General features: G+C 38.7%; 4 protein-coding genes and 2 long non-coding RNA genes across 9 annotated transcripts; 2 read left to right on the top strand and 4 right to left on the bottom strand.

The window, feature by feature from the left end:
• Positions 1-20,860: 20,860 nt before the first annotated feature.
• On the bottom strand, positions 20,861-25,629 carry ARL4A (ADP ribosylation factor like GTPase 4A). Of its 4 annotated transcripts, none has more exons than XM_065939607.1 (3): positions 25,124-25,629; positions 24,425-24,542; positions 20,862-23,985 (listed from the first exon to the last, which is right to left on the bottom strand). In XM_065939607.1, exon 3 carries the CDS (start codon positions 23,894-23,896, stop codon positions 23,294-23,296), a length of 603 nt encoding a protein of 200 aa, XP_065795679.1. In that variant the 5' UTR covers positions 23,897-23,985; positions 24,425-24,542; positions 25,124-25,629; the 3' UTR covers positions 20,862-23,293. The 4 variants fall into 4 exon arrangements, with proteins under 4 accessions (XP_065795681.1, XP_065795682.1, XP_065795679.1 ...); XM_065939608.1 differs by having other exon boundaries at positions 20,863-23,982; positions 25,124-25,628; XM_065939609.1 differs by lacking the exon at positions 24,425-24,542 and having other exon boundaries at positions 20,861-23,985.
• A 41,803-nt stretch (positions 25,630-67,432) lies between these two features.
• Positions 67,433-91,764, top strand: LOC136170771 (uncharacterized). The gene is made up of 3 exons (XR_010663680.1): positions 67,433-67,544; positions 82,861-83,006; positions 91,385-91,764. It is a non-coding gene; the product is annotated as an uncharacterized lncRNA (long non-coding RNA).
• On the bottom strand, positions 87,991-168,946 carry SCIN (scinderin). The gene is made up of 16 exons (XM_065939250.1): positions 168,650-168,946; positions 159,673-159,827; positions 155,166-155,327; positions 143,210-143,359; positions 117,251-117,343; positions 113,908-114,040; positions 113,432-113,520; positions 111,855-112,070; positions 109,397-109,518; positions 104,014-104,104; positions 101,460-101,630; positions 94,914-95,091; positions 94,497-94,618; positions 91,820-91,897; positions 89,283-89,343; positions 87,991-88,446 (listed from the first exon to the last, which is right to left on the bottom strand). The coding sequence occupies exons 1-16, from the start codon at positions 168,846-168,848 to the stop codon at positions 88,319-88,321; spliced, it is 2,148 nt and encodes a 715-aa protein (XP_065795322.1). The 5' UTR covers positions 168,849-168,946; the 3' UTR covers positions 87,991-88,318.
• Positions 168,321-183,238, top strand: LOC136170770 (uncharacterized). Its single transcript, XR_010663679.1, has 4 exons — positions 168,321-168,418; positions 171,540-179,364; positions 182,216-182,321; positions 183,067-183,238. It is a non-coding gene; the product is annotated as an uncharacterized lncRNA (long non-coding RNA).
• A 25,114-nt stretch (positions 183,239-208,352) lies between these two features.
• Positions 208,353-227,434, bottom strand: C6H7orf78 (chromosome 6 C7orf78 homolog). Its single transcript, XM_065938460.1, has 6 exons — positions 227,230-227,434; positions 215,084-215,255; positions 212,714-213,248; positions 210,442-210,526; positions 209,032-209,171; positions 208,353-208,460 (listed from the first exon to the last, which is right to left on the bottom strand). Exons 1-6 carry the CDS (start codon positions 227,432-227,434, stop codon positions 208,353-208,355), a joined length of 1,245 nt encoding a protein of 414 aa, XP_065794532.1.
• A 7,273-nt stretch (positions 227,435-234,707) lies between these two features.
• LOC136170482 (taste receptor type 2 member 7-like) lies at positions 234,708-235,616 on the bottom strand. Its single transcript, XM_065938689.1, has one exon. It carries the CDS (start codon positions 235,614-235,616, stop codon positions 234,708-234,710), a length of 909 nt encoding a protein of 302 aa, XP_065794761.1.
• Positions 235,617-288,358: the final 52,742 nt, after the last annotated feature.

The raw sequence follows: 288,358 nt of genomic DNA, 5'->3' as shown, positions 1-288,358 counted from the left end.
AGGTTCCTTACAAAAAGAGGAAGTAAGGAATATTTTGGTTTAAATTATTTCAGTTAACATTAGTCTTTGGAAGATATATATTCATTCCCTGAAGAAAGGGTATTGAGTATCTACTATAAATTAGACAGTGTTCTAGTTTCTGGAACTACACAGAGAGTAGGGTAGATAGATGGGGTTCCTGCTCCCACTGATCCTACGTTCCCACAGAGGAAAGTGAAAGTGTTAGTCACCCGGTCATGTCCGACCCTTTTCGACCCCATGGACTGTAGCCCGCCAGGCTCCTCAGTCCCCGGAATTCTCCAGGCAAGAATACTGGAGTGGTTAGCCATTCCCCTTGTCCAGGGGATCTTCCCAACCCAGGGATCGAACTTGTGTCTCCCACATTGCAGGCAGATTCTTTACCGTCTGAGCCACCAGCGAAGCCCCTATGGAGGACAGACGTTAAACACACGAACAAGCAAATCAACAAGAGAATATGACCTAGTGCCAAGCACAAGGAGAAAATGACCACAGAGTGCTGTGTCATAAAGCGACCACAAGCTGGGGTGCCAGGCTTAGCAAATAAACACTCAGGAAACCGAGATCAATTTCAATTTCAGATGGACACTGAGTAATTTTTTAGTGCAAACACGTCCCATGAAATATCTGGGACATGTGTTTACAAAAAAATTATTTGCTGCTTATCTGAAATTTAATTTGAACTCAGCCTCCTGTATTTTGTCTGGCAACCCTACGTGGGTGACTGCTTAAACAGGAAGGTTGGGAAAGGCCTCTGTGAGAAGGTGATATTGATGGCACACCAGAAATAAGCACAAGTCCTAAAGCAGAAACGTGTGTGTGTATGTGTGTGTGTGTGTGTGTGTGTGTGTGTGTGTGCAAATCATACTGTTGAAAGATTGTGACAGTCAGAAACGATCAAGAGAGCTCTTTCCTACCTAGTACTGGGAAACCGGTAAGACTTGTTAACAGGCAGGGTTTGGAGTGTCCTATGTCACATGTAAGAGGCGCTCATAGGAAAGTCAGATGGAAGAGGACACACTTGCAAAGAAATATGTCAACCTGAGGTCTGGAAAACTGAGCAGGGGAGAGTTCAGAACGGAAGGGCGCTTGGGAGGACGTTAAGATGGTAACTGAGTTCCTTCCAGCATCAGGGAAACCCCACAGGGCGTAACTTGACTCCCTTCACAAAGGAACTCCTTTTCCAAACTATTTCTTTAAAAAGTAGGGAAAAGTGGAGAAGGAAATGGCAACCCACTCCAGTATTCTTGCCTGGAAAATCCCATGGACTGAGGTTCCTTGTAGGCTACAGTCCATGGGGTTGCAAAGAGTCAGCCACGACTGAGCAACTTCACTTCACTTCCCCAAAATTATAAATAAATATATATGGATTTTAAAATAAATAAATAAAAAGTAGGGAAAAGGAATGGAGGGAGCATGCAGAGCCAGACACAGCAATTTGGGGAAAAGATGATTACCGTTAGGAGGAAACCTGGACCACCCAGCCCACACTTCAGAGCGGCCAACAGTGAGGGGTGGGGACACCCTGAGCAGATCAGGGAGCCTTTAGGACCAGCAGACAAGATGTGTGCTGCCTGAAACAGAGAAAATGGACCTATGTACAGCAAACATACAAACACACACATATATATGCGTACTGTGAATGTTGGAATATACATGCAGTTTGGCTTTCCATATACTTGTACAACGTGTTTCGGATGGTATTATATCACAGTGAACCCTCTGCAAATTTCCAAGTTTCTCTCAATGACATATATTGGAGACCTTTCTACATCAGTATACACAGATCTACTTCAATCTTTTCAACTCTTACATAGTAACTCTAGCATATGGGTACACTGCCATTTAAACATCCTCTGACTCACGAGCATTTAAGTCATTACCAGTGTTTGACCTAATGCTGCTAGGACCGAGGTTCTCAAGTTGTGTGGGTGCTGTAAACACAGAGGAGTGTCACAAATATTTTTCAGTTTTGAGGTAAGCACAGCCAAATCTGTCACACACTACATAAACTACTACTACAATATGACCATTAAATTTGGGTCTAAGTACTTAATAGAACCATTAGATAATTTTTTTTGTCCTAGGGTTTACCATAAAAAAAATCGCCAAGACAGTAAAAATGCCATGAACCAAGAGCATCTGAGAATCTCTGTGCTGGGAGCATCCTTACACATGCCTATGTGTGTACACCATCTCAGAGGTCCTAAGAAGTGGCCTGTTTCTTTTGTTATTTTAATTCAATAGAACTTGTATTAAAAAGAAATACTTTCAACCTATCCTCACATTTTTTTCCTTGAAGATCTATTTTACAAACTTATTTTCAACAAATCTTCAGCTAGCAGACTCATAATTCACTTTGGCAGTCATACTACTGATACTGTGAGCTGGTATATTTCAAACAACTTTTATTTCCCCCCAACTTTGTATTTTTAAAAACCTATAACAGTGATATGACTGCAGATAGTATAATTTAAAAATGCACTTACTTTAGATATATGTGAACAGAAAGAAATGCATAAGACATTCTTTCTTGATTTGTGTATTATAAAAGTTCAAATGAAAGATTAAGAAGTCATAATTTTGTTGTGTAGTATTTATACCAACAGACTTCAGTAATGATGAACATAATTTCAGCAGATTTATGACATTGCTGGATTTCAAAATAAAAGGCTACTGTTGGTGCTTCATCTCACATGCCGAGAAGACAGACAATCCAGACTTTCCACAGCAACTGATGACATGCTGGGACGTTACTGTGAGAGTTAAAAAAAAACAACCCTTTCAACTCTAAGCCAGACTTTATATTCTTAACAGTACATTCTCAAACATTTAAAAAGCAATCGAATTCAATGGTTTACCAAATCACTACAGAATACCATTAGCTAATATATCTGAGGACAAAGATCTCCCTAAGCCATGCCACAGAATGTTCCTACCGTGGTTTCCATGGCTTGTTAATTATGCCCATTGCTCAAGAGTCACGGGCATTAAAGAGGCAAGTCTATCCTGCAATGTTTTATTATCACTGTCATTACAGCTGCTGTTTCCTCAAGCACTGTCAGTAAACGCTTGTCAAGGACTAGTTCAGCTTGAATTTAATCATTATTTTAAAACCACTGGTTATTGTCAGCCTTAATGTTTCTATCACTGAACACAAAGTAATAATACTTATTACCTGTTTCCTGAGACTGTATAATAAAGTCTGTATTATGATTTGCTGAATATTATGCATGATAAAACACTTGTGAAAACATTTTATCAGAGCATTCTTCTGACAAAGCAGTCCAGAAGGAAAATCTCAAAAGAACTATCTTCCTTTGATGACTGTGAAAACAGATTTTCAGAAATTTTTATCTACTTATATGATGTTTATCTTTTTACCAGTTATGAGTGAAACCAAAAGGAATGCAAAGAAAGCTCTAGAAGAATGAACGTGGTGATTCTGCTGGATTTAGTGATTTCCTGGTTTTAAAATCATCCAAATCCCAAGTAAGTAATGAGAGTTACTTGTACCTATGCTAAATTCCAAGGTGATGACTATGGCAGCTTCTAGATATATAGAGGTGAGTCATAAACTGAGGCTTACGTGTCCCCAAGATGTAAACAGTCTTTGACGTGGCTACTCAAGACATTGAGTTTATATGAATTGCCTATGAACTCTGTGAACTCGTAATAAAGAGAGTGTCACTGGACTGTGTTCAAGATATAACCATATGGGCCTCTCATGCAGACTCCACCCTGAGTTTCAACCAGTTTCAACAGACTTGAGATCTTTGTCAAGATGTGCTCCAGTACAAATGCTCCATGTCAAATACAGAGAGACCACTGCAGTTGTAAGTAAAACTAGGACTTAGTTTAAGGAATATCTTTATACAATAAAATATATAATGGGGGGAGGGTCAGGAAGATCCCATTGGAGAAGCAAATGGCTATCCACTCTAGTATTCTTGCCTGGAGAATGCCATGGACACAGGCTACATTCCGTGGGGTTGAAAGAGTCAGACACGACTGAGCAACTAGCACTTTTTTTTATGCAGAGGAGGGCTTCCCTGGTGGCTCAGACAGTAAAGAATCTACCTGCAAACTGGGAGACTTTTATTCAATCCCTGGGTGAGGAAGATGCCCTGGAGAAGGGAATGGCTACCCACCCCAGTACTCTTGGCTGGAGAATTCCATGGACAGTGGTGTCTGGTGGACTACAGTCCATTGGGGTCACAAAGATTCAGACACAACTAAGTGACTTTCACTTCTAAGCTTAATATATAGTATAATATTTAAAGGGCAGTCAATGTAATGCAGGGAAAAAACAGCTTTACTGAACTTTTTGTTACATTACTATTGCCTGTTTTATAAAGTCAGAGAAAACATTTTCTCATTGCAAGTTGATTCTATTTGAAAACTGAGCATCTCAGGTTTTTGAAGACTAGTGTTGAGAAGGCACATGGCTTTCTAAGTCAGAATCTTTTCAAATCAAATCCCTTATGATTATACAGTGGAAATAACAAATAGATTTAAGGGATTAGATTTGATAGACAGAGTGCCTGAAGAACTATGAACAAAGGTTAGTGACCTTCTACAGGAGGCAGTGATCAAAACCATCCCCAAGAAAAAGAAATGCAAAAAGGTAAAATGATTGTCTGTTGAGGCCTTATAAATAGCTGAGAAAAGAAGAGAAGTCAAAAGCAAAGGAGAAAAGCAAAGATACATCCATCTGAATGCAGAGTTCCAAAGAATAGCAAGAAGAGATAAGAAAACCTTCCTCAGTGATCAAGCCAAAGAAATAGAAGAAAACAACAGAATGGGAAAGACTAGAGATCTCTTCAAGAAAATTAGAGATACCAAGGGAATATTTCATGCAAAGATGAGCATAATAAAGGACACAAATGGTATGGACTTAACAGAAATAGGAGATAATAAGAAGCAGCAGCAAGAATACCCAGAAAGACTATACAAAAAAGGATCTTCATGACCCAGATAACCACGATGGTGTGATCACTCACCTAGAGCCAGACATCCCTGAGTATGAAGTCAAGTGGGCCTTAGGAAGCATCACTATGAACAAAGCTAGTGGAGGTGATGGAACTCAAGCTGAACTATTTCAAATCCTAAAAGATGATGCTGTGAAAGTGCTGCACTCAGTATGCCAGCAAGTTTGGAAAACTCAGCAGTGGTCACAGGAACAGGAAAAGTTCACTTTTCATTCTAATCCCAAAGAAGGGCAATGCCAAAGATTGTTCAAATTAGCACATAATGGCACTCATTTCACATGCTAGCAAGATAATGCTCAAAATCCTCCAAGTTAGGCTTCAACAGTAGATTAATAGAGAACTTCCAGATGTTCAAGCTGGATTTAGAAAAGGCAGAGGAACCACAGATCAAATTGCCAACATCCGCTGGATCATAGAAAAAGCAAGAGAGTTCCAGAAAAACATCTATTTATGCTTCATTGACTATGCCAAAGCCTTTGACTGTGTGGATCACAACAAACTGTGGAAAATTCTTAAAAAGACGGGAATACGGGACCAGCTTACTTGCCTCTTGAGAAACCTGTATGCAGGTCAAGAAGCAACAGTTATAATCAGACATGGAACAACGGACTGGTTCCAAATTGGGAAAGGAGTACATCAAGGTTGTATATTTTCACCCTGCTTATTTAACTTATATGCAAAGTACATCATGTGAAATTCCAGGTTGGATGAAGCACAAACTCGAATCAAGGTTGCCAGGAAAAATATTAATAACCTCAGATATGCAGATGACACCACACTTATGGAAGAAAGCAAAAAGGAACTAAAGAGCCTCTTGATGAATGTGAAAGAGGAGAGTGGGAGAAGCTGACTTAAAACTCACTATTAAAAAACTAAGATCATGGTATTCAGTCCCATCACTTCCTGGCAAACAGATGGGGAAACAATGGAAACAGTAACAGACTTTATTTTCTTGGGCTCCAAAATCATTGCAGATGGTGACTGCATGAAATTAAAAAATGCTTGCTCCTTGGAAGAAAAGCTATGACCAACCTAGACAGCATATTAAAAAGCAGAGGCATTACTTTGCTGACAATGGCCCGTCTAGTCAAGGCTATGGTTTTTCCAGTAGTCATGTATGGATGAGAACTGAAGGCTGAGCACCAAATAATTGATGCTTTTGAACTGTGGTGTTGGAGAAGACTCTTGAGAGCCCTTTGAATGAAAAGGAGATCAAACAGTTAATCCTAAAAGAAATTAGTCCTGAATATTATTCATTGGAAGGACTGATGCTGAAGCTCCAGTTCTTTGGCCCCCTGATGCAAAGAGTCAACTCATTGGAAAAGACCTGATGCTGGGAAAGATTTAAGGCAGGAGAAGGGGACGAAAGAGGATGAGATGGTTAGATGGCATCACCAACTCAATGAACAGGAGTCTGAGCAAGCTCCGGGATATGATAAAGGACAGGGAAGCCTGGCGTGCTGCAGTCCACAGGGTCACAAAGAGTTGGACACAACTGAGTGACTGAACAGCAAGCCAGAGGCTTGACTCAGTTATTGGAACATAGGTTATACTTCTCTCTAAGATGACTCGGGGAAGAAAGCAGGTTGATAATCATTCATCTGGATATTCTACTTGCACCATATAAAACTGGACCAGTTTCTCCAGTGGCCTCAACTTCCTTCCCTGGAAGCCATGGAGCAATAACTTTTAATTGGAGAATGATAAAACCAACCCACATTCCCACTTTGTTGAGAGGGTTAATTAATATGTATGCTTTAAAGACACTTTTAAAAAATGTATTTATTTTTATTTTCTGTGCTGGGTCCTCATTGCTGCACAGGCTTTTTCCTAGTTGTGGACAGCAGGGGCTGCTCTCTGGTTGTGATGTGCTGGATTCTCATTGTGGCGGCTTGTCTTGTGGAGCACGGGCTCTAGGACTTGTGGACCTCAGTAGTTGCATTTCATAGGCTCAGTAGTTGGCAGCTCTCGGGCTCTAGAGCACAAGCTCAATAGAGTGGCATACAGGTTTAGTTGCTCCAAGGCGTGTGGGATCTTCCCGGATCAGGGATTGAACCCAACTTTCCTGCACTGGCAAGCAGATTCTCTACCACTGAGCCACAAGGGTAGCCCTTAAAGACACTTTAAAAAAATTTTTAAATTAACTTATTTATTTTAATTGGAGGCTAATTACTTTACAATACTGTGGTGGCTTTTGCCATGCATGGACATGAATCAGCCACGGGTGTACATGTGTCCCCCACCCTGAACTCCCCGTCCCACTGCCCAAGATACTTCTTGTAATGAAGGATCTTTTCACTGAAATAATAACAATTGAAGTAATTTTTCTGTAAATCCATTAAGTGTATATAATGATACAATTGATAGGCACAAAAATTCTAGGTTATGGGCCTTATTTGATAACACAAGAAATTTAGTAATAATGACTTTAAAATATCTGAAGAATATATAATATTTGGAAGAATTATGATACTAAGCAGTGGTGAAGGAATGAAGGAATTAGAAAATTCTCATTTCTCAACCAATTTAGTAATAACTAATTAGGCAAGAAATAGGAATGGATGCTAGAACTAGCTGATGAGTTTGGCTTGAGGAACAGGATTTTACAGTCTCAAAAATTTCTCTTTGCAAAATAATTACTAATTCCAAAATGTCAAAAAAGTCATACTTTTACAGTAGAGAAGTCTCAGAGATACCATCTTATTCAAGTGATCAAAGTTAACATCACCAGTTAAGAGAACAGATGCTGTAATAAAATTTTTGCATCTTGTTTTATGTCCCTGCATATGTCTTGAGTAGAATTTGTATCCTATTGTTGAGAAAATTGTATAAATCTTAGTTATGTTGAATTGGTTCATGGCTTTTGGGCTCTACTATATCCTTCTACTTTTCTGTATACTCATTCTATAAATTTTTGAGAGTTTGGTATTGAATCTCCAACTAAAAATCTTAATTTGGCTATTTTAAGAAATAATTGTAATATTTAGTGGTACTATATGTAACTTTTTTTCTGTATTTTCCAAGTCTCCTTTAAATGTGTTATCATGCTTTCAAACTTTAAAAAATAAAAAAGAGGAAAAAAGTTAACATCATCAGTAATGAAAAAAATCAATACCATGTACCACACGATTAGATGTAAGGAAAATAGCACACCAACACTTCTGTGAAATTTTGTCCAAAAAAATGCATGACCTGGAGATAATTATGAGGAACCAGTAGATAAACCCTAGTTGAGGCTATATCTTCATAACAACTGACCTAAAATCTTCAAAAATGACATATTTGAGAAAGTTAAGAAAAGGAGGAGGAACTCTTCTAGAATAACTAGACGACAAGGTACCACAATTGATTCTAGATTACATCCCTGACGTGAACAGTATTGAGACAACTGGCCAACCTTGGACAAAGTCCCTGGGGAAAGGGTATACAGAAGTTTTTGTACTATTCTTGCAAAGTTTCTCTCAGCTTGAAATTGCTCCCACGTTAAAAGTGAAAAATAAAAATGTTGTAAAAGTCCTATTCTTTGATAGGACTCCAGTGATTGAATATCCCAACAGTCAAGTTCATAAAAGAAACAATCTGACACATTTGCATAACCAAGTTTAAACACTGAACACAAGGTAAGTGGTGACTCCCCACACACCTCACCAGTGAATCACCAGTGTGTGCTGTTATTGTTAGTACTTAACATTCATCCAGCGCCCACACTGTTGTACATAATAGAGCATAAGTAATGGCTTCCTCAAGGAGTTGTTCTAAAAAATAAAGATTTACATATACATAGGCACATATCTAAATACATTGTTATGAAGGGATGGGAAGTCATGGCTCAGACCTCACAAAGACAAAACTAGATTCAGGCTATTCCTCTCCTTTTTCTTTCAGGTTAAAGGAGGTACAAGCCCAGGTGTTCACACATTACCAAATTACTGCTCTGCAGTTTGAAAGGAATGATGATGGCATCCTGTTTGTGGTCATGGCCAGTTGAGTATGACACTACACCTGTGCAACTCCAGGCCATTAACATTTCAGCAAGGCTGTGTAATTAAAGTGGTAACTCGTATTAATTAGAAATACTGGTGACTTTCAGGATGCAGCAGAAGCCCTCTGTCCACCTGACTTTCAGTTACAAATGCGGTCAGAGGAACCCAATAAAGGCAGAACCTGGAGAAACTTGGGGGGCTGTCACTTATTTTAAATCAGAGCTCCCTGAACATTCCGCTCAGTAGCCAGGAGGTAAAATTTTAGTGCTGAATCTTGAAAAATCTCTTTAACTCTCTCATGTTTATGACAAAATCTACCCTTCCCTCTTCCAACAGTGTGTTTAAAAGAAACATTTGTTTATTATTATATAGAACACAGATTGCCATCTATAGAATTGGTGCAGATATAAATTGGAAAGAACCATAACTCATTTAAACCACTGAATCTCTGAAAATTACATCAATGACAGAAAGTCAGGAATTGTAGAGATCTTCTATGCAAATGGTATTATAAGTGGGACGCTTTGGAGAAAATTTTATTGGTAAACTAGTAGTAATAACAATAATAACTGAATGTTTACTAAGGGCAGGGCAAGATTCTAAACACCAACACAGAATGATTCTTATAATCCTCATAACCCTAAAAGGGCATATTATTGTTATTCCACTTTATAGTTGAAAATATTGTGACCCAGAAATGGTAAGTAACCTATCCTAAGTTGCACAGCTGATAAGTGGGCAAACAAGAATTTGAAGGCAGGCAGTTTGGGTCCAGAACCTAAGTTCTTAATGATAATATCATACCAGTCTAACTGTTAGAGAGCTTTACAAGTTATCACCATCACTATTCTAGTCCAACTTTTTCCATTCTATCTATCAGGTCAGAAATTACAACATTTTAAATCCAGGGAATTCAGAATAGTCACTCTAGGATATAAGTCAATCCAGCTATTGTTCAAAAAGTGTTAGTTAAATTAAAATGACACCAAGAATCAAAATATATTTGAGATGAAACTGATATTTTAATTTAATAACTGTAAATGTCAGGTAATTAAGACATGGATTAATGAGTAGAACATCAACATCAATTTTATTACTTTTTTAAGTGACAAAAGCTCTGTTTCCCACACCCTTCAATCCATACCCAGCCTTGTAGGCATACATGTATAAAGTAAGTGATTTAAACATTCAGTGTATCTAAAAACATCCCAAATTAAAGATAGCATCCGTAACCCAGGAAACAAATTTTTCTGATTCTTTTTTTAAAATGTTGATTAGATAATAAGGAATATAAAGCACTAAACTTTATCTTATACATTCTCTTTAAACTTCTCATACCTGTGTGTATGTGTTATATGTGTATATGAAATAATGTTAAATCTGTTCATGTATAAGTAAACAGGATTCATATTCTAAAGCATTCTAAACACTTGTATAGGTCAGTGGAAAACATCTCTGAAAAAAATATCTTTGACCATCTCTGAAAAAAAGTTCAGCTCAAGCAACTTTTGACATCAATGAGCATCAGCTCATTGACATCAATGAGCATGAATAATAATTAAAGTTTTAACTTTTTATCATTTATAATTTAATTAAGTTTTATATGTAGCAGTAACAGGATATAAATACTGGTGTGCATATACAGCAAATATAGTCTGGTTGGAATATATCTCTGTAACATAAACTGATGGATCTACTTTCTGAAATTCAAGAGGCCTAGATTCAACATGTAGCTTCACCAAACCATGTGACCTTGAGTAAGTTCCTTAACCATTTCAAGCTGACTTGCTCCTCTATAAACTGTGACAATGAAACTATTTATTTAAAGGATTGCATAGCTAATTTTAAGTTAAAAATCTAGGCCTAAAAAAAACAAGATCTTGGGGGGAAAAACCTAACATTAATATGTCAGAGGGCCTTCAGGGACTGAGAATCTACCTGCCAATGCAGGAGATGCAAGAGACGTGGGTTTGATTCTTGGGTCGGGAAGATCCCCTGGAGCAGGAACGGCAACCCACTCCAGTATGCTTGCCTGGAGAATTCCGAGAACGGTGGAGCCTGGTGGCTATAGCCAATGGGGTCACAAAGAGTCGGACATAACTGAGCATGCACAGGCAGGCACACAGGGGCTAAGAAAGTGAGATTAAAGCAACACTTGAAGCCAGTAACCAGGCAGAATTCAGTTCAGAGTAACAGTGGAGATGGAGATAAAACCACCTTAGAAGACATTGTATGAGAAGAGATGACAAAAGAAATAACTTATTTAAGATCATCTTAAAATAGGAATCAGATTTATGTCAATTGTTAAAACTATAGTATTTTTCTATTGCTTCTATAATAAAATTAGTAATTTTTACTCCTCTTCAGACCAAACTTCCAGTTAAGAGAAGCTAGAAAAGCTATACAATTTTTGTTTTTAAATCTATCTGAAAGTATCAGAGAGTTACATTGAGGATTGGGGGAGGGACCCAAAAGGAAAAGGAAACCCAGAGAGATAATCTAAATTCTCTTAACTGCCAGTAACAGAAGTAAATTTTCTTGGAGCTTCAAAAACACTGAAACTGTACTTATAATGTATGGTAGTCAGTCAAAATAAAACCAGAAATACAAAAGTTATTAAATTAAATACAAAATGTGATTAAAAAAACAAGACGACAAACAGTATCCCAGATAACCAAATGTTGGTGTTATTAATACCTGACAGGCACTTCAAGCCATATATTCAAGAAGCACTACAAATCCCAAGCAAAAGAGATATAAGAAAACCCCTCCCTAGGCACATTGTCAAACTGCAAAAATTAAAAAAAAAAAAAAATCTTGCAAGCAGAGAATAAGACATACAACTTCTTCAATAAAAGGCAAAAATTATACTAAGAGCTAACCTCCCAACAAGAACAATGGAAGTAAGAAGACAATAGAATGACTTGATTTAAAGTAACCAAAAAAAAAACAAACAAACTCAAAGCCAAAACTGCCAACCTAAAATTCTATCACACAATCAAAATGTCCTTTAACAAAAGCAAAATAAATATCTTCAGAAATCAAAAATGGATGGATTTGCTAACAGCAGATCATACTCGAGAAAATATTAAAGGAAGTTCTTCAGGCAGAAGGAAAATGATCCCAGATTATATCTCAAGAGAGTCAATAAAAAATGGAGAGCAAAAAAGAAAAAATATGCAACTAATAGGTACTTGGAGGTTCTTAAAGGTGTAGAACTAAAATATACAACAATAACTCATATATCACAAGGGGGGTAAATATAGTTAAAGAGTGTTCTATCTTTTAACCAAGAAGGAGCTACTATATGGCACATGGAGCTCTGCTCAGTGTTACATGGCAGCCTGGAGCGGAGGGGAATTTGGGGGAGAATGGATACATGTACCTGTGTCCTGGGTGTTCACTGGAAAGACTGATGCTCAAGCTGAAACTCTAATACTTTGGCCACCTCATGCGAAGAGTTGACTCATTGGAAAAGACCCTGATGCTGGGAGGGATTGGGGGCAGGAGGAGAAGGGGATGACAGAGGATGAGATGGCTGAATGGCATCACCGACTCGATGGGCATGAGTTTGGGTAAACTCCAGGAGTTTGTGATGGACAGGGAGGCCCGGCGTGCTGCGATTCATGGGGTCACAAAGAGTGGACACGACTGAGCGACTGAACTGAACTGAACTGAACTGAACATGTATGGCTGAGTCCCCTTTGCTGCTCACCTGAAACTAACAAAATATTGTTAATCGGCTATACTCCAAATTTAAATAAGTTAAGAAATTTTTTTTTTTATTTAAGAAATGTTTTATTTTTTTGTATTGTCGAAAAAGTAGAATTGGCAAAAGTACTAATTTATTTTAGCCTTCAGTAAATCAAGGATGCATGTGGTAATTATGGTAATCACAAAAAGAATAGTAGAACAATTTGTAACAAAGTTCATAGAGGGGAAAAGTAATAAAAATGCTTGAAAAGAAGCGGGGGAAGGATATTAAAAGGAAACAGAAACAGTCAAACAAATGCAAAAATACAGTAGATTTACAGGCAGCAGTAATTTGCAATCAAGTGCATAAAGAGTAAATAAAAGCAAACTAAGTACTCTAGTTCAAGACATCACTTGGCTGACCCTGGTGGCTCAAACAATTAAAGAATTCACATGCAATGCAGGAGACCTGGGTTTGATTCCTGGGTCAGGAAGATCCTCTGGAGAAGAGAATGGCAGTCCACTCCAGTATTTCTGCCTGGAGAATCCCATGGACAGAGGAGCCTGGAAGGTTATAGTCCACAGGGTCACAAAGAGTCAGATATGACTGAGCAACTAAGCATTGTGGATAAACGTCTTCTCCTGATCTTTCAGCTTCACATCCTGCCATTCTTTCTTTTCTCACTAGTTCTCACCATACTAGTTTACACTCAGTTCTCAAATACACTAAGTGATTTTTCATGTCACGTCCTTTGCATATACTGTTCCCACTGCCTGAAATGCTTTTCCCTCTGGTCTTCCCATAGCTCTTTAGATAGATCTGAAAAATCTTCACGTACTTTACTAAAAGGAAGTCAGTCACATGGTTTTCTACTCCTCAGCTTTTTGTTTCCTTCATAGCATTTTTCACATTTTATATTTATATTGCTAACTAATTTCTGACTAACCCCTAAAAAGTTAAGCTTCATTCATTTGTAAATTATGTATATATGTGAGTGTTTAGTATGTGTGTGTGCCCTGGACTGTTTCAAGGGCTAAGGATATAACACTGGATAAATTCCCTGTCCGAGTGGACCTACTTTCTAGTACAGGATATTATCACCATGTTAACGTGAGAAGGCTGTGCAACTCACAGAAATGAAGTAACTTGCATTCAGACACACAGCAGATATATAATGTCAAGACCATGATTTAAACTCACCCTAAAATTTAAAACAAGCACCCATTTTTTAGCATGAGAAGTTGCTGACAGATTCACCAAAAAGGACCGTCTTTGTCTACCAAACGGAAAGACTGAAAGTGTTTTATTTATTTGAATAATCACATGTGTAAAGGATTTAGTATAATCCATTTGCATTGCCCATTTTTTTCAGGTGCTGCTCTTATTATAAGCCTTTGATATTTCCTTATCATACCTGTTAGTCCGAAAATAACTGGCTATGATCATGATCACTCAAAATTCCCAAAAGGATTACAGCAAAGCAACAGGGCAGTCACTACTTAGTACTTCTCTAAATCTCTAAGTGGTCTCTATCTTTTGTGAGATAAGCAGAACTCCCTGAGAACTTCTAAAAGATTTTATGCCACGTAGCATAAAGTATATGCAAGTTCACAAGAAAAAAAGTACTTATTCCATTTCCCTGAGCTCTCTAATTCTCCCTAAGCCATCTGATGTAAAACATTCCCGGGTCAGACAATTTCTCAGTTTAGTTAGTTAGACATCAATGTCAAGCAATAAAAAAAATTTTTATCATATAGAAGAAAAGGGATCAAAGGTAACCAGGTAAATCTCTACTTCGCCAGTTCTACTTATGATTCTTTTATTCCCATCACTGTAAGAACTATCCCTCTGTCATGTCCAATAAAACAATGGTTGCCAAATCTGGCTGATTTAGGTGTGTTAAAAACCTAAGAAGAGTTAGAATATAATTATCGGCTTCATCCCTGAGAGATTTGATTCACAATGTCTGAGGTAGAGTCTAGGGATATTAAAATGGTCCTTAAGCCAATCTGAAGTCCAGTGTGGAAAATGCTATTCTAGGGAATTCCATTTTGTCTTTGATCCATTTCAGGGCATCTATAGATAGATGACAATTTACAGATAGTGATGGAGAAGGGAATGGCAAACCACTTCAGTATTCTTGACTTGAGAACCCCATGAACAGTATGAAAAGGCAAAAAGATAAGACACTGAAAGATGAACACCCCAGGTCAGTAGGTGCCCATATACTTCTGGAGATCAATGGAGAAATAACTCCAGAAAGAATGAAGGGAAGGAGCCAAAGCAAAAACAATGCCCAGTTGTGGATGTGACTGGTGATAGAAGCAAGGTCCAATGCTGTAAAGAGCAAGATTGCATAGAAATCTGGAATGTTAGGTCCATGAATCAAGGCAAATTGGAAGTGGCCAAACAGGAGATGGCAAGAATGAACATCAACATTTTAGGAATCAGAGAACTGAAATGGACTAGAATGGGTGAATTTAACTCAGATGACCATTGTATCTATTACTGTGGGTAAGAATCCCTTAGAAGAAATGGAGTGGCCATCATAGTCAACAAGAGAGTCAGAAATGCAGGACTTGGATGCAATCTCAAACTGACAGAATGATCTCTGTTAATTTCCAAGGCAAACCATTCAGTATCACCCTAACCCAAGTCTATGCCCCAACCAGTAATGTTTAAGAAGCTGAAGTTGAATGGTTCTATGAAGGCCTACAAGACCTTCTAGAACTAACACCCAAAAAAGATGTCCTTTTCATTATAGGGCACTGGAATGTAAAAGTAAGAAGTCAAGAAATACCTGGAGTAACAGGTAAATTTGGCCTTGGAGTACAGAATGAAGCAGGGCAAAGGCTAACAGAGTTTTGCCAAGAGAACACACTGGTCATAGCAAACACCCTCTTCCAAGAACACGAGAAGACTCTACACATGGACATCACCAGATGGTCAACACCGAAATCACACTGATTATATTCTTTGCAGCCAAAGATGGAGAAGCTCTATATAGTCAGTAAAAACAAGATCAGAAGCTGACTGTGGTTCAGATCATGAACTCCTTATTGCCAAATTCAGACTTAAATTGAAGAAAGGAAAACCACTAGACCATTCAGGTATGACCTATATCAAATCCCTTACGATTATACAGTGGAAGTGAGAAATAGATTTAAGGGACTAGATCTGATAGACAGAGTGCCTGATGAACTATGGATGGAGGTTCATGACATTGTATAGGAGGCAGTGATCAAGACCATCCCCAAGAAAAAGAAATGCAAAAAAGCAAAATGGCTGCCTGAGGAGGCCTTACAAAGAGCTGTGAAAAGAAGAGAAGTGAAGGGTAAAAGAGAAAAGGAAGGATACATCCATCTGAATGCAGAGTTCCAAAGAATAGTAAGGAAAGACAAGAAAGCCTTCCTCAGTGATCAGTGCAAAGAAATAGAGGAAAACAACAGAATGGGAAAGACTAGAGATCTCTTCAAGAAAATTAGAGATACCAAGGGAACATTTCACGCAAAGATCAGCTCAATTAACGACAGAAATGGTATGAACCTGACAGAAGCAGAAGATATTAAGAAGCGATAGCAAGAATACACAGAACTATACAAAAAAGGTCTTCATGAACCAAATAATCACGATGCTGTGATCACTCACCTACAGCAAGACATCCTGGAATGTGAAGCCAAGTGGGCCTTAGGAAGCATCACGACGAACAAAGCTAGTGGAGGTGATGGAATTCCAGTTGAGCTATTTCAAATCCTGAAAGATGATGCTGTGAAAGTGCTGCACTCAACATGCCAGCAAATTTGGAAAACTCAGCAGTGGCCACAGGACTGTAAAAGGTCAGTTTTCACTCCAATCCCAAAAAAAAGCAATGCCAAAGAATGCCCAAACTACCGCACAACTGAACTCATCTCACAGGCTAGTAAAGTAATGCTAAAAATTTACCAAGCCAGGCTTCAACAGAATGTGAACCATGAGCTACCAGATGTTCAAGCTGGTTTTAGAAGAGGCAGAGGAAACAGAGATCAAATTACCAACATCCGCTGGATCAGCAAAAACCAAGAGAGTTCCAGAAAAACATCTTTTTCTGCTTTATTGACTATGCCAAAGCCTTTGACTGCGTGGATCACAATAAACTGTGGAAAATTCTGAAAGAGATGGGAATACCAGACCACCTGACCTATCTCCTGAGAAATCTGTATGCAGGTCAGGAAGCAACAGTTAGAACTGGACATGGAACAACAAACCGGTTCCAAATCGGGAAAGGGAGTACGTCAAGGCTGTATATTGTCACCCTGCTTATTTAACTTATATGCAGAGTAGTACATAATGAAAAACTCTGGGCGGGAAGAAGGACAAGCTGGAATCAAGATTGCCAGGAGAAGTATCAATAACTTCAGACATACAGATGACACCACCACCTTATGGCAGAAAACAAAGAAGAACTAAAGAGCCTCTTGATGAAAGTGAAAGAAAAGAAGAGACTGAGTCTACCCAAACTCATGTCCATTGAGTAGGTGATGCCATCCAGCCATCTCATCCTCTGTCATCCCCTTCTCCTCCTGCCCCCAATCCCTCCCAGCATCAGGGTCTTTTCCAATGAGTCAACTCTTCTCATGAGGTGGCCAAAGTATTGGAGTTTCAGTTTCAGCATCACTCCTTCCAATGAACACCCAGGACTGATCTCCTTTAGGATGGACTGGTTGGATCTCCTTGCAGTCCAAGGGACTCTCAAGAGTCTTCTCCAACACCACAGTTCAAAAGCATCAATTCTTTGGCACTCAGCTTTCTTTATAATCCAACTCTCACATCCATACATGACCACTGGGAAAACCACCGCCTTGACTAGACAGACCTTTGTTGACAAAGTAATGTCTCTGCTTTTTAATATGCTATCTAGATTGGGCATAACTTTCCTTCCAAGGAGTAAGCGTCTTTTAATTTCATGGCTGCAGTCACCATCTGCAGTGATTTTGGAGCCTCAAAAAATTAAGTCTGACACTGTTTCCACTGTCTCCCCATCTATTTCCCATGAAGTGATGGGACCCGATACCATGATCTTAGTTTTCTGAATGTTGAGCTTTAAGCCAACTTTTTCACTCTCCTCTTTCACTTTCACCAAGAGGCTTTTTAGTTCCTCTTCACTTTCTGCCATAAGGATGGTGTCATCTGTATATCTGAGGTTATTGATATTTCTCCCAGCAATCTTGATTCCAGCTGTGCTTCTTCCAGCCCAGCGTTTCTCATGATGTACTCTGCATATAAGTTAAATAAGCAGGGTGACAATATACAGCCTAATTTAACCATAAATAGAGATAATAACTACAGAGAGTTGAAATACATCAAATTTAAATGGGTAAAGTTATAATTATATTCAAAGGCCTCCCAGGCAGTGCAGTGGTAAAGAATCTACCTGCCAATTGAGGAGCTGTGGGTTCAATTCCTGGGTCAAGAAGATCTCTTGAAGAAGGAAATGGCAACCCACTCCAGTGTTCTTGCCAGAGAAATCCCATTGACAAAGGAGCCTGGCGGGCTATAGTCAGTTCATGGGATTGCACAGAATTGGACATGACTGTGCACTAACACGCACACCTTGCACTTCCTTTAAGAACCAAACATCAGGAGAAGCAAATCATCACTGGGAGAAAGTTTCTTATCAGCCAGTCCTGTCCAATGCAATAGCCACATTCATTTGCGGGCTATTTAAATTTAATAAAATTTAAAATTATAGGACCTTCCTGGCAGTCCCGTGGTTACAACTTTGCCTTCCAATAAAGGAAGTGCAGATTTGATCCCTGGTCAGGGAGCTAAGATCCCCCACACCTTGCGGCCAAGAAACCAAAACATAAAACAGAAGCAATACTGTAACAAATTCAATAAAGACTAAAAATGGTCCACATTAAAAAAAAAAAAATCCTAAAAAAAAAGTAAAATTATGTTCCTCAATCACACCAGCCACACTTTAAGCATTCAATAACCACATGAGGCTAGCGGCTACCACACTGGATAGTGTAGATACAAACTATTTCTGTCATCAGAGAGTGTTATTAGATGTAGTTGTATAAGACAATTTCCATCAATGACCACTACCAGCACAAAAAGGAACACACATGGTACCTACGGGTGAAAGTATAAAATATTACCTTTAAAGTAGTCTTGGGGAAACAAAGAATAGTGAGAGTCCATGCAAAGAACATGTTAGACACCAAAAGGGAGATGCATTCAGCAAGATCTCAAGTGTGGGAAACTATACAAAAATAAATTGCAGTGGGGGGAGGGAGAAGGCAGGGACAGAAAGAATAAGGAGACAGGGAGATGGAAGAAGAGAGGAAGAATTGGGTGTGGGGGGACAGGAAAAGAGAGAAAGGATGTATACAGACATATCAACCAATCATAATATATGTACAATTACTGATTGAATCTTGAAAATGAGACTGACCAAAAGTTGATCATTGGTGAAAGTAATCCTTGAGAGATACCTATGAATTCATTATGGTATTCTACTTTTGCATAAGCTTGAAATTTCTTGTCATAAAAAGTTAAAAGATTTGTTTTCAAACTAGAGCATCATTAAAATGAATCAACTCCAGCATCTGTCCTCAACCACCCATGTTTTAGAAGGCTGCACTTCTTAAGATATTTAGCACAGTTCACAAGCAAAGCTCCCTTCTTTGGCTTATATGCACGTGGATATATAAAAAGGTGTAGGATGTTATACTTAGGAGAGTGTTTTTGTTGGCATTGATTAAAGTTCATTAAACAAGGTTTTACTGAATGTCTACTACAACCCAGACACTGCACTTTTGAAAAAGCACTTTTTAAAAAGGTCTGAATTTTATAGTATTGAAACTGTTTGAATTTATCAACTATATCATACTGTCTCTCAACATATACAGATTTGTACTGGTTAATAATAATATGTATCAAGTTCTTATCAAATGCTTGGTGGTAATGTGCTAAATAACTTACATTATTTCATCAGTCTTCTCAAAATTCTACGCAATTGTCTTTATTTTACCACGAAGAAATTCACACCATGAGAAGTTTCAAAGAACTTGCCAGAAGGCCACCTGTGTAACAGTGGGAGAGCCAGGACATGAACACCCATCTAACCTCAGATCTCATATGCTCTTTTTAGACAGTACACCTAACATCCTCCTAAACTACTCTCCTGGATAGGTATTCTTACATGTCTATCTCATATTCACAGAATGACACACGCTTCAGTCATGGTTTGTTGCGATTATTTTTTCTAATTGTCACATATTTTAATACGAACTTTATGATTAGTTTAACATGGTACATTGGTTCATATTAAGCTTTAAACATCCTTGCCTTCCATGTAATTTGTAACTGAATCTGGTCTCTAAATCACATTGCTCTCACTCTATTCAAGTTGATTCTTTGAAACTAAGTGTCATATTTAATATTCTGCTTAAGTCCTACTGTGGTAAAACACACATAAACTTTTCTATTTAGTTATTTTTAGATGTATACTTCAGTGACTATTCAGTATTTTCACTAAATGTTGCACAAACATCACTCCTCCCACAGGATGTTCTGCTAAATTTAAACCCTAAATGCAAATTCCAACCTCAAATGATGGTATACTCAAGATTCCAAGTTCTTCTAACTAAATATTGACCGTTACATCATCAAAAGTTTAAAGAAACATTCTTTTGCATCTTTGTTATTGCTGAAGAAACCATTTTGTTTACATCATTGATGAAATTCTATTAAATAGAATCTTGCAACACTCTACCCTCTAAAGACCTTTTTCCAGGTCAACATGAATAATTAATGAAACATTCTTTAAGTGTCAAATGCCTTGTACCAACAAAAACATTTCACATCCCCCCTTTCCCTCTGTTCAGAAACCATCATCCTTCTATACATACAAATATATATTTATACCAATAACTTCATTTTTGGCTTCTAATGCTGTATTTTTCCATGATTACTTCTTAGTAATCTTTGCTGGCTAGTTAAGCATATAACTTTTTCTTTTCTAAATGTTTATAATCTAATTTAGAGCAACTATGGGCATTTAAAATTAAGTCTTAGTATCAAAACCTTTTTTTAAAAATATTTTTGATAGCAATTTAGATTTAGCCACTGCAGTTCTTAATATTTGGTATTAAATCAAATAAATTCAAATATAAGGAAATACTTTAGAAATATACTTTAGAAAAGGTGTACCTGAATTAAAAAAATAGATATAAAAGTATTGTCTAATCCATGGCTAATTCATGTCAATGTATGACAAAAACCACTACAATATTGTAATTAGCCTCGAACTAATAAAAATAAATGGAAAAAAAAAGTCTAAACAGTTCAGGGTTTATTTCAAGACTCCTTATTACCCTATCCTATACTATCAACAGCTAAAATAGGTGGTGAAGAAACTGAACTTAGCAAACTGGAAAATTTTATGAGTTTTCTAGTTGAAAATGTGTTTTATAAATAAAAACTAATATAGTGTCCATACCATTTCTCTTTTCTTATTGTTCACTAAATATGGAATTCTTAGATAATGTAGATTTGCTTATCAAGTTCTTGCAAAGTAAGACTAACACCTAAACCCTCAAGAGATAGTTATAACTGTACTATTTTACACAGAACTACATACAGGAAGGCTGAAAACCTAAACTGATTCAGATTTTTTCTCAGCAAGTTTTATTAATCCACCCTGGATCTAAATTGATTCAGATTTTTCTCTCAGCAAGTTTTATGACTCCATCTTGGATCTAGTGAGTATAGAGCATACATCATGATTTCACAGAGTGAGGGTAATAAAAAAGGTTCTCCCAGAAAGCCACTTCTTAGTGACTGTGTCGCATGACTATAGGACCATGAAACCCAGCTTTCAAAGTTGTTTCCAACTACTACTGAGTAACTCTATCAAAAGTGTAAATATATACATTGAAACTCAAAGCCAAACACTTCTCCTATTGCCTCAAGTAGTTTATTGGTAGTTATTATCCACATTTCTATAAATAGAAACATTCTAAGTGACTGTCACTAGTGCAGGTATTAATACACTTAACACGTGAAGGCTCCACGGGAAGCTACTTCATTGTGTGTTTAACAAGGACCAAGTTTCCAAAAACTCCATTTAAAAAAAAAAAAAGAAAAAGTAACAACAACAACAACAAAAAGCCCAAACCAAACCCTGCTAGCAAAGTGCATTTCTTTTGGTTATCTTCAAAACAAATAGGTGTTGGCGTTAACACACAGAAGTCAAGTTGATTTGCTAACATGTCATCACGGGAAGCAAGTCTTCACCTGCAGATAAGAATTAGGTAAAGGTTTGCCCTCCTTTTAATTTAGAGCATTTTCTGGAGTCCAACATAAACAGTTCTAGTGAATTTTCACAAAACACAGCGTTGCTACTTTCCCCTTCATTTTCTATAATCGCAATTCTTATCTGCAGTACTGTATCATTTCCCTCTACCTTATAATAAGGACTAGACTGCCTGTATAACACTGTTGTTTGTAAACAAAAAAATTAAAGCTCAGAGCACATAAGGATATCGCTTACATTTTCACTGCACAGTGCATTAGGTGGTGTTTATAAAGCTTCTGCTCTTCTCAAAACACTACAAAAATATATGAAAAACCACATCTGTGTTCAGCCAGCAAATAAAACAAATAATTTACAACTGGAATACTTTAGAGACCAGGTATTATAATTACATCCTCTTGACTGAATTAATCAATTGCCTTCTTCATAAATCCATATACATATCAAAGCATATGCCTTTAAGATTAGTCTACATGCCCAAATCTACTATATAAGAGTTATTACTTTAGGTTCTTCAACTAAAAGTGATTCTGACAACAAAATATTTCAACAGCCCTAAGCCCCCCAAAAGGTGTTTTAAACCTGACCGTGTAAAAAGATGCATAGCTGTTTCTAAAAAGTAAAAGACTATACACCAAAACATGCTTTGTCAGAAAAACTAATCCATGCACTTGAATATGCCCTAAATACCTTTTTATTATTTGAAGTCAGACCAACTTAAACATCATCTAGAATTAACATATAGCATTAGAGTATTTAATTCCAGAAAATGTCAAGATTCATTTGGCCAAATCTTAAGAAACCAAACACTTCCTCTTTGTCCCTGACTGGTTGGACCAATGTGATCAATATAACTGTATATATAATAATCTACTTTAACATTTCCCTTCATGAGCACTTTATCTTAACATACAAAGCCTTGTATACAATTTCTTTGCAACGGCTTCCCCTGCCCCCCAAAGGTGTAAGCACAAAACACTAGGCAGACACTCTTCAAAGTTTTATTTCACTAACTTCAAGTCAAATTTCCCTAACTGTTTTCTGGTCAATTTTCTATCCTTGCTTGGCTTCCCAAAATGGCAGTACCAGAAGATTTGTGGGGTAGGGAGAAGAGACCATTTTAAGAAGCACTGCATTTACTCATCTTCCACAAGGCAACAGAGTTGGACATCTGATTGTTCAACAAAACAAAGCTTTAACAGCATCCAGGAAGGCAGGCAGGCAAACCAGGCTGAAGACACTCTTCCATTTGTCAAAATCAGACCAGAGAAAACCTACTCCACACAGATATAAAAGGTATCACCATTCATCTTTTCTTTTTCTGTTGCCGCAACATTTTTCTTCTTTTAATTATCATATCATGTAGTTTCTCAAGTCCTTCCTTCAGTCCATCACCTATGATTGCACAGGTGGGCTGCAAATGCCAGGGAGTTGATGAGCTCAGTTCACCCATTGCTAACAATTTCTCAATTTCTGAGAGAGACAGTGAGTTCCTCAGGTCTTGTTTGTTAGCAACTATAAGCACAGGGACCCCTTGATTTTCTGATATCCTTGTTATTTTATGAAGTTCAGTTTTAGCTTCTTCCATCCTTTCAACATCAACAGAGTCCACGACAAACACAATGCCGTCGGTGCATCTGGTATATGACTTCCACAGTGGCCTTAACTTCTCCTGACCACCTACATCCCAGAAGTGGAAAGTGACTGTTTTAGAATTTCCCAAGGTTACCTTAATTTTTTCCGTGTTAAATCCTTTGGTAGGCACGGTATTTACAAATTCATTGAACTGCAGCCTGTATAACACGGTTGTCTTTCCAGCACAGTCCAAACCCAGGATGACAATGTGGAAGGACTGAAATGAAGGCAGGCTGGACAGGATAGAAGTCTGGTCTGACAGTCCATTCCCCATTTCCAGTTGCAGAGAAGTGTTCCAAATTGAAATGCTTTCTTCTTACTCTTTAAGAACTTCTCTTCCTAGGAGATCCAGTTACCAGACTGCTGAGGGGGAAAATGAATGTTATTCTTGTGAAATAATGTACAACTGTTATTCTCTCTTCCTGCTAAAATAAGCGACACGAGGAACTTGATAAATAAAAGTTGCCTCAGTAAACAAACCAAATGAGATAAGAATCATACGCAAACCGAGGCGAACGACAGAATAAGCACTGCCACTGAAATTCTTTAACATTCACTGAAATTACAGTAATATGTACTTTACTCCTCTGGGTCCCTAGATCTCAGAGACCTCATACAGAGACAATCTACCAGCAACTGATCCAAGTCACAGTAACCACGTAAGTGCCTTTTTTTTTTTTTTTTGGCAGAAAATTTGTAACATAATCTGATCCTCAGGATCTAATTCCACAAGCTTAACAGCATACCCAAGGTCACTATTATCTTATGCCCGCCACCCGCTCCCAAAATACAATGTTCTCACCTCCTGAACTGGAGCGTGGGTCCAAATGAGAAAGCATTGGTAGGCTTCTCGACACGGGCGGACAAGCACCCCACGCCCGCTCAGCTTAGCTCTCCAGGAAGCTCTGGCGGTTGCAGCCCTAGAAACCTTGGTTCCAGACTCGGACCACGCCCCCCCCTCACGGCCCACCCCCGAGCCCGAATCCCATTGGTCCCCGGCGTCAGCGCGTCCACGCCACGCCCGCCCCCGCGCCCTAATTGGTGAGAGTAACTGCCGCTCCCCGCGCGGCGCAGTGGGGCTCTCCCTCGGACCAAAAGCACCACCTGTTGCCCTAGAGTTAGAAAACAGGGCGCCTGCAGAGGGAGCCGAGCGACCCCTGCAGGGGAAAGGGAGATTCGGCCGGCCAGCCAGGTCCCCTCCACCCCGCTCGCTCCGCCCGCTCGGGCGCACCTGCAGCGCAGCCCAAGGACGCCGCGCCGAGGTGCTCACACCCGAGGCCCTTGGTCACCGCCGGCATGTTAACTCCTTCTCCTCTGGCCGGAGGGTCCTCCCCACGGCCGCGCAGGCCCCCAGGCGTGACTGATCCGAGCTGGTGCACCCGCCGGGGAAGGCCCGCTACCCTCGCAGCACGATCCCCTCGTCTGTTCCCTCCGCTCCCGGCCGACAGGTCTCCCTCAGCAGGGCGTGGCCACATCAGTCGCCCGTCCCGCTCCGGCTCACCTGACTGAATGTCCTTCCCGCGCCCGGATCCAGCGTGACTCTCTGCCACTCGGGAGTGCGTTGATACCAGCGGGAGGGCGCCGGCGAGGCCTGGGCGGTGGCAGGGGACGAGACGCCGCTTCCAGGGACGCTGGCCCGGCGCCGGGCAGCCCTAACGGTGCTCTGCCGACCGCCCCCGGCGCCTGCCGGGGCCCCGCCCCCTTCCCGTGCGCGCCCGGGCGCGGGCCAGTGGGGGGCGCGCCGGAGCCGGGTCTCCTAGCAACGGCAAAACAGGGTCAAGTTCAAACCGACCTGGAGCTGGCCAGCGGCGGGTGGGTGTGGTGGGGTTTCCGGTCTCAGCGCCGAGAGCCGCAGCTGTTTCACAAGCTTACTGCAGCCGGCCGGCCGCAATCTTCGGGTGGGCGCCACCCTCCACCGCCTAGCCTCAAGGCATCCTATGGCGTCTTCAGGGCGGTGGCCGGTGACTCGGGGTCAGGGATTTCAGAGGACTCCGGACGGGCGGGCCCCTTATGTAACGGGGTGACGTGGACGTGCCCAGTAGCTGCCCGGAGAGTCCTGGGCCAGACTGATGTCTGTAACACATCCTCCTTACGCAGAGCAAATAAATGCTCTCTGCCACGTGATCCTAGCAACATCTCGGTGAGGTGGCGACAGGTAGAAATATGCCGGTTTTTACAGACGAGGAAATCCTCTCGTTTCAGGTAATACAAGGAAAATTAGTAGTGGTCCTGGAATTTATCCGCTGATCACTAAATCCATAATGCTTTCCCTGGATAAGTTTGACTCATTGCAACAGTGTGCCTGACCCATAAGTGTGCAAATATTTATTGAACACTTAACAGGCAGTAGACACAATTCTGTGTGTCTGAGGATAGAATGGTGAGCAAATCTGACCTTGTCTCCGCGCTCGTGAAATACTGAAGTCCGTGAGAGAAAAAGAAAGTAACTAAATGTCCACATGAATAAATTTAATTACAAAACATGATCACTGAAATTCAGGGTACTTACAACAACAAATAAGGAGGAGTACTGATAAAGTACTGATCAGGAGTACTGATTTTTTTATCAGGAGTACTGATAAAAAAATCTGGGAAATACTTAATGAATAAATCTATTTTTGGTGGAGGCTGTAAGATATTGGAAGAATTTTTATGGTGCACTTTTTTAAATGGATTGAAATTTCCTCAAGAAATTTCCCGATTTTTCTCAAGACCCTTATTGCCATATTTGTCTCCTTATGACCAGCATTGCAACAGTACTTATCGGACTAGATTGGGAAAAAAAAAAAAAAAAAACTGACATAAAACCTAAAGACTAACCAAAGCACAACACATATTTTCAAGACAGCAATACTAATTTTGGGGAAAAAAAAAAAAAAACCATGTCTCAAATGGCATATTCTACCATATTCTAGCATAAGCTAAAGCTTGCTTTATTAGTTATAATGTGAAGTCTCATTTGCCATTTTCAGTAATTAGCAAGCAAATGATAAAAGGTTAGTCTCCCTTTTCTTGAAAACTTAAAGATATTCTTTATTAAGCTGGAGAAAAACTTGCAAATTCTCATTAAATAAAGAATAAAACGCAAACTTCTATGACAGCTTGTTATACTAGCTTGGAAATCAAGCAGGTCGTATTAGTTGCACATTCACATATTAGTGGCTTCCCGGGTGGCTCAGTGGTAAAGAATCTACTGCCAATGCAGGAGACACGGCTTCCATCCCTGAATGGGGAAGATCCCCTGGAGAAAGAAGTGGCAACCTATTCCAGTATTCTTGCCTGGATAATCCCATGGACAGGAGAGCCTGGCGGGCAATAGCCCATGGGGTCATAAACAACAAAATGACAAAACAACAACAAAACATTAGTTGCTGGGATGCATTTCTGCACACACCTCCTCAAAGCCAAACAGATGAGATAGTAAAATATTGAGAGCGTACAGCCTTACAGAACCACCGGCACTAAATTGTACTTTAATGTTTTATACTAGGCTTATAACTAGAACCCTTTGGTTAACTGTATAACCTGTGGGTCAAATTCAAGAGATAAGAATGCTTTTTACAGGTTTAAAGGGCTGCAACAGAAAAGATAAGACAACTGCAGCAGAAATCACCTGGGGCTTTGCAAAACCTGAAATGTTTGCTCTCTGGCTCATTATGGGAGAATGATACTCCTGCTTTGTGAGCAATAACAACCATACGAAGACTGCAGCAAATGATAGAAAAAGATCAAATTCATAGAACACACGGTCTATTTTGTTGCACAGTTGTTCTATAGAAGGCCCATTCAAATATTTAATTTCAATGCTATGACAGGAAAGTGCTCCCTTTAGGCTGCAGTTCATAAACGATGTGCTGATGGGGTGCCTCAGAGAAACCATAGTTTTATGGGATATTTTAACTTTTGGAGGGAAATGCAGTGCCATCTGTTGGACCCTGATAACAACTACAACTATTAAGTTGTCTGAATCTATCCCACGTACACAGGAGCCTGGCGGGCTACAGTCTAGGGTTGCAGAAGAGTCGGACGTGACTCAACAACATCTATTAATAAAAGAAACTCTGGGTTACTTCTTTTGGCTAGAGGGACCATGAAAAAATTACTGAGACACTAGGAGCTCTGTGAACCTCTCACTTTGGTTATGGTTTTTCAAACTTGGCTAATAATAAGAATCACCTTGTAGTGCTTATAAAATACAAATTCCTGGTCCCTATTACAGGCCTCCCAAATCAGAATCATCAGGAGAGGGGCTAGTGATCTGTGTTTTCAACAAGCATCCTAGTAATCAATGATTAGACATTTTGAAGAAATACTAATCTTAAAAAAGGGTACATTTTCTTCTTTCCAATAAAAAACTGAGTAGTTTACCTTGTTTCCACTATGTGAATACCAGGACCCAGGTCAAATCTGATGTCTATAGTATTCTGTCTTCCAAAATCTGATTTTCAACTATATACTTAAGCATATACATACTGCAACTAATGTCCTTCTTGACATTTGCCACTGTTTTTTGTTGTTGTTTTTTGTTTTAATTTCACTGCATCAGGTCTTAGTTGCAGTAGGCAGGCTTGGTTGCCCTGCAGCATGTGGGATCCTAGTTCTCCAGCCAGGAATTGAATCTGTGTCCCTTGCACTGCAAGGCACATTCTTAACCACTGGACCACCAGGGAAGTTCCAACCACTCATTTTTTAATATATTGCTGTTTCTAGAGTTTCTCACTTTGTTTCAGTATGTTTTTATTAGAATTTTCCATGTTGGAAGGTCTGGGTAAACAGAAGACATGATTTCTAGTAGAAGGAATTAGTTCAGTGGAGGTGCTAGACACACAAACACTTAACTGCTATGATATTCAACAGGACTTCCGAGTAGTAATATAGAAGCTATTATCAAGCCCTATGCCTGCACAAAATTTACCTGACAGTCACAGTAGCTTAACAGAAAAACACAAACTGAATATTCAAATGTTAAACTGAATATTCAAAGAACTCAAGGGGTATCAGACAAGAGGTAGGGGAACAGAATTGCAGGTAGAAGTAACAGTATGCAGAGCATCGTGGCATTAAGTTTACAATATGTTTAAATCCATCCAAAAAGAGGAGACTATAATTTCTCATTGGAAAAAATAATGTGCTGGGGGACTTTAATGGATAGGTCTTCCAGACAGAAAATCAATGAAGAAACAGCATTTGAACAACAGTATAGACCCAATAACTCTTAACAGACATATATACAAAACATTTAAACAGCAGCAGAATACACATTCTTCTCAGACCTACATGGAACATTATCCAGGATGAATCAAATACTAAGCCATCAGACAAGTCTCAGCAAAGCTAAGAACACTGCAATTATGTCAAGTATCTTTTCTGACCCCAGTGGTATGAAGCCAGAAACCAGTAACAGGAGAAAAATTAGAAAATTCACAAAGATGGTACGTGAAAATTAAAATAACACAGTCCTGAACAATCAGTGGACTGAAAAATCAATAAGGAAATAAAAAAATATGGAGACAAATGAAAGTAGAAACACAAAACAAAATTTATGAGATGCACCCAAAGCAGTTCAATGAGGTAATTTATAGCTAGAAATGCATACACTAAGGAAAAGGAGAGAGATCAAAGAACTAGAAAAAGAAGAATAACCTAAACCCAAAGTTAGCAGAAAGAAATGATAAAGATTAGAGTCGAAGTAAATGAAATAGAATAGAAAAATAATAGATTAGCAAAACTTAGGGTTAGTTTTTTAAAAGATAAATAAAATTGACAAACCTTTAGCTAGACATGTCAAGAAAAGAGAAAGGGTTCAAATTAAAAAATATATATATAAATGAAAGAAGGGAACCTGAAATGAATACCACAGATATACAAGGAATTGTAAGAATATGAATAATTATATGCCAACAAACTGTACAAACTAAAAGAAATGGATAAATTCTTAGAAACATATAACCTCCCAAGATTGAATCATGAAGAAATAGAAAGCCAAAACAGACCAATAATGCATAATACTGAATCAAAGAATTCCCAACAAAGAAAAGCCCAGGACTAGCAAGTTTCACTGGTGAATTCTACCAAATATTTATAGAAGAATTAACACCAGTCCTTCCCAAAATCTTCTCAAAAACTGACGAGGGAAGGCACGCTCCCAAACTCATTTCATGAAGCCATCATTACCAAAGCCAGAAGATGACATTATAAGAAAAGAAAACTACAGACCAATATCTATGATGAATATATATGCAGAGATTCTCAACAAAACACCTGCAAACCAAATCCAGCAGCACATGTAAAGAATCATACCATGATCAAGCGGGAGTTATTTCTGGGATGCAAGAATAGTTCATCATAAGCAAATCAACAAATGTGATATACTATATTAACACAATGACAAATAATATCTACATATATAATGCATGAATGCGGGCAAAGTCACTTCATTTGTGTCCAAGTCTTTGCGACCCCATGGACTGTAGCCCACCAGGCTCCTCTGTCCATGGGATTCTCCAGGCAAGAATACTGGAATGGGCTGCCATGCCCTCCTCCAGGGGATCTTCCCAACCCAGGGACTGAACCCATGTCTCTTATGTCTCCTGCACTGGCAGGCAAATTCTTTACCCACTGAACCAACTGGGAATCCTGTGTATGTGTATATACACATATACATATATATGTGTGTATGCACACATACACACACTAGAATATTATTCAACCTTTAAAAAGAAGGAAATTCTGCCATTTGCAACAATATGGATAAACCAGAGGGGCATTATGCTAAGTGAAATAAGTTAGAGAAAGACAAATACTGTAAGATGTCAATTATATGTGAATCTTAGAAAGTTGAACTCATAGAAACAAATGAGAATGATTGCCAAGGGCTGAGGGAGATGAAATGGGGAGATGTGGATCAGAGGATACAAACTTCCAGTTATAAGAAAAATAACTTACAAGTTATTTAAGTTGTAAATAAGTTATATTTCAGTCATATATTTAAGTTATAAATAATTTATAAGACAAAGTTCTGAGGATCTCTTGTACAGAATTGTGACTATAGTATAAAATACTGCATTGTTTCTTGAAAGTTGCTAAGAGACTAGATCTTAATTATTCTCAGCGCACACAAATGGTAACTACGTGAGATGATAGAGGTTTTAACTAATACTAATATTATTGTGGTAATCATTTCACAATATACATATGTCAAGTCATCATGTTGTACACCTAGACCTACATAACCTCATATGTCAATTATATCCCAATAAAGCTGGGAAAAAAAGATATGCCTAGAGAAGAGATATTTTCCCATGCCCCAAATAATAGAAAAAAAAAAAAACAGATGCATTTTATGTTTCTGAAGTGTATCAATACCATTCATACTCATAGTAATTTATTCATGCTTCATAATTTATTCATGTGTTTCATAAGCTGTGTTTCCCTGATGGTTCCTTGATGGTAAAGAATCTGCCTGCCAATGGAGGAGACACAGGTTTAATCCCTGGGTCAGGAAGATCCTCTGGAGAAGGAAAGAGCAACCCACTCCAATATTCTTGCCTGTGAAATCCCACGGACCAAGGAGCCTGGTGGGCTACAGTCCATGGAATCTCAGGGTCAGACACGACAGCAACAGAACAACAGCAATCATACAGAGTATTTTTGAGCCTGACTCCATCCTCAGTTGCTTCTTGAACTCCTCTGCCAAATACGCAGCATGTTCAAAACTTAATTATCACTTCATTATAACTCTGACTGAAACATGGCCCTCCTCTTTTAGTCCTTTTTGGGGGGTTGATGGTAATTTATTTAATAACCCAAGTAATAATCTCAGAGCCATTTTAAAAATTCTCCTCTGCTTCACTTATGATTAGCCAGCAATGTCTCTTTAATCTATGTCTTTACATGCTCTTTCCCACTGCTTACATCTGGTTCCCATGATGTCTCTCCTAAACTGGTTAATTCACCTCCTAACTGATTTTTCAGTTAACAAGCAGTGGCAGTGTGATTTGTTTCTTATGTCTGGCACCAGAGTCTGTTCTCCTTTCCATTCCATTCGAGGGAGTCCGTATTTAGCTTAATTCACTTTGATCCACTGCAGCATAAACCCAGGGCATAATTTTTGATAAGAATTAAAAAAAAAAAAAAAAGATGTCAGAAGGGAAATACAACCCCAAATGCACTTGGAGTGAATGTCTAGGTATGAATTCACCGGGCCCATAGAGCCTCCTCCTCCATTTTACCGTCAGCTTCAAGGCCTAGCTCCACCACTTTCAAGTCCCAGGACAGATTGCCCCTTCCCCCAGGAGGGCCTCCATGGGCCTCTGAACACCCAGTCCAGACCCGGCTGCAAAGAGCTCCAATGGTATAAGAGAAAACTATCATGCCCCACCCCATATAAGGCCTCCTTTGTATAGCTCTATTTCCCGGTCCTGAACTCGCCTCTTCTGGGATGAATGATGTGGGCTTCCCTGGTGGCTCAGTGGTAAAGAGTCTGCCTACCAGTGCAGGAGGCACAAGAGACTTGGGTTCAAGCCCTGGGTGAGGAACATTACCTGGAGGAGAAAGTGGCAGCCCACTCCAGCATTCTTGCCTGGAGAATCCCATGGACAGAGGAGCCTGGCAGGCTATGGTCCATGGGGTCGCGCAGAGTTGGACACGACTGAACTCACACCGCACACACAGGGTGAATGACAGTAAGAATGTCCAGTCCAACAGGGCCCCAGAAAGGCCATCACATCAGAAAAGATGTCTTGATTCGTCTCAGTTTTAAGTAACACTCTGTTATACTGATTCCAACAGTCTAATTCTGTCCTGTCTGTTTTACATTTCTGCCTTCTGTCCTGAACATCATATACCTCTCAGCCACAAGTTTATGTCCTCTTGGAGTGCTCCAAGGCCCAGTCTTTCATTCTTTCTTCTTAGGTAATCTCATCCAATACCAAGGCTTTAAGCACTCTCAACACTCTCAAATTTGTCTCCACGCTGGGCCTCTTCCCTAAACTCCACAACTGAGATGAACATAAGCCTGTCAGACAACCTCTGAACCTGCTCTCCAGACTCAGCATTTCTCTTGGTATTCACTGGGCAAGTCAATGGACATGGTCAGAGCAAAAATGTGGAGTCATTCTCATGCATTATATCTAATCCACCAGCAAGCCCCGCGGACACAAATATCTAAACCTGACCACGTCTCCCCACCACACTGCTGTCCCTCCAGTGCCTGTCTGTTGTGTCCCTGGTCTTCTAATGTGGTCTCTCTGCTTCTGGGAGGAAGCTCTTCCCCTAGTCTCACAAAGCATCTCCTGAGAAAGGTCTTTCCTGAACACTTTACCAGAAGCGCCTACCCTGCCCTCCCTTCTCCACGGTCACTCTCTCTTCCTTATTCGATCCCTTCCTAGCACTTGTCTCTGCCTGGCATAATTTATTCACTGTGTGCCCTCATTAACTGTCTCCTTCTTCCTTTCCATCATAAATTCTAGGAGGCAAGCGTAATGTCAATGTTACATAAAGTGTCTGCTGCAGTGTCTAGCACATAGTAGGACCTCAGTGGTTATCAAATGAATATTTAATATCCTAAGAAGAACTGCTCAAACAAACTCACAGATCTCCACAAAAACAAATAATAATTTCAAGGCACACTTCCATACAGAGAAAACCAAAACAGATCCTAGATAAACAGCTTTGAATGTCCCATTGTTAAAAAGAGGATGCTTAGCTTCTCAGGATAAAATATCTGTATTAACAGTCGTCTCAGTATTTTTAAGACTAGTCATTGCTGTGTTTTTATATTTAATGAACCCATTCAGGTTTTTCTCATTCGCAAGAGTTGAAGAATGCAAAGGAGTGTTCAGATTTTTACAACTTTGAAGCAGCAACTAATTGTAATTTTTAGAAAAAGAATTTTCCTGTACCTTCAAATCATCCATGTTTCAATTATTTTAGCTCAAGTTTCAGCTAGATTTTTGCTTTAAGCATTTCCTTTTTTTTTTTTTTTTCATTTGTTTCCAACTAATATTTTCTTCTTTGTTTTATTATAGTGGTGGTGATCCTGTGGTGGGGTACGATGGGGCAACTATTATCAGAGTGTACATGGTTAATATTATCACACTGTTCCTCTTGGATAAGAAATGAGAACCATAATTATTATGAGTCAGGGACACACAGAAATTCCATGAATTTCCTTTTCAATTCCATGAAATGTATCCTGATACTTTTAACATCAAGGGTTCATGTATGTTTGAGCCTGGTGTAAACTATGTAACAATCACTCTTGAAATGATTGTTACTAGCCTATATAGTACTAGCATATATAATTGTAAGTGTTTCCTCTTTTTGTTGAACATAGAGTAAAAAAGACTGGATGACTAATTTCAGATTCTCTAAACTGAGTATCTGTATACTTAGTGAGGAAAATTTAGTTTTTACTCAAAAATAATTGACATCATGACATTTGGGGATGTTTCAATTAAGGAAAAACATTTTAATATCTAATGAGATACATGGTGCAAATATTGCCTCAAATAGTCCCGCATCATTAAAGAATTTCTGACAATTTGAAGTACCTTTAAACGAGCATTATGGATAAATATAAAACAAACAAACAATAGGCTAGTCCTCACTGCAAAAAGTTACCTACTGAATAATTGTATTAGGATGATTTCTAGTCTAATATCCCTGGAGAAGGCAATGGCACCCCACTCCAGTACCCTTGCCTGGAAAATCCCATGGATGGAGGAGCCTGGTAGGCTGCAGTCCATAGGGTTGCTAAGAGTCGGACACGACTGAGCGGCTTCCCTTTCACTTTTCACTTTCATGCATTGGAGAAGGAAATGGCAACCCACTCCAGTGTTCTTGCCTGGAGAATCCCAGGGACGGGGGAGCCTGGTGGGCTGCCGTCTACGGGGTTGCAGAGTCGGACACGACTGAAGTGACTTAGCAGTTAGCATAGTCTAATATCCTGGTGAAAATAATGAGAACAGAAAGTTGTATTACATTTCTCTTAAAAGCCCATTTTATTTATTACTAATGCACTTACTTAAAAACATATTCCACAAATATTAGATAGAGTGTTAAGCCAGTATCCAAATAGATACTTAGAAAACTACAATTCAGTCTCTGCCCTAATGATTGTGTCTGTGTGTCTCTGTGTGTGTATGTGTGCCTGTGTGTGTGTCTGTGTGTGTGTGCTCAATAGTGCTGGAGGAGTTAACCAGGTGTGCCAAGTGAGAATCGGGAAAAAAGACAAAGGTTAAGTAATTCAGTTTACTGATCCTGAAGAAGGGACAACTACTTATGCTGAGTGTGCCTGTGTGTCTGTGTCTCTGTGTCTGTGTGTGTGTCTGTGTCTCTGTGTGTGTGTCTGTGTCTCTGTGTGTGTGTCTGTTTCTGTGGCTGTGTATGTGTGTCTGTGTGTCTGTTTGTGTGTGTGCCTGTGTGTGTCTGTGTGTGTGTGTCTGTTTCTGTGTGTGCGTGTGTGTGTGTGTGCATGTGTCTGTGTGTTTTTCTATGTGTGTGTCTGTGTGTTTTTCTGTGTGTGTGTGTCTGTGTGTGTCTGTGTGTGTCTGTGTATGTGTTTCTGTGTGTGTGTGTTTTTCTGTGTGTGTGTGTGTGTGTGTCTGTGTGTGTGTGTCTGTGTGTGTGTGTGTGTGTGTGTGTGTGTGTGTGTGTGTGAGCGCACTCAGATGCTCAGTCATGTCCTACTCTTTGTGACCCCATGGACTGTAGCCCCCAGGCTCCTCTGTCAATAGGATTCTCCCAGGACGAATACTGGGCTAGGGTGCCATTTTCTCCTCCAGGGCATCTTTCCAACCCAGGGATCGAACCTGAGTCTCTTATGTCTCCCGCATTGGCATGTGGGAAGCAGTGAGCACCTGGGAAACCCTATTTAAGCCGGTAAATAACATAATAAACCACCAAAAGGTGGTTGTCTTACATTTAACATTTAAGGGCAGCTTGGACTCTGGTTTATTTTTAAATTATGTCAGGTAGAATCTTTGCTTTCATTCAGTGGTTTCTCACGTACTGATAAAAACATCATGTTCTTGATGAATGATAAGAAAGGACTAATTAAGAGAAGGATGGCAAAGTATGTCACATGTTTGAATACTGGTATATCACTCACTCTGTAAATAATATATTTTGGTCACTTATGGGGAACATTACAAAACATAAATGAGCTTTCTATTTTGATGCAAAAGTTCTAATTAAAGTCTAGCCTGTAAATCTTTAATAAGAGTCCTTCACACCTTATCTGATTTTAAATTTCCACTCCTTATTTTGTTTTAGTTCACATTAAGCAAATCTTTGATCACATCTGGGATGACTACTGAACAATTCAATGCTCTCATACATACGACATCATTTACTTTAAGTAAAACAATGTTCAAGTTGTTGGGAATAGAAAGTATTTTTTATAGTTAAAAACATAAGTGGCAGTTGATAAAATGACATGTACAAAATACCATGGTTATCCTTTAAGATGATATTTTAACACTAAGTGAATGTAAAATGACTCATAAATTCACCCGTCTTCAAAAAACTTAGTCTACTAAAGTTAACAGTAATCCAATGTAGAAAGATATAAGAGCAAGTAACATATAATGCTGCAGAAACGTCTGATCACATGGATTTACTGTCAATCGGGAAGAGCAGGTACATGTGACTGAAAAGGTGACTTTGAGGCTGGGTCCATACAGAAGGCTTTGAGTCTGTGCGCACTGGAGGAAGGCAGGCAGAGGGCAGAGCCCAGAGAGGGAGTTCATTCCAGGAAGAAAAAGGAAACAGCAGAAGCAGAGGCACGGACGGAGAGAATCCAGATGTGATCCAAGCAAACAGCAAGTAATTTATCAACCAATAAAAACATAGGATTGCGTAACACGAGGCAAGTTCAGAAAGAATAAAGAAAATGGACTCTTATGCTGGAGTGTCTTGTATATCTTAGTTAGGAATTTGGACTTCAGCCACTGATGACACCTGAACTTACCTCCCATTCCAGTGAGCTCTGGGCTACCCTGCTGGCTCTGATGGTAACTAATCTGCCTGCAGTGCAGGAGACCAGGGTTTGATCCCTGGGTTGGGAAGATCCCCTGGAGGAGGGCATGGCAACCCACTCCAGTATTCTTGCCTGGAGAATCCCCATGGACAGAGGAGCCTGGTGGGCTGCAGTCCGTGGGGTCGCAGAGTCAGACATGACTGAAGCGCTTAGCCTGAACGTACACAAAACACTTGGATGTATTCTGAAGTTTTAATGCTCTGGTTTGCAGACCTTTGATTAGTGTTTCTGCTTTGTCTTCTAACCTTACCTGCCACCCTTCTCTTCCTACTCTCCCACCCCAGTTCCTGTGCTCCATCCGCATAGCCCTACTCCTCCACGTATCCCACAGCATACTGTGGATGAAAAAAATAAGTCAGCTGATCTAAGAAAAAAAATGGAAAATTTTACTGGAGCCAAATTAAGGATTATAGCCCAGGGCAGCCTCTCAGAAAGCTTCGAGGACTGTCCCACCTGTTAGAGGGCAAAGCACAAGGTTTCTGAGGCAGAGGACTGGCTGGACATTAAGTGACATTATTATTGACAGTTTATACACTCTAGCAAATTGTGGGTCACAGCTCATCATGGCCCCTTATAAGATTAAGAAGGAATGTTATCTTTTAGGGAGCTGTCTTGTGGGTGCTAGGAGAATGTTGCTCTTCATGGCTGAGCAGGTATTTCTGCCGATGGGGAGGCTGGGTTGATGCATAACACAGATACATAAGGCACAGTAGAGGGGAGATAGGGGGCCTAAGGGCACAGAAAGCTTTTATGCTTCAATTTTTCTTGTCTTGCCACAAAACATGAACTTTACAGTGTCCTTCTATTTCATGACTCTGCACTTCTTATATGATACCCATAGGTCCCACATCTAGCCCTGTTCAGCCCTCCACTGACCCTTGTTCCCTTGGATATCCATGTATCGCTCAATACCAGGTTCTAGAACCTGCGTCTCTAACTTTCTCAAACAGAATAAGTCACTGTTTCCTTTTTGCTGCTTCTAGATCATGTGCCTGCCACTACTGAAGTTCTCATCACTTTGAAATTCTTTGTTTTCACATCTTAGCCTCCTGCTAGACTCTGTGATCCCCAATGTCTAGCACAAAGCAATCTACCTTAATTAGGCTGATTATTTTTTTTAAAGCAGACACAGCTACCATTTAAAACTTGCAGGATGCCCCTCCTTGAGGCTTATCTTTGGTTGGAAAGAAGCACTTTAAATGCCCCTCATCATTAAATAAAATGTAAAGTAATCAGGCAAAGATTGCCTGGGAAACAAGACAGAATAGGGCCCCCTTTTAAGAAATAGTACTGCCACTCCAAATGGAATTGTCACTTGGGGAAGGACAAGACTTTGTCTAGAGCAAAGGAACATCCTGGATGGAAAAGAAATAAAATTCATGTACTTCAGTGAATCGTTCCATTTAGACTGAGATGGTCTCAACCAAGATCTATGGCAAGAATGGGCCTGAAATGGGAACAGGTAACAGAAAGTGAGGGAAAGGTCTGCGCTGTAACCTGGAGTCAAGACTACGAAGCAGATGGAAGGGAACCCCAGTTCCAGGACACGCTATAGATGAATCAGAAACTCTCCCTCCCTCCACATCCTGTCTTCCTAACATGCTTAGTCCAGATGTAGGTGCACTGTTTCTTTACGTCATAACTATTACAACTTCTGTAAAGATCTTGGTTAATAATCACATTAGAATAGTAGGTCCTGTTTGGAACAACAGTTCTACAGGCAAAAACTGCAGTGAGTGAAAATCAAGAGGCACTGGAAGATTTACCATATTATCCTAGACTCTATCATTACAAAGTATTAAAGGTAGAATTGGCTTATTAAGTTCCCATGGTTATCAGATCATTCAGGGAAAGAGGACAGGCCCCAAGAGAAAGATACTAGTATTCCTTGCTAACTTAATATTTGGTCCTGAGGTGGCTGTATTTTGAAAAATAAGATTTGTGACTTTCTTTGTGCCCCAAGCAGCTCATATCAAACGCAGAATAAAGAGTCATCAAAGATTTTTTTTTTTTTTTCATTTACAGACTGCCAAGCTCAGTTTTGTACTTTAGGAAGATTACTCTGGCCAAAAAATGGGTAAAAATAGGGAAAGACTGATTAGGAAGCTTGGTAAGACTCCTGATTAGAGCTTAATTACAGCTCTATTGGATTGAGGGGGGAGGAGGAGTTAAATAGTTTGGAGAGAAGATGGACAGGTCCTAGAAATTCATTCAATAAATGAGGTAACTGAGGTATCATATGGCTCTTATGTATTTAGCCAGAGTAACTAGAAAAATGTTGGAACAATTAACAAAAAGTAGAAAGCATGCACACAAAAAATTAGGAGGCACCAAAAAATTTAGGACGTTCAAAAGGTGGCATTGGTGTGGTAGAGAAGACAGATAATGAGCCTGAAGTAAGCATGCAGGTTTGAGGCGGTGGTGATACGGGTGCACGCAGAGCAGTCAGCCCAGAGGTTTTCGAAAAGTTATCAGAATCACTTGTGAGGTTTGTCTGTCTGCTTATTGCAGAGATTTCTGTTAGTTGGAATTTTTAGATTACATGTTACATACATTATGATTGATTAAGCAGGCAACACATTCTGATTTCCTCACAAAGCTGTAAACTACTGTTGATTATAATGCTATCATAAACAGAAAATAGCAGGAAAATAATGATTGCAAACCAGCAGTGAGCACTAAAATAAAGCCTGTTTTCTTGTGCAACAGCTGCTTTGTGTAGCTGTGTGCTTCCTATGTCAACAATTTTTTCAAGTGCTTAGTTGTATAGCACTTTTAAAAAATTTTGATTTTCATAAATCCTAGGGGTAACAAGAATTCTGGCAGTGGGGGAGGGGCAAGTCTGAATTAAATCTGGATTTCCTTGATTTTATGGCTTCCCTGGTGGCTCAGATGGTAAAGAATCCACCTGCAACGTGGGAGACCTGGGTTCAATCCCTGGGTTTGGAAGAGCCCCTGGAGGAAGGTGTGGCAACCCACTCCAGTATTCTTGGCTGGAGAATCCCATGGACAGAGGAGCCCGGTGGGCTGCAGTTCATGCAGCAGAAAATTACGGAAGGTCAATATGTCCTTGTTTTTAAAGTACATTTACTATTTTTAACACAATAATCCCTCATATGCTTGCTTTTATCATGAAGACATAATATTTAAGGATTAATAACCAGCAGGCTGAAATCTATTGAGAATTGGCAGCAAATTTATGATGTTCTCAATCCAAAGGGATTTTTATGGTCTTAAAACATATCCAGATGTAGTTTTAAAATCAGGGAATGAAATAGTTTAAAGTTTAGCACTGACACAGAAAAAACTAGCATTGGGGAACTGCCCTATCTCCTATTTACAGATAACTCTACCCTTTAAAGGAAATTGGAGGTTTTCTTAATGAGATCATCCTCCAATAAAACGATGGGTCTTTACATTTTCTTTTGAATAGTTATTCTCCATGACACTAATTGAAGGTATTCACGGATGGCTTATTAATCTTAGAGTCAATTGCTTTTTCAGGAATCTGACAATTAAATCAGGCTGATATTCAGACTGAGACATCACTTATGTTTTAATTCATATCTTAAGACAATAGATAGAAATGTTGTACAAACCAGGTTCTCCAATATGCCTATAATTCTGAAATTAAACTTGGCTTCAAGATGTGCTAAGTGCCAAGTATAATAAGGCAATGTTGTTTCAGGGAAAACCTGAAATATTAGAAAGAAAGTTATGTGTTGAATTATGACAAAAATAAGTAGTATTCAACTGGAAACCTTGGACTATATACAATACTGTATTCTATAGACCACAAAATAGAACTCCATCTTACCATTTAAGTTTCATATTGGAAAAAAATTTATTTCATTCTAAAATAGTAGGTGCAAAGAAAGTATAAGTGGTCTATTAAAATACCTTGGGATAACTAAAATCTCAGTGTGCATGTGTGTGTGTACGTGCATGTATGTAGGTGTTAAAATCCAGCCACATTATAGATGCTAAACTATCAGTATCAGAAGATCAATTTATCTAAGAGTAAAATTAAAATTATTTCTCAGTGCTGCTTATCCATGTGTAAAGTTGTAAACATATCTGAAAAAATATTAAGAATTTTGCATATTCTGTTTAAAAAGGAAATTATCAATAATGGACACAGGTAATATTTTCTACTTGAACTTTCCATTTATTTAGTTGAAGGTTAGAGGTGGATTGGATTAGCCTCTAAAGCAGGGATGAAAAGTGGACTGTAATTGGATCTTCTGAATTTCATATACATCTTGTAAACTTAGAAAATATAACTATATTAATAAAGGGAAAAATCTATTTTCTCTTCTTTGAAGAAATGGATATTAAAATCAGGCTTCAAAAATCAATTTCCTTTTAATACTTTGAATCTGAAACTATAATTTCCAAACAATTTAAAAAGTCCATTTGTTTAAGTTTTAGTCAAATATTATCAAATAATATATTGTTGAATATAAAAGTTGAAAGTTTTAATAAGTTCCAAGAATCTGCCTGCAATGCAGGAGATCTGGATTCATATCCCTGGATTGGGAAGATCCCCTGGAGAAGGGAAAGGCTTCCCACTCCAGTATTCTGGCCTGGAGAATTCCATGGACAGGAGAACCTGGTGGGCTACAGTCCACGAGATCGCATGAAATTAAAAGACGCTTACTCCTTGGAAGGAAAGTTATGACCAACCTAGACGGCATATTAAAAAGCAGAGACATTACTTTGCCAACAAAGGTCTATCTAGTCAAGGCTATGATTTTTCCAGTAGTCATGTATGGATGTGAGAGTTGGACTGTGAAGAAAGCTGAGAGCCGAAAAATTGATGATTTTGAACTGTGGTGTTGGAGAAGACTCTTGAGAGTCCCTTGAACAGCAAGGACATCCAACTAGTCCATCCTAAAAATCAGTCCTGGGTGTTCATTGGAAGGAGTGATGCTGAAGCTGAAACTCCAGTACTTTGGCCACCTCATGCGAAGAGCTGATTCATTGGAAAAGACCCTGATGCTGGGAGGGATTGGGGGCAAGAGGAGAAGGGGACGACAGAGGATGAGATGGCTGGATGGCATCGCCCACTCGATGGACATGAGTTTGAGTAAACTCCGGGAGTTGGTGATGGACAGGGAGGCCTGGCGTGCTGTGATTCATGGGTTCGCAAAGTGTCGGATACGACTGAGTGACTGAACTGAACTGAACTGAGCAACTAACACACACACAAGAATATAAAAATATTTTGACATTAAAAAGTATATGCAAGTGCTGATGCGAATACAAATGGTGCAGCTGCTTTTGGAAAACTGGCAGTTCCTCAAAGGTATAACATAGACTTGCCATATAAGCCAGTAATTTTATTCCTAGGTATCAACCCAAGAGAAATGGAAACATATGTTTATACAAAACTCATGTATTAATGTTCATAGCAGCATTATTCATAATAGTTAAAAAGTGAAAACAACCCAAATGCATCCTTCAACAGAAGAATGGATAAACAAAAATGTGATGCATTCATATAAAGGAATATTATTTGGCAGTAAGGATGAATGAATACTGATGTATACTATAACATGGATGAACCTTGAAAACATGATGCCAAGTGAAAGCAGTGAGTCACAAAGGGCCAAAGCCTGCATGATTCCATATATATGAAATGCCCAGTTCAGGCAAACCTATAGAGACAAAACAAACAGCATCTCTATATAGTGTCTCTAGGCAACCTAGGCTAGGAAGGGGGAATGCTGGGAAAAAGTGAGAACTGACCACTAACATGCATGGAATTTCTTTTTAGGGTGAGAAAATGTCCTAAAACTGATTTCAATGATGGTTGAAACTGTGAAAAAAGGGGGGAGCAATAGCAATCTCTTAAAAACTAATTGACGCAAATAAATCATGTTTCTTCAAAAAAGACTTGCACACTTGCCCATATACAAAGATATTTAAATCTAGCATGTTTATAGGAGTTAAAAAAAAAAAATAATTTACAGTACTCCAATTCTTCAGGATATATATGCAGGCTATTATTCATGTTCAGTAGAACATTCTGACTGAATTCATTATAGTTCTTTGACTACAAAGGGAAAACATTACTAGGCTTTAATATACCTCCTTGAGTTTTTATATCAAAATAAATAAATATATTAAAAACACATAAGCATATCAAAATATATCTGATCATCTGAAGATTAATTCACTAACAAGCACACAGTTAGCATATATCAGCTGACTATCTGAAGTCATCTATTCAAGACTTCACAAAACAACAGAATGCCTCTGAGGGGTTCAGTTCAGGATTGTGTCCACTGTGTGTTTTCATCTCACAGATAATCCATTCCAAGTAAAGTATTAATATAAAAATTGCCCTGCTGCAACATCAAAGAAGAGGACTAAACCAAGATCAAGCAAAGGTATTTGGCAATCCACTGTGCCAGTGGATGAGGACTTAGTTTAGCAACTGCGATTGTATACATTCTAATGCAGGCTGAACATCTGGACTGTTGAGCAAGCTCAACTCTCATGTGACTGGGAGAATTTTGGCATAAACACAGACAGTGTTATGTATATGGGTTCCTTTTGCAGACTGACATCTATGTCTTGGAAATTAAACATGAATTTATGCAAAAAGAAAGGATATCAGTACATATGTACAGTATTTAGAGATTGCCTTCTTGCCAGTACTGTAGTAGGCTCTGGGGAATTAAAAATGCATGATGATATGTATTTATAAAAAACATGAAAGAGATACAATATGTTCTTTAATCATTATTATAATAGATACCCCCATGTATTATTTTCCTTCATGAATTTAGCCCTAAACACATTATAAAATAATCAAATATCTACAACACTAAAATTTTATTTGCTTTGTTTTCCCCTCTTCCTCTTCTTTGCCTATAATTTTAAGTGACTTAAAAGGGATCAGGATACCAGACTTTCCTTTTTCCATCCCAAGGAGCTCTGACAACAAATCATTTCACACATGGAATAGACAAACGGTGGGCTCTTTTTTAGATTTTTGAGATATCCAAAATTAACCACTAAAGTAACTTTGGGGACTCTTTTGAGACCATGGAACATTCTGCATCACCCACAAATTTTTTGGAAATTCAGCCTTCACTGAAGCCAGAATTAGAGTTGACCACATGGGAAGATTTTTGTTTTTTTCAAGAAATCCTCAACTCAAACACATTTTTCTGTGTACAGCAGTCAGTGTTGTTAGCTACCAACAGATGAAATCACTTCTAAGTAGTTAATCAGAAAGATGATGGATAAAGATGTCAGGCAGCTCTTTGAATCTGCAGGAGGGCCAGAGAGCCTGGCTTGGAGGCTGCACTGTCAAGAACCATAATTCTACTCCCACCATTGATAAATGGCACCAGCAAAGATACCAACCGCTGCAGCAGCTGCTGGATGAGGCCACCACAGACCACACTGCCCACACCGCTGAGGATGAGTCCTGGACAGCAGTACCAGAACCTCTGCCACAGGCAGCTCTGTAAACTGAGGGCACCCACCATGGCGCTCAGGCTTCCCCGGTGGCACTACTGGTAAAGAAAATTGCCTGCCAGTGCAGGAGACACAAGAAACACAAGTTCGATCCCTGGGTGGGGAAGATCCGCTGGAGTAGGAAATGGCAACCCACTCCAGTATTCTTGCCTGGAAAATCGCATGCATAGAGGAGCCTGGCAGGCTATACAGTTCATGGGGTCGCACAGAGTCAGACATGATTGAGTGACTGAACACACACACACACACACACACACACACACACACACACACACCATGGCTCTCACACAACTGGACTCGACAGTACCAGCCATCAGCTCCCAGTTCAAATCTGGAATGGTCTGCCCTCCACTAATGGCAACGAAAGGCGGGAGTCCTGGCTGCCCACTTCCTGGCAGGAGATGGGCTCTCCAAAGGTGGTGGTGGTGGTACTGAGCTCAAGCTCGCTCTGCTCGCTGCACAATAAGCCAATAAATCTGAGAGACAAGGGGTTGAGACAAGAAAGGGACTTCATTCAGGGAAGAGGCTGACTGAGAAGATGGCAGGCTGGCACCTCAAAATAACCCTCTTGTGGGGTCTGGATGCTAGGTTCTTTTGTAAAGTCAGAGAGAAAGTGCAGGGTAAGGGTGTCAGAGAAGGCGAGGTTCAGAAAAACAGACCGGCACTTTACAGGAACAGATCACCTTTAATGAGGCAAGAAGGGGCAGCAGTAAGATTAGTGAGCTGCTGCCCTAACCCAAGAAAAGAGGAAGTATATATAGGCATATATGTGGAAAGCTACTGTCTTAAGGGAAAATTTCAGGCAAAGATGGATTCAATAAAGGACAGAAATGGTATGGACCTAACAGAAGCAGAAGATATTAAGAAGAGGTGGCAAGAATACACAGAAGAACTATACAAAAAAGATCTTCATGACCCAGATAATCACGATGGTGTGATCACTCACCTAGAGCCAGATATCCTGGAATGTGAAGTCAAGTGGGCCTTAGGAAGCATCACTACAAACAAAGCTAGTGGAGGCGATGGAATTCCAGTTGAGCTATTTCACATCCTGAAAGATGATGCTGTGAAAGTGCTGCACTCAATATGCCAGCAAATTTGGAAAACTCAGCAGTGGCCACAGGACTGGAAAAGGTCAGTTTTCATTCCAATCCCAAAAAAAGGCAATACCAAAGAATGCTCAAACTACCGCACAACTGCACTCATCCCACACGCTAGTAAAGTAATACTCAAAATTCTCTAAGCCAGGCTTCAGCAATACGTGAACCATGAACTCCCAGATGTTCAAGCTGGTTTTAGAAAAGGCAGAGGAACCAGAGATCAAATTGCCAATATCCGCTGGATCATCAAAAAAGCAAGAGAGTTCCAGAAAAACATCTATTTCTGCTTTATTGACTATGCCAAAGCCTTCGACTGTGTGGATCACAATAAACTGTGGAAAATTCTGAAAGAGATGGGAACACCAGACCACCTGACCTCTTATTTAACTTATATGCAGAGTACATCATGAGAAACGCTGGGCTGAATGAAGCACAAGCTGGAATCAAGATTGCCGGAAGAAATATCAACAACTTGTGATATGCAGATAACACCACCCTTATGCCAGAAAGTGAAGAGGAACTAAAAAACCTCTTGATGAAAGTAAAAAAGGAGAGTGAAAAAGTTCGCTTAAAGCTTAACATTCAGAAAACTAAGATCATGGCATCTGGTCCCATCACCTCATGGAAAATAGATGGGGAGACAGTGGAAACAGTGTCAGACTTCATTTTGGGGGGCTCCAAAATCACTGCAAATGGTGATTGCAGCCATGAAATTAAAAGACGCTTACTCCTTGGAAGGAAAGTTATGACCAACCTAGACGGCATATTAAAAAGCAGAGACATTACTTTGCCAACAAAGGTCCATCTAGTCAAGGCTACGGTTTTTCCAGTGGTCATGTATGGATGTGAGAGTTGGACTGTGAAGAAAGCTGAGCGCCGAGGAATTGATGCTTTTGAACTGTGGTGTTGGAGAAGACTCTTGAGAGTCCCTTGGACTGCAAGGAGATCCAACCAGTCCATTCTAAAGGAGATCAGTCCTGGGTGTTCATTGGAAGGACTGATGCTGAAGCTGTAACTCCAGTACTTTGGCCACCTCATGCGAAGAGTTGACTCATTGGAAAAAGACCCTGATGCTGGCAGGGCTTGGGGGCAGGAGGAGAAGGGGACGACAGAGGATGAGATGGCTGGATGGCATCACCGACTCGATGGACATGAGTTTGAGTCAACTCCGGGAGTTGGTGATGGACAGGAAGGCCTGGCGTGCTGCGATTCATGGGGTCGCAAAGAGTTGGACACGACTGAACGACTGAACTGAACTGAACTGAACTGTCTTAAGGGGGCCTGTTCTCCAAGGTTGTCTGGAGTAGTTATCTCTTAAATGGCTGAGGCAAGGAATTCTGGAGATCCGCCAGAAGCTGGACTGGCCAGAGCTGGGTAAATCAACCTTAATGTCCATTTTGTTTTTCCTAAAGGTGAGAGAGTTCTTTGTTTTGCATAGAATGGTGGGGAGAGCCTGGAGGAAAGTTTTAACTCCAGGTTATTTTGAGCCAAGAAACTTTCCTTCAGAAAGAAGCAATGAGGAACTGAAGTCAAAAGGCAGAATATAAAGGGAGAGGCAGTGGGGCACCTAAGTGAAAGGGTCTTCAGTCTTGTAAAACATCTCCAAGGGAATGGCCAGCCTTTGGAAGGACTGTGTTAATCTCTTCCATTCAAAGGTAGGCAGGGTCAGATAATCTCTCTTTGAGCTAAACAAAGGCACTTTAGTTTACAGTCAGGCAGGGGGTAGGGTCCTTTGGGGCAAGCCATTAACTATGATTATACTAACAAAAGCAAGTCAAAGAAACAGTTTCCAAAATGGAGTAAGAACTGGCTTCTTCTCCACTACAGTGGAGGAAGCACTGGCCAAAACTGCTGGATGGCCTAACAGCCTAAAATATTCAACAGGATGTGAAAACATTGCTTTTCAGATTCCTGGTGGACCATGCCTTTCTCTGCTCTGAAAATGTAACTTCCGCAATAGGTGAAGAGGGTTGGAGAAACAGATTCAGAGGGCTGGAGAACAGAAACAGTGTTCCTTCCCAACACTGCTGTTCCCTGACACATAATTCTTTCGTATGCATGTTTACTTATAGATTATGTTCAGCATCATAAAATTTCAGTGCCAATACACAAAGTTTGATAATAAATTTTTGATACACAATTATAAAAAGAGAGAAATAGGGGAAGTTGAAACTATGGCAGAAAGGTTGATATGACTGTCTTGCTCCTATGCCTGGAATGCTTCTGGAAATAAAACATAACTACTCAACTTAAAAAATTTGGCACTTTCATAAATTCATGGTTATAAAAAATAAACAGTTTCTCAACATCATTCCTCTCCTGTTTTTCTTTTCCCAAAAACACCCTTCTCTCCATAGTGACTATTTTAAGCTTTATCTATTTGTCTTGAATGCCCATCTCATCCTGCCCAGGGCAGAAAAACACCTCATTCTCTGGCTATCATTCTCTTTCCCTCTAGGGATGGTGGAGCCTGAGACCCTCTTGCCTGAGACTAATGCTGCTTGTGCTCTGGACCCCATCTTCTCCCGCTTTTTCATGGGCCCCCACTGTTAGGGGAGGCACACTGATTGAAACCGCCCACCCTGACCAGGCACCATAGTAACCATTTGCATGAGTTGTTTTATGACAGGAGATCCTGATAAGGAATACGGAACTAATAAGCCACCACCAACAGGGAGAGTTCAGGTAAGGTCAAAAGGAGACACCGCGTGATTGGCCAAAGTGTGATTGGCCAAAGACCACCCGGAAACTAATCCCATCACCATAAAACCCGAGACTGCGAGCCATGCGAGAGAGCAGTTCTCCTGGGTTCCCTCACCTACTGCTCTCCACCCGGGTGCCCTTTCCCAATAAAATCTCTTGCTTTGTCAGCATGTGTCTCCTCGGACAATTCATTTCTGAGTGTTAGACAAGAGCCCAGTTTCGGGCCCTGGAAGGGGTCCCCCTTCCAGCAACACCACCATCATTTATTTCACTGTGTCATGGGTTTGCAAACTCTACATCTACACTGGCTCTTCTTCCTCGGTATGGAGATATGCTCAAGGTTCTCACGTTCTCAAAAACATCTTTCTTCATCCAGAGGGCTGTCTTCCTGTTGGTACCAAGTATTTCATTGCCCTTACAGCCCCATTTTTTCCCACAAGTTTCCTGGACTACCTCTATTATCTCACTCTGCAGGCCCTCTTCAGCACCTGAGATCCCCTGTACTGCTCCCAGAAGTCAGCAAAGACCGTGAGAACTGAGTCTAATAGTTCTTAAGTTTTATCTCCCTTGATCACTCTGTTGCAGGAAGGGGGACGCCTTCCAGGGCCCAAAACTGGGCTCTTGTCTAACACTCGGAAATGAATTGTCCGAGGAGACACATGCTGACAAAGCAAGAGATTTTATTGGGAAAGGGCACCCGGGTGGAGAGCAGGAGGGTAAGGGAACCCAGGAGAACTGCTCTGCCGCGTGGCTCGCAGTCTTGGGTTTTATGGTGATGGGATTCATTTCCGGGTGGTCTTTGGCCAATCATTCTAATTCAGAGTCTTTCCTGGTGGCGCACGCAGCGCTCAGCCAAGATGGATGCTATCGAGAGGGATTCTGGGAAGTGGACGGACAGGTAGTGTCTCCTTTCGATCTTTCCCAAACTCTTCCGGCTGGTGGTGGCTTATTAGTTCCGCATTCCTTATCAGGATCTCCTGCCATAAAACAACTCATGCAAATGGTTACTATGGTGCCTGGCCAGGGTGGGCGGTTTCAGTCAGTGTGCTTCCCCTAACAACTCCCCCCTGAGAGACTTCACACTCAAGATGCTTCTTGGGAATTGGGGCGGAGGTCTCTTTCTTCTGTAACTTCTTCCTGCTGTGCCTGGGCATAGGCCTGCCTAGCAGAGCAGAAGTCTCTCTATACCTGATCTAAGTTGGGGTGTTTTATATCTGAAACCAGCTTTTACTCTTGTAATAACAGCGACTTAGTTTGAAACTGTCAGCGCCTCTCAGAGGTAAAATAGACAGGGGCCAAACAGGAGACCTAACAGGATGGTCATCACTGGTCCCCAGAAACAGGAGGCATCGCTGGGATGATTGGCTGGTGGTCAAGCAACAGAGCTGTGTTCTAAGAATCTTATGTTTAGTCTGAAGTTACCATCTTCCACCTGGGTGGGGGCTCTAGTTCTGTAGAAGAACTCAAAAGACATTGTTATGCATATATATATATATGTATATATATATATTTTTTTTTCTGCGTAGGAACCAGGACCCGTCTCAAGGCTGTACCACCATTTGATTGTTTCCCCTCTGTTTTTATATTTTTTTCCTTCTCTGATTGGCAATTGTTTGAATCTATCCTTTGGAACTCAGGGAAGGTCAAGGAGGCTGAATAAAGCCTATATTTTACAGTACAGCAGATCTGTACTCCAGAGTCGCCACTCCGCAGAGTCCTGTTCAGTTTTATTTAGGGAACAGGGCAACTATGACTGTGATAACTTTTTGTCAAAATGGGGCATAGGATCGCCTCGGCTTGGAGAAGAGACACTGAATTGGAAGTATTCCTGAGTTCTAAGTCTTAGACCTGAGTCTTGTATGATTAAAATCTCAATCTCTTGGTCTGCCATTTTGTTGTAACATACCCAGTTAGTAGTAGCTGGAGAAGGGATAACTGGAGTTTTAATAGACAAAGTAAATCTCTTTCTTTTAGAAGAATAGGCCTGAAATCCAGTCCGGACCTGGCACTTCAGGGAGACTTGTAGCCAGGTGGCCAGTTGCCTAGTTTTATAAAAAGTAAGATAGAAGTTACTAGCTTCCAGCAGACACTTTTGAGAATGGTAGCATCTAAGCCTGACACGACTCAGAAAACTCAAGTGTTTAGCAATACAATGTCTAATCTGAAATTATACCCATAGTAACACCTGGTTATTTTCCAGGATGTCTGAACCATAGCTGAGTACTCTATTTTGACTTTTAATTGTAAAATTTTTCTTTAATAGCCAAAGCAGATGGCACCATTAATGATGTCAGTGTTTCTCTAGGTATGAGAAGATGCAAGAATTGGGACTCAGAAAATCTCTTGAAAAGATCTAACTATCTGAAGGCCTGTTCTGCCAGTTTTTCCCAGAGCACGGAGCGCCTCATTCCTTATCTTCACCCTGAACTCCTTTCAGGGCCGTTGAAAGTCAGCAGTTGCAGTGGCCATGATATAATCACTGTAGATGTAGATGGCAAGTGTCAATCTTCAGTTGGCAAAGCCCCTTTTTGCTCACAAACTTGACGACGACTTTGAGGGGGGCATTTCATGACCATTTTATCCCATGGTGCTGAGAATGTCCATTCTCAGGTTTGGCAAAGATTTTGTCGACCGGCTTCTCAATGTGCTGTTACTGGATTAGGCCATAAAACAGTATCTAAAATTCTCTGGACCACCTGTCTTACTAGCCTCTTGGTCCAGGAAAACATTCCCTCTTGTTGCTTTTTCTCATATCTAGAGTTACACTGTCATCATCATCGATTTCATAAGGAACTATATATTATTTTATCAGAGGCCTCAGTCACACATTTGGCAGTGTAAGAAATAGCAATTTTGTAAAACAGGTGAAATACAAAGAACATAGCCAGCAGTATTAGTAAAGTCACAAGTAAGACTTAAGAGCTTCCATTAGATGTAGCCCAGTATATCCCAGGTCGTCTGACTTAGTCTACTCTGTACGAATCTTTATCTTTCAGGGAAATTATACATTGGCACCACCATCTATAAGGCACATAGCCCAGTTTTTTTAGTGTTACTAGACTGATTATCCTTAGTATGATTTAATTGTTTTTAACACAGAGGAGACTTTAAACCTAAATTACCATAGCTTAGTGTTATCTATATAAATCTATCTCATAATTGTGGGAGACTTTTTTCTCCTTTGCTAAAACTTTTTTTGTTGCTCTGATTGAGCTTGAGGAATAGAAAAAGGCTCAAATTTATGGCCAGAGTCAGAGTAGGCATTATTAATTGGCCCAGTGAGGGGATCTCGTCTGGTAGTATCACAGTGACCTGAATATGACTATAATTTTCTTTTTTTAAGTAAATTTCCTCAGGGCCAACCAGTTAGAGTCTTGTAGTAGAGAAATTTACCAAGGTAACCCAGAACTAGATACAGGTAATTGGCCACAAACCCACCAATTGGATTGATTTTTAAAACTGGCATAGGATCAGGCCTATGATAGAAAAGCATTTGATTTATATGCAAAGGTCTAAGAAGTCAAGAAAACATTATAAATGATCATATGAATCAGGTCCAGCATCTTGGACAAGCTGTCTACCTCTGATGTTGTTGTCGTCTCATCCTGGTGTACTGTAGTTTCTCTTGTTTGAGCATCATTTTAAGGTGAGATCAGGTCAGCTGTCTTCTCTATAGACCAATCCAGTGTAGGGGCCTTTGGAAGTGGGAATTAATGTAAGAGTTAATTTTCTTTAGTTTCATTGTGCAAGAGCTAGTTAAGAGTACCTGATAAAAAGTCCTTCCATCCAGGTTGGAGACAGTCCCTTAAATTATGTCTTTTTCCAGTCCTGGTTGCAGGTCATGAGGCATCTAATCTTCATCCAAAGATAGATTATTGAGGTAAGCTTCAGAAACAAACTTAGGGTGTTCTTTAAGAATTTAATTAAATTTTGCATTAATATCACATAACAGCAAAGAACTATCTAAGAAATGAGTCTTACTACATGCAGACCTCCATGAACAAACTGGGATTTAACATTTTTTGAAATATCTTTTTTCCCAAAGTTACCCTCATTTTTATCAAATATAACCAAATTAAGGCTATTTTGTTTGCAAAATAGGTCTGTTCTCACTAATTTTGGTCTGATGATTTATATAACCATAATTGATTATAGACTTTTTATTTTGCTGAAACACCTATAGAATCTCAGACTGAACTTTTAATATAAAACAGGGCTGGGAAACTCACACCAAAGGCTTATCACAGATTTTGAATAACAAATCTAGGTGAACCTAGATTAGAACAAATTAGAACCTAGATTAGAACAAATCTAGGTAAACCTCTTTTTAAGGTCTCAAAAATTCCTTGAGATTTTTGTACCTGTTAGTGAGATAACATTTTTAGCTCATTTGATAAACTTACTGGAAACTTAAAGAGTTTCAAATTTCTGGAGGAGTCAGATAGAGAGAAAATATAATTGTTTTGTTCATAACGTATAATTTTACCAAATTATTTTCATAATTAGTTTGAGAGGAATGTTTTCCTTACTCCCGGAAAACACAAGATTTAAACCTGTAATTTTCCAGATAGAAACCATAAAAATTATAAGCATATTCGCTGGTTCATTTAGTTCTTTGTTAACTTTTGTGAAGTCATCAGGTTTCTCATTAGAACACCAAGACATATCAAAATGTTAAGAACTCCATATAATTTCTAGGATATCTGTATTAGTAATTTTACCATACATTATAACATGAGCAGATTTTTTGCTCATTTGATAATCTTTTTCATGTAATTTAACCAACCAAATAAACACAGTTTAATATCTCTCTTTGGGATGTTTCAGGGGCCCTCTGAAGCACCCCAAAGTTAGCTAGAGGTCAAAGGAACTTTAAAAGAATTCGATTTAGGAATTTTTATCGAAAAGATCAATTAAAAGCGTTTAGAACATTTGGTCAGATTTAGTCAATGTTGATGGCTGTATCATTTAGTTTGTTGATATGTCACAATGGGCGTAAATACCAAGGCTCAAGGTCTAGTGAAAGTCAGCTCCGCCATCTTGGACCTAATTGGCTCTAAGCAGTTTTCTTACAACCATGTCATTCCTAACAAAATCCACTTATCTAACTAATCGTAATCCAATTTTAGAAAATCCTGATTATGCATAACTCTTTTTAATACTTTTTTCATACTTTTTACTGAAAGCACACTTCCTGCTTTCCTTTAGCAACCAAGAGCTAATTTTTATATTAGCATTTTATAGATTGGTGAGCATAAATACCAGTGATAAATTCTAAAACCCTTGCTTTCTTAAAACATTTTAGGATGGCATCAAACATTATTCATTTATGGTCCCAAATCTCTTTAGTTTTTCTGTAAAAGGAAATCAGTATTTAGTAGTAAATGTTTCAAAATCTTATTTCATTTGGAAATGACCTAATTATTTAATAGACTTCCAATACTTGGTTTAGCACAACCCTTAGAAATTCAAGTTACGCCAATCTGGGGAGACTATTGTAGACAGATATTCTTAAAGAATACAAACTCATATCTCATTTACATTTTTTAGAAGTTTCTTCACTCGAGGTAATTTCCTTGTTGACAAACTTGTAACAGATATAATATATAACTTATATTAAACCTAGGTTTAATCTTCTTCTTGATGTTAATTACTCTAAGACATGTCTATATTAGATAGGTCAACAAACAAACATTAATATCAGATATTTAATACTGAATATTTCCCAGTTCACCTGAACCTGGAATTTATTGTTTAATTTAGAATTATTTGATTTGTAAGTACTTACCTTTTTTAAGCCAATTAAATAGAGCTCATTTACAAATTAACCTAAAAAATATTACCCAGAGACAAAAACATACCAAGACATATTTAGACAGACACACTGCAAGATCTAGCTTCATTTTCGAAGTTTGGTCATGAATTAGATATTACAATATAAAATTTAAATAACATTTTAAAAGGCTTTTTTCCTTTTTCTCTCAGTCTCAGGTGTTAGAGATGGTCTACATAAGTGTTCCTGAGAACCCTGGTCTCAAGGCACAGGGAAAGAAAATCAAGTTTTAACAAAATGGCGGCAGGTCTAAATGGTGGCCAGACAAAGCAAAATGGCCGTCACAAATCACAACACAGAACAGAGTTAAAACACACACATATAAACCTGGCAGTCCTCATCAGACACTCCCTTAAATACAAGAATGCAGTCTCTCAGAAAACCTTCTATAGAGACACAGAACTTCAGATGTTTTCAAAGATTTCAAAAGGAGGAAAGGAAGGCAGGTTGAAAGAAGAAGGAGGAGGAGACGGGAAAGGGGGGCAAAAGGGGTGGCCTTACAGACGTCTCCTGCCACCTGCAGACACCCAGGCGTTACGGGACTTTTCCCTGGGCTTCCAGAGAAGGGAGGACTGGAACTCGGCCCTACCAGAAACCAGACAAGAATTCGAGTTCTCTGCCAAGAGGAGGTGATCAGTCTCCAATCCACAGCTCAGGCTGAGGCCCTTCGACCAGATTCCTGCGTCCAGGACCGGGGGACTAGAAAAACGGGAAGGATAGGAAGGGCTAAGGAGAGGAAAGAGAGAGGGAAGGGGAGGGAGGTCAATAAAATCTCTTGTTCCTTACCGGTCGGGGCACTCTGGCCAGTTGTTCGCATCAGGAGGAGACCAGGGACAAAAGGGTCCCAGTCGCGGCCGCTGGGTCTGGTCCATTGGCAGGCAAGCTGGCGCCTGAGTACCCCGAGTGGTCAGGATGTCAGTCTCAGCGAAGAAGATGTCCCTTCGTGGTCGCCATTTGTTGCAGGAAGGGGGACGCCTTCCAGGGCCCGAAACTGGGCTCTTGTCTAACACTCGGAAATGAATTGTCCGAGGAGACACATGCTGACAAAGCAAGAGATTTTATTGGGAAAGGGCACCCGGGTGGAGAGCAGGAGGGTAAGGGAACCCAGGAGAACTGCTCTGCCGCGTGGCTCGCAGTCTTGGGTTTTATGGTGATGGGATTCATTTCCGGGTAGTCTTTGGCCAATCATTCTAATTCAGAGTCTTTCCTGGTGGCGCACGCAGCGCTCAGCCAAGATGGATGCTATCGAGAGGGATTCTGGGAAGTGGACGGACAGGTAGTGTCTCCTTTCGATCTTTCCCGAACTCTTCCGGCTGGTGGTGGCTTATTAGTTCCGCATTCCTTATCAGGATCTCCTGCCATAAAACAACTCATGCAAATGGTTACTATGGTGCCTGGCCAGGGTGGGCGGTTTCAGTCAGTGTGCTTCCCCTAACAACTCAGCAGCTTTGAGACTGCTGACACCACTTTTCTCTTCATTTCTCTGAAACTACAGTCTCTCCATCCTCCCCTCCTTCTCTGGTCTCTTCTTCTCAGGCTCCTTGGAAGGCTTTAACCCACTTACCTCTTAATGTCATTATTGCCCAGCCTTAGTCTTTGACCTCACATTTTTTTTCTCTTCTCACATCAATGGGCTTCTGCATTTCCTCTCATGATTCCAAATATCGTCTCAATAATGACGACTCTAAAACCTACATCTTCTCCCTCATCATCTAAGCTTCTCAGCTCTAGACCCACGTTTCTGACACCATATTTCACACAGCCTCCTGGAAATCCCACAGGAATCACCGACTCAGAATGCTCAAAACTGAGCTCCCAGTTCCTCCCTCAAAGCCTGCCTGTTTCCACAGCTGGCTCTCTTCCTTACAGAATGTCACAGCATCATCCCAGCTGACCGAGCCAGAAAACTGTCATTACCCTTCACTCATCAAGTTTTTCTCACTCCCCATATCCAGCCATTCATGAAGCTCTTCCTGCTGATTTACCACTCCAGTATCACTCAGGACTGTTCATCTCTCCATCCCTAAAGTTTCACTCCAGTTTATGCCATGACTGTCTCTTGTCTGCGTCTGGATGGCCACCCAGCTTCAGTAATTCCCCTGCCTCCAATCCCAACCCCTCCCGTGCTTTGTCTACACTGCAGCCAAGGGGGGCCTTCTAGTATCCAAATATGCCTGCTGGCTTCTTTGTCTAACATCTTTTACTGCTACCCCACAGGCTCCAAGGATAAAGTCTAAACTCTCTAACATGTTTTAAGATCTTTCGTAGACCTTGCCCCTGCTTGCTTCTTCAGCCTTACTAGCTACTCACAATGCTCCAGCCACTGTAGCACAGTTTCTATTGGCTGTCACACCTGGTCACGAGTAAACAGTGACCCAAATAACTGAACTGGCTAGGAGGAGTGATGTTATTACAGTAAGTCCTCTACACTGGAAACTTCAAGCTGCAAACTTTCAAAGATGTAAATGTGCATTTGCATGTCCAGTTGGGAAAGTTAGTTCACGTGCCTGGCGTATATTTTCATTGCATGCATCCTCTACAAGTAGATCTGCTTTTGTGAACTTTACAGTACTGTATGGAGTACATAGTACAGTATTTTTATCTCAAGTCCAGGATGTCTGAAAGGAAGTGTAAAGGCAGAGGTGATGTAGCTGGTATTGATAAGAAGCACCAGCTGTTGTACTGTACTACTGTACTTTTCAAGGTACTGTATTCCAAAATGAAAATATATTTTTATTTTTTGTATTTGTTTATGTATTATTTGTATGGAAAGTATTATAAATCTAATACAGTACACTACTATATAGCCAATTGAGTTAATTGGGTATGAAGGCTAACTTTGTTGGACTTACAGATAAAGTGGACTTGAGAAATGGAATATTTCCTGCTTGCCTGGTGGCTCAGACAGTAAAGAATCTGCCTGCAATGCAGGAGGCCCAGGTTTAATCCTTGGGTAGGGAAGATCCCCTGGAGAAGGAAATGGCTATCCACTCCAGTATTCTTGCCTGGAAAGTCCTATGGACAGAGGGGTCTAGTAGGCTATAGTCCATGGGGTTGCAAAGAGTTGGACATAACTGGGCGACTAACAGATTGTAGCCTTCCTACATGAGCTGGTGAGCCCTAAGAGGACTCAGAAAGGAGAAGAATACCTGCTCTCTAGCAGCCATCAGACTACTGCCATTTCCTAAGGTAAGCCCTGAAGACACGAAGCTCAGGATGTGAAAATACGGGATAATGGCTCCAGGATACCTGAGATGCATATGAAGGGGATGATTTCATTGAGCCCAGATTCTTGCATCTTCCCATACATAGAAAAGCACTGAATTCCTTAACTTGGGTTTAATCTGGTTTTCTTTCATTAACAATAATTTTTTAATGTTCGGACTACCTGCCCTTTGTTGCAAAACTTCTATATAACTGGCTCCTCCTTCACCTTCTCAGAGCAGTTCTCTCAGGGTTATTTGAGATGCTGTCTCCTGGGCTTGAAGTCCCAAAATTCCTATAATATACAACATAACTCTCAACTTGTAGGTTGTGATTTTTTTTTTAAATTTCCCCCACTTATTTTATTTTTTATTTGGGTATAGTAGGTTTACAATATTGGATTAGTTTCTGCTGTTCAAAGAAGTGGATCAGTTTTCTGTATACATATACCTCCTCCCTCTTGGACCTCCCTCCCCCTCTCCATCGCACCTCTCTAGGTCATCACAGAGCACTGAGCTGGGCTTCCTGTACTATACAGGAGCTTCCCATTAACTCTCTATTTTACGTTGACAGACTTATGAAAGCGCTCTTGAAATGGAACTCGTTTGTATGTAGGTGACTTACTGTATCAGGAAATCCAGAGGGATATGGTTCAGGGTTACAACTGTAGCTCCTTGATATCATCCACCTCCCAGGCTCCTTATTATATCCTTTTATGCTACCACCCACAGGCGGTATATTGTCACCCTGCTTATTTAATTTATATGCAGAGTACATCATGCACAATGTTGGGTTGGATGAAGCATAAGGTGGAATCAGGATTGCCAGGAGAAATATCAAGAACCTCAGAGGCAGATGACACAACCCTAATGGCAGAAAGTGAAGAGGAACTAAAGAACTTCTTGATGAAAGTGAAAGACGAGAGTGAAAAAGCTGCCTTTAAACTCAACATACAAAAACCGAAGATCATGGCATTCAGTCCCATGATTTAATGACAAATAGATGGGGAAGCAGTGGAAACAGTGACAGACTTTATTTTCTTGGGCTCCAAAATCACTGTAGGTGATGACTGTAGCCATGAAATCAAAAGACACTTGCTCCTTGGAAGAAAAGCTATGATGAACCTAGACAGCATATTCAAAAGCAAAGACAACACTTTGCCAACAAAGATCCCTAGAGTCAAAGTAATGATTTTTCTAGTAGTCACGTTCAGATATGAGAGTTGGACCCTAGAAGGTTGAGCCCCAAAGAAATGATGCTTTTGAACTGTGGTGTTGGAGAAGACTCTTGAGAATCCCTTGGGCTACAAGGAGATCAAACCAGTCAATCATAAAGGAAATCAACCCTTGGAAAGACTGATGGTCAAGCTGAAGCTCCAATCCTTTGGCCACCTGATGTGAAGAGCTAATTTATTGGGAAAGACCCTGATGCTGGGAAAGATTGGAGGCAAGAGGAGAAGGGGACAACAGAGGATGAGATAGTTGGATGTCAACTATTGACTCAATGAACATGAGTTTGAGCAAACTCTAGGAGATAGAGAAGGACAGGGAAGCCTGGCACACTACAGTTCACGGGTCACAAAGAGTCCAACACGACTGAGTGACTGAACAATGTTACCACCTACAGCTTTCCTCCTTATGGTCACCTCCCAGTAACAACATGACTGCTTCACCTTGAACAATACATTCTCTTTACAGATAGCAGATGAGACAGGAAGCAACAAGGATAAAGAGAGAGTGTTGCAAAGAAAAGCCAATTCTGACTTCATGTTGGAAACTGTTTCTTGGACTTGCTTTTCATTGCTTTTGTTCTTATAATCATACTTATTAGCTTTCCTTAGAGGACCCTGCCCCTCTGCCTAACTGTAAACTAAAGTGCCTTTGTTTAGCTCACAGAGAGATAATCTGACCCTGCCCACCTGAACAGAAGAGCCCTTCCAAAGGCTGGCCATTCCCTTGGAGATGTTTTACAAGACTGAAGACCCTTTCACTTCAATGCCCCACTGCCTCTCCCTCTCTATTCTGACTTTTGACTTTAGTTCCTCTTTGCTTCTTTCTCTCTGACTCTCCAAAAGCACTTAGCATACAGACCCCACAAGATAGTTATTTTGAGGCACTAGCCTGCATCTGGAAAAGGACTGGGAAACAGTCTCTTGGAGGGCACAAACAAAACCTTGTGCACACCAGGTCCCAGGAGAAAGGAGCAGTGACCCCACAAGATACTGACCCAGACTTGCCTGTGAGTGTCCAGGAATCTCTGGCAGAGGTGTGGGTCAGCAGTGGCCTGCTGCAGGGATGGGGGCACTGAGTGTAGCAGTGCATGCATGGGACCTTTTGAAGGAGGTTCCCGTTATCTTCATTACCTCCACCATAGTTTGGTCTCAGGTAAAATAACAGGGAGGGAACACAGCCTTGCCCATCAAAAGAAAATTGTATTAAAGATTTACTGAACATGGGCCACCCAATCAGAACAAGACCCAGTTTCCCCCTCAATTAGTCTCTCCCATCAGGAAGCTTCCATAAGCCTCTTATCTTTCTCCACCAGAGGGCAGACAGAATGAAAACCACAATCACAAAAAATTAACCAATCTGATCACAATGACCAGAGCCTTGTCTAATTCAATGAAACTATGAGCCGTGCTGTGTAGGGCCACTCAAGATGGACACGTCATGGTGGGGAGTTCTAACAAAACGTGGTCCACTGGAGAAGGGAATGGCAAACCATTTTGGTATTCTATCCTTGAGAACCCCATGAACAGTATGAGAAAGCAAAAAGACAGGACACTGAAAGATGAACTCCCCAGGTTGGTAGGTACCAAATATGCTACTGGTGATCAGTGGAGAACCAACTCCAGAAAGAATGAAGGGATGGAGCCAAAGCAAAAACACCACCCAGTGATGGAAGTAAAGTCCAATGCTGTAAGAGCAATATTGCACAGGAACCAGAATGTTAGGTCCATGAATCAAGGCAATTGGAAGTGGTCAAACAGGAGATGGAGAGAGTGAGCATCAACATTTTAGGAATCAGCAAAATAAAATGGACTGGAATGGGTGAATTTAACTCAGACGACCATTATATCTTCTACTGTGGGCAAGAATCCCTTAGAACAAATGAAGTAGCCATCATAGCCAACAAAAGAGTCTGAAATGCAGTACTTGGATGCAATCTCAAAAATGACAGAAAGATCTCTGTTCATTTCCAAGGCAAACCATTCAATATCACAGTAATCCAAGTCTGTGCCCTGACAAGTAATGCTGAAGAATAGGAAGTTGAATGGTTCTATGAAGACCTACAAGACCTTCTAGAACTAACACCCCCAAAAATATGTCCTTTTCATTATAGGGGACTGGAATGCAAAAGTAAGAAGTCAAGAAATATCAGGAGTAACAGGCAAATTTGGCCTTGGAGTACGGAATGAAGCAGGGCAAAGGCTAACAGTTTTGCCAGGAAAACGCACTGGTCATAGCAAATACCCTGTTCCAACAACAGAAGAGAAGACTCTACACATGGACATCACCAGATGGTCAATACTGAAACCAGACTGATTATATTCTTTGCAGCCAAAAATGGAAAATTTCTATAGAGTCAGCAAAAACAAGACCAGGAGCTGACTGTGGTTCAGATCATGAACTCCTTGTTAGCAAATTCAGACTTAAATTGAAGAGAGTAGGGAAAATCACTAGACCATTCAGGTATGATCTAAATCAAATCCCTTATAACTATACAGTGGAAGTGACAAATAGATTCAAGGGATTAGATCTGATAGACAGAATGCTTGAAAAACTATGGACGGAGGTTCGTGACACTGTACAGGAGGCAGTGATCAAGACCATCCCCAAGGTAAAGTAATGCAAAAAGGCAAAATGGTTGTCTGAGGAGGCCTTACAAAGAGCTATGAAAAGAAGAGAAGTGAAAGGCAAAGGAGAAAAGGGAAAATATTCCCATTTGAATGCAGAGTTCCAAAGAATAGCAAGAAGAGATAAGAAAGCCTTCTTTAGGGATCAGTGCAAAGAAAAAGGAAAACAATAGAATGGGAAAGCCTAGAGATTTCTTCAAGAAAATTAGAGATACCAAGGGAACATTTCATGCAATGATGGGCTCAATAAAGGACAGAAATGGCATGGACCTAACAGAAGCAGAAGATATTAAGAAGAGGTGGCAAGAATACACAAAAGAACTGTACAAAAAGATCTTCATGATGCAGATAACCACAATGGTGTGATCACTCCTACAGCCAGATATCCTGGAATGCAAAGTCAATTGGGCTTTAGGAAGCATCACTATGAACAAAGCTAGTGGAGGGGATGGAATTCCAGTTGAGCTATTTCAAATCCTAAAGGATGCTGGAAAAGTGCTGCACTCAATATGCCAGCAAATTGGGTAACTCAGCAGTGGCCACAGGACTGAAAGAGGTCAGTTTTCATTCCAATACCAAAGAAAGGCAATCCCAAAGAATGTTCTAACTACCGCACAATTGCACTCATCTCACAGGCTAGTAAGGTAATGCTCAAAATTCTCCAAGCCAGGCTTCAACAGTACATGAACCAGGAACTTCCAGATTTTCAGGCTGGATTTAGAAAACACAGAGGAACCAGAGATCAAATTGCCAACATCTTTTGGATCACTGAAAAAGCAAGACAGTTCCAGAAAAACATCTACTTCTGTTTTACTGACTATGCCAAAATCTTTGACTGTGTGGATCACAACAAAATGGAAAATTCTTAAAGAGATGGGAATACCAGACAACCTGACCTGCCTCTTGAGAAATCTGTAGGCAGATCAGCAAGCAACAGTTAGAACTCGACATGGAACAACAGACTGGTTCCAAATAGGGAAAGGAGTACGTCAAGGCTGTATATTGTCACCCTGTTTATTTAACTTATATGCAGAGTACATCATGAGAAACGCTGGGTTGGAAGAAGCACAAGCTGGAATCAAGATTGCCGGGAGAAATATCAACAACCTCAGTAATGCCGATGACACCACCCTTATGGCAGAAAGTGAAGAAGAACTAAAGAGCCTCTTGATGAAGGTGAAAGAGGAGAGTGAAAAAGTTGGCTTAAAACTCAACATTCAGAAAACTAAGATCATGGCATCTGGTCCCATAACTTCATGGCAAATAGATGAGGAAACAATGGAAACAGTGAGAGACTTTATTTTGGGGGGCTCCAAAATCACTGCAGATTGTGACTGTAGTATGAAATTAAAAGATGCTAACTCCTTGGAAGAAAAGTTATGACCAACCTAGACAGCATATTAAAAAGCAGAGACATTACTTTGCCAACAAAGGTCCTACTAGTGAAAGCTATGTTCTTTCCAGTGGTCATGTATGGATGTGAGAGTTGGACTATAAATAAAGCTGAGCACTGAAGAATTGATGCTTTTGAACTGTGGTGTTGGAGAAGACTCTTGAGAGTCCCTTGGACAGCAAGAAGATCCAATCAGTCCATTCTAAATGAAATCAGTCCTGAATATTCATTGGAAGGACTGATGCTGTAGCTGAAGCTCCAATATTTGGGCCACCTAATGTGAAGAACTGACTCATTGGAAAAGAGCCTGAAGCTGGGAGTGATTGGGGGAGGAGGAGAAGGGGACGACAGAGGATGAGATGGCTGGATGGCATCACCGACTCGATGGGCATGAGTTTGAGTAAACTCCGGGAGTTGGTGATGGACAGGGAGGCCTGGTGTGCTGCGGTTCATGGGGTCGCAAAGAGTTGGACACGACTGAGCGACTGAACTAAACTGAACTGAAGAGGGATTGAGGCCTCACCTTTGGGGCCAGCCTGCCCTCATGCCTCCAGGGTTTACTATCCTTTGTTTGCCAAATAAAATTCTGAGCTGTAACCAAGCTATAACACTGGCTCACCATTTTAAATCTTTGTTGTGGCAAAACAGAACCAAGGAAATTACACACTCCCCCAACACAGAGATCCATGGAATTAGAACATACTTAGAGAAAAATATGGGCTGAATCATGTGGGGTGGATCAATTTTACTCAAAATTAATAATATGTGCTCCCTATCCCCCGCCACCACCCCTATAATATTACTGGCCACTTGCTTGGATGTGTCATTTTTAAGATGTTAGTATATGTAAGACAGATCAATGAGATTCAAAAAAGCTAGCTACTTTGAAGAAATGAATGACTAGAATAAAGATCAGGATTAAAGAATATACCAGATGATGAGTCAAAGGAGAGATTCTAATATTTCTCTCTCTCTTTCTCTCATCTTGGCAATGAAAGCTTTCTAATTGGAACATAATAGTTTTATTATCACTTTATGAAGACTTACTCATGTTTTAAACTATCATCATCAACTTTCAAATGTTATTACACATCCTCTCCCACTTCCCAATGCCTTAGCATTTAGCAGAGAGTAAACAAAATTCTGTTGGATAAAAATGTGCCAGGAAAGTGGCTGGATATGTCAAGAAGCAACAGTTAGAACCAGAAATGTAACAATAGACTGGTTCCAAATTGGGAAAGGAGTATGTCAAGTCTTTATGTAGTCACCCTGCTTATTTAACTTACATGCAGAGTATATCATGCAAATGCTGGGCTGGATGAATCATAAGCTAGAATTAAGATTGCCAGGAGAAATATCAACAACTTCAGATATGCAGATGATACCACTCTAATGGCAGAAAGTGAACAAGAACTAAAAAGTCTCTTGATGAGGGTTAAAGAGGACAGTGAAAAACCTGGTTTAAAACTCAAAAGTCAAAAAACTAAGATCTGGTCCCTTCACTTCATGACAAATAGAAGGGGGAAAAGCAGAAGCAGTGACAGAGTTTATTTTCTTGGGCTCCAAAATCACTGTGGATGGTGACTGCAAAGATGCAATTAAAAGATAGTTGCTCCTTGGAAGGAAAGCTATTAAAAAGAGAAGACATCACTTTGCCGTCAAGGTCCATATAGTCAAGGCTATGGTTTTTCCAGTAGTCATATATGGATATAAGAGTTGGACCATAAAGAGGGCTAAGCACTGAAGAACTGATGCTGGAGAAGACTCTTGAGAGCCCCTTGGACTGCAAAGAGATCAAACCAAGTCAACCCTAAAGGGAATCAACCCTGAATATTCATTGGAAGGACCGATGCTGAAGCTCCAATACTTTGGCCACCTGATATGAAGAGTCAACTCATTGGGGAAAAAACCTGATGCTGGCAAAGACTGAAGGCAAAAGAAGGGGCTGGCAGAGGATGAAATGGTTAGAAAGCATCACTGACTCAACTGATATAAACTTGAGCAAAGTTTGGGAGATAATGGAGCACAGAGAAGCCTGGCGTCCTGCAGTTAATGGGGTCACAAAGAGTTGGACGTGATTTAGTGACTGAACAACAGCAGCAGCAAAATGTCATTAATCTTCATATAAGGAGGAAAATGGCAAAACTTAGCTTAGAAATTGTTGTCTAAGGATTTCCATATTGTATTTTGCAGAAGAATAAGACTCCATGCAGGTGTCTCAGGCCAATTTTTCTTCTGTGTAGAATTCTGTATCTTTTTATTAATCCTTATGACATGTATTGATAATTAAGCACATCCATCTTCCCTCTTAGGTAAACCTGGACTCCAAAATCTATATGAATTATTTATGAATTAATGCTTTCTGAAAACTGAAGAAAAATTGAAGTGTAAACTAAAAATTAAGATTGAAGAAGAGTTAATGTTTGCTAACCTCATTCTGATGCTGGGAAAGATTGAAGGCAGAAGGAAAAGGGGACGACAGAGGATGAGATGGTTGGATGGCATCACCAACACAATGGACAAGAGTTTGAGAAAACTCCAGGCGCTGGTGATGGACAGGGAGGCCTGGTGTGCTGTAGTCCCTGGGGTCGCAAAGAGTCAGACACAACTGAGCAACTGAACTGAACTGAACCTCATTCTAAGTGGGACAGTCATCAGAGAATATGCTTTGGGAAAACAAGCCATATCTCTGAATGAAATAAATACTTTAACTTCCACATTTCACTAACATGAATAATGTAAAACATTACAATGTAAAACATCAAGTGATGACATTTATATTTTCAGTGAGCTGACATAATTTATAAAAACATTACTAAAAAATTAAAGAACTTCAAGGCATAAGTGAAGTTAAAAGTCTACTTGTAAATAAGCCATTACTTATTCATTCTTTCTATCTTCATCCAAATTAATCACCTGCTATGATACAAGGGAGGTCTCGATTGGGCAAATGTTGGCTTTCAAACCTAGAACCAATATTTTTCTTCTTTTCTCCCTCTAATATTACTTGTTCTCAGATTTACTGAGATATAGTTGACATATAACATTGTAAAAGTTAAAGATACATTAGCCTCTTGACTTGATACACTTAAATATTGCAAACGATACCCCTTATAGCCTTAGCTAACACTCCCATGCCATCACATAATTATCATTTCTTTTCTGTAGTTAGAACATTTAAGCTGCTATTCTCTTACCAACTCTCAGTGTATAATGCAGTATCATTACCATTTTCACCATACTCTATGTCAGACCCCCAGAACTTGTTGATCTTATGACCAGAAGTTCGTACCATTTAACCGTTTTCTCCCTATTCCCTCTACCCAGACCTGTAACCACCACTCTACTCTCTGTTTCTCTGAGTCTACTGTTTTTTTAGATTCTGTATTTAAGAGCAACCATGCAGTATTTGTCTTTCTTTGTCTAACTTATTTCACTTAACATAATGTTTTCAAGATAGAACCAACATCTTAATTAATCATTTTGTGCACTCTTTAGGGAATAACCTTCACTTCATAACTTCGCTGGATTTCCCCCAAAGGATGATGAGGAAAGCAGCTTTTCTGATTCATACACGGCTAATACATCCTGCTTCACATTTCTATTTGATTCATCAGAAACTGTTTGAATGAGTGTCCAAAAAAATTGGGGGAAAGTAAACTCCTACATAATAGAGAGTTGCCAAACAGAAATTTACATAATTTAAAAAGGAAGAAAGAGAAAAAGGAAGAAGGAAAGGAAGAGAGGAAGGAAGGAAGGAGGGAGGCCTCTCTGTTTCCAGTACTTTTCCCCAAAATGTTTTTCTTTTACCTTGGCCTTTCATCTATCTCTGAAGAACTTACTATTCAATTCATCTCTAGAATTTATAGATTAGCTGAGTCTGAGTCTGTGTTTGGAAAGACTGTAAGAGGAGTTTAAGTGAGAACAAGTTCTAAACAGCTGCAGGAATTTACTGAGAAAATCCACAAGCATTAATAGTAGCTATGTAGATTGATTCCTATTTGTTTCCTCATAAAAATCTATCCATTCTAATAGTGTTCAGCTTTTCTTTGTTGCTGAGTCATTTCAGTGGGCTATCTCCACACTAGCTCAGAGTCACTGCCCGCTCCACTGGCCGTGGACAGTCCACGCATGTCATTGCTTCCCCACAGAGCTTACTAGACCCTAGACCCTACTAGCTGAAGGAATTTTGTTGTGCCTTTCTTGCTCTTTAATCAACTCTTTGTTTTGAATTCTGTTCTTTCTCTTAGTCTGTTTCCCATAAATTGAATGTGAAGGTCATCCCCTCACTCCCTCTAACTCGGGCCTCATAAGATGATACTTTCAATTCACCTCTCATGCCAGAACGTGCTTCCAACTGCGACCAATTTTCCACCAGGGGATGAAGTGCTTCTTTGTTTGTTTCCCCATCCTCACACCATCATGCTGCTTCTATGAAAGGAAGCAGAGGCTAGCAGAACCTTGCCCCACATTTGGTTTTTTCTTTTTTCTTTTTTTTTTTTTTTTTTTGCCACATTGCAAGGCATGTGGGATCTTAGTTCCCTGAAAAGGGATCTAACCTGTGCCCCATGCAGTTTTGTTTTTAATTTATTTATTTTTTTAATTGGATCTCTAAAAAGATAGTATTTGTTTTTTTAAGGATGTATTATGACACTGAGATCACAGACAGCTGGTAAGGAACATTTAAGTGAGATTTTTATAAACAGGAAATAAAGGCAATTTCTCTGACAAGACAGGATGTGCGTATGGGTGTGTATACGTACACCAGGCTACTCATGATAGCTCATATTCAGAGATGGTTATAGATGTTCAGGAAAAGAAAAGATTTCTTCTGACCTGACCAGAGTCACCGGAGCCCTCCAGACTGATGCTGTCAGGACTTTCAATTCTAGTTGGACAACAGATGTCCTCTCCTCGTCTTCAGAACTTTGTTCCCTGAACGACGTGCCTGGGAAACTGATTCCCAAAATATTACCTTCTCGTTATCATATTGCCTTCTGGACTGTGCTGTGCTAATCCAGTTTATAATCCACTGCAGCCTGGAGCAACTGCAGGTAAGCCTGAGGCCCCGCCTTCTCTGGCCCCAGAGCCTGCATTTTTAGCACTGCAAACGTGTCAGAGTTCATAACCCAGGGCACCTCCCAAAACAACAGCAGCAGCAATGTTGTGAAACCCTCTGGAGCCCTAGCAGCCCGTGTGAGAGGAAGTGAAAGTGTCAATTGCTCAGTCATGTCTGACTCTCTGCACCCCCATGGATTGTAGCCTGCCATGATTTCTCTGTCCATGGACTTCTCCAGGTAAGAATACTGGAGTGGGTAACCATTACCTTCTCCAGGGGATATTCCCAACTCAGGGATCAAACCGAAGTCTCCTGCTGCCAGTTTACCAGGGACTAATAGACATAGTCAATACAGGACAATACCTGTACTCTGAAAACTTTGCTTTTGTTGAGTTCCATTTGATACTGAATGAGTGAAGCCATCACAAGCATCAAATACCCTCAAGTAGCGGTCTACATATGTGAAAATTCCAAGGCCGCCTATGGGATGCTCTGTGTAAAGTGGGGACTATATATTTTGGGGAGCAGACCATGGCCAGGATTTGCCACTGTGGCATTTTAGCCGGCCATTGTGGCTCTCTTAACATATTAAATATGGTTTAGAAGAGGGATAGTGATTTGTATTGTGATATCTATCTCCAGTTAAGTAGTAGTCTAATGCATTATTTAAGCCATTTTCTTCTTCTGGATGACCATGTAGATACTTTTTCTGGATTTTTATCTCCTTCTTAATGTGTGGTGGTGTTTTGTATCCACACCAAAATGACACATGATCTCTAGCATGTCTTGTCTTATCGCCACTCCAGGCATCACCAGTTAAGGTAATCTTCTGACCCCATAGACAGGTCTGGCTCCCTGATTTATTGCTTCTAAATTTTAAAGATGGTGTTCAAATACAGCCAAGTCTGCATTACCTTTCCACTGGGTACTGTCCATACAAAAGCAGACCAATCCATAGACAAATGCAAGATCAAATGTGCTCTCAAAGAGGATAAACAGCTATGTAGCTGCCTATTTTCACCCCACTGAATTAAAAACTACAACAGCCCTGTCCAGAACACTTCATACTCTATAGTAATTACAATTCCTGTTTCTTATATTACATGAGTTCCCCAACTTCACTGATACACTTGAGGCAACCTGTACCTAAAAGAAAAGACGTGTGCTGTGTGCTCAGTCATGTCACATGACTCTTTGGGATCCCATGGACTGCAACCCACCAGGCTCCTCTGTCCCTGGAATTCTCTAGGCAAGAATACTGGAGTGGGTTGCCATTTCCTTCTCCAGAGGATCTTCCTGACCCAGGGATCGAAGACACGTTTCCTGAATCTCCTGAATTGGCAGGTGGATTCTTTTACCACTGAGCCACTTGGGAAGCCGGAAAAGAAAAGATAGGATGGTTAAACACACCTCCAGGATGGCATTTTACCCATAGGCAAAAGGCAGGACACAGCACCAAGCTATAGAAAGATCATATAAGGAGTCTTAGCTTCACCTCTCCTCACAACCACTCTTTACAATCACATGTCTCCTCTAAAATGATGGAGACAATGAACCTTACTTCAGTTGTCTCCTTTCCTTATTTATCTTAACCCCAAAACTATCCACTATGAGCTCCATTAAGCTTAGCCATGCGAAGTAAGACTTTCCAGAAGGTATTGCATTACTGAGAGCTCCATACTCAACTGCTATTTCCAGTTCATTGGAAAGGGAAAGTATCAGGAGAAATTTTTATCTCCATAGCATCTATGATGGGTCAAAAGTCCAGCAAAAACCTACCCGCATTCATCTAATCCTCTGACCTTTCTAAGGAGTTAAGAACTATTCTTGGTCATTCTCACTTCACCCCACCCAAGACTCATCAGTCTCGTGGTGAAGAAAGATCTAACAAAATATATTCCAGTTATAGATCTAGCACAAGCTAATGCCAGTGTCAGATAATTAGAAAAACTGAAATTAGTTCATTCCTGTTTACTTGTTTACCAAGGAGTTGGCATTAGCCAGAATGATTAGGATGACATCAACATTAATCTTAATTCATGAATTATTAAAACCTTAGACTGAGTTACAGTAAATATGCAGGAATAATATTTTAATTTGGTTCTGTCTGCAATCAGTGCTGAAATGATGGAAAAGCATCTTATGATTAAGTATTGGCAATAAAGGTGTTGTTTTCATTATAATAACATTAAAGATAATCTCTCTAAATAAGATGAACTTTGTCAGGTTAACTAAATTAAAAGACCCATTTCTCACCAGAAACAGAAAATATCATGACTCCTGAATTCTTATTCTTGCACCAGGAGAAAAATATGTTTAGAAATCATTCTGAACAACTAGAGACCAGATAAAATATATGCAAATATCACAGCCAATTATATATTGAAAATGATATCTTAATAGGAGACTTATGTTGTCAATTAATAGCCAATTGCTTATCATATCAGTATGAAAGAAACACAAGTTGCAAAGCACAGGGGAAGCAATATTTCCAATTTGTCTTCCAGTGACTGCCTTAGACAAGGAAATTACTAATCAGTATCTTCAATTCTTTGCCAATGCAAAAAAGAAACTTATCACATAAAAATTCAGTTATATTCCTTGGTGCACTTTTATATGCATTTCTGTTGGGTTTATTCCATGGAGTAGAATTTCTAGGCTTTAGGATATGTGTGTGTGTGTGTGTGTGTGTGTGTGTGTGTGTGTGTGTGTGTATTCAGTCAGTCAGTCTTGACCAAATCTTTTGTGACCCCATGGACTGTAGTCTGCTAGGCTGCTCTGTCCATGGAATTATTCAAGTAAGACTACTGGAGTCAGTTGCCATTTCCTTCTCCAAGGAAGGAAATTTCCTTCATTTTAATGGAAAGTGAAAGTTTTTCAAAACCAATGTATTCTTTCATACTTTCACCAGCCATGGATGAGAGTTCCAGTAGCACCACATCCTCTTTAGGATTTTTACTTTGTACTGACAAGTAAAATATTTGATTTTAGCCATTCCCTAATGATTACTTTGTTTGAACCACTAATGAACCACTAATAAGTCTAAAGGCTTTTGTATGTCATTCTTGGTGAAGTGCATGTATAAGCCTCAAGTTATTTGTCTTTCCAGGGACAATAGCAAGCTGGAATGAATGGTCATTCTACATGTTTTGACCTATGGAGCTTTAAAATTCAAACCCAGTTCACATACATAATAAATACTTATCATTTTCTCCCTCTTAGTTCAGTATGTCTCAACTTATTATTATTTTGGTAGAAAAGCTGGTTTCTTTACACAATGATATATGTTCCCAGTGTATAGCTTTGGAAAATGACTAATATGAAAACTGCTGCAAGACTGAGTGTTGAGCCCAATGGACAGATGCTTAATCTTTAAAGTTATCGTGTGTTCCTAACCATTACTGGAGGCCAAATATTAGAAAAATACAATATGGAGACAATTCTATTTACCAGGACTGTTAGAAACAGGTGGTGTGAAAATCTATTTGATAAGCTACATGAGCTAGGAGATGAGAATACCAAGAATTATGCTTGTATAAATACTGGTGATCGCAATAAATGGCTCTTCAAGGTAAGGGTTGTTGTTGCTGTCACTGTTCAGCTGCTAAGTCATGTCTGACTCTTTGTGACCCCATGGACTACAGCACGCCAGGCTTCCCTGTCCTTCTCTAGCTCCCAGAGCTTGCTCAAACTCATGTCCTTTGAGACAGTGATGCTACCCAACCATCTCATCCTTGCTGCCCCATTCTCCTGCCCTCAGTCTTTCCCAGAATCAAGGTCTTTTCCAATGAGTCACTGATAGAGTATGTACTCTGAGCATCAGAATGACAAAATGGGAGTGGTTTCTACTAAAAATAGATCTGGATCCCTGCTGAATCCAGAAACAGGAACTTCCTTTCCTTGCACGTGATTATTTATTAGGTAAATATGCCAAAATATCACTTCCAAGGGAAGTCAAAATACTAGCCTACTCAAGAACATACATTTCTCTCTCTTCCATCAGTACCCAGTCAAATGTCTTTGATTTTAGATCAGTGCATATGTTTGATTAATATAAAATGTTTCGGGTATATTTTTAAAAATATTTCTGCACTACACATCAAAAGTTTTGAGCAATTGGTACAGCCATTAAGAGTGTATTTGTGTACCTATGTCCCTATACTCTGATGACCACTAATGTTTTGATATTTTAACATTTGCCAGTTTGGTAGATAGACAAAAAATATGTTTCTTCTGTTTAATTTTGATTTCATTAAATTATGAGTGTCATAGAACATCTTTTCCATATTGATTGGTCATTGTCATTTTTTTCTGTGGACTATCTCTTCATATCTTTTGACTGTTTCTCTATTGAACTGTTGACTATAAAGACAGCCTTCAGAATGGGAGAAAATAACAGCAAATGAAGAAACAGACAAAGGATTAATCTCAAAAATATACAAGCAACTCCTGAAGCTCAATTCCAGAAAAATAAATGACCCAATCAAAAAATGGGCCAAAGATCTAAACAGACATTTCTCCAAAGAAGACATACAGATGGCTAACAAACACATGAAAAGATGCTCAACATCACTCACTATTAGAGAAATGCAAGTCAAAACCTCAATGAGGTACCATTACACGCCAGTCAGGATGGCTGCTATCCAAAAGTCTACAAGCAATAAATGCTGGAGAGGGTGTGGAGAAAAGGGAACCCTCTTACACTGTTGGTGGGAATGCAAACTAGTACAGCCACTATGGAAAACAGTGTGGAGATTTCTTAAAAAACTGGAAATAGAACTACCATATGACCCAGCAATACCACTTCTGGGGATACACACTGAGGAAACCAGATCTGAAAGAGACACGTGCACCCCAGTGTTCATCGCAGCACTGTTTATAATAGCCAGGACATGGAAGCAACCCAGATGCCCATCAGCAGACGAATGGATAAGGAAGCTGTGGTACATATATACAATGACTATTGATTTTTAAGAGTTCCATTTCAATGACAGAAATTAGTACTTTGTAGCGATACTGTTAGCTGTATGTATTACACATTAATTTCTAAGTTTTTCGATTTTAGGTACTATGTATGTCACAGTTTCATCTAATAAAGCACACTCTATTTTTCTTTTAATGCCTTCTGAGAGCATATGCTTTTGCTGTGATGCATACAGAAATTGTTTGTACAGCTGTGGTTTTTTCTCTTTCCTTCGGGCAGGTTAAAACTTTTGCAACATGATTAAGTAATCATTTTAGGCTCTAAAATCATTCCACTTTATCATCTTGCCCAGATCCCATTTTTGAGATTGCCATTCAATGAATATTAACTGAGACCCAGCTATTTGCCTAGGCCTATGCTGAAATTTGAGTAAACTCCAGGAGTTGGTGATAAACAGGGAGGCTTGGTGTGCTGCAGTTCATGGGGTCGCAGAGTCAGACACGACTGAGCAACTGAACTGAACTGAACTGAACATGCTGAAATTTGGGATGAGAAAAGCCATTAGCTAAACTACAGAAACTTAAATACAACTTACACTGAACCAGTAACCTTGTTCCTTAGTAATTTCATGAAAAAGTCTTCTTCAGACATTTTCTTCTCACTAGTCTTGAAATATACAATTAAGCTTGCAGGAGGAGAAGGGGACAACAGAGGATGAGATGGTTGGATGGCATTACCGACTCAATGAACATGAGTTTGAGTAAGCTTGGGGAAATGGTGGAGGACGGGGAAGACTGGTGTGCTGCAGTCAATGGGGTCACAAAGAGTAGGACACGACTGAGCAAATAAACAACATAAGATATTAATACTCATAAATATATATATATATTTGTTTTGTACTCCATTATTATTCCTAGAAGTAGCTAGATGTCTTTCTATACCATTCTTGGAGAGTGCAGGGGAAGTGCTATCATTATTAGTGCTCAGGTTAAACTGCTGTAGCAAGACTAATTTAAAAGAAAAAAATTTTTTAAATTTATTTTTGGCTGCACTGGATCTTGGTAGCTTTGTGAAGGTTTTCTCTAGTTGCAGTGAGTGGGGGCTACTCTTTGTTGCAATTTGCGGTGGCTTCTCTTGTTGTGGAGCACAGGCTCTAGGAACATGGGCCCTAGAGCACAGGGTCCGTAGTCGTGGTGCATGGGTTCAGTTGCTCTGTAGCACGTGGGTCTTCCCAGACCAGGGATCCAAACTGTGTCCCCTGCATTGGCAGACAGATTCTTAACCACTACACCACAAGGGAAGTCCACAAGATGACTTCTTAGGCAAACGTCTTATTAGGTAAATGTCGGTACTGAGTCACATGGCCACAGTCAACTCCAAGTGAGGCTGGGAAATTTCATTTCTACTTGGACCACCATATATTTGCTAAAATTCTGGTGCCTTCTACGATTAGAAGGAATTAAGAGATATGGATACTAGGGACACCTGGCAGCTTTTGCCATAACCCATTTGGATGTAACTCAACTTTTTTTTTGCTTCTTTTACCTCTTTTCCAAAGGTGAACAACGTAGAGTCCAACCCAGTTCAGCTCAAAATCTAGAATTCCTATGTGATATGAAGTTCTTTCCATGAGTCCTGAGGAGGCTTCATCTGGTTCTGTGATTGACTAACTAGTAGATAATTTACCTGCCACTTCCCACAGCCCCCACGTTCCCACGAAAACACGATCTACAGTAGTACAATAGAACCAGGACAATTGCAATAAAAATTCCTACTTGGAAAAGAGAAGGACATAAATGACACAGAGAAGCTGGTCGCTAGCAATGCGGAAATCTTGCTGGGCAGCAATTGCAGACTCCCCTCACTAGCACTGGAGTGAGCTCCTTGATGACATGGCTCTGTCTTCTTGGAAACCCCCAATCCACTGTCCCTTTGGTCTCTTGGCTTTGTCCTTTAGGAAATTCCTCTTTATTCATCATCCCCTGGGACACTCCTACAGAGCACACTGGAAAGCATACTCTCGTTTCACTTTAGATGTGATGATAGACCAGGAGTTTCAGGGCTTAAATTGATGCAGCCCAAGTTTCTCAGTTCCCTGCAGATACGGGGTTAGAATCTCAGGAGGCGTTTTCTTATCAGACTTTTACACACTAGACTTGCAAGTTCTTTGGCACTATAATTCGCTCAAAAAATAGTTGAGTTCTTGTCTATTCCAGGTAGCTGTATGTGGAAGAAAGAACAGCCAAACGCCTTATCTGTATGTAACCCCGATGATGCTATATTCTCTCTCTCCCTTGAATTAACAGCAGTTACCCTGGGTTTGGAAACCACATCCTTAATCTGATTTTGGACTGGCTCACATTCATGCACAGAATCCTTAAGAGAGGGCTCTAGAGCAAGGTCCTGGGTGACAAGTTTTATCTGCTGTGATTTTGTTTACAGAAACAGTTGTCTTTTCCAAGTTACTAATCCCTCAGTCAATTTAGATTAAAGGCCACCTGCTGAGAATAGAAAGGGAGTTATACTCCCTTTTCAGCTCTGCGTCACACTGATTAATTCTTGCCTGACTCATCTCTCTCCTAGTGCATTGCTAAAAGCTGCAAGGGACAGCCAAGGCACATTAATATTCTGCAACTTTCTGAGCCCTGTTCCAGGAGATACAGAATTGGTAGGCACATGATCTGCCTTCTTAGTTACTACGGGTAACAGTTTTATTTAATGTTTACCATAAAAAGGATTACTGGCTCTTCAGTCTGAAGTATCTGTTTACTCATGCTCAGCAAGTCTGTCATTAAGGATGGGACACGTATGTGAGAATAGTTTTACAGTGTAAAACTCCATGGATGGTATCAATTTTTGTATTAATTAGGGTTGAAGCTGAACTGCTTTAAAAAGAGACTTCAATGGCCTAATGAGAAGAACATACTTTTTATCTATTCATCTTAAACAAGATTGTAACAGGCAAGCTCTGTCAGCAGCTACATGTGGCTTCCATCTCTGAGCCCACGGTGGCTATTTGAGCTCTTGCTGTTTCACAGCCAGTGGAAAAGAGAATAGAAAAGTGGAGGACATGAGACGAGTGCTCGGGCCTGGTGCACTGGGAGGACCCAGAGGAGTCGGGTGGAGAGGGAGGTGGGAGGGGGGATCGGGATGGGGAATACGTGTAACTCAATGGCTGATTCGTGTCAATGTATGACAAAACCCACTGAAATGTTGTGAAGTAATTGGCCTCCAACTAATAAAATAAAATTTAAAAAAAAAAAAAAAAAAAGAAAAGTGGAGGACAAAGAGCTTTCTTTTCAAGGAAGTGACTAGACACCTGTCTTCATGACTCAAAAAACTTTAGCTCACATCATTAGCCTGAAATTATTCAGATGACTTTGCTGCTAGAGACACAGAAAATGTGACCTGCTAAGTCACTCAGGGGAGTTTCTGTTACTAACAAGAAGAACGGAAGAATGGATAACAGACAACAATCAGTGGATACAGATAACACACTAACATACAACAAACATATTGCTTGATTTTTTGACATCATTTTGCAAGAATGGTATGCATAGTTACAAATGCAGTTTTTAGCTTCCAAGTTATGAAATTACATGTTTTCAATCTACATTTCATATCTTTTGAATATTCAGGCTGTTTATCAATACCAAGTCACTATTTTTTATCTCTGCTACTTTCTGCTTTTATTTTTTTTCTCCTTCGAGTTACGCATAGTTTTTTTTCAAAGCTCTCTAAACTTCTATCCTCTACTTTGTGAAATGTTCAATAAAACCAAAACTTCTTACTAATGTGTTTGATGGTAGGAGACTATATACACTAATGCAAAAGGTGAGTGAATACATAAAACAGCTGATGATATTCTTATAAGAGGTGTTTTCTTCCTTCCAACAAAGGAGGAATTCTCCCTACATCCTAAACAGGTATTGTTCATCTTAACTTTTACTTCTCACCTCTGCATATATAACCCATCTCATCAAGAACAAAGCACTGCAAGCTAGTAATAGTTTCGGGCATTCAGTTTTGTTCCCTACGGCCCCGCCATCACCATTTTTGTTGTTTTATTTATTCTACTCACTCCTTGAGCTTCCCCCAATATTCCCTCCTTTCCACAAGGTTTCCATGAGCAGTTGAACACTTATGCTTATATTTCCCTTTCTCGGCACTCGCGGATGCTGTCTGTTCGTTTTAGTCTTGCTCAGATAGTCTTTCTTTCTTCACCGTATTTTGCATGTCCTGAGCCTGTGCCATCCTCTGCCCCTTCTCTTCTCATTTAGCTTAACCTGGGGCAGCAGCTCAACAACCTTGTGTGGACTTCCACCAGCTTTGCTGTGTTTTTGACCCCAGCACCCAGCTGACCACCGAAGGCCACTGAGCATGTGGATTTTAAGAAGAGTAGGCAGGCAGATGCATGCTTAACCTTGAAAGAAACTGAGGTTAAAAAACAAATGATTTACCTAATATACTTAGTTCAACCAGCAGTGGTGGAATTAGGATTCTTCCCAAGAATCCTGACATCCTTTTAATTAGAGGATTAATTAAAAGACTTCTCAGGATATCATACAGTGTTCTTTAGCATTGCACTGCTATTATAAACAACCACACTGCTTTCAGACAAAGCAACGGAAGTCCAACAGCCTCAGTAATCTGTCAGTTACATTTGACTATTAGGGATGATCCAGGGGAGGGTCAGGAAGGGATCTGGTTCTGCCAAGGCTGAGTAATTTACCTTCTGGAAGAAAAACCATGCCCAGAAAATTGAATGAAATTACACCCATCTCTTTTGGGTCTCACTTAAAAATTATGTTAAAAGCTAACAAGTACAAAATACATTTCAAAAACCTGTAAAACTAGAAATTTTAGGATCATAGAATATTTTAACAAACTGTAGGGTACTTGTAATCCTTGTTGGGAAATAGAACAAAAACTTCCATACTTTTTGTTAACTATTTTTTCATTAAAAATTGGGGAATCATTATTCTATTGCTTTTTTTCCCCAACACATTCTTCTAAGTTTGTGTTTGTTTTAGTGCTAGAATATGGAATGATTTGCTCCTATGTATCATTTGTGAAATTCCCTGAGAAATATATTGTGGTTGGCAGAAACCTCTTCTCTTAAGGAATATCATCATGGGAACATAAAGAAGAGGCTTATGTGGATTCTACAGGAGTAGTTCACCATTATATAAATTTTCTGCTTTGAGTGATGACCTCTTGAGGCCTGAAACATTACAAAGAAAAGAACAAAACTATAGTCTATTCAACTATAGCTAAAAAAAAAAAAAAGATGTTATCTTTGGTGCCTTAAATAAAAGTTCATGTAAAATAATTGCTGTTGAATTGCCAAGTCACGTTCGATTCTTTACAACACCATGAACTGTAGCCAGCCAGGCTCCTCTGTTTATGGGATTTCCCAGGCAAAAATACTGGAGTGGATTACCATTTTCTTCCCAAGGGGATCTTTCCGGACCAGGGATCTGATCTGTGTCTCCTGCACTGGCAGGCGGATACTTTACCACCTAGCCACCAGGGAAGCCCCATGTAAAATACTACGTGACATTATAAAAACATGACCTTTTTGAAACACTTTAATATTCAGAAGTTATGATGTCAAATAATAATTTTTCTCACTCAAATCTGGGTTGAATATTATATACCATTAGAAGTCTGTTGGCTAACCTCTCTGATGACTCACCGAGAATATTACCATTCTAGCAATGTTACTACTGGCTCTTCAAATACATAAAATTGACTACTCTCAAAAACCAAAGCTCAGGGCTCCTGTGGTGGCTTAGTGGTAAAATATCCACCTGCCAACGCAGGAGACACACATTCAACCCCTGGTCTGGGAAGATCCCAGCTCCTGCGGGGCAAGCCGTGCACTGCAACTACTTAGCCTGTGCTCTAGAGCCCGAGAGCTGCAACTCAGAAGCCTGTGTGCCTTGAGCCTGAGCTCTGCAACAGGGAAGCCACTGCAACGAGAAGGATACGCAACTAGAGAGCAGCCACCACTCACCATCGGAACTAGAGAAAAAGTCCATGCAGCAACAAAGGCCCAGTACAGCCAAATGAGTAAATATTTTTTAAAAAACTCCAAAGCTCAAAAACGATCTTACTAAGTTAGGTGTTTAATTGTTCAAACTATTTTACTGTTGGCTAGACCCTAAAAAATTGTCATACCCACTCCCTTGTCTCCAAAGTGTCTCACCAGAGGATATGTAGCAGTGTTACTCTAATTGTGAAGATAGCAAGTGCCTTATGTGAACCTAGTATGAGAAATTTCATTCTGCATCTGTTTGTAAGAGGGTCAGGTTGAAACCAGAATACTCTCCTGCAAGGATGAGGAAAGAGATGAAATATTGACTAGATTTCCCCCTAGATACAATTATATTTATTTTCTGCTTTAGAAATTGGAGTCTAAGCTGAAGGACAGAAGAGAGTAGGAAAATGTACTGGCTTCCCAGGTTACCAGCTTTTATCCACTATGCCAACCAACTAGAATCCTGGCTTCACTGTATATCTTTCTACACAGTGGGGCGGTGGAGGAACAACCCCCAAAGATGACCACATCTTGTCCTGAACCTGTGAATGTATTACCTTACAAGGCAGAGGGACATTACAAATGTGATTAAATGAAGTATCTTGAGAAGGGGAGATTATCTAAGATTATTCAAGAGGGTCCAAGAAAATATAAGGATCCTTATAAGTGAAGGAAGGGGCAAGAAAGAGTCAGGGAAGGAGAAATGACTGGTGGTCACATGGCAGAGGGCAGACAGGGAAAGAGAGATCTTTGAAGATGCTACACTGCTAGCTTTAAAGACTGAAGAAGTGACCACAAGCCAAGAAATGCAGGAGGTAGGCCACTAGAACCCAGAAAAGGCAAGGAATGGAATTTTCCCCCAAAACCTCCAGAAGGAATGTAACTCTTCAGCCCAATTTAGAATGCTGAACTCCAGAACTGGAAGATGATATATTTATGCTGTTTTAAGCCACTATATTTGGGATAATTTGTCACAGTAGCAATAGGAAATAAATATACCATGATTCAACAATATCAATTTTAAATATAGAATATCAAAGAATAGTGGAGTGAATTGTCATGACTTTCTTCAGGGGATCTTCCCAACCCAGGGATTGAACCCAGGTCTTCTGCACTGTGGGTGGATTCTTTACCTGTATCCATATAACTTATCTTATTTTATTCTATTCTATTTATTTATTTATTTATTTTGGCTGCACTGGTGCAGTTTGTGGGATCTTAGTTCCCTGACCAGGGATTGAATCTGTGCCCTTGGCAGTGAAAGCACGGAGTCCTAACCACTGGACGGCCAGGGAATTCCCTATCCATCTGTTAAATAATTAAATCTTGGGTATAGGGTTTCTCTGGAGAAGGCAATGGCACCCCACTCAAGTACTCTTGCCTTGTAGATCCCATGGACGGAGGAGCCTGGTGGGCTGCAGTTCATGGGGTTGCAAGGAGTCGGACACCACTGAGCGACTTAGCAGCAGCAGCAGCAGCATAGGGTTTCTCTGCCATGATGACAAGAATACATAGCAAATCTAGTTAATTAAGAGCTCGCATTTAGTCCTTCATGTGAAACAACATGTTAAAAAAAAATGAGGCAGTTGTCCTGCCATATGGTAGTATCTCATTTTAGCTTGTTTCCTTAAAGTTTCTCTGAAGTAACAGTGCATTTTCATTTTGCACTGTAATGACTCTAGGTTAGGGATTTGCAGTCTTGACTCTACTGACATTTTAGACTAGACAGGCCTTTGTCGGGAGGGACCTTCCTGTGCATCCCCGACTTCTACCCTCTAGGTGCCGGCAGTGCTAGATGTCCCCCAGCTGTGGCAACCAAAATGCCATCAGACATTGCCAAATACCCCCAGGGGGGCACGATCGACACTGGTGAAAATCACTACTTAGGTAACGCATTATTTGGGGATACATACCCCACAAGTACCCACTAGAATACTCACAAGAACATTTGGTTACGCTATTAGGAAACAGGGCTTCCCAGGTGGCGCTAGTGGTAAAGAACCCACCTGCCAATAAAAAGGACATAAGAGAGGCGGGTTCGATCCCTGAATCAGGAAGATCCCCTGGGGGAGGGCATGGCCACCCACTCTAGTAGGCTTGCCTGGAGAATCCCATGGACAGAGGAAACCAGCAGGCTACAGTCCATATAGTCGCTAGGAGTTGGACACAACTGAAGCGACTTAGCACACACTAGGAAATGATCAGAAAGACAAAGGCTGCTGTGTCTTTGAAATCCATGTTTGTAACTAAAGGAGATGGAGAACTTCAACAAGGCAGTTTCCCGTGGACTCTCTTGGTTTTCTTCTTGCCCCACCAGGATCTTCTCATCCTCTTTGCTGCCTCTCCCTCAGCTCTACATGCTGGAACATCCCAGAACTCAAGTTATCCACTCAGAGGTCTTCTGTATTGACACACACCCTAGGTCATCACATTCGCTCTTAAGCCCCCAAATGTACCTATATACTGATTCACAGCAAATGTATGTCCCCGGCCATGAATTCTCTACTGAACTAGAACAGCTAGTCAACAACTTCAACTAACTGTCCAATAGGATGAGCATCTCAAAAATAAACACATTCAGCTCCTGTTTCCCCACTCAAACCTTCTCCTTCCACTTTCCCAGCTCAGTAAATGACAGCTCCTCTGATACTCAATTTCTCACATCCTCTATCAAATCCACCATCCTCTCACTGGCTCCATATTCAGAACACACAGGAATCCAAACCTTCTTCGCCACCAGCACGATCAACTCTGTCTGGGATTAGAATCAGTGCCTCCTAACTGGCCTCTTTTTCTGTCTTCTCATCCTGCAGTCTCTTCTCAACTCAAGTGCCAGAGTGATGCTCTGAAAATGTCAGACAAATCACATCATTCCACTAAATCCCATCCAGAGGGAAAATGAAAATGCCACGAGTTGTATATGATCTAATCTTTCTGATTTCACTTCCCACACTTCTCCACCTCTCCATCACTCTAGTCACAAGGACTTCCTCACAATTCCTTGAGCAAAGCAAGTAGCTTCTTATGCCTCCGCATAGAAAGGCCCCAACCAGAGATGTACCCAAGGCTGTGTGTTAGTCACTAGTCATGGTTCTCCATGGAACAAAACCAACAGGACAGACAGACAGATACAGATCTCGGTATCTACTTACATCTAGACAAAAAAAAAAAAAAAGGTTTATTGTAAGTTACTGGCTCACGTGAGTGCGAAGGCAGAGAAGTTCCACAATATGCTATCTGCAAGCTGGAGACCCAGGAAAGCCGGTGGTAAAAATTTCCAGTCCGAGTCCAAAGGCCTGAGAACAGGAATTCTGATGATGTAAGTCAGCCCAAGTGCAGGAGAAGACTGACGTCTCACCTCTAGCAGTCAGGCAGAGAGAGCCAATCCAACCTTCCCCCACGTTTGTGTTCCATTCAGGCCCTCAGTAGGCGGAATGATGCCTGCCCACGTTGCAGAAGGCTGTCTGCTTTTCCCAGTTCGTCAATTCAAATACTAATCTCTCCAGGAAACACCTTCACAGATGCATCCAGAAATAATGTTTAACCCGATAACTGGGCATCCCATAGCCCAGTCAAGATGACACATACCATTAACCCTCACAGTTCATTCCTCACTTACTCCAGGTCTCTGTCCAAATAACACCCTGGAGAGACCTCTGCTGTTCACTCTGTCTAAAATAGAATTGCTCATCTCACAATCCCTGGCCTTGTTTTCCTTCATAACATGACTAATTGAGAGAATACGGATTTTGAGCATTTCCATCTTTCTGTTTCCACCCACTAGATTGTAGCTTCACTGAGGGAAGGTATCCTTAACTCTCTACCCTCTGCTATATTGCCAGCACTAGGCTATAGACCAGGATATAGAAAATGAGATAGATATATATTCATATGTATCTATCTCAGAAAGATATATATATATATATATATATATATATATATATATATACACATATATATATAGGTGTGTGTGTGTGTATATATATATGCTCACACACACACACACATCAGGATATACATGCCAGGATAGCCTAGCAAGTAGCAAATATATTTTAAAAGCAATATACGGTTGCACTGTTAGGCTTCCCTGGTAGCTCAGACGGTCAAGAATCCACCTGCAATGCAGGAGATCCAGGTTTGATCCCTGGGTCAGGAAGATCCCTTGGGAAAGTGCATGCCTCAGGATATACATGCCAGGGGAGCCTAGTAGGTAGCAAATATATTATAAAGCAATATATGACCGCACTCCACTGAACTTCAAAATTGGAAAACAGTATAAAATACTTCCACAGCCACATCTGAATTGCTTTGAAAGTCACTCGGTTGTGTCCGATCTGCTTAGAAGTACTCTTCATTTCCAATCTAAAAGTAAGTATTGACTGTATTTTTCAGTGTTTTCAAGATCTAGCAAAATCTTTTTTTTATTAAAATGAGCAAAGAGTGCCCTCTACTGTGCTATACAGATGCATGCATCTCTGAAGAGTTTTTTGGTTTTTTAAAAAATTATTTATTTATTATTGGCTGTGCTGGTACTTCATCGCTCTGCGTGTTTCTCCAGTTGTGGCTACCAGGGTCTTCTCTTGACAGGCTCCAGGGGCACAGACTTCAGTAGTTGTGGTATATGGCCTTGGTTGGTCTACGACATGTGGAACTTTCCTGGACCAGGGATTGAACCTGTCCCCTGCACTGTCAGGCAGATTCTTACCTGCTATACCACCAGAGAAGTCCTGAAGGTATCTTTTTTTTCTTAATTTTTGCTTTAGTCAGGGAGAACACTGTTTGAAGAGGTTTACAAAGAGATAATTTTCATCTCTGATGCTATTAGTATTTCTAGAGTAAACAGAAAGTAAATCTTATGCTGCTGGGGTGTAGATTTTTCTTTAATGGCTATTTACCACCTCACACTGGATTTGAGGCAAGAGTAGAACATAAACAGAGTTTTTTAAGTCAGGGATGTTTTGCCGGTATCAGATACCGTGAAGGCTAAACAGCTACAGTTTTTGCTGCTTCTTGCAGCTGAATGAATAGAAGTCTCCCTGGATAATGAAGCCAGGAGAGAACTGTATGTGATTTGCAGAAGGCTCTAGCAGGTATTTATCCTGGCTGCATATTGTATTCACCTGGGAGCAGTTAAAACTATTAACACCCAGATCACTTTCAGCAGCAATACTCAAGTCTTCCTTGCCAGTCTGTGAGCCTTTTAGTTCTTTCTCTTGCCACGCTGAAGCGGTTTTCCACTGGGGGCAATTTGGCTTCTCTCTCCCCCCAAGGATATTTGTAATGTCTGGAGACAGTTTTAATTAGTACCCTGGCAGAAGGAGGAGAAGAGGAAGGGGTTACTGGTATCTGTTAAGCAGAAGCCAGTGATGCTACCAGTCATCCTGTAACACCCAAGCTCCCAGAGCAAGAATTATCAAAATGTCCATAGTGTCAAGACTGAGAAAACCCTGCCTTCTCAGCCTGGTTAGGACCTCCAGAAATGGAAACAAACTTCTGGATTTCATACCAGTCTTAGTGGGAAAACACTTGGTCTTCTGCTCTTAAATATGATGTTCCTTGGTGGTGCTCAGTCATGTCCTACTCTGTGACTCTGCATACTATAGACCCATCAGGCTCCTCTATGGGATTTCCCAGGCAAGAATACTGGCGTGGGCTGCCATTTCCTTCTCCAGAGGATATTCCCAACCCAGGGACCAAACCCACATCTCCTACATTTGCAGGCAGATTTTCTAGTGCTGAGCCTCCTGGGAAATGTACATATGATGTTAGCCATAATTTTTTTTTTTTTTATAGATTCCCTTTTTCACATCAAGGAACTTCCATTCTATGCCTGGTTTGCCCAGTTTTCATTATCAGTGATTGTTGAATTTTATCAACTACTTTTCTGCACCTATCCAGATTTTTTTCTTTTTAGTCTGGTAATATGGAGATTAAATTTTAAATGTTAAAATGGGTTCCTGGGATAAAACCCATTCAATGGAGATTCAATTTGATAAATTTTAAAGATTTTCACATCTATGTATGGAGGAATACTGGCATATAGCATTCCTTTCTTACAATACTTTGTTTAGCTTTGATATTAGGGTAGTACTGGCCTCATAAATGGGTCAGAAAATGTTCTCTCATCTTCTATTGTTGGGAACAGTTTGCACAGAATTGGTATAATTGTTTTTTCAAATGCTTGACAGAAGTCACCAGTGAAGCCCAATTAGACCTAGGCCTTTTTCTGCCAGAGACATTTAACTACGAATTAAATTGAGAGAGAGAGAGAGAGAGAGAACAGCAATGCAGGAAACTCAGGTTCGACCCCTGATCTGGGAAGATCCCCCGAAGAAGAAAAGGGCAACTGACTCCAGTATTCTTGTCTGGGAAATCCCACAGACATAGCAGACTGGCGGACTATAGTCCATGGGGTCACAAAGAGTAGGATACAACTCAGCGACTGAACAACAGTAATGTGTTGCTACTTAAGTTCTGTTTCTTCCTGAGTTAACTTAGTTTCTGTCTTCCAAAGAATTTGCCCATTTCATCACTGTCAGATTTATAAGCATAAAATTATGTTTCAAAATAATAAATAAATAAAATTATGTTTCTTATTTTCTTTTCAGTGTCCATAGATTCTGTGGTATAACCCCTCTTTTATTCCTGATATTAGTATATATAAATATAAATTTATATTTTCCCCATTTTCTGTAATCATCTGCATTGTTTTCTTCTGTTTCCTTTAGATTTAATTCACTCAGTTTAAGGTGGAAGCTTACATCATTGAGGCCTATTTATCTAATATTAGCATTTAGTGTTATGAATTTCCTTTTAAACCCAGAGTTAGCTGTATCCCACACATTTTAATAGGCTGTATTTCAATTTTCATTGAGATAAAAATAATTTGTTTCCCTTGTTATTTTTTCATTTATCCAAACATTTACTGATTAGAAAGATATCTGCCTGTTATTTCTATTTTAATTCCATTGTAATTAGAGAACACAGTTTATATGACTTCAATACTTAACATCTGTTGAAATTTGTTGTATGATCCAGAATATTTTCTCTCTTGGCAAATAATTTAGGTGCCCTTAAAAACCAATTACATGTACTGCCAGCATTGGTGGGGGCTTCCCGGGTGGCTCAGATGGTAAAGAATCCACCTGCAATGCAGGAGACTTGGGTTCAATCCCTGGATTGGGAAGATCTCTTGGAGGAAAGAAAGCCTGGCAACCTACTCCAGTGTTCTTGCCTGGAGAATCCCCATGGACAAAAGAGCCTGGCAGGCTACAGTCCATAGCGGTGCAGAGTTGGACACAACTGAGCGACTGAGCACTTTATTGGTGAAGTGGTCACTACACATCAATTAAGTTAAAGTGGCTGAGAAAGTTGTTCAAATCTCTAGGTCCTTACTGATTTTCTTATTCTGTCAGTTCTTGAGAGATTATCTCCCCATTACAATGGAATTCCATGTTTTAATCTATTATTTTCAGTTTCATTTTCACATTTAAATTTTTGAACCATATGGATTTATCCAGGCATACACAATAAAATGTGGATCCAACCTTTTCTTTTTCTTCTCTTATCACTAAAGTATTTCATTATTAATATTTTAGGTAGTACAATAAGGATGATATTTAGGAGAGACTGTTTTAGAAAATACACAAAATACATAACATACTTTTAAAGTATCTAACATGTATTTAAAACTAAAAAGGGAGAAATCACAATGGGAAAAAAATCTAAAGATAGAGCAAGAAAAAACATTTTGAAAATACAGTTTTTAAACTTCAAGACGCGTTTCCTTATATGAAATGAATACTACTATTCTTTTCTTTTGACTAGAATTTAATCTCTCTGAGTAATGTATCCAGCACAGAAACTATTTTGAAGCCAATTCTAGGACATTCTTGCTAAACAAACAAACAATGCTCAGACACAAAACAATAGTTCACTTTACATAGGTTCTTTGTTTCCTGGTCTTTTGTTCAAAGTTAATGCCATGATCCGATTGCTTATTTGAAATTTCTGAGCAAGCTACTTCAGAAGTAGTAAATAAGAAATACTTATTTCTGGCTAGTACTTGACTTTCCTGGATTCACTAATGTTCTTTCCGGTCACAAATTTCACACAAAGACCAGCTTGCTATATTTTTTGAAGCAAAGAAAGACATGTAAAGCATTAGCTGAGAGCTAAATTTGTTACAGTTTTTCAACCCAAAAACCTTTGAGGAAAATCAGAGACAACAAGGCAATCTAACCTTTCATATTAAACATTAGTAAGCAATAGCTTCATTCTAGAAAAATAGAAAATATATCATGTAACTTTTATGTTTATTAATTTGGCTGTATGAAATTGCGTTTCAAATCCAAAGGACTAATTTCCATATGTGTTTACGTGTAATTGGAGTTTTAAGGCTGCACGGTATCACAGGACGGCCCTGCTCTATTCACCAAATGTTCTTTTTAGAAGTAGACTGGTTCCCCTGCCCTAGGCTGACTTCACACGTGTTGCAGGCGTTTCTCCCAGCCACATCAGTTTTGGGTGTGAAATGCAAAAAGGAATTCCCTAGTTCACCTTTTTCAGGTAATTTTTACAAATCCTCTTTATCCCCGCTGTCCACCAGCAGCCCTTCAATTGACTACCGCAGGACCGATGATACAGCAGCTGATTTTGCTGGTAATTTCTGTGACCGCCCCAGAGTTTTGTCCTTCCCTCAGGGCTTGTGACCATGACGCACCATTGCCATCCCTGCCTCCGAGTGCTTGCGTTTGGGATTTGGAAAGTCATGTTTTCACAGCGCAGGCTTAAACAGCTGGGTCTGTTAAGGGGAATGTTTTGTAGTCCAGTGGTGACAGGAGAGAACCCCGAGGAATCTCCCCGCTTTTTTAGGCTTCAGACCCACCGTTTAGCGAAAGCTCCCACCTCCGGAAGCAAACCAAGATCTAAGCCTGTAAATGCCTCTCAGGTTACGAAATCCAAACCTAAGGACAGCCAATCACAATCAACTAGGCTCCAAGCTGTAGCCAATCAACAGTCACTTCCTTGCTTTCTTGCCACCTTTTCTCCATGAAAATATCTCCCCAGTGATTGGTTTGGTACTGATGGATCCAAGAGGGTTTTTAAGCAAAAAATATTCTTAAAATGGTTAATACCGTTCTATTTATCTTTTAACAGGGCCTGGGTTTCATTTGCACTATGATATTTAACTCTATAACGATGGAAAAGTTTAATTCTAACTACTTAATGAGAATGAGTTTTTAAAAATTAAATTCATATTTATTTATATGTAAAAGTATTTCAACCTTAAAGTTGACTGTGTAATTAACTCACACATCACACTTGAATAAAATGTCACAACATGTCACCTTTTTAAAGATACGTATTTTAATGATAAAAGATAGTATTAGTGAAGTCTTTTTGTATATATCTTTTGTGACGTTAAACATGTACTGTCAAATATATAGATGTATATAAAAGTGGTTAAGAATATAAATCATTTTGTCAAGAAAGAGCTGTGCTTTCAAAGCCTTCTTAAAAGGCCAAAAAGGTAAAGTTTCTCTTAGGAAATGACGCTTAGGAGTTAATAGTATCACAGTTACATCAGCTAAAGAAGGAAAATAACAAACTTTTAAAACCATCTTAACAGAAATCTTACTGCAAATAGGTGATTCTTTTCAACACATAGAAAGAAGAATAATCTCAAAGGCAGGTATAACTTTCTTCTATGGTGTATTAAAAGTAGGAGTTTGGTTAACAGCTCCTGAATTGTAAAAGTTGCTGACAAACTCCCCTAGACTGTGTATAGTTTTTCCTCTTTAAAAACTCATATAAAAAGATATGTCAGCATCCAGCAGAGCTAATATTGGTCCATAAGAAAAATTATAAAAATATTAACATAAGAAAATTCCAGTTTAAAAGAAATTTCAAGCCAATTCTAAGCATGGAAAAATAGCCATATGGCTGGGGTTAATTTTATAAAGTCAAACAAGCTCCTCCTCCCCCTAAAACAGCAATGGGACAGCTGCCCCATTATATTTGTTTTTTTCCTACAAAAACCAGTTTACCACTTGCTGGAATCCCAGCCCAGGAACCAGCCTGTGAAAGTAGGTGGCTCATGACCCTGTTTTATGATGACAATTGGCGTCCTCTTGTCTCTTCCAGAAGGGTCAGTCTCAAGGTATAATTTGGCTAAAAAGAGTTTAAAAAACAAATAAATTCAGTTAGTTTCAACTAAAGTAAAATAACTAAAGAATGAAAAGCCTTCCAATAAAAGTAGTAAATTTTCATGAGCCCAAAGTAGCCAATGCTACTCCATTTGAACAATTCCTTATTATTTTCTCACATCTGGAATGTGCATGTCTCATTATTGCCTGAAAAAAATTCCAAGCTTTATGGAATTATCCTTATAGCATAATTATTCTTTACTTTGTAATAATGAAAAAAAAAAGTACTGCCAGAAAGAACAGCATTCCTCAAAGGGAATTTATAAAAAATTATATATATAATATATAAAATTTATTTATATATTTAATAAAATTTAATATTTTATTAATATTAAATATATATAATATAAATATAAAATATATTTATAAAATATATGTTTATATATATAAATATATATTTATATATAATATATATTTATAAAATATAAAATTTAATAAAATTTATAAATATATAAATTTATATATTTATAAATTTATAAAAATATATAATCTAGATTATCAGAGTTATGGAACTTTTACTATTTCCATAATTTAAAAAAATGAATTTAAAAGTCTCCAAATAAATTGATATAATTATATCCTAAACTAGATAACAAAATATAATTTTCTTGTTCCTATTCTGAAATTCTTCAGTTTTAAAAAAATACCATTACTCTTTAGTTCTGAAGATGAAAGCTAAGATTCTTCTGATTCTTCTCAATTTTGATATATGGTTTTGGAGAATGTGGTGCAAAGAGAAATCAGGAACTTGGTAACAACTGTTCAGAATTATGTCCTAATTGCCCATGGGATCCAGCTTACCAGATTTCAAAGATTCTGCTTTCTCAACTTCATTGGCATCTTTTCCAATCCAAATAAAAATCTGCAAAATGAAGCAATAAAAATACTCATAATTTTGGGAGTATAGAGGCAGTGTGAGCCTTATTCAATGTGCTTCTCTTACCATCTCCTTTAATCTTACAACAGCCCCAAAGTCAGGGATGTGGAGATGCAGGTGCAGAGAAGTTCCGTCGCTTTCCTAATGTCTACACTTATTAAGAGGGACTTCCCTGGTGGCTCAGACGGTAAAGTGTGTGCCTACAATGTGAGACCCACGTTCGATCCTCGGGTCGGGAAGATCCCCTGGAGAAGGAAATAGCAACCCACTCCAGTACTCTTGCCTGGAAAATCCCATGGACGGAGGAGCCTGGTAGGCTACAATCCACGGGGTCGCAAAGAGTCGGATATGACTGCGCGGCTAAACTTTCACTCCAAACTTTCACACTTATTAAGAGATGCCTGAATTTGTATCCAGCCAGTTTGACTCCAGATAGCACATTCTGGTATTTTATGTTTATATAGTATTTTTCTAGTTTATAAAGTGAGCCTTCCTGAAAATAACATACTGGCTATTTTTTTTTGCACACACGCTCCTGGGGTGTGTAAAGCAGGCATTATTCCCGTATTATTATCCTGAGGGAGTCACATGTAGCTTGTTCACGGGCAATTCACACTCCCTTTAGGAATCCCTAACTTAAACCTAGTTCTTCTCCTATGTTATGGTATCCTGTCACACTTTGGTAAAAGCGCTATGTGTGTGAGCTTAGTTGCTCTTTCCAACACCATGGACTACAGCTTGCCAGACTCTTCTGTCCATGGGGATTCTCCAGGCAAGAATACTGGAGTGGGTTGCCATGCCCTCCTCCAGGTGATCTTCCCAACCCAGGGTTCGCACCCACATCTCCCACGTTGCAGGCAGATTCTTTACTGTCTGAGCCACCAGGAAAGCCCAAATATTGTTTAGTATTTAAATACTGATTCTTTAAAACCTGATATAAACTCTGCATGTATCCTTCTTGTCAAATGTAGGTTGTGTACTTCAATGATGAAAAATTCTCCTCAATTCCCTTGTATTTAAATCACTTTAAGATCACTTATTGGCAGAGAAATTTTGGTCAAGTTGGTTTTGATTATATTCTAATTTGTACTGAAAGTGCCGGAATATTTGCCTGCAGGCACAGAACAAACCATGACAGCACAGCTGAGTAAATAAATAGTTTAAAAAAAAGTGAAGGGTAGTACAAGAAATATTCTAAAGCATCCTTGATTATGCAAGCAACAGAGTTGACTACAAATGGAAAAGATTAAATTCTTCTGAATAACGAAACTTCTTATTTTGTAATTCTTAAATACACAAAGGTGTTTTATTGACATGAGGTTTTACATTTCATATCTAGAAGTAAGTGGTCCATTCACTTAGGGAGAATCTGTGACCAGATCCCAAATTCAAATATGCTAATTCAAGACCAAGAAGCTACAGTATAATATAACTGAATGATTTAGTGAGTAAGAACAGATTTAAGGGTAACAAATCTCCGTGGTTGACTAAAGACTAGGCCTAATTCAGGGATGTGTTTTATATTTGTTCTATATAATGTAGCTCCTAACATATTTATTTTTCCTTGTCACTATTCTTAATTTGCTGCTCTTTAGTCGATAAATCATGTCTGACTCTTTTGCGAACCCATAGACTGTAGCCCTCCAGACTCCTCTGTCCATGTGATTTTCCAGGCAAGAATACCAGCGTGGGTTGCCATTTCCTTCTCTAGGGGATCTTCCCAACTCAGGGATCGAACCTGTGTCTTCTGCGATGTCAGGCAGATTCTTTACCAATGAACCACCAAAGAAGCCATTATTAGTTAACATAGAGGTTAAGAGAAAACGACTCTCAGGTATGACTTCCCTGGTGGCTTGGACAATACAGAATCTGTACAAAGAATCAGACATGACTGAGCAACTAACACATAACACATCGATGTGACATACAAAATCACCATTTATTTGCTACAAATAAAGATATATATATTAACAGTAACGTATTTTAGTGTGTAGATTCAAAAGTATTCTGTTTGTTTCTTCTCCAGGGGAGAGGTCTCCTATGACTTCTTGTCAGACTTCAAGAGAAATTCTGAATATTTCAGTCTCCCTGAGGCATTGCAACCCACTAATGCATTTATTACTTAAATGTATGAATAAATAAGAATGAATGAATGTCTGAATAAATAAGGAACAAATGGATCTCACAAATAAATGAAAAACCGTTTTTTGTTGTTGTTTGTTTGTTGTTTTCACCTAAAACTAGAGAGCCAAAGATGGATAGCCATGGAATTATTTCCAGCTTAAGAAAACAATTTGCCATATGCATTAGTTTTATTTTTGCCAAACTGTGGAAAGTTTCTTATAAACATAGCCTAAATCCACGGGTCTATTTATTATTAAACTTGCCATTTCTCAAAGAAGGTTGTATCAGCTCCCAACTATAAGCACACTCTCTCGCTATGAACAAAATACAGTTTTACCTGTTCCCAAGCATCTAACAGCATAACATCATCTTCTGCTAAATCATCCTGAGTGAATTCTCCTGGAACCTCTTCAATCTGAAATAAAAATAAAAATAAAAAAGCTTTATACCCCAATAGTCAAGCAGTGATTTTCCTAATATAAAGGATACAAATGCTTTGTATTATCTGGAGTATAGGGGAAAAAAAAGTTTGCTAGTCATTTTTTTCCTTCCCTTTGGGCAATAAAGACTTAAATAATTGTTTATCTATTTAATCATGTATCACAAACTGAGGCTATCTTATTTAGGGAGGAGAGTACTTAACATAAATATTGCATATGGCTTTGGAGAGGCCATGCACAAGCAATACAGCCATAGTTTCCTCTCCTTCCAGATCCTAGTGACCAGGTGCTCCACAGGTTTCTGTTGCCTTCCTAGTTCCTAAAGACATTTAAGTTTATGATGCAGGTATTAAATCTTCTTTCATTTTGTAGGTAGGTCAAGATTATTTTAATAAAATCAACAGGTCTGGTCATTTTAAAAAATCAATCATTTTCAATAAAATATTATAACAATATTCCATAAGCAAAGTGTCATTATTTTTATTTTAAACGGGTTAAATTGTGTTCTCCAGAGATAACATTAAAGAGTAATGGGCTAGTTTAACAACCCAATACCAGCAGGCATTCATTAAAGTTCAAATTTTTGAAAGAATTCTGGCTGAGACTCCCCCTAATCATTATGAAGGTGGTGATAGATTGGATTAGGGTTTGCAGTTCTTCATGTCTCCCCTCTGCGTGTGACTCTGCAGCTGAAGCTGACTGTGGCCTTGGCCGAGTCACATTAGCCAACGGGACTCAGCAGGGCCTCCTGTGCTCCCGGGATCTGTCCGCGGATAAACAGGCAGGAACCTAACCTGCAGCCCCTTGAGCATGACAATACCTATTTGTTGTAATCTGATGGTATTCTGAGATTGCTACACAAAAACAAACACTAGCCATTTACAGAGGGCAAGAAATGTGTTTATATGTCTTTTTACAGAAGATACCATGCCAGGCACCGCTCTAATTCTTTATATGCAACAACCAAGATAATAATATTCACAACAACTCTCAGAAGTCGGTACTAGGATCAGCCCCATTTTTCAGATGAGAACATTACAACACAGAGAAGATAAGTGACCAGCCTGAGGTCACATGGCCAGGAAGAAATATCACCAAGTAAGTGATATGGAACAGGCACAGTGGTTCTAAAAGCTGTGCTTTGGACCAACAGACTCTGCTGTCTTGTACGAATCTACACGTCCAAAGTCTGTTTTCTGATGATGGTAATAAGATCAAACACTTGTTAGCAACACCCCTTTTCCTTAAAATGTTAAGAATTAGAGTTCCAAATGTCAAACAAGAAAATGAACAGGTGTAAAGAAAAAAGTGTATTTCTCTTAAATACGTGAATGACAAAAGCCAAAAACTAATAGATTTTTTTTAACCTAAGAAAAAAGCCTAGGAATTATATTTGTAAGTATATATTTGCATATTCATTTTTGTAAAATATATCTTCATTGGAAACAAGCATGATATTTATAGCAATATTAGCAAATAATACTCTTAAGAAATTCGAGAGGCTCACACTGAAGAAGATGTTATTTGTATGCGATACCAAATAACAGTCAAAAGAGTAAAACAGATTTCCTGACAACAGATTTATAAAATACAGGGATTTCCTGCAAAGTAGATGAACAACTGTGGTGCCTAACAACCTAATATTTATCACAATTCACCATTTAAATCTTTAATCTTTAGGTCGAATCACTTGTAAGCTTCAAGTGTGTTTCACATATGAGCAATTTCTTCTTCAAAGCGTTTTATTTCAAGTATGCAATGTACCCGGAAAAATATTAATTTTCATGTGTGTGTTCAAAAGTAAAGTTTGTATTTACCAAGACATGGTAACCAAATCTTTAGTTCAAATTTTATCAGCAAAAAATTTGTTCCTTAAATGAAAAATTTACACAAAAACCTAGTATGTCAAATGGAAAAAGCAGAATTTTTGTGATTAAACTGAGATGAGAGGCTCAGCCCAGGATATTTCAGAGACCCACAGAAAATCACTCTTATACATAGATACTTTTACTTCGAATTGCCTTGAATTCAAAGCTTGTGAATGTGACTGTGACATAAAATATTCCTGCTGATTTCAGCTCACTTGCAGGTGTGTGTAGAGCGTTCTGTGATTTTGCTCAATGATCATAATATTTTCATAATGTTTTTCATTCCATCAACATGGTGAGATTTTTTACTCCCCTGGGAAACTGAAGTGTAAAATTTTCCATAGTTTGATCAGAGAAACCACAATTGCTGCCCACCGAAAAGTGTCAAATTATTAAATTAATAAATCCAACCATGTGCATATGCATACAGCAATAACCACATGCTGAGACAGGTGCAAAGTAGCTGATATTTTTAAGAGCCGCTTGATTTATATGGTACATTACAGCATTCCCGTGCTTTCCCATCCATTATCATTGGCTTTTAAATCAACCCTGTGTGGAGCAAAGATTGTCATCTGTGGTTTGCAAGTAAACCAAAACTGGGAATGGGAGTAGGGATGTCACTGGAAAGAATCAGAGCAGGATCAGAATGCCTCCCCTTCCCTCTATTGTTCGGTTCTAACCCATGGTTTCTCAGGACACTTACAATGAATCTTCCAGTTTTGTTGGAGCAGCCATAAAGCCGAGGGGGATGATCTTCAGCCTGGGATTCGAGCAGAGGGGAGGTCTGGTAGTCTTTTTTCCCTCCAAGGGAATTCCAAAACTCCTCTGTGGAAAATACACTGAGTTAACCTATGCATTTTCAGGAGCATATGGTCGGTATTGCTTTACAGTAACGAATAATTGCATCTCACCTCAAGTTCATTCTTAAGTTACTTAAATATAGCAAGAAAGGTTACATAAATATAGCAGGTACCATCACCCATTCTTGCAACGAGTGAATGGGTTTTTAATGCCCTATAACCATTACAAAGTTCCTATTTATAAAAAAGATAAATTACATGATGACCAAGTACACCAGATGTAAGTTCTGGCTCGTGTCCTTGGCCCCATCTGTACACACCTGGTTCCTTGCCTTCCTGAATTGTTGCAGTTTTGCATTTGAGGACACTTGCCACGTACTCTGCTCCTTTCTCCTCCTCCTGTGTGGCGCCTTTTCCTACCCAGATGTAGCCATTGTTTTGTCGCAGTTTCAGGACAAAAACATCATTGGAATTCAATGAATTTGCATCAACATCTACCTAGAGTATGAAGAAAAATAACACGATTTAAATTCATGGCTGGTCCCTCAGTAAAGATGCCCAAGAAGTTGTGCTGGTGCCAAACCACCTACAGACTTCTGTCCTGATCCAGGAATTAATTCAAGGGGCACTAGGACACCGCTTGTTACTGTTGTTCAGTTGCTAAGCTGTGTCCAACTCTTCACGACTCCATGGACTGCAGCACACGAGCCTTCCCTGTCATTCACTACCGCTGGGAGCTTACTTAAACTCACGTCCATTGAGTCGGTGAGGCCATCCAACCATCTCACCCTCTGTTGCCCCTTCCTCCTCCTGCCTTCAATCTTTCCCAGCATCAGGGTCTTTTCCAGTGATTTGGCTCTTCACATCAGGTGGTCAAAGAACTGGAGCTTCAGCTTCAGCATCAGTCCTTCCAATGAACACCCAGGACTGATTTCCTTTAGGTTTGACTTATGTGATCTCCTTGCTGTCCAAGGGACTCTCAAGAGTCTTCTCTAGCATCACAGTTCAAAAGCATCAATTCTTCAGCACTCAACCTTCTTTATAGTCCATCTCTCACATCCATATGACTACTAGAAAAACCATAGCTTTGACTAGACAGACCTCTGTTGGCAAAGTGATGTTTCTGGCTTTTAATATGTTGTTTAGGTACAAAAAAATTTTCAGAGTCAGGCTTCAACACTACATAAACCGTGAACTTCCAGATGTCCAAACTGGATTTAGAAAAGCCAGAGGAACCAGAGATCAAATTGCCAACATCCACTAGATCATTGAAAAAGCAAGAGTTCCAGAAAACCATCTACTTCTGCTTTATTGACTAGGCCAAAGCCTTTGACTGCATGGATTACAGTGGAAAATTCTGTGTGGAAAATTCTGAAACAGACAGGAATACCAGACCACTTGACCTGCCTCTTGAGAAATCTGTATGCAGGTCAGGAAGCAACAGTTAGAACTGGACATGGAACAACAGACTGGTTCCAAATAGGGAAAGGAGTACGTCAAGGCTGTATATTGTCACCATGCTTATTTAACTTATATGCAGAGTACATCATGAGAAACACTGGGCTGGAAGAAGCACAAGCTGGAATCAAAACTGCTGGGAGAAATATCAATAATCTCAGATATGCAGATGACACCACCCTTAATGGCACAAAGAAAGAAGAACTGAAGAGCCTCTTGATGAAAGTCAAAGAGAGTGAAAAAGTTGGCTTAAAGCTCAACATTCAGAAAACTAAGATCATGGCATCCCATCATTTCATGGCAAATAGATAGGGAAACAATGGAAACAGTGGCTGACTTTATTTTTCTGGGCTCCAAAATCACTGCAGATGGTAACTGCAGCCATGAAATTAAAAGACGGTTGCTCCTTGGAAGAAAAGCCATGACCATCCTAGACAGCATATTAAAAAGCAGAGACATTATTTTGCCAACAAAGGTCCGTCAAGTCAAAGCTACTGGTTTTTCCAGTAGTTATGCATGGATGTGAGAGTTGGATTATAAAGAAAGTTGAGCATCAGAGAATCGATGCTTTTGAACTGTGGTGTTGGAGAAGACTTGAGAGTCCCTTGGATTGCAAGGAGATTCAACCAGTCCATCCTAAAGGAAATCACCCTGAATATTCATTGGAAAGACTGAGGCTGAAGCTGAAACTCCAATACTTTGGCCACCTCATGAGAAGAACTGACTCATCTGAAAAGACCCTGATGCTGGGAAAGATTGAAGGCGGGAGGAAGGGGATGACAGAGGATGAGATGGTTGGATGGCATCACCAACTCGATGGACATGAGTTTGAGTAAGATCCTGGAGCTGGTGATGGACGGGTAAACCTGGTGTGCTGCAGTCCATGGGGTTGCAAAGAGTCAGACATGACTGAGCGGCTGAAGTGAACTCACCTAGGTACCACTAGGTAACTGCTAGGGGTTTAGAAATATTAGAACAGGAGCATGTATTGCTGGGTCACTGTAAGGCTCACCTGCCTACATAATCCACTGAGAATAAAATGAGGCAAATTTAAGTGATACATAACAAGGATAACATTCAAAGAGACTGCAAAACCCATGATGGCCTATAACTGATATTTGGGAAGAGGATGTAATATTCCCAAATGACACACATAAAGCACAGTGTTGAGATTTTCTCTCCCCTACTAAAGAGGTTCGTCAAATAATCAAGGGGACATCTAAAAATCATAAAACAGGGAGTGAGATTTAAAGTAAGAAAAGACTGTACCAGAGGTTGACAAAAAGCTTCTCCAGGCTCAGATAAAAAAAGAATATTTAGAAGGGGTTAAAAGCGTAGCACTGACAAACCCCCTTCCTTTTAACCAAGATGCTGTGGACACCGTCTGGGATGAGCCACGTGAGCGCAGTTCTGGTCCGCGTGGCCCAGATGAGTGAGAGACGCCTGGGTGAGACCAGACTCCAGGCTGAGGGGGAGCCTGAAGGGGGAGCCTCGGGGCAGCAACAAGGCACGTGCAGTCTCAGGCTCGGGAGGGAGCCTGCGGTCCTCGGACGGGCTTGTGTCTGTAAGCTCGTCATTTTGTCTCTGCCTGGTCTGAGGCCCTCTGGACACAGGTCTGTGTGACCGTCTGTGTGTGACTTTCCACAGGACTCCATGTGACGTGTGCTAGCAGGGAGATGAAGAAGGACGAGGAAGCAAGACCGCGATAGGCAGCCACGAGGGAGGAGGGGTTCCAGCGTGTCGTGTCCTGAGGCCAAGTGCGGACAGCCCATCGGGAAGCAGCACCTGACGCCGCTTGACCATGTGGAGTGGCCAGAGGGAAGCATCAGCGTGTGGAACGACAGTCTTGCCCAGGTTCATCAGACCCCTGTACCCAGAGACAGCAGTAGAGGAGCAAGGAAGCACTGATGGAAGTTTTCAAGATGTGTCCCAGGTATTGGTCACACCCAGGGGAGTGGTTATCATCCTCTTTCAGTAAGACGCTGGCCCCATGGACCAGGCTCGAAGGGATCCATCAGATGTGATGATGAAAACTGATAGGAATTGTGACTCCCAATTCCTACTCCACATGTCTCTTTGTTTTGTGTGTGTGTCTGCTTTCAGTCACTCAGGCATGTCCAACTCCTTTTGACCCCCATGGACTGTAGCCCACCAGGCTCCTCTGTCCATGGAATTTTCCAGATAAGAATACTGGAAAGGATTCCCACATTCTACTCCAGGGGATCTTTCTGACCCAGGGAATGAACTTGCATCTCTTGCTCTCCTGCACAGAAAGGTGAGCTCTTTACCAACTGCACCACCTGGGGAGCCCAAATGTCTCCTTGCTGGTATAGACGAAAGAGCGTGGGTGATGGAGAGATAGGTGATAAGAGGCCCATGCCCAGACTGTGTGAGGTCAGTGTGGTAGTTCCACAAAAGAACCTTAGAAAGCTTTAGCCTCCCAGGAGATGAAAACAGAAAGCCTTATCAATAGTGTTTTGACTGGTGCATTTCAGAGAGGCTAGGAATGCAAAGGTTAGTTTGAGAGGCTGCAAGAAAAGAAAGAATCTGCATCACAAGCAGCTCACGGTGCCTCATAAAGAAGTGTCCACTGGGAAGAGACCAGGACTGTTCTGATTCTTCTTGACTCCTGCCTCTGAAATCAGCTGAGAGGGCCTGGAGATGAAAACTTCACTTTCAATTTGACAGATTAAAAAATCAGTCATAATTGAACACATGGGAATCTAGGCACAGAATGTCATGGATGAGTCAATACAGAATGGCATTTAAATTATACAACTAAATGAGATCACTCTGAAGAAGGCCAAGACAGCCCTGGAGAGCTCAAGAGCTTCGAGGACAAGCAGAGGAGGAGAAGTCAGCAACTGGGTGGGAGTGAAAACAACCTTCAGAAGGGTGAACCTCAAGTGTGGAAGAAATCCTGGTAAGTGTGGGGTTTCAGAAGCCTAGTTTAAAAACAGTGTTTTGAGAAGACAGAAAAGAGCAACTGAGTCAAATGCTAGAAAGAGGTTGAAAACAATGGCATCAGAGAAGAGACTTTTGATGGCAAAAGGTAGGTCATTGGCAAACTCGATGAAACCCATGTTGGTGGTATGGAGGGAAGGGATGGCTGAGTGAAGTGGCTTTTGATAGAGGAGGCTTAGCATAGCAGGGACAGTGAGGGGGTGAAAATGACTCAGAATAAGGAGTGCAGAGAAAGGATGTGGTAGCCGGGTGGGTCAGAGTCAAGAGAGTTTTTAAAGAAAGGATGGAAGTGTTTTCAAGGCATGTTTGTGCTGCAGAGTAAGTAATCCAGGAGAGAAGAATAAATCAGTGATATGAAGAGAAAGGAGATGACTGCCTGCAAGAATGATGAACTGAGTTAGGATGAGAGCATCGGACATAGAAACCCAGGGAAGTCCTTAGAAAAACCCAGGACAGGGGGCCCAGGACAGAAGTCAGTGGCGGGGAATGGGGGCAGATGGAATTTGGACTGAGACAGGAGTCGTTTTATTTATGTAATAAATATGTATTCATTTATTTACCAGTGTATTAGTTTATATAAACATTATTGTTTTTATTAATGTATGGATAGCAATATATCAATACTAATGTGTGCCTTTGTGTATATATGTAAATTACTATTATAAAATGTTTATTAATTGTTAGCTATCAATAAATTAACAACCAAAATTGATTTCATAAAATAGGCAAGAAGGAGAATTCTATATACAGATGCAGACAAGCTGGTGATATTGGAGGGGAGTAGATAAGGTAATCGGGCTTCCCACGTGGCTCCAGGGGTAAAGCTCACTCGCCAACGCAGGAGACGTAAGAGATGTGGGTTCCATCCCTGGGTCAGAGGGCGTGGCAACCCACTCCAGTATTCTTGCCTGGAGAATCCCTCGGACAGAGGAGCCTGGTGAGCTACAATCCACAGAGTCACAAAGAGTCGGACATGACTGAAGCAACTTAGCACACACGCGTGCAGATAAGGTGGATCTTCTGGGATTATTTTTATATTCTCTGTGAACTCAGAATCCACTATCAGTAGAGAACTGGGATGCTGGAGATGTGGGGTGCGGGGGAGGTGATGGGTGTGATGAGTGGAAAGGGTTCATGGATTCAGCTGTGAGACTGGAGAATTGCTGGAAGAAATGGGGGCTAAAGGGCAGGAGACATTTGTCACACGTTAGATGCTTGAGGTGCTAAAGCTATCGCCAAGGACAAGGTCTAGTACAGGACCACAGGTGTGAGATGAAGTGGGGTCAAAATAAGACTGCTAGATGAGAGGAGCCAGCGATGGAGGCAGTGAAACAAGAAAGCCATCAAAGAAGAAAGAAGCGGGCAGGACTCTCAGCTCAGCAGACACAGGAAAGGGGATGGAGGAGGGAGACGGATAAGAAGGAATGAAGTCAATGGGGGAAAAGTGAGCAAGGAGGGGAGTCTGCCGTCCCATCCCTGCTCAGTCTGCATCAGGGAAAAACACAGCTTCCACTCGAGAGGGCTGTATGGGCCTCTGTGACCTCAGAACACAGAACAAGAAAGGGAGCGGCTCAGAGGAGAGGCTCCAGGGGGAGGGACGCTGTGACGCACCTGCTTTTAAGGGCTCATCTGAACAACTTGGCAGAGCAGTCCAGGCTTGCGGACATACAGAGAGCGCAGGGCAATTAGGAGACTTGGGAGACCCGGCTTTCAATGATGGCTGAGGGGATGGGGTGAGGAACTGTGAAGAATCCTCCTTGAAGTCAAAGTACTCAGCCATCCAAAACCCTGGGCCCACTGGCCTTGCCCCACACCTGGCGGGCTTGGGGCCTGACACCGCGATCTGGGGCTTGACTTCTTTCATAGCTGCCACTCACAGCAGCTCGTTCGGCCAGCTGAACTATGCCTCTGGTCCAGGGTGGCAAAGCTTGCTTTCCATGTTCCCTTACATTCGTGCAAATAAGGGCCTTCTCTCTTAACTTCCCCAGTGTGGTCACCGGACCATCACCTGCGATCCATCCTCCCCCAGGCCTTTCAAGACAGAGCTTAAGCTGTCTCCTGCCTTCAACAACTTGATTTGTTACATTCTTCTTCTTCTGTATATAATTCAATTTATTTTTAACTGAAGGATAATTGCTTTACAGTACTGTGTTGGTTTCTTCCAAACATCAACATGAATCAGTGTCCCCTCTCCATTATTCTTAAATCCATTTGTTTTGTTACAGTGTGGCTGAAAAATACAAGAGGCCTGGTATCTGATTAACTTTTTAACTTTTTACCTGATTCTCCTGCTTTTAGTATTTTTAATGGGGAACACTGGATAAGTTATAGCAATGAAAGGGGTTTACTTGCCACTGTTTTTTTAAAGACTAATATTGGCTGATGGCTCGGGTCCACTGGGAAGTCCATGAGCGGGGCAGGTTTTATTGACCGCGTGACATTACCTCCACAATTCTGGTGATCGAAGCCAGGTTTCTTCGGACTTGAAAGAGGCGTGTGGGGGGGGTTGGCGCCTGACCTTCTTTCTTTGATGTTCCGTTCTTGTAAATAATGAGCGGTTTGTCTTTGAACAAACTCAGCAGGTGAGCAGGTTCTTTGCCTTGGGAGACTCGAATCTGGGGGCAGAGGGGATAAAGAAATGTAATAAAGAGGGCAATGAAAGAAGGCTGTATTTCCAAAGACGTCCTTACTTTTCTTTTCGAAAACAAAATTAAAAGTAAATAAAAAGTCAAGTGCAGGAGGAACGATGATTAACAGAAAATATAGGTTAATAATAACCAAGCACAGCTTCCTTGCTGACTTAGGAACCATTCGTTATTCCAGATGCAGCACACTGGGGCGGGGGAGGTGGGTACACCACCACATTGCACTGCTTTCTGCCTCCACACTGCACCACTTGCATCTTAGCACAAAGATGTAAAACAAAAAAGAGTAATTTGTATAAAAGATGACAAAGATAGCACTCTGTTGGTTTTCACTTTGGGAGATGTAGATGAACACATGTGTGAACATGCTAGTCGCTCAGTCGTGTCTGACTCTTTGTGACCCCATGGACTATAGCCTGCCGGGCTCCTCTATCCATGGGATTCTTCAGCAAGAATAGTGGAGTGGGTTGCCATTGCCTTCTCCAAGGGAACTTCCCAATGCAGGGATCGAACCCAGGTCTCCTGCATTGCAGGTATATTCTTTACCATCTGGGCCACCATCATAATCTAGGAGTGAACAAAGATTTCAATCCAAACATCAAATGCTGGCAAAATAAACAGAATAGACTTTTACTTTTTAACTTACCTATGGAAATGGTAATAGTAGATTTACTTAATATAATCATTTGTCAGGATAAGGAAACTGAAGAAAATAAATGGTAAATGACTTAATTTCATCTATTAGTTTAACAGTCAGATACTGGATTAGACATGAATTTCCTATTTTTTTGCATAAACTATTGATGCATTTATTTACATGAAGAGTTCAAATTTTGTGTCAGTCTCCTATTTTTTTCAATTACCTTGCCTTTTGGAAAAATTGAACCATCTCCCCTACCTTGGCCTGTTTTTTTTTTTTTTTTTTTTTTTCCAGAAACCAAGTGAATGAGAATGCTGAAGTACACACCATCGTGGGGAGGCCTATGGAGCAGTGAAAGTAACTCCACAGATAACCTGCAGTTAGCAGACATTTATTTAAATAAGCAAGTAGCCAATTATGAAACTGTGTTTTGAGTCACAACCCCAAAGCTTGGGACAAGGTTAGCTAAGAGTACCTAAAACTCCTGTTGGCTTAGCATTCCCCACACCACTAAGAAAACCTCAGTTGCCAGATTGAGAGAAAGAGGGCTACTGATTAAAACCCATTCTCCACTGTGAATGAAAACAAGAAAGAAAAAGGGGAATTCCCTGGCAGCTCACGCTTAGGACTTCCACTGCACGGAGTTCAGGTTCGATCCTGATCCGGGAACTAAGATCCCGCAAGCGACACAGCAAGGCCAAAGACAGAGAAAGAGAGAAAGGTAAATTGAAAACTTTTCAGTACTGTTAATAACTGTATGAAGGAATGTTTACAATAGCGATTTTATTTATTGTAAACCTCTGCCATCTAGTGGTAAAATAAGGCATTACGCTTTCATTGCTAATTCAGGATTCAAATGGTTGACAAATTCATTCATTGGGTGTATTAAATATTAGTAATTAACTGTGAAATTTAGAATTTATAAGGCACAATGCATATCTTCAAAGTTTTGTGTCACTTGGTAAGAACAGTTGAAAGATTGATTAAATGACATTGATGATGTCAGTTCTTAGACATATTTCATTCAGGAAATGAATGTAATAAATAGTTCATGGGGAAGTTCACAGAGAGTTAAGTATATTTAAAGAATTTAATAATCTTGCTAACTTCTTTATTGACAATTAACAATGTTAGTTTATTTTAAAAAATTAATATGCATCTTTAAATTTAAGTCTAACTTGCAATTTAAGTCTAAATTAGGAACTAAAAACCAAGATGGAAAGAAAACCAGCTAGAAGACCAGAGTGGACCTCCACATCTTACATATTATGCACTAAAGTATCGAACTTGCTTTTCTAATTAATTATTACCTTTGAATCAGGTAATAATTTAGATAGAGATTTGACTTATAAAGATCTGAAAATGTATAAAGATTTGAAAACTGGAAAGTGATCAGCAGGAAGTGATAACTCAGGTTTTAATACTTAGTAACAAGTGGCTGCCATTGATCTCATATGATTCTAAAGGAAAGATTCTTTGGGGCTCTAAATCTGTTAATAGCCAATTTTTGTTTCTATTTTTAAAAATTTGTCCCTCTTTTCCAGAATCTGAGAGAACAAGTATGGCATGAGAGTAGGAGTATTTAAATTCTGAAATGAAAAAAAGGAAATATTTAGAAAGTGTCAAATCTGCATCTCGACATGGGAGAAGGGTTTTAACAAGACATTGGGCTTGCAAAACTTGTATGAGTTTAGGGGGTAACAATATCCCAACCTGCACAGCCTGTCCCCCAAGGGATCTATCCAACTGAACAGTCAGGAATGCGGAGGTTGTCAGCTCATCCCGCGTGGCATTTGCTCCTTGCCTGGAGGAACCAAAGTAAAACAAATTAGCTTGTACTTAAGTTTTAAGATCTTCTAAGGTAGGCATTTCAAACAGAAACTTGAGTTATTATGAAAGATCAAGAAGAAACCTTGCTGTTTTGACATAAAAAAGCCACAGACGCTATCGTTTTTTTAAGTACTAACACCGAGCCATGATCTATCCTATGTATTGTTTAAAACAACATATCACAGATATTTTTAATCTCCATTTCAAGGGTCAATTTTTAGTTCCATAATAACTTAGCTAAGTAGTCAATTCTGTCTGATTTCAACTTGGAGCTGCCTATTTCGGGAAACAATCTCAACAGTGAAAATAATCTATTTGAGTAGTATATGAGCCACATCTATTGGGTTGGATACTAAAGGCACTTTATTTTTCCATGACTATTTGGTGAGCATAGTAACAAATATGTGGACCCAGAAAAATCAAGAAAATAATTATCAGAAGCAGGCAATGGAGGGGCTTTCCAATTAGCTCAGTGGGTAAAGAATCTGTCTGCAATGCAAGAGACACGGGAGATGCAGGTTCAATCTGTGGGTTGGGAAGATCCCCTGGAGGAGGGTATGGCAACCCACTCCAATATTCTTGCCTGGAGAATCCTGTCAACAGAGGAGCCTGGCGGGCAGTCTATAGTGTTGCAAAGAGTTGGACACGATTGAATCGAGTGAGCGCACACACACACACACACACACACACACACACACACACACACACAGGCAATGGAGAGGCCCCAGTTTTGTCATTCTGGTCATTCTTTAAAGGAATTATGAATAAAATGGTAAGAGGAGCTAATGTATCCATGACCAGAGAGGAGTCAATAAATCAGTTCATCGAGTTCATTGGTAACTTCTCTTTCTAGGATAACTTGTGGCTCTAGCTCCAAACACTGGCTTAACCTATACAACAGCCTCTGGGAGATCTACTTGTTCGATGACTGCGGGAGGGAAAAGCCAGGGAAAGCACTGAGCATTGTTTGTACCCAATCCTCCTGTCTCTATATGACTGCAGGCTAGCAGGAAGAACACCAATCCTGGAAACGGATTTTGACAATTAATTCTATTCTTTCTTCTGAAGGTTTGAGAGTGACCTACCTATTCCATACCCAGAACCAGACAAACAATAGGCTCCCAACCTGGACAATACACACCACACATACATACATACACACCACACATGCACACATACATACACACACACACATACATACACACACACACACCACACATACATACATACACACACACCACACATACATACATACATACACACCACACATGCACATATGCACACACATACCCCCCAGCACAGAATGTAAGAAGCATGTCTCATTTATCTCAGAATATTTCATTGAACCAACAGAGTCAAATGGTTGATATGAAAATGTTGTACAGTGGGGTGAAAAAAAAAGGACATACTCATGTCAGACATACGTTTAAAAAAATAGAAAATGCTTTCCATAATAAGGGCACACATGAAGATACAGTCTTTTAATGCAAATAGCTTAAATTTTCCATGAGCCTGTCACACTAGCAAACACTTCTGGGAGCCGCTGGAAGCACCAGGCGAGGAGGAACACAGCTGAGGAAACAGCAGGGTCTGTTATCACCTGTCCTTTATTCCCTAGCTCGGCAATTTCTTGGATATTTCTTCATTTTCTTTTTTTTCTTCAGGAAAACACCAACTAACAGACAACATCACTAAACTTTTGTCATCATTTTATTTTATTTTATTTTTTCCTGGAGTATTTCAATCAGCAATAGTGAAAATCCTCACTAAATTTTTGCCTTCTGACAATCTTAATAAATATTTCGCTGTTTATCTCAAACCCTTCTTCCTCTTCCTGTCAAAGTGACCATGCTTCCACCCACACAGATTCAAACTAATTTGCTTTATGGATCTGTGACCCAGGCAGTCAAGGACTGCACTGCAATCAAGACCATAAGAAAATTGCTCTTTGTCTCTAACTTTGAAATCCTGTGCTTAGAGGGAGAAAAGAAGCTATCTATTTTGATATGATTTCTTCTTTATAAATCGGTGGTACTTGTTACTCATTAAAAATAAATGCTGCATGAAAATGGAATTTACTGCTTCAAGAGACTCATTATCACCACTGATCAAAGTTTGTTTAATTTCAATTACTTGACATTTCAGAGAAAAGATCACTGCTGAAGTTAGTTTTCTCTTGTCATTTTAGAGTATCAGTAGTTTCAGAAATAAAAAGACAAATGTGTGTATTCAGCAGTGATTTCATTCAAGTTTGTCACCTTTAACTCTGCCTCTTGGACTTAATCTATTCATATCCCATGACTGAAATGACCACATAAACTGAAAAGTTGTTTAGTTTGAAGCTAGTCTTCAGGAGGCATTTTCTAAATGCCTCCTCACTATGTTTATGGAAGGTTTCAAAGTTCTGCAAACTATACATCAACAAAACTGACAAATTTAACACCTGTGCTTTAAACGACCCCATGGACTGTAGCCCGCCAGGCTCCTCTGTCCATGAGATTTCCCAGGCAAGAATACTGGAGTGGGTTGCCATGCCCTCCTCCAGGGGATCTTCCTGACCCAGGGATCAAACCCAGGTCTCTGGCATTGCAGGGAGATTCTTTACTATCTGAGTCACTAGGGAAGCCCAACTAATCACTTGGCTGCTTCTCATTCACTGGTTTTATCTTTTGCTTCCTAACTTTGCTCGTGCCATACACCATTACTGATAGATTAGAGCTAGGAACACCTTCCTATTTGCTCCCATTTCTGCTCCCACTTAGATGTCACTTTTAGGAGTCCTTCACCAATAACCTAGCAGTGAGCTTGAGTGTCTTTTCCTAAGTCTACAGAGATCATTCAGTTTGGTTTTATCTTAAGCCTTCATACTTTATTGAAATGGCTGATAACCATCCTTCTCTCTTTAAGTATAAATTCTTGGGGAATGTTTTTTTCACCATTGTATCTAGTATCTAGCTCAGTGCTTGGCATAAGAAAGTGCCTAATGGACGCTTTCAAATGATTTAAAGAATAGCTTTTACATTCAAAATTTATAACCTGATTTAATCTGTTTTATCTATATCCACATAGTTATTTATGTGGATTGCAAATTGCTAATTCCTCAAAACATTCTCTTGAATTACTTATTTAATCTTTCCTGTTTGATCTAAGTGCCACAATTATTAACTATACTTTTTACATACCAAAAAGAATTTAGAGGAAGACCAAGAAACAGAATGTAAAAGAAAAGCTTACTCAGAATGTAAGTAATGTAAATTCATTATGTACTTACAATGAATTTATCCCTACAGATGCCATGCTTTGCACAGATACTTTTCTGAATTAAAACTTTAGAAAAGGAAATTGCTTCTACCAGGGGATAGCTGCAGACAGGCCTTAAAGACAGCTGCAGGTTAGGGTGTGAAATGTCAGTTCACCCGTTACAAGAGTTGTGACTTTGCATTAAATTATTTACTCTATCTGATGCCCCCCTCCTTTTATATCTTTTGAAAATTACCTGATTGTGAGGAAGAGAGATAATACATGGAAACATCTAGCATTTTGCTAGCACAAACACACTGCTCAAAAAAACTGGTTGCTATGAAGATGGCATCTTAAACACAGAGCTAAAGAGCTAAATACATTCATCTTTGACAGGATATGATGCGACTGTGGGGTCAGAAATGTCTCTGAACACAGTGGTTCTCATTAATGCCATGGTGTACATAAGAAACTCAAGAGTCCCGCCAACTGGGGGTCTGATTTATTTGGTATAAAAAGGGCACCAGGTATTCAGCTTTGGGAAAAATTATCCCGGTTAGTATGTGCAGCTAGTGTTCGGAGCTATTGCCTAAGGCAGTGCCTGTCAATCATTAAAGTGATTCTGAATCATCCTGAGAACTTGTTAAAACACAGGTTCTGCTTTAGTAGGTCAAAGGTGGGGCCTGATATTCTCTATTTCTAACCAGCTCCCCTGTGACGCTGACAACCCTGGTTTCCAGACCACCTTCAGGGTACCAAGAACCCATGGGGTGGGGACAATCACCTCATCTCCTGATCTTGGTTAAGCTCAAGGCACTGGCCAGTATAAGGGGGAAGTGGTCACACTGTGAGGACAGATGACTCTGTCATCCGGTGGGACACTCACCATAGAGAAAAGTCAGCTTATCAGCAGACTCCTGAGTCCCCGTCCATTCAGTATCCTCACTGACGACAGCTGCCACCACGTAGGCAAAGGCAGGATCTGCGTCATCCTCGCAACTTCAACCTACACCTCTCAGCTTTAGTATCTTTTTTTGAAAATTCTTTTCTTTTTCTCAGTCTTCTCAGCAATATTCCACTTTATCTGATCTCATTTGATAAATAGTCTGAAAATCCAGCATCACACGATTTGTTGCAGAATCCCGTCCCTTTGGACTAGTCCAGCATGCTATCTGTACTTCACTTACTCGGTTGCACTTTCCCATTGGCACTGACTCTAAGTCAACTTGAAGGCAAAAGTGTTAGTTACTCAGTCATGTCCTGATGCTTTGCGACCCTATGGACCATAGCCCACCAGGCGCCTCTCTCCATGGGATTCTCCAGGCAAGAATACTGGAGTGAGTTGCCATTTTCTTCTCCAGGGGACCTTCCTGACCTGAAGATCAAACCCAGGTCTCCTGCATTGCAGGCAGATTCTATACCATCCGAGCCACCAGGGAAATAAACTTAACCTTCAATTAACTCAAATCATTATGCAAAAAAAGGATAAGAAATGGAAGCAATAGCATTTTTTATTTAGTACTGCTATGAATTTCATGAGGACAAAGAATAAGGATGCATCAACTTGAGATCTCTAGAGTCTGAAATAGAACCATAAATTATATACATGCCTTAGAGAATCTGATTAATTGAAATGTTGCAATTCCAATCAGGATGAGCCTCTGTGAATTTTAACAATAAGAAGACAAGGTACCTGATGCTGGCCAGTTGGAGTGTTTGTTAGCTTTCAAAGGAGAGGAGTTATTCAACTACATACCCACTAAAGGAACACAACCCTTCAGCTATCAAAACCTTTCTCCTAAATTAGTAAGGATGACTTTTATCTAAACTGCTCGTGGACAGCAGCTACAAAAACATAGCCAAAATCATACTAGAAGAAAATATGACATTCATGTTATACAAAGCTCACTAGGCTAAATTATAGGATAATTTTTATCCCATATTGCATGGAATTTAATGAAATTTAACTTTGGAGCAAAATGTGGCCTCTACAGAACTTGAGATTTTATGAAAGGGGGAAACTTACCAGGTGTAGATAATCTGTCCTCTGGGATAGGTGTAAAGTATAAGGTAGCAGTCACCACCATAGAATTCACCGTAGGAGTTTGGGTCAATTTCAACTCTACCGTTGTTTTCTACACGCCAAATCTAAAAGGAACAAATATGTGTCTCAAAATAAAAATCTTCTTTATCTGATAATACTTCTCTAAGGTTTAAAAAAACACTTTGGTTTAGATCTGTCATTAAAAACCAAAGCAATCTATAGATTCAATGCAATCCCTATCAAGTTACCAATGGTATTTTTCACAGAACTAGAACAAATAATTTCACAATTTGTATGGAAATACAAAAAACCTCGAATAGCCAAAGTAATCTTGGGATAGAAGAATGGAACTGGAGGAATCAACCTGCCTGACTTCAGACTCTACTATAAAAACCTTTTACTTTTCTAACTAGTTACAAATCAAGCAACAGGAAGAAATTTTTGTCAATTTGGTTATTGACTTCTTAAGCGTTTAGAGTTCTTTTATACTTTTTTCTTTTACACCCTTTGTAGTACTTATCTCAGTTCTGAGCCTGTTGATTAATAAATAACTATTGTTTGATTGATCAGTGAAAATAACATGACACTCTAGTCAAACGACAAACCGAAATAGTCATCTCAGAAATACATCTCTTAACTTATGTAAATTTTTCATCAGTTGGGAGGCAATTTTTTAAAACTTCTCCTTCCCTGTGCTTTAAGGCATGAGACTGTTTTTTTTTTTCCCCAGGTAAGAGTGGCAGATTGTGACCATACAATAAAAATGCCAACTTGTATGACTTCTATTTTCAAAATGTGCCATAAGACTGACTAAGATAGAAGCAGGCAGAACTAGTTACTTTCTATTTCCTCCTCCTCATCACAAGCTAAAGATACTTTTAACTAAAGGTTAAAAGTTGGAGAGAGGAGAGTTGTAAATGAAATGGGAAAGTAACACATGAGTGAGAGATCGCAGACACTGCCTGCATCCCGGGGAGGCTCAGGATAGATCCTGTTTTGAAACTGAAGATGAGCAAGTGGAGTGGAGCAGAGCAGTGCTTTCAGAGTGCAGCCTTCCTGCGCCATCCCAGAGGAACAACGGCAGCATGGCTTGGCGAAGCCCAAAATCCTAGAGAAAACCCTGGACGTCAGCGTCCCAGGGTGGCATGGGAGGACACCTCAGAACACTACGCTCTGATGTGGAGACTGCAGCCAGGACACATGTGGAGCTGGGCATCCACGTCCACCACGGGGCTCTCTGGCTGTGCTGAGCTCCAGAAAAGGATGTCTGAGCAGGACGCAGACTCAGGCCCCAAAGCTGATAACCTCTGACAGCGGCCACAGGAGGCACTTCTCTCTTTGTAGTTCCCATAAGCCCTGCCCAGCTTAGACTCACACTTGAAGCCTTTGAAAGGGGGGAAAACACCTTCTTAAATCTCTTACTATAGACTTTGGTCTGAGCAGTGTGTGATAAGCTCTGGGAATGAAGAGAGAGATTATTCAATTCCTTCCCTCAAGGAACGACAAGAGGTCTGGGAGGAGAAATCCCTAAGTAAGAGAACAATTCTGTGGTACTTCTGCAATGAATCTGTGAAGAACATGACTTCTGGCCTGAGAACAGAGAGAGGTCATTTCAGTGCAGAGAGAAGTCTCTTCAGAAGAGATGAAGCTTGTGACTTGACTGAGTTACAGAGGAGGAGTGGGAATGTCACCCAGAGGGCGGAGGGGAGGAGCCCTCGAGGCTGTGGAGGCCTGGGAGGCCCAGCTAAGGACGGATGTTCTCAGGAAGACTGTGGAGAGCCACCAGCGATCTTACAGCGATCTTACCAACGATCTTACAACGATCCTACTAGGACACAAGCGATCTTACAAGCGATCTTACACTGTTCCCCTTAAGTTAGACGACTCAACGGCAGACCAAACACGAAGAGATTTTAGTTAGGCAGAATTCTTAGGCGGGTTTCAACAGTTTTTGTCAGAAAATAGCAATAATCAACAAATTCATTTTGAATGCTCCAGAAACATCTGTGAGGTTGGCACGTAACACAGAATTTGCCTTTGTGAACGCCCCGAAGGTGCAAGGGAAGGGCAGACTTAGGTCCTTGGAGCTTTTGGAGCAATGTACCCACGCTGGCCAAGTCTATCCGAGAGCAGAAGCAGGCCTGGACCAGGAAACGAGATGGAGGCAGCTGGGTTCCTTGGAGGCCTCTAAGGTGATTAGGTGATCTCACACAAATTACCTGGTTTCTTAGAATCTCAGCAAACGCACTATACACTAGGGCTGAAGGTCAGACAACATCGTCCTCCAACTTTCAACTCCCTGGTTTAATATACAGTCTTGGATAATCTTTATTAATCATTAAAATGCACATTTTACAATTTGTAGCTTCCTGAAGTTATATTTCCACATAAACTGGCATAAATGGGCTTGACAAACAAATAAAGAGAAATATGTAAGTACCTCCACTTTGCCAGAACCATCATCCACCATATGATGCTGGGCTGCCATCTGTGGAGAACTGTGCAATTTTGAGGCATCAAATGGAATTTGTTTTATTTGAGCCACTTTTTCTGTGACATACACTTTCCCGAAGCCATCACTCTGATCTCGATCTCTCCAGTCCTTAAAGAACTGTTTGAAGATTGGTGTTTCACCTCCTTCTGGAAGAACTTGAATCTGAAATGTAAAAAATTATTACTATTATTAGTTCAGTGGGTAGAGCATCAGACTTTTAATCCAAGGGTCCAGGGTTCATGTCTCTGTTCAAGTGCTCTGGTTTGGGCTTCCCTGGTGGCTCAGTGGTAAAGAATCTGCCTGCCAATGCAGGAGACATGGGTTTGATCTCTGGGTCAGGAAGATCCCCTGGAGAAGGAAATGGCAACCCACTCCAGTATCCTTGCCTGGGAAATTCCATGGACAGAAGAGCCTGGCAGGATATAGTCTATGGGATCACAAATAGTTGAACATGACTAGTGATGAAACAACAATAATTATAAACAGAAAAATAAGAGACCAAAGAAAAACATTAATCTAGTTGTGGAGAAAAAACTAAGGAAATGCAAGGAGGATCCTTTTTTTTTAAAGATGACAAATGCAAACTTAGAAACTGGAATCCTTATATGAATACAAAAGGAAAAGCATCATATATGAAGCTAAAACAATTCAACCCTGCTTTTTTCTTATAGCTAAAGTGATTGCCAATGAATGTGGATGTTTGAGAGAAGAATCAAGTCATTTCATATGTTACCATTACAGTCAAATAAGTTTGACTGTTTTTCTATACTATGTTCATAGGAGGCCTGTGACCTGAAAGAAATTATCTCCTTGGGCTACTTTTGCTGGGACATAAAAATGAAGAGAAAAGATGAAGCTAGGAGATTCAGAAAAGAAGAGCAACTAGTTAGTGTCTAAGTTAATCTCCATGAAGGCCACTATTTTCCGGGCACTCAGTTCAGTTCAGTTCAGTTCAGTTGCTCAGTCGTGTCTGACTCTTTGCGACCCCATGAATTGCAGCACGCCAGGCCTCCCTGTCCATCACCAACTCCCGGAGTTTACTCAAACCCATGTCCATCGAGTCGGTGATGCCATCCAGCCATCTCATTCTCTGTCATCCCCTTCTCCTCCTGCCCCCAATCCCTCCCAGCATCAGGGTATTTTCCAATGAGTCAACTCTTGGCATGAGGTGGCCAGAGTATTGGAGTTAGTCCACGTTTATACAACTTGCTCTAAGGAATAACTGATATATGCTCTCAGTTAATTCAACTGTGCTTGACCATCTGGACTTAAAGCCTGTGCAGGAAGTGAATGGGCTTTTATTCTAATCACAGTGTCTCATGGAAAGTCTAATCTCTGATTTCTGCAAAATTCGGTCCTCCACACAGAATTCTAGGAGCACAGGACATAACACTGCACGCACATAGGTAAGAATGACGTCTGTGTATGCTTTTTTGAACCAAATTCGCTCATAAGTTTTGTGGTGATGCCATGAGCTCCCATATTTAAAAATTTTTTCCTAGCTAGTTCATTTCCATACGTACTTGGGTATTCGTAGAATAATTCATTTGCCCTAGGAATTCCTCAGCAGTCTTCATGGCAGCCTTTCTCTCCTGGGGATTAGCATCTTTACCTAACATGCAACATAAATGAAAGAGAATTTTAGAGGCAAGATATTACATCATTAAGAGATACTTGTGCACCAAAAATTAAACATAATTAGAATTTAATTTAACTACAATACTGAAAAATGAAAAAAACTTCCTGGTATACTAAATATATTTAACAATATATAAAAAAATTCTATTTCTAGTGCCCAAAGACTTTCTTTTACCCCATCATCCCTGGTAAATAAGGCTAATAGTAAGAAAATATGGTTTTGATGTCTGTATTATATAGATCATGCAGAAAGGTAAGCAATTTTTTAAGTCAGAAAAGATGTTTTATTTATCTTTCTGAAGAAATACATATAAATCTGAAGTATGTCAACAATGCCAATGGCTTTTTTTTTTTTTTTTACCTTTCCATACGAAAATCTGTTTTGCAGCACCATGGTCTAAAATGAAGCATTCTTCAGACAGAAGCATCGCCATGGAGAAGGGGTTTTCTTCTGCCACCAGACTCACTTTCATGGAGCCACTGGCATCTGAAACCTGACATGAAAACCATGAGCTTGCTTAAGGATGATCAGTGAGTTCTAAACTGTGATCGTGGTGACAGTTGTCAACACTGTACATGTAATAAAAACCGCTGAACTGCACACTTTAAATGGATAAACTATATCATATGTAAGTTATATCTCAACAAAGCTATTTCAAAAAAAAACAAAGACAAAAAACCCCTCATGAACCCAGTTATACCTTGGAAAAGACTTTCTCAAAGCCCTTTAGCATAAAAGTACTACTAATAAAAAGCTAAGTTTCAACACAGAAAATAATAGTGATAATAGTCATGGATAAAGTTTGTTTCAGTTTTCACATATACCAGGTGCCACACAATGAACTTTACATGATTATTTCTTAGTCTTTATAAAAATCTTTGAAATAGATAAGCTTGTACTCATTACACACACACAAAGCTGAAGCTTAAACATTCACTCATTCAGTATTCACTGAGTACTACCATATGCCAGACACTGTGGTAAGGAAGGCATTGATTTATAGCTTATGCTTACAGACTTTTTCAATATGGAACCTGTAATCTACTTAAATACTTTGTATAAATTATCAAAGTAAATCTCATGTCACAAAACATCATAAAATAAAACTTGTGACATCTGTGTCACAAGTAAACTTACCGAGACTTCCGAAGTTTAGAAACAGCTACAGAACCTTTTTTTTTTAAGCTGGAGACTTACAGCTTACAAAGTCTTACAAAATTTCCTAGGTTAGAACTCAGTTTTTTCAAGGCCTGGTAGGCTGCAAGGTAATCCACCTGGGCACTTGTTAAATATGCAGATTTGAGGGTCCTCCCTAGATGAGTGGTGGGGTTTTACAGCACTGCGGTGGGGCTTGAATTCTGTATTTTTAGAAATCACCCAAAGTGACTCAGCTTCCCAGCCCTGTGTTGTGGGGTTAAGTCATTTCAGTCGTGTCCAACTCTTTGAGACCCTATGGACTGTAAACTGCCAGGCTCCTCTGTCCATGGGATTCTCTAGGCAAGAATACTGGAGTGGGTTACCATGCCCTTTGCCAGGGGATCTTCCCTACCCAGGGATTGAACCTGAGTCTCTGATGTCTCCTGCATTGTCAGGAAGGCTCTTTACCACTAGCGCCACCTGGGAAGCCCTGTTCAACTAGTCCTAATTATTTTCAGGACAGAAATAGAAATGCAATACATGATACACCCACTAGAGGGAGGATTGACTCAAGATTAACATGTGTGTGTTGGTCGCTCAGTCGTATCCGACTCTTTGAGACCCTATGGACTGTACCCTGCCAGGCTCCTCTGTCCATGGAACTCTCCAGGCAAGAAATCTAGAATGGGTTGCCATTCCCTTCTCCAAGGGATCTTCCCGACCCAGAGGTCGAACCCTGGTCTCCTGCATTGCAGGCAGATCATTTATCAACTGAGCCACCAGGGAAGACCCAAGATTAACATGTTCATGCTTATTTCTTTACTCTCATGATGCTACCTGAGGGGAGAACAGCTTTATTTAACGAGGTGACATAAAAGGTGTTTGTTAAACTCTTGAAATTGGGTTTTAGAAACCCAATTCTAATTATACAAATAATAAATATAAATGAAAATAAATTTATGTTTTAAAAAAACAAATAAATTACTTAATTAAAAATTAATTTAAAAATAAATAAATAAAAATGAAACCCAATAATAAAAAATAAGCAGTCACAAAATCTTTAGAATAACAGTTTCTGTGTGGCTTATATTAAAATTATCAGCATTTAGGAATGGTAAAGACATTTTCCTTTGCCGTCTAGAAAAAAAGAATTTATTTCTCCTTTCTTTCTACAAAAAAGGAAGTTATTCTACACAAGACAGTAACTTGAACTTCATTTAAAAATCAGTGTGTCTGAGCTAGCCCAACCGTTTAAAGAGCAGAAACTAGAAGTTCTTCTTGTCAGAGATGAGAAAGGGACTCAGTTCCACAGGGAGACTGTGGTCTGCTCCAAATCATGTGCTTGGAAAGTTACAAAGGGAGGGAATGCCTAACGGATGCCATGTGACCAGTCTCCTCACCTGGTACATCTTGTGGATTTTGTTACCCTCACCAGCAATAAAATCATAAAATTGTGGATTGGAAGGAACCTAGGTAGTCTTCCAATTCAATCTCTCTCTTTTCAGATAAGAAAACTAAGACCCAGAATGGCCGTGTCTTGGCCAAGGTCACCCAGGCAGTCCTTCCCACAGAGTTAACATGGAACTAAGTCTGCCAACACCCAGGACAGTTTTTACCCCTTTTCCTTCCAGTTGTTTGATTTGATAGCCTTGCCCTCTTATAAAAATAAAGATTTCATGATAGCTAAACAGGATATTTCAAGTAAGGTCACAATTTTATAGCTCATTAGGATTTCATAAGAAAAAGCTTACAGTCTTTTTACTCTACGAAGGAAACACTTCATCGACTGGACTGTACTGAATGTAAAATCAGGATATATTATTGCTGGAGCGATGAGCGGCGGCTGCGCGGCGCTGGAGCGGCAAGAGGCCAAGAGAGCTACCCCACGTCCTAGGTAAGGAGCAGCGGCTGCACTTCGCACAAAAGAATTGATGCTTTTGAACTGTGGTGTTGGAAAAGACTCTTGAGAGTCCCTTGGACTGCAAGGAGATCCAACCAGTCCATCCTAAAGGAAATCAGTCCTGAGTGTTCATTGGAAGGACTGATGTTGAAGCTGAAACTCCAATACTTTGGCCACCTGATGCAAAGAGCTGACTCATCTGAAAAGACCCTGATGCTGGGAAAGATTGAAGATGGGAGGAGAAGGGGACGAGAGAGGATGAGATGGTTGGATGGCATCACTGACTCAATGGACATGAGTTTGGGTGGACTCCGGGAGTTGGTGATGGAGAGGGAGGCCTGGCGTGCTGTGGTCCATGGGTTCGCAAGGAGTCGGACACGACTGAGCAACTGAACAGAACTGTTGCAAACTAGTACAGCAACAATATATATAATTTTTAATTTAAATCACAGCAAATTATTTGTTGTTTTTAATAAAAATTTTTAAAGTAATAGAAATAGTAGTTTTAAATAACTGTGTTAAAGCACAGAATAAATTCTTCCCACACATTTCTGTTTGAGGGCAAGGAGGAGCATTGTCATCTGTGGCAAACAGTCCCTCGCCAGCAGTCTCCCCAGCACCAACTTGTCCAATAAAAACAACAGAACTTCCTACCAGCGAACTCACCATGTAGAGTTTAGCCATTTTCCTATTAGTTATATCTGCTTTGATGTCATCATCATCTTCTCCATCCCTAAGCTCTGGCTTTTTCCCTAATACCTGGAAAAAAGTGTATAGATAAAAAGATAAATTCCTATCATTAATGGTGCAAAGTTTTAAAAAAAGATTCTAAAGTCATAGATTATAAAATATTAGCAACTGAAACAACGAAGCTCAGACATTTCTCACCAATCATACTAAACTGGCCTTCTCCCACAGGTCAAATCAATCGATAGTATTACGTAAACAAACACTGCGTTTGCTGGTGATGTGAACTTTCTAGAAAGTGAAATCCCAAACTTGAAAGTGTAGGTCTCCGTAATTTTGAAAACTAGTAGCAATTAATTAAAATATGAGGTCTAAGTTCAGCTGTGCAACAAAATATCTTCCATAACCTCTGCTTCTACAAGCATTCTATAGATTTTATTAATTTATTATAACAAAGTCTTGGTCAAAATTACTATTTGAGGGTAGGGTACTATTATTATTATTGATATAGGCTAGGCTAGATAAAATGTCAGTTAATCATATCATGCTTTGCTTCCTGCTGCATTTTTGACACAGAACAAACGAACGTCAAATGAATGAATATGCATATGTACTCTTTGCACACCTGATGCCATCCAAAACTTTAAGGAAAACACTTGGTAGAAAATACATTTGGATCTGCTTTGAATTTCTGTACACTAAAATCATCCCCCAAAATGCCTATAAAGATGTTAATTAATGAATTTAATTAATTGACATAAATATTATAGTATGCTAAGAACAGGAATCAAATATAAATTTATTCAAAACAATATGAGTTTTATAACACAAAGATATAAATTCAAGTTTAAAAATGCAAAGATGCTACTCATTTAGATTTAATAAATATTTAATATACAATGAGATTCCATGCATAATGTGTTTTACAGCCAGTATTCCTTACAAATATACTGTATGAAAATACATACTACTCAATACCAGAAAACAATAAAAATTTATATGAATTCTAATCTATGCATGAGTATGGCACAGTCTCGAGTTTAGAAATATACTAAAGACTTATTTTCCTCTGGGAATATGCCCATCTTTTTGCTTACATAATGATGCATAAAATCCTTTAATTATTGAACATACTAAATGATTGCAATATAGTTTTTCTTTTTTTGCTAAAAGTAGGATCAAGACAAAAGTTAAAATGCAACAAAATTTGCTTTTTTTTTAATAACAATTTTATCTTGGTTAGAAATATGTATTCCTTATAAGAGCAGTGAAAGATGTCATATACCCTTTTGAAGTTCTACTCCAATGAAGACAGTAGTTTGGAATCAATAGTTTGGGATAAGGACATATTTAACACTGAGACGTCTCCCAGTGGACTAAGTAAATCTGAGATTTGGGGCATACTCTTAACTTTTCATTTTCAGACCACAGTTCCATATTAGCTAAGGATCTGTTTTATTTTTATTTATTTTTTATTGAAGGATAATTGCTTTACAGAATTTTGTTGTTTTCTGTCAAACCTCAACATGAATCAGCCATAGGTATACATATATCCCCTCCCTTTTGAACCTCCCTCCCAACCACCTCCCCAACCCACCCCTCTAGGTTGATAGAGTCCCTGTTTAAGTTTTTCTGAGCCATACAGCAAATTCCCATTGGCTATCTATTTTACATATGGTAATGTAAGTTTCTGTGTTATCTTTCCATACCTCTTATCCTCTCCTCCCCTCTGCCCATGTCCATAAGTCTATTCGCTATGTTTATTTCTCCACTGTTGCCCAATAAATAAATTCTTCAGTACTGTTTTCTAGATTCTGTATCTATGTATTAGAATACAGTATTTATCTTGCTCTTTCTGACTTACTTCTCTGTATAATAGGTTCTAGGTTCATCCACATCATTAGATCTGACTCAAAGGCATTCCTTTTTATGGCTGAGTAATATTCCATTGTGTATATATACAACAACTTTTATCCACTCATCTGTTGATAGACATCTAGGTTGCTTCCATGTTCCAGCTATTGTAAATAGTGCTGCAATGAACAATAGGATACATGTGTGTTTTTCAGTTTTGGTTTCCTCAGGATATATGCCTAGGAATGGGATTGCTGTGTCATATGGTGGCTTTATTCCTAATTTTTAAGGAATCTCCATACCGTCTTTCATAGTGGCTGTATCAATTTACATTCCCACTAACAGTGCAAGAGTGTTCTCTTTTCTCCACACCCTCTCCAGCATTCATTGCTTGGAGACTTTTGATGATGGCCATGATGATGGCCTAACCCTAACCCTAACTCTAACCCAACCCTAACCCTAACCCCTAACCCTAATCCTAGCCCTAACCCTAACCCTAACCCTAATGATGATGGCCATTCTGAGTGGTATGAGGTGATATCTCATTGTAGTCTTGATTTGCATTTCTCTAATAATGAGCAATGTTAGCATCTTTTCATGTGTTTGTTAGCCATGTGTATGTCTTCTTTGGAGAAATGTCTGTTTAGGTCTTTTTCCCACTTTTTGATTGGATTGTTTGCTTTTTTGGTATTGAGTTGTATGAGCTGCCTGTATATTTTGGAAATTAATCCTTTGTCAGTTGTTTCATTTGCTATTATTTTCTCCCATTCTGAGGGTTGTCTTTTCACTTTGCTTATAGTTTCCTTTCCTGTGCAAAAGTTTTTAAGTTTGATCAGATCCCACTTATTTACTTTTGCTTTTATTTCCATTACTCTAGGAGGTGGATCTTAGAAGATCTTGCTTTGATTTATGTCATGGACAGTCCTAGCTACAGCAATCAGAGAAGAAAAAGAAATAAAAGGAATCCAGATCAGAAAAGAAGTAGTAAAGCTCTCACTCTTTGCAGATGACATGACACTGTATATAGAAAACCCTAAAGATAGTATCAGAAAATTACTAATCAGTGAATTTAGCAAAGTTGCAGGATACAAAATCAATACACAGAAATCACATGCATTTCTATATACGAACAATGAAAAATCAGAGAAATTAAGGAATCAATCCCATTCACCATTGCAGCAAAAAGAATTAAATGTCTAGGAATAAACTTAGCTAAGGAGACAAAAGAACTGAACATAGAAAATTATAAGACACTAATAAAAGAAATAAAAGATGACATAAACAGATGGAGAGATATTCCATGTTCCTGGGTAGGAAGAATCAATATTGTGAAAATGATTATACAACCAAACGCAATCTACAGATTCAATGTGATCCCTATCAAATTACCAATGGCATTTTTCACAGAACTAGAACAAAAAATTTCACAGTTCATATGGAAACACGAAAGACCCCGAATAGCCAAAGCAGTCTTGAGAAAGAAGAATGGAGCTGGAGGAATCAACCTTCCTGACTTCAGATTATACTACATAGCTAAGGATCTTAATTAGCCTCTCAAAGGACTAGAGGGCCTCCCAGGTGGTGCTAGTCATAAAGAACCCACCTGTCAATGCAGAAGACACAGACACACGGGTTCAATTCCTGGGTGGGGAAGATCCCCTGTAGGAGGGCATGGCAACCCACTCCAGTATTCTTGCCTGGAGAATCCCAGACAGAGGAGTCTGGCAGGCTACAGTCCATAAGGTCACACACACACAGTCAGACATGACTGAAGCAACTTAGCACACACTCATGCACAGACTGTAACATAGCTGGAAATTGAGTCCAGGAATTTACCAGAAACAGGCTTAACTCCAGAGGTACAGAGAGGCTATCTGTTGTCCAGTATCATTTTAAAATTCAGTTCAATAACCAAGCATTTTGCCCAACATCTGACTGGGATGAGTTTCCAACTGCCTGAATTGAAGTGAAGTGAAGGTTGCTCAGTCATGTCTGACTCTTTGTGACCCCATCGACTGTAGCCCACCAGGCTCCTCTGTCCATGGAATTCTCCAAGCAAGAATACTGAAGTAGGTTTCCATTCCCTTCTCCAGGGGATCTTCCCAACACAGAGATGCAACCTGGGTCTCCTACACTGCAGGCAGATGCTTTACCATCTGAGCCACCAGGATTCCCTGATGACTCAAATTGTAAAAAATCCAATTGCCTGCATAACCCTTAAAAACTTTACATCTTTCCTAGAAAGAAAAAAATACTATGTTCACTTTATCAATGAGGTCATACATTTTGATCTCTGAAAAAACCTGTAAATACAGCTTTTCTTTTTCTCAATAGGTAGGATAATGTCTAAATTTAAAACACTCATTTTAGGTTTCTCAATTGATGAGCATTTAGCTCGTGTAACTCTTTGTGTGTGAAATAACATGTATCAACAATCTAAAGAGGAAGTGAAACAGAAATCTTACCTGAGAATGCTCCTTGAAAGTTTCACCTAAACCAAGACCTGCCATTCCAGCTTGGAGTCCCCACTTTCTTTCAATTATTTCCTGTAAATTTCCACTTAAAAGTACCACCATCCTCTAATATGCTCCAAACTTAACTTTATCTTTCCACAAAGCTGACCATTCTCCACCCGTGTCAGTGAATCTCTATTTCTCTCTCCACCTGGACTTAAAATCATGACATCAGTTTTGAATACCTGCTGTCCTTCATTTTGAATCTCTTAGCAGCTTAGTCATTAAATTCTCCCTCTTTACTGATGATGTTGAAAGTCTCTGATTCCTGTCTATATTAACCTCCACCCTAGCTAAGTTCTTCATCACCAAGTCACAGGTTAGGCCTACTCCTGTCAATTCCCTCCTTCCTTCAGTGCCCCATTCATCTTTTCATCCAGAAAGTTATTCTTTACAGTGGCTGGAAGACTCTCTATTTCAGTTTACTTCAGTGTTTCAAGAAGATGACTCCAGATAAGATTTACATCTTTTATCTGCAGTAGTGATTCTTTTTGTTTGTTTGTTTGTTTTATTTATGGTTGTGCTGGGTCTTCACTGATGCCCAGGCTTTTCTCTAGTTGCAGAGAGCAAGTGGCTACTCTCTAGTCGTGGTACACAGACTTCTCTTGTGGCTTCTCTCGTTGTGGAGCACAGCTCTAGGGCACGTGAACTTCAGTAGTTGCGGCTCCCAGACGCTAGAGCACAGGCTCAGTAGTTGTGGCATACTGGCTCAGCTGCCTCAAAGCATGTGGAATCTTCCCGGAGCAGGGGTGGAACCCATGTCCCCTTCGTTGGCAGGGGGATTTTTTTATCATTGAGCCATCAGGGAAGCGGGGCAGTAGTGATTCTTAAGGTTCAATGTGCTCAAGCAGCATCTGGGTAACTTGATAAAATACAGAGTCCCAACTGCCAGCTATTACAGCGAATTTGAGGTGAAACCTATGAATCTGCAGGATTCCCAGGTGGCACTAGTGGTAAAGAACCTGCCTGCCAATACTGGAGCCATAAGAGAAGTGGGTTCTATCCATGGGGTGGGAAGATCCCCTGAAGGAGGGCATGGCAGCCCACTCCAGTATTCTTGGCTAGAGAATCCCATGGACAGAGGAGCCTGGTGAGCTACAGTCCATGTGGTTGCAAAGAGTCAGACACAATGGAAGCGACTTAGCACACAGGCATGCACCAGAAATCTGCAGATGATTCTGAATTGGATGCTACTGACAGAGCCCCAACTCCTCTGAGATGATTATGAGTTGGATGCTACTGACAGAGCCCCAACTCCTCTGCTTGGATTCCAAGGCACCTCCAGAGGCTGGATGTAACGTACTCGGCATTATTTCCCAGCATCTACCAAGTAACCTCCTTTAATCAGGCTGATATTTTCCATGTTCCCTGGCAGCTGTGCACTTTCCTTCCCCAGGGCTGTACTTAATGCTGCATGTAACTGTCACCTAGGTTGACTGGGTGTGGCAGAAGCAAAACCAAACAACTACTCTTTGGTTGATTCAGCTAATTATAATTAGCACAATACTGTTCAGCATAGTAATAGCTACCACTTATTCAATGTCTCCTATGAGTCACACATTGGATCAGGAGCTTTAGACACATGTTAATTTCAACTTTATAAGAGCTCCTGTGAACCAGATACTGTTATCATTTTACAGAAAAGGTCACTGATACCCAATGAAGCAAAGGGATTGTTCTACACACTGCTATGTGTTGAGGCTGAGATTCTGGTTGTTGTTCAGTTGCTCAGTCATGTCTGACTCTTTGTGACTCAATGGACTGCAGCACACCAGGCTTCCCTGTCCTTCACCATCTCCCAAAGTTTACTCAAACTCATGTCCACTGAGTCAGTGATGCCATCCAACCATCTCATCCTCTGTAGTTCCCTTCTCCTCCCACCTTCAATCTTTCCCAGCATCAGGGTCTTTTCTAATAAGTTGGCTCTTCGAACCAGGTGGCCAAAGGATTGGGAGTTTCAGCTTCAGCATCAGTCCTTCCAATGAATATTCAAGGCTGGTTTTCTTTAGGGTTGACTGGTTGGATCGTCTTGCAGTCCAAGGGACTCTCAAGAGTCTTCTCCAACACCACAGTTCAAGAATGTCAATGCTTCAGCGCTCAGCTTTCTTTATGGTCCAACTTTCATAACCATAGATGACTGATGGAAAAACTATAGCTTTGACTATACGGATTTTTGTCGACAAAGTGATATCTTTGCTTTTCAATACACTGTCTAATTTTGTCATAGTTTTACTTTCAAGGAGCAAGTGTCTTTTAATTTCATGGCTGCAGTCACTGTCCACAGTAATTTTGGAGTCCAGGAAAGTAAAATCTTTTATAAGGTTTCTCAAGAGACAGGTAAGGTGGCCCAGCATTCCCATCTGTTTAAGAATTTTCCACAGTTTGTGATGATCCATACAGTCAAAGGCTTTCAAGTAATCAGTGAAGCAGAAGTAGATATTTTTCTGGAATTCCCTTGCTTTTTCTATAATCCAACAAATGTTGGCAATTTGATTTCTGGTTCCTCTGCCTTTTCAAAACCCTGCTTGTACATCTGGAAGTTCTCAGTTCACATTCTGCTGAAGCCTAGCTTGAAGGCTTTTGAGCATAACCTTCCTAGAAGGTACAATGAGCACAACTGTGTGGTACTTTGAAAATCCTTTGGCACTGCACTTTTGGGGGGACTGGAATGAAATCTGACCTTTTCCAGTCCTATGGTCACTGCTGAGTCTTCCAAATTTGCTGACATATTGAGTACAGCACTTTCATAGCATCATCTTTCAGGATTTGAAATAGCTCAACTGGAAATCCATCACCTCCACTAGCCTTGTTCGTAGTAATACTTCCTAAGGCCCACCTGACGTCAGACTCCATGATGTCTGGCTCTAGGTGAGTGACCACACCATCATGGTTATCTAGGTCATTAAGACTTTTTTGGTACAGTTTTTCTGTGTATTCTTGCCACGTCTTCTTAACCTCTCCTGCTTCTATTAGGTCCTTACTGTTTCTGTCCTTTATCATGCCCATCCTTACATGAAATGTTCCCTTGATATCTCCAATTTTCTTGACGTGGGCTATTTTATACTTGTCTGAGATTGATGATTTTATTTCTTTGAAAATTATCCATTAATGATAGTACCCCAGTTGTCTAAACACCATGTAGTGGAATGCATTTATATATTTATTGCTTTTTATTATGTTGCATGTATTCAACTAAAACTTTTCAAGTGCCTTAATGTGCCACACTTAATATAACTGATGGTTATATATCAATGTGTACCAGACACCTTTCTAAGCACTTTAGATTTATTAAATTGTTTCATATTCATAACAAGCTATGAGGTGGCACTTTCAATATCCCATTTTATGCTTGAAGAAACCAGGCTAAGTTCATGCAGCTAGTAAATGACAAAGTCCAGATTTGAACTCTGACTCCAGAGTATGTGTTCTTAACTAACAGGCTGTGCTGACTCTCCTAGAGATGTCAAAAAGCCTTCACTTAACTGTTTAGGACTTGTCGTTGGAGATGAAGCAGGTGTTTCATAGCAGAGATTGTGTATTTCTATTTATTGTCATGTTTATTTCTCCCATTCTGATCAGAACAATGCCAGCAAATACACCGTGCAGCACTCATGCTAAACACAGTGGGTATGGTATGCTCCCTTCCTCTCCACATAGCTTCCATTTTTCTCCAAGTCCTATCTGTCTACTCCCCTTTCCTCTTGATTCTGCCTATGCTGTGGGCATTAAAGGCTGAAAGAGAGAAGTTCTTCCATCTATCAGTGTTGTGGGAGCAAATAGCCCTTAAAAAAAGATAAACAAACATAAAAGAGCTACTAAAAAATGTAAAATAGTAAAACTATGATTTTTTTATTCACATAATCATCAGAGGTTAGGAAAAAACTGACAATAGCCAGTGTTGGGAAAAATTCAGTATTCTACCAGTATTCCTGAGAAGGAACATTCTTCAGAGTGATGAACAGTAACAAAAGCCTTAAAAGCATGGCCTATCCAGCCTACTCTGTTGACCATACTTCACAAGATACGTGAAAAGCCCACTAAACACATATCTTAACACAAAAAACCTATCTGTTCACCTTCTGAAAGTCATAGCTACCCATAATTCCACAGCACATTTCTCTGTATACATATAGTTTAGCCAGGTATGCTACTAAATTATTAAAAGCAAACTTCATAAATTAAACTATGAATGGCGGCCACTTCTTTTATAATTATATTTTAAGTATATTGAAGAATATTTAATAAATTTTCAGAAAAAATGCATGTGTGGCATCAACAGCACTTGTGTAATGTTTTAAAAAATACAGGTCAGAGATAAGAAAGAGTTCTTCCACCAACTATGTCTACTCACACTTGGAAAGCAGCTCTGCTCACCTCTATACCACTAACACTGTACTCTATTTACTCTTATATGTAAGGTAAATCATGTCAACATATGCATATAAATACACATTAAGGAATATGATGGCATTTCAAATAAATGACTTGGATAGGGAAAAAAAAGGATGCCTATCATTTGATTCAATCCTTCTACTCTAGTAGTTTATTCTAAGGAGATAATTAAAATGTATGCAAAAATCAACTTGATAAATGTTCATTACACTGTTTTATAATATTAAAACCACCTAAATTGATGCTTTTGAACTGTGGTGTTGGAGAAGACTCTTGAGAGTCCCTTGGACTGCAAGGAGATCCAACCAGTCCATCCTAAAGGAGATCAGTCCTGAGTGTTCATTGGAAGGACTGAAGCTGAAGCTGAAACTATAGTACTTTGGCCACCTCATGTGAAGAGTTGACTCACTGGAAAGACCCTGATGCTGGGAGGGATTGGGGGCAGGAGGAGAAGGAGATGACAGAGGATGAGATGGCTGGATGGTATCACCAACTCGATGGACATGAGTTTGAGTAAACGCCGGGAGTTTGTGATGGACAGGGAAGCCTGGCGTGCTGCGATTCATGGGGTCACAAAGAGTCGGACACAACTGAGTGACTGAGCTGAACTGAACTGAAGTGCTCAACATGGAAGGAACTCATTAAATAAATTAGGCTATAGCAATACAGTGGAAAATTATACAGTCATTATAGTATGAAAATTATTTGATGATCAGGAAAATGTTTACCACATTTCAAGTAAAAATTTAGATTTCAAAGCATTATCTACAGTATGAACTCTTTCTTACAAAAGCACTGAGCTGTGTATGTGAAAACAAAGGCTAGAAAAAGTCTGGCAAATCTTTTTTCAAAGGTGGGACTTAGGGTAATACCTTTCTCTATTATGACTAATTCAAAATTTTCAACAATAAACATCTATTTTTCTTTAATAAAACTATAAAAACTTTTATTTAAAAAATGCTGACATCTCATATTTGTTTCCCAGTGGCAATTTATTACTTAAATTGGAGTAATTACCACTTCATTTTAACTTTGTGATGGTGGTTTAGTCACAAAATCATGTCTGACTCTTTGTGACCCCGTGGACTGTAGAGTCCAACAGACTTCTCTGTCCATGGGATTTCCCAGGCAAGAATACTGGAGTGGGTTGCCATTCCCCTCTCCAGGGGATCCTCCCAACCCAGGGATCAAAGCCAGGCCTCCTGCATTGCAGGCAGATTCTTTACCAACTGAGCCACCAGGGAAGCCTGACTACCATAGGCTTCTGTCTCAGCCTTATTCCTTCAATTCATCAAAGGACAGTAAATATTACTGGCTCCCTAACAGCTTTAGGCATTTTGACCAGAGAAGCACTTGTTAATGTAAAGACCTAGAAGGAGCCAGCAGGGGCCCAGGGTTCTTAAGTTTTCAGCTAGGAAATAAAGTAGCTCCAAAGATTGCAGGGACTAGTTTGTTACAGCTGGGATGTGAATACAAAAATGGGAGTATCTGTGTCTTTTCCTCTGTTTTATCAGTAACAGAATGGAAAAGCTTAACAATGTAAAACACTACTCCAAATATATTAAAGAGGTTGGAAATTTGTGGAAATACAATTTTGTTCTTTGCCTAGACTTTCTTTTCTGCTGTTTATTCTTTGCATTCAACAGGAGCTCAATTCAAAACAACTCAGGAGATATTTATATTAAATTATTAAAGCAAACACACAACTAAGCTTTATATTCACAATCTCCTATCTTCAGAATTTCTAGATTTTCATGACCTGTGCCCAAGACCATCCTCAGCGTCTTGCCTGTTTCTTTTGTAAGATCCCCTGCACTTTGTTTAAAGCATCAGTTCAGTTCAATAGCTCAGTCGTGTCCGACTCTTTGCGACCCCATGAATCGCAGCATGCCAGGCCTCCCTGTTCATTACAAACTCCCAGAGTTTACTCAAACTCATGCCCATAGAGTCGGTGAGGCCATCCAGCCATCTCATCCTCTGTCGTTCCCTTCTCCTCCTGCCCCCAATCCCTCACAGCATCAGGGTCTTTTCCAATGGGTCAACTCTTCACATGAGGTGGCCAAAGTACTATAGTTTCAGCTTCAGCATCAGTCCTTCCAATGAACACCCAGGATTTATCTCCTTCAGGATGGACTGGCTGGATCTCCTTGCAGTCCAAGGGACTCTCAAGAGTCTTCTCCAACACCACTGTTCAAAAGCATCAATTTTTCGGTGCTCAGCTTTCTTCACAGTCCAACTCTCACATCCATATATGACCACTGGAAAAGCCATAGCCTTGACCAGATGGACCTTTGTTGGCAAAGTAATGTCTCTGTTTTTTAATATGCTATCTAGGTTGGTCATAACTTTCCATCCAAGCAGTAAGCGTCTTTTAATTTCATGGCTGCAGTCACCATCTGCAGTGATTTTGGAGCCCCCAAAAATAAAGTCTCTCACTGTTTCCACTGTCGCCCCATCTATTTTCCATGAGGTGATGGGACCAGATGCCATGATCTTAGTTTTCTGAATGTAGAGCTTTAAGCCAACTTTTTCACTCTCCTATTTCACTTTCATCAAGAGGCTTTTTAGTTCCTCTTCACTTTCTGCCATAAGGGTGGTGTCATCTGCATATCTGAGGTTACTGGTATTTCTCCCGGCAATCTTAATTCCAGCTTGTGCTTCCTCCAGCCCAGCGTTTTTCATGATGTACTCTGCATATAAGTTAAATAAGCAGGGTGACAATATACAGCCTTGACGTACTCTTTTTCCTATTTGGAACCAGTCTGTTGTTCCATGTCCAGTTCTAATTGTTGCTTCTTGACCTGCATACGGGTTTCTCAAGAGGCAGGTCAGGTTAAAGCATAAGTTGGCCTATGTGTAAATTTGTTTTCTTAGAAAGAAGCATCAAGTAGTTAAGGAAAACTTTGCTGTACTTTCATAATCTTTACTGATTTCTCATATTTGCAATTGTCTTTATTTATTTTGAACCTTTAAGTCAGAGCCATCTATTTTGGATACAAAAGTTCAACATTTGCAATCTAGCTCATAGAAGATGCATTTTCCCTCCTTTGACATTCAACAGAAACGTCAAGATGCTTGAACACTTTACAGTGAGAAACTGAAGTAAATAATAAGAAAAGAAGAGATAATTATATGGCCTGGAAGAAGAACAGAACCTAACTCAAACTCCAAATCACCTGGGATAAAAATTATCTACACTGGAGTCAAGTCCTACAGTGTTAAACAGAGGGTCTTATATACTTCTCAACCCACTTTCATCTCAAGATTAGGAAAATGAGTTAGGAATGTGCCTTAGGCCCAGGTCTTAAAAACACTGAAGCAAAAAAAAAAAGAAAAAAGAAAAAAACACTGAAGCAAGGATGTAACTAACCCCTGGAATTCCAACTCCTACTGCAGTGCTTTTAAGAGAATGAGACATGGCATTGTTTTTGCCTCAATTATTTTACTGTAAATGGCTCTGCTGCTTTTTTCACTAAATACAGAGTAAGTTTCTGCATTCTGAGAGCTAAAATTTTAATTGCTCAGTAGTTTTTGTGTCTTATTTCCTTTCCCTACCTGGAAAAAAAATCAATACAATGCAAGCATATGGTGAATAGAAAGAAATTGTTCAAGTGAAGTACAGCCTCATAGTTACAGTATATTTACTTACTTAGAGACAGTTTATGTCTTTGGTAAGACTAATATTTGGTAACAGGGAAGAAACACTCATATAAAATGACAGGCAATTCTGAGAAAAGTGGCACCCTCCTGTAGCCAGCTCCACCTAATATGGAGACAGTCCAAACATTTGCCCTTCTGCTCTCTCTCACTGATGGACTTCCCCACCTGTGAAAGACCTTTAGCCCTTTACTGATAAGTCATATAAAGGGTAATTTAATATATCAAATAGTGGGTAAGGTATTTTAGACTGAGGGGAAGCGTGTGAAATACATGTTTGGATAAAAGGACAAAAGTGAAATGAGTATCTACAAGAGAGCTTCGTTTCATTATCTCGCTCAGGGCGCTCCAGTAGAATTTTCTGTGACTATAATATTTCATATTTGTGTGATTCAATATAGTAGTCACTAGCTACCTGTAGCTACCGAGCACCTGCAATGTGGTGAATGTCACCAAGTAACTAAATTTTAAGTGTCATTTAATTTTAGCTAATTTAAATCAAAACCTAAATAGCCACTTGTGTCTCACACGTCAAATACATGCTTCATTTGACAATGTAGCTCAGGAGGATGCACAGAACGCTGTGGCCTAGGGGAACTGATCATGACGGAGACCTGAACCTCAGCATTACTATAACATCAACATTTTAGAGATTATATTTAGGGGGTCAACCTCATGAGAAATTTAATTCATAAATTATTATAATATAGAAAGCTAATCCACAAATTACTACTACATAAAGCTAACAGGACTTTCTTTAACATGGAAACATAACTCCCAAGTTATTAAAATACATAAGCCAGAATGTCAAGTTACTAAACTAGAGCAGCTGTTTTCCGCTGACTGCATAGTAGACCCACCTAGGAGCTATGATAAAGAACACTCAGGTCTGAATCCCAGCCCCAGAGATTCTGAACGAAGCCCCGGCACTGTGTATTTGGAGAGACCCTGGGCTGGGTACAGTGATACAATTTAAACCTTCAGTGGCATCAGCTTTGTTTGCATGGCTCACTCAACCATCAGGACAAGTCTGCCGAGCATTTCTGACTTTCACATGCGTGCGGGCTAAGTCACTTCAGTCGTGTCCAACTCTTTGCAATCCTGTGGACTGCAGCCCTCCAGACACCTCAGTCCATGGGATTCTCCAGGCAAGAACACTGGAGAGGGTTGCCATTTCCTTCTCCAGGGGATCTTTCCAACCCAGGGGTAGAACTCACGTCTCTTATATCTCCTGCACTGGCAGGTGGGTTCTTTACTAAGTAGCGCCATCTGGGACGCCCATATCTTCACAAAAAGAATTAATCTTGTGGACAAATTAGCACAGGCTGGTGGTCTGGAGGTTGCCCTGGGTCAAATCTTAAAGATTCTAGGTTTTCTGCTCCTTCTGGGGATTATTAAACCTTTTTCCTGTAAGATCTCAAACCCATTTGGACATTTCTACCTGATCAGTGCCTGAATGGACACTTTCATCATTGACCTTTACGGTTCCTAATCTTTATACTTCACAATGAGCACCCTCCACCCTTGTCTTTTTCACAATCCCTTCACTTACTAATATTAGACAATCTGAGCTGGATGGACCCACAACTAAATGACTCTGTGACCTTATTCTCATATTTAAAATGGTATAATAATTAATACCACTCACAGTTATGATGATGATTAAATGAGGTAAATAAACCTGACTTACATATAACACTTAATCAGATTAGGTAGAGTTTTATGACAAGAGAGTTGTGAAAATTTCCTCTTTATCTAATTCAGAAAATTCCCAAGCACCAGCATTTAACTGAGCAAATTCAAAATGGCTTTCATGTATTCTGAGGTGCTTGAAAAATATCTGCCTACCTTTTATACTCACATTAAAACAATGTATTTTCTTTCAAAGAAAATGTCTACCCCAATTACCCTGCACCTAATGCCTCTACAGTATGGATGAAAGGTTGCATGCTGAGCCTAAATGATATAAAATAAAGGGTCAAGCCAGCCTATTGAGCACAAAAATTGTGCTACAAAAGCTAACACTTTCAAAACGGAATACACAAAATAGGCATGACTGTCAAAAATGCGTAGCAAAATTTTGGAAGATTAACAGATGTGAGTCCCATCTCTCTGCATGTTTAAGATCTGCCATGGAATGAAAATCTGCCATGATGTGTGAACCACAGATGTCCTATTCCCAACCCACATGGACAAGTTACATAGGCTCTCCCTGACTTACTTTCTTCATAGAGTGAGGATGCAGAGATGCTACTGGTGTTTTGCCCATCTCACCTGGGTCTACCCCCAGACTCAACAGCAAGTAATTCCTTAAAGTCCAAAGCCTCCTGCTCTCTTATCTGATGGCACGATCTGGCCACGAAGCTGTACCATACCCACACACAAGGCAGCTGGAGGCTCTGGGGAGCTAATACCCAAGGGGTAACCCTCAACCAATGAAGGATGAGAGTTACCAGCTAAATCCTGCAGCCAGCTCAGCCTTCAGCGGGCCAGTTCTCAAGTGTTTTCCATACAGATCCTCAGAGGGTCCCTCTGGGACTAGGCCCCAGTTGCCTGCAGCATAAGTAACTTACTAACAAACTATTGCCTCATTTTACTCCTACTCCGTGCTTCCAGGATCATCTTCCAAATAACAATCTGCTCCCAAGTCCTTTTCCCCGAATAGGCATTTGAGGAACCTAAACCAAGACAGGGGATAATAAATGTATCCACTTCATAGGGTTGTTTATGAAGTAAACTAGACGGTAACAGGCAGGAAGGCCAGGGGTCTCCAAACGAAGGAAATAGGCTGCAAGTGTCAGACATTTTTATCTCTCTCTTAAGCGGCAGGAGGAAACAAACTAGTGATGTATTTTTTTCCCTTCTCTATACAAATTTAAAAAGGAAGTTCCTCTTAAAATACTGTGCTGCCATAATGACACCTGGTTCCACCTGAAGTTAACTATTCTCAAACCTTGAATTAACCACTGTATTTTTCTTATGCAAATGTTTGTCTTAAGCTATGGTAATATACTATGTTAATATACTATGCATTTACCCCAGACTCTGGTTCTGCCTAATGGCTCAGAATCAACTTGACAAACCAGTATGTTATACTCAGACACTGTTCCCCTAATCTATGTAAACGAAACTATTTGTATGGTAATCCGCCTTTCTACAAGATTCAAGTCAACCATTTTATGGCCCGGGATGACTCATCTGGTGCCAAGATTATCGCAAAATACATCTTTTGGATGAGGGGCCTGGTGCCATTCTGAGTTTTAAGACATTCCTTTCTTTCATTAACAGACTGCTAGTGACTATATAACTAAAACAGACTAAATAACTAAACTATAAATATAGTTTATATATATAAAAACTATATATATATAGTTTTTATATATATATATAACTATATATATAGTTCAATAAAACAGACTATATAACTAAAACTATAACTAAACAGACTGCTAGTGACTATATAACATGCAGCTAAAAACTAGCAGGCGGGTATTCTTTCTGCCCCCTTTTGATGTCTATGTCAGAAGCTTTCTCTATCTCCTTTTTACTTTCATAAAACTTTATTACACAAATGCTCTGAGCGATCAAGCCTCATCTCTGACCCCGGACTGAATTCTTCTCCTCCGGAGGCCAAGAATCCTGGCGTCTTTTCATGATTCAGCAGCAACCTTTCATAAACTAGCTTATCTATGTACGGCCCATACAAGAATACCAGTTGCAAGTAGGCCCTGGATGTTTGTCCTGGGGCTGCTTGTTTTACCACCTCTGCAGCAAATAAAATCCATGACAAATTTGTTTCTTAGGTTATTGAATTTTTGTGTCCTTGATAAGAAGCACTTGCCTCACCTAAAGAAAAATGCAGCTAGAAAGAAGAAAAAGTGAACAGAAAATTCAGCCAACTAGTGAACCATTTGCTCTTACCCATGTAAAGGAAGACAAGATGAAATTATTATTATATATTTTAATATTTAATTTATGAAATGAAAGTCAAGGAGTTGTGAATCACTGAAATCTCAGAGATCTGGCCCTTTGATATTTGAGTCTGGCTAATTCTTAGCACAGGGATAAGAAGAAATCTCCTGAAACTGCCAAAAGAAATATAGTCTTACTATCAGTTCTTTTTTACTATATATATATTTATATACACACATATATATAAGCACTAATATCACAGCAAACACGAGGAGAAATATAACTAATAGAGGAACTAGAAACATGCCATTCTAGTGTAATATTTGTGTTAGTTTATCAATTCAGATATAGGGAAGAGCCACCCTTCCATACAGGCCATCTGTCATGGAACTGCATTATCCTAATGATAGGACTTATCACTCTTCCCTCACTTCAGCTACAAACTAAAGGAGAAATTACCTCATTCAGAAAAGCTTGCCAAGTAGTATTAGCTTGGATTGACTATATAAAGGTCTTATCAGTAAGGTCACAAATCTTTATGTTGAACTTTGGTGTGATAAAGTAAATTATTTGAAAAAATCATCTTCTTATGGTTAGCTATACTTTTACTATATTTCTTATCTTTGTTCAGAATATTTAAACTGCCCCCAGCGGATGAACTGATGAGGAACAAAGTGGGTACCCGAATTAAACACTAGACAGGGCTTTGCTGGCGGCTCAGAGGTAGAGAGTCCGCCTGCAGTGCTGGAGACCCGGGTTCGATCTCTGGGTGGGGAAAATCCCCTGGAGGAAGGTATGGCAACCCACTCCAGTATTCTTGCCTGGAGAATCCCAAGGACAGAAGGGCTTGGCAGACGGCACAACTGAAGCAACTGAGCATGCATCCAATAAAAATATTAATTAAAATAAATAACAAATGAACAGTGCCTGGCACATAAAATAAGCTATCAATAAATGGTAGATACAAGTAGCTACAGCAACTGTAGTGCTCTTAGAAGCATAACCTTGCAGCATGCCCTGCTAGTCACTATAATTCTGTTGATTTGGCATGTGTACTAAGTATCATTTACCATAAAGCAAAATGGGGGATAATTTAAGTGTACTGCAGAGAGAAGAAAAGGAAAGATTTCCATTTGCTGGTACCTCTGATACTTCCTCTCTACTTAATATGTAATGTGAGGATTACTCTAGAGAGAGTGGCAAATATTTTGAATCCTCTTACCTCAAAAATCTTTGAATGGTAACCCCATAATGGACCACGTGGCTCTCTAACAATGTCATTTCAATCACACAACACATTCTGGTGAACTTCTCTGGTGTGCCAGACACCATGAGACACGACTAGGAAATTGCAAAGTATGTAAGACATTGTTCAATTTCCCAAGAACTTAAAGAGGCTGGAAAATAAAGGAGGGTAAACAAGGAAGCTAAAGCTACTGGGATAGCACACAAAGAGAAGTGTGCGTATCTAAAAGCACATTTCTCTAACAAAACGTTTTCTGTTGTCTCTTAGTGTTAATATGTTTACTGTGCCTACTGACCAAACCAACATCTTACACAACTCAGATTTCCATCCTCACAAGCATGAAGTTGTGACTAACAAGGAATTAAGAGGGCGGGAGCTGCTTCCCAGGTGCTGAGACAGTAAAGAATCTGCCTGCCATTGCAGTAGATGCAGGTTCAGTCCTTGGGTCAGGAAGACCCCCTAGAGAAGGAAATGGCAACCCACTTCGGTATTTTTTCCTGGGAAATCCCATGGACAGAGGAGCCTGGCGAGCAAAGTCCATGGAGTCACAAAGAGCTGGACACGACTTAGAGACCGAGCACAAACACAGGAGAGCAACAGAAACTAATTTAACGAGTGATGTACGTGCGGGTGCATGTGGGTGTGTTACAAACCCCCAAAACAACTTTGTGTTTTACACAAAGGAGATCAAAATACGCATGTTTATTCCCTGACACTAAAAACCTGTGTTTTTTATTCTTATTTATACCATTTCCCTATAAATCTTTAGACCCTTTAAAAATACTACATACTCATTATTCCAAAATTGTCATGATGGGATTTTCAAAATAGCTCCCAATTTCTATTAGTGGTACTTCTTTGGTTCATTTGACACAATTCTACAAAGATAAATGGGGACTGATATATTTAATCAAAAATCACCCCCAGAAAATAAAGTTTCTCCTATTCTCTGTGGTATCACTTTCAAAATGATCAAGCTTGATTCAAATATACAATATTATTTCAGTTAAAAGATTAAAATATAATCCCATATAAATCCAGTAAACTCAAGATTACGCTATGAAAGCAAACATTTCCACAAAGAAGCTTCATGGAATGTCAACAGAATTACAAATTTGCAAATTCCAACTTGCTTTTTCTTCATCTTTTACTTTATGTGATAAAAATGTATGACTATTCCAGTGCTTAGATTAAACATTCAAAAGCATTCCTGCTTTTACTTTCTGTAAATTCAAATCGTACAACCTTGAAAAGCATTAGTACCCCAGCCTTTAATGTTAAGTATTGGAGAAAAATAAACAAATATGGAGGGTGATTTCAAAAATAAAGTTCTACATCTCTATAGTTTCTTAGAGTTCATGGAGCGTATTACTTTTAACATGGGCATCAGGAGAGGTAGCACCAGGATTATTGGCAATGGCCATGCAAAGTGGTCGAGGTTAGCGGCCAGCATTGATATGCACTAGAGAGTGAAGGAGAGGGTTTTGGACTCTAAATGAACAAAAATAGAAATGGTGTCCAATTTTACTGAACACTAAGTGGGGAGTGTCCACTGAACACTAGACCTGGGAAGGAAGATTTTACAGATGGTGAGACCCAAATGTAACTCCTGGGGACCTGCACTTTACAGAATGAACAGTTTCAGGCATCAGCTATCTATTTCTTCCAGTACTAGGTATTCTCACCTGGAGAACATACAATCTACCTAACACATGGGAAGGCAGACAAGTTCAAGGCTCGGTTATCACTTTCCAGGAGATAAGTTGTAACTATCGATTTATAGAAAGAAGACTAGCAGAATATATAGATTATGCTTATCTAAACACTAACTGCTCCTATATCAATGTTGTCGGTTTTAAAAGTTAACCAGTCATATGGCTTTCTTCATATCTTCGCCAACACTATCATTTAAAACACAGGAAAGTTTTTAAAGCAATACTAGCCTCTATGCAACAGGAAGACAAATGTGATTGGTTATCTAGTACCTCAAAGTTTGCAGTTAATTATATTAATTATCTTCATATTAACGAGCCATGAGTTAGAGCTGTGAAGTTTACAGATAATAAGGCAGTACCTTAGCGCCCTCAAGGAATTTAGTGTAGCATAATTAAGATACAAATTTCACTGGGCAAAGTACTTTGGGGAAATATAACTAAAATTTTACTCTTTGTCTAAACAGACATCTCTAAAGGATAATTTAAGAAACACCTCTACAATTCAACTCTAGATTTTACTTACAAAATACTCAGATCTTAAATATAAATATCCATCATAAATATCTAATCAACTTATCAAAAGAATGACTGAATAAATTTTCTTATTTTCAAGCAATTATGACTTATAATAACAAGATGAATACAATTACTATATGGGGAGATCCTCTAGAGATAATCTTATATGCTTTTGTCACGCAGTTTAAAATACTTAAGTTTGGGAGGGATGTATTGGGAGTTTGGGGTTAGCAGATGCAAACTACTATATACAGAATGGATCAACTACAAGGTCCTATCGTGTATAGCACAGGGAACTATATCCAATATCCTGTGATATTGGAAAGAATATGAAAAAAATGTGTATATAAGTGAATCACTTTGCTGTACAGCAGAAATTATCACAACATTGTAAATCATCTATACTTCAAAAAAATAAATTTAAAAAATAATAATATAAAATGCATAAGTTTTATCATGAGAAGTCTTTCAACTTCTGGTGGTATCACTCTGACCATGGTTTCCAGCATTTGAGGACCCTCACAATCTGTTCCTACTCTTGGACTAAGTTTTAGATTCAGTGCATGCTCATCTTCTCAATCAGACAACAAAAATATAGTCTCTGAACTTGACTGGGAAAAAAACCTGGTGATCAATAAACACTGAGTGACTGAAATATCATACGACATTCTAATTTTCTTTTCAATTTTCTCTTTTAATCCAAAATTTAAAATAATGATTGTACACATGACTTTCCAGGGAGCCTTAGCGTTTTTTATAGAAGCAAGAAATCTAACAGTTCGACAACACAGCATCTGTTCATAATCCCCCTGTAGTATTTTTACTGCCAGGATTCCTTCATTAGCATGTACAGTGATTATGGGCTAAACAAGTTCATTAAATTACACTGAAAAAAAAACTCTTTCCAAGTTAGTTGGTTTGTTGTTGTTTCAAACTACTTGCCCCTTCTTTTTGCTATCTACATACTGATAAATTATTCATCTTTGCCATTCTTCCTCAAGGGACTTTTAGCCTCTCTCCTGATGTTTAGAGAATGGGTAGAACCAACAAAGAAAGCTTGAGACCTTCGGGCTAGTGAGATATTTGATTTTCCTTCACATTTCACTGATTATTTTAAATAGGAAAAGAAAAAAGACCAAGAAAAAAAGCTTTACATAATTTATATGCAGCTTTTCATGGTAAATATGCTTACAAAGAAGAGAAAACCAGCACAGAGGAAATGCGACCCTAGTTACAGGCTTTAATTAGTTCTGCTTATAGTATTACTTTCATTATTTAGGCATATGACTTTTAAAAGTGCTGAAGATACAGAGAAGAGGCTGACCACACATCCTGTTTCCCCAGATAGTTCTTGTTAATGCATGCGATGTCTGTCTGGTTGGCACCCCCCGTTTCTCTCCAGTGTGTTTGGTTTTGAAGGATGATAAATGTATGATCATCCTAAAGATGAGCCATATGAAAACAGTGTGAAAATATTACAATACTGTGATCAATAGACAGTTGAACCACCTCTAAATAAACATCAATTTTTCAAAAGACTCTCAGAAAAATTACTTTTCATTATTTTCTGTGTTGATCACTTAAATGTGTTACAAAGACATGTTCCAAAAATTCAGCATTGAATATGGAGTCATGACAATTGCATCATTTAATTGGTTGAAAAGTTCTTGAGTTCAAGCCATTACCAACCTTCATATATAGACTTTCAAAATTTGGGGAAATAACTTTTAAAAATTCTCATTAAAAATGAGTCATTTAAAAGATCAATTTTAGAAGATATTTTGAAAGATTTTTTAGATTTTTTAGAATCCTCTAGCAAAGTCAACAGTTGCATTAGAATCTCAGGAAAAAAAAGTGGCATTCCATCATCTTAAACAAGGTAAACTTTTTTTGCCCCTGTGCTATGGACCACTTTGGACCATTTTTGCCAAGTCTGTGAACCTCTACTAATGAATGTATTTTTAAAATGTTTAAAATAAAATACTGACTATTACAATGAAAATCAATGAGAATACAACCATTAAAAATCAAAATATATGTTAAAAAATAAACATGATAAAGTAGTAAATAAGTTCCTTCACATACTCATTACATAATATTATTGACCAGCAAGTCTAGTAACTGCCATAATTACCAAATAGTGATAAGCATAAATGATATTTTGAAGTTGTTTGCAATACCCATAGTGTGATCTTAAAAGTCACAGGTTCTGCTTGTATTACTGTTGTTTATTAACTACATTCACAACTAGAGAAAAATTTTCATGAAGAGGTTAGTGAAAATGAAACTGTGATTTTTTTTCCAACCAACTTCATGAATTTTCTGAATTCTATTGTTACAGATACATTAAGAAGGCCTAGAAGTCAAACTAGTTTATCGTAAGTGCATACTTAATTCATCAAACAACTACTTACCCAGGTAATCAAGCAACAAAAGAACATTTCTAAAAACAAAACTTCCCAATGAAAGCTTTTTAACAACAAAAAAAGAAGGCTTCCACTGAAAATTCAGTTCAGATCAGTTGTGAGAACTGTTGATCATAACACAGTATACATTGAAATGTACTAAATAGAAACAAAATAGGCATTTTCTAAGAGTTTTTTAGAAAACAAAGATCCCCTAAAGCACAGACAAAGCATTTTTATATTAAACAGTGTGTCCCTTATTCCTATCTCTAATATTTTAAAATCAGTTACATTTTTACAAAAATTTTTTCCTCAGATTTGCATTATCTCATTTTAATTTAACAGCATCACACAGTCATACTTAAGCTTTTATTTCTCAAAACTTTGAATGAAATCCAACAAGCAAAGACATCAAAAATACATATGCACCGTTAAGACCCTCAGCCTCAGCAGCTTCATTCTCTGGAAGAGACTGAAGTGACTGGCAATTAAACATGTGGAATCACAGATCATTGGAACCTAAAGGAACCCAAGAAGCCAGTCTGTCTAACCCTGACTTTACTAATGAGGACCCAGAGATAACGAGAGGTTAAGGGACTCCCAAGATGACATGGAGAAGCTAGCCTGACAGTCAATGCAACACGTCCTCCAGCTCCCAGCAAGGACCAGTTGTATTCCCCGGGCCACTTCTATCAGAAGAGAGCTATTGAAACAAGGGGCTACAATCAATTAGAAATACATCTTATTTGTCGTTTTTGCTTCTCAATATAAGAATTAGATAACTTAAATGATGAACACATTTCCAGAAGAGAGGTCTTTAAAAAATATGAAAAAATCAAGAATTTTCTATAAATAGTTTCAAGGTCTAATTTATTAGTAATGTAATTTTGACTATTGAAAACCCAGGTAAGCCATTCCTAATTTTATTTTTTCAGATGGTCTTTTTTCTCTGATTATAAAAGGAATCCATTATAATAAATTTTGAAAACACAAATGCAGAGGAAGATAATAAGAAGCCATATATCCAGAGTCAAAGACATCATTGATAATGTTGGTAATATTTCAGCATATTTCTTTCCAGATATAAATGTATATATGAACATATAGCTATATGATATAAGCTTTCATATTAATATAATATTACACATAAAATTTTACAGCCTATCCTTTCCTTGGCATTACACTGAGATTATCTTCCCATTGAATTCAAATTATTTCCAAAACATTAACGGGAACTTTGTGTTTAGTGGTTATTAAAGTAAAAAAGTTTAAAGACACTATAATCAATCAAATGATTCCATTATATAACTTTCACTTACTGGATTATGTAGCCTAGCATTGGATCAGGTAACTCTAATGCATTAATTGCCCTAAATAAAAAATATTAAAAATATATGTTTATAAAACTGTCTTTAGAAAAATTTAAATGCAAATGGCTAAAATCTTTGGGGGAAAAGATGTAATATCCTAGGAAATTAGAGAAATGAAAACTCAAAGAGAAAAGTGGGAAGATTCAAAAAGGTACTATGATAGGAAATGCTGACAGGGCTCTGTAAAGTCATGAAGGAACACAGCACTTAATGCAAGGAAGCAGCCATAGGTACAGCTATTTAGGGCCTAGCTCATACAGGAATTCAATAAATATTTGTTAAATAAATGAATGGCAATCAATTTACCAACATATATTTAGAGAGTTGAATAAGATTACATCCTTTGACTGACAATCTTATTAAAGGGAATATATACAATATACAACCAGTGCATTCTCTTGGCAAAAGTCTATTAGCCTTTGCTCTACTTCATTCCATACTCCAAGGCCAAATTTGCCTGTTACTCCAGGTGTTTCTTGACTTCCTACTTTTGCATTCCAGTGCCCTATAACGAAAAGGACACCTTTTTAGGTGTTAGTTCTAAAAGGTCTTGTAGGTCTTCATAGAACCATTCTACTTCAGCTTCTTCAGCGTTACTAGTTGGGGCATAGGCTTGGATTACCGTGATATTGAATGGTTTGCCTTGGAAACGAACAGAGATCATTCTGTTGTTTTGAGATTGCATCCAAGCACTGCATTTCGGACTCTTGTTGACCATGATGGCTACTCCATTTCTTCTAAGGGATTCCTGCCCACAGTAGTAGATATAATGGTCATCTGAGTTAAATTCACCCATTCCAGTCCATTTTAGTTCGCTGACTCCTAAAATGTCAACATTCACTCTTGCCATCTCCTGTTTGACCACTTCCAATTTGCCAGGATTCATGGACCTAACATTCTAGGTTCCTATGCAATATTGCTCTTTACAGCATCGGACCTTGCTTCTATCACCAGTCACATCCACAACTGGGTATTGTCTTTGCTTTGGCTCCATCCCTTCATTTTTTCTGGAGTTATTTCTCCACTGATCTCCAGTAGCATATTGGACACCTACCGACCAGGGAAGTTCCTCTTTCAATATCCTATCATTTTGCCTTTTCATACTGTTCATGGGGTTCTCAAGGTAAGAATTCTGAAGTGGTTTGCATTCCCTTCTCCAGTGGATCACATTCTGCCAGATGGTGATTACAGCCATGAAATTAAAAGACGCTTACTGCTTGGAAGGAAAGTTATGACCAACCTAGATGGCATATTAAAAAGTTAGAGACATTACTTTGCCAACAAAGGTCCGTCTGGTCAAGGCTATGGTTTTTCCAGTGGTCATGTATGGATGTGAGAGTTGGACTGTGAAGAAAGCTGAGCGCTGAAGAATTGATGCTTTTGAACTGTGGTATTGGAGAAGATTTTTGAGAGTCCCTTGGACTGCAAGGAGATCCAACCAGTCCATCCTAGAGGAGATCAGTACTGGGTGTTCATTGGAAGGATTGATGCTGAAGCTGAAACTCCAGTACTTTGGCCACCTCATGTGAAGAGTTGACTCATTGGAAAAGACCCTGATGCTGGGAGGGATTGGGGGCAGGAGGAGAAGGGGACAACAGAGGATGAGATGGCTGGATGGCACCACTTACTCGATGGACATGAGTCTGAGTGAACTCCGGGAGTTGGTGATGGACAGGGAGGCCTGGCGTGCTGCAGTCCATGCAAAGAGTCGGATACAACTGAGCAACTGAACTGAACTGAACTGATACAATATATAGACTCAGGTACTCACTGTAGTTTTCTTAAAATAGAAAAACTTCACAACTAAATGTTCAGGACTGGTATACTGATTAAGTAAATGACAGAGATGTAAAGAGCCATATAGACAATTCATGTTAATTTAACAACTATACTAAAATTATAAGTGCCCTACCTATACTATAATTCTTAGTCTAAAATGATTGAAATATTTAAAATATTGGTGTATTTAATCTGCTGGTATAAGACTTTATTTCATTAATGAAATAATTAATTTTAAAATTGAAAAATATCACTACATTAAGAAAAAGTTGAGAAGCTCAAATAAATAAACTACTGTTTTTCTTCCAAAATATTTTCTTACAGTCAGTCTCAAAGATGTTGCCCACCTAACAGTCCTTGAATATCACAGAAGATAGGGAACAAGGCTTCCTTTGATAGTCATTCCAATGGTGGGAAATAGTCATGATACTCTATTCTCCTAGTACCATGACTTAGAAAACTCTGACACATCCTCTTACCTAATCTTAGCCTATCAGAGATGTTATTAAATCTAACACACACACTCACATGTACAGCTTAGAGTGGCAAGCTTTTAAAAACCTACACAACTCATCATACCTGTATTAGCTCTGATGGTTCACTCCCTTCTTCTACCACAATTAGCTGAGATCTTCCTTTCCTTTCATTGTCCCGAATGCCAATGGCAACCTGGCTGGCCTTCAGACGCTCATACTTGTTGCAAGAGGATCCACACCACTGGTAAATTACCTAAAAGAAAGAGACAAACCTTTTGATCCCAAATATGTGACAGACATTCAGCCCTGGTATAATACATGCCATGATTAATTAGGAAAAAACAAAAAGGCATCAAAATAAAGTTATCCATTGTTGAGGCGTATATAATTTGATATATTTAATGTATACCTCATTGTGTATCCTGTTGCTTTCAGTTAGCATTATAAAGTGAGAATTTTTAAACATGGAAAATATAAATATATATATCAGCATTCTCTGTGTATATAATCCACAAAGTACAATTTATGAAAGCAAACTTATAGAAGTTATATAAATTTAGAATAATAAATCTAACCATTCTTCAGAAAGTTAGTCAAGAATCTATTACAGTAGTAATATGATCTTGCTGATCATAAAAAATGATATATCACTTTTGTAAAGCAATTTAACAATCTTTACTGAGCCATAAAAAGTTAAACCTTTGACCCAGTAATATCACTAACTGGAATTTATTTTAATAAATTATTCATAAAGAAGAGAAAAAACACATGTACAGGGGTTTTTCACAGCTGAGATTTTTATAAGGCATTGAAAAGACATTAAATGCTCAACAATAGGGTAACAGTTATATAAATTAGGATATATAGAAAAAATACTTATATATAAAATTATACTTTAACAGAAATTAAAAAAAATAGAAACAGAACAGCAGTTTGATAAATAGTAAATCAAATACATCACTTGCTATTTATATTACAGTGTATATATTTTGGACTTAGGTACAGTGTTCAGAAAATATATAGTAACAAATGTAAAGTAAATAAATGTCATTTTCTCCATTAAATGTGATTTAACACAAGAAAGAAGTTTAATGGTACCCAGGCTGGTGGGATGTGGGAGTAGGTATTATCACACACTATTAGGGTGACAGATACTAAGACAGGCTCTTTTCAAGGGCAGTTTGGCATCACACCAAAAAATTACATGTGCTTTTAGAATCAGGACCATTTGTAGGAATCTACTTTACAGAAATATTCAGACACCAGATGCAAAAACAAAGAAACAAAACAAAATGCCCCATTCAATAGGGAAATCACCATAAAAATGTCATTATGTGGATACTTCAGTGGTTAGAAATTGAGGATAATGTTTAAACACTGATGTTGAAAATATCCAGGTACATCATGAAGACTTAAATAAAATCACACAATAATACAGTTCCATTTAATTAGATACAAAAATATAAGCTGTTTCTGCCTTTGCAGGAAAAAGATTTTTAAAGCTACACAGTATCTCATGGGGAGGGGCACATATTTGTAGAAAGAAAGCCTTCAATTTTTACTCTGTCAGTATTTTTTTCCTTTTTTTTTTAAATAATGTCACTCATTTATTAAGTGTTTATTAGGAGCTAGATGTTGGGAATAGAGATGAATGAGTGAAAACTAGCAAGGAGAGACTGACATGTAGATAACTAAGGCTAGTAATACGTTTGCACTATTGTTGGTTTTCAGAATGTTTCCATACATATTTGTCTAGTCAATCTGGAGAGGAGGTTGCACTGTGGTTAAGTGTAAAGGAGATAGACTTTAGCAGCCATTTACTATGTGACTTTATGTTTGCAAACTTTCAAAAGAAGGAATGAATTAATAACAGTAAAATTAAACAGCACCCCCAAAATCAGAGAAACGGTTTCTTTCTCAGAGTTGTTTCTTCATTCAAAGATAGCTTACTATTGCCTAAAATTTGGCAGGCTCCCTCTCCGTGAGGGTGCAACTTCAAAGCACACAGGCCAATAACAGTTTCTCTAACCCCTTAAGCTGCACCCCCACTCCCATGTTCCTTATTCATCTGCTCCACTTTCCTTTTCAAGAATAAAATGTAACTCTTAGGAATTTATGCCTTCATAAAAAGTAAAAGAAAAAGGGACTGTGCCTTGCAACTCCTTTCATTTCAGAATCTGATCTAGTTATTCAACATGGTTAAGGGAGTGGTTTTTTTTTCTTCTGTTTTGTTGTTTTTGTTTTTGTTTTTTTTTCCTGTTTCCTACACCTGGGCTTCTGAATATGAGACTCACATTTTAGAGGCGATTTGAATACCAGGTCCATGTTAGCAATTACAAACAGTGAAAACAAATGGTTCCCAATGAGCAGCCAACACCTAATCACTGAGCATTAAAATCAAATGTTGGAGTAGGGTGGTGATTCTTTTTTTTTTTAAATATGGATACCTGAGCCTACCCATTAGGGACTCTCAGGTGTGTTCTAGGCAACTACGTTTACTGACACTCCCCTGATAATTCTAAGCATTAAACCAGGGCTGGAACATCTGCTGGTCTCTAGGAGCACACTGCACCTGGCAGGTGTTGCAGGGAATCTATCATTTCTAATCACCCCCTGAAGCAAAGTAGGCTACTCCGCCAAGTACGCTTAGGCTCTTAGCTTAGGTACCTTTTTTACCTTATTCCATGATATTTTGCAATTTATTTTTTTCTCAGTAGATCTGAGAGAACAAACTTTTAATATTTACATTACAGTGAAATATAAGAAGTGGATAAGAAGTTAGCTCTCAAGATTTCTCAGACTGCTAGCCACTTTCATTACTGATTTGCTCTGTATTTTTATATTCATCCAATAGATGTTTATATTCTCCCTACTTTAGTTTTATAAACGACCTCTTATCTACTTCAAAGAGATTATATAAAATCACACTAACTGTAAGGAAATCAAACCAGTCAATCCTAAAGGAAATCAGTCCTGAATATTCATTGGAAGGACTCATGCTGAAACTGAAGCTCCAATACTTTGGCCACCTGATGTGAAGAACTGACTCATTGGAAAAGATCCTGATGCTGGGAAAGATTGAAGGCAGGAGGAGAAGGGGACAACAGAGGATGAGATGGTTGGATGGCATCACTGACGTGATGGACACGAGTTTGAGGAGTTGGTGACGAACAGGGAAGCCTGGAGTGCTGCAGTCCATGGAGTCACAAGGAATTGGACATGACTGAGCAACTAAACTGAATTTTTATTAATGTTTGTAAAGCATTAAGGAAACCTGGTAAAATATGTTTGAAAATGAATTATAGTTAATGATAATTTTATAAATATTATTATTTAACATATAATTTTATAATATTCCTTGGACCCCCAAAATCTTCTATGATATTACTTTGAGTTTCTTATGTGCAGTATAAATTCACAGATAAATTTAATTTTAGAAAATATTCCTCACCATTGCTTAGAGAGCAGTTTCAACCTTTAAAATAGCAAAAAATATATCTAGGAAAAACTTATAAAAATAAAAAACTTTTAAAAATGAAGTTTTCCTTTTAACTCAAAGAAGACTAAATCATCAAAGAAAGCATTACCAAAAATTTCTTATTGAGCATGAAAACAGATGTTGTATGTTATGCTTACTCTTTTATTATTTTCACCTTATTTTGTGATATTTCTAAGTAACAGCTTATTTATTAGATTTAATTTTCAGTGGTTAACTCAGACAAGAAATGCAATAAAATGTGGACTTTAAATTGCTAAAAGCCAGAACTGTTTAAAAAGTTAATTAAAAAATAAAAAAATGTTAAATTTAATAAAAAACCCTTTTCATTCAACACTATGTTTTTTATACAAACACAGTTTGTTCAGTCATGGACATTAAAACATACTTTAAATTTTAAACAGAATTTGAGCAATTCATTCAATTTGAGCAATTCATATTCTACCATGTGTAGGTGATGTGGTAAGACATCTCATTAACAGCGCTACAGTGATGAAATGCATGCATGCAGTTCTATTAATAAGCTGCACTAGCCCAACACACACCCTATTCAGAGGCAGTTGGTTAAAACTACTTCACCACTCTGCACATGAGGAAACTTTGTACTCAACTGGCCCCATGCTTGAAAAACTCCCCTATAATTCAACTTAACCTTTTTTTAGAGGGCAAGGGCTAAAAAAAATAAGAAATTCTGCACAGAGCTAAAAAAATATAACTGATGTGATGGGTTGATGTGTATTCTTAAAATAGAAAAAGTTCTCATAATTTAAATTGTTTTGATTATAATACTGAATGGGAGTTAGATAAACTTTCTGTAAATGTGATTTAAGTGTACTAGACACTGAAAATTGTAAAGCAAATACAGTTTCAGAGGCAACTATTTTACCTAAGGAATTTAATAATTCAACACTGAATGTTACATTTTTGGGGGGAAAGGACATAAAAATTCCCTATAAATATGGAAATATCCATTCAATTCAGACTGAAGTCCACTTAAATTTTGGCTGAAATTTGCTGATGAACACCCTCTAGTAGAAGCTTGTGAAGCCACAATTAGCTCTTAATGTACAAACTATTTAAGGAAAGTAAAATTATTCTGGATAGTTGGCAAAGGAAGAAATAAGGGAGTAAAGACAGTTACTGGTGATTAGTTTGGACTACCAGTAACAAGAAATAAAAGTAAGTGAGTGGTATTCATAGAAACAACCACACTGGGGGCAGACCAGAGGTTTCTAAAATTTCTTCTAAACTACATGGTCAGAGCTAACAAGTCAAACATCGAAGTGTGGCCAAACCTCATTCGGGGACAGGAAATAAGAGCAGAAATAAAACAATGGTTAATGATGCTCTTGAAGGGAGGCAAGATTTCAGAAGCTGAGTTTAAAGGAACCCTCCAATGATGGTGACTTATAACATGGGCAAAGAACTCAGCATGGACTTGCTCCTTTTTCCAAGCTATTTATTCTAAATACATCTAAAAGTTTATAAAAGCTGGGGGTGGGAGGAACAGACCTCTTACTCTTCTTGCTTCTACTGGTTTTATGTTTCCAGTGCTTAGTTTTCCCTTTGTTGTTGTTTAGTCACTAAGTCATGTCTGGCTCCTCTGTGACCCCACGGACTGTAGCCCGCTAGGCTCCTCTGTCCATGGAATTTTCCCAGGCTAGAATACTGGAGTAAGTTGCTATTTCCATCTCCAGGGGATCTTTCCCACCCAAGGATTGAGCCTGTGTCTCCTGTATTGTACGCAGATTCTTTACCCAAGGATCAAACCCATGTCTCCTGCATTGCACGCAGGTTCTACCCCTGAGCTACCAGGGAAGCCCTAGTTTTCCTTAGATCTAGTTAACCAAATATAGAAGTTCATTCACATACCCCTCTAGGTGGAAGGGTCTTTAAGCATTGCTTAAAAAAAGATATTAACTTGCACAATATTTCCAAGAATCTCCATTTTCTTAAACTTTAAAACATGATTTTTAGTTTTTGGATAAACAAATGTTCATTTCTATTCTATTTTGTTGTTGTTTAAAGTCAAGCTACCTCAACATCCTTCAATGACATGCATATGTATTTTTAAAAGCATCTCTGACTGAAGAACAGAAGATGGATGCAGAGGGTGTGGATGGTCTCAGAAAGCTGGGTGACCAGAAAGGAGGAATTGCATGTGAGGTAGGACAGAGCAGTGCTGATGGAGAAGCAGAGGAGAACAGATGGATATTTATAAGACTAAAGTCTACAGGGATGGTCAGTCATGCCTTTGGATGGGTTCTGGAGGACAGGGAAAGGGGGAAATGACGTGGACAACTCTAGCATGACTGCAGCAGTGATGTCATTTATCGGGACCAAGAGACAGCTTTTGGAGCACGCTTTTCATAAGAAGAGAAGGTGAGGTTGTGTTCTACTCAAAGCACCTCGCAAATCAAGGAAGTCTTATAGTCACATCTTATTAAAATAATTTTCACTGGCTGAATAAGTAGGTGACTCAACTATTTTTAACCAACTTATTTGTTCTTTAGACATATGACCGTGAACTTCCCAGCACCTTTAGACATTTCCCATATTGAAATGGGAATGTTCAATAACCTGGGGGTGGGGCTTAAAAAGAATTGACATCAGGACGTCCTTGGCAGTCCAGTGGTTAAGACTCCTCACTTCCAATGTAGAGACGTGGGTTTCACCACTGGTCAAGGAACTGAAATTCCATGTGACATGTGGCACAGCCAAAAAAAGTTAAAAGTTAAAAAAAAAAAAAAAAGAACCAATACCAAAGGCCCATTCCAAAACCTTAAAGATCAGAATTCCAGGAATCAAATCACAAGTATCAGTACTCTTAACACCTCTTCTAAATGATTCCAGTGTGAAACCATGATTGAGAATTAAAATATAATTCCTAATACCTTGAGAGCCATCTTTCTTAGTGCCCTCATCCATTCTCCAGTTACAGCATGAGTGTAGCTCTATTCCAGAGCTTCTAGCATTCTACCTGACCACACTCTGACTTGTGTATGGTTTTGTCTCTCTCCACTTCACAGCACCTTGAGGTCAAAGGCTATCTGGTTTTCATCTTTATACTCCAAACACCCAACACGTGCTAAGAACACACTAAACGTACTTTTACTGTAAATTCTGTAAATACTGTAAAATCTGTAAGTTCTACAGATTTAAAATTAGGTTGATCTTTCCCATTTCTCTTCTTGTTGCCTGAAGGCTCTCCCTAGCAGATCTAGTGGAGTACTTTGGAGTAAGGAAAAATGTGTCCAGCACAAAGAAGATTCTACTCAGTTTTCAGTTTTAAAGTTAGCCTTCTTAAGTCATAGTAGAGACAAAAGTCTGAAAGCCAACAAAATGTTAATTTAAAAGAAACTTGATTTTGCCAGAGTAAAGGGTTCTGCAGGGGAGGAGTGAGGATGTGGTCTAGAAAGTCAAATCTGTATAGCAAGAACCACGGTCTTGGCCTTCGGGACTAGAGTGCACTGCAGGAACCCCCGAGAGGGCAGCAGTGTGAAATGGTCTAAGACTAGTTTGGTCCAAAGATAGTAGGTCATTACAAGCGAAACATCACTAGGAAACATGACCAGGTGCAATGAATCTTTGAGAAGAGCTTGGTAAGCTTCTTGTCCTACGTGGTTGTCATACATTTATCCATGATGCTGAGCATGAGAGCAGAAACGAATCTTTGAGAAGAGCTTGGTAAGCTTCTTGTCCTACGTGGTTGTCATACATTTATCCATGATGCTGAGCATGAGAGCAGAAACAACTCTGGACAGCGTCCAGGCAGTTGGATTAACAGGTATTGGCAACAACTTGAATACACTGTTCTGGAAACTTCTATGTGGCGTGGGAAAAGCTAAGCAGAATGCCTAAGGGTGGGTACAGCTGTGGCTGACAGAACCAGGAAGGGTCTTGCTGTGGAGCTGTGGGCATCTCAAAAGACCAAAGTGAGGATAATTTCCAGCAAATGGCTTAGTATAGAGGTCAAAGCCCAGCACTTAAGATTCAGTGAAATGTCAAGGCCTCTAGGGACGTTAGAGAGGAGGGAGGCTGAAAACTAAACCAGACTCACACTTTCATCCGCAACCCTGTCCCCATCCCAGGCCATAACATTCCATACACTTCCTCTGGGATGGGGGAGGGGGTGGGTGGGATAATCTGATGTGCTTTAATGACAACAACTGTAGTGTCAACTGCAGCACAGGAGGCAAGTAGAAGAGTTTAACTCTTCACTGGGTTTAGCAGAAGGCATTGATGCTCATAGGAAGCACAGTTTCAAAGAAACGGTGGGAGTGAAAGTCAGAAGACGTGGGTTGAAGGCCACGTCTGGTCAATGAGGAAGTGACTGCTTTCTCGAAGTAGATGACTGACTATGAGCGAGGGCGGGATAGATTATAAATAGCAAGGCAGTAGGGCAATATTGCATAACTGACCAAATAAGTTAACAAGGGAACAGAACATGCAGAACATCATGATTAAAAACCCACCACTGCAATTACCCTTCAATTTAAAATAAATACATTTTAAAAAATAAATAAAATGGATAACCAACAAGAGGAAAAAAAAGAAAAACTCAGCACAGATTCCTATTTTTCTGAAACCTAATTCTCCACTAGTGGCTGGCTCTGATATACACTTAGTTAACTTCAGATCCCAAACTTTGAGAATATGGGCTTTTTTTCATTATCACTCACATTCTCGAGCTACCGATGTTCTGTTGCAATATTAAGCTGTGATGTTATTAATTTCTACAAATTCCTCATATCTTTAAAAATAGTGGGTGAGTAATGATTTATAAATTCAGCAACATACATATATATTTCAGAAGCATTTTTCCAATAAGTCAGTAAATTCCAAATTGCTGAAATCTAGCCATGTCTCATATCATTTACTGAAAATACACTAAATATGACAACTTATCCAAATCATCCTCTAAAACGATAATTATCTTAACTCCCAAAGTGAGTAAATGAATAATTTTACAATTTCATGCTTTAGGTTGAAAAGATTACACTGTCATGTCTAGGGAATATCTTGTCATTGTTGTTGTTCAGTCACCCAATCATGTCCGACTCTTTTGCAATCCCATGGACTATAGCCTGCCATCCTTTTCTGTCCATGGGATTTCCCAAGCAAGAACTCTTGGAGCGGGTTGCCATTTCCTTCTCCAGGGGATCTTTCTGACCCGGGGATCGAACCCTCATCACTGCGCTGGCAGACAGGTTCTTTGTGGCTGAGTCGCCAGGGAAGCCTCTAGGGAATATTTACTGTAATCAAATCCTATCACACCAAGTGTTACTAAGGTATATGCCACATCACCTTAATACTAGTGATTGTTTTTTATTCAAAAAAAAAGCTCACGTCCCTCAAAAACAATCAAGATATAGGATTTAGGTTATGCCCATAACCTTAGTGTTGGCCATGTGGCTTTAGCTGAATGACAGCTTTAGATGTTCAACCTATCTTCTTCATACCTGGGTCATAAAACACACGAAGTAACAGCACTGGCTTCCATTTGTGCCCACTAAAGCAGAAAGTGGTCATGAAATAATTAACTCAATAACTGCTGTTAAAATATTATGACAGAAGTTTTGATTCCATTCTTCTTGGTTGACTGTGACACACCCCAAAAATAAAGTCCCCAAGGTAATTGCAAGATCTTATCACCTTTTAGAAACTTTTGGCGACATACCAACTGGTTAAAGGTTAGTAATATAAACACAGGTCATGTGGGTGTTTGTTCTAAAATACTTAGGAATTCAGAGCTTGAATCCTACTAGGATATCCCTGGGAGTGGTGGGAAAGTTCCACAACATTAGACGGAATCAGCTTCAAGTATTGCTGCAAGAAAATCACCCCAAATGTCTCCAACCAGCCACAAGAGTAGGAGATAATTTGAAAGTCATTGAAAATATTAACTACATAAAATAAAGAAAATTTACTATTAAACAGGTCAATGTCCTTGAACCTTTTTATAGAGTTTTTTGTCCCTATGGCATAAGCCTGGATTTGTGGGGAATATTCCTATGGCACATATTACCTATGGGAAGACAGCATGTTACCAGAGCTATAATCCGTCTAGCACAGCATTGAACTATGCAGTCCACTGTAGAAACTCAATACTTACTCAATAAAATAGTAAGCAATTTCATTGTTGTTTAGTTGCTCAGTCATGTCCAACTCTTTTGCAACCCCATGGACTATAGCCCACTGGGTTCCTCTGTCCAAGGGATTTTCCAGGCAAGACTACTGGAGTATGTTGCCATTTTCTCCTCCAGGGGATCCTCTGAACCAGGGATCAAATCTGCATATTTGTGTCTCCTATACTGCAGGCAAATTCTTTACCACTGAATCACCAGGGAAGCCAAATAATTTCATTACTAATACTAATCTCAGTAGATTCTAAGCCAGATTAGACATAATCTATTCTGAATTAAGCAGATTCTGAAACTGTTGCAAGATACTCTGTTATAGAGCCACATCATCTTCTATACTATCAAGTTCACTTTGTAGAATGTAAAGGATGTAAACTATGAATAGAAAAATTCAGGTCCCATCCCAGATCGCTGCTCAACCTGCTTTAACGCAAGTGACTTGCTCACATCTTTTAAGATGGTTTTTCCTTGAAACTGGGATGGTAACTGCCATTTCCAGATATGATTGTGTGTCAGACAGGACTGAATCACCATCAGCTGAGATCAGTATGTCACTAGAAACCACAGTCAAAATGAGAAAAAAAAAAAGAACCAAAAAAAAAAAAAACAAGGAAGTTAAGGCTCAAAGAGGTTAATGGCTTGCTCAACATCAAAGAGTAGAGAGTTGGAAAGTTCAGCTGGACACTATTCATGACAAAGAGATTATTGTACTTGTAAAGCAAATACATTATATATAAAATTTTTTTTAGGAAAGAAACATTTTCAAATAATGGCAATGATGAATTACATTATCAACAGAAAGTGTTTATGGACTCCAGAGCACATCTAATAAAATACCCAAATTTATAGATGAGAACCTGAGATTATATTCAACTTGATGAACTGAGGTCCACTTTTTCCATGAACCATATCACCTTATATTTAAAAATACTCCATAAATTATAAAGGGATAAAGAGCTATAAAATATAAGTAGTTAAGAGAGAAAATTAATTATTGTATATTAGCTGTGAGAGATTCCGAGTCCTATGACTATCTTTGAAACTGCACAGCTTAATAATTCACCTGATCATCTATTTATATGTCATGGTTTTGCTTGCTGTTGAGTGGAGAGAGAGAATAGTATCTGTTTTCTGCCTAGATATGAAGGTTAGGACTTAAATCTGGTTAGGGCAACAGGATAGCATCTAAAGGTGAAAAGGACATTTCCATGAAATTCACTGTGAAATACAGGGCAAGAACACTGCCATTTTTCATGTAGATGTCTAAGTGTGACACTGGGAATTGTACTTTGGGCATTAGTAGCATAATCTCAACTGTGCACACAGCTAGTATGATCTCAGACAGACGGATTATACACTAGTAGTAATAAAAGTAGAGGTGACCCTAACTTAGACAACCCAAAGAAGTTTACGATTTGGGTCATTTTCCAAACCATTTCTAACCTTAGCATATTTAATTTCTGTGCTTCTGCCAGCTTAATACTGCTCAGACTGAGCTTTGGGTAGTTCCATTTTTAAATTCCTTAGAGTCACTTCTCTCTACATACATGAAATAAACTCTTTGACCTCTGACTGACGCTCTTCCCCAACATACTGCCTAAGGAGAGGCAGTAAAACAGAATACTTAGGTAGGAATCACTGTTCCCTGGTGGCTCAGTGGTAGAGAATCCACCTGCAATGCAGGAGACACAGGTTTGATCCTTGGTTTGGGAAGATCCCCTGGAGAAGAAAATGGCAACCCTGCCTCTGCACGTGGTTTCCAGTAGCAGGAAATACCCTTTATTTCTACCTTTTTTCCTTCTACTTTTGAAATGTTACAAAGTTTTAAAGACTTAAGTCAGATATTGCCCATCCCACTAAGATAATACTTGTCATTTGTACTTGTGCCTCTTCTTCTAACAATTCTGAGAGAATTAATAAGTATGAAATAGTATTATGTGTGTGGATATATGGGATATATTAATATTTGTTGAAATACTTTCCCTACACTCTTCAGACAGGTTATTTACACTCATCCTACGTCCATGTTAAATTCTAGAATCTTTGCTTCCTGGGGGAATCAATTTCCCCCTCAAGCAATGTTTTCCCACACACATTTCAGGATGAAAATAATTAGAGGAAGCTCTGTTCAAGAAGAAGGGGAAATATATAAAGAATTATTCAATTTCTGTTCTATGGTAGGAAGAACTAAATCATTACTCCATTCTAATTAAGCTTATCAAAAGAAATAAAAACTTCTGAAGTTTTATGTGTCATTTAAATACTTGCCAATTAGTCATAAGATATGACTGCATCTCACGTAGCCATAACCACTCTCTAGTGTGTAGAAAAAGTGATTATCTTCCACAACACATACATCTGATTTGATCTGAAGACAATTTACCTTCCTCTGGACACCTCCAGGTAAGCATAAAACTTACAGTGCCAAGGTCAATGATGAAGCAGTCACCCTTGTTGAAACTGTCCCAGCTTAGGGGAACTTCCGTGGCCCTGACGACTCTCCGACCTTTCACATGCAGGAGCCTCTGAGCGGTCAAGTCATTTGTAAGCACATGATGGAGTCCAGATGCCACACCTCCAGCCTGATCAGTGAGAGAAAGAAAAGAAAACAAAACAAAACAGATGAGGCTTTGACACGGCAGCTTAGAAAACCGCGTTGTTGGTGCCAAACTGCTTGCTAGACCAAGAGAAAACAGCTAAGTGCGTGTGAAGAATTAAATATGCAGAAGAGAATTTCCAACAGGCAAATCAATAGGTAATTGTTTTGTTTTAGGTTCTTTGTCCTTCCTATTTTAACCATTCCAGTTAATACTGCAAATATTTACTGAAAACCCTCAGTATATAAAACCTGCTACATAAACAAAAAAGAGCTGTTATTCTTTTCCTTTGGGAACTAATGATTCTCAAAGCAGTGAATGCGAAGGCAGATAAGGATTTCAGAGGAAAAGGTGACAGGAGGTTAGAGAGTCAGAGGTCACAAGCATACACGAAGAGGCCCGGGAACCAGGCAGCCTGAAATTCCCACGGTCACAGCCTCAAGACAGAGGAGCAACCTGAGTGCTTGCCAGGTGTGGGCTGCTTCTAATCTTAGTCCTTGATTTTACATTAAGTAATCACCTGTCTTATTTGTCTTTTTATTTAGGTAAAAAGAGTTTACAAAACATGCCAGGCCTAAGTATTTACAGTCTAAATTGGTTGCATACCCCCACCGAAACAAAAAGAAAATTCAAAGTCCAACCACAGTGAACTAAGAAATGGGGACAAGAGAAGAGGAACTATATCAAGCACGTCTTCTTGCATCATTTGAAATTAGCTTTCAACTTTTTTAAGCTTTTTTTAATTTTCCCGAATTAGTAAAATATTAGGGACAATAATATTTATTTACTTCCATAATTAACTATGAGGTAACGTGCAAAATAAAGGTGCAGTGGAAATAAATCTGTTATTTATTGATCAAAATCCTCCCATGATAATATGGAAAGAAAATTAGTAGAAGTCTATATGGGACTTCCCTGGAGTCCAGTGGTTAAGACTCTGCCTTCCAATGCAGGGGTGCGAGTTTGATCCCAGGTTGGAAAACTAAGATCCCACATCCTCGGGGCCAAACAACCAAAAATATAAAACAGAAACAATATTGTAACAAATTCAATAAAGCCATTAAAAATAAATGTTCCACATCAAAACAAAATCTTTAAAAAATGAAGTCTATTAAATAATCCAGATTTCAAGTTTATTACATCAATATATACAATAAATCCAAAGAAAGAGGTCAAGTTTCATATATAATTAATAGCACATTCTTTAAATTTCCAAATGACTTTTAGACTTCTCTGCTTTTCCAAAAGGCCCTCATGAATATAAAGGTTTTATTAGTATGGGCTTAAATGTTGACTTCAGGATAACTATCACCACAAGCTTTACAAATGCATAATAATTTCCCGGTTCATAATTTTAAAAGGATTGCCATATTTCTTGACAGCACAAAGTATTATACAGTAAAGTTTTTCATCTACATATTACTATGCTTGGCCATTTTAATTTTTCAAAATAAGAATTATACTGTGATCTGATAACAAAAAATAGTGTAAGAACACTGTGTTCTGAAAAAAAGTTATAAAATATAGAGTTGACTTAGGCTGAAAATAAATATATAATATTAGGATTTCATACAGTGAACTATCAGAGTGATATATATAGTCTGTGAGCATTTAATGGTATTTTTTAAATTAATTTTGACTCTAATAATTGATGCCAAAAATGAACAAAAAACTTAAGCTTCATATATATCCACATAAGAAAGTAAGTAATTCTTCTGTGAACATTACTTGAATGAACCCTAGAAACTCTCAGTCTCCTTCTACCTACTTTACAGAATGAAAGCGAGGCAGATGATCTGCTAAACCAAGGGAACCATAAATACAGTTTTACTGGCTGACAGATGTCTAATTGTTGCTACTTACAATCACAGTTGGGGCTGGGTCTTGTTCAAGCTGGAAAAGGGGCTTATCCAGAGATATAATAGAAGGAAGCAGTAGTAAGTAATTAACCCTCTATAATTCTTCCCCAACTCCCTATAAAACCTCACAGAGAAAAAAACCACAAGTCGATTAAATGACATGGGACAGGGGAAGATGGTCTCAACATTTCCTAGCTATATCTTTACACTGCATATGGCAACTAAATGTGACCACTGCTGACTTGGTAATTAATGGTAGACTTTGCCAAGTTTTACTCATTTCAAATAGACACAATATCCTTTTCAAAGAGTATTCCTAAATAAAACATTTATCCAGATGTTTGAACCATTTACTTATATTGAAAGCATCATAACATCATGGTTACTAGCTTAGGCACTGGAGTCGGTCACCCAATTCAGTCATATAGTACCTATGAGACCTTCACAAATTAGGCTCTCTAAGCTCCCATTTACTTATCTCAATAGGATGATAATGATAGGAACTGTACTACAGGGCTGTTTTTTTCAATTAAATGAGATGACACATGTGAAGTGCTTTGTACATCCCTAAAAGCATGAAATTAAGTATAACATAATAATCTTTGCTGTTCTGGGTGGTAAAATGATCTCTGTTTCCACATCTCCTATCAAGTCTAACTACAACCACACATGTTACCGTCTGGTTAATGTCACTAATGATAAGATAGTAAATGGATCTTTCTTGATAAATTTGACCTCCATCTGCAAATACCCTCTTTCTAAAAAATGCTGATTGGTGCTGGTTTTAATGTTGACAGAAGACAATTATTCAATAAATATAAAATTACTTTTATCATGTCCACTTTTAAATATATTTCCAGAAGTCTGATTTCAGAAGACCCACTAATGCCAGAAGAATTAATAATAGCATGAGTCTCAAATGATTGCATATGCACTATAACATACACATTTTTATCATTTAATCTAATCCTTATGACACCTACACAAGAAAGCTGTTGTTACCCTGTTGCACATTTGAGAAAACAGCACAGAAAACCTGTTTCCCTGAGGCAAACAAGCTACATGTGACAGAAATGGGTTCATAACCAGGATGATGGTACAGTACAAGCATTTAGTAATACAAACCCCAGCTTACTCTAAATCTTGGATTCACTGATACACAGGATATTTCAGGATCATTTGACATAAAAGTAACTCATATGAATTAAATAAAAGGCAATAGTTTCATATTTAATAGTCTCTAGACTAGAGAGAAGTCGGAGAAGGCAATGGCAACCCACTCCAGTATTCTTGCCTGGAGAATCCCAGGGACTGGGGAGCCTGGTGGGCTGCCGTCTATGGGGTCGCACAGAGTCGGACACGACTGAAGCGACTTAGCAGCAGCAGCAGCAGCAGCCTAGAGTCAGAATTCTGGTTTAGTAGTTTACTTCTGAGATTTTAGGTCTCCGCAGGGCTAATATACTGGAAGGGTAGGGTGGTAGGGTCTCATAGAACACCTGCTGAAGCATGTTTGATTTTTAAAAAGATTGTTTCTGGGGTGTATGTAGGGAAGGAATTCCTCACACTTTAACTGAACATTCTCAGGGGCATGGGGAATAATGAAGGATAGATAATCTGCAAGGGTCACCGAGAGAATTCCAGAAAAAGCTATCCTTTACTGAAAGTTGCCTTAAAGGTATAGAGATACCACACATGTGTTCAATTCAGTGGTTTCATTTGTAACATTTCTAACATCAACCTAAGCTATTTGGGAAATATATGTATAGTTCTATGTATTAACTGAAGTTATAATTGTTATAAATACTGGATTCATATGTTCCAGAACAACTGAAATTCCTGAGTCATGGGTTATTTGTAGCAAATTCAGCAATTCTTTAGAATAGCAAAAAATAAACACTATTGATGCCCATGTTGCCTATATTTACTTAACTTCATTAAAAATTAACCTGCCAAATGAGATTAAATCAGAATATGTCACACATTATACCATATATTCCACAAACATTTATCCAGCTACCTATTATGTGTCTAGAGAGTCCTGGGGATATATGAGTGAACAAAATGGATTAAAATGAAAACAAAATACCCCGCCCTCTTGCTGAATTGCTTCGCTCTGTATAAGCAGCACTGACATATACCACCATGTGGAAAACAGCCAGCCGGTGGGAAGCCGCCCTAGGGCCCAGGGAGGCGCTGAGGTAAGCTAGAGGGGTGGGATGAGGCGGCGGGGCGGGAGGGGAGGCCGGGGAGGCCGTGTGCATGCTTACGGCCAATTCACACTGTGTATGGCAGAGGCCAACACAGTACTGTAAAGCAATTATCCTCCGGCCCTCAATGAACACTGTCTCTATCGAGACATGAGGTTAAAAAAAAACACCGGCCCTCAATGAACACTTTCTCTATCAAGACATGAGGTGTGGATGGATAGGAAAAGAAAGGGGGTCATAAAGCAATTCGAGGGAGCTGCTCACCTTGTATTTCAGACCTCCTCTAAAGTAGCCAACAAAATCCGTAGACTCGTAGCCTTGAAGCTCTCTGTTCTGCACAGGCTTGCCACCCAGATAGTCATCCATCTGCACAGTAAAGATGGCGGCCGCGGCACTTTCGTCCTGAGTACACTCCTTCCCTGAAAGAGCAATGACAGTGTCTCATCTGTCACCTGAGACACAGGATGAAGGCAGAACGTCTGACCAGAAAAAACTCAGAAACTGTCTTTGAACTATATACCAGTACCATAAATTTATGTATGAGTTGTTCATCTTCAACAGAACAATCTCTCAGCAGAAATGATGCAATATAAAATACTATTTTGCTAATAACTAAAAGAATTGCTCTGTACCTGCTTTCCAGTTCTTCTTTTTTTTTTTTTAAATCTTTAAAACAATCACCACTGTCCAAATATGTTCAGGTTGATATAACAGTATATTCCAGTAGGATTCAGATTCATTTGGTGTAGTCAATAAGATCAGGCTGTCAAAGTATTTTTCAATTGTCTTACCCTTTCTCAGCATTAATCTCCAGGTTTCCAACATGTCAATATATTAACATTTGTAAGGAATACAAACATCACAGGCCAGAACTAAACAACACTTTGAGGATGGGAAAATTAATGTAACTTGACCTTATCCCTATTTTTTAAGTATAAAGGATTTTTTTAAATAAGTATATGTAACATAGGCATAATTAAGTCATTAACTTTTTAAGGAATTTCACATGTTCTGACTCTTTCCACTGCCAAGCACCTTAGTTCCTCCAAAGCCATAATCTTCAAGATAAAATAGCCCTTTCAAAAAGCTCAACCCACAGCTCTCAGTCAGTCCATAATTCTTTTAGTTGGGCTTCTCTGACTCCAATGGAATATGGTCACACTTCAAAATTCTCCACATGTAATCTTTGAAGTCCAGTTTTCTCAAGCAATTTACTTTAGTACCATGCTTAAGATCAACAGATGGATCTGTCTGGTTCTGAATTTGACAACTTTAAAAATGGAGCTTCCCTGGTGGCTCAGTGACAGAATCCATCTGCCAATGCAGGAGATGTGGGTTCAATCCCTGGGTCAGGAAGATCCTCTGGAGAAGGAAATGGCAACCCACTCCAGTATTCTTGCCTGGGAAAAGCCATGGACAGAAGGCCTGATGGGCTAGAGTCCATGGGGTCACAAAAGAGTCAAACACAACTTAGCAACTGAACAGCAACAAAAATGTATTAAGTTCAAATCAGATTCACTCTTAAGCGATAAAATCCTAGAACAGTACAGATTGTTGGGATAGGCCAATAATTTTTCTTTTAAGTCCAGACACCGTGTTCTCAAGATAAACATAAAGATCGCTTCTAGGACTACAGAGCTGATAATTTCCCTCATATCTTAAGCTTTCCCCTATGTTTGAGTCCCAGTGTCCCCACTTCATTATCTTACTGGCATCAGATAATATTCTCTGAAGGAAAAGGGAGAATAAAAGAACCAGCATGCTCACATCTTTTGAATGTTAACATATGCAGTATTATCCTGGGAATTTAACATACAACGCACATTTAATTTTCATAATTCTAATACACATCTGATCCAGGCAACCTCACTGAGGTCAAAACACCAATTCTTAAGACCAAGTGTCCTCAATGTACACAAAGATCAGACCCAGGACAGTCCTGAGAGGACCTCAAAATTTGTAAGACATTTTAAAACTTTTACTATTCCTAACCTGTGTGAAAACCGTTAATGGTTCTAGAAATAATAGCAGCTAATATACATTTATAGCACCCTTGCTATGGGCCAGACACTGTGCTAGTGTTTTACATTAATGATCTGCTTTAATCTTCAAATGACCCAACATAGCTGAAACCATTTTCTACCATGTTACATCAGAGGACACGGAGGCTTAGAGAGAAAAAGTAACTTCCTTGAGGTCATAAAGTTGACCTTTGGCAGACACAAAACAGGTTTCTAAGACAGGTTTCTGTGACTGTGAGGCACAGATCTTAGAAACTACGATACTAGTTGGCAGTTTTTATACTCAGACTCTCACTAGCAGTAAAACTTTGAGGTGACTGGGGAATGTAATTTTCCTCCCTGGATAATTGACACATAAATGTTTAGAAGCTGTAACAATACTAGAGTTCACCTGGAACCGCAACTAGGAGTATTCACTAAAGTTGAAGAAAGGAAGTCAATCAGGTATATTAAAGAAATAATTGAATTTACTCTCTTACTCTCAAAGAGGACCGGTGAACTATCTTCTCAGGGAAAAAAAATCAGTCGCTAGATATCAATTTTATGAACTCGCTGTGGTCAAAGGAAATTACTTAACACACATAAAAATCACATGCAGTTTTGCAGTCTGAAAGGGCTCGAGTGTCATCTTCTGTCCACTTCCCCAACCACAAATTAGATTACCAATGAAGGCAAAGATGTATATTCTACACGGAGGCTTTAGGAGGGAAACTTAAATCAACCTTAATATGAAAGGTGTTGAGGATGATGCATCTGATACACATATTTTTACTTGAGAACAAGTTGAAACCTGAACTTCTTGAGGTAGATACAAATGCATAGGTATGTGATTAATGAATGAACTGGAAGTAACTTAATTAAATTATCCTATAATTTGTTGATGCTTATGTACTGGGCTTCTCTGGTGGCTCAGATGGTAAAGCTTCTGCCTGCAGTGTGGGAGACCCAGGTTCAATCCCTGGGTTGGGAAGATCCCCTGGAAAAGGGAATGGCACCCCACTCCAGTACTCTTGCCTGGAAAATTCCATGGACTGAAGAGCCTGGTAGGCTACATAGTCCATGGGGTCGCAAAGAGTCAGACACGACTGAGCAACTTCACTTTCACTATGTACTGTGCTAGGCCAAGGAATGTCAGTATGAGTAAATCAGAGTCTTTTTAAAAAGGCTGAGAGATTTTAATGAAGCCAATACTAGCCTTTGAATATAAAAACTAGTATTAATTTCAGTTATAGCATGAGGAAATTCTCGTTAAGTGTTCAAAAACTCATGAGTGTTCTTAATGAGTTCTTATGACTTCATTTATTTTTCCTGTGCTGATTTTCCCAGTGCCATTCATGTTATGTTGTTTTATGTTATGTTATTTACATTATATTGTGTTATATTTTATTTGTAAATATGCTATAAGTTTGTTTAGTCTCCAAGTCATGTATGACTCTTTTGTAACACCCATGGACTGTAGCCCACCAAACTCCTCTGTCCATGGGATTTTCCAGGCAAGAATACAGGAGTGAGTTGCCAATTCCTTCTCCAGGGGATCTTCCCGACCTAGGGATCTAATCTGCGTCTCCTGCAGTGCAGGCAGATTCTTTACCACCGAGCACCCTGGGAAGCCATATGCTGTAAACTTCCTGAAATTGTTTTGAGGATGTGATGACTTTACATATAAAACATGATAAAAAGAGAGTTTTAATGACTAGGTTAATGGAATATCCATTCATGATAAAAGCTCTTGGCAAGTCTGGAATACAGGGGAAAATTCTCAACTTAATAAACAGCATCTTCAAAAAACATAAAGCTAACATAATTTTTAATGATCAAGGACTAAATCGTTTCCCCCAAAGATGGGGAACAAGGCAAGTACTCTTACTGAACATAACACGGGAAGTTCTAACTATTGCAGAAAGGTAGGGAAAAGAAATAAAAAACATACAGATTGTAAAGGAATAAAACAATGTGTCTATTTAGAAATGACAGGATGATCTGCATAGAAAATCCTAAGAAAAAAGCAAATCCTTAAGAATAAATGCATTCAGCAAGACAGCATGATAAATATTAATCAATGACAAAAAGCAGTCTCATTTTTATATAGAAATAATGAACGTGCAGAAATTGAAATTGAAGCACAATATCATTTTCAGTCACTTCAAAGAAACTGAAATACTCAAGAATATGTTTAACAAAACAAGTCATGATCTACATGCTAACAATTACAAAATGATGATAAAAATCAAAGACCATAGTAAAGACAGTGTTCGTGAATTGTAAGTCTTGTAATATAATAAATATGTCAATTTTCCCCAAATTAATCTATAGACTTAATGTTATTACTGTCAAAATCACTTCAAGGTTTATTACAGATTATATGAGTTTGTTATAAAATTAATGTGAAAAGGCTCAGTCCCTAGAATAGCTAAAACAATCCTGACAAAGAAAAATAAGGTAAGAAAACTAACTCTATCTGATATTAAGTTTTCTTACACAGGCACAATAACTAATTAAGATAGTGTGGTATTGGTTGAAGAATAGATAGATGGATCAATAGACCAAGTTTCCTCCAATGGAACATTTTGTAAAATGTTAGTATGTATAGTTTAGTATACTAAATTAGTAAACTATATGTATACTAATTCAGTATGCTGCTGCTGCTGCTGCTAAGTCGCTTCAGCTGTGTCCGACTCTGTGCGACCCCATAGAGGGCAGCCCACCAGGCTCCCCCGTCCCTGGGATTCTCCAGGCAAGAACACTGGAGTGGGTTGCCATTTCCTTCTCCAATGCATGAAAGTGAAAAGTGAAAGTGAAGTCACTCAGTCGTGTCCAACTCCTAGTGACCCCATGGACTGCAGCTTACCAGGCTCTTCCATCCATGGGATTTTCCAGGCAAGAGTACTGGAGTGGGGTGCCATTGCCTTCTCCACTAATTCAGTATACATACATTAAAGTATAAGTATATAAGGGCAGGACAGCACAGACTGCCACAACCAGCATATTGACACTGATACAATCCACTGACACCTCTCGTATTTCCCCAATCTTACTTGTAGTCATCTGCATTTGTACATTAGTTATATATAATTTTATCACATGTGTAAATTTACATACCCACCATCATAGTCAAGACACTATATAGTTTCATCACCAAAAAAATCCCTTATGGTGCCTTTTTAAAACTCCACCCACCTCCCACCTGAATCACTCCTTCCTCACCTCATCCTTAACCTCTGATAACAATGAATCTAGATTTTAAAAATGTTATATGAGTAGAATCATATAGCATGGGACCTTCTGGCATTGTTTTTCTTCTTCCCATTAGGCATAATTCCCTAAGGGATTCATCTGACTTGTGTTTGTCCGGAGTTTGGGGCTCTCATACAGAGTGACGTCAGAAAGAGAAAAACAAATATCATATATTAGCACATATATGTGGGAGCTAGAAAAATGGTATAGATGATCTTATTTGCAAAACAGAAATAGAGACAGAGCCATAGAGAACAAGTGTATGGACGCCAAGTGGGGACGGAGAGTGGGATGAATTGGGAGATTGGGGTTGACGTGTATACACTACTGACACTATGAATACAATAGATTACTAATGAGAACGCGCTGGATAGCTCAGGGAACTCTGCTCAGAGCTGGGTGGTGACTTAAATGGGAAGGAAATCCAAAAGAAAGAGCATGTGTATATATATGCATGCATAGTTGATCCACTTTGCTGTACAGTAGAAATTAACATAACATTGTAAAGCAACTATACTCCAATAAAAATTCACTTAAAAACAAGTTTGTTCCTTTTTGTTGTTGAGCAGTAGTCCTTGGTATAGATGTGCCATTTGTTTAAGCAGTAACCTGTCGAAAGTTATGTGGGCTGACTGAAATCTTTGTCCATTCAAATAAAGCTGCTGTGACGTTAATGTACTGGTTTTTGCATGAATATGAAATTTCTCTGGATTAAATGCCCATGAATGCAACTACTGGATCACATGGTAGTTGCATGTTCTGTTTTATAAGACACTGCCAAAGTCTTTTCCATAATGGTTGTACATTTTATATTCCACCCCCACTACAATCAACGTATGAAACTCCAGTTTCTCAGCATCCTCCCCAGCCTGGGTATAAGTTCTTTGTGTTGTATGTTGTATAGTGTCACCCAGTTTTTTGGATTCACAGTGCCTTGAAATTGAACCCAGCACAGACTAGTTGGTAGATGCATTTAAACTGCTAGGTGCAAAACTGAAATCTTTTTTTCAGGAAGAACCAGTGCAACAACTTTAAATTACATGCAACAAATGCTTACTTTGTAAAGGAAATAAAACAAAAAAATAATCAAATTAAAAGATTTGAGATATGCAAGGGTATTATGGAAAGACACTGAGGGAGAGACCAGGGAAGATAACTTATCTTCTGTTCTCCTGTTTTGGGTCCCACTTCTTCCTGTTTCCCTTTTCCTCCTCTCAGCTGGCCTGTTTCTTCATTTCTAGGCTATGCCCCTTCTCATTGCAGGCTGATTTTAACTCTATTCTCCTTCATCTTCCTCTCAACTGACTTCCTTTAGTCAGACTTTCTCTTCCCTTGAACTTTCAGCTCCCCTCTTGGAACTTTCCCTCAATCTGCTTTTCTGAATAAACCTCATGAATTCACCCAAATTTAGGTCTAATGGTGTGCTTGTCCTCAGTTGTATCAGACTCTTTGCTACTCCATGGACAGTAGCCTGTCAGGCTCCTCTGTCCAGGGGATTTCCCAGGCAAGAATACTGGAGTGGGTTGTCATTTTCTCCTCCAGGGGATCTTCCCAACCCAGAGATCGAACCCCCATCTCCTGTGTCTACTGCATTGACAAGGGTTCTTTAACCACTGTGCCACTTGGAAAGCCCAAATTTAGGTCTAATTATATCTACAGGTCCTGCTTGCTACTGTGCTCTAAACTTTCCACATTTCCCATGAGTTTCCATCACACAACCCCTCCCAATTCCCCTCATTTGCCTTTTCTTCCATCAAAGCTTTTCTGCTTCCCAGTGACCACAGGCACTTTGTATCTCTTTCCTGGTGCTCATCACATTTTACCTGTGTTCTATCACTTCTGTTTTATTGCATCATTGAGATTGTAAATTTTCAGGGAAGTTTCTTAAGGTATTCGTATGCAAAAATGCCTTACACAGTGCTGGACACATTGAAAGTTACTGAATTAACCTATTAATTAATGCACTATTAAGTTTAGTGTTAATAGATCTTTAAGATCATAAAATGTTTCTGCCCAAAGCATTTCCATTACATTTTTTGAAACTGATGAACTAAATCAGTTTAGTTTCTCTTCCCTTTCTGAAATCTGATTCATTCATTCAGCGTAAAAGTTAACTTGAATCTGTTATCCCTATGAAACACGGTGCCTAAAGAACTTATCTAGATAAGAAAGAAGCTACAGAATTAAAACAATTGTATAAGTTCTTTCTTACCCAGAAAAGCTCTCTAAGCATTGTGTTTTGTAGGGTTTACCTATGGAATTAAAACAATTGTGGGGCTTCCCTGACAGTCCAGTGGTTAGGACTTGGTGCTTTCACTGCCATAGCCCCAGGTTCGATCCCTGGCTGGGGAACTAAGGCCCCACAAGCTAACCTGGGTGGCCAAAAAAACAAAACAAAACAAAACAATAGTGTTTAAAGCTCACTTTGATTCCTTTGACAAAGTCAAATTTAATTATTGTCTGCAGCAAGATATGACTTTCTCATTTTAGTTCACCAAAATGACAAATGTGGCATTTCAGACACTTTTACTCATTGCAGAACTAAGTACTGAACAGAAAGACCAAGGTGAAGGCATTACTATTCTATGTGGCATCATTCATTCATGAACATAAGTTATACATTAAGATTTCAGTGGGGTGATTCTTCGTATAAAACATAAACAGATCATTGTTTGTGGTAAAAGGAATAGTGACATTACACTGGAAAACCACAATGAGTTTGGATCTCAGCCTCCTCAAGCAGGCACAAAATTTTAGTATCAAATAAATGTTATAATGAGACAGTCCTGTCTCCCTGTATGAATTTCTCATTTGTAGTGTTTGCTCCAGGTGGTGGCTAATACTGAGAACATCACTTCTCAATGTTCTCTACCATCTTGCTTCTCAAAATCTTCAAATGTTAGAAAGGAAAAATGACTTTCAGGGACTTCAAAATGTGTATGTGTGTGGTTTTGTGTGTTTTCCCCATAATGAATAAAACTAAAAATAAACACAGTCTAGGGGAGGCAAGCTGATTCTCAACGGAGGCAATACGGCTCAGATAATCAGTGTGTTGTTAGATGGGGTGTGCCCACTGGCAGAGGATCTCAGAGGGAGAAGTTAGACATTCAGGATGTTTACGAGTAAAAGTAGAAGGTGGAAAAAGTAGAACACACAAGGCCCAGTGTGCTCAGAGCCGGGCGCGGGTGAAGCCCAAAATAATTACTACCGATGAAGGAGCTGTTTTGTTCCAACCTGTGTTGCTCAAACACATAAGTAACAAATATAAAAATAATCATTATAAAGCGACTCATCTAAATACAAAATCTGCCATAGAAAGTTATTTACTTTGTATTGATAAGGCGTCCAGCATCCTAATCAAGAGGAATTAATTTCTGTTCACCAAAGATGCAAGCAGCGCGGTGCAGGCTTGGAATGTGATTTTTAAAGCAGCCAAGAACTTACTTAATCGTTGCAATTACTAGAAAACGCTAAGCTGAGTCCAAGGCTATACATATATATATATAATTTTTAAGGGACTTCCCGCGGCCGCGGCGAATGCCCACAAACTTGTTTGACTTCATCTCCTCGCTGACGGGGAATCCAGGACTGAACTTGTCGGAAGGTGAGCCTAACTTGGCCAGCCCCCGGGCGCGGCTGGCAGCCGTCCTGGGAGGAAGCGGGAGTTTGGAGACTGGAAGGTGAAAGGGGGAGAAGCTAGAGGAACCAGCTGCAAAACCTGGGAGGTGGACTCGACAAAGGTCAAAGCGATGGAGGTAAGACTGCTCCCCCACTTCGCCGCGCCCTGCGTTCGCTGCGGCGTTTGCAGGCGCGGACTCTCGCGAGTGGAAGGTGCCCAACCCTAAAGTTGGAGGGGGCGCCCCCCGGGGCGCAACCGGCGCGATGGCTCTCCAGGAGGGTCCAGCTAGCGCTGCCTTCCCCCAGCCCGCCACTCTCAATCCCCCGGCGGCCTCGCCCCTCCCCGAGCCGGCCCCGCGGTCCCTTACCCAGCCAGAAGTGCAGGCGGTAGGTGAAGCCCCGGCTGGCCTGCGTCGTGTGGAGCACCAGGTAGGCATCCCCGACGTAGAAATCGCCATACGCGCTCTCGGGCACCGGCACCAGCTCCAGCTTCTCAATTCTCCAGACCTGCAGCCCCGGCCGCTTGCCCGCGCGGGCGAACTCCTCGTGGTACAGACCTTGGGCCATGACTCGGGCACGCGATGTTCCGGGGAGCGGACGTGGGATCTCAGTGACCTGGGAGTCGGACTGAACTCAGACCGACTGGAAGGACCCAGGTCGCAGCGGTTTTATAGGGTTTGCTCCGCAGGACGGGACGGGGGGCGGGGCGGGGATGATCGGGGGCGGGGCCCCCAAACGGGAGGGGCCAAGTGCCCAGGCCGGCGTTACTAGCCAGGAGGCAATCCCTTCTCAGCCGAAGCGCAGCATCCTATACCAACCTCCTGCGCCCTTTCCTGCAGCCCGAGGGGAATCAGAATCTCAGAAATCGTAGAGATCATGAGGGAACTTACTGAAACTCCAGGAAATACGTCCTCCCAGGAAGGACATTTTCCCTGGCAACAATGGAGGAGATCAACAATTAAAACTGGTTAGTGCATCGTTAAAGGAAAAAAAAAAAAAAAAAAAGGCTATCCAGGTAACGATTAATCATCAACTCCATCCTTTATCTGCCAGTCCCTCCATCCCCGCTGGCCACAGTTTCTCTCTGTCTTGGTCGTCCCGATTTGAAACTGCCATGAGAAACAGCTTGTCAGTTTTCTCGGAAAGAATGAAAACCTGGAAGGATAGCGGTCTTACCCGGGGGACAGACCTCTATAAGTCTTCAGGGGTTCAGGGAGCTGTGATTAACCTCTTTGCCATCTGCTTCCTTTACCAAGAAAAGTTTTGGAGAAAAAAAAAAAAATGCAGCAATCCTCTTGGGGTATTCTCAAGCTGGGCTGTTTGTGACTGGTGTTAGATACTCAGCTTACCGTGTGAGTTACCTCTTACAAATGCTTCAGGGTGCTGATCTTATTGTCTTCCCTACAGAGTTTGCTTCTGTAGCATGGGCAAAGCACTGTGAAATATAGATGGAAGTTTACTCCTTATTTTGCATTCATTTAACTGAAGCTGATGTGGCAACTGATTTTATTGTTATTGAGAAAGCAAATTGCTCAGGATGCAGAGGAAGAAAGCTAGTTTCTATGCATGTACATTTTCTGTCACTGTTTTCCAAATTACAGGCTTCTCTGGAGGTCACGAATTACATACAACTTGATTTTTCCTTAATTAATTTGTTTTGAAATAGGTATTACATGACCATGGTAAAAAATTCAGAAGTATAGGTGAGCAATAAAAATGTATCTCTATTTCAGCTTTCACCAGAGGCAGCTGTTACCAGTTTCTTGTGTATTTTTCCAGACATATTTGATATTCTTTCATCTACAAGAATATAGATAGCATAGTAATTTTATTTTCTAACAGAAATGGTAACATACACACTATCTGTAACAACATATCAAAATATCAATACCCAGTACTCATAGCGCCTCTTCTTTTTACTGACATATGATATTCCATCTTATAAATGTACTGTAATTTATAATCTGTTCAAGTTCATAGGTATTTAAATTTTGTCTATATTTTGCTAACACAGTGTTGCAAACAACATTTCTTGCAACCAACCATTCTTGGTTCTGAGGCTTTAGCAACTTACTAACTACAGCAAGCCTCAGGTTCCTCATGTACAAAATGGGAAAATAATAGTTTTCACCGTAACATTTCTTGCAACCAACCATTCTTGGTTCTGAGGCTTTAGCAACTTACTAACTACAGCAAGCCTCAGGTTCCTCATGTACAAAATGGGAAAATAATAGTTTTCACCGTAAAGACTGTTATTTAAATTAAATGCACAAGTACCTGTGTCTGTTTGAATGTTCTTTGGCATTGCCTTTCTTTTCCAGTCCTGTGGCCACTGCTGAGTTTTCCAGATTTGCTGGCATATCGAGTGCAGCACTTTCACACTATTATCTTTTAGGATTTGAAATAACTAATGTGGAATTCCATCCTCTCCACTAGCTTTGTTCATAGTGATGCTTCCTAAGGCCCACTTGACTTTGCATTCCAGAATGTATGGCTCTAGGTGAGTGATCACACCATCATGGTTATCTGGGTCATGAAGATTTTTTTTTTATAGTTCTGTGTGTTCTTGCCACCCCTCTTCTTAATATCTTCTGGTTCTGTTAGGTCCATACTGTTTCTGTCCTTTATTGAGCCCATCTTTGCATGAAAAGTTCCCTTGGTATCTCTAGTTTTCTTGAAGAGATCTCTAGTCTTTCCCATTCTGTTGTTTCCCTCTATTTCTTTGCACTGATGACTGAGGAAGCCTCTCTTATCTCTCCTTGCTATTCTTTGGAACTCTGCATTCAGATGGTGGGTATATCCTTCCTCTTCTACTTTGCCTTTTGCTTTTCTTTTCACAGCTATTTGTAAGGCCTCCTCAGGCAGCCATTTGGTCTTTTTGCATTTCTTCTTCTTGGGGATGGTCTTGATCACTGCCACCTGTACAATGTCACGAACCTCTGGCCATAGGTCTTCAGGCACTCTGTCTATCAGATCTAATCCCTTGAATCTATTTGTCACTTCCACTATATAATCGTAAGGGATTTGATTTAGGTCATACCTGAACGGTCTAGTGGTTTACCCTACCTTCTTCAATTTCAGTCTGGATTTGGCAATAAGGAGTTCATGGTCTGTTCCACATTCAGCTTCTGATCTTGTTTTTGCTGACTGTATAGAGCTTCTCCATCTTTGGCTTCAAAGAATATAATCAATCTGACTTTGGTATTGACCATCTGGTGATGTCCATGTTAGAGTCTTCTCTTGTGTTGTTGCTTCCAGATGTTCAAGCTGGATTTAGAAAAGGCAGAGGAACCAGAAAGCAAATTGCCAACATCTGCTGGATCATCAAAAAAGCAAGAGAGTTCCAGGAAAACATCTACTTTTGCTTTATTGACTACGCCAAAGCCTTTGACTACGTGGATCACAACAAACTGTGGAAAATAATTCAGGAGATGGGAATACCAGACCACCTGACCTGCCTCCTGAGAAATCTGTATGCAGGTCAGGAAGCAACAGTTAGAACTAGACATGGAACAACAGACTGGTTCCAAATAGGGAAAGGAGTATATCAAAGCTATATATTGTCACCCTGCTTATTTAACTTATATCCAGAATACATCATGTGAAATGCCAGGCTGAATTAAGCACAAGCTGGAATCAAGATTGCCAGGAGAAGTATCAATAGCCTCAGATACACAGATGACACTACCCTTATGGCAGAAAGTGAAGAACTAAAGAGCTTCTTGATGAAAGTGAAAGAGGAGAGTGAAAAAGCTGGCTTAAAACTCAACATTCAGAAAACTAAGATCATGGCATCTGGTCCTATCAATTCATGGCAAATAGATGGGGAAACAGTGGAAACAGTGAGAGGCTTTATTTTCTTGGGCTGCAAAATCACTGCAGATGGTGACTGCAGCCATGAAATTAAGATGCTTGCTCCTTGGAAGAAAAGCTATGACCAACCTAGACAGCATATCAAAAAGCAGAGACATTACTTTTCCAACAAAATCCATCTAGTCAAAGCTATGGTTTCTCCAGTAGTCATGTACGGATGTGAGAGTTGCACTATAAAGAATGCTAAGCACCAAAGAATTGATGCTTTTGAACTGTGGTGTTGGAGAAGACTCTTGAGAGTCTCTTGGACTGCAAGTGAAAGGTTGCTGAACCACAAAAGATGCCAGGATTCTTGGCCACAGAGGAGAAGAATTCAATACGGGGCCAGAGATGAGACTTGATCACTCAGAACTTTTGTGTAATAAACTTTTATTAAAGTATAAAAGAGATAGAGAAGTCTTCTGACATAGACATCAGAAGGGGGCAGAAAGAGTGCCCCCTCCCTAGTGTTAGTAATGGAGTTATATACTTTTTAATTAGTTATTACAGTGAATCAAAAGAATGTCTGCAGGTTGTAAAGACCTCACTAGACCCACTCCCATAATTTACATTATAAGGTTACAGGATGAGCCGGAAGGTTTTTCCTAGAAACTGTCCTCAAGCAGGCTACATTATTGTTATATACTCGTAAGGAATGTAGAGGGAAATAAGTTTGTCCTTTCCTCCTCCTTGAGAATTCCAGACCCCTCTCTCCTTGGGGACCCCCAGACTTCTTATCAACCTGCCTAGGAAATGACTCTCTCATTCCCCCCTTTTCTTTTAGGAGAATTATGTTACCAAGGGAAAGGGGCATTGTTTTCATTCCATAACTGCTTCTGCTATTTAGGAGCATGGTCCCTAAATTGCTCAGACAACATATTCTCCTAACCCTCATATTGAGGGTCTCTGTTCCAGGGTCCCCAAGTAATAGTTGCAGAAGGCTGTGGCACTCGTAGGAGCTTGGACAACCATTTGTAACTTAAAAACTTTCAGACGGTTAGAAACAAACCCTGTTTTACAGTTATAGATGTAAGGCAAAATAGTCATTAAACTAAGTTAAAATCAAAATTAAAAGTCACATTATGTCCATAGTTACATCAGTCCATCTTAGGATTGTTAGATGTCATTACAGAGTTGAAGAGAATCCTTTCCTTGAAGTGGAGATGACCACCACGGGAAGCCTTTCACTGATGAAGAGGGGAGCACTCTGCTCCGATTATGAAATGCATTGTAGGAGTGAGCCCAGGACAGGAAGGCATTGTCTTGAGGGTCAATGGCAGACTCAGGACTTTTGGAGTCAGCAGAAGTAGGCTCACATAGATTATCAGGCCCATCTGAAAAGTACAAAGTCAGAGCCTAGAAAGTAAAGACATAAAATGACATTGCTTGGTTCTGGTCAGGGTGCCACCTCCTAACTCGAGTGTGATGCACCCACGAATCAATTCCTGCCACTCTGACAGCTGTGGAAGAAGAAAGGATAACCTGGTAATTAGGGCCTTCCCAGAGGGGTTCGAGAGATTGGCCCCCAGATCCCAATGTTTTTATCAGGACCTCGGCTCCTGGCTCAAGTAGAGGTTTGCTTGACTCAGAGGCTGGGTCAGGAGTCACCTCCGGAAGTTCCATTAATGCCTGTTGAAAAGCTGAGAGCTGAGTTACATAATCAGTTATTCCTAAGGCTTTAGGAAAACTTTTCCATTGAGCATTTTCAGGAATTATTAATCATCCATCCTCCGACTGTAACCATCCTTTATCAATAATCTTTGCTCCTCTTTTCTCATATCTTTCTAATTCTTCCTCAGTATGTTGTGGTTTTTCCTGTTCCACAGGACCTGTCCAGATCAAGGGTGTCTGCTGTGAAGGGGTTTTGCAAAATGCTGCTTTTCTGGCTTGACAGTCCACCAGCTGACTACCTTCTGCTACTTTACTCCCATCCCGGCTATGCCCTTTGCAATGCATAACAGCTACTTCTTTAGGACAATATATAGCAGTTAAAAGTCTTTTGATCTCTCTGAAATGCTTAATAGGTTCTCCTGTTGCCATTTTAAACTGTCTTTCTTTCCATATTGCAGCAAGAGCATGTAAAGTCAAAGTATGCAAGTGTACTTAGAATCAGTGTAGATATATATCCTCTGCCCTCTGCCCTTTGCTTAACTCTAGAGCTCGGATCAGAGCCACAGGTTCTGCTAACTGAGCACTGGTTCTGGGGTGTGGGGGGGGCAGATTTTGCTTCTAAAACCTGTTCAGCCCTCAGCATGGCGGCATAACCTGCTTTACGCTTCCCATCCCTAACATAAGAACTGCCATCTGTAAATATTTCCATGTCAGGATTGTCTAACGGGGTATCCATTAGATCTTCCCAAGCTGCATAGTTTAGTTAGAAATTGGAAGCAATCGTGATCAGGTGTCTCATTTTCCTTCTCAGGAAGGAAAGTGGCAGGATTTAAATTTCCACAAACTTTAAAGTTTAGTTATTGGATCTTCTAACAACAATGACTGATATTTAAGAAGCCTACTGTCTGTCATCCAAGTATTAACCTTAGAATTTAAGATTCCACTCACATCATGAGAAGTCAGTACAGTAAGATTTTATCCCTAATTATATTTAAGGCCTCAGGTGTTAATAAAACCATTACCCCAATTACACTTAGACAATGCAACCTAGTGAAATTAGGTCTAATTCTCTACTTAGATAAGCAATAGGTTGCTGGTGAGGCCCTCAGGGTTGTGTCAAAACACCCAAGGCCATACCTTTTCTTTCAGTGACAAATTAAATTCTGACCCTGTGGGCAAGCTCAGAGCGGGAGCTTTCAGGAGGAAAGTCTGAAGAGGCTTAAAAGCCTTTGATTATCTGGAAACCAAACCAGTTTGTCGGTTTGGGCCTGCTGGGTCTCAGATATAAGTTTATATAAAGACCGGGTAAGTTCCCCATAACCCAGAATCCAAATGCAGCAGCAGCCTGTGATTCCTAAAAATCCTCTCAGTTGTCTTAAAGTCATAAGTAGGGGATGATTTAGTATAGGTTTAATTCTCTCGGGGCCTATGGCCCTAGTCCCTTCTGATACGATTAGGCCCAGATATCTAACAGATTGTTGACAAAGCTGAGCCTTTTCTCTTGATGCCTTGTAACTGCAGCCTGCCAGAAAGTTTAAGAAATCCTCTGAGGCTTGTGAGCAAGCTTCCTCTATCTCAGCACAGAGCAAAATATCATCTACATATTATAGCACCACTGCTTCGGAGCTATTAAAGTTTTGTAGATCCCGTGACAAACTTTGCCCAAATAGGCAAAGTGGACTGGGCAGTGGGCTGCGCAGACAGTCCACTATGGAAGCGGATCAGGAAGAAAGTGGGCCAGGGGCTTCGTTAAGCACAGAGTAATTTGCCCCGATATCTAAAAGGAAATCGATGGATTGGCCCCCCACAATTGTTACTACCCAGCGTTCCTCAGGTGTAATTAGGACGGGAGCTTGTGTAGGGACCCCCAGGCACCTTCAGTCCTGATTGTCTTGAGAGTCCGACCCCTGAAACCTGCACCTCTCGGGGCAGTCTCTTCTCCAGTGTGGTCCTTTGCAGACCAGACATGGAGCCAGGGGCGGCTTAGATGCCTGAGGGCAATCCCGCTTGAGGTGCCCCTCCTTTCCACAGTAATAGCAAGCCCATCCCTTTTCACCTGGGTCCCTCTTGGCATTTTTCTCAGGCTGTTTAAGAACGGTTCTGACAGCCATTACAAGGGCTTCCGCCTGCTCCTTTGTCTTTTTCTGCCTTTCTTTTCCTCATATTCCCTACCATAATAGGCTGTTTGAGCCAGTTGCAACAGATTATCTAAAGATTTGGTCAATGCACCCGTTTTAATAGTTTACAGCAGATATATGGATCTGTAAGTGAGTGAGCAATCTATCTTTTAAGATCACTCTTCCCGCTTCACTTTCAGGATCAATCTCAGTGAATCTGAGAAGGGCATCTCTCAGTCTATCTAGGAATTTACCAGAAGCTTCTTTCTCCTCCTGTTCTGTTTGTCACTATGGCATAGCTTAAAGCCTTAGCGCACACTTGTCTGAGTCCTTCAAGAATACATCTGACAAAACGACTGATCCCATCTTCCTTTAGCCTTGTTATAGTCCCAGTCTGGTTCTATTGTTGTAGCCACGCGTTCTGGGAAACAATCTCACTCAGAAGGACAATGCAGATAGTGGACACCTGCGGGCCCAAGGCAGAGTCTTCTCTTAGCCAAGGACCCCGACTGGCTTTTGTGAAAACTTTATATACCCTAAGTGTATAAGGTTCCCTGAAACTAGTCTGAACAAAGGAAAAAGATACAATTAAAGTTAACCTGCAATCATATGCCTTAAGCCTATATAGTTAACAGTGGACAATTATCAATAGGTTTGTGGTCATACACCAATAAGCATAATAGAATGTATGGTTTATTTTGTTACACAGGTAATTAGGGTATTCTTTTAGGCGACTGAGAGTCTAGGTAAGAGCCCTGGGGCTCTTCCTTCGGGGTGGGAGGGGGGCTGGTTTTCCAGTTGATATATCGTTTCCATAGATACTGAGCATATAGCTCAAAGTCCACAGTCTGGCCCAAGATGGAGTTCTGCTTTCAAGACAGAGCCTGTTCTGTTTCCTCTTTCACTATAGTTGGGACCACCTGATTCCCAGTGGGGAGGGCGGCTATCTCATTCTCCCTCTTCCTTACTGATTCATTACCAAGCCACTCATCTCCATAAGCAACAGCGTTCCCCCAAACTCGACTTTTTGAGTCGGGAGTCAGTATTTGTCCCAAGATACATATCACAGCCTTCCAAGTAAGGTCATAAAGCAGAGTAATGCCTTTAAAAGCTGCTCTAATATATTTTTCTGGGTCCTCTAAATAGTCTCCCAGATCCTCGATTCTTTCTATTTCTTCATAAGAAAAGGGCTTATTAACTCTCATAGATTGATTATTTCTCCTGGTGGGTGCTTCATGAAGAGGCAACAGCTTGTGTGGCTGTTTCTCAGCCTCTCTGGCTGCTCTGCACATATGATCCCAGGAATAGATTGGAGAAACTTGCTTTTCTTTCTCTCTTTGTCTCCTGTCCTCCATCTCATTCTGTATTTCACCGTTAGTTTTTGCTGTCTGAGCTTCTCTTACTTCGATTGTCTGAGTTTCTATGGAAACCAGAGTAATCTGAAGTTGTACTGAGACAGGGGTTGTTTGGACCTCTACTTGGACCATTTGACTCTCAGTTTGGGTTTTTACCGAGACCAAAGCAACCCTTCCTGGGGATGGTTCCCTGACTTTCAGTTTGCTCAGTTTGGAGCCCCAGGTAAGGGAGCAAAATAGGAGGACAGAAAGGAGCTGAAGGTTTCACACCCAAATCTATATCCTTAGGACAGAAGTCTGGCATACCTCGCAGAGAGAAAAAGAGCAACACATATGCTACTTCCACCCATTTTCCTTGTTTTCTACAGAATCAGTCTAATTGTAAGACAGTATTACAATTAAGAGACCCTCCAACCGGCCACCGTTCGCCGTCCTCCAATGGATACCATGGCCATGCAGTATCACATAGGAAGATCAGGTGTGTCAAAGGAGTGAGGCTGGCATTGTTAGCGCCCATCTATGAGAGAGAAAAAAGCGACCAGCACCATCTTTCTACCAGAGGCATCCCTCGCTGCTCTAGATGGGGATGTAGACAGACTTTACACCGAAGTTTTCCTTCCATGGTTGAACTTAGTCCGTCCCTTACCGACACAGGCGCCGTACTCGTTCCTCCTGGTTCTACCACTAAGGCGGGGTGGAGATGCAGCAGGGGTAGACCAGATGGCGTCCTGGACTAATGTCCACTTCCTCACCATTAAACCTTGCTTGCCTCTGATGCCAACCCGGGTGCAATCAAAATAACCTTCCGGAATGCCTCCCAAGCTGAGACCGCTGGGGGGAACATTCGTCACCTGAGTGCATGTGCACGACCCTGAGTATATTCCTGGCCACAGTAAGACCAGTGCGAACGTAAAACTGAGATGTTCCTTCCAAGCGTCACCACACCAGTATAAGCAATAGCAAAAGAGATGGTGAAGGGCTGGCCAGTGAGGAAAAAGTGATTTTGTCCTTGAGTTATTAGGGCCAGTCCTTCCAGTTCATTCCCACAAATTCCACAGAAAGAATATACATGGAGTTGGGACAAAAGCCTCTTGAAACCTCCTCTGGAACACTAAAAGCTAGTGTTCCAGAGGTAGAAACCCATTGCACTTCCAATATACGTAACCTTTAACCTCAGAGATGCTCCTGGAGCTAGAGCTCCATCCAGCTTGTGGACTTTCGATTCCTAGCAAGGCTAGGGACTTCCTGACTACCAATCCAAGTCTGGGACCTAGGTAACAGTACACAGTAACAGCATAGATCACAAGTCCCTTGAAAGTCTATGATCTGACAGATAGGTTAGTATCCTAATTCCCAAGGAGTTATGAAATGGTCAAAGAGACCAGAAAGTTTGAGAAAGGAAAGTTCAGTTCACACGCTTTGCCCATTTCTAGCTGGTCCCCGAAGGAGACATTGGGTGCCTCTTGGCATTGGCAGGTCGGTATAAACCCCTGACAGGTTTCTGCCATAAGCTGTATGAGGTCACCGCGGAACCACAGAGCAGGGCTCCTCACTTGCTTCGTGCCGGGCATGTCATTCATTCACAGAAGCACCCCGTAGAGTTAGTAAAGTACAGCAGAAAACGTGTTCAGTAGGAGAACAAAGAACTAGGGCCCCAAGCATCCTTACCTTGTCCTGAAGAATCCTGGATGAGCCCCCAAGATGAAAGGTTGTTGCTGAACCACAAACGATGCTGGGATTCTTGGCCTCCAGAGGAGAATAATTGAATAAGACCCCTGGACTTCTTATCAAACTGCCTAGGAATTGACTCTCTCACAAGGAGATCCAACCAGTCAATCCTAAAGGAAATCAGTCCTGAATATTCACTGAAAGGACTGATGTTGAAGCTGAAACTCCAATACTTTGGCCACCTGATGTGAGGAGTTGACTCATTGGAAAAGACCCTGATGCTGGGAGGGATTGGGGGCAGGAGGAGAAGGGGACAACAGAGGATGAGATGGCTGGATGGCATCACTGATGCGATGGACATGACTTTGAGTAGGCCCCGGAGTTGGTGATGGACAGGGAAGCCTTGCATGCTGGAGTCCATGGGGTTGCAAAAAGTTGGACAAGATTGAACGACTGAGCACGTATGCACATTACGCAGTGGTAAGCTTTCTTTTGCTCCTCTAAACTCCTTCTCCATCCTTTTGCACCTTGTAGCCTTCCTCTAAGACCAGACTGCATGGCCTAGAGCAATTGGGCCTCAGTGTCTTCTGGCTTAGAGGTTGCTTGAAAATCAGAGGAAGAGGTGAGTAAGGTCAGAGTATTTATTTCATCGACTTCCTCTACCAAAAGTCCCTGTACTTTTAAAGACAAATAACTGACTTTTTCTCTCCTTTGGATTCAAGCAACTGTACCCTTAGCTGCACTATCCCTTTTGGTTCCTCTGTCGTTTTACTAATATATGTAACCTCTAAAAAATTAATAATATGAATTTTTCTGTTTTGTATGTGCCCTCTGTCACAGATTGAGATCCTAATTGCTAAAAACTATCAGCTACGTTTTTTTTTTTTTTTTCCCCTAACACAATGTTAGGTAGATAAGAGAAGGCAACTTCTCATTTTTTATAAATGAGGCAACTAAAGATCATGGAGCTAGTGAGTGGCCAAAGGAGAATTCAAGCTCACTGTGTCTAATTCAAAAGCACATGTTCCTTACCAAACCTTATTCTTTCAAGACAAATTATATGGCCAAGATTTGTTCATGTAAGTACACGTTGTATTTTTTTTTTTCTTCAGACTTGTCGAAGAGAACTTCTGATCTCATGTGTCTCGTTTAGCACTAGGAAGTTTAGCTTTGTCACTGAGCCGTTACATGTCTTGGTTTTCTTATCTGTAAAGTTAAAATCATTTGTTCTCTTCCTTCCTCTAGGGGAAAAAAATATGAAAACTGGTGATCTAGAATTAAGACAATTTAAAAATCAGAGTTATCACTTAAGTTCAGTTTCAGTTTTAGTGATAATTCCTTTCCTTCTAGTGGAGGAATTCCTCTTAATGAGTAAATAAAAATGAAAGGAGATAATTTCTTTTTATTGAAGAAATAAAAAGGAACTTTGATGGATAAGTGAAATTCCCTCTTGCTTATGCAGGCACTAGGGTGGGCTTCCCAGGTGGTGCTAGTGGTAGAAAACCCACTTGCCAATGAAGGAGACATAAGAGCAGTGGGTTCAATCCTGGGATCTGGAAGATCTCCTGGAGGAGGGCCTGGCAACCCACTCCAGTATTCTCGCCTGGAGAATCCTATGGACAGAGGAGCCTGGTGGGCTACAGTCCATAGGGTCACAAAGAGTCAGACATGACTGAAGCAACTTAGCACACAGCAAGTGAGGTACCTGCGTGGGATGCAAAATTTACAACTGCACCAAAAATATTCAATAATCAAGATAAATAATATTTTAAGGCAGTGTTTTTTAAAATCAAGATTAATGCAAAAAATTATGATAAAAATAGCAAAGTTTAAAATAAGGACAGAATTGTTAACAGTGCTAGATGGGACCATATTGAATGCTGAAACAAAGGAAAAATATACTGATCTTCCTTTGCTTAAGATTTTGATATTCTTGTTTATTGTGGGCTTTTTGCATTGTTGTTGTTCAGTCACTAAGTCATGTCTCAATCTTTACGCCCTCGTGTCTCATTTTTCTTGTCTGTGAAATGGGAATACAGACAGAAATCCTTGTAAAATTGTTGTAATTATTAAATGGGTTGTTGTTTGCAACCCCATGGACTAGACTGCCAGGCTCCTCTGTCTATGGGATTTCCAGACAAGAATACTGGAGTGGTTTGCCCAGCCCTCCCTCAGGGGATCCTTCCAACCCAGGGATCAAACCCACATCTCCTGCATTAGGAGGCGGATTCTTTACCCCTGAGCCACCATGGAAGCCCATTAAATGGATAAGTAAATATAAGCCTGCAATAGTGCCTGGCATAAACCCAGCTGAGACTGATGAATGGTTAATTCACTTCTCCAAATCCAATCCTGTAAGAATAATGTTTCTAAGTCTAGTTCAGATAAGAACTGTCCATTTCCTGTACAAAAATAGGTCTCTAAAACCGGATGTCAGTTTCTTTTCCAAGTCTTTATTTTCTCTTTGTCTTTCTCTCTCTCATAACCTAGGTTCTTAAAAGTGATTATTTTCTCCTCTTCATGCTATTGCCCTTCTTCCACTACCCATCAATTGAAGTTTCACCATTTCTTTCAGGTTTAATTGAAGATATACACCTTCATTATCATTATATCCTTGGCATCTCTAAAATTCAGCAAACTCTCTTTTCCTAATGCTTTTGGTATGCTCTTACATTATAGCAACTACCACACTCTGAATCAAGTTTTCTCTCACAAGACTGTAGGCTCACTCAGAGACAAATATTTCATTATTTGATCATCTGACCTTATGGTAACACATGCTGAAAATGTGTGGTTAAATAACTGATTTTGGATTAAATTACATTTTTTTTGATCAATGTATCAATCCTCTCTCAGTTCAGATAAAAACTACCAAGGTGAATAAGTTTTTTTTTTGTTTGTTTCTCATGTTTTACTAAGAGTCTTAAGATTTGAGGTATGGTGCCTTGGTTGAATTCAAGGTCCTTGTTCTTCTAGAATGTTAATGCCCAAGGGGAAATGATACATAGTTTAATCTGTAAAATAAATAGCAATGTTAAATAATACAATTAATTCACTGTGCAATTCACTGGGATGAGCTAGTAAAAAAAAAAACCAAAAAGTTGTCTTCAAGTGGCCTTCATTCTCCAAATCAAAAAATCTTAGAGTTGAGAGGCAGCTAATTTTATTTCCATTACTGATGCATGACCACAGAGTTGTTGAAATTAAACATATGTGAATGACAGGATGTATATACTTTTTTTTACAGTAGAGGAAAATGCTTCATCTTATTTTTTGTTTTCCTTTGACTAAATAATAAAAGAACATAATTAAGAATATATCTCTTTTATAGGCAATCCGGCTAAACTGTACTAGCATGTTTGATTTACCAAATGAGTTCAGGGTTTAAGCATGGAACCTGGAGTCAGAAGATGTGAGTGTTGTGAAGACTGAAAGAGGTAAAGTATGTCAAAACCTCATGAACACAGTCAAAGAACATAGTTAATAATCAGCCTGGATTCTAAACCCCAGTGCTTTTCTAAAGCAGGTGATTATTAAAAGTGAAAATGCACTCTAAGGAAGTGTATTTCCATCTCTCCTGTCCATATAAGACAAAGTAGAACTCTTAAAAAATTCACCTTTCTTTCTTTTTTTTAGATCAGTCAGTATCTAAGACTTTATCTTTTACCAGTTAGTCAGTTTAAAATTGCACATAATACTATAACTATAAAGGCATGTTCATGGCTCAATGCTACAGTTTGTAACCCTGAGTTTACCATCTTGGGAGAAATAACCTAAGATTTTTGAGATACGTCAACAATTATTTAGGGCATTTGAATGTCAGAACTGTGATCATAGAGAATAATAGAAATCAGACATGATCAGATCAACGTTTTCTTGTACAGGTACTTGCAAAAGTAGGGTTAATTAACTCACCTAAACCAAAGAGTAGATTGCTGAAAAGATTTAACGCTTGACTATACCCTTCTCACTGACCAGAAGTCACTTCCTTTAGCTAATTCTCTTCTTGACTCAGAATCTGTTTATATGAGTTTAAATTGAGCAATCTGACTGGTAGTCCTTTTACTCTTAGATTTTCCTTTATTTCAATATTTTGAGGTTTCCCTATAATCACAGGGTTCTATGAACCACTGAAATTGATTGGAAGGATTTTTGTTAGATGTTTTATCTTATATATTTCAGAAAACATTGTATTCCAAACCAGGCAAAGGGAGCTTCACCTCTTCCATGTCACCCAGTCTCTCTCCTGAAATGAACAAGATTCAAAATAAATCATTTCATTTCTCCAGAGAAGACATACAGACGGCTAACAAAGACATGAAAAGATGCTCAACATCACTCATTATCAGAGAAATGCAAATCAAAACCACTACCATTACACGCCAGTCAGAATGGCTGCTATCCAAAAGTCTATAAGCAATAAATGCTGGAGAGGGTGTGGAGAAAAGGGAACCCTCTTACACTGTTGGTGGAAATGCAAACTAGTACAGCCGCTATGGAGAACAGTGTGGAAATTTCTTAAAAAACTGGAAATAGAACTGCCACATGACCCAGCAATCCCACTTCTGGGCATACACACCGAGGAAGCCAGATCTGAAAGAGACACGTGCACCCCAATGTTCATTGCAGCGCTGTTTATAATAGCCAGGACATGGAAGCAACCTAGATGCCCATCAGCAGATGAATGAATAAGGAAGCTGTGGTACACCATGGTACACCATGGAATATTACTCAGCCATTAAAAAGAATTCATTTGAGTCAGTTCTAATGAGATGGATGAAACTGGAGCCCATTATACAGAGTGAAGTAAGCCAGAAAGATAAAGACCAATACAGTATACTAACGCATATATATGGAGTTTAGAAAGATGGTAACGATAACCCTATATGCAAAACAGAAAAAGAGACACAGGTGTACAGAACAGACTTTTGGACTCTGTGGGAGAAGACGAGGGTGGGATGTTTCGAGAGAACAGCATCAAAACATGTATATTATCTAGGGTGAAACAGATCACCAGCCCAGGTGGGATGCATGAGACAAGTGCTCAGGCCTGGTGCACTGGGAATACCCAGGGGGACTGGGTAGAGAGGGAGGTGGGAGGGGGGATCGGGATGGGGAATACATGTAACTCCATGGGTGATTCATGTCAGTGTATGACAAAACCCACTACAATATTGTAAAGTGATTAGCCTCCAACTAATAAAAATAAATGGAAAAAAAAATAAGTCATTCAATAACTGTTCACTGGACACTTGGAACTCATGCTTCTTGCTGAGGCCCACAGAGGAAAAATGGAAGACAATTTCCCTCACCAAAGAAATCGTGGGGCACTGGGACACTTGGAGGTCTTATAAAAAGATGGCAGAGTTCTTTTGTTTTTTCTACTATTTTTATTGTGCTTTTTCTGATTATAATAGTTACATATGTTCATTGAAGACAATTTTGAAAGTACCAATTATGAATGAGATTAAAATAATCCCTAATTACACAACCTAAGGATAAGTTCTGATAACATTTTAATCAAAAATAAGATCATGAAATGAAACTCTACATCTTGATATGTAGTTTGTTTTATCATCTCTAATATTAATACATAGATCTTTTCACTGGGCAGGTGGAGCTGAAAACAATGTAGAATTTTCAAAAGTCCTGTCCTCACCTTTGAGAAACCCTGATTTGTAATGCATGAACAAATCATGTGTCATTTTAGAGTCTTTGAGAATATAATTTTATCTTTTATTTTTATTTAAAAATTTATGAGAGTCACACTCACCCATAATCACACCTTTTTTACTCTCTATTTTGACAAACATTGTATTACTTAAGAAGTGAATGCCCATCTGGCCCATTGAAGTCCACTTTGTAGAGGGCACATTTATCTGATGCACAATTTTTTCAAGTTTTTCATTGTTACAGACATATCCATGAATCATCTTTATGACTTTCTGTCTATCCATCTCTGTTCATCTACCCATCCACCCATCTCTATGTAGTCAGTGGTTAAAAGCACAGTTTGGACTCAGCTGTCCTGGGTTCAGTTCCCTGCTCAGTCAATCTGAGCTGTGTAACCTGTGGCACCTCAGTTTTCTTATCTCTAAAATGGGGGTACCAAATGGTAGGATTGCTGTGTGGAGTAAATAAGTTAATATAGATAAACTTGAAAAAATTCTTGGCAGATAGTGAACTCTCAATAAATGCATATTAGTATTCACATACAAACACATATATTCACATACATATTTCAACCAAAATGGAGTCTATATTCATATGTAGCTTGCTTGAAAAATTATTAACAAATTATAAACATCATTTCAGGTAAGGATACATAGAACCTTATTAAAAATAGTAAATGCTTTGTATTCCATTGTATTAATATACCATTTCCCAATTATATACTTATAGTTACTTTCAACGTTGAGGCAATGGCAACCCACTCCAGTACTCTTGCCTGGAAAATCCCATGGATGGAGGAGCCTGGTAGGCTGCAGTCCATGGTGTCGCGAAAAGTCGGACACGACTGAGCGACTTCACTTTCACTTTTCACTTTCATGCATTGGAGAAGGAAATGGCAACCCACTCCAGTGTTCTTGCCTGGAGAATCCCAGGGACGGGGGAGCCTGGTGGGCTGCCATCTATGGGGTCACACAGAGTCGGACACAACTGAAGTGACAGCAGCAGCAGCAGTTACTTTCAAAAGCATCCATTTAAATAACATGTCAATAAACAACCTTCCATATGTACTATTCTCTATGCATGTGTCACTATTTCTGTAGAATAGATTTCAAAAGTGGGATTTCTAGATCAAATAATGTCTACTCATGTCTATGTATTGATTTGAAATATAATATATATCATACATGAAATTCTTACTTCTAAGCTTTCTATTCCATCTACTGATTTATATATTCATTGCAGCATGCTTCTTTTATCACAATAATTATATTTTCCTTTAATTTCTGCTATGGTAGGTCCTCACTATTTTCTTCAAAACTTTCTTATCAATTCTTATATATTTGACACATAATATTAAGAATCATTTGAACATTAAACTTTTAAAATGACATTTATTGCTTTCTTTATAATGTTACAAGAAATACATAAATACAAAGAGATTAACAAGAACCCATAATCCCCACCCCATAGAGATAACCATCACTAGCATTTTGATGCATTTCTTTCCAGTGTCTATGTATTTTTATTTCATTTATTTTTATTAGTTGGAGGCTAATTACTTTACAATATTGTAGTGGTTTTTGTTATACATTGACATGAATCAGTCATGGATTTACATGTATTCCCCATCCCGATTCCCCATCCCGATCCCCCCTCCCACTTCCCTCTCCACCCTATCCCTCTGGGTCTTCCCAGCGCACCAGGCCCGAGCACTTGTCTCATTTATCCAACCTGGGCTGATGATCTGTTTCACCCTAGATAATATACATGTTTCAGTGCTGTTCTCTCAAAACATCCCACCCTTGCCTTCTCCCACAGAGTCCAAAAGTCTGTTCTGTACATCTGTGTCTCTTTTTCTGTTTTGCATATAGGGTTATCGTTACCATCTATCTAAATTCCGTATATATGTGTTAGTATACTGTAATGTTCTTTATCTTTCTGGCTTACTTCACTCTGTATAATGGGCTCCAGTTTCATCCATCTCATTAGAACTGATTCAAATGAATTCTTTTTAATGGCTGAGTAATATTCCATGGTGTATATGTACCACAGCTTCCTTATCCATTCTTCTACTGATGGGCATCTAGGTTGCTTCCATGTCCTGGCTATTATAAACAGTGCTGTGATGAACATTTTCTTTTAACTGAAGTATAATTGATCTACATGACTGTTAGTTTTTGGTACACAACACTGTGACTCAATATTTCTATATGTTACACATGATCACCATGACATGTCTAGTTATCATCTGTCACCATCAAAGATATAACAATAGAATTGATTATATTCCTCTTACTGTACATTTCATCCCCATGACTCATTTTGTTGGTAACTCTTCACCTACCTCACGATTTCACTCATCCCCCTAAACCCTATTCCCTCTGGCAAACACCTGTTTGTTCTCTGTATTTATGAATTTGTTCTTTTGTTCTATTTGTTCATTTTTTAGAATATTCTACATATAAGTGAAATTATACAGTATTTCTGTCTTATTATTTCACTTAGCATAATAACTTCTAGGCCCATACATGTTGTTGCAAATGACCAGATTTCATTCATTTTTATGGCTGAGCAGTATTTCATTGTAAGCATATATACCATATCTTCTTTATCCATTCGTCTTTCAACACTTAGGTTGCTTTGATAGCTTGAGTACAGCAAATAATGTCGCAGTCAACATAAGTATGCATATATTTTTTGAGTTAGTGTTTTTTTCCCTTCTTTGGAAAAATACCCAGAAGTGGAATTGCTGTATTCTATGGTAGTTCCACCTTAAATTTTTTGAGGAATCTCTATGCTGTTTTCCACAGTGACTGTAACAATTTACATTCCCATTAACAGGGCACAAGAGTTCCCTTTTCTTCACAGCCTTACCAATGCTCATTATTTTTTAAAAATTGCTTTTACTTATTTACTTATTTATTTTTGGCTGTGCTGGGTCTTTGTTGTTGTGCTTTTCTAGGCTTTTCTCTAGTTGTGATGAGCAGGAACCTCTCTCTAGTTGCAGGGCATGGGCTTCTCATCATAGGGGCTTCTTTTGTTGCAGATCACAGGTCTAGGGTACACCGGCTTCAGTGGTTGCAGCACATGGGCTCAGCAGTTGCAGCTTCAGGGCTGTAAATCACAGACTCAGAAGCTGTCACACATGGGCTTAATTGCTCCACGGCATGAGGGATCTTCTCCCATCAGGGATCCAACCCTGATATCTCCTGCATTGACAGGCAGGTTCTTCAACACTGAGCCACCGGGGAAGCCAAATGCTACTTATTTGTTGTCTTCCTGATAATATACATTCTGACAGAGAATGCATTCTGCATTATATGAGATGATATCTCATTGTGGTTTTGATTTGTATTTTCTTGATGATTAACGATGTTGAGCATCTTTTCATGTAACCATTGGCCATCTATGTCTTCTTTGGAAACGTGTCTATTGATTTTAACATTAATTTAATCTACTATGTTGGGAACATGGTATAATCTTGGCATTTGGTCATGTCTTGGTTTATAAATATCAGTATCATTTCAGGATTTAAAAAAATTTCTATTCCTAAATCTTTTGTAATTAAATATATGATACATCTGCATTGCTATATGTAAGCAATAATAGGCTCATCTTCAAGATTAAAAGAGTAAAAATGATATATCAATAGATGATATGAGAGGATTTGATAACATTTAAAAGTTACTAAAAGTTTTAGAATAATATAGAATGATTGGAAAGTGTTTCTTAAATTGTAAATAAAAGAAAAATAAAACAAGATACAAATTAGGATTGGAGAAGGAAATGGCAACCCACTGCAGTACTCTTGCCTGGAGAATTCCATTGACAGAGGAGCGGGACAGGCTGTAGTCCATGGAATCGAAAAGAGTCGGACACGACTGTGCAACTAACTTTCACTTTCACAAATTAGTAGCTTCAGATTTGACTTTAAATCGTAAACGAAGACAGTATTTTGTGTGTGCCGTGTACTGTTTAAGTGCTTTTACAAGCATTGCCAACCCAGTCGTGCAACAATCATATCAGAGGGATGCTACTATTATCAGCTCCCCTCCCCCCTTTTTTTTGGCCTCACCGAGCAGCATGTGGAACTTCCCTAACCAGGGATTAAACCCACGTCCCCTGAAGTAAAAGGGTGGAGTCTTAACTACTGGACCATCAGGGAAGTCTCATCTCCCTTTTCACGAGACAGACACTGAGATAGAGGTGGGATAAGAAATTTGTCCACAGTCACTTTTGTAATCGGTGTTGAACTGGCATCTGAACCTAGGCTATCGAAGTGCTGAACTCGCCATCTAAACCACAGTGATCATCCCGACCTCTACCAGCGTCAGTACTAACATGTACTGTGCTTAGTCGCTCAGTGGTGTCTGCGTCCTTGTGGCCTCATGGACTGTAGCCCACCAGGCTCCTCTGTTCCATTGGGATTCTCCAGGCAAGAATACTGGAGTGGGTTGCCATGCCCTCCTCCAGGGGATCTTCCCAACCCAGGTCGATGGCACTGCAGGCAGATTCTTCACCAGCTGAGCCACCGGGGAAGCCCATGAATACTGGAGTGGGCAGCCTGTCCCGTTTCCAGGGGATCTTCCTGACCCAGGAATCAAACCAGGGTCTCCTGCATTGCAGGTGGACTCTTTACCAGCTGAGCTACCACGGAAGCCCTAATACTAACATATCCAGGTCCTAATCAGGGGGGTATCATAATTCATGAAGAACAGTAAATTGATTTGACATGTATTTGGATGTACCTCAGCAAGACTATGGTTTTTAAATCTTAGAATCAAAGACAGTGAGAGTTGACAGGAACTTGGAGGAGTATGCAGTTCTTAGTTCTAGGAAATAAGACATAATTCGTAAAAGTAATCTAAGTACAGAATAACATAAATATATTTTTTAAAATGTATTCTAAATAAATGTCAATAAACTTGAAATTCAAAGTAAAATTATATTTCTAGAAAAATGTAAAATATTAAAATTAACAAAAGAAGAAATAGAAATTCTTAATTGACCAATACATGTTAAGTAAACAAGGCCCCTTAAAAAGCAAAAATTTTTCTTCTATAAAGTACCAGGTCCAAAACGTTTTATATGTGAGTTTTACCATGTATATCCTCTATTGTATACTAATATATCTAGAAAGGAGGAAAAAAGAAAAACTGCTAAAATTATTTCCATGAAGCAATTACAGCATATAAACCTCAATAAAGGCGGTTCGAGAAAATAAAATTACAGTTCATTTTCACTTATGAACATTAACACCATATCAGATCTAAATTTTTATCCAACCAGGTAAAAAATGAGTTCTGTTTAAAAGAAAAAAATAAGATAATCTCAATATATTAAAAAAAAAAATCTCTTTATGTCAACATTTTTAGAAAACTAGGTAGCTTTGCAAAAAGGGAACTTTCTTAACCTAATGACATAATAATAAATTATAGCAATAACATATCAAGTGGGAACATTTTAGAAGGATTTCATTTGAGACTGGAAAAAACTAATAAGAAAAGGCAATAGGAACCCTAGTATCTCAGTAATGCTCAAGTGGGTACAGGAAGTCATGGACAATACAAGACCAGAAAAAGAAATAGAAGAGATTAAGAACTGCTAGAAAGAATCAACACTCATTATCTGCAGATGCTAATTTGACAATGAAAAGTTTAAGAATCCTACTGACAAACTGATAGAACGAAAAAGAAAGTTCAATAAGATTATGAAATGGTTAGAATAATGTGATACAAAATACAAAGTCAAAAGAATTAAATATATATAAAATTGGATGTGACTGATTTCTGAGTAGAAAAAGATTTCTTAATACCAAAAGTAGCACAAAATATAAAGGGAAAAACTGATAGCTTTGACTACATGGAACTCAAGATATGGCCTTAAAATAGGACAACACAGATAAAATTTTAGATGCAGGTAGATTGAGTGAAAACCTTTTAATTTCTGTAAATAACTAAGGATATCAAGAATATATGCAAATAAAATAAACACAGCAAGAATTAAGTCAAGGAGCTTTATGGAAAAGTAATGTAAAGATACGGAGCATATACAAAGAATGCTTATTTGTGCACTCATTATTAATTGAAGGAACTACATAAACATCCAATATTTGAGTGCCACTATCACCGACTCGATTGGCATGAGTTTGAGTAAACTCCAGGAGTTGGTGATGGACAGGGAGGCCTGGCGTGCTGCTATTCATGGGGTCGCAAAGAGTCAGACACGACTGAGCGACTGAACTGAACTGAACTAAACTGTAAGTGCTTTTAAAGTAAAACTGTTCTGTTCTGACCTTAGAGCAACTCCATGATCTAGGCATCATTATTGTCTCCTCTTCCAAATTAGGAAACCAGGAACAGGCAGTTACACGAGTATTTAGGGGTGGAATGAGAATTTGAGGCCACACGTGCTTGCATGCTCAGCCGCTTCAGTCTTAACCAATTCTTTGTGACCCCATGGACTGCAGTCCACCAGGCTCCTCTGTCCATAGGATTCTCCAGGCAAGAATCCTGGAGTGGGTTGCCTCCCACATCTCCCACGGCTCCTGTATTGTAGGCAGATTCTTTACTGCTGAGCCACCAAGGAAGCCCTGAGGTCACACACATAACCTCTAAAACCAGTATGACTTCACTGCTGTTACACCATCAGGTTGTTAAAAATTAGAAAGGTAACATCAAAGGCTGGCAAGGATGTGAGGAAACAATCTCATATAATATTGAGAGGGGCAGTTCTAACACAATGTAACCATCTCGAGTACAGTCTGGCAGTACTGAGTGAAAATTGTAGGCATATTTGTTGTGCCCCCAAGTTCACTCTTGGGTGTGGACTCAAGTGATGTTCTTCACAGATGCTCAGGGAGATATGTACAGTGATGCCTATCAAAGTATATTGTGCTGGAAAAAGTTGAAGGCAACCTAGGAGTTGAAAAAGAGGTAAATTGCTTTTAAGTATAAGTAACATGTAGTGTATTAATATGCATGAGAGGAATCCTTATGCTTGAGGCAATAATCAGCATGGAAAAGATAGCAGTGTAAGCAGATTTCATAACTATGAAGTTGAATAGAAAAGTAAGAAACAGAATGTGATGCCAGTTGTGCCATTAAGAGCATATCTACATTAACAAAAATAAATTACATGAATACTCACATTACAAATGACCACAAACCCCATGGAATGTGGACTGGAAGAGTGTACATTAACTGCATGTGAGTAGGAACATGGTGGGGTTTGGAGGGGATTGATGATGCAGAAATGAATGAGAAAAAAATAATGAAATAAAACATAAAAGAGAGAAGATGCACTGACTGACAATAAAAATTTGCCAGGAACCAAGGAGTATAATCAATTCAATTCTGTGCACTTGAGATCCCAAATCCCAAAGCAAACAAAAATAAAAATAGCAACAAATTTTAAAAAATCTACCCATCTATCTATATACCTATCTATCCATCCATCCATGCATCTATTCATCCATCTATGTGACTGAGTTTTTTAAAATGTTGGTATATCAATATATAAAATTTAGATCTACTCTAATAAAAATTATGTAGTGTTTTAAAGAAATTCAGGAGCCTAAAGAATAGCACAGAGAGAATTATCGGAGATGAATACAGTGATTCTTGTTGCATTTTTCCTGTATGTTCTTTTAATTTGTGTGACAGAAAGAAAAATATTTAACACAAGAAGTGTTTCACATGAATTGTAAAACCTGGGTTACTTATTTACTATTTTATTACAGTCCAGTTTAAGAATGTACAGAGAAATACTTGTTGCTATAACCTGAAATCGTTCACCCTTATATCCTGTGATTACAAAAACATTCAAAAAATTAAGAATTACATGCTTTATATTGCATTTATGTTGGCCTTCTTTTTTTTTAGTTTCTAAGCTTATAATGACCCAGAGAACATATTTGCTTAGAGAGAAGGCAGAAAAAAGGGAAAAATTCTTTTCCTTTCAGCTACATTCTTTCCAGTGGTCTTAATCACTATCCTCTTGCATTCATGGCCTTTGTTAAGTAGTGCAATATTTAATCATTTAAATCAGGGCAATATTACAATGTATATATTCCTTAATAATAAGAGGTTAAAAAGATAAAAGCATCTCATTCTCATTTAGAGATGTAGTAAAATATTTATGAATAAAACAGCACAGTGTCTGGGATTTACGTTGAGGTACACCAGGAGGAAAGCAAGGGAAGGTTAGAGGAAATGAAATTGATAAAGTGGTAACAATGTTGTTGTTGAGTGACAGGAATATAGAGGTCTGCTATTCTCTTAAGTCAATATTTGTATAAGGTTTAGATTCTTCTATTATAAAAACTTTTCTTCTAAAGATTTTAAACTTGGGCTTTCTTTGTAAGGTTTAAAATATCATTCTGCTATAATTGCATTCTGAAATATTTATGAAATGAATAAAGCTCTTAGCACTGCATGGCTAGATACATTTGGAAGAGTTTATACTGTCAGTCCAAAAGCCCAGCCACTGCATTCAGGATGAAGCACGGCCTGACGCATGTCTCCCATTTCCAAAACAACTGGCAGGTGTGGGCTGCTTTTCCATATTTGAAGTAAGCACTGGCAAGATTTCTTCCTCTCTGAGTCTATGTGGGGCAGCTCCTGGCTGTAAAAATTGCTTTCCTTCTCACTGAGCAATTTCAAAATTTAACTGTCAAATAATAAATATTTATCATAATCAAGTAGCTTTGCAAAGAGAAAGAAAGGGGTTTTGTTTGTTTCATTTTTTGTTTGTTTACAATTTCCAAAAGACAATGAAGGGAACAATTTCCTCAAAAGATTTTACTAACCTAAAATTGGTTAGTATGGACATGGTTTAAATTGATGAATCATTTGCTTTAGGGAGAATTTTCTACACTAAAATACCCATTGAAAATTAGTGACATTTGGAAGTTCGTGATAATTAAATATTTTAAGTTATGAGTACTAAAATCTGAAGGAGACTGTTGAGACGCTGATGAAACCTCTGGAGGTTTCTGCCAAGCAGTCTTTCCGATATGACAGCATAACTAGTTGGCTTCTTTCTCTTTCAGATGTGGTTACCAGAGGTGGTGAGGGGGTAGGAGGAGGGGAACTGGATGAAGTTAGTCAAAAGGAACAAAATTCCATTTGTAAGATAAATAACTACTAGGGATGTAATGTATAACATGATAAATATAATTAACCCTGTTGTATGTTACATAAGAGAGTAAATTCCAAGAGTTCTCATGAATAAGAAAATTTTATTTATTTATTTTGTATCTATATGAGATCATGAATGTTCACTAAACTTATTGTGTAATCATTTTATGATGTATGTAAGTCAAATCACTATGCTGTATACCTTAAACTTACACAGTGCTGTATGTCAATTATATCTCAATAAAACTGGAAGGAAAATAGAAATAAACTGTAAATAGCAATGCTTATGTATAACTGACAAAATAATTGTTTTGAAGACTTTTTAGAAACATATTTGCTTACAGAATGATATAAAAATGCAGCACAATTGAGTGATTCTAAAACTTGTCCTGAAATTCCCTGAAAGAGACAATTTTTTTTTTCCTCACTGGAAAACTACTTTCCATGAGTTTTAAACTGCATCTGGTTTGAATCAGCTTTGGAAATCACTGCTGTGTTTTTCTAAAGTAATGCTGGATCATCTCCACATGATCCTGATGATGGCATCATTTTATTTTGTTTTGTTTTTGATATTCACTTCATTCCTCAAAACTTTCACAAAGAGAAATGTAAGCAGCAGGTTAGTCCAGGGCCTTTACCTATTCTTAATGCAACTGTTTGACTATTCATCATGAGCACAGGAGTAGGTCCATCTCTAGCTCACCATTGTTGCACAACTGTATGCAAATATAGAACATTTTCTCTCACCGTTTTAAACTCAATTATCAATATTCTCACCAACCTCAGAATTAAATCAATATTCTTGTGGTGCTGACATAAAGCTCCTCATCATACAGTGACAGTATTTTCTTCGAAAGCTATTTCTCACCTAATAGGACCCTAATATTTTAAAATCACTAACCTTCCATCTTATTCAGTAGAGGTATCAAAGACAGATTTCAGCTACAGATTGCTGGAGAAGAAAAGGAGCCAGGGCCTTTAAAAAATGCCCCAGAGCTCTCAAACTGCTCATGGATGACTCAGAAGAGAGGCTAGGGTTCTTGGGAGCCTACAAGACCATGTATCAGGCCATGTCGGTGGTCTACTGTCTTGTTTCAGGCCGAACCTATTCAGAGAAGTTTAATGAAAGGTTTAAGAGATGTGGGTTCTGGAGAACAAGTGTTGAAATTAATTCCAGCTCTGTCACCTAACTGTGTGATTTGGCCAAATTGTTTGCGGTCTCTAAAAAGGGAGAATACTACTCTAGCTCATTGGATAGTTCTGAGGATTAGTTAAAGGAATCCATGTAAAGTGCTTAGAATAGTGCCTAGCAAAAGGTAAGGACCTAGTAAATATCAGCTGCCATCAGTCATCCTCATCATCACCATCATTATAAACACCCAGACTAAAGCACGTATAGATATAAATATGTAAGTATTCATGTATACACATGCATACACATACATATAAATATGCAACACATGACAAAATAGTATAACTTTTAGTTTTATCTTGCAGTTTTTACCTATCATGTATTAGTTTTTCAGGTGAGTACATGTGTATTTCATTTAAAAATTGCCATCTTGTAACATATTATATTGATGCATTATTTTACATTGGTGTACCTTTAGTTTTCACTTCCAGGTTTCTTGGTTTATAAATAATACTTAAAGCTGCAGTGTTCTATACATAACTTTGTCTATAAATAGCACTCTTTCTGAAGAATAGATTCCTAGAAGTGAAAGTGATTGTTCAAATTGTATGTGTATCTATGTGTATGTATGTGTGTGTGTATGTGTATGCTACAGCAGCATGCAGTCTCTCTTTTTTTTTTTGGTTCTACCAGTTTATTGCTACCAACCCATCTCCCTCCACCCTCATGCACACATGCTCAGTCATGTAATCCCATGGACTTCAGCCCGCCAGACTCCTCTGTCCATGGATTTTTCCAGGCAAGAATACTAGAGTGGGTTGCCATTTCTTTCTCCAGCATGTAGTCTCTTAATTCCCAGACCAGAGTTCAAACCTGCATCCCCTGCATTAAAGCTGAGTCTTAACCATTGGACCACCCGGGAAGTCCCTCAAATCATATTTTTAGTTTTTAAAAAATTGACTGATATTCTAAAGTGTTCACCAAGTATATTATGCCCACTTAATATATTAATGGTTCTAAAAACTGTTCACTATCCATTTCCACAGACCCTAGCCAGTACTTAATGCTCTTAATTATTATAAATCTACCGGGTATGATATTATATTGTATTTGGTCTTCATTTGCATTTCCTGGCTAAGAGGAAAGTTGAGCATATTTCCTTATATTTATTGGCTGTCTTTAGGTATTCTATGACTTTTAGGTTTATATGATTTATATATTTACATACTGCATGGTTTCTTTAATCTTTTTTAATCTTTAATTCTTTAATCTATTTCTTTAATCATTGTGTATTTTAGGAATATTAATTCCTTGTGTATATGTTTCAAAGACTTTTTCCAAGACTGCTGGTGATTGCGTGTAGACATTTCTTCTCTTTAAGTGGGCCTTTCCACACTGAGCTTAAAATATTTGGTCATATTGTGTTCAAATAATCTTACAGCTTTGATTTTGCTCTTTAGTTATTTTATCTACATATAAAATGATTTTGCATTATTTTGGTGGTAAGTAGGTTTACATATGTTGGGTAGTGAATTTCCTCATAATTAAATAAATGTGAAATCACAGATAGAAACTGAAAGATGAATAGGACTTTAAAGATTACTTAGTCCTTAGTCCTATTTTGCTAGTCAGAGGATTAAAGCCCAATATGAAGAAAAGAAGTCATTTACTTCAGCTCTAAGGGTAATTTGATTTGAATGTTAAGGCTTGATGGCTGATATGAAAATGTTTCATTTGACCAGATCCCCTCTTCCCAGGACACTTCCTGCTACATGGGTCTGTATTAAGTAGTTTGGCTGGCAGTATTTTCACGGTTTGCTTCCCCCTCTACATATTTATTTCTTTCTCAGAAATCACAGTCCTTTATAGCATTACTTCAGATAGTAGGACTTATTTTTGAACTCTTTTTCTTTTAACATAATTTTTTTTCAAAACTCTTCCCGAAAGAGCCAACTTTTGGTTTGGCTCAACTTTTCTGAAAATAATAAAGTTTAATATTCCACCTATAAATATCTACCAGGTATGAAAACATTCACTGCTCTAGGTCAAACTCAGGTAGGAAACATAAAATTTGATTCTTAAAATATGAAAATACTTGACAAAAATTTTAAAAGGACAATCTGTGGTACAAATTTGCTTTTGAGAAGGATGATTTTAGCTTGGTTTTAATTTTTACTAACATTACTTATTAGCATTTATTGTTTCTTTTCTACTTGCTAAAGTAATGCATAAACTGAAGAAAATTTAGAAAAATGTAGAAGAAAATTTAGAAAAATTTAGAAGATACTTCTAAAATAAATTTAGAAAATATTTAAAATTTTCTACTCTGCATAATCACTGTAAATATTTTCATATGGTTTAAAAATCATTTATGGTTATATATGTGACATTTTGAACAAAATAAACCAGTCAATTCTAAAGGAAATCAACCCTGAATATTCTTTGGAAGGACTTATGCTGAAGCTGAAGCTCCAACACTTTGGCCACCTGATGGGAAAAGCCAACTCATTGGAAGAGACCCTGCTGCTGGGAAAGATGAAGCAGGAGGAGAAGGGGACAATAGAGGACAGGATGGTTGGATGGCATCACTGACTCAATGGACATGAGTTTGAGCAAACCGCAGGTGGAGCTGAAAGAGCATAATGAAGTATTATAGAACATGCACTTCTCATTCTAGAAGACAATTCAAAGCTTATACAGCAGTGAATAGAGGAAAATGCATAGTTTTGAAAACATTGTTTAGAGTGTAAAATAAGAATAGTATCTAAGCCTTCAAATTACCATCACTTCATGGGAAATAGGTGGGGAAACAGTGGAAACAGTGTCAGACTTCATTTTTTTGGGCTCCAAAATCACTATAGATGGTGACTGCAGTGAAATGAAATTAAAGATGAAATTAAAAGATGCTTACTCCTTGAAAGGAAAGTTATGACCAACCTAGACAGCATATTAAAAAGCAGAGACATTACTTTGCCAACAAAGGTCCATCTAGCCAAGGCTACGATTTTACCAGTGGTCATGTATGGATGTGAGAGTTGGACTGTGAAGAAAGCTGAGTGCCAAAAAATTGATGCTTTTGAACTGTGGTGTTGGAGAAGACTCTTGAGAGCCCTTTGGACTGCAAGGAGATTCAACCAGTCTATCCTAAAGGAGATCAACCCTGGGTGTTCATTGGAAGGACTGATGCTGAAGCGGAAACTCCAGTACTTTGGCCACCTCATGTGAAGAGTTGACTCATTGGTAAAGACCCTGATGCTGGGAGAGATTGAGGGCAGGAGCAGAAAGGGACGACAAAGGATGAGATGGTCGGATGGCATCACCGACTTGATGGACATGAGTTTGAGTAAACTCCGGGAGTTTGTGATGGACAGGGAGGCCTGGCATGCTGCGATTCATGGGGTCGCAAAGAGTAGGACACAACTGAGCGACTGAACTGAACTGAAGCCTTCAAATAAAGATAGAAAATGATTAACAATAAACAGAGAACAGCAAAAAATAAAATAAATAATAAAAAGTCATTAAATGAAATGGAAGACAGAAATGTGATTTATAAAACTGAAAGCTACTGTTTTAAGGATCAGTAGATAAGACATACATTTGAAAAAAACTGATCAGTAAAAGAGCATGAATGCAAACACCACACAGAATGAGGTGAAATAACTGAAGACATTGAAACTTATCAAGTTATGATAATAATTTAACAGTACATTGAAAACCACATTAAATGGACAATATAAAATTTGTGACAAAATTAGTAAAAAATGAAAAAAATAACTTGAGTAGACAAATAGCCACTAAATATATTACTAATTCTAAGTTTTCTCTCTTAGAAAGCTCTAGACAAGGAAAAGTTAATAGGTAATTACTACCACATATTCAGGGAACAGGTGGCTTAGTTGCTCAGTCATGTCCAACTCTTTACAACCCTTTAGACTGTAGCCTGCCAGGTTCTTCTGTCCATGCAATTTAACAGGCAAGAATACTGGAGTGCGTTTCCATTTCCTTCTCCAGGGGATCTTCTAGACCCAGGTATCAAACAAGCATCTCCTGTGTCTCCAGCATTGCAGGTAGATTCTCTACCTGCTGAGCCATCGAGGAAGCCTAATTCCTTATTTCTACAAACTGAACCAAAAAATAGAAAAACAGGAAAAATGCCAAGCTATTGTTTTGAGACCACATTAATTTTCCTTGGCTGCCCTTTTTCAGGAAGACATCTTTTAAAAAATCATTATGAAAAGAGGCTTTTTGGGGGGAGAGGGTAAATTGGAAGTTTGAGTTATACACACTATTATAAAATTGAAAACTAATAAGGACCTACTTTATAACACAGGGAACTCTACTTAATACTCTGTAATGATCTATATGGGAAAAGAATCTAAAAAAGAATGAATATATGTGTATTTATAACTGATTCACTTTGCTGTACATATGAAGGTAATACAACATTGTAAATCAGCTACACTCCAATAAAAATTATTTTAAAAAATAAAAAAAGAGCTTTTCCCTTGGGCCATTTCAGTTTCCATTTCCATTTCATTTATTTTTTTTCCATTTCCATTTTAATCTAAAAGGTCTTCAAAACTAAATTTTATGATAGTGAGAATCAGAATTAATCTCTTCTGTTATCTATCAAAAAAGAGACGCTTTCAAGCCAAACCTATAAAGTAGGACCAAGATAGTCCTTAATTTTAATTTTCATAACAAATGTATAGTTATTTAGTCAATATGGTTTGCAAGAGTTAATTTTGAAGTCATCTCTGTATATTGCATATTGGTTAATGGCTCAGGCTTTGCTGTTAAGAAGCCTGGGTCTTATTTCTGGTCCCTCCTTACAAGCTATGTAGCCTTTAGCAAGTTAATGTAAACTCTCTTACCCTCCCCATCTCTAAAATGCTAGTAATATCTTAAGGAATTTTTGTGAGAATTTAATTAGATAATAAATATAGAGAGATTTAGAGTAACTGGCTCACAGTAATCCTCAATACCTTTTGGTCACTATCTGTGCTATGATACGTTTTGTTAGAATAGTTCAATTATAATTTTAAGAAAGAATCTTTAGCCTAAAGTTTAAGCAACATAATGTTTATGATTGACAAGAAGTGTCTTTAAAATAACTTTTTAAAAAACTCATGTATTGTCCTAAATGAAGTAATGCTATAGAAAGATAGTCTTTGTTATCCTTGAATGTCCTGAGATCTAATAAAAGACTTAAATCCCCAGTTGGAAATATTAACTAACATGACCCAAATAAAGCCAAAAAAGTACAGCATGACCTTTCAATATTCTCCTAGGGCGCTATTTAACAAGACCATCCAATACTATACTGTCCAATATGCTAGCCATTCTCCATGTGTGGTTACTGAGCACTTGAAATGTAGCTGGTCAGAATGAGATGGCTGTAACTATTAAGTGGATACTAGATTTTCAAGACTTAGTGTGAAAAAAGAATGTAAACTCTTTTAATAATTTGTTATATTACGTGTTAAATTGATAGTATTTTTGATATACCAAGCTAACTGAAGCTGAAACTCCAGTACTTTGGCCACCTCATGCGAAGAGTTGACTCATTGGAAAAAGCCCTGATGCTGGGAGGGATTGGGGGCAGGAGGAGAAGGGGACGACAGAGGATGAGATGGCTGGATGGCATCACCAACTTGATGGACATGAGTTTGAGTAAACTCCGGGAGTTGGTGATGGACAGGGAGGCCTGGTGTGCTGCGATTCATGGGGTCACAAAGAGTCTGACGCGACTGAGCAACTGAACTGAACTGAACTGAAGCTAAACAAAACTTATTATTAAAATCTTTTTCTTTTTTTAAATATGCCTATTGGAAGATTTTGAAATACATATGTGGTTAACATTTTATTCTTATTAGATGGTGCTGATCTAGAGACTATAACCTTGTATGACTCCCCATTTACAATTAATTAAAGCCTGTAACCTATGAAGTTTCATGTTAACTGGTATATCTCCAGTAGGGATATAAATGATTTCCCTCTGGTAGAAAAGATAACCTCACAGGTTATAACTTTATTGTAGTGAAGGACAGCAAGCAGTTGTGTAAATGACCCAGGAATCTTATTACATCATTTTAAAATCATGTGTATCAATACCCAGAATCATAAAATGACCTTTTAACCAGCTCTACCACCTCCTTGGTTGCCTCATTAATGACAGTAAAATTTTGCCAGGTGTTGACTCTGGAGGACTTAATAGATATGCTTCAGAAGAGTTCATTTCCAACTAAGAATATACATGAAAGAAAGCCTTTTTTAAAACTTTCTGAAAATTATATTGTAATGGGAAAAATTTTTGCAATGTTGTAAAATCTTTTAACTAGTTTTGCTTTTATTTTTTTGATTGCATGATATTTTTCTTAAAATTCAACTATGACATATGTAATTTAATATTATTCTGAAAGTCATTCCACAATTCACAAAAATTCTCAGAGAAATTTAGCCCATTTATAGCATAGCCTTTATCTACTGTTTTCTGCAAGGATATGAACACAGATATCATAGAGGGTTATGTTAATTAAGCTATTTTTGCTAAGCAATCTTGAGCAGTTAATCATTAATATTCTCAGCAAGTCTTAATATTAAGCCAATGCCTGTCTGGTGCTGATAGAAAAAAGACTTACCAATCATTTAAACACAAGTATTTTGCCTAAGGGCTTCATTTCTTGCCTCGTCAGTTGATATTTCTATTTCAAGTGCAATATACAAGAATCTTAAGTTTTTATTAACATTCCTGATAGTGTGTGTACTTCTACACAAAAGTATTCATTTAGAAATCAAAGTTACACTTCACCTACTGTAAGCTAGAAGAGAAGTGGTAAGTAACTTCAGTGGCTCATGGATAACTTACCTTCACTGGCTCCTAAGAGTGGGAATCAATAACCAGGTCATCTGTGCCTTATGCATCTCTCAGATTATTCTACTTAAGTCATTCATTCAGCAAGTATTTAATAAGCACCTTCTATGTTCTCAGTTCAGTTCAGTTCAGTTGCTCAGTCGTGTCTGACTCTGTGACCCCATGAATCGCAGCACGCCAGGCCTCCCTGTCCATCACAAACTCCCGGAGTTTACTCAAACTCATGCCCGTCGAGTCGGTGATGCCATCCAGCCATCTCATCCTCTGTTGTCCCCTTCTCCTCCTGCCCCCAATCCTTCCCAGCATTAGGGTCTTTTCCAATGAGTCAACTCTTCGCATGAGGTGGCCAAAGTTTCAGCTTCAGCATCAGTCCTTCCAATGAACACCCAGGACTGATCTCCTCTAGGATGGACTGGTTGGATCTCCTTGCAGTCCAAGGGACTCTCAAGAGTCTTCTCCAACACCACAGTTCAAAAGCATCAATTCTTCAGTGCTCAGCTTTCTTCACAGTCCAACTCTCACATCCATACATGACCACTGGAAAAACCATAGCCTTGTCTATATTCTAGCTTCTCTAATTGGCATTGCAGCATAACACGGAACACACTGACAGACTCTCTGCATTTATGAAGCTTCTCTGTTAGTAGGAGGAGCCCAGTGGCTGAAGAAGTATAAATAAACAGAGTAGCAGATGAGGGGCTTCCCTGGTAGCCTAGCTGTTAAAGAATCTGCCTGCAATGCAGGAGTCCCCGGTTCCTGAGTCGGGAAGATCCCCTGGAGAAGGGATAGGCTACCCACTCCAGCATTCTTGGGCTTCCCTGGTGGCTCAGTGGTAAAGAATCCACCTGCATGCAATGCAAGAGACCTAGGTTCAGTCATGGGGTTGGGAAGATCCCCTGGAGGAAGGCATGGCAACCCACTCCAGTATTTTTACCTGTAGAATCCCCGGAACAAAGGAGCCTGGGGGTGAAGGGGCCTACAGGCCATAGGGCCGCAAAGAGTCAAACACAGCTGAATGGCTAAACACAGCACAGCAGAGCAGATGAGAACAGAGAAGTAATCAGGGCCAGAGAGCAACGGACCCTGTGGGATATTGAGAGAACTTTGGCTCAAGATGTAAAGATGCTGGAGGGTTTCGAGTAGAGAAATGACGTGATAGAAACTGCATTTTATAAAAGACAACTCTGCCGTTGTGTTGAGACTAGACTAAGGTAAGAGTGGGCTCCCAGAATGGACTTCCAGATAGGAGGCTACTGCATAGTTCAAGCAAGAGATGCTGAGGAGTTTCACCCATGTATTTACTAGAAGTGGTAGAGTGGGTGCCTTCATGGTACAATGTGAAGTAAAAAGGACAAGATTTGCTGATAAAGGGTGTAGAATAAAGAATAGAGACAAGAATAAATTCATTTTTAAAATTTTTTGCCTGAGGAAATGGAAGGACAGAGTTGCTCTTTTTAATGAAATGGGCAAGACTGAGAGGATTGGGGCAGAATCTTAGGACTAAGTTTTGGATGTGGAAAGTCTGAAAGGCTATTAGACACCATGGGGGAGATGTCAAGTATGTTATCATACGTAAGAGTCTATGAGTTCAGGAGAGATGCCAGGGCTAGGAATACACATTAGGATAGGTATGTAGATGACATTTAAAGCAGTAAGAATGAATGGAATCACTAAAAGAGTATATATAAACAGGAAAGAGATGAGGGCCAAGAACAAAGCTCTGAAATATTCCAGCCTTATTACTCAGGTGCCCTAAGTAAATTCACCTAATACATTTAATCCAGTATTTGCTACATTTATTTTTCTAAGGAATACATTTTCTTTTCATGGATCACCTATTAAAACTTCAAGAAACTTGAATTATGCAGAACATCCTTTGCAGAATGCAATAACTCATTGCCTCATCCTTCCACTTAATGTTGCTTATATAAACAGAGCTATTAAATCCTTATTTGACTGTATTTCAATTAGCTTTGGAATTGAAAATTAGAAAGAAGACAGGGCAGTTCATTTGATAACAATGTCAGAGACATGAGGTTCTATCCTCATTTTGTCTTTTAAGATGATAATTATCAAATCTTGATCAGAAAAAAAGAAGAAGTTATAAGTGATTTCATTTTCTTTCCTGCAAGGTTTTTAAACAGAATTTTAGAAACTGATTTCAAACATTAAAAAAAAGACTATTTCCCCCTCTGGAACTATAAATTCTCCAAAGCTGATCTTCAAGAAGGACAAATTTTGTCTCTGTTAGCTGAAGATCATCTGTCTTTTAATTTATCTGAGTTTCTCAAGTAAACTTTAAAAAACATGTATTGAAAAAAGGTGAAAAATAAAGATTCAGGTTTTGACATAATATGCAGTAAACTTAAACTTTGACTGTTTTAATCTATGTCACCTTGTAAATATGAAGTTCATACATAAAACTCTTGAATTTTTCTTTGAGAATTAAATACTATCACAGACCATCTGGCATCTTGTGATTCCTGAAATAAAATCTACTTCTGGGAACAATTTAAACCTTAGAAAAACATTGCTATGCCACAAATTAAACTCTCCTATTTTTTTGCCTTGGAATAATGTCCCCCCTGGAAACGCGTCTTTTTTGTGTGTGGATTACTTCCACCCTGGTTGCTACACTGTCCTCAATTTTTTTAAGTCAAAAATTTCTACCCTTAACCAGCTGACATGCTAGTTGCTCAGCTGTATCAGACTCTCTGTAACCCCATGGACTGTAGCCCACTAGGCTCTTCTGTCCGTGGTATTCTCCAGGCAAGAATACTGGAGTGGGTTGCCACGCCCTTCTCCAGGGGATCTTCCCAACCCAGGGACTGAACCTGGGTCTCCTGCATTGCTGGCAGAATCTCTATCTGAGTCACCAGAGAAGTCTACCTTTAACCAGCTATATCCCCTCAAAGAGTGTGACATTCACCCTTTAAAAGAATATACTCTATATGTCAGGAATTATTCTTGTTACTATGACGGATACAAATATAAAATTTGCAATGCCTGCCTCAGGGAAGCTTGATGGTGAAAACTAACAAGGATTATTCTTGTTTATCTCACTCTTCTTAACCCGAGACTAGAACATGTCTTTCACTTTGGGTATTACCAGAAAGTATAAGTTTTCTCAACATTTCCACTTATAGTTGAAAGATCTTTCACAAACAAAATCAAAACCCTGATGAGTATTCTTATCTCTGTTGCAACAGGAACTTTCAAGTCAGATTATGTTTTAGTTTGAAAATTTTGTTGTTCTAAAACTTTAAAATCACCTTTTTTTTTGGCCTCTGAGAATGTGTAAATTTCCCTCTAATCTGGTTGATGACAAAACCCATTAACATTTTCATAAGGAAATGCACAGAAAATGAATATTTAGGAGGGACTTCAGGAAGTCCTATGTTGTTTTGGCTCATCTACTGTCTAATTGAACAAAGGAGAAATGTGAGACAGATTTTCCTGAATTAGCTTCTCTAAAGGGTGAGGTATACCTAATGTATCACTCCCAGAACCAGAAACTTGAGTGCAAATGGTAGATGTCATCTGTTCAGTCCTCTTAACTCATTATAGAGCTATCCATCCAGAACAAGTTCATACCTCCATGATAACAAAAATGACTTCTTGAATAGGGCTACAGCTGTGATATGGAATAAGAACTATACCGTGTCAGTCAAGCAAATTTATTTGGGGTTATCTATCAGAAAGGATGCACATGCTACTGTGATCTGCCACTCATTGTGAGTGTTTTGCAGTGACATCATTTATAAGTGTTATGAACATTAAATTTTTAATGGGACTTCAGTTTCCAGATTTACAAAATTGCAGTAATAGTAATACCTAACTAAACATTGCATGCTCTGGAAAGAAATGATTGAAGTTATTTCTATGAAAGTGTTTGCACATTGCTGAGTGTGATTTGTAAAAAAACTACTAAAGGATGCAAAAATCGAGGACTCGTACATATATCCTATCTCACAAAGTTAAGCATCTCCTCCATCAGCCACAGGAAGATGGCAGAGTGCTGAGGAGTGTAACAAAACAGACCACTTTATTTCTAACTCCTGGTAATCTATATCCATGTATTACAGTGACCCTCATCCAGTTTCCTCCATTAATACAATGAGCAAAGTTTTAGAGTACTACATTCCAGGCACATACACCTACAAAACAAAATCAGACAAGACCCTGTTTTTTACTACTTAGTTAGAAAAAGAAGCCGTGCATCCCTTACAAGCATGTACATACCTGTCCGAATGGCTATCATCAAAAAGAACACGAATAACAAATGTTGGCAAGAATTGAAAGGGAAGGAACCCTGTACTCAGTTCGTGAGAATGTAAAATGGTGCAGCCACTGTGAAAACACTGTGAAGGGTTCTAAAAAACTAAAATTAGAATTACCAAATGACCCAGCAGTTCCACTCTTGCGTATATATCCTCAAAAAACCCAAACATTAATTTAAAATATACGTTCACCCCAATATTTATAGTAGCATTACTTATAATTGCCAAAATATGGAAGCAACCTAAGCATGCATCAACAAATGAATAAATAAAGAAGATGTGGTGTATGTGTGTGTGTGTGTGTGTGTATATATATATAGGCTTCACTGGTAGCTCAGTTGGTAAAAATTCTGCCTGCAGTGCAGGAGTCCCAGGTTTGATCCCTGGGTCAAGAAGAGCCCCTGGAGAAGGAAAAGGCAACTCAGTCCAGTATTCTCGCCTGGAAAATCCTATGGATAAAGGAGCCTGGTGGGCTACAGTCCATGGGGTTGCAAGAGTTGGATACAACTTAGCTACTAAACCACCTCTATACACATGCAATGAAATACTACTCAGCCATAAAAGAGAAAAAAATGTGAAAAAAGACATTTGCAAAAACATGCAGAGACTTGGAGTGTATTATTCTAAGTGACATTAGTCAGACAGAGAAAGACGAATAGTGTATGATATCACTTATATGTGGAATCTAAAAAATAAAACAAACTAGCAAAAATAGCAAAAAAGAAACAGACTTACAGAGAAGTAGTGTTTACAAAAGGGGAGAGAGAAGTGGGGAGGAGCAACAGTGGGGTTAGGGAGTAAGAGGTACAAATTACTATGTATAAAATAAATAAGCTACAATGATATATTGTATATCACAGGGATATAGCCTATATTTTATAATAAGTATAAATGAACTATAACCTTTAAAGATTGTGAATCGTTAGGTTGTACACCTGAAACATACAATATTATACATCAACTATGTTTTTGTTGTTGTTTAGTTGCTATGTCACGTCTGACTCTGCAACCCCATGGACTGCTCCTCTGTCCACGGGATTTCCCAGGCAAGAATACTGGAGTGGGTTGCCATTTCCTTCTCCAGGGGATCTTCCTGACCCAGGGATCGAACCTGGATTTCCTGCATTAGCAGGCAAATTCTTTACCAATGAACCACCAGGGGTTACTTTAATTAAAAACAAAAAAAAGCTATGCTAGATAGAGGTGTGCTCTGGGTGATGTTGGTGCCTGGATGGACAGGGGTATTCAAATAAGACTGCGGTTGGCGGGAGGGGAGGGAAGACCAGAGGACGGCTGTTGGGAGGATGACTCCCATGAAATGGCTGAAGCCCCCTGAGGCGATAGAGAGCTGGTGCGCCCAGGCTCTCAGGGGATAGGAGGTAGAGTTCACTGAGGCAAGGAATACAAGTGTTAGCAGGGTGTGGAAATGCGATGCTTCCTGTTGTCTTGAAAGGAGGCAAAAGCCCCAAAGCAGAGGATACATGGAAATAAGTACTCCTATGTTTTACAGAGAACTTGCTAACAGATTTATTCCTACAGGGTTTTTTAAAAGGTGGACAGGCAAGACCTGCTGCTCTCACACTCCATTCCACTCAAAGTAAATGATTAAAACTCTGAAGGCCTTTTTAAAGAAGTAGGCATCATTATCCTTGGGGGTGGGGAGGGGAAGCACTGCAGAATATCCATTCTGGTTCCTCTGAGGAAGGAGCCCATTCAGAGGGGCCAGAGTCAACATTTATAGAGCAAAGGGATCGAAGGTTCCTACAAGAGAGGAAACCGGCAGAAGCAGCCATTTCAAGGATTCTAATGAAATCATGTCATTCCTCAGATGAAGGTAAGAACCTGGGCAGGTGATAAAGGAAAAGGAAGGAAGTCAACAAAGTGTAAATCATTACTGAGACAACAGGAGTTGAACCCCCTTGGGGAGCCCTGGGCAACACTGTAAAACAACCATCTCAGTTCTTGCTTCAGGGCTGCTGCTAGGAGATCTAAAGCCAACGGGCACAAGGACCTGTTGTGGTCAGTTCCACAGCCGGAGACAGCCCTTGGGCAAGGAGATGCAGATGCTGGCCTTTGAAAGTTAAGCACAAATTCTCTGGAACAATAAGGACTGATGGGAGTTTGCCGGCACCAACAGTGTTTACAAAATTTGGAATTGTAACATGATCAATGTGTAGTTTTCCAGAATGATGCTGAAATCTAGGAAAAATCAGGATTATTTGATCAAGGGACTGGATTCTTAAAATGGCTTAAGCACAACACAAATACTTCATTTATAATTCCTGTGATAGTAGAGCTTCTGTAGGATAAAGTACATAGTAGTGAAAACAGTCATTTGAGTAGTAATTCTAAATAGTTAATCTAAGTGTTCAACAAGAAATCTTAAAATTTTGCCCATTGTTCTTGCATGTCTTATTAAACTTTTCTTCCACACGATCCATAAACGCACTGTATGCATCTCGCCGCCTTCTGTGTCTCTTAGGAAAGATGATACAAAGGAAGTTAGTGAAAGCAAGCATATATCAACTTTAATTTTCGTTTATCTTTTAAAAATTTGCTATTTAATAATCTTTGACTTTAAAAACTTGCTCCACATGCCAAATGCACATCTTGTTCTGTTTGTACATGCAAGACTATTCAAAGAAGCCTAATTTGTCCAGGGGAGAATTTGAGGCATAAAATGTGTTTCAGCACCTTTTTCAGAGTGTTTGGGAAAGCCTTCTTGTCAGGCCTTACTTGAGTGCAATATAGTCAAAATAGGCTGCTTCAAAAAAAGTGGGAGTAAATTTGGGAAAGATTTCCCACAACATTTAGGCTTCAATCCACCATGCCAACTATCTTTGATATAAGAAAAAAAAAAAAAAAAAAAAAACCCAAATTCTAGATAATCCATTATTTGCATTTTAAGTAAAAGCAGAAATCTGAATGCTTCACTTTTAAAGACAGGCATATCTTTCACTATAGCAAATGAAGAATTTCTGCATTAAAGCAATTGTTACCAATGCTATATACAAACCACAACAGCTATGGAAAAAGAGGCAAACTCACTGTGTATGAAGCAGATTTAACGGGCCAAGGGGCTTTTGGTAAAATTAGCTTTGAATCCCAGGCGCATTCACGAGGCTTGTAAGTGATAAATCTTTCTGTGCTGTTCTGCTGAGCATTTTTCAGCGATGGGCACCCACTTACTAGAGATAAGAAGACAAACGAGAAACTTAACAGTGACATGAGTCTTTTTGTTCATGAAGTCTCTCGCAAGATGGTCTCATTTTTGGAGATCAGGACCCAGGAGCAGTGAATTGCTGGGCAATTTATAGATGCAAATCTAAATTAAAAATTTCTTATCCTTTCTATTATTTCTGCTAGAATTAATTTTGCCCTTCTCCAAACATCAGTTCAAATCCTACCTTATTTTATTTCCTTGGGAACCTCTTTAAAAAATTTTTTCTCATTAGTGCTTTTGACTTGAGAGGCATAGTTTGCATTCTACCTTATATTTGAGTTAGATGTTTCCTGACACCAAAGACCTGGTCTTATAAAATATTTTTGGTGTTTTCTTCCATAGTGACTTACACATGAGGAAATTTGAGGTGTACTAATTTAATCATGTACCTAGACAAGGCCTTTTAAATTTAATCCATGCTAAAATGTGTACTTTATTTGCAAATAAATTATCTTAATTTTCCAATTATAAAATTATATTTGCTACTCATTTTGAAAAGAAGAAAATAAAATTAACCATTATCCCACTATCCAGAAACAACCATTGCTAACACCTTACTGGTTTATAATTGATATGTAATTATAATAGTAAATACAGTAATGTATTAGCCTTAGCCATATAAAAATACTGGATTATACAAATTAAGTCTGCATAAACACTATACAAATGGCACCATAATAACACTAATGGTATGTATATTACCATGTGCTAGACAGCCTATGCTTTACATACATTATTTACTAAGTGCTTTACATATGTATAGGCTTCCCCGTTGGCTCAAATGGTAAAGAATATGCCAGCCTTGCAGAAGACCCAGTGATTCAATGCTCACAAAAATTTTATGATGTAAATTCAACTATTATCATTCCCATTTATAGGTAAGGAAACCAAAATATAGACAGTTTAGGTAACTTAGGGCAGTGAGGCCAAGATTCAAAGCTATGCATCTTGCTCTTGGAATCTATTTTAACTCATTGGTTCTCCACAGAGAACACACTGAGATAGATACAGCTCGATTTTTAGTAATTTTTAGTATTATATTAAAAGTTGTGGATAACAAAGCATATGGATTGTTGCCATCAATGAACTGAGAATTTAAAAAAATTGACTGTATCATTAAAGGTGATAAGTAAAAAAATACCTTTTGAATTATTTGCCTTTTTAAATATTCCTGTTAAGATATAATGCAGAAAACTTATGTTTGCCATGTTCATAACTTTATGATAACAACTTACCTGTACTTAAGTGTTGTGACTTAAATTTTAATCCAAAAGGATCCTTTTCATAAGTCATCACAAAATTTGGTAAATTATGTTCGTTCTAGATATGTAAAGAGAAGATTGTACTATTACTAATAAATATTGTTTCTTATTACTAACATTCTACTTGGAATTCTGTTTCTCCAAAAATTAAATATTTCACCAGTAAAATGTATTTTGAGAATTTTGTTGTAGCATTTAAAACCTGCATATGAACAGTTGATGTAATAATACAAGATTCCAGACATTTTATGATGGAGTGAGGACTTCACTTATCCTTCTGTGAACAATTTAGAAAAGATATTTTAAACAGGATGAAATAAAAAGAATCTATTCAGAATTTAGCAACATAATCTCAAATGCAAATAGAATTACATGTTTTATTTCTAGAGCTGAATTTATTTCAGGCAATAGGAAAAATGTTGAATAAAGCTAAAAATGATTTGCTGAGACTGGAATAGAATAAATACTGATTGTTTTTAGCAAATTATAAAACAAAGTTTTCTTTAATATGGTTTAAATGCACCAATATGAACTAGGATTTGTACACTTCCTAGAGCCCAGTCAAATGAAACAACACAAACGTCTCTGCTTGAAAGCTAAACCAGTGCGACACAAGAAGCATGAACTGGAGATGTGACGCGGAAGCAGACAAGGCTCTCTTCTTGGTGCTTCTAGTCCTGCGGCCGCAAACACTGCGAGTCCCGAAGGAAATTCCTCAGTGCAAAATGTCTTATCTTTTATCAAATCCAACGTGAAGCCAAGTTAGTTTAGAAAAATTTGTCAGTTGTTTAAAGCTGCAACAATACTGACATCTGGTGGTTGTATAGTTTATATCTTGCTGCCTCCCATTCACTCAAAAAACAAATTAATTGACATAGAATTTAAAAGTCCCGGACTGGGATTGACATATGCACACTGCTATATATCAAAGAGAAAATTAATAAGAACCTACTGGGAGCACAGGAAACTCTACTCAGTGACCTATATGAGAAGAGAGTCTAAAGAAGAATGAATATATGTATCTTATGTATAACTGACTCATTTTGCTATACATCTGAAACTAACACACTATAAATCAACTATACTCCAATAAAACTTTTTTTAAAGTTCCTCATTCCTTGAACTTTTACTTATCCAAGTCGTGCAATTCTAATTTTAGTGAAATTTAAATAAATTAAATAATTAAAATTAATTTAAATAAACAAACCAATTGCACTTGATATTGCAATTGACCTCCCCTCATTTACAAAAGGTAATATGTTTCACTTACTACAAACAGAAGCATTTAGATGCCCTGGATAAGTAAATAAGGTTACAGATAAAAGATTTTTTAATTTCCCAACTTTTATCCTAATAGCCCCTAAAAGTTCACTTTTATTGAATACCTCAATATTTCCAACTTTGTTGTAAGAAATTTGTATATAATTGTCTCCCTCGTTACTTAAAATAACCATATAAAACATGTAGTATTTTTATCCCAATGTACAAATAAGGAGAGAGGCTTAACAACTTACACAAAATTATTAGAAAGTAAGAGAACTAGGATACTCAATGCTCTTAACTGTTTTCCTTTATTTTCCCACTGGAATAAGCTTTTTCCTTTTTATTTTTTCTTTTTCAGATTTTTTGGTGTTATCAGTCCTATTGCTTCTCTCTTTACCTAGCAAGAACCATATTTATGTGTTAGATTATAGACCTAAGTATAGGATATATTCATGTTCTAATAGAATTATATTTTGACCTAATCACATCTCCTTAAATATTTATTTCCCACCACAATTTTAAATTAGAAATTCTTGCTCAAATATTGTTCAAAATATTAGAAAGACTCCAAACCATTAGAAAGACTCATTGAAGTAATACAATATCCCCTCATTCACTCATCCATTTGTTCCATGATTGATTCATTACTAGACAGTAAACTCCTGGAAACAGTTTTCCAAACATACTTCAGTCCAAGATCTTCTTGAACCCTTTCTTGAATGGCTTTCTAAAGCCATCCCTAAATTGGTCATCCCTTCCAGCAGATAAAACCCCATCAGAAACATCAGCCATCCTTTGCCATCCGTTTATTGCTGAATTTGAATTGTATTGCTGCATGAGAAATACTGCTGCAACTTTATACACATTATATTCACATATACTTTTTTATTCACATAATAGTTATAGTTAAGAAATGAACAAAAATAATATATTTTCCTCATATCTGATTTTAAGTTATTTAGAATCAAATGCTTTTTTGTACCTGTCGAAAGTCATGTGGTTTTGGATTGAGGTATACACCATTTGGATATTTTCCACTCTCCACAAACATTAACTTTGCTTTATGTGAATCCAGATGTGGAAATGTAGTTATAAATTTAGGAGATATGGCCTTCTTGGGAGGATTCCTTAGGCTGGGAAGGTGAACCATTTTTCCTGGAAAATCAGGGATTTTTCTTCTTTCTTCTTCCGTGATGGTCCTTGATGGCTTTTCTGCAAGCCTTAAAGATGTATACAGTTTATAACTAAAATCAGGAGGCTTTATTTCCCATACATTGACTTTTACTTCAGATTGTGGTGGTTGCAGTGCATTTATTTTCCATTTGGAGTTGCGATCTTGCATGAGACAGTGCAGCCTCTCTGCAGTACCCCTGCCTCTCCTACCTGTCTGGGACACATGGCCGTTTTCCCAGGTTGAAATCTGCAACATATCTGTTGCATATCTGCAACATATCTGGTGAGGTATGCCACTGTAGCAACGGTATATTGAATGTTTTCTCTCTGGGCCAGGGTAACCTCTAAAAGATTTATGGAGCAGGATTAAAAAAAAAAAAAAAGCTCAGAAATGATAGGGAGTGTGTGTAGAGGGGAAGAAAGTATTGTGGTGGCTGCAAGTATTTATTCAACATGTTTGTCACAGTAGTTACTGAGCTAGGGGCTAGGAATTCAAAACAATTAACTTGAAATCCATATCCGTAAATAAGTGAGAGAAATTGGGAGAAAGCAATGAAGACAAATAAAACCTATGTAATACGATAAATACCACAATAGTTTTATGAATGAAGATAAAAAATAAAGCCTATGTAATGTGATAGATGTTGCAATAGTGTTAAGAGAGGCCGGGAAGAGAGCACAGCTAGCTCCATCAGGAAAATAGAAATGACGTTGAAAGAAAATTTATCATTTGCACTGATCTTGAAGAATAAGGAGAAATAAGTCTGGGGGTAAAGTAAGGAAATAGCATTTCACCAAGGCACAGGCAGTATGTAAAACTTGTCATAAGCTATTTCTGAGGTATCTGGCCATCTAAACCATGATATGTGTATCGGGCTTCCCTCACAACTCAGTTGGTAAAGAATCCACCTGCAATGCAGGAGACTCTGGTTAGATTCCTGGGTTGGGAAGATCCCCTGGAGAAGGGATAGGCTGCCCACTCCAGTATTCTTGGGCTTCCCTTGTGGCTCAGCTGGTAAAGAATCCACCTGCAATATGGGAGAGCTGGGTTCGATCCCTGGGTTGGGAAGATCCCTTGATAAGGGAATGGCTACCCACTTCAGTATTCTTGCCTGGAGAATCCCATGGACAGAGGAGCCTGGCAGGCTCCTGTCCCTGAGGTCACAAAGAGTTGGCCACAGTTGAGTGTCTAATATGATAGTAGACAATGCCAATGAATTTGAAATCTCCATGGAAATAGGGATAAAAATCAAATAAAATTTATCTAGCTAAGTGGAAATAAACAATACTGGTGTCTGGGAAATAAGGGTCTGAGGTAGGTATGACTTTCCTTCTCTTGTGCTAGAATTTTATGCTGTTTGATAAAAACACGAAAACAGAGAAACTTCAAGATTCTAAATGCTGTTATGGAGTACTTTGAAGTTGAGAATAAAGAAAAGCTACTTTGGAGAAACACTTACAACGTCAACTTAAAAAATTAATAATAAATATTTTGTAAAATAAAATGATAATTGTTTTCCAACTTCTAATATAAATATTTTTTAAATGACTATGATCCATTGAGAGAAAAGTCAGAGGCATGTGTAGCAGAAGCATAGCATATGTATGTGAAGCGGTAGCAGAATAAAAAGATTTTAAAAAATCAGTTACGGTTATATCACCAAAGGTCTTTTATGACACATCATTTTAACAAATCAAAGATACCACAAAATTTCTTAACCAAGATAAGAAATACAGGAGGAGCAACAGTGTATAGAAAGAAGTTATAATAATAATTAGATTTAAACAAAATATGTGTCCACTATATAACTGGAAGTATAGGCCTGTGGCTAAGTCAGCTTTTGCTATAATAATGCTTTTTAACAAACTGCCCCAAAACTCAATTTCAAAAACTCAGTGACTCAATGGCAACTGGAGGTCCCTCATCCCCTCCTTGTCTTTAGAGTCTGTGCCTTGCTTGAGTTTCCTGATCTAGAGGTTGCCCAAGGACAGAGCCTTGAGGTAGTACTGTGTTGCTGAGGCTATCTGGACAGTATACGTGACTTAGGCCAGGGAAGTCCTCTCTACAAACTTTCAAGATTCAGGCAGAGTGGGGAGCCAGTGCAGAGACTTACTCATCTTGCAGCTGCCCAAGACAAGCCATATGGTGTAAGTTTCTTTGCTTCTTAAACCTGCCTACCTCCCTATCTGCAAGGGTCTGCCTCTGTCTTTGGTCTTTCCCTGCCTTCCAAGTCCAGGGGCCAGGTTCAGATTATAGCTGGGCAGCTCCTGAGGAGGTGGCAAACTAACAAACGGATGAAGAAAATCTTGTATATACAGAAAATATTCGGCCTTAAAAAATGAAGGAAATTCTGCCACGTGCAACAATATGAATGAACTTGGAGGTCATTATACTAAATGAAATAAGCCAGTCACAGAAGGACAAATACTGCGTGATTCCACTTATATGAAGAAATCTAAAAGAGTCAAACAGAAATGGAGAGTAGAATGCTGGTTGCCAGGGCGTGGTGGGGAGGAAGAATGAGGAACTGGTATTCGACAGGCATAATGTTTCAGTTCTACAAGCTGAATAAGTTCTGCTGTACAACGCTATACTATGCTAACAGTATTGTATTGTACACTTGAAAATCTATCAGGAGGCTAGATCTTATGTTGAGGATTCTTACTACATTTTCTTAAAGCTGAATAAAGACCAAAAAAAAAAAAAAAAAGGGTGGTACTTAATAACTGAGTGAGAAGATTAGAAATTCCCCCAAGTGTTCAAAAATATATTATCCTCTGTTGCTCAATAATATAATAAAAATAAAGGTGATTTGATGAATAGGGAGCCATTTACAATCTCTACAAAATTACTGCAAAATAACTTAATCATTAAAGTACTACACCAATTAACAAAACGTGGATATAGGATATAGGTTTACCATTTCCTAAGCAATGCTAAAAATATAAGTTAAATTAAAATATCTTTATTTCATGTTTATATATTTTGCTGTTGTTCAGTTGTTAAATCATTTCTGATTCTTTGCGACCCCATGGACTGCAGCATGCCAGGCTTCCCTGTCCTTCACTAGCTCCTGGAGTTTGCTCAGATTCATGTCCAAATAGTCCCAGCACCACATTGACAGTGGTGGCATCCAACCATCTCATCCTCTGCCGCCGTCTTCTTTCCCAGCATCAGGGTCTCTTCCAATGAGTTGGCTCTTCACAACAGGTGGTCAAATTATTGGGGCTTCAACTTCAGCATCAGTCCTTACAATGAATATTCAGAGTTAATTTCCTAGGAAATTAACTGGTTTGATTTCCTTACAGTCTAAAGGAGTCTTCTCCAGCACCACAATTCCAAGGCATTAGTTCTAGGGTGCTCAACAATTTTTATGGTTCAACTATCACATCCATATGTGATTACTGGAAAAACCATAGGTTTGACTATATGGACCTTGGTTGGCAAACTGATGTCTTTGCTTTCTAATACACTGTCTAGGTTTGTCATAGCTTTATTATACAGTAAACAATAAGAATGTCTGCATAGAAACTAAAAGGGTTTGTAAAAAAGGATGTTAAAAGAGAAAGGGTAAGAGTTTAAAAGTTGGCAGTACCCTTCCAAGATTCTTCTAGAGGGGAGGGCAAGCTGGCCCATAATTGGTATTTTTATTACCCTTTTCATATCTATGCATAACTTTTTATAACCTGGGTCATTTAACAATATAACCAATAATGAATTATTATTCTCATCTAACTTTAACCAAATCACTCTTAGATGATCATCTGGTTTCATATGCACAGTAGTCTACTGGAAGATAATGAACTGGAAAGAAAATACGAGTTAGTTTGGTTTATTTTTCTCATAAACTAATAAATTTGGATGTTGTTTTCATGTTGGATGCTTCTGAATCTGGCTAATGTGACTTTAACACTGACCCACCCACTCACTAGGAGATGATGAAAATAAGCCCTTGACAGTCAGTGGTTAATTTGCTCCCAGTTCATGCCTTCTTTTATAACTCTCTTGCCTCACCTTTGACCCTTCACATTTCTGTTGAAATAGATTTTGTAATTTCTGAGGCACACTGAAGGCTCAGTCTTGACTAAAATTGTAAATATACCTATCTCCTGCAGGGCTCAGAAATCTGGTCACATGAGCAAAGAAAATACATGAGAGTACTGATTCATGTCAGGGTTTTGTAATCAGCCGCCATGAAAAGACATGGAGGTTGAGGGTGTTGGTAAGTGAGACAACAAAGTGTCTCACCAGGATGCACAGCTAGGAAGAAACTGACCAGGGCGTTTATAAACGGGAAGAATAAGAATAGGTCTAATCGATATGAAAAACAAGTGTCATGGTAGTAAGAGAGCTAGACAGTCAACAGATTAAGAAGCTCTAACTGGAGAATGCCATGCAGTCTAGACTTCTTTTTGACCAGGTAGCTGAGAGTAGACACAAGCTCATCTATCTCCTTCTTGCCACTAATGCTCATTTCTGCCTCTGTCTGTATATGTCTGGGGCTTCCTGGCTAACAAAAACTGCAACTATGCAATATATAAGCCAGGGATAAATTACCTTTAATTTGTATGATACTTCATTGTGTCCTTAAATTACAAAGTTACTGTTACATATTATTCAAAAGAATAATATGCATGTAAAATTAAGCTTCTGTGATATACGATTCATGTAGTAGCATATGTCATCATGATCTCAGGTGGCCTCGGCCGGCAATGTCTTGGAGCAAGGCTTTGGTTCCCAGGATATTGTGGCTGGGTCACAGCAGTGAAAGCACCAGATCCTAGCCACTGGACCAACGGTCAGCGACAAGGGCCCTGGCCCTTCAGCTTTGCAGAAAAGAATTCCCACACAGATGGAAAGTACTGAAATAAGTAAAGTATTTATTAAGAGGAATAAAAGAGTATACTGGAAATCAATTCTGAACATTCATTGGATGATGCTGAAATTGAAGCTTCAATACTTTGGCCACATGGTGTGAAGAACCGACTCATTGGAAAAGATCCTGAGGCTGGGAAAAATTTAGGGCAGGAAGAGAAGGGGATGACAGAGGGTGAGATGGTTGGATGGCATCACCAACTCAATGGACACGAGTTTGAGCAAACTCTGGGAGATAGTGAAGGACAGGGAAGCCTGGCGTGCTGCAGTCCATGGGGTCACAGAGACGGACACCAATTATCAACTGAACAATATAAACAATGTGTGGAAAGACCAAGGGCAGACTCAGGGAGAGAGATGAGCTGAGTCACATCCTCATGGCTGTTTGAATTACTTTTATGGGACATTTCTTCCGGGTTTCCTTTGGCCAGTCATTTTGATTTGTCGGGTTCACTGTCCATATTTGGTATATCTCAGGATCCTCCCACGTGTGTGCATGCATTTCTAGGGCCCAGGCTCATCCCTCAATTGTCCTGCTATTCTCGTCTTAGAGTTTCAGTTCATAGGGAATGAATCTCCAATTGCTTTACCCTTGGGGTGGGGGTGGCCCATCTGCCTCCTCCCTCAATTGTAGTCCCAGGATACCCCAGCAGAAAGACATCAACTGGAGATCTAGTTGAATGATTGAAGCTTGTGATGGCAATATCACATTATGCTCCTCACATTGTGCGGAAAAAGCTGAGGCATAGAGAAATATGGTCATAAGATGTGAGGTTGAGAAAGTAAGAAAAAGTAAACTAGTAATCTCATTTAGTCAAAGATTTAGTGATAAATGTTGATATACAGAAGCTGTACTTTGCCAAAGATGTCTCACTGGAAATAATAGAATAGTTTAATCTGCATTCAACAAGCCCAGTTATTCTCCATCTATGAAATTACACTGGTCTTAAGGATTAGTTTAAATGCCACTCCAGTAAAAGCTTTCCCAGATCTATCAGGGTTCATATTTCCTTATGAATACAGCAGTGGAACTCGAATTTGCATTTTGCCTTGTTCCTTGTGTTGGTTAATTGCAAGATCTGACCCAGATTAGATTGTAACATTGAGACAAATATACCTATTTTTACAAACACTATGTAGGGTTCTGCATATTTTAAGTTGAGTCATGTGAAATTTCTTTTATTCAATGATTTTTCAACCTTACAAAAATGCAAACTTTAAATGGTTCCATGATAATAGGAATAAGAATTTTATGTGTCAAATTCTAGAAATTACAGATTTTTTTTGAAACTGTATCTAAAAGCTCAAATATCTAACTACATTTTTTCTAAATAATGAAAGCTTCTAATAGTGGCAATATAAAAAATAAACTTTAAATTTCTTCCTCAATATTTTCTACAGCTGTTGCTAAGTCACTTCAGTGGTGTCCGACTCTATGCGACCCCTTGGACGGCAGCCCACCAGGCTCTGCCATCCCTGGGATTCTCCAGGCAAGAACACTGTAGTGGGTTGCCAATGCATGAAAGTGAAAAGTGAAAGTGAAGTCGCTCAGTCATGTCTGACTTTGTGCGACCCCATGGACTGCAGCCTACAAGGCTCATGCGTCCATGGGATTTTCCAGGCAAGAGTTCTGGAGTGGGTTGCCATTGCCTTCTCCAAATATTTTCTACTAGAATGTCACAAAATATTCTTGTTATCTGCTTTAATAATGATTTTAAAATAAATGCATTCCTTAGGTTAGCAAATGTATGCAAATTTAAGCTTATTTTGCTCACAAATATGAGTTTAATTTTGTAAACTTATGTATTTGGGAAGCTAGATAGACAGAGAGATAGACGGATACAAGATATGTACCTGATACCTAAATGATGTCAACAAGCAAAGAGCATTGTAAAATAGTCTGCTATTAAGATCACAGTGAAATCCTTAGACCAGGAATTCATTTACATTTGTAGATTTATAAAGAAATTCAGCACTTCCAGCTTTCTCCTTCTTAACATATCTCATGATTTCCCATTTACAATATTATATATAAAGAGACTGCTTTTCTCATAAATGAGTTAATGTCATATATATATATTTTTTAATGTCATATATTTTAACACAAAGTACACAAATTCCAAAGATCGAGATAAACTGACAAACTGGAATAATTCAAAATAAACACAAAAAAGGAGCATTCATTAGAAAATCAGTAACCTCACTCACCATTTAAAATTGCGAGTTTTAATAAAATTGGTTTTGGTAGTATGTCTCAGAAGATCTTTTCTGCAAAGCCAGATGAGAGTAAGCAAACAGATAGTTTATAAGGAAACATTTAGCCTTTGTTTACAAAAGATCTCAGAGTGTATTTAAGTTTTGCCCACCTGGGTTGCTAAGAAACTGAATTAATTTTCTAAAGGACTCAAGTCAGATTAGGAAAAAAAGTGAAAGTAGGACCTCTCATGTTCCCTAAAACCTAGCAACAAGGCAATAATTCCTGAGCTCTTTTTGGAAATGTTAGAAAATCAATATATTACAAAATTCAAAACTTAGTAAACATCAAGAGAGAAAATAATCCCACTCTAGAGCAGTTTTACTAAATAATGTCTTGACAATTCACTTTTTGTATTTGTTTAGTAATCTTTTTGTAAGTCAACATGAGTTTAACATTTAATATAAGCACAATTTGAAAAGCAGGTTCAACTCTTTTATTACCTTGGGTTTAAGAATGTTTGAGTTAAAAAAAAAAAAAGAATGTTTGAGTTAATATCCTCAATGTTCATTTTATAAGGCAAGTGAGGACTACAAGTTGTTCTTCCATAATTTACAGCTTAACCTACTGATTTCTGCAAAATAAATTATGGAGAAAGCTTTCTGTTTTCACTGGTCAAATTCTACACTCAGTGATCTCTTGGTGAGAGTAAAAAAAAAAAAACCTCATAGAAAATTTCAAATGTATACCAAAATAGACAGAATTGCATAATGAATCTTCATGTTACCATCACCTGGCTAAAAAATTAATCAACTTATAGCCCAAATTGCTTTAAACATCCTCCAACTTATCTCCTTCTCTTATTATTATTTTGATGTATCATATCAACTTATCGAGCTTCCTTGGTGGCTCAGTGGTAAAGAATTCTCCTGTCAATTCAGGACACATGGGTTTGACCCCTGGGTCAGGAAGATCTCCTGGAGAAGGAACCCACTCCAGTATTCTTGACTGGGAAATCCCCTGAATGGAGGAGCCTGGCTATTGGGCTACTGGCCATGAGCCAGCAAAGAGTTGGATACTACTTAGCGACTATAAAACAACAACAACAAAACAATCAACTTATCAGTAATTATTTTAGAAAGTTTCCACTAAAAGAGAAAACACTTAAAAAAAAAAAAAAAAAAAAGCATAAACATAGCACCACTATGAAATCTAGAAAAAGAACATCAATTCATTGATACTAATACCTAGGCAAAATTCAAGTTTCTAATTATCCCACAAAAGTCATAAATATTTTTGGTTTTACTTTCTCTGTACAATTTGTTTGTGATTTGGGCTAGTTATTTACCCTCATTTGGTCCAAAAAATTCCTGTGACCTGAGCATTTAGCTTCTCTTTTTCTCATATTTTTCTAATGAAATTAGGGCATCTCAATACACTCTAATCCCATGGACAGAGGTTCCTGGCAGGCTACGGTCCATAGGGTAGAAAAGAGTTGGACACAACTGCAGCAACTTAGCAGGCACGCATGCATTAAACTGCCTGAACCAAGATCCCTGATGTTTGGAGCCTTTTGACTATCCTATTATTTCATCTGAAGTGAAAGTTCACCACTGGGGGGCAGTGAATTGCTTATATATAATTTTATACCAGTTTATAAACTGAAATTCAAACATCAATTTACCTGCACTGTTTTTCCCAGTATTCAATTTCAGTGTGTTTTTTCCCTTGGGGAAATGAGAGTAGAGTTGGGTTTACTCAATCTCTTACAGTTTTGGAATAAAATTAACCTATCGTTATGCTATCTAACATATCTCTCTCACTCTGCATAGGGATGCATACGATTCTTTCTCAAAAGAACATGTTCAAAGTGCCTTTTTATATTGGTTCAGTACTATTGTTTAGGATGCAAAAATACACAGGGCATGGCCTTAGATTTCAAGAAAAATTTAAATAATTCACTAGAAAAGATACAAAAACCTATAAGAATACATCTTAATACTAAGTACTAAATGCCAAATGACCAGTCCTGACAGTTACTCTCCTGGGAAATTAATGAGGCGGCAGGTCCTTGAAGTAACATCTCTGAAAATTTCTTTAGAGCAACAAAGATCTATTCTGATCTTTCACAACAGCAAAGTTCTTAGTAAAAAGGAGAGGAAGGGAAGGTGGTTTAGATGGGTAGACACCATAAAAGCTACTATAATTCTCTTTAATGCTTTCACGAATGCTTTTCAAGAAGTTTCTGCTAGGGAAACACTGTTTTGTGGTTAAGTGACTGAAGTTATATATAGAACCATCCAAAAATCTCCTCTTATGTAGATACTTTGAATGTATAATACATTTTTACTGCACATAAATATCTATGATATGTGAAAGGATCTGATGCTCAGCTTCCCTAAAATTAGGAAGGTAACCTGTTGTGACAAATAAAAATATCCACATTCTGACTTTCATGTCTCCTGGTACTAAGTGCAGACTGAAAAAAAAATAAGCGCAACCTGAAAGCTGAGAGTTAGATTTTATTCAGTGGGAATATTAGGACTCGAGCCCAAGAGACAGCATCTCAGGTGACCCCAAGAGAGCTACCTCCAAGGAGGCAGGGGAGAAACCAGGCTATATACAAGTTTGCAGCAAGGAGCAGGAAATCTGAATAGTAAAAGATTACTCTTAATTCCCTGGAGAAGGAAATGGCAACCCACTCCAGTACTCTTGCCTAGAAAATCCCATGGATTAAGGAGCCTGTTTGCAGGCTGCTGTCCATCGGGTCACAAAGAGTCGGACATGACTGAGCAACTTCACTTTCACTCTTAATTAAGAAAAACTAAATCTCTCACATGAAGAGATTTAGCAATCTTCAATGTATGAGAAGATGCAAGCATCTGGGCTTGCTGAAATAATCTCTTTCATATGCATCTAGGTATCTGGGGCCAATCCTGCTTTCTTTGTTGTTTACATACTTGTTCCTTGTTTACCATAAGAGATGGCAAATCTGTCTGATGGCTGCCCCACACATCCCCCCAACTCCTAGCACTTACCAGAGAGGAAGTAGCTGATGGTTTCCAAATAGCTGGCTTTATTTCACCTGGGCTCAGAAATCTATATTTGAAAAAGGCTTGTTTACTGGTAGAGCTTAGAGCAGAAAACATTTTATTTTACATAAGGAATGTGCACATTTCTTAAAAAGCTATTTGAATAACATAACAACATATGTTTAGATTGATTCAAATAAATTAACTTAAAAATTATCTTATCATATAGCTGGTAACTGTAGTTCAAAATACTTCATAAATTAATAAGAAAGTAAAATAGGTTTTCAATTATGTTCAGAATTTTAAAAAAATAGGATGGGAGTTTCTTGGGCAGAAGGAATAATATTAATGTATGCCATATGCAGCTAAATGACTGTGTTTCTATTTTATGTCCTTCTTTATGAAAGGGAAAAATTTCCATACTGAAAATAACAAAGAAAAATAGGAACAAATTAAAGCTTGAGTTACTTGAAAAGGCAATAAGATAGCACAGTTATTTACATGAATTTGGATCTATAAAACCATAGGGGTTACATTTCAGAACAGTTAGAACTGGCAGTAGGAAATGAGGTGGTACCCTGAATATTCGTCAAGAGGATAAAATTGTGTAAGAGTTGTGTAATTTCCTCAGTTCTGTCTCAGCACAGCAAAAATTTGAAACAGTGGACCAGCTCAGTTTTATTTGGCAGACCAGTGCAATAGCTCAGTTTTATTTAGCAAGCAAGGAAAATGCATGCTCAAGGCGTGAGGGTGGGCCAACCCAAAAGAAGAACTCAATTTTGGCTCCTCTTTTTATTTGTTTTTTTCCTCCTCCCCTGAGCTTGCCCTGTGTAAACTGGCTAGCCAGAAGGCTGTGTGTTTCACCTGAGGTTCCCACTCCAGTCCTTGGATTTTCTTCTGTTCCATTTTTGTGGACTTTTCCTTTTTTGTCCTTCAGCCGCCACCATTTTGGACTCATTTTTCCTATTGTAACTACCTAACATTTCCCCCTCAAGATATGGGAGGCCCAATTCTTTGGAAACAGGGGCATTGAGGTCTCTCTGTCTACTTCCTGCTGAATTGGGATGGTGAGGGGGCATTGGGTCTCCCCCTCTTGCTCATCTCAAGCCTCAGAGTCCTTAGAGCAGTGTCCATTCAAGGATGAGTGATACTTTCCATGGTCTGGTGTAGTTTTAAATATCCTTGTTGAACTGGTACTACATGTTGTAGTTTGTTGACCTGGGCAGAGATGAAATTAGTTAGACAATTGATAATACAAGGGGCAATCATAAGCAGCATCAATATGAGGATAACAGGGATTAGTAGGGGCATTGATGAATGGAAGTCGCTCAGTCGTGTCTGACTCTTTGCAACCCCATGAACTGTATAGTCCATGGAATTCTCCAGGCCAGAATACTGAAGTGGGTAGCTTTTCCCTTTTCCAGAGGATCTCCCCAACCCAGGGATCGAACCCAGGTCTCCCATATTGCAGGTGAATTCTTTATCAGCTGAGCCACGAGGGAAGCCCAGTAGGGGCACTAGCCAACTCTAAATTCCCTCTCGCCAGGAGAAGGATTCCCCCAAAGGGAGATTGTAGTCACCCTGAGAACTCTCCAGCTCATTCTTTGAGATCCCATAGGATCTGAATGTTTTTCTTGAGGATTGTGAGACTTTTTAAAACTTAGCTGGAGGTATTTACCCAGAAGCAACATGTCTCAGTCAAGATTGCTCAGGTTCCTCCTTGTTCAGGGATCAGGAGATCTACCTCCTGCCTCTTTTGGAGTATAACCCCTACAAACCTGTGTTGGCTCTTCAGAGCTGTCCTGAGAAATCTCATCCCCAGAAACTTAATTTTGGTGGTGTTCATATGAATGACACTCATTTGTAGTCCTGAATAGATATCTGAGATCTCCAGGGGCTCACAGGTGTATTGTGTGTCCTCTTCTGTTTCCTGTCACAGTTTGATTTGTGAGTAGTGAATCCAGGAGTCATGTCCTGGTACCTTGACTGCTGTGGGGATAGAAAGTATTACAGGGTTGGGGCCCTTCCATGTGGGCTGGAGCTGAGCCTTTGGGGACCCATCCTTCCAGACTTTAATTAGGACTTGAGTTCCTGAAGCATACAGTGGTGGCTCTTTATAATCTTTTGGATCCTGGTTGATGCCCCACAAACATATATCTTGTTGGAACTGCCCAATGGCCATGGTATGAGCAATACGTGAATCGTGAACTTCCAGATGTTCAAGCTGGTTTTAGAAAAGGCAGAGGAACCAGAGATCAAATTGCCAACATCCTCTGGATCATCGAAAAAGCAAGAGAGTTCCAGAAAAACATCTATTTCTGCTTTATTGACTATGCCAAAGCCTTTGACTGTGTGGATCACAATAAACTGTGGAAAATTCTGAAAGAGATGGGAATAACAGACTAACTGACCTGCCTCTTGAGAAACCTGCATGCAGGTCAGGAAGCAATAGTTAGAAATGGACATGGAACAATAGACTGGTTCCAAATAGGCAGAGGAGGACATCAAGGCTGTATATTGTCACCCTGCTTATTTAACTTATATGCAGAGTACATCATGAGAAACACTGGGCTGGAGGAAGCACAAGCTGGAATCAAGATTGCTGGGAGAAATATCAATAACCTCAGATGTGCAGATGACACCACCCTTATGGCAGAAAGTGAAGAAGAACTAAAGAGCCTCTTGATGAAAGTGAAAGAGGAGAGTGAAAAAACTGGCTTAAAGGTCAACATTCAGAAAACTAAGATCATGGCATCTGGTCCCATAACTTAATGGCAAATAGATGGGGAAACAGTGGAAACAGTGGCTGACTTTATTTTTCTGGGCTCCAAAATCACTGCAGATGGTGACTAGAGCCATGAAATTAAAAGACGCTTACTCCTTGGAAGGAAACTTATGACCAATCTAGACAGCATGTTAAAAAGCAGAGATACTACTTTGCCAACAAAGGTCTGTCTAGTCAAAGCTATGGTTTTTCCAGTAGTCATGTATAAATGTGAGAATTGGACTATAAAGAAAGTTAAGGGACAAAAGAATTGATGCTTTTGAACTGTTGTGTTGGAGAAGACTCTTGCGAGTCCCTTGAACTGCAAGGAGATCCAACCACTCAATCCTAAAGGAAATCAATCCTAAATATTCATTGGAAGGACTGATGCTGAAGCTGAAACTCCAATACTTTGGCCACCTGATGCGAAGAGCTGACTCATTTGAAAAGACCGTAATGCTGGGAAAGATTGAGGGCAGTAGAAGGGGACGACAGAGGATGAGATGGTGGGATGGCATCACCAACTCGATGGACATGGGTTTGGATGGACTTCTGGAGTTGGTGATGGACAGGGAGGCCTGGCGTGCTGTGGTTCATGGGGTTGCAAAGAGTCGGACACGACTGAGCAACTGAACTGAACTGAACATGGTATAAGATGGGACAGTCTGAGCCTCTGGGACTAGGAAGAGGTCACTGAGATAAACAAAATGTCTCCCATATAGTATCGCATAAGGATTAAGACCAACCTGTTCCTTAGGGGCAATATGGATGGAGAGCTATTGGTAAAGCCTCCTTTCATCTGAGGGAGGTCTTCTCTGTTATCATTTTTACCATTGATTTTAATAACTGGCTCTTTTTACTTTTCCTGAAGACTGAGGCCTCCAGGCACAATGGAGATAGTAACTAATGCCCAGTGCTTTAGAGATCACTTGGGCGACCTTAGGAGTAAATGATGTCACATTGTCACTTTGTAACGACCTAGGCAGGCCAAAAATTGGAATGATTTCAGGAGCAGTTTTTTCACTACCTCCTCAAGTCTCCTCAGTCCAGGTGGGAAAGCCTTCAATCCATCCTGTGAATGTACCTGTCATGACTAGTAGGTATTTATACCCTTGAGAAACTAGCATCTGGGTGAAGTCCATATGCCAGTCCTCTCCTGGGTAGGTTCCACGCTTTTGGATGGGCTGGGTCAGCTGGGGTCTTTGAGCTCCTTGGGGGTTGTTTAACTGGCAAGTGGGAGAAGAGGACACCACTTGCCTTATAGTTGTTTGGAGGCCTGTTCCTCTGAAGGACCTTTCTAGTAATCTTTGGAGGGCCTTTTTTCCTAAATGAGTGGTGGCATGTAAGGAGTTAAACAACTTCCATTGGAGGTTCCCAGGCAGAAAAAGGAGTCCCTCCTTTTGAAATCACCCCATATGATCTTCTTGAAAGCCCTCACTCTCAGCTTTAAGAGCCTCACCTTCATTATATGAAGGAGTTTCTGGCAAATTAGTCTGTGGACCTAGGGTGGCAGCCCCCATTAGGCCATGGTTCTGTAACGCTGCTCTCCTAGCTGCCCGATCAGCTGCTTGGTTCCCTCGTGCCACTTCCCGGCTCCCTTTCTGGTGTCCTTTACAGAGGAAAACGGAAACCTCGGCGGGCAGATGGACTGCCTCCAAGAGCATTGTCTTCTCACCTCTTTCTGTCTCTTCTCACCTTCAGCCTCTTGCTGCCTTCCTTCACTCCCATTTCATATGCTGGTGTCCTTCTGTCATCCTGCAGTGGCTGATAATTCTTGTTTTACCACCTCATTAGCTGCTACCCTTCATAGCATTCTAAAATAATTGTTTACTCTCTTTTATGCCAATTAAAAATACTAACACTGTTCATCATTTGTAAACTCGAGTATAATTTACTTCTTGTCTCAAAGTACTGATAAGAAATTTTAGTTCTGTTAGGTAGTTAGAATTGGAAAAAGGAGTCCAAAATGGTGGTGGTTAAAAGACAAGAAAGGGAAAAGCCCGCAAAATGGAAACAAAGGAAAAATCCATGGACCAGAGGGAAAACCTCAGGTGAAACAAACACACTCAATTCCAGGCTAGATCTAATTTGTTTAGGGCAGGCTCAGAGGGGAGGAGACAAAACATAAAAAGAGCAAGCCAAGGCTGTTTGGGGCCTCTCCTTTGCAGTTGGCCTGCCCTCATGCCTCAAGGGTGTACTATTTTTGTTTATCAAATAAAACTCTGAGCTGTAACCAAGATGTTACACTGGTCCACTATTTCAAACCTTCGTTGCAGCAAGACAAAACCAAGGAAATGACACACTCTTCCAACAGTTCTGTTTGTCCAATTTCAAAACAGTACAAAATGTACTTAAGGATAATAATCTACAGGCTTCCAGTTCAAGATGGTGGAATAGAAGGACATGCGCTCATCTCCTCCTGCAAGAGCACCAAAATCATAACTAACTGTTGAACAACTATCGACAGGAGGACTTCGGAACCTACTGAAAAAGATACCCTATGTCCAAAGACAAAGAAGAAACTCCAGCCAGATGGTAGGAGAGGTACAATCACAATAAAATCAAATCCCATACCTGCTGAGTGGGTGACCCACAACCTGGAGAACATTAATACAAAAGAAGTTCTCCCACTGTTGTGAAGTTTCAAAACCCCACATCAGGCTTGCCAGCCTGGGGATCCAACAGAGGGACTGGGAATCCCCAGGAAATCTGACCTTGAGGGCCAGTGGGATTTGATTACAAGACTTCCACAGGACAGGGGGAAACAGAGACTCCAGTCTTGGAGAGCACAAACAAAATTTTGTGCATACCAAGAGATAGAGGAAAGGAGCAAAGACTCCACAGGAAACTGAACCAAAGTTGCTAGTGTTGGAGGGTCTCCTGTGGAGTTGTGAGTCAGCAAGCTCTCACTACAGGGACGGGTGGACTGGCAGGAGCTGTCTGAGAAGGTCCCCTTTGGTGTTAACCCTCTTGGAGGTCGCCATTAACCTGAGCATAGAGCCATAGACTTAATTTATGACTGAAATTATTATAGAAGCTTTAACACACTACAGTGCATGTGTTAGAACACTTGGGAACACTGAGAGAGCTATAGAAAACTTAATGTACATTTAAAAAGCAAAACTAGGGAATTCTCCGGTGGCCCAGTGGTTAGAACTCAGTGCTTTTGCTGCTAAGGGCACAGGTTCAATCCCTCGTTGGGGAATTAAGATAATGCAAGCCACACAGTGCAACCAAAAAAAAATTAATAATGATAATAAGCAAAACCAAAATCTATTAATGATTTTAAGATGATTTAAAGAAAAATATTTGATCATTTTATTTCTGTGAAACTAGGTATTGAAAAAACTATAATGGTCCATAATGGGGAAGCAAGATTTTTTTTAAAAGGGATGTAAGGATGGACTTAGCAAGTTTTTAAATTATGTAGTAAAACATGTTGCAAAAACTAAGGGCCTCTGAAAATGCAAACTTAAACTTGAAAGAATCACAGCAGAGCCCTAGAAAAAAATTGCAAAGTTGATTTGATATACCTTTATTTCCTGCCCTTTTTCTCATCCCACCCCTTACTGGCTCTCAAATGAGATTCATTCCATCCAAGTCAAGAAAGCAGAGACTTTAATTTTTAGAACTTATCCCCTTATTGAAACTGACCTTCTCTCTTTACTCCATGATCAGAGGTCAAGTAACTAATACACAATTAATTCATTCTACTATCAGAGTTCTCCCTTCTGAGAACAAATCAACGTTTCGTGTTACTATTACTATGAGTAACATAGTCATAACCCCAATTTACAAAAAAAAAAAACACTGGATGAATCTCTTCATCCTGAAATTACTTTTGTGTAACTTATTGGTAATTTCCCTATCTATCCTTTAGTAAAAATTAGGAAGCTTGCTTAATAAAAGGGAAGCAGTTCTTAACAAAATTTTGTAATTCTTATTCTTTTAGGAGATTGAATAGATATGTGTGTGTATGTGAGGAGGAAGCTTTTAACTTTCAAAAGATTTACTATTTAAGCAGTGTCCCACAGAAGAGGCACAAGATATCTGGGCTTAACTAGGAAAAGTGTTCTCTCTACTAACTAATAGCTAAAACTAAAACTTTTTACTGATTAATTAAATATAAATTCTATAGTTGATCAGAGGAAGAGAGGGCTGTGACCATTGAGGGAGAAGCCAAGAAACAGAATAAATATCCTCAAATTCATTTTTTGTTTTGAATCAGCTGTGACTTGCCCAAGAGATGGAAACATAAAAACCTCTGCACCTTTCAGTATCGGCTTATTTCCTGAATAGTGTATTTGTGGTTTTATACAGCAAAGACCTCACCCGCCTATAATAAGAGGTCTTGGATACAACATTATCTAGAACATATTGGGAAGAAAAGCCAAACTTTTATTTGCAGATTTCAAACTCCCACTCCCAGTGACATGAAAAGTCTTTGTGGCATCTATGGGCACCCCTTGCCTTACCTGAGTCCTAAAAAAGTACTGTTCTGTATTTTTGCACTAAACATCTTTGCCTCAAACCATTTCAGTGCACAACTAATTGGCCGTAAGGCTATTTCTCTGTAAAAAGTAAATAACTAGGTTGACAGTTACATTACACTAGAAAAGATAAAAGACACTTGCAAATATAATAGTCTTCGAAAACCCTTAGGTGAGCTAATCCAAGCCAGATTGTTTACATTTTCACGAAATTTATCTGGAAACATGTAATTCTGTTTTTTGGTGGAAGAGGAGGAGCTTGATTCTTCCTTTGCCTCCAACTTCTAATATTGTGTGACAAGTTTGGTAAAGAGGGCATTTGAGAATAAGCTATTGTATCTAAAGAACAGACTCATTAAAGCTTTTGAGAACTATTGTGAATTGGTAGCTGTCTCTTTTATGCTTGAAATAGCTTGGTAAATGTTTGAATTTGACATGACTGCTCACTGAAGAATTTGCAAAAATTGACATGTTATTATACTGAGGTTGGAGTTATCTAAGGGGAAAACTATGGTAGAGAAAGGATACACATAGAAGGTAGAGACTGATTGTCTCTAGTGAGAGAAGGAAAATAGACAGGGAGAGAGAGCTGACTCACAGCCATGGAGAAGCACTAGAGAAGGTTCCAGAAATTATCGCTATTGGGCACTATGGAGCTGCATTTGACTAGCCAGCGTTGGCTTCTGTTTTTGGATATCCATGATAAAATTTCTTCTTTATCATTCCACATGCATTCCATATGTTGCAACATTAGAGAATCAAAATATAAATCATTTCCTATGAACCAAAAGAGTATAAATAAAAGGGCGAGTTAAAACTTGAATGTTTTGTAATGGATAATAGTACTATTTAAATGCCATTAAATTCCTCCTAAAAAAGACTTTATTTTGACATGAATAGGCTCCAATCAAAAGCACTGATATGCTGTGGTGCAATGAGTCACATAAAAAGTTGTATCAGAATTTCCTGGGGAGGTTTATTATATATTTTGGTTTTTTGGGGTTCCATCTCCAGAGACTGTATTCAGCATGTCTTAAGATAAGCCTGGGAATATACAACTAAAAAATGCTTCCCAGGTGACTTTGATGTACAATTAACTTTAGAAAAAAAAAAATATGAAAGTTAGATTTAGAAGGTGAGACTCAAGTCTAGATAATTCTACACCAATTCTATTGTATTTTCAAGTTACATTTCCTCATCTTTAACATAGATAACAATATTCTCTATGAGGTTGCGAGGATCCCTGAAATAATATACACAAAAAAGACAATTGTGGAAGACAAAATTAATTACTAACTACTAAAGTCCCCCCCCCCCTTTTTTTTACAGATTTTATGAAATCTTAGAATGCTTGCAGTGACACAGCCTCTTTCTAAAACATTCCCAGCCTGAAACCCATTCCAAGGGATTCCAAGCCCATAGCGTCATCACAAAAGGTTCCCATGCCAACAGGCCCCATGCCAAGAGATTCCCATGCTAGATTTTTTCAAGGCATTAGTACCAATCTGGTTACTCATGTATAAATATTATTAGTAAGATTCTCCTCTTACGATCGTAAACTTTTATTTCACATTTTATGTGTTTTGTTTTGTTTGGGTGAGCTTCTTTTTTTACCCCCTCAGTAATATAAACATTGTTTTCAACTCTATAGTTCTCTTTGTTAATGGAGACACAGGTAAATTATAGAAAAGTGATTAAAAACAAAGTTCAGTTCAGTTCAGTCGCTCAGTCGTGTCTGACTCTTTGCGACCCCATGAATCGCAGCACGCCAGGCCTCTCTGTCCATCACCGACTCCCGGAGTTTACTCAAACTCATGTCCATCGAGTCGGTGATGAAAGTTACAACCATAAAATAAAATATTATTAAGCTGTTAAAAAAATGTAAAATTTCACACACATAATTTACATCAAAGATAGCATTGAATATAAAGTATGCATAGAGCAGGTTCCTCATAATATAAAAGATTATGCTGCGCTGTGCTAAGTTGCTTCAGTCGTGTCCAACTCTCTGTGACCCCGTGGGCTGCAGCCCGCCAGGCTCCTCTGTCCATGGGCTTCTCCAGGCAAGAACACTGGAGGGGGCTGCCGTGCCCTCCTCCAGGGGATTTCTCCCTACCTAGGGATCGCACCCATGTCTCTTACATCTCCTGCACTGGTAGGCGGGTTCTCTACCACTAGCACCACCTACACATATATACTTACATATGTCTATATGTCTATGTATTTCAAACCCCCAAAGAATGGATATGAAAATTTTACCTGTGATTGTATCAGGTTCACTTCTAATATTTCTGTATTTTCCCAAATGTTTTGTTTTTTTGACCATGACACATGACTTGTAGGATCTTAGCTCCCTGACCAGGGATCAGACTTGGGCCCTCAGCAGTGAATGCATGGAGTCCTAATCACTGGACTGACAGGAAATTCCTCTGCATTTTCCATATTTTTATATTGTGTATTATTTTACAATTTAATAAACAATTACTAAAATTATTTTTTAAATTAAAAAAAATAGATGAGCATAGTAGAGGAGGTAAATGGCCTACTGATATTAGACATCACTATGGAAATATATGCCACAATTCCCTGGGTAATTTAGACACTAGCATGAGTTTGGCCTTTGTCTCATGAAAGCATGAGACACTTTCAGTTTGGCCTAGGAGACCAGGGGGTGTGATGCAAAAGTGTGTAGGTCTGTTTTATAATCTGAAGGGTAGGTTCCAATTACACAGTTATCCAAAACTCAAGATGTAATCATAGTTACTAGTTTTCCCAGCAAAGAGTTTAGTACCACCTGACTATAAAAGTGAGACTGCTACAGCTGTTTCCCTGCCACATAAGAGTCAAATGATATAAAAATGTAAGTTGGGGCACCTATGTATAGCTCACTCAGGCTGTTAGGAAACCAAATATGAGAGGAAACAGAAAACAGATAACTTGACCAAATAATAGAGTACTTCAGACATTTTTGAAACTTTTTAAAAATTATCTTTCTAGGACATAATGAAGAAAGGTCATACAATGTCATAGGTCATACATTGAGTGTCATTTCTTATTATGACTTTCAGAACCTAAAGTTGCTTACAAAGAATAATGGAAAGAAAACTGAACAGAGCGTGTACTGACTTTAGTGACAGAAGGACCAGGTTTGAGTTCCAGTTATGGCACTGGAGTGTAGTTGAGTGGACTTAGGTGTATATAATAACCTCTCCAAACCTTCGTTTCTCAACAGTAAAATTGAGATTATTCTACTGCCTCCTTTACAAAATGTTCTGAAAATGAAATAAGCAATTGTGGGTGGAAATATTTTGTAAAGTAAAAAAAGACTTCAACATACATATGCATATACCCACACACATATCTAGTTTTTTTCCCTTACCTTGACAACTTATAGTCCATTTAAATTACAATTTATTTACAATTAAAATGACTACCTAGACTTTTTTGTTTGTTTAAAAGCCAATGAGGATGCCACAGATTCGAACAGATATTCTGAGATGTAAGATATTACAAAAAATATTTTCTTCCCCAAAGCAGCAGAATTTACGATTTTAAAAGAGGAGAATCAATTCAAATCTAGCAATAGATTTCAGAGCTTTTACCTTAGATTGTCAAGTCATTTGCAACAGCCATACCTCAGACAAGATTCCCAGTTGGAGGGAAATTAAAACACCAGTAGAATGGTATCGTGCTAGAACTTTATTTTCAGCAACCTCCCTCACATCCAATTTGGGCATGACTTTCACACTTCAAGGGATTAAAAAATGTTTATTTAACTAGTAAAAAATATTTCTTCAATTGCATTGTGTATCTATATGCCAGCTCTATTTGACCTTATCATTTACCAACCTGAGTTAGTAACTAAATTCAAAAGTATATCTAGCAAAATAAGACTTTAATCTGTATATCTAGCAAAATAAGACATTAACCTGTGTATCTAAGTACATTGCCCTGACATACATACACTTTCAACATACAACTTGCATTTTAAAATAATTATACTAAATTATTATTATAAATAGCATAAATTAGTATAATTATTATAAGTTATACTTTTTGGAAAATAGCTATGTGTAATCAAATAGTCAAATTATTATATTGTTCCAAGTCTTAGACTAAATCAATGTGATGTTGATTATATAAACCAGAAGACAGGTAACAGAATTACTTTCGTCAGTGAAATGAAAACTTAGTATTTTTTTTAAATTTCTAACATAACTGGTACTCCAATGCAAGTAAATACTAGTTATTTATATGTTACTGTCATAATATTTTTTAAGTACACAGGCCCTAGAAAAAGAGACATTCATCCAACATTAAAATCAGTGCTTTCAGTGGAGAGAGAGAGAGAGAGAACACACAAAACACAGAAGTAAACAAAAATAAAACACAAGTCCATTGAATCCATGATAAGGAAGTACAAAATATTTTACATTGATCCCCCTCTTCATTGACTCTTTCTGAGGCAGAGAAGTCTCCTGATTGGTTGCTGGAACTTAGAATTACTCCAGATCATTATAACCGAATGACCAGAGGGATATGCTGCCATAATATCCTTCACCACAAAGAAGCAATGACTTCCATAAGGAATACTGAATGTCATATTTGCCATGAAGGCTCCAAAGTAAGAAATAAAGAAGCAAAAGAATGTTATCACTGTTCTTAATGCATTAATATGGGCTTCAATCCTGGTGTTTCTAAAACCAAGAGGTCCATTTTGCATCCGATGAGTGTGCTTGTAGAGAGAAATGAATAATATAACAGTGCATATTACAAATATGGTCAGAGGAAATATTAATGCCAAGTTGACGAGAAGAACTTCATTGATTTGCTTTGTCTTGAGCTTAGTCCTCTTAGCTGTGGCATTCCCAAGGACATCAATATCCACAATTCTAGGGTAATCCACCTTGACACACAGGGCTGCAATGTTCACAGAGGTCAGCAGGCTTCCCAGAAGCAGCCAAGGCATTAACTTGGAGATCCTGACTTTCAGCCAAAGAAAAGCAGACTGGGTGAAGCCTGTTACCTTGAGGCAGTAAAATAAAGAGAGACAGGTGGCAAACCAGAGACTGACAGAGCTGAAGAACATCCAAAAAAACAGCATTGGTGGACCATAAATTTGTGTGCTATAAAAGAGTGGAAAGAACACTGAGAGAAAACCTTGTAGCATTAACACCGTCTGTAGACCAAATCTAGACATCCCTATACATACGAACAGGAGTTGCACTGGTATTAGTTTTCTGCTTTTGACCAATTCATTACAGCTGATGACTATAAGAAATCCATTTACTGCAACCCCTGTGATAAATTCTGCTGACATGATGATAACATGAGGAATAACTGACAAAGAGATCATGTTTCCTACCACAAATCTCAGCTTGTCCTTGTGGACAGTGTTCCACACCTCCTCCAGATGGTCTTGCAGACAGAAGCATACAGCATTGAGAAATGCGACCCTCTGCCAACTCCTGGGTCATAAGTAGAGTGGATCTAGAGTCTACACTAGACTTCTTCCTTAAGGAAGACAATCAGAGGGAGTATTTTTAAATCTGATGCCCTTCATTCGAAATGGTTGGAATGCAAATCCAAAGATTTGAATGGTGGTAAAGTATTCCAATTACATCCTAGTAAAAACGGTCATGTTGACATTATTCAGTTCTCACAATTACTCAATTATATACAAGATCTGATTATAAATGTTTTATTTAGGTTACTACTGTTTTCATTTTTTCCAAATGCCACATTCTTGGGACAGACAACAATTTCTTATTATTGGCACAAGTATCTACTCTTAGATGTGGCTCTTTCTTCAGTACACTTTTTCCCTGTTAATACTCGTTCTAAGATACTTTAAATGAATTCTTCCTGACCCTCCCCCACTCAACCCCAGCCCTCCAAAAGGCAATTAATTTTTTCTCCAGAATTGAACATCATTGCCTGGGACTTAATTTTGTATAAGAATCCTTCATTACCCTAAATGATTTCTCATATTTTCAGTGTTCTTGGTAAAACTCTGACCTAAGGGTCAGTCAGCAAACCCCAGGGATAAAAGTAGTGTGTAATTTGTTCACATGCTTATGTGCTCATGCTGAAGATCATCATTTCAAAAGATAGATGGTACAGGAACTTAAAGCCAACAGCAGAGAGTGTAATTGCATACAAGTTAAAATGATTTTTCTCCTGTTTTACAAAGAGATGTCATATAACCTTGTCGAACTTTAGTTACAGCACATATAAAATGTAAATAGACCATCACTGGACTGTGCTTTTGCTTCTGTTAGGTCCATACTGTTTCTGTCCTTTATTGTGCCCATCTTTGAATGAAATGTTCCCTTGGTATTTAATTTTCGTGAAGAAATCTCTAGTCTTTCCTATTCTATTGTTTTCCTCTATTTCTTTGCATTGATCACTGAGGAAGGCATTCTTATCTCTCCTTGCTATTCTTTGGAACTCTACATTCAGCTGGGTTTATCTTTCCTTTTCTTTTTTTTTTTTTTTTCCTTTTCTTCTTTGCCTTAACTTCTCTTTTTTTCTCAGCTATAAGAGAAGGCCTCCTTTTTTTCTCAGCTATAAGAGAAGGCCTCCTAAGGCCTCCTCAGCTAACCATTTTGCCTTTTTGCATTTCTTTTTCTTGGGGATGGTCTTGATCACTGCCTCCTGTACAATGTCACAAACCTCTGTTCATAGTTCTTCAGTTAGAAATGGAACATGGACATGGAACAGTTAGACATGGAACAACAGAATGGTTCCAAATTGGGAAAGGAGTATGTCAAGGCTGTCTACTGTCACCCTGCTTATTTAACTTACATGCAGAGTACATCATGTGAAATGCCAGGCTGGATGAAGCACAAGCTGGAATCAAGATTGTTGGAGAAATATCAATAACCTCAGATACACAGATGACACCACCCTTATGGCAGAAAGTGAAGAGGAACCAAAGGGCCTCTTGAAGAAAGTGAAAGAGGAGAGTGAAAAAACTGGCTTAAAACTCAACATTCAAAAAACGAAGATCATGGCGTCTGGTCCAATCATTTCATGGCAAATAGATGGGGAAACAACGGAAACAGTGACAGACTTTATTTTCTTGGGCTCCAAAATCACTGCAGATGGTGACTACAGCGATGAAATTAAAAGATGTTTGCTTCTTGGAAGAAAATCTATGACCAAACTAGACAGCATATTAAAAAGCAGAGACATTATTTTGCCAACAAAAGTTTGTCTAGTTAAAGCTGTGGTTTTTCCAGTACTCATGTATGAATGTGAGAGTTGGACCATAAAGAAAGCTGAGCACAAAAGAATTGATGCTTTTGAACTGTGCTGTTGGAGAAGACTCCTGAGTCCCTTGGACTGCAAGGAGATCAAACCAGTTAATCCTAAAGGAAATCAGTCCTGAATATTCATTGGAAGGACTGATGCTGAGGCCCACCTGATGTGAGGAGCCAACTCAGTGGAAAAGACCCCGATGCTGGGAGGGATTGAGGGCGGGAGGAGAGGATGATCTTGATGGACATGAGTTTAGCAAGCTCTGGCAGTTGGTGATGGACAGGGAAGCCTGGCATGCTGCAGTTCACGGGGTTGCAGAGCGTCAGACATGACTGAGAGACCAAACTGAACTGAACTGTTCTGTGCTCAGTCGTGTCTGACTCTCTGTGACCCCACAGACTGTAGCCCACCAGGCTCCTCTGTCCATGGGGATTCTCCAGGCAAGATACTGGAGTGGGTTGCCATGCCCTCCTCCAGGCGATCTTCCCAATCCAGGGATCTAACCCAGGTCTCCTGCATTGCACGCGGATTGTTTACTATCTGAGCTACTAGGGAGGCCCAAATCAGTATTACTTCATAACTGTTTGGTTATGGGGCTCAAACTGTTTAGTTCAGTGGCTAGGTTATACTAAGTACTCAACATACAGTAACTATTTATTAATACTATTAAATGTCTTCTTATTGTATTTACCTCAGCAAAACAAACAAACAAAAAAACCCTGATTCTGTTAACATTTTTATTAAGAGTTTAAATGCTTTCAATAAGAAATAAGATTATAAGAGCATAGAAAATTTTAAAAAAGCATGGTACTGGATTTGCCACCCACTGTACACATCATTCATGGTTTTACTAGCCCATAAATGCACCTTCAGAGCCACCTGAGTGACATTCCCCAGACACTTTCAGGTGACCTTCCCACACATCTTCTATACAGCACAGATATCCAAAATGTAGTAAGATGTGTCCCATCTCTATCTCCTCTAAAAGGCTGGTTTTGTGACCCATACATCAGTTTCCCTTCAGTGTCTGAATCTGTAATCTTTCTTGTTTATAAACCACGACTGTGCAGTGAACAGTATTTGCCTCGCCTGGTGATGGCGCAGTGGTAAAGGGTCCACCTGCTAATTCAGGAGATGCAGGAGATATGCCACTTCAACCCCTGGGTCAGGAAGAGCCCCTGGAAGAGGAAATGACATCCCACCAGTATTCTTGCCTGGGAGATCCCATGGACAGAGGAGCCCGGTGGGGCTATAGCCCCTGGGGTCATATATAGTCAGATATGATGGAGCATGCATGCAACACATGACCTCTAGGGTCTATTCCCAATTCTAGGTACAGGTGAAGAAGCTTCTTCTCACTCCAAACTCTAGACCAGAATCATGATTCTGGGATGAAGAAGAAGAAACAGGATTTGTACATTTCATAACCTGATGTCCTAAGTCACCTGAGACTGAGTTACAACTATTGAGTGGCTGCATTTAAAAGTTTCTGATAACTGAGTTTTCAAATACTATAGAACTCTAAGGAATCTGGTCTTAGTCAAAATAAAAAGTCAAGCAATCGTAGGCTTCCATTAACAAAAAGATTTTTAATTAATATTTTGTTATGGTTGTATTTCACTGAATGAACTTGTTGAATTAAGGGATGTACAATAATTTGGCATGTACATAATCAGTCAGATGATACTTATATGACAACTTAACTAAGTAATGTTAACTAAAAATGTGACTATTTGGGTAATTTTTTTTTATTATAATAGATGTTCATTGTTCTTTGAGGATACTGTTACAAGGCATTATGGAAATGGTATATGAACATGGCCAAAATGTATTCTATTCTAGTGCAGCAATGGGGATCTTTTATATTTCAGATATCTTCACAACAATAACCGGTAATTGGGGAGACAACAATCATAATATCTTCTTCATTCCCTGTTATCCCTTTTCTCTGGTTATTTCTCTCAATTTCCACAGTAAACTAGGGTAGTAAAATATGGGCCAATATATGGAAACTATTGTTAGTCAAAACAATTAACAAAATTGATTGTAATCAAGGTTAATTTCTTGTAATTATGATTAAGTATAATTGTAATCATATTTATAAACAGAACTTCTTTTTAAAAATATTGCATATTTATAACAGCTACCTCAGAATGCACATCTGCCACAGAGACATAAAATCTTAATATAAAATCACATATAACATTTTATGGGTAGGTTTTTTGAATCACACTTAATAGATAAAGATGTAATTTATAATCTAGAATCTATTCTTACTGAGTGTCCAACTGCCTTAAAATTTTTTGCTGAGTTAGTTTTAAGCAACCTTGCATTTGTCACATTTTCACAGGTGTATCTGGCAGTCTGATTTGTGGGTTATATGAATTTGTTAAAGAATTTATTTCATTTTTAAATCCTGGATTACAGCTCTAATTTGCCTTTCTAAATACTGCATTACTTAATTGAATACAAAGCTTGGATATTCCAAGAACTATTCTAAAAGTGTAACTGGCATTCAACTGCCCTTTTGCTGGCTTGTATTTGCATTTGTGATTTTCCTGTCATATGTGAATTGTTTTGCATGTGCTCTTATTGAACCCTGTTGTGGAAGGAGAATTTTAGAGAAGAGCTTTCTTAGATCTGGGAAAAGTTCACGGCGAGTGAGATAGTGTTGAAATTAGTAATTTATAGGCTTCTTTATAGATCTTGGAAAGGCAGTGGTCAAACGGAGAAAGATAATTTTCAAATTAAACAATCTTTGAAAGTTTTACTAAAAAAATAGATTTCTTTGAAAAGAGAAATGACAGTATCTACCAAGAGACATTGAATATTTATGATTAAGAGAATTTCAGTTTAGTCACCAAATACATATGCTTCAAAATGCTCACACGAACCTTGCAAACTAGAGTACTTTCAGTGAAACTTATTGTTTGTTTGCTTGCTTTGCTTTGGCTTTGAACAATATGGTAAGAGTCACTTGATTCTAAGATGATGTTCATAAATAGCTTCTAAAATTCAGATAAACTTTAAATACTGTTATTACCACCAGGTGTTTCCCATGCACAGAGATCAGTTTATTTGGTTCTCATTGTACAGATGTCTGAATTTCTATAGCAAGCACATTGACGCCTTGTTCTCTCATTGGCAGCATTTGGGCACTGTTTCCTTGCTGAGACCAAACTCGACTCACTACAGAAGCAATATTTCAGGGTCTATGAAATATGTCTTCATGTCTTTCAATGTTCAGTGTAGTTTCTATTTTATGTTGGATTGATTTTACTAGTCTAATGGGTTGTCTATGTGGATTTTTATTTTGAAGACAAATTTTTAAATTTAGTCTCTGAATTCCTTCCCCAAGTTTCCAGAATAATATTAAGTATCAGGTGAGTGAAGGAGAATCCAAATTGGGTGAGCATCAGGCTAATAATCCAAGCTGCCAAAAATTTCTCCATGTGTATTATATTGCACTCAGGAGGTTAGTCTCTGAAAAAAAACAGACTTCAAATTTAAATAATAGATTTTAAGGAAATTTGCTAGTTGTATTCAGATCTGACAATAATATTTAACTTGCCATAAGATTGACAAACATTTATTTTATTTTTAAAATATATTCTAGGCATTATTCTACATGTGTGTATGCATGCTCAGTCATGTTCAACTCTGTGACCCTTTAGACTGTAGCCCACCAGCCTCCACTGTCCATAGGATTTTTCAGGCAAGAATACTGGAGTGGATTGCCATTTCCACCTCCAGGGATCGTTCTGACCCCAGGATTGAACCCACATCTGCTGCATCTCCTGCATTGCAGGCATATTCTTTACCTGCTGAGCCGTTGGGGAATACTTACTCTCATTTAATTCTTCCTGAGAAACTATGGAATTGTTTGATGAACACTGTGAAGTCTCAGTCTTGAAATTTCAGGAGAGTGTAAATAAGGATTTGAATTCTGTCCAGAGCCCATATTATTGACCAAAACACAACACCATATTCAGATTGGAATACTTTACTTCACCAAAATCATCAGAAAATATATGTTAAATCACCTGGAGAATCACAGTTTAACAGTCACAGTCCTTTCCTTCCTCATATACATTGGTAGGGAAGACTTAATAAAATCCATCTGTTTAAGATCTCGACAGTGGAATGATAAAGCCACAGAGACCCTGGATAAACATATCTGACTGCATCTGGATGTCATGGGACTAAGGCAGCAAACAGCAAATACAATCTAGTAGTAAGCTCTCAGTAAGTATCATTACTGAATTTTTCTGTGGAAGATGATACACGACTCAGTTCTGGAATGGTATAGAATTTCTTAGGATTCAGAAAAACCTTATTGGAAGAAGAAAGGAATCAGATACCATCACAAAAATCCACACTTTATAGAGAAGGATATGTTCAAATCCTAAAAATTAACTGACTTATTCAAGGTTCAAATGAGTAAAATCTGGCAGAACTAGTGTAGGCAATTTCAATTTTCTGCGCTTACTTTTTCTCAAAAGTAAAACAAGTGTATGGGGGAAAAAATGAATTATCTACAATTTTGATTTTGTCAACATTTTCTGCCCAAAGTTGGAAAGTTCCTTGCAGAATCCTGAATTGAGCTGCCTCTGCATGAGCAATGTCCCATGTAGCACAGATAGAGCATAGGATTTAATGATTCACTGATTAATATACTGGAATAATATCCTGTTTTTGAGCTAACTCTTCTCAACTTACCCTAGCCTAGTCATAATGTTCATTGTAATTCTACTTTGATGGTCTTTCTATGTGCAAATTATAATTAGTATCTCAGATAATCAGTGAATGGGGAGGTAGAGAAGAGCTCAGCTTCTCAGACTGTGTAGCTAAGGATTTCTCTATCTCCTTATCACATGACTAAAATTCAACTTTCACTGTGTCATGAGACAGCTTAAACCAACAGGAAATTAATGATGTGATACTTTTGAAAATTGCATAAAGATGCAAAACGTAAATAATTGCTATGAACTGGTTGAATATGATGTATATATATCTAAGAAATAGAAGAGAGGTAAATTTGGGAAAGGGACATTTTAATTTTTTCACTGGAACTGAGTAAATGTTAAATAACATAATAGAAGCAGACCAGAGAAGAAAGGCTTAGTGCAAAAGTCAAACAGAAGTAATTAGAACGGTGTACTGTTAAAAGTAAGACACAAGCATTCCATTATATCTCCATCCTGAAATGGACTGTAGCCCACCTTCAGATGTATAACATTCCTTAGTAACACACATGTAACCAGGAAAAGTAGCTGACAGCAGAAAATATGGTAATAAAATAAGTGTACTCTCCCAAACTGAGATGTTATAAAATAATTTATGAGAGAGTAAGAGGTGTATAAATTAAATAATACATTTTCTACCAAAATATTGAGTGCAAAAAGCTCATTTAATTTTTAAATTGTTCTGATGATTTTAAAAGTTAGAATTACCTCTTTTGAAAATAGAGATAAGAAACTACATCTTGAGATATTAGATAACTTACCTAAATTTAACCAGACAATCCATGATCAAGGTAGAAACATATTTTGATTTCCATATACACAAATGGATACATTCCAGGCAGATTAAGTCACATTTTCTACATTATTGAGAGATTTCATATTCTGAAATACAAAAAGAATACAATTCCAAATCATAGTTCAGAACACATACAATAAAAAATAAAAATAAATCATGCAAAGTTGGTATTATTTAGCCCATTTTGAAGACCAGATTGTTTCAATAAATTTAAATAAAGTGTTTAGATATTTTGACAGTGATCTGAGTGTCTTTTTAATATTCATTTTTCCAATATCTATTTCATATATGAAGTGATCCTATTCCAACATGAGACCCTGCTATACCTTTATATTTCTGGAGGTGCTCTGGACTCAAAAAGAAAAGCAGTAGCAATTTGTTGGAGAATGACATATTTGTTATTATTTTCCTGATCTTCTCAAGGATAAATTCTTAAAAAGGAAAGATCTGTAGCAGCTAGAAACCAATCATTAATCAGTAAAAAACTCCAACACCATCATTTATCTTCTTTAGCTTCAGTATGTTAGTTCGGGCTGTCCATGATCCAAGATCAATTTCGGTTCTTTGGTTTTGTTTTTTGTTTTTTTAAATGCCCTTTGTTTAAGAGAGACATCAAAAGCTTAATCAAACAGTATTTTTCCTTGTCTGAGATACAGCTGATGTCACCTGGAGACAACATTTATAGAAAATAAGAAGCTCTGTGTTCAATTTTGGTGATACTGACATTTCAGAACTGTTGATGAATTGAAGTGGCAATATATGAGCCTTTCAGAAGGTCACATGAAGTAGTCCATCTACAGTGGATAAAAAAGGTAGCATAAACTTTCTTTGATTAACATATGGATGTAATCATGTGGGCCTTTTGTGCCAACTAAAGGAAAAAAATAGATTATGTATTAAGCAGTATGTATAAATTGACCTTTACCCTAAAAGGTATTCACATATAAAAATGCCAACACTTCTAGGAGACATTATTTCTTCTGAATCTGAAATATCAAGCTAGTATACTTATGATTGGGCTTCCATGGTGGCTCAGTGGTTAAAAAAAAAAACCCACCTGCCAACGCAGGAGATGTGGGTTTGGCCCCTGGATGGGGAAGATCCCCTGGAGAAGGAAATGACAACCCACTCCAGTATTCCTGCCCGGGAAATCCCATGGACAGAGGAGCCTGGAGGGTTACAGTCTGTGGAGTTGCAAAAGAGTCAGATACAACTTAGTGACTAAACAGCAACAACAAATATTTAAGACTGTGACATCCAAAAACTAGCGAATATAAGAGTAATGTTTCCTCTTCCAAGATTACATGCATAGTATATTTGCACATATGTATATAGCAATATGTACTTATAATATTTAGATTGTTCTGCTGATTCTGTCCCTTGGAAATGAAAGATTCTAGAAACAAGTTAACCAGTTGATTCTAAATTTTGAAGACTGGATTTCTGGAATTGAATTTTTCATTTGGGCTAGATGTGTGTTGCTTCTTTTAAACGCATATGTTCTGATTCTCTAACATTTGGTGATCACTGGTAACAGGTAGAAGAAAAGGGGGGAAATTCTTGAGAGACTTTTATGTACTTATGTCAGAGCAGTTCTGTCTCTAAATAAGGAAGGGTATATGTTCATTCACAGTAAACCTTACAAATTAACATACCAATGACCATTTTGTATCCAAATTAGTCAAATGTTAGCAGTAGCCAATCAAATAAGTATGACTAATTATAAAGTGAGCCTATTTTTCCTGGGAAGTTTAAGAATAGATGTTAAAAAGGTAACTCAATATAACCATGGATTCTATTACATAATTCTTCCTTAAAAATGAAAACGGAAAAAAAAAAAATGAAAATGGAGTCTATGACTAGTGTCTCTTTTTCTATCATTTGTATTAATTATATGGTTGTGGCATCTAAAGTATTATCCCTGTAGTCACACATTTTGGGTTGACATCACATTTAGCTTCAGAAATAAGCATCGAAACCTGTGATATCCTTTAGTTCACCAGGTATCAGCATGTGAACTGATATGAATATGTCCTACTGCTTTCCAGAGTCCAAATCAGATTCCCTTCTACCTTGCTCTGGCTCCCAAGTGATCCCTGACATCAACAAATTATTCATGAATAAATCTTCTCAGTATTTTGGCATAAATCACAAGAACACTTTTTTCTAGCTGGCAATATCCTCAGTGAATACTAAAATCTTCAGTGATGGCTGGGCACGGTTCTAAAAATGGAAGCCCTATTATCATTAAATGAAGTGAAGTGGAGTAAAAGTCACTCAGTCGTGTCCGACTCTTTGCAACCCCATGGACTATACAGTCCATGGAATTCTCCAAACCAGAACACTGGAGTGGGAGGCCTTTCCCTTCTGCAGAGGATCTTCCCAACCCAGGGATTGAAGCCAGGTGTCTCTCGCATTGTAGATGGATTCTTTACCAGCTGATCCACCAGGGAAACCCTATTATCAAATACTGTATAGATGAATGATTAATCTAGGTCTAGAATCACAGTTGTATAACTTTGAATACTTGTATACTGTTTTTCTTTTGAAAAGAATGCAGTTGTTATAAACATTGACTATACATTTATTATAAGAAGGGTTTCACGTGATACATATAGCATCAATTGACAACTCATTGATGCCGTAAATTACTTTTCATCCCATTATATTGGAAAATGATCTTCCAAACCTCCAATAGGTAACTAAAATTTTATAGTACATTCAAACAATAACTAACCATTCTTAAATTGTTTCTAATTTTTGATAATATAAGTAATACTAACCAGAACATCTTTGCATTTAATTTCATTTCTAATTACCTCCTTAGATGGGGATGTAAGAGTGGACCAAAGTATATGACCATTTTTAAGTTCATGTCATGTATTGCTATATGGTTTCATGGGAAATTAGATCAGTTTTCATCCCATCAGCATAATATGAGAGTCTGTTTCCTATACATCTCCCAGCAGCTTTTTATATAAAAATGTACTTTTTGTACTAATTTGATCAAATAGCATTTGATAGTACATTTGATAAAAAATGTACTAATTTGATAGAGAAAATGGCATTTGATTTTTATTTGCATTTTTATATGAACTTTTTTAGATATATGCATGCCCCACTTTTCTCTTCTGTGACTCACTTATGTATATCTATTGCCTTTTTTAAACTAAGGTAAAAGGGAATTTCTTTCATCTTTATGCTTTAAACACTTTCCTAATGAGAAAGGCAAACTTAAGTCTATATTTGTAATTAAAATCATAATATACTTCTAACTTCTTGCATCATTTCTAAAAGCATTTCTAATAAGAACACTTTAACTTAGCTACTATGAATTTTACTTTTTAATCTCCCTTGATATATTTTAATACATCATCTACAAATAGAGCCCAGAGCACATTGGAAATCTCCTGGTAAGTATGAGAGAGATCCTTACGAGTGGTAACATATTCTGCCAAGAGTTTAGGCTCTTCTTGGTTATTTGGGTCACATTTACCTAGATCATTATAGACTGATGAAGTAAGCAATTGTTTCATCCAATTCCCTTAGGCATATTTCACTGTTTGTGAATATCTCTATGAGAGAATAGAGATTATTTTTAAAGATGGAATTCACTTTATTTCCTTGTAATGTTGATCCCTTGGGGAAGGGTCCTTCAAATTAGTATTTAAAATTATTTCTTACTTATCTAAAGATTTCATTAAATTTCTATGTTAAATCAATAGTTTATCATTGTTAGGGGAAAATCATGATGCTAGTCAGTCAGAATAGAGATCAAATGAAAATGTTAGGTGGGGCGGCAAAGTCATCTACATAGACATCACTAGAAACTGAGTGAACTGAACATCTTCTGTAAACAATAAAGCTTATGGCAAAAATCTGTTTTTTTTTTTAATTTGCAAATATAGTCTCACTGTTCTGTGGACTTTATTAATAAGAACTACTTTCAGGCTGGTCTTTTGAAATATCTCACATTAAGAACTTACTGAATTAAGCCATCTGAATATTTTCTACTCATTCCAGGCAGTGGACTTAAGAATAAGTTACAGATAAATTATAAAATGCTCTAAGCTATTTCAATTGGTTTTAATCAGTCTTCTCATATAGCAGACTTCAGATAATTTCACAATATTAAAATCATACATCATTCAATGTGATAAAAGGAAAATGGAAATTTTTTTCTCCCAATAAATCTGAATTTTAATAGTATTTTTTCTTGGATGCAGTGCATACATATTTTATGAAGGGCAAAATTACCATTCAAATTTAAACTTTTTTTAAAGGACTTATAATGTGGTCAAAAACTTTTTTTTACAGCTCTAATTATTTATCTCAAATGAAGTAATTCAGAAAATGAGTGTCTGATGAACAAAATCTTCTTAGAAAGACGGTATTACTGGCTTATAACAACCTGCTAGACCCAATAGACTACTCTGTTTTTCATATACGAAGGATTTTGTCTACTTGTACTCTCAATTCTGGCTATTCTGACTGAATTTTTAATGAAAATATCAATGAAACACATATTTTTATTTTCTTAAGAATTTAGATATATATATTACAACTCTAGATTCTATGTCAAACTATTGGGAAGCCAAAGTTGGCCCCATGAGGGAAGAACATATAAAAGGCATCTTATTCACTTAGGAAGAGCAAACAAAGCAAAATAAAACAATAATACGTAATGAAGGCAGTACCTTCTTTAATTATGAAGATTAAAATGCAACATGGGAAGTTTTTGCTTTTAAAGTGAATCTCTAAAAATGTTATCATAAAAGCTTAAGTCCTGCCTATAAATACTGGTAGTTTCCAAACTGTCAGTTTTAACAAGTCAAATATCAATGAATACCAACAATGTGCTGAAAAGAAAATGAAGAGAAAATGACTTTTGGGAAGTAGGCAACAGAGTGATGAAAAGTTACGTTGAAAATATGAACATAGAGTATATATGTATATAGGCTCTTCTTTAGTAAATGATACACATACCACACAGAAACAGAAAATAGCATTTCTTATTTTTCAAGTAGCCTATTATGTTAAGTATAACAAAATGAGTAAACCAGTTTGGGATCCTTTTTTATTTACTTTGAACAGAAATTACTGTTCTTGTTACAAAGTAATTTGGAACTGAAAGAAAAATATGTATCTTGAGAGTTTAGTAGCTTTCAGAAATACTAAGTGAAAAATTTTGAACACTTTAAGTATTTTCTGTGATATATGATTGGTTTACAATGAAGGAAAATGGAAATCTATGTTGAGTGAAGTAAATATGAAAGTATGAAAGTAAAGTAATATGAAAGTAAATATGAAGTAAATATGAAAGTGAAGTTATGGGAGGTGGGATCGGGATGGGGAATACATGTAAATCCATGGCTGATTCAAGTCAATGTATGACAAGATCCACTGTGGTATTGTAAAGTGATTATAAAAATAAATGAAAAAAAAAAAAGTGAAGTTAATATGAAAATTCAGTTGGATATAGACACTCACGTTCTCTCAGGGCTCCAAGAATTTTTCTTGGATTATAATTTTTCACTTTTTTACACTGCAGATGCCAGTGATGACAATTAGGTATTGAGACCATTTGTATTCTTAGAACTAATCAACTCTATAAACCACTTTCTTAGAAGTTTCACAGAATCTGAGGTTGATTAGTGAGTTACACACCCAGATTAAGGTCCTTATCCTAAAGGAAAAAAGATATATGTCTCGGAAGGTTATAATAGCTGCCGTTGAAAACAACTGGTTTTTAACACACACGGCGTGGAGATAAAGGTTTGGTCATTTATTTATTAGATTCCACTGAGCCACGAGGGGGGCCCTCAGAGCAGTGGTGGGTCAGTTCAAACTTCCTTTGATCAGGAGTGCATTTACTTATTTTCAAGTTTAATTTCAAGTAAGTTTGTAAGACTAATTAAATTTAGTTGAATGAGATTTGGTTATAGTATTTTGTCTGGTGTATTAAAAAAATAATTTTTACCTTAAAAAGGCACTAGCAAAGAAAACCAAGACTGGTTTCTAGAGAATACATTTTTGGTTCAATTTTTTCCATAGGAAATCATCTAGACATAATGATGCCCACTATTTGATTATAAAAACAGCTTTTTGGTGTCATATAATGTAAATTCAGAATATTTATCATGTTCAACAAGCATTGTGACACAGTGGATTTATTGTGCTCCCAATTAATTTGGATTCCTGACTGTTTTCTGATTAAATAACACATTATTGATCTATTGGGATGAACTGCACTTAAAAATCAGAATACTTCTTGTGTCTTTGTTTATAAGAAATCTCATTTTCATATTTCATGTGTATATTTTTGAAAATGTTCTAGTTGTAATAATTTTTAGGATATGGATAGAAAGACAAAAATATACATCTTCTTAGATATCTTTAGGTCATAATTCATCACTGAAATACAGAAAATTTTATGATTAATTATTGTATTGTTCTTTCATAGCTAATACAAAAATATTATTTTAACTTTTATATTAGTAACTAGGTTATATAATAAAATAACAAAATCTGTGAAGTAATAAAAGAGATTATTAAATAATGTTTAAAATTGTTTAAATGGTATATTTACAAAGATAAAATCATGTACTATGGTTTTAAATCCAGTTTATCTAATTTTTATTTTGTTATCAAGGTAGTCTGTATATACAGAATGACACATATTTACATGGCGGAGGGGTTGTAGTTCCTGCTGTGTCTACTTTGACATTAAATCACCATAGTGTAGGTAAATGCAGGTTTTGTTCTATGTAAATAAGTGAGATGATGGGTCTTTTTACTAATCCATATTTACATGTATTACCCAGATTTTCACTGTTGACAGTGAATCTTGTTAATAGCCATGGTGTTTTATGGAAATATATGTTGAAAAGTTAAATACCATGTAAACATAGGGAAGCATTACTATAGATGAGTTAAATATTATTATTCTTATTATTTGCCCTTATAATGTAAATGTTATCATTTAAATCCATTATTAAATTTAGTAATCCAATGAGCTGAAATACTTAAATAATATTTGGTATGGAAAGAGATCTTTAGTTGTTCAAATGTTCATAAAGTTATACAGACGCTTAGTGTCACACAGCTCAATGTCTGTGAAGAGTTAACCGCTTTGGGTGAGGGAGAAATTTCAGGACACCAACTTTTGTAAAAATAAAACACAACTTTCCAGCAGAGGTAGATTTACCAAAAGCTAATGAAACAGAAGTTTCAGGGCCTCTTATTACCACTGGCTATTTACTTCCAAGGATTTGTAAGGGACCATAGCAATGTGTGTGAGCACATTTTTTGGGGTAACTTTTGCAAAAGCAAAATATTTTATCTGAAATTTACTAAGACTGGCCTCCCTTCACTTTGTTTTCTTTGTGAAAGTTAAGAAAGTGAAAGTGTTTTCTTTGTACTTTCCTCATTTTAAGTGGGATTGGAGTGATGCAGCAATTTGTGAGATATGTCTAAAAACAAGTTGAGTTGGTGATGCACTGAGATTAAGTTTAATATGGTATAGTTATGTGATTCACAGTCCCTTACATGAATAGTTACATAAGAGCTAGCTGTCTCTGTGTAGGAATGGCTTTCTACCATCCATCATACCAATTCGGCTGGTGTCATTATCAGGAGTCCAAACTCCTACTGCTTCCTACATGACAGGCCAATAAATAGGGGCAAGGAACAGCAAATTTATTTGGAGAGCCAGCAGACCAATAAGATGGTGGACTGGTGTCCAAAAGAACCATCTTGTGTGCTGTGCTTAATTGTTCAGTTGTGTCTGACTCTTTGAGACCCCATGGACTTGGCTCACCAGGCACCTCTGTCCATGGGGATTCTCCAGGCAAGAATACTGGAGTGGGTTTCCATGTGCTACTTCAGGGGATCTTCCCATCCCAATTAAAATTCAGGCTTCTTTATACTACCAGAGGAGGGGCTGTGGCTGGTTGTTGTAAACTTCTTGGTGCCAGAATCCTTTGTTTTTCAGCTGTTCGTGTAGGTTTGGTTACAATCTTGCTGTAAACCTCCAACACAACAGTTGTTATTTACTGTTCTACAACTTTCTCTGTGAATGGAAAGTGTTATACCTTTAAAGGTCAGAGCCTTAAGAATGGGCTATCATGCATATTTCAGGTTATAAGCAACATCCTTTTAGAGAGGTGCAAGCCAACATGACCAAGCACAGGCAACAAAGCACAAGGGTTAGAGCTAAAGAGATATATCCAACATGAAGTCAGATTTCTTCTCTGTTAAATCACGTCACAAGGATGTTAGCACCTGAGTCAGAACCTTTATAAACATGTCCAACAACATCTAACACTAGAAGTGTAGAAATGGATGAAAAATTGGTCTAAAAATAAACATACTCAAAAGCTAGTCTATAAAAATTTGTCCTAGCTCTATAGCCTACAAACAAAGGAAACAGCAACCCTACAACTTTATATGATAGCACTAGTGGTAAACAGTGAAACTGAAAGAATTTTTTCTAAATTATTATTAATAAAAAACATTCCAATCACCTATGCTAAAGTATTGAATTATCTTCCTATTCTTTCTTAAGTGCTATAATATTGCTTTATGTGAGGAGGCATTCAAAAACTATCATTCAAAAAATGCAAGAAAATGTATTTAAGAAGTGAGGGAATTATTAATAAAAGTACTGTGATTGTAATTTTTCTCTTTCTAAATATTTCTGTTTTGTATGCTTAATTTTATATATTTTTTTAATAAAGAGGGCCCAGATTATACAAACTCATAAAACTTGTTTCTGTCCCTTAAGGAATTTACAAAGAAGAAATCCAAAAGGAGAATCTTTAGGAAGGAAGAGGTAATCCAACAACTTCTTTGTCATGACTGTCTAACTTGATTCCTGATGCTGTTACCACAGTCAGCCTTCAGGGAGACAGATTAATTTTCTTTACTTAAATCCCTTTAAATTTCCTTTCTTGGCCCGAAAAAGAAAGTTTTCATCAAAAATGTTCAGTTCAGTTCAGTTCAGTTGCTCAGTCGTGTCCGACTCTTTGTGACCCCATGAATTGCAGCATGCCAGGCCTCCCTGCCCATCACAAACTCCCGGAGTTTACTTAAACTCACACCCATCGAGTCGGTGATGCCATCCAATCATCTCATTCTCTGTCATCCCCTTCTCCTTCTGCCCCCAATCCCTCACAGCATCAGGGTCTTTTCCAATGAGTCAACCCTTCGCATGAGGTGGCCAAAGTACTGGAGTTTCAGCTTCAACATCAGTCCTTCCAATGAACACCCAGGACTGATCTCCTTTAGGATGGACTGGTTGGATCTCCTGGCAGTCCAAGGGACTCTCAAGAGTCTTCTCCAACACACCAGCTCAAAAACATCAATTTTTCGGCACTCAGCTTTCTTCACAGTCCAACTCTCACATCCATACATGACTACTGGAAAACCACAGCCTTGACTAGACGGACCTTTGTTGGCAAAGTAATGTCTCTGCTTTTCAATATGCTATCTAGGTTGGTCATAACTTTCCTTCCAAGGAGTAAGCGTCTTTTAATTTCATGGCTGCAGTCACCATCTGCAGTGATTTTGGAGCCTAGAAAAATAAAGTTAGCCACTGTTTCCACTGTTTCCCCGTCTATTTGCCATGGAGTGATGGGACCTGATGCCATGATCTTAGTTTTCTGAATGTTGAGCTTTTAGCCAACTTTTTCACTCTCCTCTTTCACTTTCATCAAGAGGCTTTTCAGTTCATCTTCACTTTCTGCCATAAGGGTGGTGTCATCTGCATATCTGAGGTTATTGACATGTCCCCCGGCAATCTTGATTCCAGCTTGTGCTTCTTCCAGACCAGCGTTTCTCATGATGTACTCTGCATATAATTAAATAAGCAGGGTGACAATATACAGCCTTGACGTACTCCTTTTCCTATTTGGAACCAGTCTGTTGTTCCATGTCCAGTTCTAACTGTTGCTTCCTGACCTGCATACAGTTTTCTCAAGAGGCAGGTCAGGTGGTCTGCTGTTCCCATCTCTTTCACAATTTTCCACAGTTTATTGTGATCCACACAGTCAAAGGCTTTGGCATAGTCAATAAAGCAGAAATAATGCTTTTCTGGAACTATCTGGCTTTTTTGATGACCCCATGGATGTTAGCAATTTGATCTCTGGTTCCTCTGCCTTTTCTAAAACCAGCTTGAACATCTGGAAGTTCACGGTTCAGGTATTGCTGAAGGCTGGCTTGAAGAATTTTGAGCATTACTTTACTAATGCTAGTAGTGTCAGGGGAGTGTGTAATTTCCTTGGTTCTGTCTCGTCACAACAAAAATTTGAAGTGATGGATGTTAAAGCCCACAGCACATCACAGCTCTCGGACAGGGTTACAGCTCCGTGTCACAGCTCAGTTTTATTTAGAACATAAAAGAAAATACATCCTTGAGGCATGAGGGCATGTCGACCCAAAGGACACGAAAAGAGAGAGAGAGACAGAGAGAGTGTGAGAAAGAGAGAGAGAGAGAGAGAGAGAGAGAGAGAGAGAGAGAGAGAGAGAGAGCATGCACAGGAGAGAGACCCCCGGTCCTTTGACTCCTCTTTTTATATGTTTTTTCCTCCCCCTGGGCCTACTCTATGTAAACTGGGCTAGCCAGGAGTGCGGTTTGTTCTACCTGGGTCCTCACTCCAGTCCTTGGACCTTTCTTTGTTCTATTTTCATGGGCTTTTCCCTTCCTTGTCTTTTAGCCACCATCATTCTGGGCTCCTTTTTCTTATTCTGACTACCTAACAGTAGGATTATGAGTGGTTTTTAAAATATATCTTCTTTTGACATTGTTTAGATTCTTTGTCTACATTGAAAAGTACTTTTATTTTAGAAATTAAAACTCTAATTTTAAAGAACTTGGCTCAAGCACAAAGTGAAAACTGTCTTTGTTCTCATTAGCATGGTTCAATTGATACTAAATTTACATGATTGAATATTTATTTACTACAGGCCAGGTCCTAGAATTAACTGATATGTTACAATGCTAGAAACTGAAAAAAATCATATGATGTGTGCTAAATATTTAATCTCACAGAGCATTGTTTTTCTGAGGGAGACAGTTTATACCTTGTATGTTATCTTGAACATCTTATCCTGTTTGAGCAATCTGTGCAGAGATTTGAGTGATTACCTCAGAAGTCTTCCCTCCTCTCTCGCTTCTTAGGCCTCTTCTTGTTCACATAGACCTCCTGTGGAGAGAGGTGAGGGATAATTGGGGTTAAAGGCTGCTGCTGCTGCTGCTGCTGCTAAGTTGCTTCAGTTGTGTCCGACTCTGTGTGACCCCATAGACGGCAGCCCACCAGGCTCCGCCATCCCTGGGATTCTCCAGGCAAGAACACTGGAGTGGGTTGCCATTTCCTTCTCCAATGCATGAAAGTGAAAAGTGAAAGTGAAATCGCTCAGTCCTGTTGGATTCTCCGCGACCCCATGGACTGCAGCCTACCAGGCTCCTCCGTCCATGGGATTTTCCAGGCAAGAGTACTGGAGTGGGGTGCCATTTCCTTCTCTGGTTAAAGGCTATGGTGTACTAAATCTTTGTGCCCCCATGTCTCATGTTGAAATTCTAACCCCCGTTGTGATGGTTTAGGAGGTGGGGTCTTTGGGAGGTAACTGGGTCTAGATTAGGTCATGAAGGTAGGGCCCTCATGAGCCAACTTATGTCCTTAAAGGAAGAGACAGTAGAATTCGACTTTGCCATGTTATGATACAGCAAGAAGAAGGTCATCTGCAAACCAGGAAGAGGGTTTTCACCAGATACTGTATCTGCTGGTACCTTGATCATGGGCTTCTCAGGCTCCAGAACTGTCAGAAATACGTTTGTTGCTTAAGCCACCATGTCTGTGGTATTCTGTTAGAGCAGCTTGAGCCACTGAGACAAGAGACCCATCTCTGGGGGAGTGTTGCATGGCTGACATTCTTCTAAGTTTCCACAAAAGACAAACAACCTTCCACACCCCGTCTCCTCACACCATCTCTGTCTCTTATTTTCTCTTTTCACTCTGAATAATGCTTATCTTCCCACAGGGAGATAATTCCCATTCACATGTAGGAAGCATTTCAACCTCTGTTGGTGAGAATATTCCTTGAAGACAGAGTTTCTCTTTGTTGTTTATGAATGACTTGAGTTAGCAAAGCTATTTCAGGGTTCAAACCAAGCCTCTAGAAGCCTGTCCTGCCTAGCTTCAAGCTTTTAGGAAGAGGGATTTTGCTACAGAGAGAGGAGCTTGACTTCCAAAAGGGAACTGGAAGGAGGAAGAGTATGCCAGGCAGAGTCTTTGATGGAAAGAACTGCAGGTTTCAAAAGGATGAATGAAAACTTCTGAGGTATTTATTGTAAAATGTGCAATATAGACCCTCTCTTTTGAATCCTGGGTGACACTATTAAGAAATCTTTGATTTGATTTATAGGCTTGAAGCCTCTTTGTTCTTTGGAAAAGGAGGCTTAAACAAGAGCTGAGATTGGGGTTCCATGGGTAAAAGAGCCAGAGGTCAACAGGACTGCTGACACCTAGGTCACTTACAATAAGTTCTGGTGAATAAGTGAAAGATAGGAACCAAGACACACATGAATTATTTCAATAAAACTGTAAGAAAATACATAGAGATGTAGGTAAAATGTGAAGATGACCGGTTTATTATAGAATGGATATAGAATTTATAGCCAAAAATCTATGGATTTGAGAGCTCTGTACGTTGTTTGCTTGTGGTATATCCTTGACAAGTAACTTCAATTTTCCAAGTTTCTATTTTCTTATCTGTCAAATAGGGGCAACAATTTTTATAACTTCTCTGAACAGGTTTTGGTAAGAATTTTTAATAAATGGTAAGAAAGTGCATTATTAGAAGCCTGAAACTATTAGGTAGGAAGTTAGGCATAAGCAACAAGAGGTGGCCTGGCCAAAAAAGATTCAAGCTGGTCTTTAAACTCCATCCCAGACACACCCTAGTGCAGCCCAAGAGAGCTCACAGGTATGCCACAAATTAATCACAGAAACTTCTTCAACTCTAGCACATGTGCCCTTAATACACAGCTGTGTCCTCAAGTGACATTAGGCAGTTGGGAGCTCCTTAAGTGTCATAAATATTCTATACATACATGTGATTATAACGGACTGAATTACGGGAAAGACATGCATATCAGAACCTATAGTTATGTAACTTGCAACTGTCAATCAAAACTGTCAGTCCATACCCAGCTAAATGAATATGTAAAAGCCCTGTCTTGAAAACTCCCATACCTCATCATCTGTTGCCAGTGCCTCTCTTGGCTTGGCCCACCTCTCCCTTGTGGTGTTCTTTCTGTTCCTTACTTAATAAACTTGTTTTTGCCACAGATAAGACCCTGGATTCTTCTCTGTGGCCTTACCAAGAACCTAGGCTCACAAGGGATGGTCTTCTTTGACCCTCCCCAATGCAGTAACAGAACCCGTATGAACATGGCCACTCTAGTCTATGATTAGAAAACAAGGTCATATTTATTCCTATTATATGGTAACACTAAATCCCACTAGTCCAACTAATAAAATTAGCTCTAAGCTTCTTCCTAGTTTTTTTAAGTTTTCCAGGGTATTGCTCACATGTATCCAGGATTTGGGGCTATCCTTCGGTGGGAAAACTGCTGATGCTTCCTCAAGCCTTGGTACAGGTAAGACACTGTGTGCTCCTATTTCCCACAGTACAGCTGAGAGCAGGCTGTGACTTCTATCATCTAGAATTTGTTGAAGCATTTCGTTAAAATAGAAGGATTACTTCTAGGGCAACTTCCAATTTGCATTAGAGTCTGTTAAACTAATTAAACAAAAAGAGTCATTAGGCTGAGGTGACTCTAATGCCATGGCAGCTGATGTAAGCAAACCAAAATCTAAGCCTGTAAATGCCTCAAGGTTAAGTAATCAAAATCCAAGGTCAACCAATCACAAAGAGTTTGGGCTTTAAGCAACTGCCAAATGCACCACCCTTATGGCAGAAAGTAAAGAAGAACTAAAGAGCCTCTTGATGAAAGTGAAAGAGGAGAGTGAAAAAGTTGGCTTAAAGTTCAACATTCAGAAAACTAAAATCATGGCATCTGGTCTTCACTTCATGGCAAATAGTTGGGGAAAGAGTGGAAACAGTGGCTATTTTTCTGGGCTCCAAAATCACTGCAGATGGTGACTGCAGCCATGAAATTGAAAGACGCTTGCTCCTTGGAAGGAAAGTTATGACCAACCTAGACAGCATATTGAAAAGCAGAGACATTACTTTGCCAACAAAGGTCTGTCTAGTCAAGGCTATGGTTTTCCAGTAGTCATGTATGGATGTGAGAGTTGGACTATAAAGAAAGCTGAGCGCTGACGAATTGATGCTTTTGAACTGTGGTGTTGGAGAAGACTCTTGAGAGTCCCTTGGACTGCAAGGAGATCCAACCAGTCCATCCTAGAGGAGATCAGTCCTGGGTGTTCATCGGAAGGACTGATGCTGAAGCTGAAACTCCAATACTTTGGTCACCTGATGTGAAGAGTTGACTTATTGGAAAAGACCCTAATGCTGGGAAGGACTGGGGGCATGAGGAGAAGGGGACGAAGTTTTTTAAACTTCATTTTATATTGATTATAATTAATTAGCGATGTTGTGACAGTTTCAGGGAAACCCCACTTTCATAGTTGATTAGCAATGTTGGGATGGTCTCAGGTGTACAGCAAAGTGATTCAGTCATACATATTCATGTATCAATTCTTTTCCAAATTATTTTCCTAGTTAAGATTATTACAGAGTTTTGTAAACTTGTAAAATTTTTAATATGCCTCAGTAAAACTTTTAGCAAGTCCCTCAGAGGCAAGCCATTCTCTACAAAGGAGAAGCCGGTTCATCTGTCACTGAAGGCGTCAGGCATTTTCTAACCTCACAGTCTGGGCCCAACTACCTATTCTCTAAGGAAAAAGCAGATTCTCACTGGCCAAGGCCAAGGCCTTTCTCATTTCTTATCTCACACTTAAATCCTTCCTGTGTTTCTTGACAGTGTAAACATATCCCTTCCTTTTAGCTTGGTACTTTTACCACAAGGAAGAGTCCAGTCCTGTGAACCACTGAAGACTGTCAAAGTATTTGATGATACATTTATCTAAGCTTGACTTGTTGCGTACATACATGCACACACACAGAGTTCAGTTCAGTCACTCAGTAGTATCTGACTCTTTGCGACCCCATGAACTGTAGCACTCCAGGCTTCCCTGTCCATCACCAATACCCAGAGCTTGCTCAAACTCATGTCCATTGAGTCAGAGATGCCATCTAACCATCTCATCCTCTGTCGTCCCCTTCTCTTCCTGCCTTCAATTTTTCCCATCATCAGGGTCTTTTCCAAGGAGTCAATTCTTCACATCAGGTGGCCAAAGTATTGGAGTTTCAGCTTCAGTGTCAGTCCTTCCAATGAAGATTCAGGACTGATTTACTTTAGGATTGACTGGTTTGATCTCCTTGCAGTCCAAGGGACTCTCACACACACATACACACACACACACAAAACTAATGCAGTATAAATAGTCCATTCCACACTATGTGCTGTGCCATCAAAATTCCATCTTTCTAACTTACAATCTTTGGTCCAGTCAGCTGGGTTGGAGGGAAAATGATCCTGATAGTCTGTAAGAAAAATACATGGCTAAGATTATCTCCCAGGGAGAAAATGATTGTTTTCAGTATATGGCCTGTCCTTGCCTGATTTAACACATGTTTATTGGTCTGAAACATCTGCTTTGGGCTATTTCATTGTACTATGATTCCCCAGGAACAATGAGGAAGCAATAACTTCCAATAAAATGCCCTACCAAAGGAATCCTCCACAGAAAAAAAGAACATTTGCCTGAAAGATGAAGCACTGTCTCTATCCAAGGAGGCAGGGTCTATCTGTAATTTTTCCCAAAGGCAGTTTTTCCAGTTACAGAAAAATATTTAAGTGTCATTCTCTACTCAATTTCTTATATGTTACATAACCACTGGCTACTATAATTTAAAAAGATTAAAATGACAGCAAATGCTCTTAATATATAATAAAGATGTAAGATTAAACATAAAGTATATCTTAGAATTTGAATACTTATGCCTTTTTATAACTTCTAGAATAAACAATAGAATAAATTGTTACACTATCAAGAAACATTAAAAAGTCAAACATGTTGGCATTTTGTGTGCATATTTAGTAAACAATGTATAACAAAATTTTTCTTTTATTATAGAATTAATTAATGTGCATTATTCTTGAACATGTCTAGATTAAAATATTAGTAAAAAATTTTAGCCCAAAATAATTTTAATGCTTAATGTCCTATTTACAAATAGTTAGAAATTTCATTTTCAAATATACTGGCCAATAACTTAGTAGGATTTTCTACTTGTAATAATCTCTTATATCATCCCAAATACAGTACCATCATTATAAATTTCTTCATGCTAAAGACTAACACACAACCATTCACTTCATACAATGATTCAGGTGTATGTAACAATTAAAGTGAAGACATACAGTTTTATCTATTATTAAAAAATAATATATCATAAAAATAAAAAATTATTACAAAACAATAATTAAGTGCAAGTAATTAGTCACACAGAAAAAATCTGGATGGGTATAAATTTTTTCTTCATACATTCAGTTTTCTAGTTTAAACATCTATTACTTCAACCTTAAAATATAGCTTTCTAGAGTTGATATTAATAGCAAAAATGGGTAAAATGTAAAATCAAATTGGAGAATCAGAAAAACGTTTTAGGTGTTCATTATGAACATGTAAATCTAATGACATAGTTTTAAATTACAGATTGGTTAATTATTAATTGAGCCTTTAATTCTCAGAAACAGTGTTAGCTTGTTTAGTTGATATTGAGGCCACATTATCTTACTCTTATTTTATATTTTATTCTTGGATCCTTCTGATACCTCTATCTAAAACTGGCACCAGTTTTACATCCTTTATAGTTGAATAGAATAAAATTATTGATTTACTTGTTAATTATCTATTTACTTTAATAGAATATAAGTTTCACGAGGTCTAGACCTGGCTTTGTTCATTCTAGTACTTCAAATTCATGCATTGTTTACAGTAGGTATCCAATGAGAAAACCGATAAATTCTGACTCAAAACTTTTTCGTTCAGATTATCTGGCTTTGGTCCCTCAAATATTTCCTGTTGGTGTGTTGCAATGAGCTAGTGATATGTTTTCATCACACTGTTCCTATGAATCCTGTTGTTGGTTTTAAACCTAAATGCATGTTCCTAGCTTGGATACAGGAAATCTTATCTTATTCACTGTGTGTGCTGACACTATTCTTGGCTTTATTTTATTTTCTCCATTTATGGCCTTTTGAATTCAATATGTTTATTTTTTCATGTTGTCTGATCATGTTTATTTATAAGGATGCTTTACATTCTCTCAAAAATGAAAAAGATGGATAAGGAAGAACATAAAGAGCATACATTTGATATGCACTGATTATAATTAGAATGACTATAATTTATCACTCAAACCATAGCATTTTTTGAGAGTGAAATAGAAAGTCTATAATAATCACATCAACAAAACAGCTATTTCTGGAAAAACAAGATGTCGCTCTAATTGTAATAACTTTGCATTTGGCAAAATACAGAAAATTGTAAATACAGAAACAGTGAATCAGGAAACATGTGCTCTGGCTTGGTCTAGCCAGGTCTTTGGGACAAGGATACAGAGCATGGTCCTCTGCTCTCTGGCTGGTGTTCTCTGTGCATGTAGCATCACTCTCCTTTTTCTATTCCATCCTTATCTGGAATACTTTTCACATAGAGTACAGGAGTTCAACGGTATCACTCTATTCTCAAGGTACAGATTATTCTTTCTGTGTTGTTACCCACTAAATTATCCTATGAACTCATGCAATTCAAGCAAAGGCTGAAAATTTCTCAGTACTATATTCTAGATTTCTGCCTCAGAACTCTCCTTGAGGCAATGAACACAGAGAAGACTATACTAAATATCTAAGAAGAGAAAAAGATGAAACATTGGGAGGAAGAGAAAAAAAATGGACTAATATTTTAAAATATGACTCCACCAAACTTCTCACAACTGGGTCCAGTTCAGTTCAGTTGCTCAGTTGTGTCCAACTCTTTGCGACCCAAAGAACTGCAGCACGCCAGCCGTCCCTGTCCATCACCAACCCCTGGAGCTTACTCAAACTCATGTCGATAGCATTGGTGATGCTCTCCAACCATCTCATCCTCTGTCATCCTCTTCTCCTCAATCTTTCCAAGCACCGGGGCCTTTTCCAAGGAATCAATTCTTCGCATCAGCTGGCCAAAGATTCAGCTTCAGCATCAGTTCTTCCAGTGAAGATTCAGGACTGATCTCCTTTAGGATGGACAGGTTGGATCTCCTTGCAGTCCAAGGGACTCTCAAGAGTCTTCTCCAACACCACAGTTCAAAAACATCAATTCTTCGGCACTCAGCTTTCTTTATAGTCCAACTCTCACATCCATACATGACCACTGGAAAAACCATAGCCTTGACTAGATGGAACTTTGTTGACAAAGTAATGTCTCTGTTTTTTAATATGCTGTTTAGGTTGGTCATAGCTTTTCTTCCAAGGTGCAAGCGTCTTTTAATTTCATTGCTGCAGTCACCATCCACAGTGATTTTGTAGCACACACACAAAAAAGTTTCTCACTGTTTCCACTGTTTCCCCATCTATTTGCCATGAAGTGATGGGACCAGATGCCATGATCTTCGTTTTCTGAATGTTGAGTTTTAAGCCAACTTTTTCACTCTCCTTCACAACTGGGTCCATTCCGGCCTATTTTTCTCCTTAACATCTTTGCATGAGCAGTGTAAGCTAAGACTCGGTGCAGCCAAAAAAAGAAAAGAAAAGAATGCTTCTAGCTTCTGTTCATATTGACTATATATGCAGGAGATATAAATAATATTTTTTAAAAAGTTAATTTGTGGATATTTCAGGAAGGCTGATCTGCAATACATGATAATGTTTCTGGTCAACAAAAAAAGATGTCACTAAAAATGAATAGAAAAAAGTTCACAGTTTTGCTCAGCAACCAGCAAACAAAAATGTAGAGGCCAGCATGACAGGCTCTATATAGAACAAACTGGAAGGAGTTAGACAAAGGTTTTATATGTGACTGTGGAGATACTGAATAATTAAGACAGAAAAGATACTTCAAAGAATTTCTAGTTCAACAGATTTGTGTTCTCTTCACATTAGTATATCTGGAAAATGAGAACTTACATAGTTTTTATTCATATGAAGGCCAAAATATACATTAGAATATGTGGTTTCTTTTAATTTTTTTAAATTTTTTAAATTTTATTTTTATTTTATTAGTTGGAGGTCAATTACTTCACAACATTTCAGTGGGTTTTGTCATACATTGACACGAATCAGCCATAGAGTTACACGTATTCCCCATCCCGATCCCCCCCCCACCTCCCTCTGTGGTTTTAACTTATGATCAATCATTAATTGTGCACAATTTTCCTCATTTTAGGAGCTTGCTGCCACCTATGGATAAGAATAGAGTTTTACAGTTTGCATCAAGACTGTCCAACATCACTCCACCAGTGAGTAATAACATATCAGTGAATTGCAGATTTAGCTTGAGTTTCAAACATTTCAATTCAGTCAATTCAGTTCAAACAATGCCATCATCAGTATTTAACACTTGATTAGGTACTGGACAATCAGAGATATATAAACAAGGCTTTGATCCTCAAGTAGCTTAGAGTTTAGTAGGTGAGATAAACCTAGAAACAGATCAAATTTCAATACCATGAGATAAAAGAAAATGTGCTACAGGGCAAGAATTCAGCTTTAATAATGTAAAAGTATAAAGCAGGAAGTGCAAGAGTAAAGGCTGAGAAATTAGACACAGTTCAGATATGCAAAATAGTGTGCTTAAAAGTAGAAAATTATTCAAGTAAATAATACAACATAAATGTATTTGTGTATGTTGATGATAATATACAATAAATTAGGTCCTACATTTGTTGAATGAAGATGTTAATTATATATATATCTCAAGCTCCGACAATAGTTCAGGACTGGAGATTGACATTGATGGGTTGGTGGATATGAATAACAGATAAAGTATGAGAGAATACTATACAGGCAAAGTGAGAACAAGGGGCCAAATAATGGAGTTAAAGAACATATTTATTGAGAATCAAAGAGCAAGAAATCTACCAGGAGTTTATAAGCGTAAAACCAGGAGATCCCTAGAGCACTAAAAAGAGATTTAAAACTTTTTTACCATGTCACAGGATTCTTTTATAATATCTGATAAAGACGTGTGCACTTGTCCAGTAAAATCAATATAAAATAATGTTAAACAGAATATGCAATCTTAACTAATAACAGCCAGTATAACCAATATAATTAGTATTTACCTGTAGAAGTTAACGTGCTTCATACAATCAGTATTAACTAACAGTTACACCCTTGTACCTCTAGTTTTATATTTTGAAATATAGAAATGAAAGCTGAAAGTAAGAAAAAAGCATAGTTTATTAGAAAAGATGTCATTATTTGATTCTTAATTTTCAGAACAGACTTTTATGTGTGAAATAATTATCATATGTTATACTAAATTAATTTAATCTTGTGCTAAAAACCTTTGATTCATAAAATGACATAGCTACACATAGGATATACACTACAAAGCCCACGCTGCAAAAACAGTATAGGCAAGTATAATGTAACATCAGAATTTTCCAAGACTCTAAGCTGATCCTTTTATGTCTTTGCCTTTGTCTTCAGATTAATGATGGCAAAGATCAATCTCTTTGGCAAACTTTGTCCTACTAATAATGTGTGACTGCAGGTTGGCAGCTGTCCTGTGATCCAAGAGAAGGACTCCGGGATTCCCACTCTATCTTCAACGAAAGCTCTAGACACATTAAAATTTCCTTTGAATTTTTTTTATCTTCACAAAGCTTAAAAACTATCAATCTGAATGAGATCACCAGTTCTAAAAAAGGTTATTTTTTTATCCAGATATTAGAATATATTTTTATTTTGTTTTTTTATTATTGTGCAGATTAGAATGTACAGAAGCTCCAAAATAGGCAGGTATTTTTAGAGAAAAATATACAGTCTGTGGAAGACATGTTGACAATTATTAATTTGCAAGCAATCTGTCAACAAGCTATGGCTGGCATACCAAACAAAGCTGGGTATTATTGTAAATAAGTTGTAAAATTACTATTACAATTATTGTAAAATTGTTTCAATAGAACACAGCCATACCCATTAGTTTACAGATTGTTTATCTCTGCTTTTGCCTCACCATAGCAGAGATAAATAGTTTCTACAAGAGATTAGCCAGTAAAATAAAAACTGCTTACTATCTAACCCTGCCAAACCTAGAACAAAAGCTGGACAGCGTGCATGGAACAGAATGATTCTAGTTCAACTGGGGACTAAATAGTATTTAGAGATCTCTGGCTAAGTGTTGATTAAGGCAGGCTTTTGTTCTCTCAGCGCTTATATGCTGATTAGCATATTTACTCTGTTACCAACAACAGAAGAGGATATGTCAATCACCGTGCTTGTAATAATGACACAGCAATGATAGTGCAGTAAGAGTTGCTGACTATTGAGCACTTGCTAAACATTATGCTCAACATTTTGTACGCATCACTTTATTTATATAAACTATACCACTCAGGTGCAAATGATTCTATATTATTCCCATTTTCGAGAAGATAAAATGAGGCTTGGCTACTTTGTGTAGCATTGTCAGGTCACATTTAAACCAACACCATCAATGTCAAGAGCCTCAATACTTAATATGAGACTAGAGGGCCAAGGGAATAAATAGTAGAGGATTGTTCATACCCAGACTTTGAGTGCAGGTAAATTTGTTAGAGGTGACATATTAGCTAACTTATAAGGAAAAAGAAAGAGTTAACCAGAAAAACAGAGAGAGGATGGGTATATGAAGGCTATAGGCAAACTCTGAACTCTCTGACAATTTTGTAGAGTAATATGTAATTTAGTTTGTTTCTGGATGCGCTGAGTAACAAGATTTCATTCACAGGTCATATGAGAAATAATAATACTAAAAATAACAAAAGTTTCCCCACTTATTGAGCACATTCTATACCAGGAATGGTAAAGCTTCACATGTACCACTTGCTTCATCCACACAGTCACTCTATGAGGACTTCCCTGGCGGCCCAGTGGTTAAGAATCCACCTGCCAGTGCAGGGAACATGAGCTCTATCCCTGGTCTGGGATAATCCTGCATGCCACGAGGCAACTGAGTCTATGTCCCACAGCTACTGAGCCCACGTGCCTAGAACTCATGCTCCAAACAAAGGGAAGCCACAGCAATAAGAAGCCCGTGCACCTCAATGAAGAATAGCCCCTACTGGCCACAAATAGAGAAAGCCCTCTTATGGCAACAAAGACCCAGCACAGTCAAAAATAAATCAATGAATAAATAAAGCAAAACTTTTCTAAAAACATAAAGTCTGTTGCTTATTTAAATTATATGCAGAGTACATTATGTGAAATGCTGGGCTAGATGAATCACAAGCTGGAATCAAGATTGTTGAGAGAAATATCAACAATCTCAGATATGCAGATGATACCACTGTAATGGCAAAAAGTAAAGAGGAACTAAAGAGCCTCTTGATGAAGGTGAAAGAGGAGAGTGAAAACTGGCTTAAAACTCAGGATTCAAAAAACTAAGATAATGGCATCCAGTCCTATCGCTTCATGGCAAACAGATGGGAGAAATAAGGAAACAGTGTCAAATTTCATTTTCTTGGGCTCCAAAATCAATGTGAATGGTGACTGCAGCCACAAAACTAAAAGAAGCTTGCTCCTTGTAAGAATATCTAGGTTAAACCTAGACAGTATTTTAAAAAGCAGAGACATCACTTTGCTGACAAAGGTCCATCTAGTCAAAGCTATGGTTTTTCCAGTAGTCATGTATGGATGTGAGAGTTGGGTCATAAAGAAGGCTGAGCACCAATGAATTGATGCTTTCCAATTGTGGTGCTGGAGAAGACTCTTCAGAGTCCCTTGGGCAACAAGGAGATCAAACCAGTCAACACTAAAGGAAATCAACCCTGAATATTCTTTGATTCTGAAGTTGAAGCACCAATACTTTGGCCACCTGATGCAAAGAACTGACTCATTGGAAAAGACCCTAATGCTGGGAAAAATTAAGGGCAAGAGAAGAAGGGAGTGACAGAGGATGAGATGGTTGGATGGCATCACTGACTCAATGGATGTGAGTTTGAGGAAACTCAGAGAGATAGCGATGAACAAAGAAGCCTGGCATGCCACAGTTGAAAGGGTCACAAAGAATCTGACATGATTTAGCAACTGAACAACAATTAAAAAATAACTTTATCAGGCAAATATTATTACTATCCCCATTTTACAGATGTCACAACAGGTAAAAATAAGTTAAATATATTGCCAGAGTTACCTGGTTAGTATCCCTGGTGTTCAGATGGTAAAGAATCTGCCTGCAATTCAGGAGACATAGGTTCGATTCTTGGGTTGGGAAATTCCCATGGAGAAAGGAGTGGCAACCTACTTCAGTATCCTTGCCTGGAGAATCCCTGGGACAGAGAAGTCTGGTGGGCTATAGTCCAAGGGATCGCCAAGAGTCAAATACGACTGAGTGACTAACGCTTTCAATTTTCACCTGGTTGGTAAGTGGCACGGCTAGTTTTCAAAGCTTGTCATTCTGAATATAGGCCTTTTAACCACTGCACTGCAGTGCCTTGCATTGGGAAACTCCTTGAGTATGATGCGGTAGCTCTCTGAGGAATGGCAATCTGACAGCAACTCACCCCTACCCAGCTGACTTTTCAAGTACTGAGTTCAATTTTCCAAAGGTAAGGACACAATGAGTCTAGAGAATGGGTTTAAAGAATCAGCTCTATCTTGGAGTGTCCTGCTATGGATTAATTTGAATGCCTACCTCTCTGGCCCTTACCCCCAATTCATATATTGAAACCCTAAGCCCCAGTGTGACTATACCTTGAGACAGAGTCTTTAGGAAGTAATAAAGGTTAAATGAAGTCAGAAGGAGACTTGCAGATGACCAACAACCTCCCATGGTGGAGAGAGAAATGTCTCTTCCTCTCCTTATAAGACCATAATCCAATCAGACTAGGGCCCACCCTTATGACCTGCAAGACAGACACAGTACTGGAAAACAGTTAGGGAGCACTAATTTATAAAATCTGCCCCACCCCACCCATTCCCCACACCAGCCCCATGAATGGTCTGTACTGGCTGTCAGGTACTTGTTGGAGTAAAACACATGCAGGGGTCAAGGCAAGCACTTGTAACCCACAAGCTATTAAAAACTTCCACAGTAGAGCTGTAGGGCCCTTTGGAACCAGAGAGGGCCTCCTGGCGGCCAAATACTTGAACTTCTAGTGAACCCGATGAATGCACTCTGATGGTGTTACCTAAGTCATGGGCACAAGGGTCTAGTCTGTTTAGATTTCCCCATGAAATTCTAGTGCAAACTGCTTTGATTTGGTTTCATATAAAAAGCCAATTTACTTTAAAGAGGGAAAAAGAAAGAGCAATGGAAAGATTTTCTGTTTGAGTTGAAGAATATTAAGAAGTCAGTGAGATCAGACTGATTACAAACGACTTTGAAATCCTCAAATCATCCACAGTGGAGACCAGTCCTTAGAAGTTACAAGCAATGCTTGGCAGCGCTTAGTAGAGATGCAAATGGGTCTCTGAGGGATACAAGAAACCTTGGCAGAGAACAGTAAAGAGAGTTACAAAAAGTTTCATTTAATGGAAAGAGGATGCTGGCCATGGAATTCTCCAGGTAAGAATATTGGAAAGGGTCACTGTTTTCCAGGGCGCCTTCCCAACCCAGAAATCAAACCAGGGTCTCCTACATTGCAGGCAGGTTCCTTACCAGCTGAGCTACCAGGGAAGCTTATCTCTAGAGGCAGTCAAAATCACTTAAGGCACCAAAATCTCCACAACTCTGAGTGACTGAGTCTAAAAATAACTTCAAGTCATCTCAGAAGCTTAAAGAACTATGTCACAGGGGAATAATGGTTTTGATGCAAATGCTCAACTTGAGAAAGCTTAAAGCTTCTGAATGGCAGGAAAGAAGTGGAAGCTAAAAGAAGAAGAACAACAAAATGCTTGAAAACTTCCACACACAATGGGAACTTGCTGTAGTGATAAAGAGAGACAGTTAAAATCTCTGATTGAAACTCTCCTGAGGATGAGTGTGCCTCATCTCATCAGAGAAGACTTACCACCGATGATGGCAACTTGAAATCAGAGGGAAAATGTGGTTCAGAAAAATGAGACAAGATAATCAGTCAGAAGCAGATTTTAAATTCTTTAAACAGACTTAAAAGAGAAAACAAGTGATAATTTAAAAGTTATCTGAAGACAATTGAATGAAATAAAAGTCTCAAACTGAGAGAGCGTCTTTAGAGTGTGAAAACGCATATTTTGAACATCAGATTCAAAAACCTCGACTGAGACTTTAAAAACTGTCTAAACTACATCATGAATATGAAACGCAGCATCAATTGAGGAGGGAATTTATAACTTAAAATGGAGTAGAACACACAGAGAGGAAGGCAATGTAGAAGATGAAGGCAGAGATGGGAATGTTGCAGACTCCAGGAGATAGAAAACACAGGAAAAGAACTCTTTCCCAGAGCATCCAGAGTGTGAGTCCCTGCCAGTTGATTTCTAACTTCTGGCTTACAGAACTGTGACAAAATACATTTGTTGGTTAAAAAAAGGAGAGAGAGAAGAAGAGAGTACAAACTTCCCAAAGTTTATGAAAACATTACCTTTACATACTGAAAACTTGATACCTGCAGTAACATGGCCAAATGTGGGGAAAGAACCAGAAAAGCACCGTTTCTTTCTAGATATAGGATTTTCACCTGTGACAAAAAAATTTGAAGTTGCTTGGCAGCTCTGTTGACTGAGAGCTCAAAGAACTAAGAAAATGATCAAAACAGACAAAAATGAGCAGAATCAGAGTTTAGAATCCAGTCTCTGCCGCACCTGGTATTCCACTTGCAGCCCAGGGCAGCTGCCAGAGAAGGTCAGGGAATGTCCTGCATCCTCAAGTTGCCAGGGGAGGAGGGGGATATGAGGACACAGGGGTCCATGGTGATGTGCAGGTTTGATTCAGTTGCTGAGAGCATCCATATGTACAGCCAAAGATCTGACATGATTTCCTCTCTTTAAAGAAATTTTGATTGACCTTTTTCTAGTGTAACTGCTGCCCTTTAAACGATGATGCATTTTCTCTTATTAAAGTTTTATATATTATAACTCCTAAAAGAGTAGTTTCAGAATATAGATAGTTGAAACTGTAATTCTTATTAAAACATTATTTTCAACTGGACCTCCCAGAATTTGATTGTATAAGTATTGTCTTTTAAATGAATAAATTAGTCCATGACAACTGCAGCCATAATTGAAGCTTTACCTGACCAGTCAGAGATATTCGAAATATAAAAGTCTATTTCTATATGCTGCCAGTTATATGAAGAAATCAGTACAAATAACCTAATATTTACTTTAATATTATTACTTTAATAATCAATGACTGGCTTTGAAAATAATGCTGTAGCCATGTGTTCTGGGAAACAAACTCACTCAGAAGGATAAGGCAGATAGCAGATAGCAGAGTGGAGTTTATTACACTGGCGGGCCCAAGGCACAGTCTCCTCTTAGCCAAGGATTCCAACCAGCTTTTGTGAAAACCTTATATACCCTAAGTGTACGTGCCCAAACCCACCTCCCCAAATTCTCTGAAACTAGTCTGAACAAAGGAAAAGAAAGATACAATCAAAGTTAACCCATGATTCATATGCCTTAAGCCTAGGTAGTTAACAGTGGCCACTTATCAATAGGCCTGTGGTCATACCCCAAAAAGCATAATAGAATTTATGATTCTATTCGGTTACACAGATAATTAGGGTGGTTTTTAGGGTGTTTTTAGGGTGTTTCTGGGTACAAGCCCTGGGGCTCTTCCATCTGGGGGGGATCTGGTTTTCCAGTTGGTATGTCGTATCCATAGATACTGGGCCTATCGCTCAAAGTCCACAGTACAGCCCAAGATGGAGTCCTGCTTTCAAGACAGAGCCTGTTCTGTTTCCTCCTTCAACAACATGAAAATACCGAAACAACAGTCCCTTAGCAAAATTTATTCTTCTTTCTCTTTAGGAATTTTTCTCATGTTTTGGGTATGCTTAATCTTTTGTCCTGATGCTGGGAAAGACTGAAGGCAAAAAGAGAAGGAGACAGCAGAGGATGAGATGGTTAGATAGCATCACCAACTTAATACATATGGATCTGAGTAAACTCCAGAAGATAGTGGAGGACAGAGGAGCCTGGCATACTGGATTCACGAGGTCATAAAGAGTTGGACACAAATGAGCAACTAAACAGCAACAATCTTTTAAAGATGAATTCAGTATAATTTAGTTGAGTTTCTTCGATAGCCCCAGTTAAACCTACTATTAAGTTTTTATTGGTTTAATAATAATTTTATAGATTATTTTAGGGTGAGTTAACATTTTTAATGATGTCTCATATCCACAGAAAAACATATATGAATATTTAATAAACTCTTTCATATATTCAGCAGAATTTTCTTCATTCACATGTTGCACATTTAAGACTTGTTTTTCGGCATGTTAACCTGCCAATAATTATGCAAATACAACATTTTAAGGTGTTAAGCTTTGTTTCCTGCATTTTTTCCCTTCTTTCTTTCCTTCAGTTAGCCTCTTTGCATAACCTCTGAGAGAATGGATAAAACAGGAAGATAACAGTTTGCTCCACGTGTTTCACCTTTTTATTTTGAAAAGTTTAAACCTTGGAGGAGAGAGAGAGAGAATTTGGAGAGGGAATAAAATACCTTTGGGAGAAAGACGACAGGAACAGTATGTGCCCTTTCACCTGTCACCATCTGAATCACAAAGACATATGGGCATGCTCTAGCCAGACTACCCTAGCTTTGGAAAAGGGAGAAGAGAGAGGCAGGGCCAGAAGCTTTAAAGGAGGGGCTACAGGGCAGATCTAGGCAGAAAGATCAGGATCAGCCTTGAAGAAAGTTTCCAGTGCCCTGAAAATGACTGTGAAGCAGCAGCAACCTGGGTATGCATGACAAGCAAGGCAAAGTCTATTGCAGAGGATAAGAAGACGGGCAGAGCTCCGCAAATTAACAAAGCCTTGCCACTCTGCGGGGCCCCCAGTACTGACAATACCAGAGATGGACCACATGAAGCAAGAGCTCTTTAGCTCCTAAAAATTCCCTGAGTCGAATACACACTCACAATCCAATCCCACACCAAGCACATACACGTTAGTAATTATCTTGTTATATTGATGATAGTTTTCCTCATTTAGCCCAAATATGCCCTGCATCATTTTGTGGACTTGTTAAAAAGTATGGCATGATACCATATCCTTCACTTTCTCATATTAAGTGAGAAATAAAACACTGACACTTCAGTTGCTGCTCTTTATTTTTGTTGGATTCTGTTAGCTAATCAAAATGTATAGAGCTATGCATATTAGTTAATATCTCAGAATTTGTCACTTATTTGTTCCATGTTTTAATAAATTTGGCATGTATTTTCACAGGTTGATACTTAGGAATGAGGTTATCCGTGGCTTAGAGTTTTAAAATTTTTATGAACTTTTTAATGTCACATATAACACACATACAGAAATGTAAACAAACCAGAGGTACACAGTGTTCTGTGATATACAAGTACAAAATGATCTCCTGTTACAGCACCCTATAAAAGAGAGAGAGTATTAACAGCAAGTTCTCCTTAACCTCCTCACTCCTTACACAGACGGAAAGCTTAACCACAAATAAGGTTTGGGTTTATGGGTCTAAAACACCAATATGATGACTGCTTCCAATTCTTTTTTCTTTCTCCTTTCAAAATAACATGATTTCCATACACTAAATGTACCCTTTGTGTATAGTTTTGAGAGTTTTCATGAATATAATCACTGTGCACCTACCTCTATAAGGAGAGTATATAGTATATATCTCATCCCAAAATGTATTAATATCTCTTCATTCATTTGGAATCAACAAATATCCCATTGCCAGCTCCTGGAATCTACTTACTTGTTTCCTGAGCAGACATATTGCCTTGCAATAATATCATATAAATGGAATCACACAGTATATAGCCACTTAAGTCTGTCTAGTTTCACACAGCATTATGTAACTGAGACTAATCCTTAGAAAAATGCCATATTTGCTTTACAGTTCCAGTGCTGCCTGTTCAGCAACATTTTTTCCAAACACAGCTTGCCAGAGCCACTTACTTACAAGAAATAAATCACTTTTAATGTTAGGGAGAGACATATAAAGTTTATTAAAATACAGCTTGACAATCGCTATGCAAGTATAAATGAAGATTAATGGTGGCAACAATGAGGGAGCATAGACAGCGATGCATGAGACACTCTGGAGATGGCTCACTTTTCTTGGCATGAAATTTACAACTCCTTTATCACTGGATTTATTTTAGCTGAATCATGAAGGTGATCTTTCCAGTAAGAAATAAGGGGAAAGTAGTTTAGGCAAAGGAAACAGTGAGGACAAGAGTATGGTCATGGAAAGTTACATGGCACATTTTGATGTCACAGCGCAATACGTGTGATTGCAGAAAAGGACGTGCATCTATCTCAATTTCCTAGTTCAAATACAAGACCCCACTTTCATCTAATATTCTGCCATCTAGATATAATACCACTGAGTTTTGTAATGCTAAGCAAGTGTAACTGGAGTGGATTATACTGTGACTTGAAAAAATGCTAAACAAATTTTTGAGAATATGATTAATTAGTGAGCATTTTGTTGATCAGGTAGGTAATTAGAGCCAAATGGCAGTGGTTGTATATCAACTTGGGCTTTTATCATTTTTGGTTTTTAAATATTTGAGGGGCAAAAATGAAAGGACAAAGCAGCTATTTTTAAGCAGGTTATTAGGTGCCCTTGTGTATCAATGCCAGGCCTCTCAGCAGGTGGTGCAGACATTACTGGGTCTTCTGAGACCAATAATGAAGCTTATTTTTAACTCCCTCATGAACCTACTGAATAACAATGTCCACTCAGATCCTTGACATGCCTTTCCTAATCAGCACAATTCATACTTTTACTGGATTAAATTTAATGAAGCAAGAACTTTTTGAGTGTCATCAATGTCTCAGTTACTGAGCCATCTTCTGCAAATAACACATTGATCCAGACAATCTTTACTTCAAGGACCTCACAATTTGGTGGGGTTGGCATATAGGGAAGTGGGAAACTTTCATGAAATGGGTAAAAGTCCATTGACAGATGAATGGCTAAAGAAGATGTTATATATATATATATATATATATATATATATATATACACACATACATATATATATGTGTGTGTGTGAAATTTATGGAAGATAAATTAAGAGTTTTGGATTAACATATATATACTACTATATATAAAGCAGGTAAACAACAAGGATCTACCATATGGCACTGAGAACTATACTCAATATCTTCTAATAATCTAGAATAGAAAAGAATATTCATGTGAATATTTATGTATATAACTGAATCACTTTGCTGTACATTTGAAACTAACACATGGCAAATTAACTACATAACAATTTTTTTTAATGGTTACTGAAAAAAGAGCTGTAAGAATGTTTAGTACTTAGAACTATGGGCATCGCTGACATGTTAAGAAAACACTGGAAAAATCAAACCTGAGTAGGTAATAACCAGGTAAAAGGTAAGCAACAGAAAGCCTTAAGGCCAGGGATCTGAAAGAAATGGGGACTTCCTTGGTGGTCCAGTGATTTAGACTCCATGTATCAGTGAAAGGGGTTCTGGTTCATCCCTTGTGGGGAACTAAGATTCCGCATGCTGCATGAGGCAACCCAAAAGTGAAAAAAAACAAAAAACAAAAAACAAAAAAACAAGAAAAGAATAAAAGCCTGTCCTATCAGAAGACTGTAATCTGCTTCCTAAGAGTAGGTGTGTGCATTCTGGTTGAGAAAGAGGATAAGGAGAGGGGCCTACTCTGAAGACTTTGTAGCTTATATTTTTAGCTACAAAATTTGCATGAGGCCTCAAGCAAAAGATGGAGGGGATGAACTGACAGATTTAAATAGACATGTGGGTAAAAATGAAAACAAAAAAGTTACTGTCCACAAACTAGGTGAGAAGTAATGGCTATCCGCCCATGTAGTGTCAGGAGGGAAGGAAGAACAGGAATGGAACCGAGTGGTGTTAAAGGAGCAGACAGGTTGAAGGGGCTGTCTGATAGTGGGAGGTGCAATGGATGGAAATGAGAATGACCTGCAGGCTTCCAGTTGAGAGGAAACAAGGGAATTATTCCTGAGATAGGAGATCATGGGCAAGAATTTTGAAACGTAAGCGTGTAAATGGTGCAGATGTCCAGAGTTGGCATCCTGGGATGTGGAGACCACAAGCTAGCTGTTGAATATGCATTTGGTCTTATGGGTGTGGAGTCAGGAGGGCAGTTGAGTGGTTGTGTCTGAGGAAACCCTGGAAACACCAGGATAGAGCAGTGACTGGTGCCGAGTGCCTTAAAACACGTCTCGGGTTGCTCTTTTCATTTCTGAAATTTTGTGAAAGCTGCAGGGATAGAGGAATGTCGCTGCTACAACTTTAACCCTCTACTTCCTCCTACCTCTCCTCACGGAGGCTGAAGGTGGCAGGGGCATCCTCTGAGAAGCATCTTCCTCGTGCACAATCCAGTAGGAGCCACTAGAGAGGGAAGAGCCTGTCTGCAGGGATAATCAGGGGGTGCTGGTTCTTCCAGCTGAATCATACCTATTAAAAGTCCCATCTCTGAAGATTCTGAAACTACTCAAATCTTTCCCTAAAATAATTGCACTGAGCGAGTCACGTGGGGCCACACTACTTTCAGTGAGCGCACGCGCGGGCAGTGCGATGCCGGAGCTGGAAACGCCATAGAAGCGAGCGAGCACAGATTTGGGTCGGGGTCTCAGGCAGGAGTCACGGAGGCGGGAGCACAGGTCCAAGAGAAGGCCTTGCTGAGACCCAAGTGAGAACCCGCGGTCAACTCGAACTTGGAGGAGGAACAGACAGGGAAGCCCAGGATGGCCCCATCCTCCCGGTCCCGCGACTTAAGCTCCCTGACATCTTTGGAGCCTGGTAACCGGCTAGTGTTCCTGGCCACAAAGAAGGTCGGAGAGGTAGGAGACTCTGTCTATGAGATGATATGAGGAGCATTTTCCTGGACAACTAGAGGTTGTGACTGACCCTGACCGATGGCCACCCTGCCTTGATCCAGATTTTGCAGTGGTCACATTTCTTTCATTGGTTTTAGTTTTCCTCTGCATACTGGCCCTTGTCTTCTATTTTTGTTGCTGATATCCTTCTCCTTAAAATTCTCTCAATAATCTCTGTGCTTGTCCGACATTCTAGCAGCAAGGAAATTCTAATTAGCAAAAAGGATAATCAGACACTGCTTCTATTTCAATCCCTCTTGCTACTGTAAATTAGATCTCTTTTGAGAGACAATCCTCTCGCTCCCAACTCTAGTCTATGCAAAGAAAACATAGTTAATATATAGTGCAATTAAAACAAGAAGAACAGTATTCATTCGTAGTTACTGTTTATTTTTCATATAGAAAGGAAAATAAAAGTAAAAATAGGCTATTCTTATTTTCCAAGTATTTATGTTTTTGAAAAGCTAAATCTGTCTTATATATGTGAAGTACAACTATCTTCAGCTTTTAAAAAGTTAAGTGCAGAAAAATAATAATAAAAAAATTAAGTGCAAGACATAACCATTTAGGACATAATTCTGTCTTTTTGGGCTTCCTTGGTAGCACCAGAGGTAAAGAATCTGCCGGCCAATGATGAGATGCAAGAGACACGGGTTTGATCCCTGGGTTGAAAAGATCCCCTGGAGAAGGAAATGGCAACCCATTTCAGTATTCTTGCCTGGAGAATCCCATGGACAAGGAGCATGGTGGGCTACAGTCATTAAGAATCAAATAGGACTAAACACAACAACACATTGTCTTTTTATTATTGTATGGATTGTAATCAATTTTATTAAGTTTAGTTTGACTTGCCAAAGGGGAGCTATTTTCTCACCCACCATAAAATTTTTAAATGAATGTTAGACCCAATTTATTAGATCATATCCTGAAATAACTCATCTGCGTATGAGTGCTTTCTTTTTTCTTCTAACAGAAATACCATGTCTTTTTTTTTTTAATTTTATTTTTTTTAATTAAAAAAAAAATTTTTTTTTTAATTAGTTGGAGGCTAATTACTTCACAACATTTCAGTGGGTTTTGTCATACATTGACATGAATCAGCCATGGAGTTACATGTATTCCCCATTGGGATTCCCCCCTCCCACTTCCCTCTCCACCCATTTCCTCTGGGTCCTCCCAGTGCACCAGGCCCAAGCACTTGACTCATGCATCCTACCTGGGCTGGTGATCTGTTTCACCCTAGATAATATACATGCTGGTCTTTCAAAACATCCCACCCTCACCTTCTCCCACAGAGTTCAAAAGTCTGTTCTGTACTTCTGTGTCTCTTCTTCTGCCCTGCATATAGGGCCATCGTTACCATCTTTCTAAATTCCATATATATGTGTTAGTATACTGTAATGGTCTTTATCTTTCTGGCTCACCTCACTCTGTATAATGGGCTCCAGTTTCATCCATCTCATTAGAACTGATTCAAATGAATTCTTTTTAATGGCTGAGTAATATTCCATGGTGTATATGTACCACAGCTTCCTTATCCATTCATCTGCTGATGGGCATCTAGGTTGCTTCCATGTCCTGGCTATTATAAACAGTGCGGCGATGAACACTGGGGTGCACGTGTCTCTTTCAGATCTGGTTTCCTCGGTGTGTATGCCCAGAAGTGGTATTGCTGGGTCATATGGCAGTTCTATTTCCAGTTTTTTAAGAAATCTCCACACTGTTCTCCATAGTGGCTGTAGTAGTTTGCATTCCCACCAACAGTGTAAGAGGGTTCCCTTTTCTCCACACCCTCTCCAGCATTTATTGTTTGTAGATTTTTGGATAGCAGCCATCCTGACTGGCGTGTAATGGTACCTCAACCATGTCTTATAATGACCATTTAAAAATGGATGCATATAATATATAAAATATGTATTTATTATAGTTAGACAAAACATTTTGCAAAAAATACTTCACCAAAATTTAAGAAGAAAAGAGACTTCAGGTTTTATTATAGTTTTACTATAGACCACATATCCTCTTTTTAGCCTTAGCTTAGTCTTGTCAACTGTCTTCTGTGAGCAAACATTGTCCCATGTGCTAAACTCCAAGTTTCATTGACTGGTACCTCCCTTGCTTTGCTAGCAGATTTACCATGGTTAAGATGTAATAAACATCTTATTTAAATGAAAACATTTAATAGCAAACATGAATTTATTTCAGTTAGACAAAATATTTTCAAAAAAAAAAAACAAGCAAAATTTAATAAGGAAGAAAATTCATTATTTTGCTATAGACCACATGTCTCCTATTTAGTCTTCACATAAATTGCATTGGCATCTCTAAAATAAATATTGTCCCTTACCAGGTTACTTTTAAGTTCCTATAAAAGTAAAGTAGGTAATATCATTTAATCAAGCAGAGATAGGAGAGGAGTGAGAGGAGGAAATGAATGTTTATTGAGCATTCTTTATGTTTAGCAAGCATTGTAGGGACATGAAAATATTTATAAACAATCTTCATTAAACTGAAAGATTATTTCAGCTGAAGTATCATAGAGTTATTTATAAGCCATTAGCACCACAAATATAGTAGATTTATCTTTGACATGTGGTATTAGATAATATCCCTCATGTCCAACTCTTTGCAACCTCATGGACTGTAGACCACCAGGCTCCTCTGTCCATGGGGATTCTCCAGGCAAGAATACTGGAGTGGGTTGCCATGCCCTCCTCTAGGGGATCTTCCCAACGCAGGGCTCAAACCCAGGTCTCCTGCATTGCAGGTGGATTCTTTTACCAGCTGAGCCACCTGGAAAGCCCATGAATAATGGAGTGGGTAGCCTAGCCCTTCTCCAGGGGATCTTCCCAACTCACAAATTTAACTGGGGGCTCCTGCATTGTGGGCGGACTCTTTACCAGCTGAGCTACTAGGGAAGCCCTTATAAACAGTCTTCATTAAACTGAAAGACCATTTCAGTTGAAGCATCATAGAGTTATTTATGTCATTAGCACCAGAAATATAGCAGGTTTATCTTTGACATGTGGTATTAGATAATACCCTGGGCTTCCCAGATGGCTTCAGTGGTAGAGAATCCACCTGCCAGTGCAAGAGATGCAAGAAACTTGGGTTTGATCCCAGGGTCAGGAAGATCCCTTGGAAGAGGAATAGGCAACTCACTCCACTGTTCTTACCTGGAAAATCCCATGGATATAGGAGCATGGCAGGTGGTTACAATCCGTGGGGTCACAAAGAGTTGGACACAACTGAGTGACTGAGCACACGTGCACACACACAGTAGATGATACCATAGTTTTACAGCGTCTGCAAGTAATTATGGAGTCAATGATTTTTAATCCTGTTATAGTTACTGGAATATTTTCATAAGATTATAACTGATATTCAATTTTGGCATCAAAATAAGATAATAAAGATAATAAGGTCAATTTTCATTGAAATCTCAATGCAAAACTAGTATGGAAAATTTTTTATGGGAAATAAAGCTATCTTATACCTGGTTCTCTTGAAGAAGAAGCTGTAGAGAAAAACAGACTGTAAGTCAAAATAGGAGGAGCCAGTTAAAACAGTTGACATATTTCTAACATATTGTATTCTGAATGCATACTGCAGGCACTGAGGAGAAACTCTCTCATGTATTATACTTAAGATTTTGTTTGTTAATTGTTTGTTCACTTATTGGGTGTAACAATATACTTTCTTTACCATATATTTCTTATGATTTTTTGAACATATAGCTCAACAATAATATATAATGTTACTAAACATTTGCAATCTTTATCTTTTAATTTACACACCAATAATATTTTAGAACTTGTTCAAATATAAAAACAATATAGGTTAGAAAATAATCTTCATCAGTTTTTCTCCTCTTTTACACATGACTGTTAGGGAAATCAGTCCTGAATATTCACTGGAAGGACTCATGCTGAAGCTCTAATACTTTGGCCACCCAATGTGAAGAACTGACTCCTTGGAAAAGACCCCGATTGAAGGCAGGAGGAGAAGGGGACGATAGAGGTGACAGAAGGTGAGATGGTTGGATGGCATCACTGACTTGATGGACATGAGTTTGAGCAAGCTCCAGGAATTGGTGATGGACAGGGAAGCCCAGAGCGCTGCAGTGCATGGGGTCGCAAAGAGTCAGACATGACTGAGAGACTGAACCGGACTGAACTGTGCTATGCTAAGTCACTCAATCATGTCTGACTCTTTGTCACCCTATGGACTGTAGCGCTCCAGGCTCCTCTGTCCATGGGATTCTCCAGGCAAGAATACTGGAGTGGGTTACCACGTCCTCCTTCAGGGGATCTTCCCGACCCAGGGATTGAACCCTCATCTCTTACTTCTCCTGCATTGGCAGGCAGGTTCTTTACCACTAGCGTCACCTGGGGAGACTCTTACACATGACTAAGCTGTAGTTAAGATATCCCCATCCAGCGCTTTACATTGGAAACTGTGTGGAATTAGCACAAAGATATCAAGTGGTAATCTTTTTGTTTTGTTCATCTGTTTTTAAAATATTCTAGGTTATTTTGCACTGTTATTAACAACAAAAATTCTTTTCTAATCTCATGGTTATACTTGGATGTTATTTGTAATAGAATATGAATATAAAGGGCTATTTTTGATGTGTTCCATACTGATTATTTTTTGGCATGAGCTTCTGCTGTTTCAGAGGGCATAGGTGGATCCATCTTAGGTGTGTCCTAACAAAGTAAATATCCACTTGAAAATGGAGAGTTCCAGAACTTTAGATATTTTTGATAAGTTGTATGCTGTCACATTAAAAGTGGAGTATATTTAATATAGTTTAGGTTTTGGTATTCATTTTTGTATCATTTTACATAGTGCTAGAATTTCCTTGATCTTGACCATTAAAATAGGTCCTTTTCAAACTCCTGTCTTTTGAAATTACATTATATGTCATGAAACTTTTGATTCTTATATGTACCAAAAGAGTTTTAACTAGTGATAGCAGAACAAAGTCACAATAGTTTTGGCTTTGAACTTGTTTTTTGTAGGTAACAGTATATTTGACAGATTTTTTTCTTTATGGGTCTTCATGGTATTCTGTGCATTAATTTAGAATTTATACACCTTTATGTCTTTTGCCATCTCAATAAACTAAATCAACAAAATAGATTTACTGATTCAACTTAATATTGAGTACTTGTGTGCTAGTTCCAGAAGAAAGTATAAATGAATTGGGAAAAAGAAAAGACATATAATCCTGCAAGTGCTCTGTTTTCAAGAAAGTGTATTTCTAAATGAAAAAAGGAAAGTAATACATGTGACTATCAAGAAGTTTGATATTAGTGTTACTGACCAGTGTTCTTTGCCTCCTTAATCAATAGAAACTGCTAAGAGGCCAGAAAAGAATTCAGGCGAGGTGTTATTGGGACCCCTGCTGCAGCAGAGAGGAGAGAGAACAAGCAACGAGTTCCCTTGACTGCTTGCTCCCCAAGGGGGAGGCAAGCTGGTTCCTTTTATGGAATGAGGGTGGGAGTGTGTCCAGGGGTCCAGCTGGAGGGATGGCTTAGGTGGTTTGCCCACCCCTGTGCTGGTGGTGTGTGCAAGGGGCATGCACAGTGCTCCTGTCTCTTCAGAAGTGACAGCTGGATTTTTGGTCATTTTGTATCTTATTGTTCATAATTTGCCCCAACTGCACACACATGCAGTTATTTTTAGTACCTTATAGTTTCTTTACATTTTGTTGCCTGAGGAGACATTTGTCTAGATTCAAGCACTGCAGCAAAGGGTCCTAGGTCCCAGTTCCTAGCCTTCTCATTAATAAGTAGTTTAGCAGTTTTAAACTGTGCTACTGCTGTTGATGTTGTTTTAATGTTAGCATTGTATCATTAGAGTTGTGTGTTTTAATGTTAGAGTTGTGCCTACTTACAGACTTAAGGTGGAAAGGTCTTGGAAAGAAATTATGGAAACTTTAGAGATAAGAAAATGTCTCAAACTCATGTTATGTGTTGACGTTGGAGAAGGGTTAGTATCATAGGAACCCAGTAGTCTCAAGAATTGGTTGTTGACTGAGTAAACGATTAAAGTTGTTAATTTGTCAAGCATATTAATTGTCCAGTAGGTACCCAATCCAATTTGAGTGAAACAAATGATTTTTATGCATTTTTTTGGTACATGAATTATTGCGGTCGGTCTATCTTTAAATGAAAATGAAAAGAATGCTCATTACCATCTTTTTACTGTAATCCTAAAACTTCATCACTGCAGAACACAGCTGTGCTGCTACTTTGACATTTATTCTATAGTTTTCAGTCATTATCATTAAGAATAGGTCATCCTGATTTATTAAAGCAAGCCAAACACTATTTAAATAATAAGGTTTAAAGAGCACATAAAAAATATTTCCTGTCCAAGGACTCCCAGAAATCTTCTTGTGTTATATCCTGTTTCTAATTGTGAGTTACCAACTTGGTTTTAAGAATAAAATCTAAACATGCCGATTTGTTTTTCAAAAAAGTTCTTCATTCAATTTAGATATTGTCCTCTATCATCTACAAAATACTTTTATTACAGTGCTTTAATGGCACATGCCTTTTTCACTACTGCCTAAAGTTGAAACAGCCACTCACTAGAAACAGCTTGTAGCTCTAAAAAATAACAGACAGGAAATTCACTTCCCTAAAACTAGACTGAGGATTTTCTTTGGTAGCTAGAGAGGAAGAAGTCAAAGGCTTCACTTTACTAGAAGTCTTTCATTAAAACCATTGCTCAAGATGACATAATTTACAAGAAGCCACATGTTTCCTCAACATGGCAATTTTTTGCAGTCTCCTTTGGTAGTGAATGATACTCATCTGTTCCTTATTTTGAGATGTACTTCCTTTCTCATTCAGACTGTCACAACATGAAGGATGAAACAGATACATTCACTGTCACCTAGCAGCAATGGGCTCCCCATGTGACTGGTTGCATGTGAACTGTCAGTGTTATATATGCAGTGTTATCCTATCTCTCTTTGGAAACTCCTCTGAATGCCAACCCCACTCCCCCTGCAAACACCCCACCATATGCCTTCTGCCTGCCTTTTGTCTGTGGAATACTTTAGCCAAAGAATAAATTTAATCAGAGAAATGAGGAATGCAGAAACAAAGGAAAACAGTCAAAGGAGACCAAATAATATTAATGCAGTCATTAAGCATAGGAAAGGACCTTCAGCTCCTTCTCAAAGGCTATAGATAACAGTCTGAGCCATATCCTGTGAGCTGTCTTATAGGTACTGAAACCCCAGATGGAAGATGTTAAGTGTATGATGACCACACCTGTCCCCAGGACATGAGCTGCCATAATTCTGAGAATTGGCCTCAAAGAAATGGGAGCAAATGGACCCTGGAATTAAAGGTTAACTAGTTTGGAAAACTCAGCAGTGGCCACAGGACTGGAAAAGGGCAGTTTTCATTCCATTCCCAAAGAAGGGCAATGCCAAAGAATGCTCAAACTACCACACAATTGCACTCATCTCACACGCTAGTAAAGTAATGCTCAAAATTCTCCAAGCCAGGCTTCAGCAATATGTGAACTGTGAACTTCCAAATGTTCAAGCTGGTTTTAGAAAAGGCAGAGGAACCAGAGATCAAATTGCCAACATCCTCTGGATCATTGAAAAAGCAAGAGAGTTCCAGAAAAGCATCTATTTCTGCTTTATTGACTATGCCAAAGCCTTTGACTGTGTGGATCACAATAAACTGTGGAAAATTCTGATGGAGATGGGAATACCAGACCACCTGACCTGCCTCTTGAGAAACCTGTATGCAGGTCAGGAAGCAACAGTTAGAACTGGACATGGAACAACAGACTGGTTTCAAATAGGAAAAGGAGTACGTCAAGGCTGTATATTGTCACCCTGCTTATTTAACTTATATGTAGAGGACATCATGAGAAACGCTGGGCTGGAAGATGCACAAGCTGGAATCCAGATTGCCGGGAGAAAGATCAATAACCTCAGATATGGAGATGACACCACCCTTAAGGCAGAAAGTGAAGAAGAACTAAAGAGCCTCTTGATGAAAGTGAAAGAGGAGAGTGAAAAAGTTGGCTAAAAGCTCAACATTCAGAAAACTAAGATCATGGCATCTGGTCCCATCACTTCATGGTGAATAGATGGGGAAACAGTGGAAACAGTGGCTGACTTTATTTTTCTGGGCTCCAAAATCACTGGAGATGGTGACTGCAGCCTTGAAATTAAAAGACGCTTACTTCTTGGAAGGAAAGTTATGGCCAATCTAGACAAAATATAAAAAGCAGAGACATTATTTTGTCAATAAAGATCCATCTAGTCAAGGCTAAGGTTTTTCCAGTGGTCATGTATGGATGTGAGAGTTGGACTATAAAGAAAGCTGAGGGCCAAAGAATTGATGCTTTTGAACAGTGGTGTTGGAGAAGACTCCTGAGAGTCCCTTGGACTGCAAGGAGATCCTGCCAGTCCATCCTAGAGGAGATCAGTCCTGGGTGTTCATTGGAAGGACTGATGTTGAAGCTGACCTCCAATACTTTGGCCACCTCATGCGAAGAGCTGACTCATTTGAAAAGACCCCGATGCTGGGAAAGATTGAAGGCAGGAGGAGAAGGGGATGACAGAGGATGAGATGGTTGGATGGCATTACTGACTCAATGGACATGAGTTTGGGTAAACTCCAGGAGTTGGTGATGGACAGGAAGGCCTGGCGTGCTGCGGTTCAAGGGTTTGCAAAGAGTCAGACACAACGGAGCGACTGAACTGAACTGAACTGTACCTAAAACAACCAAGATGATGCTAGTCAAACCACTGATGACCAGTTTGGAGATGACTATTAAAGATCAATATGCTGTTTCTGTATTTAGCCTCCCCCCACCCCCATTTCTGTCTATAAAACCTCTTGCCCCACTGGTTTCAGTGAGGGAGGAGTTGGTCTTTGGACAGATGTCTACCCTCTCCCTTGCTCAGTTGCTGGCATCTGAAATAAAGCAAACTTCCCTTTCCATCTACCTGGACTGTTTATTGGCTTTTGGGCAGTAAACAGCCAGACCCTCACCCTTTTGTTATCAATGTGGCCAAATAATTCTGATTTGTGTGATAATTTTTGAGATATTTAGTCTATAAACCCAGAAAGACAAAAATGCATATGTGTGCACAGGCATGCTTACCTAGTGAAGTTGATTAGACTTGTATTTTCTCACTTGTTGCTCAGTGGCTAAGTTGTGTCCAACACATTGTGACCCCATGGACTCCTCTGCCATGGGATTTCCCAGAAAAGAATACTGTAGTGGGTACCGTTTCCTCCTCCAGGAGATCTTTCTAGACCAGGAATAAAACCCATGTCTCCTGCACTGGCAGGCAGATTCTTTACCACTGAGCCACCAAGGAAGCCCTATTTTCTCACTACCTTACATCAAAATTTTCATTACAATTTAAAACTTAATAATAGTCCCATTTATCCTGTTTACTGCATGCCAGGAATGGAGGGGACATTTCATTCACTATCTTATTTTTTTTAATTAAATAGTATAAAAAGAATATATTTAACCAAGAATAAATGTAACCAAGCAGGTGCAGATGGATTTGCACACTGCAAGACTTTGATAAAAGAAACTGAAGAAAACACAAATATATGGAAACACATTCTGTGACTATGGACTGGAAGAATTAAATTGTCAAAATGCCCACACTAAAAAATTCATATATAGATTCAATGCAATCCCTATCAAAATTCAAATGTCATTTTTTTTTTTCCAGTGGGTTTTGTCATACATTGACATGAATCAGCCATGGAGTTACATGTATTCCCCATCCCGATCCCCCCTCCCACCTCCCTCTCTACCCCATTCCTCTGGGTCCTCCCAGTGCACCAGGCCCAAGCACTTGACTCATGCATCCCACCTGGGCTGGTGATCTGTTTCACCATAGATAATATACATGCTGTTCTTTTGAAACATCCCACCCTCACCTTCTCCCACAGAGTTCAAAAGTCTGTTCTGTACTTCTGTGTCTCTTTTTCTTTTTTGCATATAGGGTTATCGTTACCATCTTTCTAAATTCCATATATATGTGTTAGTATACTGTAATGTTCTTTATCTTTCTGGCTTACTTCACTCTGTATAATGGGCTCCAGTTTCATCCATCTCATTAGAACTGATTCAAATGAATTCTTTTTAATGACTGAGTAATATTTCATGGTGTATATGTACCACAGCTTCCTTATCCATTCGTCTGCTGATGGGCATCTAGGTTGCTTCCATGTCCTGGTTATTATAAACAGTGCTGCGATGAACATTGGGGTACACGTGTCTCTTTCAGATTTGGTTTCCTCGGTGTGTATGCCCTGAATTGGGATTGCTGGGTCATATGACAGTTCTATTTCCATTTTTTTAAGGAATCTCCACACTGTTCTCCATAGTGGCTGTACTAGTTTGCATTCCCACCAACAGTGTAAGAGGGTTCCCTTTTCTCCACACCCTCTCCAGCATTTATTGCTTGTAGACTTTTGGATAGCAGCCATCCTGACTGGCGTGTAATGGTACCTCATTGTGGTTTTGATTTGCATTTCTCTGATAATGAGTGATGTTGAGCATCTTTTCATGTGTTTGTTAGCCATCTGTATGTCTTCTTTGGAGAAATGTCTGTGTAGTTCTTTGGCCCATTTTTTGATTGGGTCATTTATCTTTCTGGAATTGAGCTTCAGGAGTTGCTTGTATATTTTTGAGATTAATCCTTTGTCTGTTTCCTCATTTGCTATTATTTTCTCCCAATCTGAGGGCTGTCTTTTCACCTTATAGTTTCCTTTGTTGTGCAAAAGCTTTTAATTTCATTAGGTCCCATTTGTTTATTTTTGCTTTTATTTCCAATATTCTGGGAGGTGGGTCATAGAGGATCCTGCTGTGATTTATGTCGGAGAGTGTTTTGCCTATGTTCTCCTCTAGGAGTTTTATAGTTTCTGGTCTTACATTTAGATCTTTAATCCATTTTGAGTTTATTTTTGTGTATGGTGTTAGAAAGTGTTCTAGTTTCATTCTTTTACAAATGGTTGACCAGTTTTCCCAGCACCACTTGTTAAAGAGGTTGTCTTTTTTCCATTGTATATCCTTGCCTCCTTTGTCGAAGATAAGGTGTCCATAGCTTGGTGGATTTATCTCTGGGCTTTCTATTCTGTTCCATTGATCTATATTTTGTCTTTGTGCCAGTACCATACTGTCTTGATGACTGTGGCTTTGTAGTAGAGTCTGAAGTCAGGCAGGTTGATTCCTCCAGTTCCATTCTTCTTTCTCAAGATTATTTTCGCTATTCGAGGTTTTTTGTATTTCCATATAAATTGTGAAATTATTTGTTCTAGTTCTGTGAAAAATACCGTTGGTAGCTTGATAGGGATTGCATTGAATCTATAGATTGCTTTGGGTAGAATAGCCATTTTGACAATATTGATTCCTCCAATCCACGAACACGGTATATTTCTCCATCTGTTTGTGTCCTCTCTGATTTCCTTCATCAGTGTTTTATAGTTTTCTATGTATAGGTCTTTTGTTTCTTTAGGTAGATATACTCCTAAGTATTTTATTCTTTTTGTTGCAATGGCATCCACTATCTTATTTACCCCTCATCACAGCCCTGTGAAATATGCATTGATCCCCTTATGTTACAAATGAGAAATCTAGAAATCTAAGAGGGTTCAATGCTGGGATTTCTAGCACAAGTCTGCCCAATCACAAAGTCTGTACACTTAGCTGCTGTTTGATCAACCAAGTTCTCTTCTCAAATCAAAGAAAACATGTTAGTGAAAAGTGCATTTGGGCAGTGAAGTCAAGGGACATATATACCAGACTTACCCAAGTCATGATTTTTGACACTCCATTCTCCTACCCATAAAATGAGGACGTCAATCCTAAGCAGAGATTGCTGGTTTGCAGCTGTACCCTGGAGTTGTGTCCTTGGTTTGACAAGGAATTTTTCTGTATTGTTTGTTTTTAACTAGTTGTTGGCTTTTTAAATTAGAGTATTTCATAAATATTAAAAAGAAAAAAAAGAATGAAAGAAGAAAAATGCTTGGTTATTGTGAAAAGAGACCATCTAGCATAATAGGCCCCTGTCCCCAAAAGAAAAATAGGCCCAAATTCTGTTAGTACAATAATGAGCTGGTGGTAGCAGCTCCTCCCTCTATGTGGTCAATGCCTTTTCACGCCCTAGTCTCCACCTCTCCCAGTAGTCTTGAACTAAAGCACTGTCACACATTTACATTCCCTGTTCTGCCTCTGTTGACATCTGAGTATGTACCCTGTCCTCAAACCATTATTTCCCAAACTATCCTGTGCAGAGCTGGTGGGTAGGGTCCCAAGATTTCCACTCAATCTTTAATCAAAGACTTTGATACACATTATTTTTAAAATAAATCGTTTATCTTAAAATAAGCTTAAAAACCATTCATCTTAAAAAAAAAATTCATCTTGATGACTTTCCCAGCTCTAACATAGTTAACACTTATTCAGCTCTAACTAGACTATCTTTTCATATTATTGTGCAGGTAAGAAAATATAGAAATTCTAAGAAGGTTTAAAATGTTTCAGTAAAACAAAAAGATCATACATTTTAAAACAAAGGAGGAAATAAACAATGTGCGTGGTAAGTAGTTATTAATAATAACACATACTATCTTTTCATTATCTGTGAAAGATCTGCAGACTATGGCCCACAGGTCAAATATAACTGATGGCAGTCAGTTTTTGTGGATAAAGTTCTGTTTCAGCACTGCCATACCCAATCCTTTACGTATTGTCTATGACTGTTTTTACTCTATAATGACAGAAAAGGAATCTCAACAGAGATTGAATTGTCTGAATTTACTATCTGCCCCTTTATAGAAAAAGTTTACAAAAACCTAGAGAAAAATCTGGGTGGTACCCACGGAGCAGAATGGTTCTGGCTCAGTTGGGACTAAGTTAGTATATAAATTTGCTAGAGTTAAGTGATGATTAAGACACTGTTCTTCTCCA

Source organism: Muntiacus reevesi, chromosome 6, assembly GCF_963930625.1.
Source record: "Muntiacus reevesi chromosome 6, mMunRee1.1, whole genome shotgun sequence".
Classification (NCBI taxonomy): Eukaryota; Metazoa; Chordata; class Mammalia; order Artiodactyla; family Cervidae; genus Muntiacus; species Muntiacus reevesi.
The sequence above is the reverse complement of the archived record's forward strand: the minus strand, read 5'-3'. Positions and strand labels throughout refer to the sequence as shown.

Excerpts from the sequence above, each read along its gene's own strand:
- ARL4A (XM_065939609.1), bottom strand. The coding sequence starts at position 23,896 with ATGGGGAATGGACTGTCAGACCAGACTTCTATCCTGTCCAGCCTGCCT.
- SCIN (XM_065939250.1), bottom strand. The coding sequence starts at position 168,848 with ATGGCCCAAGGTCTGTACCACGAGGAGTTCGCCCGCGCGGGCAAGCGG. Across the intron at positions 159,828-168,649 it reads CCGCCTGCACTTCTGGCTGG|GGAAGGAGTGTACTCAGGAC; the intron begins GTAAGGGACCGC and ends TTGCTCTTTCAG. Across the intron at positions 89,344-91,819 it reads TGTTAGATGCTTGGGAACAG|ATTTTTATTTGGATTGGAAA; the intron begins GTAAAACTGTAT and ends TTCATTTTGCAG.
- C6H7orf78 (XM_065938460.1), bottom strand. The coding sequence starts at position 227,434 with ATGCTCTTGGAGGCAGTCCATCTGCCCGCCGAGGTTTCCGTTTTCCTC. Across the intron at positions 213,249-215,083 it reads AGACCCTTGCAGATAGGGAG|AGGTTACCCTGGCCCAGAGA; the intron begins GTAGGCAGGTTT and ends TAAATCTTTTAG. Across the intron at positions 209,172-210,441 it reads GTCACAACACTTAAGTACAG|TAAGTGGGTGCCCATCGCTG; the intron begins GTAAGTTGTTAT and ends TCTTATCTCTAG.
- LOC136170482 (XM_065938689.1), bottom strand. The coding sequence starts at position 235,616 with ATGATCTCTTTGTCAGTTATTCCTCATGTTATCATCATGTCAGCAGAA.